Here is a 288,358-nt window from a genome sequence, read left to right as displayed (position 1 = left end):
GGGCTTTCAGGAGCATTCTTATGTTTAGATCTTTAAGAATCTTCATTATTTTAATCAACTTTAACTAAGACCCCCAAAAATATTACTTTGGATACCATGCTGATTCTGAAGGGGCAGCATGAAGTCCCCACAATCACTAATGCCATTATTATATGCAAGGCTGCCAAACCAACTTTAGCCCGCCTGTGACATTAAACTAAACTAAACTAAACAATCAATATCAGGAAAGATTAATTTATGATCGAAGAATTACTCTGATCATTGGCGATATGATGATTGTAATTTGATAATTAAAGTATATTTATTGTAACTTAAAGTTAAGCATGTTTTAAAAACATTTAAGATTTAAAGGAGGCTTATCATCTTTAAAAATATCCTGCCAAAGAGCCATTTGAGTCAACAAGTCACCCATTCATTACCAGATTTCATCCTAATTTAAAGGGAGTCAAGGCTGGCATATTTAAAATTCCACTCACTCCTCTTTTTAAGTGACTCTGCTTGATATAAATGGTAATCAAGCTCCTCGGGAACCAGGACAATAATTCCCTTCTTCAACCTTCACTTTGTTTGATTATCTTCCTGAAGTATTTAACACTGATTCTTACATAATTACATAATCTGAACGATACTTAAGCATAAATCAAGAACACCCCTCTGAAGGCAGATACTTCATTTCGATTATGATATTAAATCCACAAGGCAGTTATCATCTTCATGTTAATTATGCTTTAGCACAGCTGCGAAATACGGCTTTAATTAATTTATTATTAAATATCTTGTTCAATTTTATAATGGAAAAATAGCCATTAAATTCTATTCCAATTACTGTACTGTAATTTATTATTCATCTCAGTACACATGTCAAGGTTATGACCTGCGGAATTCCAGAGCCTATTGCCAATGAACTCCTTGTAAAAGCTGTCCTGGTTAATAACTATAACTTCATGTAAAAACACTCAAAATGTAACCAGGGCCTATATCAATTTTCTCTAAAGATAATTTGATGAATTTCCAACATAAAAGTCTTGTGGAATACTGTATGGTATAATTCAATCCGCCACAGCAACATGAAACTATTAAAATGTGCTCATTAAAAATCACATTTTACTGGCAATGTTCAGTAGGTGGCATACAGTTAATCAATGTTCTCTCTTCACATCTTATGACAATGAATTAACAAAAATGTCCATTTAGTTAAAAGTCAAAGCTTGTTTTTTAAAAACATCAATGAGAAATGGACTCATTGATCCAACTTAGTCCCCACAATCACAAATGCCTGTGACATTAAACATGTTCTCCAGCCACAGTTGTGCCTCTTGCCAAATTGCCACCCATGAAGTCTAAAAAATGCCCATTTGTGTCCTGAGTACCAGAAGCAGAATATATCCAACTAACACTCTGTCTGCTTACTCTCAGTTATCTCAAAGCCATTATCAATATTATTATAAAGAGGCATACATTTGCTCATAAAATGTTTATTTTGCATTCCACTAGATTATCCACATTTCAGACCTTATTACAGCCTCTGCCTGAGATTTTAACATAAAATTAAGGGAGGAGACATAGGGCTGCTGGAATCTAGATAAAAATGAACTGTTGGATGAACCTAGTGGGTTAAGCAGCATCTGTGAAGGCCAAGTAATAATCAACATTTCAGGTCTTGTGGGATATTGTATGATATAATTCAATCCGCCACAGCAATATAAAACTTTTTAAATGTGCTCATTAGAGTACATGTACAGTAGGTTGCATGCAGTTAATCAATTTTCTCTCTTCACATCTTATGACAATGAATTAACAAAAATGTTCATTTAGTTAAAAGTCCCTGAATTAGGACTTATGTAAGTTAGTGAGTGTACCTTTGATAATGATAAATAACTGACTCCTGAATAACTGAATTCTGGGCTTAATTCACATCAATTTAATATTCTGTTCTTCAGGGACACTTCTTCACTTCAGTAACAAATTATTGTTTTCTTCAGGTTATCCCATTCCTATCCTGTTCCTGTTGTGTGCAGTTCTCTTCTCCCCATCACAGAATACATGTGGAGGCTTTTGAGAGGGTGTAGAAGAGATCCACTCAGATTCAAGGACTTATGGTGAAAGGAAAGCTTTGGCAAACTTGGATTGTTTTTTCTGAAGCATTGAAGGCTGAAGATAGAACTGATAGAAATTAAAAAAACATAAGAGATGCATAGATACGGCAAGTAGTCAGTCTTTTCTCAGACTGGAAATGTCAAGGACTAGAGAGTATAGGTTTAAGATGAGAGTGGGAAAGTTTAAAGAAAATTAGCAGTAAAGTCTTTTCAGAGAGGGGTAAGTGCCTGAAATGCACTGCCAGAGGAGGAGGTAGAACTAGATACAATAGCAAAGGTATCATGCATTTAGATAAACACGTGAACAGGAAGGTAATAGATTAGCATCATGGTCGGCAGAGACATGGTGAAGCAAAGTGTCTGTTCTGGTGTTGAATTATTCGTGTTCTATTTTTTAATTATTTCCTTGATTACGTGAGCAATCTCTGGAATGGTCGTCACTGAAGTGCCACAGTATATTTTGTAACTTTTCCCATTTTTGATCGGTTTGTTGAATTTGTATCTATTTATGTAAATTTATAGACAATAGACAATAGGTGCAGGAGTAGGCCAATTCGGTCCTTTGAGCCAGCACTGCCATTCAGTGATCATGGCTGATCATTCACCATCAGTACCCCGTTCCTGCCTACTCCCCATATCCCTTGAATCCGCTATCTTTAAGAGCTCTATCTAACTCTCTCTTGAAATCATCCAGAGAATTGGCCTCCAATGCCTTCTGAGGCAGAGAATGCCACAGATTCACAACCCTCTGTGTTAAAAAGTTGGCTTACCCCTTATTCTTAAACTGTGGCCCCTGGTTCTGGACTCCCCCAACATCGGGAACATGTTTCCTGCCTCTAGCGTGTCCAAACCCATAATAATCTTATATGTTTCAATAAGATTCCCTCTCATCCTTCAAAATTCCAGAGTATACAAACCCAGCCGCTCCATTTTATCAACATATGACAGTCATGCCATCCCGGGAATTAACCTTGTGAACCTGCGCTGCACTCCCTCAATAGCAAGAATGTCCTTCCTCAAATTTGGAGACCAAAACTGCACACAATACTCCAGGTGTGGTCTCGCCCTGTACAACTGCGGAGGACCTCTTTGCTCTTATACTCAACACCCCTTGTTATGAAAGCCAACATGCCATTCGCTTTCTTCACTGCCTGCTGTACTTGCATGCTTACTTTCAGTGACTGGCGAACAAGGACCCCCAGATCTCTTTGTACTTCCCCTTTTCCCAACATGACATAATTCAGATAATAATCTGCCTTCCTGTTTTTGCCACCAAAGTGGCAAAATTTAATCTCCTTTTGTTTTAATTTATTTTTTAGATAGCATGCAATACACCTTGCACACCAGACATGCCAACCGTAAATCCATCCTTTCCTAAGCTCTGGGAATGATCTAGATATATACTGTATTTGACAAATGTTAGGTTGCTCACAAAAAGCAAAAAACTGACAGAAATCTGATTTTAGTTTTAGCTTTTCATTTAGTTTAGCGATACAGCATGGAAACAGGCCTTTCGGCCCACCGAGTCCGTGCCGACCAGCGATAACTTATTCACTGGTTCTATCCTGCACACTAGGGACAATTTTCAAAAGCCAATTAGCCTGCAAACCTGCACGGTTTTGGAATGTGGGAGGAACTGGAACACCCAGAGAAAACCCACACAGTCACAGAGAAAACGTATAAACTACATGCAGACAGCACCCATAGTCAGGATCAAACCTGATCTCTGGTGCTGTAAGGCAACAACTCTACCGCTGCCCCGCCATGTCGAATCTGAAAATGTTGGAGATATGCAACACGTGTGGCATCATTATTGATTGACGAACACAGTTAACATTTCAGTTTGATGAACCAGTAAAAGTTAGAGCTTAATTGTGGAGATAGGAGAGGGTTGGAGAAGAGTGATAGTATGGAAATCTAGAGAAAATGAATGAGACAAGTGGAGGTGGTGCTGGCTGACAGAGGTGGGAATGGGTGATTAATTCCTCCACTGCCTTAATTTGTTCACTGTCCTCTCTTACCTTGGCTGGTCTGCTATTCAAGTAATAATGCAGGTTTGCGTGGACTGTCTCATGTTGAGCTGGAAAATAGTGAACTGGGTTCTTATTGGAATCAATGAAAACTAATCTCTTTTGTTTATGTCTTCTTCAGATTTACAAAATGCAAATAGCTGAAACATGCACTCGCTGCTCTCTTCTGTCACAAAAATTTTCCTTTTCAGACAGGCAAGAACTCTTACCTTTCCATCCCCTAGCTGGTGAATACAAGAGATTGTAGGAAGTTACATATTTAAGATGAAAAGGGTATTACACGTTTACATTTCTTTACATTGCAAGCTTGTAGTCTGAACTGCATTTCCTGAATATTGGTTAACATGGGGAGAGATAAGCTGAGAGACTTGCTCCCATTTAAATCTGTTTATTTACTCTTACGGCCATTCTGGAACATATCTGTATCCTCGGATCTGAGATGCGGTAAGTGGCAAAGTTCATAGAAGTCCAAAGGTTTCACAAGAGAGCATTTCCACCAATGCAGAACGGCTCTCTGAATTTAGGCTACACCAAATATAAATCTTTGAAAAATAAGGTAAGGAAATCATCCTCTGCATTGACACAAAGCAAAGAATCCTAGAATTGCACAATAATAACAGCACAGAAGGGTTTTTAGTTTGTGGAGATAAGGCGCGGAAACAGGCCATTCGGCCCGAGTCCACACCGACCAATGTTCCCCGCACATTAACAAACACTAAGGACAATTTATACCAATCCAATTAACCCACAAACCTGTACGTCTTTGTAATGTGGGAGAAACCAAAGATCTCGGAGAAAACCCACGCAGGTCATGGGGAGAACGTACAAACTCCCTACAGACAGCACCCTTAGTCGGGATCGAACCCGGGTCTCTGGCGCTGCAAGCACTGTAAGGCAGCAATTCTACCCCTGTGCCACCGTGCCCCCCACTAAGGATGTTCAACCCATTGAATCTCTGCTAGCTGACCAGCCCAGCAATTCAAGGAGAATACGCCTTTTCTGCATTTTAACAATGCACTGGGAATATAAACTACAGAGAAGGTAGTCTGGTTAATTTTGTTTCTTCAAAATCAAATACTGTTATACTCTATTGTCTGCTGTAATTGTAAAAACAAAAATTTATTATAAAAGCAGAATTGCCAATCATTAAATTTGTATTTATTTTTTAATCTAATGCTGATGCAATGCCTTTTCATAACATTTATACTTTTATCATCTAATCCTAAAGCTTCTGAGATGATGAGAGCCCATTTCTAATATTATGAAAGTGTGAAGAAAATTCTGCACAAATTGAAATCCTATTCCAAACAGGAAACAAAGAGTAGGAGTAAACGGGTCCTTTTCACAATGGCAGGCAGTGACTAGTGGGGTATCGCAAGGCTCAGTGCTGGGACCCCAGCTATTTACAATATATATTAATGATCTGGATGAGGGAATTGAAGGCAATATCTCCAAGTTTGCGGATGACACTAAGCTGGGGGGCAGTGTTCGCTGTGAGGAGGATGCTAGGAGACTGCAAGGTGACTTGGATAGGCTGGGTGAGTGGGCAAATGCATGGCAGATGCAGTATAATGTGGCTTTCGACAAGGTCCCACATAAGAGATTAGTATACAAACTTAAAGCCAATTGGGGGTTCAGTATTGATGTGGATAGAGAACTGGCTGGCAGACAGGAAGCAAAGAGTAGGAGTAAACGGGTCCTTTTCACAATGGCAGGCAGTGACTAGTGGGGTACCGCAAGGCTCAGTTCTGGAACCCCAGCTATTTACGATATATATTAATGATTTGGACGAGGGAATTGAATGCAACATCTCAAAGTTTGCGGATGACACGAAGCTGGGGGGCAGTGTTAGCTGTGAGGAGGATGCTAGGAGGCTGCAAGGTGACTTGGATAGGCTGGGTGAGTGGGCAAATGCATGGCAGATGCAGTATAATGTGGATAAATGTGAGGTTATCCACTATGGTGGCAAAAACAGGAAAGTAGATTATTATCTGAATGGTGGCCGATTAGGAAAGGGGGAGATGCAACGAGGCCTGGGTGTCATGGTACACCAGTCATTAAAAGTAGGCATGCAGGTGCAGCAGGCAGTGAAGAAGGCGAATGGTATGTTAGCATTCATAGCAAAAGGATTTGAGTATAGGAGCAGGGAGGTTCTACTGCAGTTGTACAGGGTCTTGGTGAGACCACACCTGGAGTATTGCGTACAGTTTTGGTCTCCAAATCTGAGGAAGGACATTATTGCCATAGAGGGAGTGCAGAGAAGGTTCACCAGACTGATTCCTGGGATGTCAGGACTGTCTTATGAAGAAAGACTGGATAGACTTGGTTTATACTCTCTAGAATTTAGGAGATTGAGAGGGGATCTTATAGAAACTTACAAAATTCTTAAGGGGTTGGACAGGCTAGATGCAGGAAGATTGCTCCCGATGTTGGGGAAGTCCAGGACAAGGGGTCACAGTTTAAGGATAAGGGGGAAATCCTTTAAAACCGAGATGAGAAGAACTTTTTTCACACAGAGAGTGGTGAATCTCTTGAACTCTCTGCCACAGAGGGTAGTCGAGGCCAGTTCATTGGCTATATTTAAGAGGGAGTTAGATGTGGCCCTTGTGGCTAAGGGGATCAGAGGGTATGGAGAGAAGGCAGGTACGGGATACTGAGTTGGATGATCAGCCATGATCATATTGAATGGCGGTGCAGGCTCGAAGGGCCGAATGGCCTACTCCTGCACCTAATTTCTATGTTTCTATGTTTCTATTGCAATTGCTATGTTTCATTCACAATCACACCACTAGCTTCTCAAACAAAGTAAAGAAAGAAAATAAAAATAAATATATATATAAATGCTGAAAATCATAAATAAATCCAGAAAATGCTGGGAAACACTCAGCAAGTCAGACTGCTTTATTAGAAATAACCAGTTAGCGTTTTAGGTTCAGGACCCTTCTTCAGAACTAGCAAAGGATTGGGTAGAACCAGTGAATATCGATAGCAATATGTACTAATATGGCAGTTCAAATCAGATTAAGCTTATTTGGCTGTATAATATTTTGTAACAATAATGCCGAAAGATAAGCCTAGAGGCGAAACGGGGAAAAAAACAGAAAAACAGACAAAAAACGACAATGAACAGAAATGGTCAGTTCAGATATAATCAGAGAAACATAAAGTGTGTTACCTTATTCTGGGGAGTTGCAGGGCTATGGTTTGGGAAGAAGGAAGCTATTCCAGAGCACCTTGTACAGAATATCTCATTATCGGAGCAATTTTGACTGAGATGGAGGGACTGGGAGGTTAGAATGGAGTCATTACAAGAGGGAGGGTGGAAAGAAGTATTATCAACATAACAATGGAAATGTGTAGGTTTCAATTAATATTTGTGGCCAGATTAAAGAAAGAGACAGATTCTTCAACCTCATAATATCATTAAGATCTTCTCTGAGGCCATTGTTATCTCATTATTTCAAGCTTTTGCACATTTCAAATTGCATCTAAGACCACGAGAAATTACAGAGAATTATGGACGCAGGTCAGAGCATCACACAATCCAACCTCCCTTCCACTGACTCCATTTGCACCTCAAGCTACCTCGGCAAGGCCAGCAGCATAATCAAGAATGAGTCCCACCCTGACCACTCCCTCTTTTCCACTCTCCCATCAGACAAGTGATATAGAAGTGTGAAAACTCGCACCTCCAGATTAGAGGGCTGTCCTGAGCTAATCTCTACCTCATTGGAGACCTTCGGTCTATCTTTGATCGGACTTTACTAGATTTTATCTTGCACTAAATGTTATTACGTTTATCCTTTTATCCTTTATCTGTATACTGGATGGTTTGATTGTAATCATGTCTTGTCTTTCCACTGACTGGTTAGAACGCAACAAAGGCATTTCACTGTGCCTCGATACACGTGACAATAAACTAAATTTATTTATGTCAAATGTATGTGCCTTTCCACAGCTCTGTTCAGTACATTACCCAAATTAGATTAGAACCATTCCAAAATATTATTGATGCAGTTGTCTTTGATAAATAGAACATTAAACTCCCAAGGTCTCAAACAGTAGTAATGGGAATACCTGTTAATACACATTATATATTTCGCTTTACTCAATCTTAGTAAATAAATCATGAAACAGTCCCTATTTCAAGAGTAGTCACTGACCCGGTTTCTTCTCATAAGCAAAGTAGCTCAAGCCCTTGGGGAAAGTATATTTTTCAGATAAAGATTTCAGGGAAGTTATCTTTAAAGGAGTCCTTAAATAGAATCTAATAATTATCATGAATGTTTCCTGCTGTGCAAGATACTGATAGAATTATTTTAAAATAGTTAATTCAAAATGAAATTCAAATAGAAAATATCTTGTTATTATGTCATCATGTATTGTTTGCATTTTACGCCATCACCAATGCAAAAAATAAACTAATAAATATTGAGGGAAAACAGTATTGAGAAAGTGTCTGCCCCATTCACTCCCTGGTAAATATATTTTGCAATTTTACCATCTAGATCAAGAAGTTTTTGAATCCCTATCCTTTTCCAATAGCTGTTACCCTGCACCTCTTGCCTAATATGTGATATGTGCCAGGAACAAAACTGTGAAATTCTTATTGCTACAACTTTTAGAGGGTCACTAACAATAACAATAACAAAGCACACAAATGTACATTAATTAATCAGTAATCAGTAAATTAATAATCAGTAATATGAGGAAACCAGATCATAATAATGCTAAAAATATGAAGTATATGGTGCAACCAAAACAAACTCACTTATAGATTGCTGCAGAGGTAAGGTTTTGTTTAGGATTGTGCAGTGTAATTCAAGAGCCTGTTATTGAACCTGAAAATCATAGTTCTTAGGCTCCTGTACATGTTTCCTGATGGTGGCAGTGAATTGAGAGCATGACCAGTGTGGAATTCGTCTTTGATGCTCTTAGCTGCCTTTCGAGGCAGCACCTTCAATGGAGGGAATGTCAGTACTCATGATAGACTGGGCAATGTTTACCACTTTCTACAGCCTCCTTCATTCATTTGCTTAAAAAAAAAAAAAATTATAAGCAAAGCGCTCAAACTACTTTGCTCATAAGAAGAAATCGGCTCAGCAACTACTCCTGAGAAATGGGAATGTTGCATGTAGAAATGAGGAAATGCAGATGCTAGTTTACCAAGGAAAGACACAAAATGCTGGAGTAATTCAGCGGGTCAGGCAGCATCTCTGAAGACCATGGATAAGTGATGTTTCAGGTTGGGACCTTGATTGCAGGGTAGGGGAAAAGAAAGCTAAACGAATGTTCATGATTTAGTTACGAAGATTGAGTGAAGCTAAAGATATAATATGTATTAACAGGAATTCAAATTGCCGGACCAAGCTGTGATGCATCCAGTCAATGTGCCCCCTACTGTGCACCTGTAGAAATTCGACAGAATATTTGGCAATACAGCCAATCTCCTCAATCTTCCAGGAAAGTAGAGGTGTTGCTCAGTTTTCTTTGTGATCGCATCAATGTAAGGTCTTCAGAGATAGGCACACCTGGGAATTTGAAGCTGTCAACTCTTAGAATGGCACCGTGATGCAGCAGTAGAGTTGCTGTCTTACGGCGCCAGAGTCCCGGGTCCTGGGTTCGATCCTGACTATGGGTGCTTGTCTGTACGTATTTTCTACATTCTACCCGTGACTTGCGTGGATTTTTTCCGAGATTTTGGTTTCCTCCCCACACTCTAAAGATGTACAGTTTTGTAGGTTAATTGGCTTGGTATAAATGTAAATTGTCCCGAGTGTGGGATAGTGTTAACTTGCAGAGTTTGCTGGTCAATGCAGACTCGGTGGGCTGAAGGACCTGTTTCCGCACTGTAACTAAACTAAACTAAACCTACCAAAAATGGGGAGTAAAACTATTCCACAGAGTATTCCAGTCAAACAATTGATCTATTGCATTTAAAACCAGTTCAATGTCGTCATTGTCAGCTAAATGTTCTCAGCAAGTGGTTATCAGAAAATGAGAGAATGCTAGAGTGACAGAGCACGGAACCAGACCCTTGAGCTCAATTCATCTCTGCTGATCAAGTTTCATAACCGAGCAAGTCCCACTTGCTAGCCCTGGCCCATACTCCTCCAAACCTTTCTTACCCATATACCTGTCCAACTGTAAATTGTCAGAATTGTTCCTACCTCTTACCACTTCCTCTGGCAGCTCGTTCCATATATGTACCACCATCTGTGTGAAAAAGTCGCCCCTCAGTTCCCTTTTAAATCTTTCCCCTTTCGTCTTAAATCTATGCCCTCTAGTTTTAGATTTCCATACCATGGGGGAAGACTGTTGCTAGTAAACTCATCTATGCCAGTCATCATTTTATAAAGCACAATAGGGTCGCTTATGAGACCCCTACTTCCAGGGTAAAAAGACCTAGCCTATCCCGCTTCTCCTTATAACTCAAACTTTCCAGACCCAGTAACATCCTCACAAATCTATTTTGTATCCATTTTAGTTTAATGACAGTGTTTAAGAAGGAACTGCAGATGCTGGAAAATCGAAGGTACACAAAAAAGCTGGAGAAACTCAGCGGGTGCAGCAGCATCTATGGAGCGAAGGAAATAGGCAACGTTTCGGGCCAAAACGTTGCCTATTTCCTTCGCTCCATAGATGCTGCTGCACCCGCTGAGTTTCTCCAGCTTTTTTGTGTACCTTTAGTTTAATGACATCCTTCCTACTGCTGGGTGACTAGATCTGTATACACTAGTCCAATTGTGGCCTTACCAATGCCTTGTACACCCATAATATGATGTCCCAACTCTTATATTCAATATCATGGCAAGCCCGCCAAAAATCATCTTCACCAAAGCTCCCCAGGGCCCACCATTTACTGTGCTCTGGTTTGACTTAACAAAATGCAAGAAAGTAGCAGGCGAGCAGGGCCAGATGTGCGCTGGGTGTGGAGCCAGCAATGTGGGCAGGGGCGTAGTTGAGAGTTGGCAACAAGTTAGGTGTTCTGATGTTGGATGGAATGTATGTATTCCATTTCTGTGTTTTTCAACATTTTTATTTAATGCAGATGTGGAGGAGGAGTGAATAAATAGGTGTTCAGTCCGGATGCGCCTTCCCAGTTTTCAAAAGCCACAACTGCAACCTAAAAGAAGGTAAAATAATGGTCCCCCTAATTATGTGACCTTGAAATTCTGAGCAATCATCTGAAGAAGGGTCTCGTCCCGAAACGTCATCCATTCCTTCTCTCCAGAGATGCTGCCTATCCCGCTGAGGTACTACAGCTTTTTTATAATCACATGTCAGAGATTGAAGAAGTGGATTGCCGGCAGTCATATGACCTGTAGCCCATTTTCCCCTTTTAAGTCAGTGGATAACAAAGCAGATTGCAACTAATCATATTTCTTGTCTATTTTGCTACTTCCTGTATCTGTGGTTAGACACAACATGCTGGAGTAACTCAGCGGGACAGGCAGCATCCCTGGATAGAAGGAATGGGTGACGTTTCGGGTTGATACCCATCAGACCCTTCTTTTTGTAACTGTGGTAATCTTTGCTCAAGTTACAATTGAAAGAAAGATGAAATGATTATTTACAATACTAAATTCAATTAGCTTAAAAAAAATTCACAAAGCACCTGAATAGTTCAAAGTGATAAAACCAATGTAATATCAAGATAGATCAGCAATACTATGCATATGTTTATATCTTTAAATTGTAATTTAAATAGCAAAAATTGAAAACTATTTGTAAAGTGAACAGGAAATTCTACAAATGACAATACAGAAAACTAAAACTAAAATTATAACTATTATTTTTGATGTAAATTGTAAACGTTTTACAACAAAGAGACTTGCTTCCTAAAATCTTGTATTTCCCTAGAATATACTGTATTGAACTGTTACGTTGGGGGAAACAATTATTAATGCACTCCCAAGAAAGCAGAGTCTGTTCCAATACAAAACAGATCACTTTTGGAACCTGTAAGTTATTGCAAATCGGGCTATTGAAAAGAACATAAATGTTTCCAAATATACCACTTTGTTGATATAGAAGGAAGACAACAAATGCTGGAGTAACTCAGTGGGTGAGGCAGCATCTCTGGAGAGAAGGAATGGGTGACGTTTCGGTTTGAGACCCTTCTTCAGACTGATGTCAGGGGAGTGGGCTGGACATAGTTAGAATGCAGTTGGAGACAATAAGACTGGTGGAAGAACTGGTAAGGGGGAGGGGATGGAGAGAGAGGGAAAGCAAAGGCTATTTGAAGTTAGAGAAGTCAATGTTTATATTGCTGGGGTGTAAGCGACCCAAGCAAAATATGAGATGCTGCTCCTCCAATTTGCACTGTGCCTCACATTGACAATGGAGAAGATCCAGGGCAGAAAGGTCAGGTTGGGAATGGGAGGGGAAGTTAAAGTGTTGAGCAACTGGGAGATCAGGTAGGTTAAGACAGACTGAGCGGAGATGTTCAGCGAAATGATCGCCGAGACTGCGCTTGGCCTCGCCGATGTACAATAGTTGACACCAGGAACAGCGGTTACAGTAGATGAGGTTGGAGGAGGTGCAAGTGAACCTCTGCCTCACCTGGAAAGACTGCCGGGGCCCTTGGAGGGGGGAGGTAAAGGGACAGGTATTGCTTCTCCTGTGGTTGCAGGGGAAAGTACCTGTGGAGGGACTGGTTTGGGTGGGAAAGGACCAGTTGACCAGGGAGTTGCGGAGGGAACAGTCTCTGCGGAAAGCTGAAAGGGGTGGAGATGGGAAGATGTGGCCAGTAGTGGGATCCTGTTGAAGGTGGCAAACATGTTGGAGGATTATATGCTGTAAGTGACGGCTGACGGGGTGGAAGGTGAGGACAAGGGGAACTCTGTCCTTGTTACGAATAGGGAGAGGGGGTGCAAGAGTGGAGCTGCAGGATATCGAGGAGACCCTCATCTATAGTGGAATAGGGGAACCTCTTTTTCCTAAAGAATGAGGACCTCCGATGACCTGGTATTGGAAAACCTCATCCTGGATGCAGATGTGGTGTAGACGGTGGAATTGGGAGCTGGGGATAGTCTTTACAGGAAGCAGGGTGGGAGGAAGTGTAGTCTAGATAGCTATAGGAGTATATTACTCTGTTGATATAGTCAGGGTAGAATCATAGAAAGATTACAACACAGCAGGAGGCTATTTGGCATATCATACCGAAGTAATTCACTTCCCACAGCCTTATCTTCGTGATCATGAAAACTTTAATACAATCTATATTAATTCAAATCCCTCTTGAAGGACATAATGGCATTTGCCCACCACAATTGCAGACATCATGACCTTTTTATTTCTGGATATCTGGAGCAAAACATTTGCACAAGTAGGGAATGAAGACCAAGTATGAAAAACAATATGAACTTTTATTTTGCAGCTCAACAGCACACATGTCTTAATCCTTCATTTCAGAGATGGAGCTGAATTTAAAGTTAGATGCCAAAACTAAAGAGTTTACTTACTGAAATTTGCAGTCTTTAAACAGCATGCAGAACACTAGATAGACACAAAAAGCTAGAGTAACTCAGTGAGACAGGCAGCATTTCTGGAGAGAAGGAATGGGTGACTTTTCAGGTTGAGACCCTTCTTCAGACTGCTCTTGAATCCAGAACTCTAGGATTTTAAAATTTAGGTCGGCAACTGTGTGGGATTTCACTCTCATATTTTTGAATTTAATAATTAAACTAATAAACTCGATATTTCCACTAGAATTGTCTATCATAATACGCTTTTTGCTTTTTTTGAATCTTCTTGCCCATCCTCTTATATTCCAGTTTTCTCTTTTTAATTATGAATATCACTGCAAAGCTATAAATTCTAATGACTTAACAATCTTATTGCTCTTCAGCAATCAGAAAGGCAATTATTCCCCTTCTTCAGATTGTGTATGACCTCCAGAAATAAAAAGCTCATGATCACTGCAGTGTAAGATTAATGCACCAAATAGATAGCTAGATTTTAGCAAAGATTCTTCACAAGATCCAACAACGTGCAGCTCCATTAACGTGTCTCCAAAGAGGTTACTCTACCCATCATGCCTCTTTCAGTGCCATCCAAACTCTGGTGCATGGTTGGCATTTGACTGCATGTGTAGGAAACATAGAAACATAGAAATTAGGTGCAGGAGTAGGCCATTCGGCCCTTCGAGCCTGCACCGCCATTCAATATGATCATGGCTGCAGGAACTGCAGATGCTGGTTTAAACCGAACATAGACACAAAATGCTGGAATAACTCAGCGGGACAGGCAGCATCTCTGGAGAGAAAGAATGGGTAACGTTTCAGGTCGCGACCCTTCTTCACCTCACCCATTCTTGCCAGGAGGTTAAACCATGTACTAACTCTCAACCATTCAACCTTGAATTATTGCAATCTTTTCATGCCTATTGACCAACCATTTGCAGATTCATCTTCTAATCTGCAGTCACCCCAATCTAAAGAATCTGAATCTGAGTTGGTGACTGCAATCAACTCCATGTAACCTTCTAACATCTTTGCTGCCAGGGCCTTCCCAGTTATTATACCTTGCCTTGTTGAAGCAAGAAAGGAAATGGTGAAGTCTTCTTCTTTCGTGTGGTGTGCACAGCCTAAAGTTGTTGGACAACTTGTTCTATTTGATCTTCCGTTTGTGCACGTCAAGTTGATTGCATTAGTCGAAACAGGGCGGACCACGTGAAGGTTGCAATCTTTCACCCCAATGGTGAAGTAAATGTGCAGATAAGATAAAAGCATACTTTTAAACCAAATGATTGTGCAATTGGGGGAAGAGGGATATGAAAAGGAAACTTAGAGGGAGGAAGTTTGAAATATAAACTGAAAATGCTGGCAATGCTCAGCATGTCAGAAAATAGCTGAGGAAAGATAATCAAACTTAATGTTTCATGTTAAAGACCATATGTCAGAAATCGGATTGGGATGCTGAATTTCTAGGTCTCTGTATGTACAGCAGGGCAGGAAGCTTTTGAGACATACCCTCAATAAGGGATACGTATCAGTAACAGAAGAAGTCAATGCCAGGAATATGGCTACAAGAACATGCATGCATGACAGAAAGAAATTCAGCAGTCTGATATGTTTTCAAAAATTGAATGAGCTCATCTTCATAAGGCAGGGCCTACCAATAGCACTGCCCCTGCTTGACTTACTGCATTTCAATTACATTCCCAAGGGAAGGGTTGCATGACCAATACATCTCTGTTTTATTTTTTTCTTGCACCTTTACAAGAAGAGTAGACAATAGACAATAGGTGCAGGAGTAGGCCATTTGGCCCTTCGAGCCAGCACCGCCATTCAATGTGATCATGGCTGATCATCCCCAATCAGTATCCCGTTCCTGCCTTCTCCCCATATCCCCTGATTCCACTATTTTAAGAGCCCTATCTAGCTCTCTCTTGAAAGCATCCAGAGAACCTGCCTCCACCGCCCTCTGAGGCAGAGAATTCCACAGACTCACCACTCTCTGTGAGAATAAGTGTTTCCTCGTCTCCGTTCTAAATGGCTTATGCCTTATTCTTAAACTGTGGCCCCTGGTTCTGGACTCCCCCAACATCGGGAACATGTTTCCTGCCTCTTGCGTGTCCAAACCCTTAACAATCTTATATGTTTCAATGAGATCCCCTCTCATCCTTCTAAACTCCAGAGTGTACAAGCCCAGCTGCTCCATTCTCTCAGCATATGACAGTCCCACCATCCCGGGAATTAACCTTGTAAACCTACGCTGCACTCCCTCAATAGCAAGAATGGCCTTCCTCAAATTAGGGGACCAAAACTGCACACAATACTCCAGGTGTGGTGTCACTAGGGCTCTGTACAACTGCAGAAGGACCTCTTTGCTCCTATATCCAATTCCTTTGCTCCTATATTCGACATCTATAGTGAAAGAGGGGAACCCTCTTTTCCTAAAGAATGAGGACCTCCGATGACCTGGTATTGGAAAACCTCATCCTGGGTGCAGATATGTCGTAGACGGTGGAATTGTGAGCTGGGGATAGAGTCTTTACAGGAAGCAGGGTGGGAGGAAGTTTAGTCTAGATAGCTATGGGAGTCTATTACTCTGTTGATATAGTCAGGGTAGAATCATAGAAAGATTACAGCACAGCAGGAGGCTATTTGGCATATCATACCGAAGTAATCTGATAGTGAATAGGCGCTACCATCCAATCTTTCATTTTCAGCCACCAGTTTAGCTTCTGCCACAATTTTTGAAGCTAGAATTGAGGCTGGTTTTCACATGACATTAGAAGCATAGAAACATAGAAAAATAGGTGCAGGAGTAGGCCATTCGGCCCTTCGAGACAGCACCACCATTCAATATGATCATGGCTGATTATCTAAAATCAGTACTCCGTACCTGCTTTTCCCCCATATCCCTTGGTTCCTTTAGCCCCAAAACCTAAATCTAACTCGAACTCTCTCTTGAAATTAGGCACATGTGTATATAAGCCAGGGTGCAGAATGGGTTTTCTCAGCGGGTCTCTGACCTGAAATGTTAACTCAGCTTCTCTTTTGACTTACTGAATGTTTTTATTTTCCAACATTTCTCGTTTTAATTTTGGGTTTCGAGCATCTGTCATTTTTCTTTTTGATTTGCAGAGAATGGTTAATGTTCTCAAATCCATTTGGAGTACAGCTCCTAAAAAAAACATCGCAGCATCACAAGGTCTCATTTTCCAAATTCAGTCCTTGTAGTAACATTATCTTCATGAGAATTGACTAATTTCCAGAGCATGAGTGCTATATTAAATGATATCAAGAGATTTTAATCGACAAATGCCAATGCAGATATTTGGCCTTCAAAACCTCCCTGACTGTCAGCTGGAAAATAAACTTGAACTATTACTTTAAAAAATCTATTTTTATATTAAGTTGGATTTAAATAACCTTCAAAATAATTTGATATGAACGATGCAGCCTCGTAAAAATTGGCTTTTTACAATGTTTATTCAGGTTACTTTCATGAGATGAACCAAGTGTAAATCGCCCCCGAATATCCTTGGTTTCTCTGAACTATGTTCAATTGAGCAGAAAACCCCCCAAAGCTGCTCAATTGCAGAGGTGAAAAGAGATGTGGGGGGGGGGTCAAATTAACTAACACGGTCATTAAGCAGACTGGATAGGATCAGCTGATGTTGGCGCACTCCCTCCAGTTTTCCTTTCCTTTTAAGGAGCAGGTGCAGCTGAACTATCATTGTTTGAAGATAGACACAAAATGCAGGCAGCATCTCTGGAGAGAAGGAAAGGGTGATGTTTAGGGTCGAGACCCTTCTTCAGACTGAGAGACAGAGGAGAGGGAAACTGGAGATAGGAAGGGTGCAAAGAGATTGTTAGGTGCGAAACCGACAGATCAAAGCAGATGATGATCAAGGAAATGTGGAATGATTCATTGTTGACTGAGGGGAAAACACCATGAGGCATTCAAACAGTAAAATGAATCAGTGAAAGACAGTGAAGATCGTGGGAGAACTAAGGTCGGGGAGACAGAGAGAGGGAAAGCAAGGATTATTTGAAGTTAGAGAAATCAATATTCATACTGCTGGGTTGTAAGCAAAATATGAGGTGTTGTTCCCCCATTTTGCCTTTGGTCTCACTCTGACAGTGGAGGAGGCCTTGGACAGAAAGGTCAGTATGGGAATGGGAAGGGGAGTTAAAGTGTTTAGCTACCGGTTCGATACTGGGTCACAGTATCAGTCTCAAACTTGTCCAGCTCTTTGGTAGACACAAAATGCAGGAGTAACTCAGCGGGACAGGCAGCATCTCTGGAGAGAAAGAATGGATGACATTTTGGGTCGAGATGTTTCTTCAGACTGATGTCAGGAGAGTGGGTGGTACAGAGATAAAATGTAGTCGTAGACAGTAAGACTGGCAGAAGAACTGGGAAGGGGATGGAGAGAGAGCTACTTGAAGGGCTACTTGAAGTTTGAGTTCATACCGCTGGGGTGTAAGCTACCCAAACAAAATATGAGGTGCTGTTCCTCCAATTTGTGCTGGGCCTCACTCTGACAATGGAGGAGGCCTAGGACAGAAAGGTTAGTGTGGGAATGGGAAGGGGAGTTAAAGTGTTGAGCAACCAGGAGATCAGGTAGGCATAGGCGGACCTAGCGGATCGCTGAGCCTGTGCTTGGTCTCGCCGATATATAGCAGTCCACACCTGAAACAGCGGATACAGTAGTAGAGGTTGGTGAAGGTGCCAGTGAACCTTTGCCTCATGACTGTCGGGGTCCTTGGACAGAGTCGAGAGGGGAGGTAATGGGACAGGTGTTGCATTTCCTGCGGTTGCAGGGGAACGTACCTGGGGAGGGAGTGGTGTGGGTGGGGAGGGACGAGTTGACCAGGAAGTTGCGGAGGGAACGATCTCTGCGGAAAGCAGAAAGGGATGGAGATGTGGCTAGTAGTGCAATATTGTCCAGCTCTTTACCTGACAGTAAGGACTGCGAAATGTGCCACTATACAACCCCACATAAATTCTTGGACTTCTGCACACTCTTTTACTGATGCATCCCATAATGACTTAAGGGCCTGTCCCACTTGGGGGTCATTTGTGCGTCATTTACGTGATAGGCCGGTAGCGAAAATCGTCTAGCAGTACGACAGTCGCGCACCTCGTGCTCTTGAGGGCCCTGCTTCTTTTTGGAGCCATTTGCGATGTCGTTCGCACTTAGTCCAATCTCCGTGGCAAGGATTTTCCCAGTGAGAATATTTCAAAACTATGCGCGCTTTATACCCGGGTGGTCACGTGGTGCATCGCTCAAATGATGCACAAATGGCGGCCGACGACATATGGGCGGCCCATGGTTATGGACTTTGACGCATGGTGACACATAATAAATTAGCATAGGCAATGTTCGTGCGTCACCGTGCGTAACCATGTGTCACCACGAGCTATACGTATGCCGTCAGTACGTCAGCGTGCGCAAGAGATACGTCACGCAGGAGGCGCATGAGGATTTTGAGCATTCCAAAATCCTGGGGCGTCATGCGTTACCACGTATCACTGCATACGCCACCACTCGCCCGTCACAACGCCCCAACCAATTTTTAGGATGTCGCGTAAATGACGCGCAAATGATGCCCGTGGGACAGGCCCTTTAAGCTTCTTGGCATGTGCTGAAAGTCACAAAACCAGTTCTCTCAAATGCTCAAGGCTAATACCACCCCAATCCCGGTACACAAAGAAAAAAAATGTTTTTAATGCATAATGTTTAATGCATAGGAAATGCTTGACACTCAAATTGCATTTTATTACTGAAGAATGAGAGAATAAAAATATTCCAGAAATAAAAAGGCGCAAACTCATTTTAGAAACCCAAAACTGCTGAACATGGAAATCTGAAATCGAAACAGATAAACTGGAAACTCCCAGCCGCTGATACAAAATCTGCGGGAAGAGAAACAGACTTAATGGTTCAAGTCGAGGACTCTTCGTCAGAAACAGGGAAGGGAGTAAAAAACAAGTTGGTTTCAAGTTGAAAGGTAGAGAAGAGGTGGATTGGACAAAGTGATATGCCAAATAGGGTGAAGCCAGGGTTTCCATGGGGCTAAGGTCACTTTGTTGTAGACATCAGGAGCTACATATGTTGCAATCTTGCATGGAACAGAAAGTTCTCCAGGGATGCTGCCTGACCCATTGAGTTATTCCAGCATTTTGTGTCTTTCCTTGGTGAACTAGCATCAATGCTGTTAAGGGTCATGCGATTCATTATATATTTTCCCCTTACATTTGACCTCTCAAAGTGCAACACCTGTCACTTGCTCGGATTAAACGCCATCAGCAATTTATCTGTCCACTTTTGCAGCTGATCTCTATCCCACTGTATAACTTGACAGCCTTCCTCACAGTCTGCGATCCCAGCAATCTTGGTGTCATCTGCAACCTTACTGACCAACCCATTTACGTTTACATCCAAGTCATTTATATATATCACAAACTGCAGAGGTCCCAGCACAGATCCCTACTGAACTCCACTGGTCACTGACCTCCAGCCTGAATATTGTCCTTCCACCACAACCCTCTGTCTTTTTCCATAAGCCAGTTCAGAGCCACTTTGTGTCATGCAGCAGTGTAACTGGCCATTCAACCCTCTATGTCCAAGCCGACCATCAAGCAACCAATTACATCAATCCCATTTTATTCTTCTCATGTGGAAAATTATAGTTGTGGTCAACAGGATCACCCTGTGAACCAAACAAGGGATTTATTTTAGTTGACTGGGTCTACAATCTGAACAACATCCTATTTCAGAGAGAAAATAAAATAAAAATATTAAACTATTTTATTTTTTTTAAATAATGAAAATCACAGAAAAAAGAACATTATGGTTACCCCTTACATGTAGCCCTGTGCAAACTTGTTAAATTGCCAGAAGCTGCAGACTCCGCGGAATATTATATTTAGTTTGCAAATTCTATGCATTCCAAGTAATAAAGCCAGAATATCAGCCAGAATAATGATATTGTTGATTCTTGTGCCAAGATTTCAACGTAAGTGGAACACTATGTAGCTAGTTCTGGGTTAACGCCTCAAACTGGTCCGTGACTGTGCGGATTGATTTTAAAACCTTCATCAAAGTTAATTGCCTCTGCCTCTCTATCAACTGTGGCCAGCTTTCAAGCACCCACCTGGACTCCCTATCATCATGCAATTCACCACGGCCAAGATCATTCTTTTTTTTATCTGCTTCACATCCAATGACAGCAGCAGCAAAGAATAATAGATTCATTTTTACTCCAGTTTAGTTTAGTTTAGTTTAGAGATACAGCATGGAAACAGGCCCTTCGGGCACCGAGTCCTCGCCGACCAGCGATCCCTGCACATTAACGCAATCCCAGGGACAATGTACACCAAGCCAATTAACCTACAAACCTGTACGTCTTTGTAGTGTGGGTGAAAGCCCACGTGATCACGGGGAGAGGGTACAAACTCCGTACAGACAGCACTGATAGTCGGGATCGAACCCGGGTCTCCAGCGCCGCAAGAGCTGTTAGCCAACAAATCTACCGCTGCATCACCGTGCCTTCAGGTCAAGTGTTTAGCTCATATTAGCACTGCATATCTCCATATTTATTTTCTTATGCATTGCCCTTTGCACATATCTATGGATAAAAATACTGGTAAAGATTCTGACATCCAAAGACTTCCCACCAGGTATGCAGGATAGTTTTCACGGAGCCTGGATTTCTGTAGACAGAAGCTGTCACCACCGACTCTAAATGGGCTGCAATGAGATTCAGTCAATAGACAATATAGACAATAGACAATAGGTGCAGGAGTAGGCCATTCGGCCCTTCGAGCCAGCACCACCATTCAATGTGATCATGGCTGATCATCCACATTCAGTACCCCGTTCCTGGCTTCTCACCATATCCCCTGACTCCACTTTCTTTAAGAGCTCTATCTAACTCTCTCTTGAAATCATCCAGAGAATTGGCCTCCACTGCCTTCTGAGGCAGAGAACCCCACAGATTCACAAATCTCTGGGTGAAAACATTTTTCCTCATTTCCGTTCTAAATGGCCTACCCTTTACCCTTAAACTGTGGCCCTTATTTCTGGACTCCCCCAACATCGGGAACATGTTTCCTGCCTCTAGTGTGCCCAATCCCTTAATAATCTATCAATAAGATCCCCTCTCATACTTCTAAATTCCATAGTGTACAAGCCCAGCCACTCCATTCTATCAACATATGATAGTCCTGCCATCCCGGGAATTAACCTCGTGAACCTACGCTACACTCCCTCAATAGCAAGAATGTCCTTCCTCAAATTTGGAGACCAAAACTACACACAATACTCCAGGTGTGGTCTCACTAGAGCTCTGTACAACTGCAGAAGCAGCTCTCTGCTCATATACTCAAATCCTCGTGTTATGAAGGCCAACATGTCATTAGCTTTCCTCACTGCCTGCTGTACCTGCATGCTTACTTTCACTGACTGATGAACAAGGACCCCCAGATCAGTCGTGCAGTGGCCTCAAAATTTCATAGGATCTGCAAATACTTCTCAGGTTGAAGGTAGATGGAAGTTTGAAGAAGATTGGGGTGGGTGAGGGGGTTGCAAGGGGGTGCAGTGGAGTTAATAGCTCGGCTATTGCTGTGAACGGACACAAAGTGTTGGAGTAACTTAACAAGTCAGGCAACCTCTCTGGTAAACATGGATAGGTGACTTCTCAGGTCAGAACCCATCCATGGTGTGGTTTGTTGCTGGGGTTGCATTGTAGGCTGAAGCCTAGTCTGGCAGGACCACTTTAACCAGTGCTGAAGCCGGCCTGCTACTGCACAAGTATATTGCACCATTGGTGATTCATGCATGTCATCCAAAACTCCACCACTGATCACCACTCAACACAAGCCAAGGTCCTCTCTGCAGCAGCCCATCAGTCAAGTGGAGGACCATTAGGAAAAGCACCAAAGTCATTACATTTGCCAATGTCTTCTCATGTTTGATTTTATTAATTACAATTGCATAATATAAATAAAAATAATAAAAATCCACAGCATACAAAAGGGTGTCCAAGTTCCAAGCAACTTATTTTCAGTGGTGGGAGAATCAGCCACCAAAGATCAGGGATGTAATTTAATTACTAAATTATTGAAAACAAAGAGCCATTAGTTGTATTTACGATAAGTTCTGAGAGGCAGTGCATTAGTTTGATAAGGTAACAAAAGTAGATTCAATGGCAACTTTCAAAATAGAGTTTGATAGGTAACTAGGTATCATTGTTTGAAAATAAGTTTCACAATTTAAGAAGAAGAGGCATTTTTCTCTCTCAGAGGGTCATGAGTCTTTGGAACCTTCGAACTCAAAGGGTGGTGGAACTACCAGGTAGATAAAAAGATTGTTGATATATTATAGAGGTCAATAGATTCTTGATAAGCAAATGTGATAAATGGATACCAACAGTAAATGGAAAGGCAGTTAAGCCAATATCAGACAAGCTGGAGCAGCTTGATGGGCAGATTAACCTGCTCTTGCTTCTGATCTGTACCATCATATGTTTAGACTTTAGCCTTTTGGGATACAACATGGAAGCAGGCCCTTCGGCCCACCGAGTCCAAGCTCACCAGTGATCACCCCATAGGCTAACACTATCCTACACGCAAGAGAAAATTTACCATTTTTATCAAAGCCAATTAACCTTTAAAACTGTACGTCTTTGGAGTGTGGATGGAAACAGGAGCACCCGGAGAATGAGAGACCTGGTGTAGATATTGGCAATGGAGGAGGTAGAGGAAAGAAGGAAACTAGGTGACAGGGTGGGGGAGGTGGAAAGATTTGCATATGCGAGAGGGATGCGTCGGAAAGTTTGGTAGATGAGAAGGGGAGGGGGGGGGGGGGGGGAGTGTACTTGAAATTGGTGAATTCAATGTTTGTGCCATTGGGTTGTAGTCTACCCAGGCTGAATACAAAGTGGTATTCTGGCAGTAAAGGAGGCTGAGGCCAGAAAGGTCAATACAGAAATAGGAAATGGAATTACTGTAGCTAGCAACCAGGAGCTCCAACTAACCTAGACGGACAGAGAACAAACGTTCAGTAAAACAGCCACCGAATCTTCGCAATGTCTCAACAATGTAGAGTGAGCATTCTGTTGAGTGATTTGATTAAAATAATCCTTTGATTCAACTTTCTGGCTGCAACAGAATTGTATTGTTAAATATATTTCCAGAATATAATTATGAACAATGAACGCCAATGCCAGCAATGAGATAATTACCTTAACCCACTGCTGAGTGTTGTAAACAGCAAAAACATCCTATTCAGCTTTACTCTCTTTTCAAAACAATCCTTTATCCTATTTCAAGCCCCATTCCCTGTAAATAAATTATATAGATGGCTGCTGTCCAATTTGTGGAAATTAAATAATTTGATTTGGATAAATACTACGTGCAAGCGTAATAACACAACATTAAGGCCATTTACTATTCTTTAATATTATTACATGTTAAAACAATCGCTATAACAAAATCAATTGTGTACTACCTCCTCTGTATTTGCTAGGTTATAGTTGGAGGCAGAGTCTTCAATCATGATCAATGGGATGGCTTCTGTTACTTGGAGTGAGATATTTAAATTACCAGCATGTCCTTTACCAGTCAACTCATAGACAATTGCATACAAACCAGGGAACTGCCATTCTGTACGAGCAAATTCAAGACATGAAAAAGATGTAAAGAATAAAAAAGACATAAAATGAAGGAGTAATATCAAATGACGCAATGTCATCCATCCGTGTTCTCTAGGAATGCTGCCTGACCCATTGAGGTACTCCAGCCCTTTGTATATTTTCTTTGTAAACCGGCATCTGCAGTTCCTTCTACATGTAACAAATATACGTGCACATGTCAGTTCATGGCCTGATTTACTTGAGTTGTTCATTTCATCTTTTAACAATTCATTTTTCTTGAATCAAAGGAATTATGTGAAAACAGGTCCTAATATATCTCAAAGTGGAATGATCAAATATAAAAAAAGAATGGAGTGAGCAGGATGAGACTCATCCTTGATTATGCTGGTGGCCTTGCCGAGGCAGAGTGGAGTATAGATGGAGTCAACGGCTTTGTGAAACACTTTTGTTGTGTTCTAACCAGTCAAACTGAATACATGATTACAATCAAGCCATTCACAGTGTACAGATACATGATAAAGGGAATAACGTGAATAACATTTCGTGCAAGATAAAGCCAGTAAAGTCTGATCAAAGATAGTCCAGGGGTCTCCAATGAAACTGGAGAGCAGTTCAGGACTGCTCTCCAGTTGTGGTAGGATGGTTCACTTGGATAACAGCTGGGAAGAAACTGTCCCTGAATCTGGTGGTGTGCATTTTCGCACTTCTACACCTTTTGCCCGATTGGAGAGGGGAGAAGAGGGAGTGGCAAGGGTGCGACTTATCCTTGATTATGCTGCTGGTCTTGTCAAGCCAGCGTGAGGTATAAATTGAGTTAATGGATGAGAGGTTGGGTGTGTGATGGTCTGGGCTGCATCCACAATTCTTTGTAATTTCTTGCAGTCTTGGATGGAGCTGCTCCCAAACAATGTGCATCCCGATAAATAGTTGTCATTTATTACCCTATGTGTGAATATTGTTAAGATCTTGCTGCAAACAAAAATGGGCTGCTTCGTGAGCTAAGGATTTGCAAATAGAATTAAAGTCATAGTCATACAGCATGGAAACAGGACCTTCGGCCCATGCCGACCAACATGTCCCATCCAAATCCACCTGCCTGCATTTTGCCCATATCCCTCTTAACTTATCCTATCCATGCACCTGGCTAAATGCTTCTGAAACATTGTGATACTACCTGCCTTAATTACCTCCTCTAGCAGCTTATTCCATACACCCACCATCCTTTGTGAAGAAAGGTTAACCCTCAAGTTCCTATTAAATCAGCCAGCAGCTCAACAACTTTCTTGACTTGACTTAAATCTTTCCCTCATGACTTTAAACCTTTGTCTCTGGTTCTTGATTCTTCTACTCTGGGCAAAAGAATCTGTGTGTTTACTTGATCTATTCCTCTCGTGATTTTATACACCTCTATAAGATCACCCCTATCCTCCGTGCTCCAAGGAATAAGCCTGCTCAACCACTTCCTCTAGCCCTGGCAACATCCTTGGAAATGTTCTCTGCGCCCTTTCCAGCCTGACAACATCTTTCCTATAACATGGTGCCCAGAACTGAACACAATACTCTAAATGTGATCTCACCAACGTTTTATATAACTGTAACACGACCTCCCTTCTATACTCAGTACTCACACTGATGAAGGCCAATGCGCCAAAAGCTTTTATAACCACCCTGTCTATCTGTGATGCCACGGAACTATGTAGGTACCCTCTGCTCTACAACACTCCCCAAAGCCCAACTATTCACTGTGTAGGTCCTTACCAAAATGCAGCACTTCATATTTCTCTGTATTAAATTCCATCAACCATTACTCAGCCCATTTGCCCAGTCGATCAAGGTCCAGCTGCAATTTTTGACAACCATCTTCACTATCTACAATACCACTCACTTTTATGTGAAAACTTGCTAATCAAGCCACACACGTTCTCATCCAGATGACAAATAGCAATAGGCCCAGCACCAAACCCTGAGGCACACTACTGGTCACAGGCCTCCAGTCTGAAAAGCAACCTTCCACCATCACACGTTGCTTCCTTTCATGAAGTCAATTTTATATCCATTCAACTGTCTCTCCTTGGATCCCATGCAATCTAAACTTCCAGAACAACCTACCATGTGTAACCTTGTCAAATGCCTTGCAAGACAAATTTAAAACTATATAATCATTAGCAAATATCCTTACTTCTGAGCTTACCATAGAAGGATGATCATTGATGAAGCAGCTGACAATGGCTAGGCTGAGGCCACTTCATGAGGAACTCCTGCAATCATATCATAGGGCTAGGATGATTGACCTCAACATCTAGAACCATATTCCTCTGTGCAAGGCATGACGCTCAGAACTAGTACTTTCCCTTCAATACCCATTGACTCAGTTTCATCAAGACCCCTCAAAGCCAAACACAGTTTGACATATTTTAAAACTTGATTTGTGAAATTTGCTTCACAAATCATTGAAGTAGCTCATTAGCTGCTTCACCTGTCTCATAAGGTCATAAAGTCATAAGTGAGGGGCAGAATTAAGCCATTCAGCCCATCAAATCTCCTCCGCTATTCAATCATTGCTGATCCCTCCTAACCCCATTCTCCTGCCTTCTCCCCATAATCCCTGACACCTCTTATTGCCATTGGAGAGCTGTGACCAGCTTGTCATTCCAACTTACAAATTAGTTGTATATGGAATCAACAGTAGTGGAATGCTACATTGTAAACTTCTTGATATTGTAGATATTGCTATTAAAAAAAATACTGAATGTGTTTATTTTTAAGTAAGGTAGAAACTATGATGGAGATACAATCAACAGCAGATACTTGAATTTCCAGCAAAAGGTAAACTGCTGGAAGACCGTGTAGGTTGAGCAACAACTGTGGAGGCAAAGGAATGCGTTTGTTTTGGGTTGGAACCCCACATCAGAATATGATATAAAAACATGGGCTTTTTTTTAATGGGGTAAAGGTGATTTATTGATATTAACATTTACTTATGTTCTCAGACAAGTTGCTCAATATACTTCATTCCAATGATAATATGTTTCAGAGGCAATAGCCAAATTTTCTTCTGATTTGCTTCCTGGAGATACAATTCTCACAATGCCAGAGATACAGCCTCAAATGGCAATATAGAAAAATTACCTAGTGTGGCATAAACATAGTTTGCTCCAAGCTATGTTAATAAAGTCATTGAGTCATAGAGTTTTGCAGAAAAGAAACATACCCTTCAGCTCACCATGACCATGCTGACCTTTTTGCCCATGACATCCGTCTAATTTGCCAAACAATGCCTGTATCCTTCTATGCCTTGTTTATTTAAATGCCTGTCCAAATGTCTTTAAATATAGTGATTGTATTTGACTCCACCACCTCCTATATTCATCAGTTTCAGATCAACTACGCCCTGTATGAAAAACAATTCCCCTCAAATCCATGATAAAATCCTTCCTCTCACCGTAAAATTCATGCCTCTTGATTTTGATACATGGGAAAAAGATTCTGAGTATCTATGCTTGTTATAATATGTTATACCTCTTATCAGGTCACTCGTCAACTTCCTTTATTGCAGGTATAACTAATCCATGTAACATCCAGTAAATGTCTTCAGCACACTCTTCAGCAAAGATACTCCAGCACAACCACATCCTTCCTACAGAAGGGTGACCAAAGCTGCAGACAATACTTCAAGTACAATCTAATATTTTGTAAAATAGCGATTAGTTTTGGTATTGGTTTATTATTGTCAAATATACCAAGAGACTGTGAAAAACGTTGTTTTGCATACTAAACACAAGTACATCAGGATCAGGTAGAGCAAAAAAAAATGAATCAGAGAGCAAAGTACAGTGTTGTAGTGTTACAGGTAAAATAAAAATGCAAGGGCCGCAGAAAGGTAAATTGGAAAATCAGGAAGTCATTGCTAGCATACGAGAGATTTGTTTATGTCTGATAACAGCAGAGAAAACACTGTTCTTGCATCTGCTGGGATTTGCTTTCAAGCTTTCATATCTTCTGCCCTCTGGGAGAGGAGAGAAGAAACAATGACCAAGGTGGGGGTGAATGATCTTTAATTAAGTTGGCTGCTCCCCGAGGCAGCATGAAGTGTAAATGAAGTCGCTGAGGGAGAGGACTGTGTGATGGACTGGGTTGCATTCATGACTCTCTGCAATTTCTTGTGATCTTGGTCAGAATAGTTGGCATACCATGGTGTGAATCATCCCTATGGAATGCAACATAACGTTCCAACTTTTATATTATCCCACTTGACCAATGAAGGCAAGCTGACCAGATGCCTCAGCACCATGCTACAGTATGTACCAATGTTACCATTTTCAGGGAACAAAGACTTACAGTAAACCCTATGATCCCATTGTTCATTAACTTTCCTTACTGCCCCATCACTTATTGTGTATGTAATACCTCTACTTTACTTAACAACATGAATTTCTCTGCACTTGCCAGGATTAAATTCCTTCTGTTAATGTCAGCCAATTTCCCAGTTGATCGATATTCTGCTGCACCTCAGAGAAACACCCTCACTATCATCAATACCACCAACTTTTGGGTCATCTGCAAAGTTATTAATCACGCCTCCAACGTTAAAAATCAAGTTATGAATGTATATCACAAAGCAAGGATCCCAGCACTGATTTCTGCAGTACGCTACTGGTCACAAACATCCATTTAGAAAAACACCTTCCAGTACCATCCTCTGCATCTTATCACTAAGCCAATTTTGGATCCAGTAAGCCAGCTCACCTTGGAGCCCAGGTGCCAGAGCCTTAACCCTGTAGACCAGCCTACCATATAAGGCCTTGTCAAGTGTCTTACCAATGTCTATGTAGACAATGGAGACAAAAGGAACTGCAAATGTTGGTTTACAAAATGTCTATGTAGAAAATGGCTACTGATCTGCTTTTTAGTAATCTCATCGAAAAAATTCAAATCAAGGTAGAAATGCAGGATTTTCCTCACAGAAATCCATTCTGACTATTCCTTATCAGCTCTTGCTGATATATGTACTTAAATCCAATCACCTGGGATTTTCACTAACAATATTCTATACTGCCATGTTTCTTTTATTTTCCTGATCAAATCTTTAATATCCTTTGTCGTCACTTTCCAAATTGTCTTTCTCCCTTATAGGAACATGCTGGTCCTGAACTCTTAGCAACTTTTCTTTAAATGAATTCTACCCCACACCATGACACAACCCAGTTTGTAATGAATGCAAATTCTGTCTAATGCTGTCGATAGAAAAAATCTGCAGAAGTGCGTGTTAATATTCGTTTTCCTGCGCTTCAAGTGACTTTAACTGTAATAATCAAATTGTTCTTTTTCAAACGTCTTTCAATCCCAATAACATTGGTAATCACCCCCACTCCCAATCCATCCCGCCGTATTTGATTCCAGCATAGCGAACAAACCTAGCTGTCTAAACAGTTGCGGCGGGGCGCGGGGGATAATCAACACGTTACTGGAAACTCATGCCTGTTTTTAATAAAGATGCAATGGATCAGGAATCATAAATATACAGGCGTAATACCGCCAGGTATATGCAGGAGTGCTTGTGATATGATGCCAGCAAAGGTGCATCTAAAGTTTTTTTTATCTGCTTAAGCAATTTCAGTTATTTTCGTTAAATCAATTAAGTACATTTGCCTTCCGTAACACAAAGATCGTATCACGTCGACACAGCTGGTGCGAGATGCGGTGGATCTCTCACAGTGGGTGTCGAACGCGAAATAGAAATGCGAGTGGCACCATCTGAACAAATGCAAAACCACCTGTATGAAAGGTAAACCACACCAACTCAGTGCAAGACTGCGAACAGGGCTGGAAGAGATGCGAGGGTGACAGGGAGAAGACTGATTAGCATTCTCTTAGCATATTGTTCACTAGTCTCCACTGACTCATCTGAATTATGTCGTTTCACATCTAATTCTCGTATTTTGCTACAGTTTGCAAACATGTTGATCAGCGAGCAACACACCCATGTACCCGCGCGAGTGTCGGTATCTGCGTCCTGCTTACTTCTGAAAACCCCATTTCTAGTACAATTTGTATTCTCACTTGGTAACAGTGTTTTGAACATTTTGCCTTGTGCCGCTCCCAACTCGTGGCCGAAGGCGACCTTCTAATCTGCGGATCACAATAGCATTGCAAGATTAGTTGGATTTCAGAGCAGCGACTGACCTTTCGGCAGCGATTTATTCCCGTCTGTCAAAGGTTACGAAACTGGTGTGAAAAAAAACCTGAGCGAACTGCGATCGACTCTACCCCGCCATATTCATTGGAAGCAGGAAGAGAGATGGTTAATCGTTAGAAAATCCAGTCTGCCACCGAGATGTGATCAGAGCTCGCACTAGTGGCAACACACGGCTCGGGCTTTCTAAAAATAGCAATCCAATAATCTGAGGAAACACAAAGCATGTTCAAACCACATTCAGGCAGCGGAATAAATACATCGCAACTGAGAAATAGTGTCTGTCGCGCACTTGATAAACAAGATTTGTTACAAAATGAAATAGAGGAAATGTATCCATACTCGCGTTGGATTTGCACATGTGTTGTTTATATGTATACACAACATATATGTGTGTGTGTGTGTACATATATATATATTTTATATATATATATATATATATATATATATAATACATAATACATTAATATGCACAGATTGTTTAACATACTTGTGCACTTTACTTGTCTGAAGAAGGGTCTTGACCCGAAACGTCACCCGTTCCTTCTCTCCAGAGATGCTGCCTGTCCCGCTGAGTTACTCCAGCTTTTTGTGTCTATCTTCTGTGCACTTCTCTTATTGTCGTGAGTGGCTAAATTAGCAATAGCATCCATCTAGTCATCTTTAAGTCCAACAGCTTTGCGGATGACACGAAGCTGGGAGGCAGTGTTAGCTGTGAGGAGGATGCTAGGAGGCTGCAAGGTGACTTGGATAGACTGGGTGAGTGGGCAAATGCATGGCAGTTGCAGAATAATGTGGATAAATGTGAGGTTATCCACTTTGGTGGCAAAAACAGGAAAGTAGACTATTATCTGAATGGTGGCCGATTAGGAAAAGAGGAGATGCAACGAGACCTGGGTGCCATGGTACACCAGTCATTGAAAGTAGGTATGCAGGTGCAGCAGGCAGTGAAGAAAGCGAATGGTATGTTAGCATTCGTAGCAAAAGGATTTGAGTATAAGAGCAGGGAGGTTCTACTGCAGTTGTACAGGGTCTTGGTGAGACCACACCTGGAGTATTGCGTACAGTTTTGGTCTCCTAATCTGAGGAAAGACATTCTTGCCATAGAGGGAGTACAGCGAAGGTTCACCAGACTGATTTCTGGGATGTCAGGACTTTCATATGAGGAAAGACTGGATAGGCTCGGCTTGTACTCGCTAGAATTTAGAAGATTGAGAGGGGATCTTATAGAAACTTACAAAATTCTTAAGAGGTTGGACAGGCTAGATGCAGGAAGATTGTTCCCGATGTTGGGGAAGTCCAGAACAAGGGGTCACAGTTTAAGGATAAGGGGGAAATCTTTTAGGACCGAGATGAGAAAAACATTTTTCACACAGAAAGTGGTGATTCTCTGGAATTCTCTGCCACAGAAGGTAGTTGAGGCCAGTTCATTGACTATATTTAAGAGAGAGTTAGATGTGGCCCTTGTGGCTAAAGGGATCAGGGGGTATGGAGAGAAGGCAGGTACAGGATACTGAGTTGGATGATCAGCCATGATCATATTGAATGGCGGTGCTGGCTCGAAGGGCCGAATGGCCTTCTCCTGCACCTATTTTCTATGTTCTATGTTTCTATGTTATTATAGGCCCTTTGGTCTGCGCACTGGGAATGAGATCAAAAGGAGGTGTGCTGCTAAAAGTCACATAAATCAGATTAATTCCCTTGTTTCCACCTTGTGATGTACAAATAAAATTTAATGGGTTTGGAAAACCACAATGAAAAAAATACCAGTAGCTTATATTTGGATAGAGACTTTAACGTGGGAAAGCATCACAAATATTAAACCACACATAAAAAGAGAAGGTACAGAAAAATGCTGGAGAAACTCAGCCGGTGCAGCAGCATCTATGGAGTGAAGGAAATAGGCGACGTTTCGGGCCGAAACCCTTCTTCAGACTGATGGGGGGTGGGGGGGAGAAGGAAGGAAAAAGGGAGGAGGTGGAGCCCGAGGGCGGGGGGCTGGGAGGAGACAGCTCGAGGGTTAAGGAAGGGGAGGAGACAGCAAGGGCTAGCAAAACTGGGAGAATTCAACGTTCATGCCATCCGGACGCAAGCAACCCAGGCGGAATATGAGGTGCTGTTCCTCCAATTTCCGGTGTTGCTCACTCTGGCAATGGAGGAGACCCATTGAGGTCTCAGAGAGGTAGGATTGGGAATGGGAGGGGGAGTTGAAGTGCTGAGCCACCGGGAGTTCAGGTAGGTTATTGCGGACTGAGCGGAGGTGTTCGGCGAAACGATCACCCAACCTCCGCTTAGTCTCCCCGATGTAAATCAGCTGACATCTAGAGCAGCGGATGCAGTAGATGAGGTTGGAGGAGATACAGGTGAACCTTTGTCGCACCTGGAACGACTGCTTGGGTCCTTGAATGGAGTCGAGGGGGGAGGTGAAGGGACAGGTGTTGCATTTCTTGTGGTTGCAACGGAAAGTGCCCGGGGAGGGGGTGTTACGGGAGGGAAGGGAAGAATTGACAAGGGAGTTGCGGAGGGAGCGGTCTTTGCGGAAGGCAGACATAGGGGGAGATGGGAAGATGTGGCGAGTGGTGGGGTCACGTTGGAGGTGGCGGAAATGGCGGAGGATTATTTGTTGTATTTGCCGGCTGGTGGGGTGAAAGGTGAGGACTAGGGGGACTCTGCCCTTGTTGCGAGTGTGGGGATGGGGAGAGAGAGCAGTGTTGCGGGGTATGGATGAGACCCTGGTGCGAGCCTCATCTATGGTGGCGGAGGGGAATCCCCGTTCCCTGAAGAACGAGGACATTTCCGATGCCTTGGTGTGGAACGTCTCATCCTGGGAGCAGTTGCGACGTAGGCGGAGAAATTGGGAGTAGGGGATGGAGTCTTTACACGGGGCAGGGTGGGAAGACATGTAGTCCAGATAGCCATGTGAGTCAGTTGGTTTGTAGTGTATGTCGGTCAGAAGTCTGTCCCCTGCGATGGAGATGGTGAGGTCAAGGAATGGTAGGGAAGTGTCGGAAATGGTCCAGGTGTATTGGAGTGCCGGATGGAAGTTGGTGGTGAAGTGGATGAAGTCAGTCAGTTGTGTGTGGGTACAGGAGGTGGCCCCAAAGCAGTCGTCAATGTAACGGAGGTAGAGGTCGGGGATGGGGCCCTGGTACGTATTGAACAAGGATTGTTCGACGTACCCGACAAAGAGGCAGGCGTAGCTGGGGCCCATGCGTGTGCCCATAGCTACGCCTTGTGTTTGGAGGAAATGGGAGGAGTCAAATTTAAAGTTGTTGAGGGTGAGGACCAACTCCGCTAGGCGGAGGTGGGTGTCAGTGGCTGGGTATAGGTTGCTCCTCTGGTCGAGGAAGAACCGGAGGGCTTTGAGGCCATCCTGGTGGGGGATGGAGGTGTAGAGTGACTGGACATCCATGGTGAAGATGAGGGGGTGAGGGCCTAGAGAGTGGGATGCGCGGAGGCAGCGGAGAGTGTCTGAGGTGTCTAGAACATAGGTGGGAAGGGATTTGACCAAGGGGGATAGTATGGAGTCAAGGTATGTGGAGATGAGTTCGGTGGGGCACGAACAAGCAGAGACAATGGGTCTGCCGGGAGAGCCGGGTTTGTGGATTTTGGGGAGAAGGTAAAAACGGGCCGTGCGGGGCTGGGGAACGATGAGGTTGGAAGCTTGGTCGGGCAGGGCGTGGGAATTGATGAAGTCGGTGATGGTGCTAGATATGGTGGCCTGGTGCTCGTCAGTGGGGTCATGGTCCAAGGGTAAGTAGGAGGAGGTGTCCGATAGTTGGCGCGTGGCCTCAGCTTTGTAGAGATCGACGCGCCAGACTACCACGGCACCTCCCTTGTCGGCTGGTTTGATAACCCAATCTGGGTTTTTTGCGGAGTGATTCAATGGCAGTGCGTTCAGGGGGGGAGAGATTGGAGTGAGACAGGGGAGTGGAGAAGTTGAGGCGGTTGACGTCGCGGCGGCAGTTCTGGATAAAGAGTTCCAGAGCCGGGACTTTACGAGAGGGGTTCCACGAGGAGGGGGTGCGTTGGAGATGGGGAAAAGGGTCATCATTGGGGGGCGAGGACTCCTTCCCATGGAAGTGCGCTGTGAGGCGGAGGCGACGGTAGAAACGCTCCAAGATGGTGGGCGCGGAACTCATTGAGATGGGGACGGAGGGGGACAAAGATAAGACCTGAACACACATAAAAAGAGATATTGATGTCTGAAATATGGTAAGAGACCATGTTTAAAACCAATGTTTTGAACAAAGAAAGAGAGGTTGAGATATTTAGGGGAGAATTCCAGAACGTTAGGTCTTCGCAGCTGAAAGTGGGGCCACCAATGGTTCCATTTGAGGTGATCAAGAGGCCAGAACTGGAGCAATGCCGAGGGATGGAGGGCATTAGAGGGTATGGAGGGCATTATAGATAAATGCCATGGAGGGAATGGAAAGCAAACTCCAAAATGTTAGAATCAATGTTTTGCTCAACAAGGAGACAATGCTGATCAAGTTCAAGGAGGAAAGACAAGACCACAAAAACCACAGAGTTGTAGATGTAGCCCAATCCTTCAAACAGTCCAGACTTCCCATCATTGTATCCATCTACACCACATGCTACCTGGGAAAAGCAGCCAACATAATCATGGACTTGTCCCATCACGGTTATTCCTTCTCCCCGCTCCCATCCAGCACACGAAACAGAAGCTCAAAAGTGTGTATCACCAGACTCAGGAACAGTTTCTTCCCCTCCTGAACGGTCCTGAATGGTCCTTCCGTATGCTAGGGTACTGTTCAATTATTGTGCTGATGTCCTACAATTTGTTACAATATTGAGAACAATATTCTCCACTCTGTATTTCCCCCTTGCTCTATCTATTGTACTTGAGTTTGGCGTGATTGTATTTATGTATGGTGTATCTGATCTGCTTGGATGGCATTCAAAACAAATCTTTTCACAGAACCTTGGTACATGTGACAATAAGAAATCTTTAAAAAATAGCAATAGATGGTGCATTTTGGAAATGGATATCAGAAATTTTAATGAAAAAAGCTAATGAGAGACCTTTTTAAGTATGCAAATGTGTGAGGGGCAGAGGCAAGGACAGTTATGCCTCTGTCCCACTTAGGAAACCTGAACGGAAACCTCTGGAGACTTTGCGCCCCACCCAAGTTTTCCGTGTGGTTCCCGGAGGTTCCCAGAGGTTTTTGTCAGTCTCCCTACCTGCTTCCACTACCTGCAACCTTCGGCAACCACCTGCAACCTCCGGGAACCGCACGGAAACCTTGGGTGGGGCGCAAAATCTCCTGAGGTTTCTGTTCAGGTTTCCTAAGTGGGACAGGGCATAAGAAACATTTTCCTCAAAGGAAATGTCTATTACCATGGAACATTGATTTGAAATAAGTGGTATAGAGAATTAGAAAGGATAGGAGGATGATTTTATTCTCGAGGATTGTTGAAATCTGGGTGAATGGATGGTGGAAGAAGAGACTTGCAATATTTAAGAAATACTTAAATAAGCCCTTGAAATCCAATGACAAAGAAGACCGGGAGCTGTGCTGGCATGGATGGGGCTGTTTTGGATTTGCATTATTTTATGATCAGAGATAGAATAATAGTTTACAGGTGTTATTTATTTATGAGCAGCAAAAATAAATGATGGCAAAGGGACAGTACCCAAGGAGCTAGAAGTGCGTTTGTGTGCGCGTGTCAGCCTGCCTGATTTGTGTGTGTGTATGTATGATCTTGTGTATTAGTGAGGGAAGAGCAAGAGATAGATGATTTTAATACAGATAAATGCAGCAAAAGTAGTTGCACCATTATTTCATTAATTCACAATTTTATCTCAATTGCTCTTGATAAGGTATTTGTGAATCACCTTTCTACACAGCCTAATCCACATGCTAGAAGTACTTTCTCTATGTTATTTGATAGGATTTCCAGGATTTCCGATCCAGCCATATCATAATATTCTTCCAGTTCAGGGTGGTTTATGGCATGGTGAAAAACTTGGAGTTACTGGTGCTCCCAAGGGCACACCATCTTATGGGCCTGTCCCACTTAGGCGATTTTTCAGGCGACTGCCAGCAACTGTCATGTCGTAGAAAAACAGGTGACCGGAACGGCGACTAGAACGGCGACTGTCAGAGTGGAACACACACACACATCACTTCCTTCACCAGCCAGTTATGCAGGCGGGTGACCGGGTAAGCGGGGGGAGCGCTGTCTGAGTGAAATTCACACGGTGCAAAGGCAATGTGATACAGACACACACCACGATGAACAGGATGGTTGGTGCTGTAATTAAGAACAGTGTACGGGAAGGGTCACTTAAGTCCTTTAAAAGTGGGGGAGAGGGCTGGGGAGACGGGGTGGGGAGAAGGAGTGGGGACAACTTTTAAGCCAGAGATACACGGCTGTGAAGCTCGACGGACATTAACATAACCGGTCGGTTATCCTTGGGTCTCAAAACTACTGTTTACGTTTTTTTCCCACAATGAGCCAATGAAATTCATCGGTCAGCACCGGCAACAACCTATGACAACCATCGACCTCCTGGCGACCCACTACCACTGCACCTACGTCACGAGAATTCTCGCTATTCTCCATGGCGTAAAAATTCTGTCGCCGCTAATTTTTGAACATGTTGAAAAATTAGCGGCGACCAGAATGCGGGAACTATTCACCAACCATGCAGGTGACACCCCGGCAACCTCCGGTGAACATCTGGCAACCTTGTGGTAACCTCATAGTCTCATGTAATTGCCTAAAAAGTTGCGTAAGTGGGACAGGCCCATAAGTCTGTTTCAGTCGCAGAGGTCATGGATTTGAAAGGTGCTGGGAAAAAAGCACCATGTCATGTGATGCGTTCTGTTGGTAGTTCAAATCTGAGAGCATGTAGTAGAGCAAGGTTCACTACTACCCAATAGATTCATGAGTTTGGGTTCAGGTCATATTTAGCAGTTGGTGCTAAAATATTAGTGAACATTTTATTTCTATTATCTCAAATTAGCTCCAGTTAAGAGAATAATAGAACATTTATTTTTAATTCTAAATGCTGCAAACGGGCTTGGCATCCAAAAAAATAGCCAAGACTATATCATCAGCTTTGCCAGATGAGAAGTTTCTTCGGGAAAATGTTTCAGATAATTCCTTTACAACAGAGACCAGAAGAGTTTAGACACCAACCTTTTGAAAATCTTTTCTAAAAAAATTAAACTGCACCCAAATGGGAAAAATTCAAGGGTCTAAAGCTAAAAACAGAAAATGGTATTCAATTTGGGAGGAAAAAATTGAAATCCCTGAGTTAGCTGTTTCAATGTATCCCAGAGTAGATTTAGTATTGATATTTGTACATTAACGAGCATTTCAGAATGAGGTTACAAAGATAAATCTCTCACACAGCTGGATTTATTGGTTGTTGGAATCAGAGAAACAATTGGACAATGCCAGCAGAAAAATAAACAGCATATGTTTCCAAGGCAAATAAATATATTCCAAAAATCCCTAATGTGCACAATTAACTCTTTATCTTACTCTTACACGACTAGGTGTTTAATGCATAACTTTGCCAATAATGTTTAATTCAGAATTTCATTGAAGAGCAGTTACAGTCACAATTCTGTTCTTGGTGATTTATTTAATGACTGACTAAAGAATGATTGTATTCTTGCATACTTTCTGGGGTTATAAAGGTAAGCTGCATTGTACCAGATTTAAAAAGTTCGAAATTCTCTGGCTTCAGAGGAATGAGCTCACATTTTGTTCATTCTGTGATGAAGAATGAGCTATTTTGACTGAAACAATTTAAAAAAATGACAAATTCAACGTTAGAGACTTACAAAATGCAGACTAATGCATGTGCTCACGGCATTTAATGCTCGAGTTACTTATACCTTTGTGCCAGTATCTAAGCGGCACTAAGCTTACCTTCCAGCATTTTGACTCTGCAGTTTATTATATGGATTTCAAATATAACTACATAAATCATAACTACATAATACACAAGGTCCATAAATATAATTTATGGAGCTTGTGCTTTGATGAGGACCATTCCAGTGCAATAACCCCCCCAAGTGGAAACATAAGGAATTGCAGATGATCGAATTGTAAGGAAACAATAAAGTGCTGGAGGAACAACTGGTCAGGCAGCATCTGTGGAGAGAAATGGAGAGACAATGTTTCACGTCAGCACCCTTCTTTAGATTGAGGAGTAGACGAGAAATAGGTAGCAAGAGGTGAGAGGAAAAGGTGGGGCAAGAGTTAGCAAGTGAGGGGTGGATGAAATAAGGAGAAGTGGATTGGCAGGTAAATCAAGTGGGGAAGAAGAAGAGTGCAGATAGTAACCAAGGCTGGATGAGATAAGTGGAGAAGCCAAAAGGGTGCAAATGGTGTAATCTGATCAACAAACTGGAAATGAAATATCAAACCACTACCAAAGGGAGGGATGGTGAGAAGAAAGGAAAAGCGGTGGTAGGAGTGGTGGGAGAAAAATGGAGGATCCGGGTGAGTGAGGGAAGGGTAATGAGTAGATGGAAGAGGTAGAGAAGGGAAAAATAACTAGATGATGGGGACAGAGGTTGAGGAAAGGGGGTGGTGGTAACCTGAAAAAATGAAAAGTGGGACTATTATCTAAAATCTAGAATTCAATATTCCTGCCATTGAATTGTAAGCTCCCCAAATGGAATATGAAGTCTTGTTGATGCCTGGTCTCACTGATGGGGAGGGGACCACTTCATGAGCACCAAATGCAATTTAGGAGTTTGAGAGAGGTGCACGTATCAATCAATCAGTTTTATTAATCACATACACATATAAATGCAGTGAAATTAATTTGCCAGCAGCGGCACAATTAAAAAAGAACACACAATACACAATAAAATTTAACACAAACATCCACCACAGCATTCTTCACTGTGATAGAAGGCACAAAGTACAGTCAGTCCTTCTCCATTGTTCACCCGTGGTCGGGGCCATAAACCTCCGCAGTCGCCCTTCAGGGACAGCCCGATTTACAGGCACTCTCATCGGGAAAGTCGAACACACTCCGCAGCTTGGAGTTCCCGAATCGGCGCTTTCCTATCGGAGACCGCAGCTTCAGGGTGTTGTAGGCCGCGGGCCGGCGGTCGGAGCTCATCTCTGGCTCATCTCGAGGGAACCCAGGCTCCAGATGTTAAGTCCATGCCACGTCCGCGGCTAGATGCTCCGCAGACCACTTCAGGATGTTATAGGCCGCAGGCCGGCAATCGGAGTTCTACTCTGGGGATCGCCCTTTCCCCCCCTCACCACCCCTCACAGAAGACACACCAAGAGACACTAAACAAACATTTGGACACAATTAAAAAAACAAAAAAGTAGAAATAAGGAACACGCTGCTGGCGTAAATCTCTGTGTCACCTGGAAGAACGGTTGCAGTCCCTGAATTGAGGTGAGGGAGGAGGTATAAGGACAGGCGTTGTACCTCCTGTGACGGCAGGGAACAGTGCCTGAGAGGAGGCAGGGGAAGTGTAGTAGTAGGAGTGAACAAAGAGTCAAGGAGAGTGTTGTTTGTGCAGAAAGCTGGAAACATCTATTACTTTCCAGCCTTTGATTCACCCGCTGAGTAAACACAAACCATTGATCACCCGTACAGGCTAGTTCTATGTCATCCCGCTTTCGCACCCACTCCCTACACACGAGAGGCAATTTATACAGATCAATTAACCTACAAATCCGCATATTTTTGGGATGTGGAAGGAAACCCACATGCTCACAGGGAGATTGTGCAAACTCCACACAAACAGCACTCAATGTCAGGATTGAACCTGGGTCTCTGGCACTGTAATGCAGCAGCTCTACCATTCCACCCATTGTCTTTTTATCACAAACTAGGCTTAGTGGGACCCGTTGGGTTCCTGTCACACGGGAGGCCTGGTCCCCCAATGCAACCCGTTCCCCAATGCAATATTCCACCACTCACCTGTTCCCCCAATGCAACCCGTCCCCCCAACGCAATATTGCACCACTCATGCATAGCCCTCTCCCTCCTTTCCTCTACCCTCAGTCATTCCCTCCCTCCCTCCATAACGCCTCTCCCCTCCCTACCCCCATATCCCTCTATCCCCTCCTCACCTCCCCTATCCCCCCGACTATCACCCCTGACCTCACCCACTCCCCCCTCCTCTCCCTCTATTCCCCCTCCATCCCCACCCTCCTCATCTCCCCCACTTTCCCCCTCTCCCTCCCTACCCCCTCCTCTCCCTCAATCCTCCCACTCCCCCTCCTCACCTCCCCAGGATATTTCCCCTCTCCTCCTCCCCTCTCCCCCAATCCCTCACTCACCTCTTCCTCCCTCTCCTTTCCCTACCCTCAGTTACTCACTCCCTCCCTCCCTCCATCCACAAAAAGCAGCATCTGCAGTTTCTTCCACCACAGAACATTCATTGTGAGCTGTGGTTTAGATCACGTTGACTTGACGATTGGACCAGTTTGCATTGTGTGGGTGTGTGTGTGTGAGTTATTCAAACACCGCTCAGACTCCTCGGCCACCCTCCAACCCGACTCGCCCTGCCTCCCTCTGCCCTCTCCGGCTCTGCCGCCGCTCGGCCCGTCCCCGCCCTGCCCGCCCGCCTGATCACTGATCGTCACGGTGGGTACCACGAGTTTCGATGAGCTGGTGGAGAAGATCTCCTCCGATAAGGCCGTGAGGGTGAGTTACCGCAACGGCGGCGGCGGAGGAGATGGACCTGGGGGGACAGATAGACAGGACCGCCATTGCCACAGAGGGCAGGCGGGGGAGAGGGGTGAGTGATGAGGGAGAGAGAGACGGGACCAGTGCCTCCACTGAACACCCCCCTCCTCTCCGCGGCCGCCGCCAGTGGTGGGGGAGATGATAGGCAAGTTACTGTGAGGAGGGGAGAGAGAAGTTTGTGAGTGAGGTGGGTAGGAAGGGGCGTCACCATCCCGGCCGTGGCATTGATTGACAGGAGAAGAGACCAATCTGCGTGGCGCTGACTGAAGGAATCTGCGCACGCAGATGATTCCACCACTCACCTGTTCCCCCAATGCAACCCGTCCCCCCAACGCAATATTGCACCACTCATGCCTAGTCCCCTCCCTCTTCTTTCCTCTACCTTCAGTTGATAACTTTTAGTTGATAACTTTTACAATATACCACCGATTGGAACAAAACCTGCACAGGAGAACGTTGAGTAACCTGGCAAAAAATCATAATGTTATCGCGTACCATTTTTATGCAAATAGAAAAAACCCGCGAACCGGAAGAGCACAAGATCAGAGTTTTAGAGATAGATAGATAGATGGATAGATGGATAGATAGTTAGTTAGTAGATAGATTTCCTCTCTGCTCCAACAGTCTGAAGAAGGTCTCGACCCGAAAAGTCGCCTGTCCATGTTCTCTAGAGATGCTGCCTGACCCGCTGTGTCAAAACTCTCAAGTTGAGCTTTCAGTCAGAACAAGTGCAAGGTGCTATTTTTTGGATCACATGTTACATTTTTAGACATACACATGTATTTACATATATTATACCTTAGCCCACTGATAAAACATTAAGTATGGATGTTCCATTAAGAATGAAATGCTCTGACATATGTTCAATACGTTTATGTTCCCTTTACTGAATACAATAGGTCATTTGTGCAATTCTTGAAGAGTTGATGAAGAAACTTGTAGGTTATAAAGAGATATGGTCAGTACCAAGGAAGTTTATCGTCATACCAATATTCCAAACGTCAAGAGTACCTCCAGGATTATAGGTAAGTATATTAGCTCTGTGCAGAAACACTTGGATTGTTGTCAAGTTAGTGACCACAGTAGCCATTCTTACTCCAGTTTCTTATAATGTCATTACATCCTTCCAAAGAGTACAATGCCATTACATCCTTCCAAAGAGACACACTTATTGACAAAAATATACACACAAAACTGCAGTCATTGCTTTTGTAGTAAATGTTCAAAATTAAATTGTGACCACATTACCTACTGTATCTATTTTTATCTTGCCACGCAAGTAGAAACTAAAAGAAAATTCCTGCTATGATCACAAATTATACCTATGATTCATATTTTGATATCTTGCCCTGAATAATTAATACTTCAATGCTGGCAAAGCAGTTATCCACTCAAACTTAATCTGATGCCATCGAGTAAACTCATATCATAAGCAAACAACTTTGATCCACAGTTCAACATGCATTGGAAGAACCTTGCTATAATTTTATATTTATTATAATGATACAATTTTAGTTATTAACTGAGTCAGTTATTTAAAGTAATTGGTTGGAGTAGACGGAGCAAAACACAATGTGCTGGAGAAACTCAGTGGGTCAGACAACATCTGCGGATGGAATGGCATATAACATTTCAAGGATTGATTGATTGATTGATTGATCGATTGATGGATTGATGGATTGATCGATTGATCGATTGGTCGATTGGTCGGTTGGTCGGTTGGTCGGTTGGTCGGTTGGTCGGTTGGTCTGACTGCCTGAAAGGGTCTGAAGGCAGAAATGCAACTAAAATGTTCTTGGATGAGCATCTGAAGTGCCTTAACCTACAAAACTGGGCAACAACAGCTGAAAAGTATAAGTAGACTCGATAACTCTTTTTATCCAACTGTCACAATGGAACTGTAAAGTTTCAAAATTCTATGAATGAACAATCTGGGCGGCACATCGCCAGAGACCCAGGTTCAATCCTGACTATGGGTGCTGTCTGTATGACGTTTGTACATTTTCCCTATGACCGCTTGAGTTTTCACCGGGTACTCCGGTTTCCTCCCACATTCGAAAGACATACAGGTGTGAGGTTAATTGGCTGTGGAAAAATTGTAAAATTATCCCTCGTGTGTAGGTTAGAGTTAGTGTATGGGGATTAGTAGTCGGCGCAGACTCGGTGGGCCGAAGGGCCTGTTTCCGCGCTGTATCTGTAAACTAAACTAAACCTGTACCTTGAAAGTCCTCATCAGAATCTGAGAATAAATTAATTACGTAACGTAGTAATTTAACTATATGTCTTTTTACCAAATATATCTATGATATTAAGCATTCTCATAATTAAATGTTTCTCTTGAATGAGATGAAATGTACATTGTTTAGAATATAATTAGATAGTTTTCCAATTTACAGAATGAAGTAGATGTTGAACTCAATTTAGCTATCACAATGTTTTAAATCTTGTATTTCTATTAATACTAAAATAGATATATTTTAGTTCTACCTGTCACCTGGTTCCAACTATCGCCCACCAGTCTCTTGCTTACCTCTCTCTCCCAGTTCTATATCTGGCCATTTCCTCTCTGCACTCTCAGTCTGATTTATGGTCTTGAATTGAAACATTGACCATTCCTTTGCTTCCACGGGTGCCTCTTGACCCTCTGAGTTCTTCATGCAGTTTATATTTTGCTCCACATTCCAGCATCTGAAGTCTGTTGTGTCTCCTAGGTATATTTAACGCATGACTCCTTGAATTTAAAGTTATTTCTATTGGTGTAATCAGAGCCCACATGCTAGAATTCTGGGTTATTTTTATGGGTGCTGAAATAACAATTCACATTTATTACACAGCCAGTCAATGTCATCTATCTATATCCTTATAAATGTAAAACTCTGATTGTGTGTGTGTGTGTGTGTGTGTGTGTGTGTGTGTGTGTGTGTGTGTGTGTGTGTGTGTGTGTGTGTGTGTGTGTGTGTGTGTGTGTGTGTGTGTGTGTGTGTGTGTGTGTGTTTATTTGTTTGTGTGTTTTCACATCTTCTTGAAAAAACAACGCACGAACGGGATTTTTTTTTACATATTCTGGTAAAGATTTACCCCCTAGAGTTCGAAATCAGCTTACCTGAAAATGTTGTGCTTTATTTCTTGAGTTATTAATGAAAATGTTCACCAATCCGATCAAACTTTGAAATCAAAATGCCTGCTTATCACTGATGATGTGACAATGGATCTGCCTGCCTGCCGTCTGCTCGCGCTGTGTCTGCTCGTGCTGTGTCTGCTCGTGCTGTGTCTGCTCGCGCTGTGTCTGCTCGCGCTGTGTCTGCTCGCGCTGTGTCTGCTCGTGCTGTGCCTGCTCGTGCTGTGTCTGCTCGCGCTGTGTCTGCTCGCGCTGCAACTGACGTCACCTCTCACCCCTCCTTCCTCCCCTCCTTTGGTCGACACTCGCTTGCATTTCGGCTTGGGTCACTCCCCCTCCCCTCTCACCCGCTCCCCTCTCTCCCGCCCTCTCTCCCCCCTCTCTTCCACCCTCTCTCTACCCCCCCTCTCTCTCTCCCCCTCTCTCTTACACGCCCCCTCTCTCTCTCTCCTCCGCTCTCGCCCCCCACCCCCCTCTCTCCCCCACCCTCCCTCACCCCCTCTCGGTGCCTCTGTGTCCCTATCTGTGCCTTTGTATCCATCTGTGTGCCTCTGTATCCCTCTGTGTGCCTCTCTGTGTCCCTCTCCGTGTCCCTATCCGTGCCTCTGTCCCTATCTGTGCCTCTGTGTCCTTCTCTGTGCCTCTGTGTCCCTTTCTGTCTAACCCCCTCCCTCTCTAGCCGCGCCAGCAAGTTGAGGGCTATACGTGAGTGGATAGGGCGGGGGATGGGGTAAAAGGAATGAATTAATAATATTAATATCATATCAATGGGGGTGGTTAGTGTGTGTGTGGGGGGGTGGTTAGTGTGTGTGTGTGTGTAGGGGGTTAGTGTGTGTGTGGGGGGGGGTTAGTGTGTGTGTGAGGGGTTGGTTAGTGTATGTGTGGGGGGTGGTTAGTGTGTGTGTGAGGGGTTGGTTAGTGTATGTGTGACGCTGCAGGCCGCAGATCGATCTCTTCTCCTGCCTTTCAGCGCCGTGCGGAATAGTCTCTTCCCCTGTCACTCCGCCCCTTCCTGCGCTATCGAGTCTTTACTGGAGCTGAGGAAAGCCGGCGGAGGTTTCCAACTGGACTTTCGGAGGGACCCGAAGCAGCCCCGCCCCAAGCAGCAGCCCAGCAGCGCGGCAATGTCGCCAAATAGAAAGCGGAGAGTCTGATCCCGGGGGAGGAGAGTATCCAGCACCCGCTGTGTCCCAAACGCACTGCTATCGCAACGCCCCACAGCTCCACCCCTTTCCCGTCTGGTGCCCCTTGTTGGCTCCTACCCCCCTCTCCCCCATGGCTCTTCCCCCATCTTTTCTCCGAGCTCTTCCCCCTCCCCCCCCCTCACCCCCTCCCGCCCACACGCCATAGCTGCTGGTGCTTCCGGGCTGAAACGAGGCCTGTTTCTGAGGGCGCCAATGGCTGATGCTCCTCCGGGGCACGCAAGAAGGGAGAGGAGCGGCATCCTCGAGATCCTGGGGAGGGATAGTGGGGGAGGAGAGGGGATAGAGGGAGAGGAGGGAGTAGGGAAGGGAGAGATGGAGGGTAGGGGAAAGGAGAGGGAGAGAGAGGTGAGGGATGGTTTTGGGGAGGAGAAGAGGGAAAAGAAGAGGGCAGAGGTGAGGAGGGAGAATTGGGTAGGGGGGCACTAGACGATAGGGGGAGTCCGCGGGGGCACTGTGGGGCGGTAGGTCGTGTGGGCGTGGCGGGCGGCCGTGGTGGCGGTGCGGAGGATGTTGGGACAGGGGGTGTGAGAGGTGGGGATAGAGGGATAGGAGGGGGTAGGGAGCAGAGAGGGGTTAGGGAGGAAGGGAGTGACTGTGGGTAGGGGAAAGGAGAGGAAGAGAGAGGTGAGGGAGGGATTTGTGGTGGGAAAAGGAGAGGGGAAAGAAGAAGGAGGGTGGAGGAGGGGAGAGAGTGCTAGGGATGAGGGGAAATGAGCTGCGCCTGTGCAGTTGGGGGCTATGGGTGAGTGGTGGAATATTGCGTTGGGGGACCAAGCCTCCTGTGTGGTCTGGTCACAATTATAATCTGGCCTTGTAAACATACATTGTATTTATTGGTCATTGGATGCATTGATTGTTAATGGATTTTTAGCATTAGGACAATGTGTGATCTACTTGGAAGAAAAATATGAATTTTGTACATGATGCAGTCTGACAAAGTCAGCAGATAAAAATAGAATCACACACTTGTACATCATTTCAGAAGTGTAATGTGAAATAAATTAATCTATAGCAGTATACATTCAGTGGTACAAGTTTACATGCCCATTCACATGCACATTTACATGCTATATTTAATTAACATTTACCCATGCTATATCTATATATTACTAAAAGTCTGTTCTTGACCGGTTTTGGCCATCTGTGCTGCGATTTCCGAGAGAACGCCGCCATCTACGGCCGTCATTTTAGGCCACCTTGCTCAGAGCCCCCTCCGCCTCCGGAAGTGGCGGCGCCGGGAACGGCTGCGGCTCGCCTGCAGTCCGTTTGTCTTTTACTTTTTTGTGTTGTATTTTTTCGTTTTGTCTAGTTACGTTTTTGGTTTTTAGGTCGTGTTTATGGGGGGGGGGTGAAACGGGGCTTGCTGTCTCTCCCTTCGGGGGAATACGACCTTTTTGTATCCCCCTTCTCTGCCTCCGTCTACACTGAGGCCTAATGGCGGACCTCGGGACTCTGGAGGCAGCTGACAGGACTCGCCCTGAGCTCGCTCCCGTGAGGGTGGCCCAGCCCGGGGCTGGAACTGCGCTCTCGTGAGAGCGGCCTGGCGAGGGGCTGGGAGACTTTCCCGTGAGGGGCTGTGGCCCGTTGGAGTGGCCCAGCCCGAGGGTGGAACGGCACTCCCGTCGGAGTGGCCCAGCCCAAGGGAGGAACGGCACTCCCGTCGGAGTGGCCCAGCCCGAGGGTGGAACGTCACTCCCGTCGGAGTGGCCCAGCCCGAGGGTGGAACGGCACTCCCGTCGGAGTGGCCCAGCCCGAGGGAGAACGGCACTCCCGTCGGAGTGGCCCAGCCCAAGGGAGAACGGCACTCCCGTCGGAGTGGCCCAGCCCAAGGGAGAACGGTACTCACGTGAGGGCGATCCGGCTCGGGGCTGGAACGGTGCTCCGGTGGCTGGGACGGCGTTCTGAGGCGGTGACCTGAGTCCGGGGTTCAGCCGCGGGCCAGCGGCTGCGTGTGCTGGACTGGAGGGTGCAGCTTCGACCACCCCTGGGCCGCGGTGTTTGAACCGGCCCGTTTGCGGGGTTCGGTGAACCGCGGGATTGTTGTGCCATCGCCCGGTGGGGAATCGCCTCAGCGCAGAGGGAGAAGAGGAGGGAAGAGACAGTAACCCTAAGATTTTTGCCTCCACCACAGTGAGGAGGTGCTTGGAGGATACACTGTGGTGATGTTAATTTGTGTTTATTGTTGTTTATTATTGTATGATTGTATGTATGACTGCAGGCACGAAATTTCGTTCAGACCATAAGGTCTGAATGACAATAAAGGTATTCAATTCAATTCAATCAATCAATGTGTGCCAAGGATTTTTCCCGTTGATGAAAATTGACAGAGATATTAATGTTTTTACAAAATTCCCCATTCTCTCTGCTGCCCCTGCTGGAGGGAGGGGGAGGGACTATAAAACCAGGAAGTGGTGTGCCTCAATCAGTCTCTGTAAGTGGTGTGCCTGCAAATGGTTGTTTGGGTTTGGGTTTAAGTAAAAAGGCACTCTCTCTCTCTCTCTTCCCCTCTCTCCCCCCCCCCCCCTCTCTCCTCTTCGCCCTCTCTCCTCTCCCCCCTCCCTCCTCTCCCCCTCTCTCCTCTCCCCCCTCTCTCCTCTCCCCCCTCTCTCCTCTCCCCCCTCTCTCCTCTCCCCCCTCTCTCCTCTCCCCCTCTCTCCTCTCCCCGCCTTCCGATCTACCCACTTCCTCTCCCCCTCTCTCCTCTCCCCCCTCTCCTCCCCTCTCCTCTCCCCCCCTTCTCCTCCCCCTTCTCCTCCCCCCTCTCCTCTTCCCCCCTCCTCTTCCCCCCCTCCTCTTCCCCCCCTCCTCTTCCCCCCCTCCTCTTCCCCCCCTCCTCTTCCCCCCCTCCTCTTCCCCCCCTCCTTTCCCCCCTCCTCTCCCCCCCCTCCTCTCCCCCCCTCCCCTCTCCCCCCCTCCCCTCTCCCCCCCTCCCCTCTCCCCCCCCTCCCCTCTCCCCCCCTCCCCTCTCCCCCCCTCCCCTCTCTCCCCCCTCCCTCTCTCCCCCCTCCTCTCCCCCTCTCCCCCCCCTCCCCTCTCCCTCTCCTCCTCTCCTCTCCCCCCTTCTCTCCCCCCCCTCTCATCTCCCCCTCTCCTCTCCCTCCCCTCTCCTCCCCCCCCTCCCCCCTCTCCTCTCCCCCTCTTCCTCTCCCCTCTCCTCTCTTCCCCCCCTCTCCTCTCCCCCTCTGCATCCTCTCCCCCCTCCCTCCTCTCCCCCCTCTCTCCTCTCACCCCTCTCTCCCTCTCCCCCTTCTCTCCTCTCCCCCCCTCTCCCCCCCTCCCCCCTCTCCTCTCCCCTCCTCCCCCCTCTCCTCTCCCCCCTCATCCTCTCCCCCCTCTCCTCTCACCCCCTCTCCTCTCCTCCCCCCCTCTCCTCTCCCCCACCTCTCCTCTCCCCCCCTCTCCTCTCCTCCCTCCTCTCCTCTCCTCCCCTCCTCTCCCCTCTCCTCTCCCCCTCTCGCCTCCCCCCCTCTCCTCTCCCCTCCCCCTCTCCTCCCCCCCTCTCCTCTCCCCTCTACCCTCTCCTCCTCTCCCCCCCTCTCCTCCCCCCCCCCCTCTCCTCCCCCCCTCTCCTCCCCCCCCCCCCCCTCCTGTCATAATTTAATTCTCAAAAAATGAAATGAAATAAATTACACGGTGGAGGTGACTGTATCTGTGCTAAGGCAGATATTGCAGATATTGTGGGAACATTTGACACAAGGGTAGATTCTGCTGGTCGTGGTAATCTAGCTTCATCAACTTGACTTTGCCCTACCCCTTGAAGTCATTGAGCAACTTAAATTTCCTTTTCAGTGCGGCGTCTGGATCAAATTTATTTATCCATGCCTCACACATTTAGAACATAATCTAAATCAAAGTCGGACGGCATGGAAACAAACCCTTTGGCCTACTGCCAACTGTTCAGCACCTATGTACATTAATCTTTTTTATTTGCCCACATTCCTATCAACATATTTTACCATTCACTTATACACTGGGTACTGGGTGGCAAATTCCAGAGGCAATTAACCCACTGTTGCATATGGGAAGAAATCAGAGCCTCTGGAGGAAAGCTAGATGGATACAATGAAAATCTTTTGTTTGCATGCTTTCCAATTAAACCAAATAATGTATTAAGGTAATGAAGTTACCTTTAGTCTGAAGAAGGGTCTCGACCTGAAATAGAAAAATATCAGAGAACAGAATATAGTTTTGTCGCAATGCAGCATTACAACTACAGAGAAATGTCCAATGGGTCAGCATGGGCAAGTTGAGCCGAAGGGTCCGTTTCAGTGCTGTATGACTCTCAGCTGGTCAAGTAGTATCTCTGGAGCAATATACAAAATGCTAGAGTACCTCAGTGAATGAGGCAGATACTCTGGAGAACATGAATAGGTGATATTTTGGGTTGGGACCCTTCTTTAGACCCGACCTGACAGAAACATCACCTATCCATGTCCTCCAGAGGTGCTGTGAGGCCTGTATACATTTTGGCACGTGGATTATTTAGGTTATGTACAAAAATATGTTTCCTCAAGCTTTCTTCACACAAATAAGACATTCTTGCTCAGCAATTCAGTTCAGAAAGTAGCATTCGTGACATAGAGCATAGAACTATGCAGTACAGGAACTGCACCCTAACCCCACCATGTATGCAATGACCATGATGACAATTTAAACCATATAGTCTGCCTGCACATGGTCTATATCTCTTTATTGCCTATCTATTGATGTGCCAGGCTAAATGCCTCTCAAATGTTTTTTTATCATATCTTTTCCCACATTCCAGGTAGTTATCACTGTTTGTGTAAAAGATTTGCTATTGAATCGTGTTAAACATTCCACTTCTCACCTTAAAGCAATGATCTCTGGCACTTGACATTTCCACCCTGGGAAAAGGACTCTAATTACCTCATCTATGCTGTTTGATATACTTTTATCTGTTCATAGACGACAGCTCAGCATTTAACATCATCATTCACTGCAAGCTGGTTACTAAGCTCACGCAATACAATACAATACGATTTATTGTCATTTGAGCCTCAGTGAGGCTCAAACGAAATTCTGTTTCCACAGCCATACAAACAAAGACAATTCCTAGACATACACACAATTTAGTTCAGACAAACATCCATCACAGTGGACCCACTGTGATGGAAGGCAAAGTCTTTTCTCTCCCCTGTTCTCCATGTCTCTCCCGATGTCCAAGCCCCAGGCGGGCGATGATAAGTCCCACGGCCATTTTAGGCCGTGCCGGGCGATTTACGTCCCCGCTCCCGGTCTAGAAGTCACAAAGTTGGAGCCCCCGGCGGGCGCTGGAATGTCCCACGGCCATGAAGCCGCGCCGGGCGATGTATGACCCCGCTCCGGGTCGTTCCAACCCCGCGACACGGGCTGGAGAAGTCGCGTTGCGGGAGCTCCGGGAAGCGGTCTCTCTCTCCCCCCCCCCTGGACCCGTGAGCTCCCGATGTCCCGACAGTCCACCGGACCTGCGGCTGCGTTGCTGGAGCCTCCGAGCCCCAGGAGTCGAGTCGCAGCAGCGAGTCACCACCGCTCCCCACGCTCCGAGGCCGGATGGTGAGTAGTCCGCAGCTACGCAGTCTCCCGAGCCCCCGGGCCGTTCAGGTTGGAGGCCGCTCCACGGTGCTAGGCCCCAACGACAACGGAGACCCGACAGGGAAAAGGTCGGGTCTCCCGGACAGGGAAGAGATTTTAAACGGTTTCCCCCTGCCCCCCCCCCCCCCCCCCCCCGCCCCCCACATATACACATTTAAAACTAGTATTAAAAAACACCAAACACTACATTTAACTAGACAAAAAATAAAAAAAAGATAGACAGGCTGTAGGGGCCGCTGCAACGGGTGAGTCGCGCCGCCAACTGGGTCTCTACGCTTCCCTCTGTGACTGGATCCTCGATGTCCTCATCAACTGACCACAATCTATACGAATTGGCAGCAACACTTCCTCCTCGATAACCATCAGCAGGGGAGCACTTCAAGGCTGCCTGCTCTACTTATTCTATTATCACGACTCACGAAATGTGTAGCCAAACACATTTCAAGCTTCATCTTCAAGTTTGCTGACGACACCACCACTGTTGAACTAATTACAGGTGCCGATGAGTCAGAGTATTGGAGGCAGATCAATCAGCTGACCAAATGGTGCCAAAACAACAACCTTGCTCTCAGCATCAGTAAGACCAAAGAACAGGTTGCAAGAGGAAGAACAAAGATCCACAAATCTGCCTTCATCAACGCTATGGTGGTGGAGTGAGTCAAAAGCTTCAAATTCCTGGGCGTGCATATATCTGAAGATCTGTCGTGGACCTAGCACACTGATGCAATCATAAAGAAAGTCTATCAATCACTCTACTTCCTTAGAAGGTTGAGGAGATTTGGTATGTCAACAAATACTCCCTTGAACATCTGCAGATGTACAGTAGGGAGAATATGACTGGTTGCATCATGGCCTGGTTCAGCAAATCAAATGCCCAGGAATGACGACGATTGCAAAATGTGGTGGACACTGCCCATTCCATCATGGGTACTGACCTCCCCTCCATCGAGGGGATCTACAAGAGTCACTGCCTCAAAAAGGCAGACAGCATCATCAGAGACCCACACCACCCTGGCCACACTCTCATTTCACTCATGCCCTTGGGAAGAAGGTATAGCAGCCTGAAAACAGTAAGATCCAGTTTCAGAAGCAGCTTTTTCCCCTAAAACCATCAGCCTACAAAACACTGCAACCTCCAAATTGGCTCCAAACTATATAGACTCGTATGTTACATATCTGTTGTGACCCCCAGCCTCTGAGGTCCTGAAAAAAAAGCAATCCAACATGGTCCAAGAGGTAAGAGACAAAGGACTGCAGATGCTGCAATCTTGAGCAAAATACAAACTTTGATGAAATGAGCATGTCAGTCAGGAGCTATGGAGGGACATGAACAGTCTTCTGGTTAGGACCATTCATCAGACTGATGAAGCAGAGAAGTGATAATTGATAGAGAGAGGTGATTGGGAAAGGGTGGTGCAAGAGCTGGCAAGAGATTGATGGATTCAGGTTAGGAGGGATTTATTGGCACTTCAGACAGGTGGGGAAGAGGGATGGACATAGTCACCGATACGAGAGATGGTACATCGCCGTCTGAAGGGGGGGGGGGGGGGTGCAATGGGTGCGGTCATACCCCCCTTTTTTTCCAGAGTTAAAAAAAATCCCAAGAAAAAAAAATTGGAGCGCAATCAGTGTTTCCACTTTGAAGGAAATTTCCCGCAATTCTGGTTCTGATCCGTGGGATGATTTTGGGGAAAACATTTTTGCGACTATCCACGCCTGCGCAGTTGGGGGAGGCCGGTGACGCAGTAGTGACGCAAAATGACTCCGTCATCTGCGCGTGCGTACTGGGCCCGGGCGGGATCAGATCACCACCATTTTCACTACACACAATCATACATCGCCTCGACGCCTTGTGCCTAGTCCAGATGAGTAGGGCTGGGGAATATTGCACTGGGGGACGGGGTGTCTGTTTGTTTTTTTATCGAGGGTGTCAAACTAATCCAATCCAATCTGGCCCGAGGGATGATTTGGAAAAAAAAAGGAGTGCCTGCTTCTCCGGGCCCGGGGCTGTGGTGTCTGCCTGCCCGGTTCATTGTCTACATCCGCGGCATCGGAGCCTCACCACCGGTCAGTCTGGCGTCCAGGGAGCGGGTCTGCTGCCGGCGGTCTGGGGAGACCATCCTCCTGTCGCCGGACAGGAGCGGGAACCACTGAATCTGAACCCAGTCCTGGAAGCGGCCATGACCCCGACACCAGGTGCCGCTTCGGCCGGGCCCCCACCTCCCCCCCTCCTGCGGGCCCCCGCCTCCCCTCCCCCACCCGCTGGACTCTCGCCTCCCCTCCTGCCGGGCCCACTCCTCCCCCCTTGCCGAGCCCATTTCCCCTCGCTGCCGCGGACTCTCGCCTCCCCCCGCCCCCACTGCTGACCCTCGCCTCCCCCCCCCACCGCTGACCCTCGCCTCCCCCCCCTCGCCACCGCGGACTCTCGCCTCCCCCCCCCCCACCGCTGACCCTCGCCTCCCCCCCCCCCACTGCTGACCCTCGCCTCCCCCCCACCGCGGACTCTTGCCTCCCCCCGCCACCGCTGACCCTCGCTTCCCCCCGCCACCGCGGACTCTCGCCTCTTGTACGTAAACAAGCGGTAGCTTTTAGAGCTTTTATATTTTCTCCCCCATATGAATAATATCAAACAATTAGAACTGCTTTCTTTTCCTTGATAACAATACTGAAAAATATGAATTGCATAGTTTGCGACTTTCTTTTTGCATCAGATTTTTAATATAATTTGAATATTATAAAAATCTGTATGATTTCAGGGTCATCATGGATCTGTCTGCAGTAATGCAGCAGTCCATTGATGATGTTGCTGTTGAGGAAGCTAGGCAATAGATGGAGTTAGAAGATCTCCTTGGTGCAGTGAAAACCAAAGGTTATCACCTCCGATGCCCAGTGCCATAGGATGGTAACTGCTTTTTTCATGCGGTTGTATCATACCTCCACCACGAGACAGGGGAGAGACAACTGCGAAGGGTTCTTCAGTATATTGAGTCTAAGGTAAGGTAAAACCATGAATATTGACCGTTTTCTCATCCATTGATGTATAGTTTGCACACGCCCACATCTAGTCTTTTTACCCCTGGTTCGCCAAATAAAAAAGGCCATGTTTACGTACAAGATGTCTGTGCGTACAAGGCGTGGATTGTAATGGGAAATTGAAAAAATGTACTATAGTCATTTGTGTCATATTTATTGCAACAGCAGTGCACAATGCATTAAAAACAATCAAAACAAGTTGATGCAAAATTGGAAATGAATTGCCGCAAAAATATAAACATAAGTATAATTCAAATTGACCGTCACACGTCGTAGATTTACAATAAATGGGAACTTTAAAAATCAATAAAAAACTGTTATTCTTCACTTGCCATACTCATTAAAAGACCATAACACATTTTCATAGAACATATTTACTTGATGTATTTATACATGTATATATCTCAAAAACGGTATTCTTATATTTAAGGAGTGAGGACCTTCTATCAGCTCCTCAATGTCCCAGTGCAGGTTCAAAATCACCTGGGTCCAGGATATTTTATTTTTTTTTCGTCAAATTCATGTTAGGTACAAGCAATTCAAACATGGCAATGAATCCTAGCAGGAATATGGTAAGATTTGCAGGATCAAATCTTTAATTAATGCCTTTTTATATATATCTTACAGAAATCATCACAGCTGTTGAAATCCATGATCACTGCTGATGTAGTAGAGAATTTGTGGAAACCAGCGCTAGATGTGCATGATTACGGTGTGCCACTCGCGACAGCAGAACATAGAGCAGAAGATCACCGTGATATCCCACGACAGACAGACCTGGGAGGTGAAAGTTCTCAATTGTTGCCCTCCAACAGAGCAGACTTCCAGTGTAATATATGTTGGTCATATAATGGAAAAACACTTTGGCCCACTTGATAAAGGTAAGCACAAATATAAACTCCTATCAATCATAGTGTTTGTATTAGACCAAATTAAACTATTAGTTCATAAGACTTAAAAATATGGGTTGGTAGGAGAGGAAAAATATTATCACCAATTTTATTCAGAGATAATTTTGATTTTTTATAGTTAAAAACTAAAATGTTTTGACCCAGGACTTTCTGACTGGATTTTCTGACCTTTTTGTGTAATTGAATTGCGCACGTTTTGGTACCAACATCAGCATTGTACATGCGGCATCCCCCCTTAAACCTAAATCACAGAGGTGTGAAATAAGTCGATAATAATTTTAATTCCCATGTTCAAATTACGACATATTTACGGATCTACCCCTTCCATCTTATAACAAAAGTACATAACCAATTTTAATAAACTTAGTATAAAATATTGGAAATTTATAAAATATACATTTTAATGGGATCATTATATACAGATGTAACATCTCCATTTCGAGATCTTGGGGAGGAGGGGGGGGGGGCAAATATGCTTCAAGCCGATAGCCTAATCGTTAAAGGATTAATGGACACTGGGGAGAGAGGTAACTAGGTTTACCTGAAATTGGAACATTTAATGGGTTATAGGCTGCCTAGGTGGAATATGGTGTGCTATTCTTTGAGTTTGCATGTGGCCTTACCCTGGCAATGGAAGAGACCAGGAACAGACAGGTCAGAACGGGGATGGGAAGTAAAATGACGATCAACCACGAGCTCCAGCTGGCCTGGGCAGACAGAACACAATGGTCAGTGAAGCGGTTACCTAGTCTACACTTGGTCCAATCTTTCCTTATTGCTAATACTCTATAATCCATGTAACATCCTGGTGAACCTCTTCTGCACCTTTACAAAGCCTCCTTATCTTTCCTGCAATGATAACTGTTTATTTTCCTTAATCTGTGTGACAATGTGCTTTGCAAATCTTTCTTCTTTGATTATGCCTACTGTAACTTATTAATATTACATTAAGTGGCTCCCAGCCACTGAAGGTATATCAATGAACGAGCTTGAAGAATGAAGCTTATTCTTTGCCAAACGTTTATTTTGCTTCCATGCCACATTCCTGTGCTAACCCACATTAACTGAGTTCCTAATTCCATAGGAAGATTTCACTTATTTCCCTTCCTGCTGATTTACTTGCTTAAATACCATGAAGTATTAAACAAGAAATTGGATAGAACACATTTTCACATGTGTTTCATGTGTCGGGTGCTTGTTAATACAGAAATTGCAGAGATTTCTTTGGGACTGGCACATTTTGGTGGTATTCCTACCATTGTTCTGGCTTGTAAGCCAGAAATTATAATTTGAGCTTGGTTTTTATGTTTTATGGGACATGGATATGATGCCATTGTCTGACATTAATTTCTCATTTGCAAGTTTGTGGTGAGCAACCTGGAACCTCAGCAATCCGTGTGGTGAAGGGACTCCCACAGTTTTGTTTCAGCAGGACATTCCAGACCATTTTGGATTAAACCTGCTGACTCAGGATGTTAGAAAGTGGCTTAAATGATAATTGTTCTGATGCCTTCCTCATTGTAATTGTGCTCATCCAACAATCTTCTTATTTAATTGGTACTTTCCATGGCTCATTAATATTACATGTTATCTGCTATTCCAGGCTCTACTGAAGGAATATATTGAAGTGGTATAAATAAAGCTGCTTAACAATGTTCACCTTTGTCAAATGTCTTCAGCTCTTTTGACTTTGGGCAGACCATTATACCATTGTACATAATTATGGTAGATTGCTTATGCTTATTAATTACCAGAAGAAGAATTAATAAGTGTTTTAAAGAAAGCACAAAAAGCTTGCTTGGTTAACTCTTGGTTGCTGAACTAATAATAATTTCAAGGCTTGACTGTTATAAACATAATTCTCTGCTGTCACACATAAATTACTTTTCTTCTTTACAATGCTGGGCAGTGAGCCAAATGTGGAAGGAATCCCTCTCAAGCCTGATCCTTTCTTTAACCTGATGCATGCAGACACACTTTCCAGTACGACCTCCTCAAACCCAGACCACTAAAGCCAATTAGTATTCAAGAAGGAACTGCAGATGCTGGAAGATCGAAGGTACACAAAATTGCTGGAGAAACTCAGCGGGTGCAGCAGCATCTTTTTCCTTCGCTCCATAGATGCTGCTGCACCCGCTGAGTTTCTCCAGCAATTTTGTGTACCTTTAAAGCCAATTAGTAGTTTATTTTCTGATTAACTCTGTGAATTGTCAATCAAATCATCTCAGTGCTATATCAAAATATACCTTTTCCTATAAAGCTATCTGGGTGAGCCTGGCACTAAATAAAGGGGATTTTATTAACAACAAGAAATTTAATTTACAAAGTAATGCAATATGGTCTTGAACTCCAGTGCACTCGGAGCACACATTCCTCCCACCATTCATTTGTAGGAAAAGCAACACCACGTAAAATAAAAGCTATCAAACAATTAGAATAGTCGACATTGAAACCAATAATATATGATAAGGGAAATTACAAAGTGTAAAAGTTGTTCACTCTGTTCCTTTAGTTTTATTTCAGCTTAACCCCATCCTAACCACGGTGAACCATAATTAAAAATATCTATTGAAAAATACTTCCTATCTTTGCCAAAATGTTAGTGAAGCAATTATTTTTCTACAGTTTTTTCCAACCAGCAAGGATAGTTTATGCTGGTCAGTATACTTCAAATACCTGATACGTTAGCTAAATGTAAAAGAGGAGGAATATGTGAGACAATGGAAGCCAGAGTGTAAATTTTTAAAGTGCAATAGACCTGCATGATTTTCCACTTGCTATAGATATACCAAGTGATCTTGATATCATCTTACACCATAAATTATTTAACGCTGCCAATGCTGTATTTCTGATTAATGGAATGATTAAACTATAGCATCCCATGCAGAAATAAAACATATGTTTCCCATCTCATCGCTGTTAATTAGGGTATTGCCTTACACTACATTGTACTTTGGGTTTCAACACAAAATTTTAAGTTTTCCTCTTTTCAAATTCCCTATAAAGAATATAATTTATTTCATTTTGCTCATCTACTTGTCACCAACAAAGTTACCAAATTCTTACAAGGAAACTATGCACAAATGAAATAAGCAATACATTTTGAATGTTTAAAGTTTTGTTTTGTGTCAGAAACAGATATATTTTTGCATTTCCATGTGTGTTTCTACAGCAATAATGTGTGCAATAGAAACACAGGCAGAATGAGAGTTATGATCAAACTCAACTCAAATGAATAATTTTATTTTATGATGTTCATACTTTATTATAGTTGGTACCTTTTGCTTGTATCACCATTTCAAATTTAAGAGACTGAGAAAAATCCCAATCCCAATCTAAATCATTAAATCTTTTTAGGTATGAATGGGAAGGAACTGCAGATGCAGCTTTACACCGTAGATAAACACAAAATGCTGGAGTAACTCAGCGGGACAGGCAGCATTTCTAAATAGAAGGAATGGGTGACATTTTGGGTTGGGACCCTCCTTCAGACTGAGAATCAGGGAAGAGGCACAGAGCTAAGGAAGGCTCTGTGTGAGAACGAGACATCAAAAGAGATGTGGTTCAAGGTAAATGCACATTAGATCATTGTTAGCTGGAAGAAGGTGACAACAAAGCAAACAGATATAAAGTATAATCAGGGGACAGTCAGACTGGTCAGAGAACTGGGAAGGGGGAGGGATGGAGAGAGAGGGAAAGCAAGGGTTACTTGAAGTTAGATAAGTCAATATTCATACCGCTGACGTGTAAGCTGCCTAAGCAAAATATGAGGTGGTGTTCCTCCAATTTGCACTGGGCCTCATTCTGACAATGGAGGAGGACAGAAAGGTCAGTGTTGGAATGGGAGGGGAGATTTAAAGTGTTTAGCTACTGGGAGATCAGGTAAGTTTAGGGAGACTGAGCGGAGGTGTTCAGCAAAACGATTGCCGAACCTTGCATGGAGCACATACCTCCTCCCTCGACTCCATCCAAGGACCCCAACAGTCTTTTCAGGTGAGGCAGAGGGTCACATGCACTTCCTCCAACCTCAGCTACTGTTTCCTTCCTAAAAGAACGTCCTTTAATTCTGAGGCTATGACCTCTAGTTCTAGACTCTCCCACTAGTGAAAACATCCTCTCCACATCCACTCTGTCCAAGCCTAAGTTGTCCGTGAATACTCCTGCCAGCTGGTATGCACGATGATCACTGAATCAGTACTACACACTTTAAGGATTGTCTAAAGGAACATTCAGTTCTAGGTGAAATACATCAGGAGGGTTAGGGGCCGGGGGGGGGGGGGGGGGGGGGGAGGTTGAAGGTTTTCTCTCTATTTGCTGTGGGATGGGTGGATCAAATAGAAAGTTAACTGGGTATGTATACCCATGAAATAATTAAAGAGCATAGTAATAGAGATTAATATTGAGTATCTTGCATTTAGCACATGCAGAACTTCTGATATGTTATATGATGTCAGGGTTCATTTTCAAATAGCATATTCTACGAAGAGCACCATGACCCTTCAATTAAAATGAGCAAGCACAACCATCAGTCATTGCATCAGCCCTGCTGTTGAAACCTCTCCTTTATATACTTGGTGTACACCTTTAGAAATGCTATATTGGATATTTGTGGTTAACCCAAAGCCACAAAATGCGGCAGAGAATTTGTTTTTTTCTTTATTCTAATATCTATTCTGTTACATTCTAAATTTTTGGATGATCAAGGGAAGGCGGCACATTTCCTTAATGGCCCCACTGTGAACGTAGCAGTATCCCAGGCAGATTAATGTTAAATTCAGATATTCCACCTTTTCAGTTTCAGTGGGGCGAAGGGATATAGTCTCTAGAGAAGAAAGTGTTACCTTGCTATTCAGTTGGGAAACATAATACCAGCATTTCTATATTGGAAATTTTTTGAAAAGGGCCAATCCAAATATGGAAGGGACTGAACCAAAAATCCTAATCCTAAACAAACTTGTGTGAAGCAGTATCAGCAGTCAATGTTCAAAACATTGTTGCTTGATCTGAGACCCAACAAGCTTTGCAAACTGAAATTCATGCATTGTGTTGAAATAAAGATTCAATTTTAGAATGAGACTGCGTGGTGTATGTTTGTGGGATAGTTGACATCAGGAAAAATCATGACCAAAGTGGAAGTTATTCTGCTGATATATTCATTTCATTTGCGCATAGTTTATTTTTATGAAATTGGTAGTTCCCCACCCAGTTTTACTGCTTACATTTTGCCTTGCATAAGTTATCATAGAGCAAGCATTGAATCCACATCTTCATGCACATAAGATTAACTGATTTGTCTAAATTTTCCAAGAATGCATTGGATTCAAAATACAATAAGGTTGGACTCCTTTCACAACTCCTTCTGAAAAAAAAAATGTTTTATCTAAGGTAAGCAGTATTTCTTCTTCTACAGATGAAAGTCATAATTGAAAATTTCAAAAAGTTTTTAAACATATTTGTTTTATTTTCTCAACAACCATGGTATTACCTTATGTTGTCCTTTGTTTTTACAGGTAGGGCATTGGCAGCTCTCTCCAAAGCATTCATCAAGATTTTTTGGAAACAAACTCTGGAGGATTTTGACACCACATAACACTAACCTCAGATATTGTCTGTCTTTGATTGCACTACGGTCTCCAAGATTTTTGCACTAGTATTGTGTTTTAAATGTATTGACTTTTAAACATTTATGATATATTATCTGTGTATATTGTGTTTACTGGGTTGTTATGCTGCTTTAAGAATGTCATTGTTCCTTTGGAGGTAATGTGACAATTAAACACTCTAGTTTTTCCCTCTTGTCATTAGTTTGATAAATCGCATAAACAAAACCTCCAGAAAAGAACAATTTCCTTCAAATACACCAGATGTCAACTTGTTCGTCATTCAGGATGTAAGTAATTATCTTGAACTCTATTGTTCCAGTTCCTATCCTAAAACTGTCATGGCAATTTCATTTCACAGCATGGTCAAGTGAACAATATTGAATCTGCACATCTTGTATTTTCTGCAAAAAAACAACAATTCACATAATCTAAACTTTACTCTGACATATCAAATTACAAAGCATCCTGGAAAGAATAACTTTCACTATTTCATTATTTCCAAATACGATCTAAAATTACAAATTAAAAGCAAAAGGGAAAAACAAACTTTAATATTAAACAAGACCCAAGTAACTTATCTTATTATTGATATTAATCCTTCTCTGCTCTGTGTCTGATGATAATGGTAAATGCAGGGCAAACTTGAGCAATTTGATTGTGCATTTTCAGTACCATCACGAGAAGCAAGAAATTGAGTAAGATGCAATAGATCTGGTCCAGTACAACTAGTAATATGACAAATTATGTTTACTTCCAGTGATAAGAGAGTGCGACCAAATGGGAGATGTGAGAGTGTTAATGTACCTTTGGTAAGGTGTGCCTGTGAGACTGAAAAAGCAGGAAGATGTATCGATATTCACTGATGTATGAAATCGATTACTCTTCCTCAGAACTGAAGAATTGAGAAGTGCTTTAAATTGTAAGAAGGAAGAGTGGAGAAAAAGGGAGCCTACTATAGTGGCCATGGAATAACTTTACTGGCAGTTGGAGACAAAAGAGAAAATAAACAAATGAACAAATAGAAACCCAAATATTCACCAAAAAAATGAATTACCTGAAATTGTTCAATTTTGTGTGATTTCCAAAGGCAGAAGAATGCTTCTGTTCCATGCGCTTCAATTAGATATCACTGGCACATTGTAGGAGACTAAAGTATGTAGTCCTTGTTTCCTTCCTGTTCAAGCTCTCTCACTCAAGTCACTCACAATAAAATAATGACTGCATTGGTGACAGTCCCACCAGCATTCCTTTCATACATTAATTCTTACAGCTCACTTTTCTCCAGGCAAACCACTGGTGGCTTTCTCCAAAGCTTTCATCAATATTCTTTTGTACACAAACTCTGTTGATGTTTATTTCAGAAATACATCTGATTTTTCAACATACTCCTTTAATTGAGAACTCCAGGCACACAAAACAAGGACAGCTGTTTATCCTCAGTAGTTTACACATCTTCCTCTCCCGTCCCCTTTCAGCATTCTCAATGAACCATTTCCTCTCTGACTCGCTGGTGCATTTTTGCATCTACACAACCACATCCCTTCTCACGGAACTTTCCCATGCAACAGTGAGAGGTGTGGGACCTGCCCTTTCACTTCTTCCCTTCTCTCCATCAAGGGACCCAAACAGTCCTTCCAGTGAAGCAACTTTCATGTTTTCCATTTCAGAATTTACTGCCCTAATTTGGAGAACCCAAACACAGGTTGGGTGACCACTTTGGCCAAACACTTCTATCCAGTCCACAAGGGTGATCCTGAACTTCTGGTCACCTGTCACTTTAATGGTCTGTCCCATTCCCACTCTAATCTTATTGTCTTTGCTTTCTCACACTGTTCCAATGATATACAGCGTAAGGTTAAAAAACGTGACTCATTTCTCATCTAGAAACACTGCACCTCTTGTGAATCAATACTGAATTTTAAAGGTTGTGATGGTTTGGTGTGGAGATGATGCCTTTGAATATTAGTGTGAGGCAGACTGGAGCAGTACCTGCTGCTCAGCACTGAGATGTTTAGTTTAGCTTATTAATGTCATGTGTACCGGGTTAGTGAAAAGCTTTTGTTTGTGCGGTATCCAGTCAGAGAAAAGACGTTACATGAATGTGGGGTACAGGACTGCATCTTGGCCAGTGTGGGTGGGCCATTACTGGGACTGGCAACACCTGCTTCAAGTGTTGACAGACTGGCTGTAACGTACAGTTTCCTGTTGAATACGATGGAAGCTGTTGCCTTCCCTCGCACCATGCTCCCCCTTTTTGATTGACTGTGCAGCCCTTCTCAATGCAGATTTTCTCAATGGTGGTTTGCATTATGCCAAGAGGCCACACTTCCTGTCCTAGCCCTCCCAAAGCCAATCCTCACTTCCTGCACTAGCCCTCCCAAAGCCAATCCTCACAGGAAGCCTCTCCACATCAAATCTTTGGTACGTCATTGCCTCCGCAGAACTAACACAGATCCCTGCAGTGTAGTGTAAGTGTACTACAATATGGAGAGTTGGCATTTGCAATAAATTCCTCGCATAACAAGACTGAGAGTAATGCATCTCTCTTAATAATAATAATGCCATAATAATCTGTCTTAGTTCTGATTCCAATTAACGCAATAATTCCTGGAAATGCATCCTTGAATGACGTACTGTTAAATTAGCTCTCAATTAATTATGTACAAAGACATACAGGTCAATCTGAACATTAAACCTTTTCAATATCTCACCAGTTAACAACTACTCAGTTGTTCCATAGTTTTCCACTCAGGTGGATGGCGTCTGATTACATTCATTTTGCCAGATCCTCATCCATTCTCTTGAGTGGTTGATATTCCTGTGAAGTCTCTCTGTATTTTCCTCATGGAATACATGCCCCTAGCTTTGTATCTTTTTAAAAATTCTTTCAAGGGATGTGGGATTTGCATATGTAAGCCACAGCTATACTTTATGATAAATTTTCTCCAAGTATGAAACTAGAATAGAATGCCTTTTAATGTCATTCAACCAGACAAAGTTTGAACGAAATTTCATTCCTGCAGTCATGACATTACAAAAAAACCCAAGACGCACACTTAACACAATTTACACAAACATCCATCATAGTGAATCTCCAACACCTCCTGTGATGCAAGGCAAAAGTCTTATCTCTTCCCTTTGTTCTTCTCCCGCGGTCCAGCAGTCCAACTGCAGTGTCGAGGCGACTGGGGCTCACGATGTTAAAGCCCCCAGCGGGTGATGGTAAGTCCCGCGGCCGTTTAAACCGCGCCGGGCGATGTTAGGCCCCGCTCCGAGTCATTTAAACCCCGCGATTCCGGCGAGAGAAGTTGCCGTTGCGGGAGCTCCGAAAAGTGGTCTCCCACGAGGGACCTGCGAGCTCCCGATGTTCCTGTCCACCGGGCCAGCGGCCGGAGCCTCTGAAGCTGCGAAGTCAGGTTGCAGCCGCGCGCCACCACAGCTCTCCCCGCTCCGAAGTCAGCCAGCTCCACGATGGCGAGTCCGCAGGCTCCATGACTGGAGTCCTCAGGTTGGTTCCGGTTGGAGGGCGCCGCCGGCTCCATGATGTTAGCCCCAACGACATTGGAGACCCGACAGGGAAAAAGTCGGGTCCCATACAGGAAAGAGATTAAACGGTTTCCCACCCCCCACATATACACAGCTAAAAAATAATAACAATTAGAACCAAAAACATACATCTAACGAGACAAAAATTTTAAAAAAGACAGACGGACTGCAGTCGAGCCGCTGCCATTAGGCGCCGCCACTTCGCATCACTAGTTAATTGTTCATATGATAAAGGGCCTGTCCCACTGTACGAGGTAATTCAAGAGTTCTCCCGAGTTTCCCCTGATTCGAACTCGGAGAATTACGGTAATAGCCGCTCGTAGGTACTCGGGGCTCTCGTGGACATTTTTCAACATGTTGAAAAATCTTCACGAGCTTACCGCGTTTCCCGAGTACCTGCAGTTAGCGGTACGAGCCGCTAAGAGACGTCCTGAGTTCCAACGTACCCGCTACGCACATTGTACGTACTTACCACGAGTTTGATTTTTTTTTTTAACTCGGGAGAGCTCTTGAATTACCTCATACAGTGGAACAGGCCCTTAACTCCTGATGAAGTTTGTTCTTTCACGAGATATCATTTGGATCCAAAGCTGCCATTTTTATGCGCAAATCTTGCATTCAAATATTTTTACCACAGTTAAATCTTTAATTATTCAACCACAATTGCCATCTTGAATTGCTGAAGTCCTCGAAGCATAGATAAGCCAACAGTGCTGTTTGGGAGGGTTCCAGGATTTGGACCCAGTGGACCCCAAATCATGTTAGTCTATGACACGGAGGACAGGTGGTGGTGTTTAATGCTTTTATTCTTCTTCCTCCAACTGGTAGCGGTCGTGGGTTAGAAAGGAGCTTTCTAATGGAGTCTTGGTGAGTTGCTGCAGTGCACCCGACACATAGTACAAACTGCTGCTACTGTGCGTTGGTGGTGGATTGAGTGAATGGTTGTAGATGGGGTGCTTCTCAAGCGGGCTGCTATTCCCTGTATGGTGTCAAGCTTCCCGAGTGTTGTTTAAGCTGCATTAATCGGAGTCAGTGAAGATTGTTCCATCACACTCCTCACATATGCCTTGTAAATGGTGGACTAGCTCAAGCAAACAGCAAACTTGAAAATATTACACGTGATCCCCTCCACCAAATTGGTGTTAATGGTCTCTGTACTGATCCCTGCCTCAACCTACTATTGCTCACCTCCCAAACTGATCCATTATTCCTACACCCAGTCTTCTGTTCATTTATCAATCTTCAACTCTTTTCTTTAGACTTTAGATACAGCATGGTAACAGGCTCTTCAGCCCACCGAGACTGTGCCTACCAGCGATCAGCCCATACAATAGCACTATCCTATACACTGGGGGACAATTTACAATTTACAGAAGCCAATAAACCTACAAACTTGTATGTCTTTGGAATGTGGAATGTGGAATAAATGTGGAATGTGGAATAAAACCAATAAATAACCGAAGAAAACCCATGCGGTCACAGGAGGAATGTACAAACAGACAGCACCCGTTGTCAGGATCAAACCGTCTCTGGCACTGTAAAGGCAGCAAATCTACAGCTGTGCCACTGTGCTGCCCCACCATAGCAGTATATAACATGCCCTCCCCCACCAAAGAGTATACCTTAATTTAATTTTATAGCTCCTTGTATAACACCTCATTGAATATGTTCTCAAAGTCCAAAATATACATCAACTATTCATTTTTAGCTATTCCACTAATTACCAGCACTTAAAATTCCAAATGACTGGCTAAAAATACATTGAAGAGAGTGCTTCAGTGGATTGCACGAAAAATCATGTGATAAAACATGACCTGTGCAGTTCCCAAAGGGAGCTGAATGAAAAGATTCCAGCTGCTCTGTTATCAGCACATTAATCATTGTGGAAGGGAGTCAGACCTCAACAGCATGGGCACATGTCCCCATGCCACTGTGAGATGTGGGATGATTAAAGTACAGCAGTTGCAGCATGCAACTATACTGCAAGTATTTTTTTTTAATACAATCCGGATTCAATAATCCTGAGCCTCAAAAACTGGGAAAGGATGATACTCTGCACATGACATTGATGTCACGAAACACACTCCTTGACTGATGTCTTATTGCTATTCTCAGCACAATGTGATCCTCGTTCTTTTGTGGTGTTCAGTGTTTTAGGCTGCACCCGAAAGCTCTAATTTATGCAACAAGGTCACAAAGTATGCAACACCTGATCTATGACTTCATTGTGTCTACAATGCCTGCAGGAAAATGTCATCTGAAATACCAAGACTTATATATGGATACGCCTGCTCACCTGGAAATAATCACTAAAAAGTAGGGGCCTGTGGAGTGTTGTAGAGAAGAGGGGTCTTGGAGCACAAATGGGGTGGAAGATTGCAACCTTCACGTGGTCCACCCTGTTTCGACGAATGCAATTAACCTGGTGTGCACAATCAAATAAGATCAAATAGAACAAGGTGTCCAACAATTTTAGGCTGTGCACACCATACGCAAGAAGAAGAAGAAGAAGAAGAAGAAGGAGCACAAATATGTAGTTCAATTAAAGTGGTGTTCAATTAGGCTGTTGAAAAAGGCTTTTGGTAGATTGGCCATCATCAGTCAGAGAACTGAGTATGGACGTTAGGACATTATGTTACAGTGTACAAGAAGTTGGTGGAGCAGCACTGAAAATATTGTATTCAATTTTGGTCACCCTGCTATGGGTGGGCGGTGCAACTCATGTCGCAGAGGCCTCTGCAGTCCGTCTGTCTTTTTAATTTTTTTTTGGTCTCGTTTGAGTGTAGTTTATAGTGCTTTTTTAACTGGGTATGTGTGGGGGGGGGGGGGAATTTTTAAAATCTTTTCCCTGTACGGAGGACCTGACCTTTTCTCTGTCAGATCTCCGTTGTCGTTGGGGCCTAGCACCGTGGAGCGGCCTCAAACCGGAACGACCTGGGGCTCCAGTCGCGGAGCCTGCGGGCTACTTACCAGCTGGCTGAGTTCGGAGCGGGAGGAGCTGTGGTGGTGTGCGGCTGCGGCCCAACCCCGGAGATTCGGAGGCTCCAGCCACCGGCCCGGTGGACGGTAACATCGTGTTTACTAGCCTGATGGCTGTGAGGAAGAAGCTGTTCCTGAACCTGGATGTTACAGTCTTCAGGCTCCTGCACCTTCTTCTTGATGGCAGTGGTGAGATAAATGTGTAGCCAGGCTGGTGTGGGTCTTTGATGATTTTGGCTGCCTTTTTGAGGCAGTGACTACGATAGATCCCTTCGAACGTGGGGAGGTCAAAGCCGATGATGGACTGGGCAGTGGTCACAACTTTTTGTAGTCTTTTTCGCTCCTGGACGTTCAAGTTGCTGAACCAGGCCACGATGCAACCAGGCAGAATGCTCTCTACCGTGCACCTGGAGAAGTTTAGGAGAATCCTCTTCGACATGCCGAATCTCCGTAATCATCTCAGGAAGTAGAGTTGCTGGTGTGCCTTCTTTATAATTGCATCTGTGTGCTAGGTCCAGGAAAGATCTTCATATATATGCATGCCCAGGAATTTGAAGTTATTGACCCTCTCCACCATTGACCCATTTATATAAACAGGTTTGTGGGTCCTCATCCTTCCCCTACTAAAGTCCACAATCAGTTCCTTGGTCTTCCTGATGTTGAGAGCCAGGTTGTTGTGCTGGCATCATTTGGTCAGTCAGTCGATCTCACTCCTATACTTTGACTCGTGTATAATCAGGTGTCATCGGCGAACTTGATGATGGAGTTCGCACTATGACCGGCTACACAGTCATGGGTACACAGTGAGTAAAGCAGGGGGCTGAGCACGCAGCCTTGAGGTGCTCCCGTACTAATTGTTACTGAGGATGAAGTGGTTCATCCAATTCAAACAGACTGTGGTCTGTGGACAAGGAAGTCGAGGATCCAATTGCAGAGCGATGCACAGAGGCCCAGTTCCGTGAGCTTGGTAATCAGCATGGAAGGGATGATGGTGTTAAACGCGAGCTGTAGTCTATAAACAACAGCCTGACGTAGGTGTTTTTATTGTCCAAGTGGTCCAGTGCGGAGTGGAGAGCCAGTGAAATTGCATCTACCGTTGACCTGTTGTGGCGGTATGCAAACTGTAGTTGGTCGAGGTTCTTGTTGAAGTAGGAGTTGATGTGCACCATAACCAACCTCTCAAGGCACTTCATCACCACAGATGTTAATGCCACTGGTTGATAGTCATTGAGGCACGTCACCTTACTCTTCTTGGGCACCGGTATTATTGATGTCCTATTAAAGCAGGTGGGAACCTCAGACCTCAGAAGTGAGAGGTTGAAAATGTCCGTAAAAACTCCAGCCAGTTGGTCCGCACAGGTTTTTAGAACACGGCCGGGTATACCATCAGGTCCAGGCGCTTTCCGAGGGTTCACCCCCCTGAAGGATCTCCTGACGTCGGCCTCTGTGACTACTACTGTAACACCGTCAGGGCGAATAGGGGCTCGGGAAGGCACATCAGTGTTCTCCCTATCGAACCGTGCATAGAATGAATTGAGCTCATCAGGGAGTGATGCTTCGCTGTCATTTGAGCCGCCTCCTGATGACAACTAGAGGACATAGGGTTAATGTGATAGGGGAAATATTTAATAGGACAAATTTCTGAGGGGCAGAGGGTGGTGGGTATATGGAACAAGCTGCCAGAGGAAGTTGTTGAGGCAGGTACAAAAGCAACAATTAAAAAACATTTGTACAGGTGCATGGATAGTAAAAGTTAGAGTGATGTGGGCGTAATGTTGGTAAATGGGATAAACTTAGATAGGCCATCTTGGTCAGCCTGAGTAACTGGCTGATGGGCCTGTTTCCATGATCTATGATGCTATGACTATGTCTATAATAGTAAGATTAAACGAGAACCTACCAGTTTGAAGTTTGATCTTTATTTTATGTGGAGTAGCGTTGAGGGATTACGTGAAGACCCCGCCAGCACGCATGCGCATCAAACTTCAAAGCAGCGGTGTGAAATCACAGATAACAGTTAGTTGAACTAAACATAGTAAGATAAGAGAACTAGAATACCAGTTGACCTTTATGATAGAGGGTTGGGCGTGGAGGGCACGTAATCCCTGAACGTTACTCCTCATAAAATAAAGATCAAACTTCAAACTGGTAAGTTCTCGTTTAATCTTACTATTTTACTTCGGAGTCACGTGAGTGATTACGTGAAGATTTCAAAACTCTGTGATTTCATGCCCTGGAAACGAGTCCATGCATCACACACTGCATCAGTGACCAATGATGAGTGAACATTAATAATGCATTCAGACATGACATAGATATAGACATGTTGATGCTATTAATGAACAAATAATGATAATAGTAGCCTCCCTCAACCGGGAGGAACTATGAACAGAACCTAACATGGAGTTGGCAAATACCCCCGATCTAGCAATCGGTTAGTACTAAATGTTTGGAAAGATCGCTAGTTTGACCATCCTGCAGCCGCTAGGATGTGGTCCCGCTAACTTCCATAACCCTGCTGCAGAGGTTGTTGCTGCCTTGATGGAGTGAGACTTGAAATGTCAGTGTTTACTCCTGTATAAGCCAGACCCGTATAACCACCTGGAGATGGTCTGTAGTGATACCTTCTTATGAGGCTATAAGTAGCTAACAACATTGCTAGTTCAGAGTCTCTAAGGCTCTTAGTGACCTTAACATTGGGGCGTAGATGTGTGACCACACACAATCGAAGGTCCATGGGATATGTGAACAAATCTATTTTGAGACCTGGTGCCCCTGGTCTATTCTGCTTGACTGTCATAAACATAAGTGTTATTCAGCCTGCAGATATAATCATCCTGTCCAGTCACCGTTTATGCAATGACTGGACTTGTTGCGCTGCACTCATTGCTATGAGCATAACCACTTGTTTGAGTGGTTATGTGAGTTTGACCAAGGACAGGGATGTAGCTGGAGCCCACCGGCGAAGCGACATAGCACAATGTTAACACCCCATATCTCTGCGTCCCTAGGCCTGGGAGGTTTCGAGTTGAAGATATCCTTCATAATCTAGATCTCAGAGGGTGAGACCCGACAGAGTGGATTCTTCTCCCCACAGCCAATATGATGAGAAGGCACTTTAGGCATAGGAGATGGCACTTTTAACTTAATGATTGTCAAGCCCACATATGAGCCTGAACTTCAAGACGTCAGTAATCCGTGCCGAATTATATGTAATATAAGCATAAAACAAATACCTCCCATCTCCTTATGAGGAAATACTGTTATTTTGGTGCTATCCCTGCGATCTGCAGTGAGCATGTTCATGGTTGGTTTAACAACCCGAGCCGCAGGAATGGTCTTCTCAGAGTCTGTAAGTCAATGAATTGATTATATCATGCTGAGGATGGTTTCCCGCATCACGGCTAAACCAGCAAATTTGGTGTCTAGAAATAACCATATAAGGTTCTATCATTCCCCACATCAGCGGGAACCATGGGTGTCTAAGCCAGGCAGGCACTATGAAAATGCCTGAGGCGGGAACTTGCTGATTTTTTTGCAAGACCCGTCTGATGAGGCAAAAAATGCAGGAAGACATAAAAGAACATTCCTCCCTAGTGTAGTGAGAATGTACCCATCGCTACTGATATGCCACATATTTTTTGCAACTGGTGATTGAGCCTGGATGCAAGCATCTCGGTCTTTTAGTGTTCACAATGTAATTAAATACTTTGTGATCCAACACCCATACTGTGTACCCAAATGAGGTTAGGTAAACTATCACTGGATACTTTGACTTGATTGCAACCATGTGATTAACATTTACCACCACCGAAGTGTATCAACTTAGACTAGAGCATGCAGATAATGCATATTCGTACAAACCTTTAATCCACAGAATGCACCTAGTGTCTATAGGTAGTTGATACCATATAACTGAAGAATTGGTAACTCTCCCATCCACCTCCGTAACTAAAGATGGTATAAGCAATTTCCCATCCTTGAGCAATAGCATCAGTTTGTAATTAACTGAATATATACTGATGAAAAGTTAGTGGAAAAATGCTGAATACTGTTCGTCCACCATGGTGATTATGATAGTTTGAGCTGGGAATAGCATAGGTCTGGTAACAATGACCTCATGGTACTTGAGGGCTTACTTATTTGCATGCTGTATAGTACTGATTGTGCAAAGGCCCAAATAGCACAGCTGAAAACCAATATATTGTCAATTACACTTGATGAACAGAAGGCTGCTTGATAATAACAAGGTTGTTACAGGCTTCAATTAATTCCAATCTCTTGCCTCAGGGTCCCAGACAAATTAATAGAGTTAAAGGTAAATCCCAATAATCAATAATTTCAGTTGGTATCAAGTTAAATTTAACTGGACGGATGTGAACCCCAATTTCTCAAATAGGTTTTGTGGCTGATACAGCTAATTTAGCAAAATACAGTGTTTAAAATATCATCCAGATAGGCCATAACAATGTTTTTTAGCTCTGAGCAGCCGAAGCACTAGTTTTAGTAGTTTAGTAAATAACCTGGGAGCTGAAGTTAGCCCATTTTGCAATGTTTTTAACTGTATCATTGCCCCATCCAGATAAATTTCAGATATCTCCGGTGCCCTGTGAATGAAAACTGACCCCATGGAAGTTAAGTAGTCATGAAGTTTCCTTTTCAGAAATGTCTATACTGCACATGCGAGTTGAGCTTGTTGACAATGAACAGGCCACATCTGCCATAACAGCGAGCCTGCCTTGAGAGGCAACTCCAGCCATATTTCTGAGACTGTCTCGCTTGTATACTGTGCAATATACACTAATCTCATCCATACAAAAACAAAGTGTAAATATTACCTACTTGTAAATGGTCCACAACCCCATATTTCGGAAAGAACCAGACCCACCTTCCTTCATGGTTATCAGTGGTTTTATGGTAAGCCCAAAGGCCCCGATGCGGGTTCTATTTCCGTCCTTGATTGGAGAGTAGGGCTGCTGGTGGACGTGGACCCCATATTTTCCTGAGGACCGGTTTTGGGCTTTGGCCTAAAAGACCTGCGCCAGCGTTCAAGCTGCCACCAGCTTCAGTGAACCGCTTCCTGCCAATGGATGCTTGGGGTGTGTTGTCACCTTGACTAGTCAGACAGCTTTGTTTCCTCATCTCGGTGTTTGGACAGTTTTCCCGTGAAGAGAAGATTTTCATCTCCTGGGTTTTCATGCCGCCTCCAATCTCACCCCAGATGACGCTGTTCACTGCCGGCACTTTCAGGAACAATTTTCAGGTGAATGGAATCTCCCAGCTGGCACCTGTTCCCCGGACATACTTCCGAGTTCAGAGTCAGTTACCAACTGACCCCTCGCACTCACCTTCACAGAGAGGGAGATTTGTAGGCAGCCCTGAAAAAGGTTCTGCCGCAGGCCCTCGAGGAGACCTGCGCTGATATGGTTCCTCCATGGGCCATATCAGGATGGATAAAAACGTCCGAGGACGTACCCATGTCGGAGGGGAACCCTCCTGGCCTGACTTCAGTCTAGGCCTTTCAGACTCATGTTTTAGCTCTTACCCTCCTCGGGCAGCCGGAGTCTGAAGTCGCCGCCGGCTACCCGCACTTCTGCGGTTCGTAGCCGTGTCTTCCACACGGTCCCCGTAGCTGAGGTTTCCCCCAAGCCGGGTTTATCCGCGGTCTTCCACACGGTCCCCGAAGCTGAGTTTTCTCCCGAGCCGAGATATATAAACATTTAGCCCGGTGAAAAGATAATATAACTCTGGCTTACATATGCAGACCTATGGAAACAGAGCTACTTGTATGCTACCCTGCAAGTTAAACATATGTTGGCTTTCTTTCATCTTTATTAGGTCTAAATCTGTAACTCACTACCAAACTGTACAGAGGTAGTATCTTCACTGGAAGGACTGCAGTTTTTTCAGGAAATTAGTTGTTAGGGTAATTCAGCTTTAGCCACTGACATGTGCATGCCATCAAATGAATGGGTAATATGATCAAATGTCTTTTACCAATCTATCTGGTTTAAATAGTCTCTGAAGTACCACACAACTTTCAAAAAATCTTGAAGTCTGGGTATTTCTTAACCGTCCCCTTCAACATTTCTGAATGACATTTCTTTCACACTGTAAACTGTGCCCTTTTCTGCATTGTTTAGCAGAGGAAGGAATCAAGCTCATGGGGTCAAAGGGGTCTAGGATCATGGGGCACAATAATGATACAGTAGTTAAATTACTGGATTTATATTGCCAATCCCAATTACTGTGTTCAAATCTCACCATGGAAATTAAATTCTAATATTTAAAAACGGCATTTAATAAAAAGCAAATTATCATAACGATGACCGCAAGAGTATTTAGAGGCCTGTCCCACTACGCAACTTTTTCTGTGAATGCCGACACCCGTCATAGGTCACCGAAAATTTTCAACATGTTGAAAATTCAGCGGCAACCAGAAAAACGCTATGACTCTTTGGGTGACTAGGAGACTACTCACGACCATACAGGCGACACCCTGGCGACATGTCGTGGGGTGAAGCCTGTATTGTCATGAGTAGTCACCCAAAGAGTCGTACCTTGTTCTGGTCGCCACTGGATTTTCAACATGTTGAAAATTTCCAGCGACCTGTAACGACCTATGACGGGTGCCGGCAGTCGCCATAAAAGTCAGGTAAGAGGGACAGGCCCTTTAATTTTGCAGTGGCGTAACTGAGTTGCTGCCTCTTACATTCTCCCTGTGATCATATGTGATCATATGTGATTACATTCTCCCTGTGATCATATGTGTTTCTCCTGATGCTCCAGTTTACTCCCACATTCCAAAGACATGTGGGTTTGTAGGTTAATTGGCCTCTGTAAAATTGCCCTTCGTGTGTTGGGAGTGGATGCAAAAGTGGGATAACATAGAACTAGCATATGAATGGGTTGTTGTGGACTCAGTGGGCTGAGGGGCCTGTTTCCATGCTGTATTTTTCTTTATTTCAACCAATCAATCAATCCATCAATCAATCAATCAAGGGTTGATTTATTCTAACCAAACGTTTGCAAAAGGATAAGACAGTAGCAAAAAACTTTCTCCCTTGGGATTGCTAATTCCACTGTATAGTTATATTAATAATTTGTGCTTCTGTAATTCAATATATTGAAGTCAATTGTGTGAATTTTTGGATTTAGAGAACAGTGCGAAATCTTACCTTTCCCTTCTAAATTATTCCCAAGGTCAGCTGTTCCCCCTTTTACGTAACCTATAAAATAATATTAATTTCAAAGTTAAATTCAATTATATTACTACACTTTTCCAAAGAACCTTTCATTATTGCATTTGACTACAAATTGTTAGGTAGACAATCTATTTACTATGGTCAAAGGTGTAGATAAACTGATTGCAACATTTCCCAGAAAATCACTGTTTATTTATCATCTAAATTTGATTAATTGGATTAAGTGCTCTATGAAAATATGAGCTAACTTAAATCTGCTGCCTGTAAAACAAAATGCATTAAAGTGCAACTGGGAATTTTGTGGTTTATCAAATACATTCCTCCAATAAAGTTACTCTCACAGACTTGCCACTTCCCAGGCACACGAGGCTTGAGTTTCTGAAGCATTCTATAACAAATAAAAACAAGGTACAGGAAATAAGTCCCAATTTAAACCATATTAATCAGTTCAACCATGTGTATGGCAAACTGTTTTAAGTAAATGCTATATTTTTACAGGAGAAGAAAATGCTGACAGAATTGTTAACAGAGAGTCTCATGGGTAGTTTGAAAAAGTGATTAAATGTAATACTCTTATCCCTTGTTTGTGGTTTATATAAATTAAAAATTGTCATTGTCATACAGATGGGACAGAAGAAACTTGTTGCTCTGGATTGCTGGAACATTGCTGCAAGACAAAACTGAGATAGTATTATAAATCTTATCAGGGAAGAATGAATATTTTTAAGATAGATATTTAGATCTGCTAATGGAGAACAGATGGTGTGATTAATGTTGTGATAGTCTTAAGAGCATGGAGAGCGTATTTCATGATTTATTCCAGTGGATTAACTTTTTTTGCAGCAATACTTTTTTGTATTCTGTCTGCACAAATTTATTATTATCACAGCAGGTTCTGTACTGTTTTGCATATAAAAAACATCTAAAGCAACGTCATAATCTCACATAGAGATAAACTACTAATCCAGTACACCATTGGACTGTAAAATCCGTCCTACACCTATTTTAATAATCTCTTTTAATCATATTAGTATTGCAATAACAGTTTACAAATCGGTCTGGTTTTGTCTATTATTTTCAAATTATTGAGCAATGATGCGTGGAATAGTGTTCATATCCCAGTATTTGTTGGATCCTATTAAATCACTGTTCAGGGTAAGTAATTTATATGGTCATGTCATTGCAAATGTATATTGGGCAAGTTTAATTTGCTGTTATGAACATTTTTCTTCAAAGAAAAATCATACCAATAGAATCAATACAATACAATCAGTTTTATTCGTATGTAAAATGATGTAAAACAAACACGTCTTCCTCGTTATATAAGCAATGTAGCATGTGAGAGCTTACTAATTGCCAGTAATAGTGTTGATATATTATCAAAGACAAAATGATTGAATAATGGACAAAGGGCCAACATGATTTTGTGAAGGATAAGTGACTTATCTTACTTCGTTTTTTGAAGAGGTTACCAACTCAGTGAAAAAGAAAATAATTTTTGATTTTTTCTGTGTGAACTTCCACAAGTTATTTGGGGAAGCTCTGCTTAAGAAGCAGCAAGCCACATTGACATGTATGAACCACAGATACCTTATGATATGGGATATTCATTGCATTTAAGTCATATGATGGAGAGTGAGACAAATGTATTGTAGTGGTGAGGATAATTACAAGCAGTGTTTTTGACAATTAAAGATTCTTGACTCTTGGTGAACAGTGGAAAAATCGCAATCAACAAAGATTTGTAATGGGTTGTTCACCTTTACATGATTTATATTCATGACGGATCAGGGAATGCAGAATTCTATATTCAAATTTGCAAATTACACTAAATTAGCAATCTCATGAAGTGGTGTACAAGAAAACACAAGGTTAAGAAGGAATATAGATACATTAAGAGATACTGTAACATAAAGGTTATGTTACTGGACTAATATCAAATGATATGGATTTTTGGTGTGAATGGAAATTTGAATTATCATCAGGTTATCTGGCTATTAAAAGTCTTGAATAAATCTGAAATAAGAAACAGATATCAGTAATAGAAACCATGATAGGACTGTATTGTTCTAAAAGAAAGCATCTAGTTTGGCAAAGCACCTCTGGGGAAGGACCTGGCATCCTCCCTCAGTTTGCCCGATATGCAACCCCATATCCGCCGACGTAGATGATTAAAATGGCCTGTGAAACGAATAAAGTGAGATGTGGTGATAGTTAATAAATTACTGGCCCTGCAAGAAATCTGAAGCAGATGAAGTTCAACATCATTCACTGTAAATATGAAAAACACAACTTGATTTTTATTTAAAATCAGTGGCTGTGGTCAGGTCGGGGGGAGTTGCCCCCGTCACGGGTACCATGCAATCCCGTGCTACCTGCTCCACGGTCGGAGAGTCAGCGACTAAACCATCTACCCCACCTGGTTTGCCAGGTAAGGAGGGTGCTGGAGACCCCCAGCAGGACCAAAAACAAGATCTGTCAAAGGGCGGATGAGCTTCTTGCGAGCCAACGGCCATCCACACTTCAGTAGAAGTTGCGATCACTGTCGTACATAGCATTGTAAGGAAAGATGATAAAGAACGTGCACCAAAATCCTGTACTTCCAGCGGCAGAAGTCCGCAGGAACTGGAGGACAGAGATGTGTGGTGCGTCCGTCACCGTTCCCGTTGGAAACCAGCGTCGCTAATGTTTTCAACGATGATGAATGAATGAATGGCTGTGAAGAACTAAAGGGATTAAGATCTCCATTCATAAGTTTTTTTCAAGAGCTCATTCATTGGTAAAAATTAAATTAAAATGACATGAAATGTTTCAATTTATCTCAAAGGTTTTGGGATATAGAAGTTAAGAAATTATGTTTCCAATGTATGCATCCATGCATGAATATATCAGGAAAGATGGCTTTTACAGGACACTGTAGATTCAATAGAATGATACATAACCTCAAGCATTAATTTATGAGGCTGCTCGTCTGACTCGCATTCTCTTTAGCATAAGAGTCAGAGAGTAATAGAGCTACTCCTATTTGCCTGTGTCTGGCCCATATCCCTCTAAATCTTTCCTATCCAAATGCATGTCTAAATGTTTTTTTTAATGTTTTAATTGTTCCACCTCTACAATTTCTCCAGACATCTTATTCCATTCCCTGGCACCTTATTCCATTTCCCCACCACGCTCTGTGTGAAAAAGTGCACGCCGTGGTCAGCAAACACCAGACGTCTTACCCCGAGGCATTTACCACCATTGCTAGGGACTTCAATAAGGCAAACCTAAAGAAATCACTCCCTAACTTCCACCAACATGTATCCTGCTGCACCAGAGGACCAAACACCCTCGATCACTGCTACACCACCATCAAGAATGCCTATCGCTCTATCCCCCACCCTCAATTCGGTAAATCCGACCAAACTTCCTCCTGCCTACGGGCAGCAATTAAAGAGCGCACCCCCAGAGATGAGGACAGTACAGAGCTGATCTGGGAGGGGCAGAGGAGCAACTACAGGACTGTTTGGCATCTGTAGACTGGGCAATGTTCAAGGACTCGGCAACGGACTTGAACGAATACACCACAGTCGTTACAAATTTCATTAAGAAATGTGTGGACTGCATCCCTACAAAAACCTTCCGAGTGTTTCCCAATCAGAAACCTTGGATGAACTTTGAAATCCACACTCTTCTGAAGACCAGACACCGGGCATTCATGTCTGATGATACAGTGGTCCACAAGAAGTCCAGATACGACCTTGGTAAGGCCATCAAAAAGGCCAAAAGGGACTTCTGCTCCAAACTGGAGGATGAGACAGATGTTCGCCAGCTGTGGCGGGGCCTGAATGCAATCACCTCCTACAAGGCGAAATCAGGAGGCAGCTCGAATGTCGGCGAAACATCACTCCCTGATGAGCTCAATGCGTTTTACGCACGCTTTGATAGGGAGAACACCGATGTGCCTTCCCGAGCCCTTATTCGCTGTGATGGTATTTCAGTCACAGAGGCCGACGCCAGGATATCCTTCAGAGGGGTGAACCCTCGAAAAGCACCTGGACCTGATGGTATACCTGGTCGTGTTCTAAAAACCTGTGCGGACCAACTGGCTGGAGTTTTTAAGGACATTTTCAACCTCTCAATTCTGAGGTCTGAGGTTCCCACCTGCTTCAAAAGGTCATACCAGTGCCCAAGAAGAGTAAGGTGACATGTCTCAATGACTATCGACCTGTGGCACTAATGCCTGTAGTGATGAAGTGCTTTGAGAGGTTGATCATGGCGCAAATCAACTCCCACCTCAACAAAAACCTGGACCCACTGCAGTTCGCTTACCGCCACAACAGATCAATGGTGGATGCTGGCCCTTCACTCCGCTCTGGACCACTTGGACAACAAAAACTCATATGTCAGGCTGTTATTCATTGATTACAGCTCGGCATTTAATAAAATCATCCCCTCCAAGCTGTTTACCAAACTCGCAGAACTGGGTCTCTGCGCATCCCTCTGCAATTGGATCCTCGACTTCCTCATTCTCAGACCGCAGTCTGTTCGTATTGGTGGAAATGTGTCAGACTCAATAACAATCAGCACGGGAGCACCTCAAGTCTGCGTGCTTAGCCCCTTGCTGTACTCACTTTATACTCATGACTGCGTAGCCGGTCATAGTGCGAACCCCATCATCAAGTTCGCTGATGACACCACTGTTGTGGGACGTATCACTGATGGAGATGTCAGAGTATAGAAGAGTGATCGAGCAACTGACCATATGGTGCCAGCACAATAACCTGGCCCTCAACACCAGCAAAACCAAGGAACTGATTGTGGACTTAGGAAGGAGTAGGATGGGGACCCACAGTCCCGTTTATACCAACGGGTCGATGGTTGAAAGGGTCAAGAGCTTCAAATTCCTGGGCGTGCACATCTCTGAAGATCTTTCCTGGTCCGAGAACACTGATGCAATTATTAAGAAAGCACATCAGCGCCTCTACTTCCTGAGAAGATCACGGAGAGTCGGTTGTCAAGGAGGACTCTCTCTAACTTCTACAGGTGCAGAGTAGAGAGCATGCTGACCGGTTGCATCATGGCTTGGTTCGGCAACTTGAGTGCCCTGGAGAGGAAAAGACTACAAAAACTAGTAAACACTGCCCAGTCCATCATCGGCTCTGACCTCCCTTCCATCGAGGGGATCTATCGCTGTTGCTGCCTCAAAAAGGCTGGCAGTATCATCAAGGACCCACACCATCCTGGCCACACACTCATCTCCCTGCTACCTTCAGGTAGAACGTACAGGAGCCTGAAGACTGCAACAACCAGGTTCAGGAATAGCTACTTCCCCACAGCCATCAGGCTATTAAACTTGGCTCGGACAAAACTCTGAACATTAATAGCCCATTATCTGTTATTTGCACTTCATCAGTTTATTTATTCATGTGTGTATATATTTATATAATGGTATATGGACACACTGATCTGTTTTGTAGTCAATGCTAACTATGTTCTGTTGTGCTGAAGCAAAGCAAGAATTTCATTGTCCTAACAGGGACACATGACAATAAACTCACTTGAACTTGAACTTGATAGTTGCCTTTCAGATCCCTTTAACATTTTCCTCTCTCACCTTATATATATGCTCTCTTATTTTAGACTCCCTTACTCTGGGAAAAAGACTGTGACCATCCACCTTATTTATGCCTCTCATGATTTTATATACACCTATGAGGTCACCCCTTAACCTCCTATTCTCCAGGGAAATGAAAATCCTAGCCTCTCCAGTTTTGCTAACACAGTGTGAATTTGTTTTTATTTGCTCCCTTCCCAATTTAATGACATCCTTTCTATAGCTGGGTGACCAAAATCGCAGACAATACTCCAAATTTGGTCACGCCAATCATTTGTGCCATGGTAACATGATGTGCCAATTCCTGTACTCGATGCCCTGACTGATGAAGGCAAGAATGCCAAACAGCTTCTTCACTACCTTGTCTATCTGTGCCACCACTTTCGAGGAATTATGTACCATAGTTACATCTGTACTATGACAACCACACAGTATTTGCATCCAGTCTTCATAGTGAAAGTACACTTCATCGAGTTTTATGCCACAACCACCATGCAAAATGAGGCAGACTACAGATTGTAACACCTCATGAATCTAATTACCTCAAAGAGCTGTGGATCGTCAGCAGCAGCACAATTATACACAACCACAATCTGCAACCTCACGACCTGGCATATGCCCAGTTCTACAATTACCATCAAATCAGGTGATCAACCTTGGTTCAATTAAGAATGCAAGAGGGAATCCCAGCAACAGAGTCCAGGCCTATCCAGATAGAGGGATCAACAACATAAGTAGCATGTAACTGGCAGAGCTAAGCAATCCCACAGTCAATGGTTCAGAACCAAGCTTAGCAGTCCTCCTACATCCAGGCGTGATCGGTGGTGGACAATTGAATAACTCACTGGGGAAGTAGATAACGATCCCCTTTCTTAACAATTGGGGGACCTTGCACATCAATGCAATAAGAAAGCTGAAGCATTTGCAAGATGGCCTCCATCAGTGGTCCCAGCATGATGGTGCCAGTCTTTGATGTACACGTGATATAAAGAAACAACTTGAATATACATTGGATACAACGAACGCTAAGGACCCTGACAACATTCTGGTAAAAGTTATGCTCCAGAATTTGACACACCCTTGGCCAAGCTGTTTCAGTTCAGCCATAACACTGGCATTTACCTGACAATGTTGAAAGGTACATTCTGCCCACAAGAAGCAAGCCAAATCCAACAGAGCCACTTATCGCCCCATTACTCCATGCTCGATCATCAGCAAAGTGGTGGAACGCATAATCAATAATGTTATTAAGTGGCAGTTGCTTAGCAATAATCTGCTCAAGAAGGTCATTTTGGGTTCCACCAAAGTCACTCAGCTCATGACTATATTTCAGCCTTGATCCAAACATGGATGAAAGAGGTGTACTCCCGAGGTGAAGTGGGAATGACTGCCCTTGACATCAAGGGAGCATTTGATCAAGTATACAATCAACAAGCCCTGACTGAAGGGGAAACAGAGGGAAACCACTAATTGGAATGATGTACAGTCCAAATAAGATTGTTGTGATGATTGGAGATCAATCATCACAGGCCATCTCTGCTGCAACTCTGTTGCAGAAGTTAGATCGGCCTTCCTGAGGGTGAACCCTTGAAAAGCAACTGGTCCGGCCGGAGTCCCTGGCCACATCCTTATAAACTGTTTGGACCAACTAGCGGAGGCATTCATGGACATTTTTAATCTCTCCCCACTCTGTTCTGAGGTACCCACTTGCTTCAAAAAGACCACTATCATCCCAGTGCCAAAGAAATGCAAGATCTCATGTGTTAATTACTACCGTCCAGTGGCCTTGACATCCACCATCATGACCAGTCTACCAAGCAGCCTAGACCCACTGCAGTTCGCTTACCGCCACAACGGGTCCATGGCTGATGACATCTCCTTGACCCTACACTCCATCCCTGGAACACTTGGATAAGAGAGACACTTACATCAAGACTTCTATTCATGGACTACAGCTCTGTTTTGAATACCATTATCCCATCCAAGTTCATCACCAAACTCGTGGAACTTGGAGTCAGCACTCATCTTTGCAACTAGATCCTCGACTTCCTGTGAGGATAGAGGCCAAATCATCCTCTACTATAATCCTCAACACTGGTGTTCTGCAAGGATGCGTTCTCAGCCCCCTTCTCTACTCCTTATACACCCATGACTGAGCAGCCAAGTTCAAATCCAATACAATCTACAAATTTGCAGACGACAGCACCGTTGTGGGCCAGATATCAAATAATGAGGAGACGGAGTACAGGAAGGAGATTGAGAACCTCATGATTTGTTATCAAAACAACAGCCTTTCTCTCAATGTCAGCAAGACAAAGGAGATAGTGATTGACTTCATGAAGCGAATCGGGACCCATTCCCCGGTTTGCATTGACAGCACCAAAGTAGATATGGTTGAAAGCTTTAAGTTCCTTGGAGTAAATATTAACAGCAACTGGTCCTGGTCCACTGATATCGAAGCAATATCTAGACCACTGATATCGAAGTGTTAATGTATATACACACACACTGAACTTGTTTACAGAGTACTATGTTTACATATTCTGTTGTGCTGCAGCAAGCAATAATTTAATTGTTCATCTGGGACATAAGACAATAAAAACTCTTGCCTTTTGACTAGAGGAGTACAAAATCATGAGGGGAATAAATCGGTTGAATGAACAGTATTTTTCCCAGGGTTCCATGCCGTTGCTGGGAATCGTTCATAACCTGAACAGTTCACATGTCTGAAATGTGGCCATGAACCCAGTTCCCGCAAGCTGAAGATGCCTGCAGCAACTTGCAAATCCATACATGCTCATCGCAAATGATGTACATCAAGCCAGGCTTTCGTAAGCTGGGGGGATATGTGGTATTATAATAGTAACCATGTCAAAAGAGCATCATTCATTGTATAACTGTTGAAAGCCCTTAGATGCATGATAGTCTTTCTTTATATAATCTTTGGGGCATTGAATCGTAATCAAAAGAAAAATCATGGCAAAGAAAGAACCCATTTGACCCTTGCTAAATCATATCAATACCAGCCCATATGGAAGGGCGGCATGGTGGCACAGTGGTAAAGTTGCTATCTTACAGCGCATGCAGCGCAGGAGACCCCAGTTCGATCCCGACTATGGGTGCCATCTCTATGGAGTTTGCACGTTCTCCCCGCGACCATGTGGATTTTCTCTGAGATTTTCGGTTTCCTCCCACACTCCAAAGACGTAGAGGTATGTAGGTTAATTAGCTTGGTGTATATGAAAAATTGTCCCTAGTATGTGTAGGATAGTGTTAGTCTGCGGGGATCGTTGATCAGTGCGGACTCAGTGGGCCGAAGGGCCTGTTTCTGCGCTGTATTTCTAAACTAACCTGAACTAAACCAGTCAAAAAAGAGCTGTGGACCTCTTCCACCTCCCAGCACCTGGTTCATTGTTCTGCGGTTTCTAGCTCTTCGTGTACGTGTTCCTGTCACGACCTGTGTTTTAGGCCTGAAGCTTCTATCCCTGGTCACTCTTGAGGTGAAAAGCTTTTTTCTCTAATGCCCTCTCTAGTTCCTCTGGTTTGGATCTTTGTTCAACATCTCAAGAGAAGAATAACCTCTGTCAGAGTAGCATTCCCTGAGTATTATTCCTCTGACAGTCCACTCCATTTTCATTACTGAGCATCCACACTGGAGCACACCTCCAGTAGTGATGATGCATTGGTACTGCCTCTCCAACAGTGGTGCTCCTTAGTACAGATCCCACAAAAGTAAAACACTCCCTCATCACTGGTGTTCCATGAGCATAATTCTTGATGTTGAATCTTTGACAACACAGTGCTTCTTCAGTATTTACCCTTTAACAGTGCACCATTCCCTACAACATAGATATTAACATGAACATTTTACAACACTCCTTCAATATTGGCATACCAAGTGGGCTGCTGGTCTCTGCATCACTGCTGGTGCTAGTTATTTTTTATCTACTTCAGAGTTTATTGACAAATCTTTTCAGAACTTCTATTGGTCTCTGCTTGAACTTGTATGTTGTGCTTCTTCATCAACCTACATTGATTCGAGCTTCCACTCTAAAATTATTTTCTTCTTTGGTTTAATTTCCTTCTTTTGCTTAATTTCTTTCTTTGGCTTTGGCACTTCCCTATCTCTGTAACCTTCACCGACCCTATAATCGAGCAAGATCACTGTGCTCATTGTATAACTTGTTGCTACCAGTAGTGATTGAAGTGAGCAGCATGATGCTTTTAAGCAAGGCTAGATAAACACATGTCTAAGAAAGGAACAGAAGGCTCCGCTGATAGTGGAGATTAAAAAAAAGAGGTGGAGGATGGGTCACTCTCAGAAAACATGACAGTGTGAAGCTATTGGGCAAAATTGTGCGATTATTTATTTATACATTGTTAGACTAGTAATCAAGAGACCACTGTTAAACTCCTATGGCAGTAGTGTCGGTCAATTTTGTTAGTAATCTGGAACTTGGTAGAAAATAAATTATATTCAGTTTTTATGTTAAAGAGCAAAAAATATATAAAATTGTTTTTCTGGTTTGGCCTTTATCAAGCTCCAGACTCACCCTTTATGGATGTCTCTTAAATGCCCTAGCAAGCTACTCCGTTGTACAATTGTCATTATGTTCAAACAGAGAAGGAATTAAAATAGCTACATCATCTGGCAGCAAAATAGGCAGACTTCAAAATTGCTCTCGGACAGGATGACCTTGCAATGTCCTCTTTACAAACATCTGAATGTAAACTGGAAAAGCTGCATACAGATTAGTCAAATAACTGCCTGATGTAATCATGCTCACAGAATCTTATTTTACAGACAATGTGCCCGACTGCTTTATCACAATCTCTGCATATGCCCTGCGCCATTGGTAAAACAGACTCACTGTAGGTGACACCATAGGTGCAAAGGAATAGCCCTTAAAATTCTCAAGTTTGACTCCAACCACGCAAAGTCTGTCAGGTCAAACAAGGGAGGTTTCCTTCCATAGGGCAAGGAAACCATTTCCTGATAACCACCTGCCATCTCTCTGTAACTGATGGAGCAGTACTTTTCCATAATACTTGAATGGTACTTCTAAGTAGCACTGATATTATAGCAAGGACACAAAATGTACTCTGGATAGGGGGTTTCAAAATCCTTCATCAGAAGAGGCTTCGTAGCACCAGCGTTGTCTGAACTGGCCTGAGCCCGAAAGGGCACAGGTGCTCACTGGTCTGTGAAAGATTGTGGGTGAACTAACAGAAGGGATAAACCTAACTGGTTTTGTTCTCACCACCAGGGCAGGTACACTGGAGCATGATCGTATTGTTAGATCGTATTGCTCGCCCCGCCTTACCTCTCTGAGCTGCTCCACCTATATGCTCCTGCCCGGTGCCTCAGGTCAGCTGATCAGCTGCTCCTTGAGGTACCAAGGTCTATGCGGAAGCTCAGAGGGGATAGAGCCTTTTCTGTTGCTGCTCCGGCACTCTGGAACACCTTGCCGCTGCACATCAGACAGGCCCCCTCACTGTCCATCTTCAAATCCTCCCTAAAAACACATTTTTATTCTTTGGCTTTCGACACTGGCTGAGGCATTGCTCCTGTTTTTAGTGCTTTTAATGTCTATTAATTTTTAGTGTGTTTTTTATAGTCCTTCGTTTTACGGTTTTTAATGGTTTTTAATTGTTTGTAATAGCTTTTTGTTCATGAGTTCTCATGTACAGCACTTTGTGGCAACTGCAGTTGTTTAAAGTGCTTTATAAATAAAGTTATTATTATTATATTATTATTATTAGACATGAACAGTTTGCTGAATTTGGTGACATCTCCATTGGTTTGTACGGCACTGCAAATGGGCAAGGCGCCGACCTGTAGGGGGTATGGCTGCCTAGCCTGCAGCTGTCTGTTTTTCATTTCTTTTTTCTTATTTTTAGTTAGTTTAGTGTTTTGTTTTTAAGGAGTTCTAGCTTTTTTATGTGTGGGGGAGAGGGGGGGGAGGGGGAAACTAATTTTCAGGGTCCCAACCTGGTCGGAGATGCAGATTTTCTCCGGGCTGCACTTTCGACCCGTCTTCGCGGCCTACCAGCGGGCCTGGAGCGGCATTTCCTGAGGGGACCGCCCGGAGCCTCGGCATCGGCATCGGCGGCGGCTGCGGAGCTGCGGGTCCGAGGAGCGACGGGGCCGTCCGGAGCCTTGGCATCGGCGGCGGCGGAGGCATCGGCGGCGGCATCGGCATCGGTGGCTGTGGAGCTGCGGGTCTGAGGACGGTGCAGCGCTGGAGCGCCATTGCGGGGCGGGCGGTGTCTTGCCTGGGTCGCCGCGCTGGAACTCTGGTTAGCTGGGACCGGCGTTAAAAACATCGCGGAGCTGCGGGCGGCGGCGCTGAACTTTACATCGGGAGCCTGGGATCTCGCGACGAGATCGCCAGTTGAGCTCCATTCGGCGCGGCCTTGTCGGCTCCGGAAGCTACGGTCTCGAGTAGGGAGGCGGCCGTTCCAGGGTTCCCAGGCCGCTGGGAGAACTCTCCCGACGCCGGAACATCATCACCCGGCGAGGACGGCCTGGAACATCGGGCCTCCGTAGAGGCAACTGTGGAGGCCTCAATAGGCCCGACTATGGGTGGACATTGGGGATGGGACTGGACTTTGTGCCTTCCCCCATAATGGGAACCATTGTGGGGGGATGTTTTTTATGTTAAAGCTATTTATTATTGTTATGTTTGTATTCTTTTTTAATGTGCTGCATTGGCAAAAAGAATTTCACTACATCTAGGTGTATGTGCCAATAAATCAACCTTTGAACCTTTGAATCTCAGGGAACAACTAAAAACAGAAATGCTGTAAGAACATAGCCAGTCAAACAGCAATAAAAGGGAAACTGGTCACCAGTCAATAACCAGTTTTGAGGAAGTTTTACAGACTTGTTTCCCTTTCCACAAATAATGAGTTCATCAGCATTTCTGTTTTTATGTGTCATCCTAATCTTAGAGCAGATTTGGCAGTTCAAACTGCCAGATTTGGCAGTATGAGGTGCCATAAACCATCAGCTGTGGGAGAAATGTGTCGACACTATCTATGACTTCAGCACTATCTAGTCAGGGGATCAATCCAAGTTAAATGAGGTGCAGACAGGCATGTTGGGACAATATCTTGTATTCATGACATTATGAGACAACTGTGAAGCTGCTTAAGACTACAGAGGTGCTAACAAAAACAGCATGTGGTAGATGTCACAATCAGCAGATCAGATCTAATCATCATCATCCTCCCAGATCTAATGGTGAATGGTATAATAACAAGGAACTGCATATATTGGTTTATACCAAAGAGACACAAAATGCTGGAATAACTCAGCAGGTCAGGCAGCATCTCTGGAGAACATGGATTGGTGATGTTTCAGGTCTGGACCCTTCTTCAGACATTGCAGGGGAGTGGGAAAGAAAGCTGGAAAAAAGGAGTGGCAGGACACAGCATGGGCAGGACAAAGGTAAAGGTTTGTTTTTGATAGGCAGATTAGTGAACTAAGGTTAGGGATTAAAAAAAAACAGATGTAAGCCTAAAAAGGATAAAGAGTTACGATTTGTGAACCTCAAGGGTAGAAAACTTGTGAATTGTTTTTTATTGTTTTTTAATTACAATTTGCAATCAATCTGAAGAAGGGTCCCGACCAAAGATACTAGAGGAGCTCCTCTATAATCTTTGGTCCCGACCCAAAACGTCACCTATCCATATTCTCCAGAGATGCTACCTAGCACACTGAGTTACTCCAGCGCTTTGTGTCTTTTTTTAAATGGTGAATGGTAGCAGGTTTCAGCATGACATAAGCATAAAATACTGGCTGTTCACAGGCAATGAAGACTTTCCCATTTTCACAGATTTCCATAAATTGATTTTGTCTGAAGGCCAGGAAACACACAAAAATCACTTGGTTTGGGAATCATGTCTCCACAATATTATAATGAATGGCATCAAAAGCACATAAGACATTAAAAAAAAACTAAAAGCGGAGTGTAAGCTTGTTCTGCCATTCACAGGGATGAATAATTTGTGTCGTCTGGGAAAATCCCACAAGAATCACTTTCATGAGAGACGTACTCATTAACATCGGATATACGGTACCTCCAAACATCGTTCTGGATTTCTCTCACCAGCTGGATTATTTGGACATACTTGTTTGCGTTGGCTGCGTTCATGGTCTTGAGACGGAGGAGGACCCGTGGGAAGCGCTTTGGAGCACCCGCCCGACGAGGATTGCACACACCGCTCCTGAGTATATTACTTGCAAATTTACGTTGTCTCAACAACAAAATGGACGAACTACAACTCCTGCACCAGACAAACAAGGACATCTATCAAGCTGCTGCCCTGTGCTTCACCGAGACCTGGTTGTGTGAGCCGACCCTGGACAATGGGCTGCAACTGACTCGCTTTGAACTACATAGAGCGGACCATGAAGCAGAGGCTGTGGGAAAATCAAGAGGCGGTGGCACTATGCTTCTATAGACAATAGGTGCAGGAGTAGGCCATTCGGCCCTTCGAGCCAGCACCGCCATTCAATGCGATCATAGCTAATCATCCCCAAATAGTACCCCATTCCTGCCTTCTCCCCATATCCCCTGACGCCGCTATTTTTAAGAGCCCTATCTAGTTCTCTCGTGAAAGCATCCAGAGAACCTGCCTCCACCACCTTCTGAGGCAAAGAATGCCAGAAACTCACCACTCTCTGTGAGAAAAAGTGTTTCCTCGTCTCCGTTCTAAATGGCTTACTCCTTATTCTTAAACTGTGGCCTCTGGTTCTGGACTCCCCCAACATTGGGAACATGTTTCCTGCCTCTAGCGTGTCCAAACCCTTAACAATCTTATATGTTTCAATGAGATACCCTCTCATCCTTCTAATCTCCAGAGTGTACAAGCCCAGCAGTTCCATTCTCTCAGAATATGACAGTCCCGCCATCCCGGGCATTAACCATGTAAAACTACGCTGCACTCCCTCAATAGCAAGAATGTCCTTCCTCAAATTAGGGGACCAAAACGGCACACAATACTCCAGGTGTGGTCTCACTAGGCCTCTGTACAACTGCAGAAGGACCTCTTTGCTCCTATATTGGATTCCTCTTGTTATAAAGGCCAACATGCCATTCGCTTTCTTCACTGCCTGCTGTACCTGCATGCTTACTTTCATAGACTGATGTACAAGAACCCCCAGATCCTGTTGTACTTCCCCTTTTCCCACTTGATGCCATTTAGATAGTAATCTGCCTTCCTGTTTTTGCTACCAAAGTGGATAACCTCACATTTATCCGCATTAAACTTCATCTGCCATGCATCTGCTCACTCCCCCAACCTGTCCATTCTCATAGCATCCTCTTCACAGTTCACACTACCAACCAGCTTTGTGTCATCTGCAAATTTGCTAATGTTACTTTGAATCCCTTCATCCAAATCATTGATGTATATTGTAAATAGCTGTGGTCCCAGCATCGAGCCTTGCGGTACCCCACTAGCCACTGCCTGCCATTCTGAAAGGGACCCGTGAATCCCTACTCTTTGCTTCCTGTCTGCCAACCACTTCTCTATCCATGTCAGCACTCTAACCCCAATACCATGTGCCCTAATTTTGCCCACTAATCTCCTATGTGGGACCTTATCAAATGCTTTCTGAAAGTCCAGATTATCTGGCTCTCCCTTGTCCATTTTCCTAGTTACATCTTCAAACAATTCCAGAAGATTAGTCAAGCATGATTTCCCCTTTGTAAATCCATGCTGACTCGGGCCGATATAGTAACCAGGACTGGTGCAGCGACATCATGGTACTGTCACACTTCTGTTCTCCTAATCTGGAATCTTTCTTTATAAACTGCAAACCCTTTCATTCTCCCAGGGAATTTAACTATTTATTCTCGCTGGAGTTTACATCCCCCCCCCAAGTCTGTGTACATGAGGCACAAACGCAACTTGCTGACCAGTTAATGAGGGTAGAGAGTGACTTCCCGGACTCCATGGTAATTTTTTTTGGGATTTCAACAAGGCTAATCGCAGCCGAGACCTTCCAAATACAGACTTCATGTTACCTGCCCTACCAGTGGAGAGAGAACACTCGATCACTGTTACACCTCAATCAAGAACAGGTATCTCTCTGTTCCCCGGGTGGCTCTGGGTCTGATCATTGTATAGTTCACCTTATTCCGACCTACAGGCAGAAACTAAAATCTGCTAAGCCTGTGGTCAGAACAATGAAAAGGTGGACAAGCGAGGGCATTGAAAACCTACAGTCCTGCTTTGACTGTTTAGAATGTGTTCAGGGAAGCAACCACAAGCCTTGATACAGACACTGTGATATCATATGTCAGCTTTTGTGAGGACAGTTGCATTCCCACTAGGACCCAGATCTGGTTCAACAATGAGAAGCCCTGGTTTACTGCGGAACTCAGACAGCTCTGCCAGTCTAAAGATGAAGCCTACAGGAGAGGGAGTGCAGACCTCTACAGGCAGGCCATGTACAAGCTGAGAACAGGAAACAGAGCTGCCAAGGAAAGGTACTCTGAGAGGTTGAGGAGCAAGATCTCAGCTAATGTGTCTTCAGTTTGGAAGGGCTTGCAAGAAATCACCAGCTACAACACCATCATCTGCAATTCCATGTGTCTACATTTGCAAGTTTATGCTTTGTTTCTACATTTGGAAACAAAAGCTAGCTCTCTAATGGCAATATATTATTCTCCAAACATGGTTGCGTGTAATATAAATATAGCAACAGATTAAAATATCAGAAGCACTTAACATCATGGTTTAAATTCATTTCTGATAATCGATGTGTTAAAATTAATCTCTCAGTAATCGCTGTGCTCAAAACAATTGTGCCACTTGGGAGGAAAATCACACTAATTGACAGCAGAATGCAGTAAATAGTATCAGCATTACCATTATGTTCATGACATTAAAAACATTTCTAGCTACGGACCTGTGGGTTCCTTTAGTTGAACTTAACGATAAGATAACACTGTTTTAAATAATATCTACTAAGTGTCAATAGCAATTGGCATTTCAATTTGCCTGAGATGCCAATGTTTTCCCCAGAGTTCTCTTTCATTTGTTCCCAAATCCAAAATATTAATTACTTCCTCAATTCATTGCATTCACGTATATAAAGCATAAGCAAGTTCTAGCTGCCCAAATCTTCTGAGATGTTGCAAAGCAAAAGATTGCAGAAATTGAAAACTAAAATGTATAACTGAAAATTCTAGAAATACACAGCAGGCACAGCAGAAACCATGGACAGAAATAGTTAAAATTTCATGCTGCAATCTTTTGTCAGAATGACTGGTGGGGATTTCCAACATTGTCTGGTTTTTTTCCTTTAAATTTTTTTTATTTCTTCACACTTCATTCAATGGGATTGGCCTTTTCATTTCTTACCCACTCTTCCCAATTCTCCTCCAGAGCAACCTCTTTCCATTTTCCTCCCATAGAAGATTTGAGCACCCAGAATATGCAACTTGGTCTGTTAGAGTGGTGGAAATTAAGCCATAAATGCAGAGTGATAGTAGTCTTCATCATATGTTGATGGATGTGATCCAGCATTGGAGACGGGAATAGGTAGTCAGTGGACAAGATTGGCAGTTGTTTGGTGTCCAGGAGAGTTATAGCATATCGGTAGTTAGGATGACAAATCACTAGGTGAGTAGAAGGGGCAATGTAGAGGAATGCTTGGAAGTTGAAAGCCATTACAGATCAACAGTGGCACAGTAGGGAACTTTGGAGAGCTAGAGAAATATACCACTCAAATATACACATATAAATCAGGGATCCATTGCTGTTTAAGACCTGCTCAGAGAGATATCTTTCAGACACGCAGATGTCTGTCTGCTTATTTGGTGCAGAGAAAGCCAGCAGCCCACATGGGCAACCCACACACTTCTGAATGTTCAGAATGGGCATATTGGCTTGTGTTGTGTTGCATGTTGTTGGATGCCAATGCATGTGCCCACTGTTCTCTCTGCAGAACAAGCCAGATACAATGTCTCCAGTATGAAAATCAATGACTTATGAATCACATATTTGGTCTTCAATTTCCAATTGTGTTTTGTTTTTCACATAAATTGGATTATGTAGAATAGAAAATCCTAATGCTATATGATTCAATTTTGAAGAAAGTCTACTTAGTTTTGGAAGTCTTTCTTCTTATAGCAGGTTTTTGATACGTGTTATTACTTTGTACTTCACAAACCACCACTGCCAAAGTCAAAATTAATTTCTCCTTGAAAACTGTAGCTATGTTAGATATGGAAACCAAATATGCAAACACATATTAGTGCAACATTATTGGGTCCAGTGCCTTTTTGTTTGTAATGTGGATTAATCATTAATCTGTGACCTGAATTTATTTCCATGCCACACCTATACTAGTTCCAACAAGCTGTTTGTTCTGCTTTCAGGAAACAATCAATTGTCTCCATTCCTGATCTCATTATACCCTACAAAATAGAAAGTGATGGAGAAACTCAGCGGGTCAGGTAACCTCTGGGGAGGAATGGACAGGTGATGTTTTGTTTCGGGCCAGATTGATTGCATGGGAAAGAGAGATGGGGCAGGACAAACCATGCTAAATGATTCCATCTTCAAATAATAATAATACATCTTCCACCCCCACATATATCCTCTCGTTCTATCCCATGCTTAATTGAAATGGCTTGGCAAATCAGCCAAAACTAGCATATTGGAGGAGGGAAATAAATGCTGACTTCAAGTGATGCTGAAACAAAATATTCATCCATCTATTTAATGACCAATTTGTGCCAGTTGGAGCATAAACAATATGACCCCAATACACGAAACAGCATAGTTGTGCGTACATCTGGTCCCCTTAGTCTTCAGGTTTTTTTGGGGGTATGAAGGCTTTGTCAAACTTCAGCTATTTGACCCACATCTCAGCCTGGTTGAATTTGAAACAAAACCTCTCTGGGAGGTACACAAAATTGCTGGAGAAACTCAGCGGGTGCAGCAGCATCTATGGAGCGAAGGAAATAACCTCTGGGAGGTGTTTTAGAATGTCTCCTTGTTTCTCCTCTCTCGCGGACAAGGTATAATTGACGACGACGCGCGCGGCAGGTGGGCGTGGCTCAGATCAGGCAACCAGCGACGTCGTGATGATGACGGCGTCGTTACGTAACGTGCCCCCTCCCCTCCCCTCCCCTCGCCCCGCCCCGCCCGGGGGAAAACGTCAGCTGCGTTAAGATGGCGGCGGTGCGGTTGTTCCGGAAAGAGTAACGGTCGACAGACCGACAGACAGACGGCAGAGTCAGGCCGGCCCGGCTGCCCGGCCCCTGGGTGACGGAGGGAGACAGGCAGGAGCCGGCAACAGGAGCTGGCCCGCCACCCACCCACCCACCCAGCACAGTGACACTCGCCGTGGAGCCAGCCAGCGGGACGCGAGGATGTGTTGCTGCGTCTGCACGGGTGGCTGAGAGCTCGCTGCGGGTGTGGGAAGGATGAACCAAGAGGTAAGTGTGAGAGGGAAGGAGAGGTGGTGCGCAGGGTGTGTGTGTAAAGGTGGTGCTAGGAGGGAGGGAGGGGTTGACAGCGAGCCCTTGTGGGTGGGTGAACACAGCCCGGAGAGCTGCTACAGGTGAGCCAGCAGATGTTGTGTCAGCTTGAGCTGTTGCCTCCTGGGCTGTGTTGGGCGGGGGAGACGAGGGCCGCCGGCGCATCGCATCGCACCGCATCGCACCACTGCCTGGGTGGGTGGACAGGTAGTCGGGTGGAGAATTCGCCAGCTGCTCCCGCATTGTCTGCAGCCACGGGCCACGCCCAGCATTCCCCCGTCCCCCAATATACCTGCAGTGTGGGCGCACAGACAACCAAAGATCCTATAACGAGCCAACTGCCACCCCTGCCCATAATCTCGGCCACTGGGCGCACCTGAACTCTGCGGACATCTCTCTCTGTCCACTCTGATCGCTGTGGCGACCCCAGGCTGTCAACATTATTCGCGACTGAGTGGATCTACCGCTTTGCAATTCTGTGATTTTGAGATCTTCATAATTGATTTGACATATCGATCTTACGTTGTGCCACCTTTCATTAACCCTCAAAAGATCATAGGGAGAACGCCTCATGACGGTTTCCTCTTTCAACCTTTCCCACAATTCCTTGACTGGACCAAAACTCTCAAATCGCTCAGTCTGATGAAAGGTCCGACCAGAAACGTCGCCTATCCATGGTGATTTACTCCAACACATTGTGTATTTTTCTCTCAAATCTATTTTGAATGCAAGCAGTGACTGAGCCTCTGTGCCCTTCAGCATTCAACACGTTGAAGACGTTCCTCCTTAATGTTGGTCCCAAATGGCACACTCTTATTTGTGACTGATCCCTAGTTCCAGTTTCTGTAACTGGATTCACCCTGTTGAGTCCCCTCAGAATTTAATATTTTTCAATGTAATCACTCATTTCACACACTTTAAAGGTGCAGAGTTTAATTTACTGTATGATTCAATTCAATTCAATTCAACTTTAATGTCATTGCACAAATACTGAGTATGGGTACAACGAAATGCAGTTTTGCGTCAGTCCGTAGTAGTAGTGCATATAGAAATTAAAAAAAAAAAAAAAAAAAAAAGCAGATACAGAATAATCAAAAATACAGAATAATTAAACAATGGGGACGGAGGGACTGGAGAAATCTATCGGCGGGACTCCGAGTTCAGCAATGTGATGGTATAATTGTAGAAGCTGTTCCTCATCCTGCTGGTACGAGACCTGAGGCTCCTGTACCGTCTCCCTGATGGGAGGAGGGCAAACAGTCCATGGTTGGGGTGGGAGGGGTCTTTAATGATCTTCCCAGCCCGTCTCAGACACCGTTTTCGGTGGAGGGCATCCATGGCAGGGAGCGGGGCACCGATGATGTGCTGCGCGGTTTTCACCACCCGTTGTAGTGCCTTCCTGTCCGCAACAGTGCAGCTGCTGTACCATACCGTGAAGCAGGTGGTCAGGATGCTCTCGATGGTACAGCGGTAGAAGTTGGTCAGTATCTGGGGGGACAGGTGGGCTTTCTTGAGCCTCCTCAGGAAGTAAAGGCGCTGCTGTGCCTTTTTGATCAGCTTGGAGGTGTTGAGGGACCAGGACAAATCCTCCGAGATATGTACCCCGAGGAATTTGTAGCTGGAGACGCGCTCCACCTCAGCCCCATTTATATGGATGGGGGTATGACTGCCTCCTCTGACCTTCCTGAAGTCGACAATAATTTCCTTCGTCTTCTTGGAGTTGAGGATGAGGTTATTGTTGGCACACCAGGTTGTCAGGTGCTGGACCTCCTCTCTGTAGGCTGATTCATCGTTGTCACTGATCAGTCCTACCAACGTGGTGTCGTCAGCAAACTTAATGATGGCGTTGGATCCGTACTTAGGGATGCAGTCGTGGGTGAAGAGGGAGTAGAGGAGAGGGTTGAGCACACAGCCCTGTGGCACGCTGGTGTTCAGTGTTATAGTGGAGGAGGTGAGGTTGTTGACCCTAACAGACTGTGGTCTGTTGGTGAGGAAATCCAGTGTCCAGTTGCAGAGGGAGGTGGAGATGCCAAGTCCGCTGAGTTTGGTGATCAAGCTGGCGGGGATGACAATGTTAAAGGCAGAGCTGAAATCAATGAACATCAACCTGATGTAGGAGTTGTTGTTGTCCAGGTGGGTCAGGGCAGAGTGTAGAGCCGCCGATATGGCGTCCTCTGTAGACCTGTTGGCCCGGTAGGCAAACTGATGGGGGTCCAGTGTGGGGGGGAGGCTGGCTTTGAGGTGAGCCAAGATCAGCCGCTCAAAGCACTTAGCAATGACAGGGGTGAGTGCCACTGGGCGGAAATCGTTGAGACTCCCTGTGGCTGACTGTTTGGGCACTGGCACGATGGTTGACGTCTTGATGCAAGTGGGGACAACACCCTGGGCCAGTGAGAGATTGAAAATGTCGGTGAAGACTGGGGATAGTTGTCCAGCACATGCCCTAAGCACCCGGCCAGGGATGCCATCGGGGCCGGCAGCTTTGTGCTCATTCACCTTTCTCAGTGCATCTTGTACAGCAGAGGTGGAGAGACTGAGGGGTTGTTCATTTGGGGGTGGAGCAACTTTGATGGCTGGGGTTTTGTTGTCCCGGTCAAAGCGAGCATAGAAATGGTTTAGCTCGTCAGGAAGGGTGGCGTTGTCTGGGGGAGGGGTGTTAACTAGCTGGTAATCGCCAAGGGATTTGATTCCTTGCCACATGCGCCTGGGGTCAGAGTTGTTTTGGAAGTGCTCCTCAATCCGCCGTTTGTGATTGAGTTTGGCATTCCTAATTCCCATTTTCAGATTGGCCCTGGATGAGCTGTATCCCTCAGCGTCGCCAGATCTGAAAGCGGCATTGCGAGCCTTCAGTAGGAGTCTGACCTCCCTGCTCATGCACGGCTTCTGGTTAGGGAAGGTCTTTATCTCTTTGTGGGTAGTGACATTATCGGTGCAGAATTTTATATAGTCCATAACTGTTGAGGTGTATGAGTTGATGTCCACTTGTGAATTGAAGGTGGACTGGGTAGCAAACAGACTCCAGTCTGTCTGCTGAAACTGCTCCTGTAAAACAGAGACAGCCCCCTCAGGCCAAACCTTCACTGTCCTCATGGTAGGTTTCACCCGTCTGATCAGAGGTGTATATTTGGGGAGCAGGAACAGAGAGAGGTGGTCAGACTGACCAAGGTGGGGGAGGGGAAGGGCTTTGTAGGCTTCAGTAATATTAGTATAAACTAAGTCCAGAATATTGTTTCCTCTGGTTGGGCAGGAAACATGCTGATGGAACCTGGGGAGTACAGTTTTAAGGTCGGAGTGGTTTAAATCACCCGCAACAATAAATGCCCCCTCTGGGTGAGCAGATAGATGTTTGCTGATAGCAGCTTGCAGCTCTTCCATTGCTAGCCTGGCATTAGCGTCCGGGGGTACATAGACTGCAGTGATAACAGTCGATGTGAATTCTCTGGGCAAATAGAAGGGCCTGCACTTTAACATCAGGTATTCCAGGTCAGCAGAGCAGTGACTACCAATCCTAACAACGTCCGTACACCATGTGTTATTCATATAGATGCACAGTCCGCCGTCCTTGGTCTTACCGGAGTCCTCCGCTGTTCTGTCGGCCCTGAAGACAGTGCGCCCCTCCAGCTCGATGGCGTTGTCCGGGATGTTGCCGTTGAGCCATGTTTCAGTAAAGACCATGGCGTTGCAGTCAGCGATCCTTCTGTGTGTGGTGATCCGCAGCCGTAGTTCGTCGATTTTACTCACCAGGGACCGGACATTCGCGAGCAAAATGCTGGGCAGAGCTGGCTGGTGCGGGTTTGATTTCAGCCTAGCTCGATAGCCTCCCCGCTTCCCACGTCTTTGTTTGCGGTCCCTGCGCCGCCTCCGGGCACTTCCTGTCTGGGGAGCTGGCCCGCGCGACCACGGTGTCCTGGCGTTCTCCGGCAGCAGTTGAAAGTCGCTTCTGGGGCTCGTTATGCAGAGACGGCCGAGCTCTAGTAGCTCCTGACGGCCGTACAGAGTCTTCGCTCGAGTGCTCCGGGCGAAAACTAAGGTAATGATTAACAGGAAAAAAACTAAATTGCAAAAACTACGGAGACGCAGAGCCTCGCGTTGTGCACGCGAAGCCATCTTGATCTATGATGGACCGAACATGGCAGGAACTAGTCTAGTAATATTTTGCCGCATTCCCTCTATAGCAAATAAATCTTTTAGATAAGGAAATAAATAGTTTGCTGTACTCCAGATGAGGTCCTCCAATTATACTAAGTCATCTTTACTATCGTACTGAATCTTCCAGTATATAATCACAGTGAATATGTAAAGTTGTATTTTGTTCTCTTGGCTAACTCATTGCTAGAAGTTATGTAAGAGTTTAGGATAAATCTCTCTGGCACTCCGTTAGTTCCAGCATTTTAAACTGAGGGCCTATTTATTACTTCTGTTTATTTATTCAATCTAGTATGTTAACTCCTTCCCCTGCTCCCAAATGCATGTGCTCAACCACATCCTGTGTGGGCTGTTATCAAGATTCTTTAAAATCCATATAGCCACATCTACAAGTTTCCCCCACTTCTATTCTACCAAATAATTTCAAATAAATCCGGTAGATTGGTCAACATGAACCCCTTTCAAAAATTCTAGTTGATTCTGATCAATTATTGTTTTCTAAATTTATTGATGACAGCTTTTATTTCTAAATCACAGGATTTTTCCAGCTACCAGAATCCATTGTCAGAACAATGTTGTTTTTCAGTGTAATACAGCCTTTCATACTTTGCTTTCTTTGTTTGATTACTGTATCACCCATTAATGTATCTGTAATTTAGATATTTGTACCATGACCTTCATTATCAGGCTAATAAACAATTTGTACCAGTGTTTTCTGCCCCCTACTGTTGCTTTTCTCCATCCAAGCAGATTCTAATTCTGTACATCATTTGCTGACCCAAGGTCAATTCTAATAACTGTTTGGATGATGTCTCTTCCTAACAGTGTCTCACCACCTTGGCAACTCAGTGGCACAGCTAGTAGAGCCTCTGTCTCATAGCACCAGAGACCCAAGTTTGATCTTGACCTTGAGTGCTGCCTGTGTGCAGTTAGCACATTTGCTCATTCTCCCTTTGATCACGTACATTTATTTTGGGTGCTCCAGTTTCCTCCCACAACACCAAAGATTTCATGGGGGTTTGTAGGTTAATTGGCCTCTATAAATTTACCCCAGTATGTGAAAGCGGAAATAGACGCATAGAGTGACAATAGCATGATCGGTAGTTAGCATGGATGTGCTGATGGGCCTGTTTCCATGTTCTATCACTAAACATCTCTTTTCATTTACAATATCCTTCCTAAATATCAAGTATCCTGGAACATTTAATTTCCAGCATTGGTCATCTTCTAACCACTCTGTCAAACCATTCATACCTTTAACTTGTCCAGCTTGGATAAAGGTGACTATACTAAGGTTTCCACAAGGCATTAGGTAATTTATTGGTATGAATAGCAGATTGGCTGGCAAACAAAAAAGAGTAGGCATAAATAAGCCTTTTCCTTAGCAAGATGTAACAATTAGTGCGCCACATTCTGGATTTCTATATCAGTATGTCGAGAAAGCGGGTGAAGTAACCAAAGTCATAGTTGTGAAATTTGCTGATGACACAATTATAGGCAGAAAGTAAGTTGTGAGGAGATGTAAGGAAACTAAAAAGGTCCATGGGTTATGTGAATTAATCTGGCAAATGGAGTATGTAAGGAAATGTGAAATTGTCCATTAAGGCAGAAAAAAGAAGCATGTTTTGTCAATTATGAGAAATTGAAGAGCTCTGAGTGTTACCTACTTCGAAACCATGTTTATAATGCAGTACACAGTAATCCTAATGCTGGAAACAGTCAACCAGTTAGGTTCCACCTTCGATGGAGAAACACAGTTTATGTTTTGGGTAACTGGCCCTTCATCAATTTACCGTTTCTCTCCCCACAGACATTGCTTGAGTTGCTGGTGAATTTATAACACTTTTAATTCAGATCCCCAGCATCTGCTTTTTATTTTTGCGTTTTTAAATATCGTGTTCGTTCCTTATTTTAACAAAGGTATTGAAGCTGTTTGAAGAAATCCATAGTAGTTCAAATGGTTAAGCTTGGAAAGCTGAAATAAAACCAGAAAATACTTTGGGTATTCAGTAGCTCGGGCATCAACTTTGGGGAGAAAAAGTTAACATTTCAAATTGAGCCTTTATTGGAATAAACCCTTTAACTAGTGAATTTCTATTTTAGAATATTTTTATGTTCTGTTGGGAAATGAATCACTAAATGTCATTGTTTAACAGGCATCATTTTGATTATATCATTTTTATGTTGGTCTAGATCAGTAATCATTTTTGTATTTGTGTATGGACAACATTTTCTTGGTATTTAATGAATCATTATGATCTTAAAATGTTCAGGACTATATTAGATGCTTTCATGATCAGAGTTTGTTGGGATGAAATAGTTTGATTATATCATTTTTATGTTGGTCTAGATCAGTAATCATTTTTGTATTTGTGTATGGACAACATTTTCTTGGTATTTAATGAATCATTATGATCTTAAAATGTTCAGGACTATATTAGATGCTTTCATGATCAGAGTTTGTTGGGATGAAATAGTAACCTTCAATTACAAATAACTGAATGTACAATTGCTATAATAAGTTTACATAAGAAACAAGCAGTAGGCCAATTACTCTTTGCGCATGTATTGCCATTCAATGGAGGTTTTGAATCAATCTTTTAGTCTCGGTATCAATCGCACATTGCTGCTCTCTCTCTCTGGAACACTTGACTTTCTTGAATTGAATGTCTGTCTATTCTCCACTTTAATTTGGCGGCTCTTCCTCCTCTGCTCTCAGCTAAAGATTTCCAAAGAATCTCAATTTTCATTGAAGAAACACCTCTTTAGTCTGGAACTATAGCATCTAGTTTGAGATAGAATCACTGAAAATAACCTCTTAACAAGTGCCCAGTCCATTGCCCTCGAAATCCCAAAATTATATATGCTCAGTTCCTATTTTTCTTTTTACTCCAGTGACAAGGTGCACTCTTCATTCAATAACTCCTTCATCCCAAGAATCATTCAATTTTCCTTTCAAAGTATTTGATACAAGCATGTCCTCCTGTTGTGTCAATAGCTCCTTTGTAAAGTTTATATTGTGTTTTTGTTTTGATAATTGCCTTTGTCTGTTTCTTGTTTGACACCTTCAATAAATAATTCTGGCAAGTTCTGATATCATGGCAGATATTGCAGATTGAGCGAATTTGTCTTAAAATTTGGCAGGGCGAACTTTTAACGTTGGGAGGTCATGAGTAGAATTAGGCCATTCAGCCCATCAAGTCTACTACACCATTCAATCATGGCTGATCCATCTCTCCTACATTCTCCCCATAACCTCTGACACCCGTACTAATCAATAATCTATCTATCTCTGTCTTAAAAATATCCACTGACTTGGCCTCCTCAGCCTTTTGTGGCAAAGAATTCCACAGATTCACCACCCTCTGACCAAATAAATGTCTCCTCATCTCCCTCCTAAAAGAACATCCTTTAATGCTGAGGCTATGACCTCTAGTCTTAGACCCACTAGTGGAAATATCCTCTCCACATCCACTCTATCTAAGCCTTTCACTATTCTGTATGTTTCAATGAGGTCCCCCCTCATTGTTCTAAACTCCAGCAAATACCAGGCCAGTGCCAACAAATGCTCACCATTGGTTAACCTAGTCATTCCTGGGATCATTCTTGTAAACCTCCTCTGGACCCTCTCCAGAGCCAACACATCCTTCCTCAGATAGGATGCCCAAAGGGAGAAAAGTATATTTGAAACAAAAATTGAATAGGAGATGTGGTTTAAATAGATAAATGCTATAACACTTCAATATCAATAGATAGGTAAATATAGTGGGAGATCTGAATTGGGAAAGTGGTAGGACTGGAGAAACATGCAATGATGCCATGAAGAATTTTGCTATTCTGAAGATCAGTGAATATTACTTGCTCAGTATTAGATAGTCATAATTTTCAATCTCAGGTTAAAAGTGTAACCAGTGAAGAAAGTGTAGCCAGTATCACATGAGGCTGCTAAACAAGATAGGAGCCCATGGTATTAGAAGCAAATACAAGCATGGATAGAAGATTGGCTGACTGTCAGAAGGCAAAGAGTGGGAGTAAAGGAGGCCTTTTCTGGATGGCTGCCGGTGACGAATGGTGTTACACAGGGATTGGTGTTGGGTCTGCTAGAAATGGATGCGGTTGCAAGGGAAAGTACCAGGGGAGTGGGTGGTTTGGGTGGGAAAGGACAAATTGACCAGGGAGTTACGGAGGGAATGGTCTCTGCGGAAAGCAGAAAGGGGGAGGAGATGGGAAGATGTGGCCAGTGGTGGGATCCCGTTGGAGGTGGCGAAAATGTTGGAGGATTATTTGTTGTATGTGATGGCTGGTAGGGTGGAAGGTGAGGACAAGGGGGACTATACTTGTTACGAGTGGGGGGGATGGGGAGAGCGGAGTTCCAGGATATAGAGGAGACCCTGGTGAGAGCCTTGCCTATAGTAGAAGAGGGGAACCCACGTTCCCTAAAGAATGAGGACATCTCTGATGCCCTGGTTTGGAACACCTCATCCTGGGTGCAGATGCGGCGTAGACGGAGGAATTAGGATAGGGGATGTCCTTACAGGGAGCATGGTGGGAAGATGTGTAGTCCAGATAGCCATGGGAGTCAGTGGGGTGGTAGTAGATATCGGTCAGTAGTCTGTTACCTGCGATGGAGATGGTGGGATCTAGAAACGGTAGGGAGATGTGGGAAATGGTCCAGGTGAATTTGAGTGCCGGATGGAAGTTGGTGAAATGGATCAAGTCAGTGAGCTCTGCATGGGTGCAGGAGGTAGCACCAATGCAGCCGGTGAGTTCTGCATGGGTGCAGGAGGCTGCACCGATGAAGTCAGTGAGTTTTGCATGGGTGCAGGACGTAGCACCCATGCAGTCAGTGAGTTCTGCATAAGATTGGGTTAATGTATGAGCTTTTGATGGCCCTGGTACTCTAGTCGCTAGATTTAGAAGGATGAGGGTAGATCTCATTGAAACCTACTGGAAAATGAAAGGCCTAGATAGTTGACGTGCAAAGAATATCTCCAGAAATGTGAGAGTCCAGAACCAGAGGGCAGAGCCTTGGAATATTAGGGCATACATTTAGAATGGAGATGAGAAATTTATTTAACCAGAGGGTGGTGAATCTGTGGAATGAATTGCCATAGACGGCTGTGGAGGTTAAGACATTGGCTATTTTAAAACTGGGATGAATCAATTCTTGATTAGTAATGGTGTCAATGGTTACAGGGAGAAGGCAGGAAAATGGGGTTGAAAAGGTAAATCAATCAGCTGTGATCGAATAGCGGTGCAGACTGCCTGGGCTGAATGGCCTATTTCTGCTCCCATGTTTTATGATCTTGGAATATTATTGTTTGGACGCTGGTAGGATGGTGATGTTGGAAATTACTCATGTGCAATGTTGATATTAGTTTATTGTCAAGTTTAAATGGATGTAGTGGAAAAAACGTTTTGTATCTTGGCAAATCATAGATGAGTACAACAGTTAGTGCAAAGGGGAATGGAATCGGAGTTAAAAGCATAATTTTTCAGCTACAGGGAAAGGAGGATTATGGAGTCATAAACCCATCTATATTGTAGCGGATGCCCTAGATTTTTATGTCACATGCAAAGCAGTCGTCTGTACCACTGACCTTGAACAATGTCTTCAAAAAGTCTCATAAAATCTTATAAAGTGAGCTTCCCCTTTTCTCCAAGGGATCTCCATCCACAGCTGTGATGTCATCGTTGGCTCCGCAACCAGTCATTTTAATAGCAATATATTGCTATTATGTTGGTCAGGTCGGGGGAGTTCCCCCCGCCACGGGTACGATGTAATCCCGTGCTATCTACTCCATGGTCGGATAGTCGGCAACAAAACCATCTCTCCCGCCTGGTTTCTCAGGTGAGGAGGGGGGTGTGGACCCCCAGCAGGACAAAAACAAGACCTGTCAAAGGGCGGATGAGCTTCAAGCTAGCCAACGGCCATCCACACTTCAGTAGATAGCATTGTAAGGTATGATGATAAAGCGCACACACACCCAAATCTTATACTTCCAGCAGCGGAAGTCCGCAGGAACTGGAGGACAGAGATGTGTGGTGCGTCCGTCATTGTTCCCGTTGGAAACCAGCACCACCTCGTCGCTAATGTTTTCAACGGTGATGATGAACGAATATTGCCACAAGTATGTAGATGGGTGGTAGAATCTGTGCAATGAGAGGTGGGGGAAATAAAGAAAGTGATTGATGTAGGATTTGTGTAAATGGGTGGTTGATGGTCAGTACACGTTTGGTGAGCCATAAAGGGCATATTTCATGCAGTTCACTGATTCTGTTGCACAGTGCTGAGAGTCCTCCTAGGCGAGGGGATACGGTTCATTTGTTATTTTATAAATGAGTGTTTTAATGTAGGTGCTTATTTAATGTTTGCATTGTAACCCTTAATTTTAATGTTAATAATAGCAACTTGTAAAGCTTGGATAGGAGATGGGTCTCTGCTTGGTTTTCTGTGGTGGAGGAAGTCTATAGTGCACTCCTTTATGTCTCTCAATTGCTTCCTGCACATCTTCTAATGTTTGTCCTCCAAGGCAAGTAAGAATGGCAGGCTTTGCACTGAATTCAGCAATGTTTATTCCCATCATTTTTTATCAAAACATTTAGATGCTGAGTAAAAAAATAGGACATAAATTTATGACCAAGTAATTAAAAATCATTATGCTATGAGAATGCAGGGTGACTTGGACAGGTTGGGTGAGTGGGCAGATGCATTTCAGATGAAGTTTAATGTGGATAAATGTGAGGTTATCAACTTTGGTAGCAAAAACAGGAAGGCAGATTACTATCTAAATGGTGTCAAGTTTGGAAAAGGGGAAACGCAATGGGATCTGGGGGTCCTTGTTCATCAGTCTATGAAAGTACAGCAGGCAGTGAAGAAAGCAAATGACATGTTGGCATTTATAACAAGAGGAGTTGACTGTAGGAACAAAGAGGTCCTTCTGCAGTTGTATAGGGCCCGAGTGAGACCACACCTGGAGTATTGTGTGCAGTTTTGGTCCCCTAATTTGAGGAAGGACACTCTTGCTATGGAGGGAGTGCAACGCTGGTTTACAAGGTTAATTCCCGGGATGGCGGGACTGTCATATGCTGAGAGAATGGAGCGGCTGGGCTTGTATATTCTGGAGTTTAGAAGGATGAGAGGGCATCTTATTGAAAAATATAAGATTACTAGACGAAGTGGGACCCGTTGGGTCCCAGCATCACACGGGAGGAGGCTGGTCCCCCAATGCAAAATTCCACCTCTCCACCAATTCCAATATTAGAAACATAGAAATTAGGTGCAGGAGTAGGCCATTCGGCCCTTCGAGACCATTCAATATGATCATGGCTGATCATCCAACTCAGTATCCCGTACCTGCCTTCTCTCCATACCCTCTGATCCCCTTAGCCACAAGGGCCACATCTAACTCCCTCTTAAATATAGCCAATGAACTGGCCTCGACTACCCTCTGTGGCAGGGAGTTCCAGAGATTCACCACTCTCTGTGTGAAAAAAGTTCTTCTCATCTCGGTTTTAAAGGATTTCCCCCTTATCCTTAAGCTGTGACCCCTTGTCCTGGACTTCCCCAACATCGGGAGCAATCTTCCTGCATCTAGCCTGTCCAACCCCTTAAGAATTTTGTAAGTTTCTATAAGATCCCCTCTCAATCTCCTAAATTCTAGAGAGTATAAACCAAGTCTATCCAGTCTTTCTTCATAAGACAGTCCTGACATCCCAGGAATCAGTCTGGTGAACCTTCTCTGCACTCCCTCTATGGCAATAATGTCCTTCCTCAGATTTGGAGACCAAAACTGTACGCAATACTCCAGGTGTGGTCTCACCAAGACCCTGTACAACTGCAGTAGAACCTCCCTTCTCCTATACTCAAATCCTTTTGCTATGAAAGCTAACATACCATTCGCTTTCTTCACTGCCTGCTGCACCTGCATGCCCACTTTCAATGACTGGTGTACCATGACACCCAGGTCTCGCTGCATCTCCCCTTTTCCTAGTCGGCCACCATTTAGATAATAGTCTGCTTTCCTGTTTTTGCCACCAAAATGGATAACCTCACATTTATCCACATTATACTGCATCTGCCAAACATTTGCCCACTCACCCAGCCTATCCAAGTCACCTTGCAGTCTCCTAGCATCCTCCTCACAGCTAACACTGCCCCCCAGCTTAGTGTCATCCGCAAACTTGGAGATATTGCCTTCAATTCCCTCATCCAGATCATTAATATATATTATAAATAGCTGGGGTCCCAGCACTGAGCTTTGCGGTACCCCACTCGTCACTGCCTGCCATTGTGAAAAGGACCCGTTTACTCCTACTCTTTGCTTCCTGTTTGCCAGCCAGTTCTCTATCCACATCAATACTGAACCCCCAATGCCGTGTGCTTTAAGTTTGTAAACTAATCTCTTATGTGGGACCTTGTCGAAAGCCTTCTGGAAGTCCAGATACACCACATCCACTGGTTCTCCCCTATCCACGCTACTAGTTACATCCTCGAAAAATTCTATAAGATTCGTCAGACATGATTTACCTTTTGTAAATCCATGCTGACTTTGTCCAATGATTTCACCACTTTCCAAATGTGCTGCTATCCCATCTTTAATAACTGACTAGCAGTTTCCCCACTACCGATGTTAGACTAACTGGTCTGTAATTCCCCGTTTTCTCTCTCCCTCCCTTCTTAAAAAGTGGGGTTACGTTTGCTACCCGCCAATCCTCAGGAACTACTCCAGAATCTAAAGAGTTTTGAAAGATTATTACTAATGCATCCACTATTTCTGGAGCTACTTCCTTAAGTACTCTGGGATGCAGTCTATCTGGCCCTGGGGATTTATCGGCCTTTAATCCATTTAATTTACCCAACACCACTTCCCGGCTAACCTGGATTTCACTCAATTCCTCCAACTCCTTTGACCCGCGGTCCCCTGCTATTTCCGGCAGATTATTTATGTCTTCCTTAGTGAAGACGGAACCAAAGTAGTTATTCAATTGGTCCGCCATATCCTTGTTCCCCATGATCAACTCACCTGTTTCTGACTGCAAGGGACCTACATTTGTTTTAACTAATCTCTTTCTTTTCACGTATCTATAAAAACTTTTGCAGTCAGTTTTTATGTTCCCTGCCAGTTTTCTTTCATAATCTATTTTTCCTTTCCTAATTAAGCCCTTTGTCCTCCTCTGCTGGTCTCTGAATTTCTCCCAGTCCTCCGGTATGCTGCTTTTTCTGGCTACGCATCATCCTTCGCTTTGATACTATCCCTGATTTCCCTTGTTATCCACGGATGCACTACCTTCCCTGATTTATTCTTTTGCCAAACTGGGATGAACAATTTTTGTAGTTCATCCATGCAGTCTTTAAATGTCTTCCATTGCATATCCACCGTCAACCCTTTTAGAATTAATTGCCAGTCAATCTTGGCCAATTCACGTCTCATACCCTCAAAGTTCAGAACCATTGTTTCTGAATTAACAATGTCACTCTCCATCCTAATGAAGAACTCAATCATATTATGGTCACTCTTGCCCAAGGGGGCACGTACAACAAGACTGCTAACTAACCCTTCCTCATTACTCAATACCCAGTCTAAAATAGCCTGCTCTCTCGTTGGTTCCTCTACATGTTGATTTAGATAACTATCCCGCATACATTCCAAGAAATCCTCTTCCTCAGCACCCCTGCCAATTTGATTCACCCAATCTATATGTAGATTGAAGTCACCCATTATAACGGTTTTGCCTTTGTCGCACGCATTTCTAATTTCCTGTTTGATACCATCTCCAACTTCACTGCTACTGTTAGGTGGCCTGTACACAACACCCACCAGCGTTGTCTGCCCCTTAGTGTTTCGCAGCTCTACCCATACCGATTCCACATCCTGCAAACTAATGTCCTTCCTTTCCATTGCGTTAATCTCCTGTCTAATCTGCAACGCTACCCCACCTCCTTTTCCTTTCTCTCTATCCCTCCTGAATATTGAATATCCCTGGATGTTCAGCTCCCAGCCTTGGTCACCCTGGAGCCATGTCTCCGTGATCCCAACTATATCATAGTCATTAATAGCTATCTGCACATTCAACTCATCCACCTTATTACGAATGCTCCTTGCATTGAGACACAAAGCCTTCAGGCTTGTTTTTACAACACTCTTACCCCTTATACAATTTTGTTGAAAAGTGGCCCTTTTTGATTTTTGCCCTGGATTTTCCGGCCTGCCACTTTTACTTTTCATCTTGCTACCTATTGCTTCTACCCTCATTTTACACCCCTCTGTCTCTACGCTCACACATTTAAGAAACCCTTTCCCTTTAACTCCATCCTCCACTAGCCCATTCGACACCCCACCCCCCTTATTCAGTTTAAAACCACCCGTGTAGCAGTGGCAAACCTGCCTGCCAGAATGCTGGTCCCACACCTGTTAAGATGCAATCCGTCCCTTTTGTACAGTTCCCCCTTACCCCAAAACAGATCCCAGTGATCTAAGAATCTAAATCCCTGCCCCGTGCACCAGTTCCTCAGCCACACGTTCAGGTCCCGTATCTCCCTGTTCCTGCTCTCGCCAGCACGAGGAACTGGAAGCAAACCGGAGATAACAACCCTGGAGGTCCTGCTTTTCAGCATTTTTACGAGCTCTCTAAAGTCACGCTGCAGAATATTCATCCCCTTCTTTCCGACATCATTTGTGCCGACATGCACTACCACTTCCGGATGTTCACCTTCGCCCTTGAGGATTTTCTGCACTCTGTCCGTGACATCCTGGATCCTGGCACCAGGAAGGCAGCACACCATCCTCGCATCCCGTCTGTTGCCGCAGAAACCCCTGTCCGTACCTCTCACAATGGAGTCTCCCACTACAATGGCGTTGCCTGCCTTAGGCCTTTTTGGTTTTGGCTCAACAGCCCTATTCGCATCACAAGCCAGACCGCCGCCCAGTGTAAACACCTCTTCTGTCCCGACAGCTTCTAAGTGGGTGAACCTGTTCACAAGAGGTACAACACCCGGGGACGTTGGCATTCCATGCTTCCCTCCCATTCTCACTGTCTCCCACCTTCTCTCTTCCAGTACCTTAGGTGTAACAATCGTACTGTAGGACTTGTCGAGGAACGACTCCGTTTCTCGGACGAACCGGAGGTCATCCACTTGCTTCTCCAGTTCCCCAACACGGCCCTTTAGGAGCTCTACCTGGATGCACTTCTCGCATTTGTAGCAGCCAGAGGCACCGGTGGTGTCCTTGACCTCCCACATACTGCAAGCATCGCACTGAATCAGCTTGCCTGACATCTCCTTCTTTCGTCTCTACCTCTCAAGCGTATCGCGTGGTCTCCTCTCCGAAGACTCTCGAGCCAAAGACTCACACTTCCCTCACAAGGCCGCTCACTCACTGCCGCTCGCTAAGAGCAGTCTTGCTTAAATTGACTGATAAATTGCCTGATTTACCAATTTACAAACCAAATTCCTCAGTTTTCAACTGTTTTCCCAGCACTGACTCACTTCTCTCCTCCCACTTGGGCTAGAGCCAATCAGTCGTATCTCTTGCGAAACTCCTGCTGCTGTTGTTGCTCCCAAAACTACAGCAGTTCTGAGTGTCCAGTGGGGGGAGGGCTTTCTGGAGTGCTAGTATGGGTGTTGTGGGCTGAAGGGACAGGTTTCCAGAGGGCTTGTGTGGACACTGAGCCGAATGGATTCTTGGGCTGGCGGCTCAGTCACTCAAGCCTGTTGTGCTGGCAGCTCACTCACTCGCGGCAAAAAGGCAACTTTAATTAGGCGACACAGCTTTAGCATTTCCAAACCACCATGTCCCTGATATTGGGGAGTCCAGAACCAGGGGCCACAGTTTAAGAATAACGGGTAAGCCATTTAGAACGGAGATGAGGAAACACTTTTTCACACAGAGTTGTAAGTGTGGAATTCCCTGCCTCGGAGGGCGGTGGAGGCCAGTTCTCTGGATACTTTCAAGAGAAAGCTAGATTGGGCTCTTAAAGATAGCGGAGTCAGGGGATATGGGGAAAAGGCAGGAACGGGGTACCGATTGGGGATGGTCAGCCATGATCACATTGAATGGCGGTGCTGGCTCGAACGGCCGAATGGCCTACTCCTGCACCTATTGTTTATTGTCTATTACTTTGTCTTGGCAAGGTGCGATTTATAAAATCTACTACAATTTGAACTAATCTATGAACACGCAAGTGACTGCTTGGATTTTCTTTGTAGACTAATTTATTTTTGCACCACAATTTGTAACATTTCTTTTCAAACACAATTTGTAACATGTGCTGTTTTTTTAGAGATACTTCATATTAGGCTCTGTATAAAGTGTAATCACAGATTGTTTTGTCAAAATACTTTGCTCCACTTGTTTTACTTTGTGTTGCTTTCAGTTTTGTTTTAAAGTAGAAATACTCATCTCTTGCAGAAGAGCATATTCTCCAGTGTTTTGGACCCCTTGTAATTGAATCAAGACGTTGCCATGTGTAGCTAGTGTGATAGCTACAGAATGTGAAAAGAAATTAAGCATGAAAACTTCCACTCCACAGTGAGAAGTTGGTGATCTGTTATGTCAGGGCCCTCAAAGACAATCCCCGTGTTCAAGTGCTATGGAGCAGTCTGATGTTCCCTCATTGACCTCATAAGCCACCTCAACCCACAGAATCAAAGTGGAAGTAAATCATCCTCAATCAAAAGGATCTGCCTTTGAAGTTTACAAAAACTTCAGAGACGGTGGATGTTTGGCATTTTACAAATTTTTAATGGTTTCTTGAGCTGTGTACAATTTGTTTCAAACATCATGGCAAATTGTTTGCTGCTACATACCGCACATTTTATTTAAAAAAAATATATTCAAAACTTCTATTGAAATAAATTTAGCTTTGTGCCATTTCTGTCTTGTTTCCTGGAAATCTATGGATGCAATTCACTGGAGTTTAGAAGGATGAGAAGGGATCTTATAGAAACACATAACATTCTTAAGGGATTGGACAGGCTAGACGCAGGAAAATATGTTCAGCATGTTGGGAGAGTGTAGAACCAGGGGCCACTGTTTAAGAATAAGGGGTAGGCCATTTAGGACTGAGATGAGGAATTTATTTTCACTCAGTTTTGAATCTTGAATTCTCTGTCATAGAAGGCAGTGGAGGCCAATTCACTGGCCGTTTTCAAGAGAGAGTTAGATTTACAGTGCCCTCCATAATGTTTGGGATAAAGACCCATCATTTATTTATTTGCCCTTGCACTCCACAATTTGAGATTTGTAATAGAAAAAAATCACATGTGATTAAAGTGCACATTGCCATTTTATGTTTGGGACACAGCAATGACATGTAAATGAAAGTAATTATGTTTAGTATTTTGTTGCATATCCATTGCATGCAATGACTGCTTGAAGTCTGTGATTTATGGACATTCCCCAGTTGCTGGGTGTCTTCTCTGGCGATGCTCTGCCAGGCCTGTATTGCAGCCATCTTTAGGTATTGCTTGTTTTAGGGGGCTAGTCCCCTTCAGTTTTCTCTTCAGCATATAAAAGGCATGCTCAATCGGGTTCAGATTTAGGTGATTGACTTGGCCACTCAAGAATTGACCATTTTTTAGCTTTGAAAAACTCCTTTGTTGCTTTAGCAGTATGCTTGGGATCATTGTCTTGCTGTAGAATGAACTGCTGGCCAATGAGTTTTGAGGCATTTGTTTGAACTTAAGCAGATAGGATGTGTCTATACACTTCAGAATTCATTATGCTCCTACCATCTACTATGCAGTTGTATCATCAATGAAGATAAGTGAGGCAGTACCTTCAGCAGCCATACATGCCCAGGCCATGACACCCCCAACACTGTGTTTCACAGATGAGGTGTTACGATTTGGATCTTGGACAGTTCCTTCTCTTCCCCCATACTTTGCTGTTGCCATCATTCTGATATAAGTTAATCTTTGTCTCATCTGTCCACAAGACCTTTTTCTAGAACTGTGGTTGTTCTTTTAAGTACTTCTTGGCAAACTGTAACATGGTCATCCTATTTTTGCTGCTAACCAGTGGTTTGCATCTTGCAGTGCATTTGCTCTGTATTTCTGTTCATGAAGTCTTCTGCAGACAGTGGTCATTGACACCTGACTCCCGAAGAGTGTTTCTGATCTGTCGGGCAGGTGTTTGGGGATTTTTCTTTATTATCGAGATAATTCTTCTGTCATCTCTGGAGGTCTCCTTGGCCTGCCAGTCCCTTTGCGATTAATAAGCTCACCAGTGCTCTCTTTCTTATTAATGATGTTCCAAACAGTTGATTTTGGTAAGCATAATATGTGGCTGATGTCTTGAACAGTTTTATTCGTGTTTCTCAGTCTCATAATGGCTTATTTGACTTTCATTGGCACAACTTTGGTCCTCGTGTTGATAAACAGCAATAAAAGTTTCCAAAGGTGATGGAAAGATTGGAGGAAAGACTAGGTGCTGAGAGCTCTCTTTTACCTGCATTAAGGAGGCAATTAACCACACCTGACCAATTACAAACACCTGTGAAGCCATGTGTCCCAAACATTATGGTGCCCCGAAATGGGGGGGACTATGTATAAACACTGCTGTAACTTCTACATGGTGAAACCAAAATGTATAAAAATGGCCTTTATTAAAATCTGTCAATGTGCACTTTAACCAGATGTGATCTTTTTTCAATTACAAATCTCAAATTGTGGAGTACAGAGGCAAATAAATAAATGATGGGTCTTTGTCCCAAACATTATGGAGGGCACTGTAGCTCTTGGGACTAACGGAATCGAGGGATATAGGGAAAAAGCACGAACGGGGCACTGATTTTAGATGATCAGCCATGATCATATAGAATGGCCATGCTGACTCAAAGGGCCGAATGGCCTCGTACTGCACCTATTTTCTATGTTTACACGGGAACAGCAGCATCACGTTTTTTTGCATTACCAACTATGACTACAATTCAAAAACATTTCAATGTACTTCAAGATAACGTGATGAAAAGTTGCAGAGCTTTATTTAGAAAGTTAATTCTTGACAGCTGAACACAAGAGTTGAGTGTTTCAAACTTTTTTGTGTATTAACTAACATCTGTAGTCCTTTGTTTCTACATTTGGCTGTTTCAAAGAGTATTATCAACATCTAGCACATGAGATGTTGGTGCAGAGCTATCACCTGTCCCCTTTTTGCTCTCCTTTTTTAGCTTGCTCATTTGTTCCCAAAACTCCTCCAGGGATACACTTGATCCTAGCTGCTTATACCTGCCCCATGCCTCCTCCTTACTTTTGTCCAGAGCTTGAATTGCCCTCCTTAAGCTCACCTGCCTTGCCCTTGACTCTTAACAGGAACATGCATGTCCTGGACTGTTGTTAGCACACTTTTAAAAACACCCCACTTTACAGACGTCCCTTTTCCTTCAAACAACCTGTTCCAATCAACTTGAGTTATATACAAAATGCTGGAGTAACTCAGCGGGTCAGGCAGCATCTCTGGAGAGAAGGAATGCGTGACGTTTCAGGTTGAGACCCTTCTTCAGACTAATTTAAACCAACATCTGCAGTTCTTTCCTACACAATTTGAGTGAGTTCCTGTTTTATAATCTCGAAGATGACCCTGTCCCAATTTAGAATTTTAACTCTTGGGCCCACCCTGTCCCTATCCATAACTACCTTAAACCTAATAGAACAGTCTCAAAAGTCTCACTCACAAACTCTTCATCCACTTGCCCATCCCAAATTCCCATGAGGGGCCCTCTACATTTTGCCAGAGGAAACTCTCCTGAACGCATCTGACAAATTCTGCCCTGTGTAATCCTTTTGCACTGTGATATTCCTTGGGAAAATTGAAATGCCCAACTACGTCAACCTTATTAGACCTATAGCTGCTTGCAATCTCTGTAATCTGCCTGCAATCCACAGTATCTTGTGGTTTAATCAGTCCCTCAATAAATTCCTTCATGATCTCAACTTGCTCTAATTTAGTAAATAGCCTGAGATGAATTGCCTTTTGCTGGTGGCAAATTCCACAGCTTTTACACATTGGTGTGCAGAAAATAGAGATGAGCTAGAGGTTAGAAACTCCTGAGACGTTACAGGAGTTCCTTTTAATTTAAGGCAGTAGTTGATGTTAGATTTAGATTACTCAAAGCCAGTGAAATGCATACACGGAGGAAGGAGATATGGGCAGCATTATTGGTTTGTATTTTTGTTAATTCAATTTTTGTAAATGTAGGTCTTGGCTGAAATCCCAACATGGGTAATCGATGCTGCATGAGAATCAGGAAAATATATATGACATAAATGCATGGTATCAGCAGCTGACTAATTCTGTAGAGTGGTTACAATTCGAGCATTTGAATCATTTTTTAGCTAGGTGATGTATACTGATATTTGGCCAAGATTGCATTACTTGAAGCTCTGAACAGGTTCCAACATGTATAATCGGTATGGAAAAACATTTGAGATGAAACGTGGCATGTGTAGTGAGAATTGACAAATTCTGATTGTTGTTGTATTTTAAACTGATTTGAGACCAAATATCTATCGGTATAAATTTTCATCCACTGTTTAAAAAATAATTTTCAGCTCTTTAGTTTGTAATTTGGGGTTTAATGCAGTTATGGTTGCTGTTTAGTATTTAATTGATATTTAAAATGTCCATTTAAACAGTCGTGCTAAATCCAGAATATGTAAATTGGTGAAAAAGGTAGGAAAAAATCCGGTTCAACTATGAAGTTCTTCAATACTACATCATTTGTCCGGCAATGTAAAATGAAGGCAGAGTTTAATGTTGGTTCAAAATATCAGAATGCCTATGTATCTGTGGCACACCCAAAATATTTTTATGTTTAAACTAAGTTGAGTGGGAGGATGTGCTTGTAAATATAAGGCGTTTCAGATTAGTTATTATCCTGTTAACCGGTGAGACCAAGCGTAGGCTTGGCGATCGCTTCGCCCAACACCTCCGCTCCGTTCGCAATAACCAACCTGCTCCCGGTGACTCATCACTTCAACTTCCCCTCCCATTCCGAATCCGACCTTTCTGTCCTGGGCCTCCTCCATGGCGAGAGTGAGGCCCACTGTAAATTGGAGGAGCAGCACCTCATATTTCGCTTGGGTAGTTTACACCCCAGCGGTATGAACATTGACCTCCAAATTTCAGGTAGTCCCTTAAGGACATGTCCCATTTACGCGACCTTGGCTCGCAAATTATGCAACCTCGTGGTCGCTTGAGGCGTACGGGCACCGTATGGCTGCGTGGGGCCGGTCCCACTTAGAAGCACGGAGGGGTATGGAGTTGTGCGGGGCTGGGCCCGACATCGCGTGGGGCTCCGAAATTCCTGCAGTGACCGAAATCTTTGTGCGCCAAAGGCCTGTCGGCCCGAGTACGCATGCAGACGCATTGCAGTCATACGCAGCATCTTGACGGCGTACGCCTAGTGCGTGGCGTTGCGTGATGACGTCACCGCCCGACAACGTGCGACGCCCAAATTCAGTCGGCCCGCCTCCTGCCCAGCTGATTTATAAGCATGAGGGCTGCTGCTAATGGAAGTCTCTGTTGCTGTTGCAGCAATGCAGTCTGCATCTCTTCCATGATGATCATGGAATAGCAACCAGCAACCCCCCTTTTTATGCATAAATGACGTCACCCGCGAACTTAGCGCGACCTCCGCTTCCGGTTGGTCGCACCAAACGCACGCAATCGCATGCAAGTGGGACAGGCCCTTTAGTCCCTGCTTTATCCTTCCCTCCCCCCCCCCCCCCCCCCAGCTCTCCCACAGCCCACTGTCTCCACCTCTTCCTTTCTCCCCCCACATCAGTCTGAAGAAGGGTCTCGATCCGAAACTTCACCCATTTCCTTCGCTCCATAGATGCTGCCTCACCCGCTGAGTTTCTCTAGCATTTTTGTCTATCATCCACTTAACCAAGGTCCGGTGAAAGTGCTTGTTCACATGAAACTCAGAATAAACTGTATCCATTAATGGTCAATGCAGCAATAAATAAAATGAGTACATAACAGCAGAATGGTGTAATGTAAAGTAGTGTGTGATTAAAATATAATATAGTAACAGAACAACCAAATAAGGTAGAGTTAAGAGTAAGTGCCAACACCTCTGGCACTCACCGAGACCTGGCTGTGAGAGTTAACCCCGGACAATGCGCTGCAACTGGCTGGCTTTCAACTACATAGAGCGGACCGCGAAGCAAAGGCAGCGGGAAAATCAAGAGGTGGTGGAATATGCTTCTATACTAACCAGGATTGGTGGAGCGACATAACGGTACGGTCTAACTTCTGTTCTCCCAATCTCAAGAGTCAAGAGTTTTATTGTCATGTGTCCCAGATAGGACAATGAAATTCTTGTTTGCTGCAGCACAACAGAATATTGTAAGCAAAATACAGAACAAGAGATAAAAGTTCAGTGTGTCTATATAACATAGACAATATATATATATCTTTATTACTAAATCTCTGTTCTTGACCGCTTTTGGCCTTCTGTGCTGCGATTTCCGAGAGAACGCCGCCACCTACGGCCGTCATTTTTGGCCACCTTGCTCAGAGCCCCCCTCCGCCGTATGTGTGCCGAGAATTTTTCCCGTCGAAGAAAAATGACGTATTAATGTTTTTACAAAATTCCCCATTCTCTCTGCTGCCCCTGCTGGAGGGAGGGGGAGGGACTATAAAACCAGGAAATGGTGTGCCCCAATCAGTCTCTCATCAAGATGGAGATCTGTCAATTAGTCTCTGTCACTCTGAGCTCTGAATGACACTGAACAAATTTCTTCACACCTGTGAGTAAGTACCCTTAATGTAGTTTGAAAATGAAAATATGGTTATGGTTAGTTTGAAATAAAAAAGCACTGCCTGCAAATAGTTGTTTGGGGGGTTTGGGTTGAAGTAAAAAGGCACTCTCTACCCTCCTCTCCTCCTCCCCCCCCCCCTCCTCTCCTCTCCTCTCCTCTCCCCCCCCTCTCCCACCCTTCCCCCCCCCTCTCCCACCCTTTCCCCCCTCTCCCACCCTTTCCCCCCTCTCCCACCCTTTCCCCCTCCCCCACCCTTTCCCCCCTCTCCCACCCTTTCCCCCCTCTCCCACCCTTTCCCCCCTCTCCCACCCTTTCCCCCCTCTCCCACCCTTTCCCCCCTCTCCTCTCCCCCTCTCCTCTCCCCCCTCCTCTCCCCCTCTCCTCTCCCCCCTCTCCTCTCCCCCCTCTCCTCTCCCCCCTCTCCTCTCCCCCCTCTCCTCTCCCCCCTCTCCTCTCCCCCCTCTCCTCTCCCCCCTCTCCTCTCCCCCCTCTCCTCTCCCCCCTCTCCTCTCCCCCCTCTCCTCTCCCCCCTCTCCTCTCCCCCCCTCGGTGGTAGATAGTGTGGTTATGGGGTAAAAGGAGCAAATTAATAATAACATAATATCAAGGGGGTTAATTAGCGTGAGTGCGGGGGGGGAGGGATAGTTAGTGTGTGTGACGCTGCATGCCGCCTCCCCCCCCACAACCGCACGTTGGGGGAACAGACCCAACAGGTCTGCACTTGGTCTAGTATATATATATATATATATATATATATGTGTCCAGGATGGTGTGGATCTTTGATGATGTTGGCAGCCTTTATGAGGCAGCGACTGCGATAGATCCCTTCGATGGTGGGGAGGTCAGAGCTGATGATGGACTTGGCAGTGGTCACAACTTTCTGCATTTTTTTCCGCTCCTGGACGTTCAAGTTGCCGAACCAAGCCACGATGCAGCCAGTCAATATGCTCTCTACTGTGCAACTGTAGAAGTTTGAGAGAGTCCTCCTTGACAGATTACAGAGTCTTCCTATGTAATGCTCTCAGGAAGTAGAGGCGCTGATGTACCTTCTTTATAATTGCATCAGTGTGCTGGAACCAGGAAAGATCTACAGAAATATGCATGCCCAGGAATTTGAAGTTCTTGACCCTTTCAACCATCGTCCCTTTGATATAAACGGGATTGTGGGTCCCTATCCTACCCCTTACAAAGTCCACGATCAGTTCCTTGGTTTTGCTGGTGTTGAGGGCCAGGTTGTTGTGCTGGCACCATTTGGTCAATTGGTCGATCTCACTTCTATACTCGTCACCATCAGTGATTCGTCCCACAAAATGGTGTCGTCGGCGAACTTGATGATGGAGTTCCCACTATGTCCGGCTACGCAGTCATGAGTATAGAGTGAGTACAGCAAAGGGCTGAGCACGCAGCCTTGAGGTGCTCCCGAGCTGATTGTTATTGAGGATGACACATTTCCACCAATGCGGACAGACTGTGGTCTGTAGATGAGGAAGTCGTGGATCCAATTGCAGTGGGCTGAGCAGAGACCCAGATCTGAGAGCTTGGTAACCAGCTTGGAGGGGATGATGGTATTAAACGCTGAGCTGTAGTCAATGAATAACAGTCTGACATATGAGTTTTTGTTGTCCAAGTGGTCCAGAGCAGAGTGGAGAGCCAGTGAGATCGCATCCACCTGTTGTGGCAGTAAGCGAACTGCAGTGGGTCGAGACTCCTGTTGAAGTAGAGGTTGATATGCGCCATAATCAACCTCTCAAAGCACTTCATCACCACAGAAGTTAGTAGCTCTGGTCAATAGTCATTGAGGCATGTCACCTTGCTCTTCTTGGGCACCGGTATTATTAATGCCCTTTTAAAGCAGGTGGGAACCTCAGACTTCAGAAGTGAGAGGTTGAAAATGTCCGTAAAAACTCTAGCCAGTTGGTCTGCACAGGTTTTTAGAACACGTCCGGGTATACCATCAGGTCCAAACGTTTTCCCAGGGTTCACCCCCCTGAAGGATCTTCTGATGTCGGCCTCTGTGACTGTGACTGAAATAGCATCACGGCGAATGGGGGCTCGGGAAGGCACATCAGTGTTCTCCTATCAAAGCGTGCATAGAACACATTGAGCTCTTCAGGGAGTCATGCTTCTTTATAAACTGCAAACGCTTCTATTCTCTGAGGGAATTTACCTCTTTTATTCTCGCTGGAGTTTATATCCCCCCCCTCCAACCTTGTGTACGTGAGGCGCAAATGTAACTCGCTGACCAGATAGTAGACAATAGATGCAGGAGTAGGCCATTCGGCCATTCGAGCCAGCACTGCCATTCAATATGATCATGGCTGATCATCCCCACTCAGTACCCCGTTCCTGCCTTCTCCCCATACCCCCTGAGTCCGCCATCTTTAAGAGCCCTATCTAGCTCTCTCTTGAAAGTATCCAGAGAACCGGCCTCCACCGCCCTCTGAGGCAGAGACTTCCATAGACTCACAACTCTCTGTGAGGAAAAAGTTTTTTCTCGTCTCCGTTCTAAATGGCTTGCCCCTTATTCTTAAACTGTGGCCCCTGGTTCTGGACTCCCCCAACATCGGAAACATGTTTCCTGCCTCTAGCGTGTCCAAACCCTTAACAATCTTATGTTTCAATAGGATTCCCTCTCATCCTTCTAAACTCTAGAGTGTACAAGCCCAGCCGCTCCATTCTCTCAGCATATGACAGTCCCGCCATCCCGGGAATTAACCTTGTAAACCTACGCTGGGCTCCCTCAATAGCAAGAATGTCCTTCCTCAAATTAGGGGACCAAAACTGCACACAATACTCCAGGTGTGGTCTCACTAGGGCTCTGTACAACTGCGGAAGGACCTTTTTGCTCCTATACTCGACTCCTCTTGTTATAAAGGCCAACAAGCCATTCGCTTTCTTCACTGCCTGCTGTACCTGCATGCTTACTTTCATAGACTGATGAACAAGGACCCCCCAGATCCCGTTGTACTTCCCCATTTCCCAACTTGACGCCATTTAGATAGTAATTTGCCTTCCTGTTTTTGATACCAAAGTGGATAACATCACATTTATCCACATTAAACTTCATCTGCCATGCATCTGCCCACTCCCCCAACCTGTCCAAGTTACCCTGCATTCTCATAGCATCCTCCTCACAGTTCACACTGCCACCCAGCTTTGTGTCATCTGCAAATTTGCTAATGTTACTTTGAATCCCTTCATCCATATCATTGATGTATATTGTAAATAGCTACGGTCCCAGCACCGAGCCTTGCGGTACCCCACTAGTCACTGCCTGCCGTTCTGAAAGGGACCCGTTAATCCCTACTCTTTGTTTCTTGTCTGCAAACCAATTTTCTATCCAATTTTCTATCCATGTCAGCAGTCTATCATCAATACCATGTGCCCTAATTTTGCCCACTAATCTCTTATGTGGGACCTTATCAAATGCTTTCTGTATGTCCAGGTACACTGCATCCACTGACTCTCCCTTTATCATTTTCCTAGTTACATCCTCAAAAAATTCCAGAAGATTAGTCAATCATGATTCGTAAATCTCGGACCGATCCTGTTACTGTTATCCAAATGTGCGGCTATTTCATCTTTTATAATTGACTCCAGCATTTTCCCCACCACCGATGTCAGGCTAACTGGTCTATAATTCCCTTTCTCTCCCGCCTTTATTAAAAAGTGGGATAACATTAGCTATCCTCCAAACCACAAGAACTGATCCTGAGTCTATAGAACATTGGAAAATTATCACCAATGCTTGCACGATTTCTAGAGCCACTTCCTTAAGTACCCTGGGATGCAGACCATCAGGCCCTGGGGATTTATCAGACTTCAGTCCCATCAGTCTACCCAACACCATTTCCTCCCTATTGTGGATTTCCTTCAGTTCCTCCGTCACCCCAGATCCTCTGGCCACTACTATATCAGGAAGATTGTTTGTGTCCTCCTTATAGTGAAGACTGATCCAAAGTACCTGTTCAACTCATCTGCCATTTCCTTGTTCCCCATAATAATTTCACCTTTTTCGGTCTTCAAGGGTCCAACTTTGGTCTTAACTTATTTTTTCCCTTTCAAATGCCTAAAGAAGCTTTTACTATCCTCCTTTATATTCTTGGCTAGCTTACTTTCGTACCTCATCTTTTCTCCCCGTATTGTCTTTTTAGTTATCTTCTGTTGCTCCTTAAACATTACCCAATCCTCTTCCTCCCTGGTCAACTTTGCTACGTTGTACTTCTATTTCATTTTTATACTGTCTCTGACGTCCCTTCTCAGCCACGGTCGCCCCTTATTCCCCTTGGAATCATTCTTCCTCCTAGGAATGAAATGATCCTGCACCTTCTGCATTATTCCTAGAAATACCTGCCATTGTTGTTCCACTGTCATCCCTGCTAGGGTATCTTTCCAGTCAACTTTGGCCAGCTCCTCCCTCATGGCCACATAGTCCCCTTTATTCAACTGTAACACTGACACCTCTGATCTACCCTTCTCCCTCTCCAATTGTGGATTAAACCTGACCATATTATGGTCACTACCTCCTAATGGCTCCTTAACCTCGTTCCTTAATCAAATCCGGTTCATTACATAACACTAAATCCAGAATTGCCTTCTCCCTGGTAGGCTCCAATACAAGCTGCTCTCAGAATCCATCACAAAGGCACTCTACAAAGTCCCTTTCTTGGGGTCCAGTACCAATCTGATTTTCCCAGTCTACATACATGTTGAAATCTCCCATAACAACCACAGCATTACCTTTGTTACATGCCAATTTTAATTCCTGATTCAACTTGCAACCTATGCCCAGGCTACTGTTTGGGGGCCTGTAGATAAATCCCATTATGGTCTTTTTACTCTTACAATTCCTTAGTTCTATCCATACTGACTCCACATCTCCTGTTTCAATGTCACCCCTTGCAAGGGACTGAATTTCATTCCCCACCAACAAAGCTACCCCACCCCCTCTACCCACCTTTTTCGATAGGAGGTATACCCTTGAATATTCAGTTCCCAGCCCCGGCCCTCTTGCCTCTGTAATTCCCACAACATCATACTTGCCAATTTCTAACTGAGCCTCAAGCTCGTCCACTTTATTTCTTATACTTCGCACATTCATATACAACACTTTGACCTCCCCTCTTGCACCGCACGCAATTGCCCCTGACATTATTATTTTATCCCTTCTCGAACTTTGCTTCCCATTAATTCGAGAATCTTTTGTAATTTTTCCTGTACTCACTTCCCCTTCAACTCCATCTTTATACTCCCAATTTGTCAATAATGAGGGTAGAAAGTGACATGGTCATTGATTTGGGGGACTTTAACAAGGCTAACCTCAGCCGAGACCTTCCAAAGTACAGACTTCATGTTACCTGCCCCACCAGAGGGGAGAGAACACTTGATCTTTGTTACACTTCAATCAAGAACACATATCGCTCTGTTCCCAGGATGGCTCTGGGTCTCTCTGATCATTGTTTAGTTCACCTTATTCCGATCTACAGGCAGAAACTAAAATCTGTTGAGCCTGTGGTCAGAACAATAAAAAGGTGGACACGCGAGGGCATTGAAAACCTACAGTCCTGCTTTGACTGCACAGATTGGAATGTGTTCAGGGAAGCAACCACAAGCCTGGATGAGTATCCAGACACTGTGACATCATATGTCAGCTTTTGTGAGGACAGTTGCATTCCCACTAGGGCCTGGATCTTGTTACTGTTTGTCGTGTTACTTGCGAGCGGAGCACCAAGGCAAATTCTTTGTATGTGTACAAACTTGGCAAACAAACTTATTCATTCATTCAAGGAAATATGGGTGATTGCTACATGAGTGGGGTGGGAGATTGCAACCTTCACGCGGTCCACCCTGTTTTGACGAATGCAATCAACCTGGCGTGCACAAACTAGATCAAACGGAACACGTTGCTTACAACTTTAGGCTGTGCACGCCATTTGGAAGAAGAGGAAGAAGCTACAGGAGTCTAATAGTAGTGGGGAAGAAGTTGTGGAAGTCTTAAATCTACATGTTTGTGTTTTGACGTTCCTGTATCTTTCCCAGAAGATAGAAGAAAGAAAGAAAATAGCCAGGAATGCAGGTATCCTTGAGGATATTTCTCACCTTACTGATGCAATGCACTGTGATGGACGCAATTGAAGGAAGTGACTAGGCTGCATTTACCACCCTGTGGTTTCAGCCGATTGAGCAGTGCCAGGAGAATCCCTATGAACAGGCTGAATCTTGAGATGCTTAAGAAACTGATCTCTTGGTCACCATATTCACGTGTAGGGACCAGGTTAGGTGGATGATAGAAATGTAGAAACATAGAAAATAGGTGCAGGAGTAGGCCATTCGGCCCTTCGATCCTGCACCGCCATTCAATATGATCATGGCTGATGGTAAGGATGGCTAGGAATTTGAAGCTGTCTACATCTGTTGATGAGTTAATCGCCATGCCTTCTTAGGTCAACAATCAACACCTTAATGCAAGATTCTCAATCTGTTTCCTGCACTTGGTGTCATTGGCAAACAAAGATAAAGTTGATGTTGTTATTGACCATACAGTTATGGGTGAACAAATGTTGGAGTAGGCGATTGAGCACATAACCGTGAGGGGTGCCAGAATTGACCATCAGGAAGTCCAAAGCCAGTTGCAAAAGGACGTTTCAAGGCCAAGGGCCATTCATTCCAAGGCTTGTTCAGTCGTAAGATTAGACAATAAAAATCTATCTGGCTATATCTGGCGAAACATGCTTTTGAGCTTTTATATCTCTGCTGTACAGGAAGGGAAAGAAGAGGGATTGGCCAGGGTGAAAGTTATCCTTGACTATATTGGCTGGTTTCCCAAGGCAGTGTGAGGTATAGATGGAGTTGATGATGATGGTTGATCTCCATGATGGACTGGGGGGCTATGTCCACAGGTCAGATATTTTTGGTGATCATGAGCAGAGCTATTTCCAAACCAAGATGTAATGCATCCGGAAAGGATGCTTTCTACGGTGCATCTGTAGACGTTGGTAAGAGTCATTAGAGACGCGTTGAATTTCCATCTTCTGAGGAAAAAGAGGCATTGATGTGCCTTCTAAGCCAAAGCTTCTTTGTTGATAGTCCAGGACAAACTCAGTTATGGGATGTATCCAATTTTTGCTTTAATGCTTGCATTCATTTTAAACTGGTCTTATTTTTGTTAGAAAAAGTACCTTAGATTAATTTTAGTTAGTTAATGACAAAGATTGGAGCCACTCCCAACAAACAAAATATCCCAAAATTATTGCTTCAAGATAAATGCTAAAGTAATGTAATTATTGATATTGGAAATCTGCCATAAAACACAATTTTCGGAATTATTTGAATCAGGCAGAATCTATCTTAAGAAAATTTGAGATGATACTTCAGGTCTGACTTTTCATCCGATCTAGGAAAAGATTAGATCAAGGTTTAAGGGTGAGTTGGAAAGAGCAAAAGGAAGATCAGTAATTGCGTGGTAACCTGGAAAGTGATACGAGTAGTGTTGATGCTGACTGAAATAGGGTGGTACATTGACTTAAGTTGATACAAGACGAAATGGGATGAAATTTGATATTAGTGGAGAGGAGAGCAAAGAAATTTAGATTAGATAAGTACATGGATAAGAATGTTTTGGAGGGAGAATGGGCCGAGTTGGGCTGAAGGGTTTGATTCCGTGTGATGACTAACTTTTTTTCACCCCTATTTTTCACCCCTGCTTATCAGCCTCTCCATGCTTATCCCCTTTCTTGGATTTGCTTGTAACATGAAGGCGCATTATAGCAGGATTGTATGATTTTCGGATAGTATGGGATGAAAACAAGTTGCCTTGAGTCTTCTGTGTCATGATAATGTCATTTGTTCATCAAGACAAATTGTGGAAATTTCAGAACTATCCAAATGGTATCTACTAATTCATCATGGGAGACTAAATTAAACAAGGTTGCTCAAAGTTTAACAAGCATATATAGCTTAAAATTTTTTTTAAAAGCATATATTGTGTTTGTTTAAACTGTCCATTTTAATGTTTTGCATTTCACTCCTTGATGTTTTAAACTATTGTTCATAAATTGTCATTTTCAATAGATCAATAAACATAGAAACACAGAAAAATAGGTGCAGGAGTAGGCTATTCGGCCCTTTTGAGCCAGCACTGCTATTCAATATGATCATAGCTGATCATCTAAAATCCTGCTTTTTCCAGTAATGGTCAAAATATGCATGGTTGCAACCCTGTCGTGTACCTTTGTGTCAATAGTGTTAATCCCACTGACACTTGAATTTGTGCTGCCATATTTACTGAATAAAACTAGCTCAAACTTAAAAAAAAAAGAAGCCAATTTCCTAAAGCCCAACAAATCCTATCACAGCCTATCACAGATTACCCCCCCATCACCAAAATCAAACATCTATGGCATCTATCAAACTTCCCTTCCCCTTTAAATTATGCTATTGGATTGTATCCTCCACTGTTCCGCAAAGTGAATTCCAGACTAATTGGTGCTATCTATTTTGCCAACCACAAATCCGTGTCAACTAATTAATTTCATCTGTCACCAAATCGTTTTTGCCTTATTTTACAAAAAAGAAATGTTTTTAAACTATCAAATTTCTTTTTCCGCTTTAAAGAATAATCGGTGTTTCGGTTTTTCCATGTAACTGAAGTCTGTTATCCCTGTTATCGATCTCGTAAATCTCCAAGTGTGGTGGATAGCTTACAATGCTCCAAAAGAAGTGTGACCAGTGTTGTTTTTCGAAAGGCTTTTTCCACGATTGGATCCTTGGCATTATTAGAAAACGTTATTTTAAACTTGCCAATCTTCAATGAGTTTTTTTTTGCGCTTTTAAAATTTGTATTTTAGTCCATTTTGCTTCCATCTTCTATCATCAGGTATCATTTAACATTACATTAAACTTCACCAGTAGGTTTGTTATTTTATTTGTATTTAGGAGTTGAGCATCTGTGTCAAGCTGATTTAATGTCCATTCCTTGTTTCATCAGAGAAGTAGTTGCAAGTTTTTTTAAATCAAAACTGTTGTAATCCTTACAATTGATTGATGTTATCTTTATTTATTATCAGTTGAAACTTTGAACAAATGCATATCATGGGCAACATATTACTGTTTCTATGTTCGTTAGCCAATTTTGTAGGTAAGGTTGTCAGCTGATTTAATTTTGCAAAAGTAACTTCATAGTGGAATTATTGAAAAATTTGAAAAATTACGTACACTGCACAAAACCGTATCATCATGAAGTATTTGCATAGCTTCTTCAAATAACTTGATTGTTAGCCAAGTTGACAAAATGTCTGACTTTCATTCATTGATATGCTCTTGCAAATGCCAACTCATTCTTGAGACTCCGGTTAAATTATGATCTCTGGGATTGCTCCTCAAGGTGGTAGACACATGGTGAGCCAAATTATCTTTCTATGTCATAACAAAAAATATATTTCAAATTTCCCGTAGTTGTCTGCCTGTCGTATCTTTCATCACTCTCTTTAAGACTTTTGGTGTTCTCGCGTATCAGCTGCCACTCGATTCTCGCATCTTTATTGTTTATCTCTTGGAGTGTGGTCAAATTTGTTTTGTTTTATAACTTGGAACGGTAATTTCTAACAGTACGTTGAATAATGAAAATATTTTCATGAGCATATTAGCTTGGCAACGTATGTGCAGTGCCTGGCATAAGTTTGATTCACGTGATTTTTGATTCACTCAGTGCTTTTCAAGCGCTTAACCCTCAAGTAAAACTGAGATGCCTGTATTGTATGAGGCAAATTCCCACAGTATTGGCCCAAAAAGATTTTTTAAATGTTGAGTTGTATATACAGTTCCTCCATTTTAGATATTATTTTAGATGCAACATTTTAAAACAAATTTAAATTGAGCTACAGGACGTTTTCCTAATCACACAACAGATTATAGTATAATTATATTGATTGAGAAATAAAAGGAGTAAAAGAAAATCAATTGTACTTGCAAGTGTGCAAGAAGAGCCCAACGGTAGACAAATCTAACCATGCAACAATTGGTAACACATAATGGAATACTCTGAAGTTGGAACTTGTCATTAACTACACTTTTTTTACTTTCATTAATAAAACTTAAGTTAAAGTCTCTGTAGCAGGGCTCAAAATTAACGGTTACCCAGTTGCCAATGCCCACCTAAAGTCCCGCCGGGCAACCTAAAAACCGTGTCATTTTGCCCGGCTTGACAATGCAGATACTGGTTTATACCGAAGATAGACACAAAAAACTGGTGTAACTCAGCGGGTAAGGCAGCATCTCTGGAGAAAAAGAATAAGTGACGTTTCAGGGCGACAGCAGCAGTGGTGGCGGCTCCACCTCCTCCTCCCGCACTCCGCCCTCATTGCGACCGCTGCGTGCCACTCCGCCAACGGCAATAACCACTTTCAAAACAAACCCTCCCGCACGCCGAGGCCGGGAGCAGGGAGGAAGGGGGAGAGATGGAGGAAGGGGGAGAGATGGAGGAAGGGGGCGGCCCTCTTCCGCCATCTGAAGCACCTGCACCACTCGGCCCCGCACCTTCCTGTTGGCTGGCGAAGGAGGGGAGGCGGCGGCGAGGAGATCCCAACTGCCTCCCCTTTGGCGGTGGAAAGGGACGGCCAAGGCAGCGGGGTGATGATGCCGGTGTTGTCCGAGCAGCGCTGGCTCTCTCTCTCTCTCTCTCTCTCTCTCTCTCTCTCTCTCTCTCTCTCTCTCTCTCGCTAGCGCGTACGCCCACCCCCCCTCCACCCACCTTATCCTGGGACCACTCTCCATCAGACACTGATCCCCATTCCTGCCTCTATTCAGTCATCTACCCCCCCCCCCATCTATTAATCCTGCATTGATCGCCCTATCTACTTTGCATTAATTCTCCTGACACCCGCCCCCCCTCCATCTATCCTGTACTGATTCCTCCAATTCATCCTATACTGATCCCCCTCCATTCATCCTGTACTGAGCCCCCCCTATTCATCCATCCTGCACTGTTTCCCCCCCCCCCATCTATCCTGTAGTGATCCCCCCCCACATTCATCCTGCAGTGATCCCCCATTCATCCTGCACAGAGCCCCCCGATCCACACTGTGCTGACCCCTCCCATTCATCCTGTACTGATCTCCCCATTTATCCTGCACTGTACCTCCCCCCATCCATCCTGTAGTGATCTCCCCATTCATGCTTTATTGAACCCCCTATTCATCCTGCATTGATCCCCCCCTTCCCCCATTCATCCTGCACTGATCCCCCCCCCATCCATCCTGTACTGATCCCCCCCCCCCATCGATCCTGTACTGATCCCCCCCCCATCCATCCTGTACTGATGCCCTCCCCCCCCCCCCCCATCCATCCATCCTGTATTGATCCCCCCCCCCATCCATCCTGTACTGATCCCCCCCATCCATGCCGTACTGATCCCCCCCCATACAGTAGCTGGCAACAGGGAAAAAAAGTTAAGTGAGAGCCCTGCTGCAGTAATATGACTTCTTTGCTGAAAATGGAAGTTTATGAACAGGTTTAAAAACAATAATAATAATAAACTGCATGTTCGAAGGTATCTGGTAGAGCAGCAGGAAGAAGGAATACTTGTATGTCTGCATTTTTCAGGATGCTCCAAAGGTCATAGTTTACGGTTGTGAAGTACTTTGCAAGTCGATTCACTAATGTGACATTGGAGTAAATTTCCATGTAGCACAGTCCCACAACCGCAATTTGATTATAAAGTATAATATGTGTGTAATTCAGGCCTTTGTTTTTCAGGATACTCCATAGGTCACAGTTTACAAATACTTTGCAAGTATATTCACTAATGTGACATTACAGTAAATTAGTATGCAGCGCAGTCCCATAACCACAATTTGATAATAAAATGAGCTGTTTCAGTGATGCAGAGACCGAGCAACTGTCCATATGGTGCCAGCACAATAACCTGGCCAACGCCAGCAAAACCAAGGAACTGATTGTGGACTTTGGAAGGAATAGGATGGGGACCCACAGTCCCGTTTATATCAACGGGTCGATGGTTGAAAGGGTCAAGAGCTTCAAATTCCTGGGCGTGCACATCTCTGAAGATCTTTCCTGGTCCGAGAACACTGATGCAATTATCAAGAAAGCATATCAGCGCCTCTACTTCCTGAGAAGGTTACGGAGAGTCGGTTTGTCAAGGAGGACTCTCTCTAACTTCTACAGGTAGAGAGCATACTGACCGGTTGCATCGTGGCTTGGTTTGGCAACTTGAGTGCCCTGTAGAGGAAAAGACTACAAAGAGTAGTAAACACTGTCCAGTCCATCATCGGCTCTGACCTTTCTTCCATTGAGGGGATTTATTGCAGTCGCTGCCTCAAAAAGGCTGGCAGTATCATCAAAGACTCACACACTCATCTCCCTGCTATCTTCAGGTAGAAGGTACAGGAGCCTGAAGACTGCAAAGCCAAGGTTCAGGAATAGCTACTTCCCCACAGCCATCAGGCTATTAAACCTGGCTCGGACAAAACTCTGAACATTAATAACCCATTATCTGTTATTTGCACTTTATCAGTTTATTTATTCATTTGTGTATATATTTATATAAAGGTATATGGACATACTGATCTGTTTTGTAGTCAATGCCTACTATCAGGGACACATGACAATAAACTCACTGGAACTTGAACTTGCTTCTTTTGAGGAAGTGAGGTTGCGCAAGTCTAGGGATAACTGCTCTGCTCTTTGTTGTGGAACTTAAGAGAGCCTTGGTTTAACAGCCATTGCCAAGGGATGCGATGCCATTTTACCCCAAAGCCACTACAGTTCAAAGTACTTGATTGGCTTTAATCAATTTTGGGATAACCTGAAAAAGGTGTGAAACGCAAAACCTTTTAGGGCTATTCCCATATTTGCTTTTGACTGTGCCATTCAGTTTCCCTGATGACAGGCAACTGCACTAATGCTAGGCTATAGAACTCTTATTAATAGTATATAATTTCTTAATTATATTAAACTTGAAATTTGCACTATGTAACTAAATTGGATGTGGATTTGGTCTGAAAAAATAATTTGTCCACCTAAATAAGTGAATAACAATTTTAATTTTCTAAGCTTTTATGTTTTAAGTTAATTGAGTTTACAAATTAAAAACTAAGTCTGGCGGTGTTATTTCAGGCTGTTCTCTGTCATTCAATGTTCTTGGATGGGGTTAGGGTTATGCTGTTCATATTTGTATTCTGAAGATTAATGGAACTTTCTTGGCATGGAAAATGTCTCTATTCTAGTCGAAACAATTTATTTGGACAAATGTTGGTCAGACAACAGAATCAAGACTATATAAATTACCAACTATTTAATTTTCCTATGATTAACATTTTTCATACTCTTTGTTGTTCGTCTTGTCATATTTTTGAAGACTGGTCTACCTTTGATCTAAGCTAACTGTTTAATATTCATGAAACTGTGAAGTGGAATGGAACTTTGTTTTCATTGCACAAGTGATCATTACAATGTAGTTTGATGCAGCCGTATCAAACAGTAGAGAAGTAATTGGTTGATTTCTTGCAAACAATTTTTTTGTTGTTGTTGATTTTGTCGTCATGATTATTCTTTATACAGTTGAATATTGTTTTACTGTGTCCAGGATACTGCCCAGTTCTAAGCTTTGCACTTCAGGATGATACAGGTTTCAAAGAGTGCAGACTGGATGCACCCAGAATAATCCTGGGGATGAGCAATTTTGTTGTATGGAAGATGCTGGTATGGTTTTCCTTCAATCAGAGGAGGATGTTCAATAAGAGCTATTTAAAAATTATGAATAGTCTAGACAATAAAGAATGAAAAAGTATCATTCAAATTTCAAATTGCCCTTTTGAGCAATTTCCCTGTTTATTAGTTTACATAAATAATTATTGTTTAGCAAAGTGGAGCCATCATCTTAATTGCATACTGGTTGGTTTGTACACGACTGGTTTGATACGATTTAATTTGATTGCACAAATAGAAGTACAGGTTGAACACTGAATCTCCGGCAACTGACGGTCCACCCACCTTAATCCACACAAGATTTACAAGACCTCAGTTTAAATTTTCTGAGTGGCCACAGATGGCATTGTAAGTGGCGTGCAGTCTTTCTAGTTTGTCCCTCCATCGTGAAAGAGTTACAAATGGTCTCAATCCTCTTTCATAACAGTTTGGCAAAGACAGGACAGTAAACCCTTGTTTTAACGACCCACATAACAGGTATGATATCATGAACTGATCTACCGACCCGTCCCCGGCTCACACCATGTTCCTGCCCGTTTAGAGCCCGGTTACTTCAGTGACTCCGGGGGAGAAGGAGCAGCAGGGGGGGGGGGGGGAGGGGGGGGTCAGGATTGAACCTGGATTCTGGCATTGTAAGGTTGAAACTCTACTGCTATAATCAACCATTTTAATCCTATAAATTCCATTTCCAACGTTCAGATTTTATTTCAACCTCTACCCTTTGTGATATTTCAGATTTAATTACTCTCCCATTTATATCCGATATGCTAATTACCCTCTTTCACAGATGAGGGAATTAAATGGGAAAGGCGAAGAAAATGATGTGGTGACATTTGAACCTTCTGAACCTTCTGAATTTGTAGTCGGCAGGGCAATACTCTGCATATCGCCAACTTGGATGTGTTGTGCATACTAATGTGCTGTTAGTGCCCCCTTAAAACTGTAGTGAAGGAGATTTTACTATATTGTTGTCTAGTAGTTTATTCCATTCCCTTAAGGTTCTTACAAAGAATGAGTTCTTATAAATATCTGTCCTGGCGAATAGGGTTTCTATTTGCATATCATTTCTCTTTCTTGTTCTCCTTTCTGTTGAATATGTTATGTATCTATCTGCAGTTATGCCCACGATCCCCTTTTGAATTTTGTACAACATGGCTTGTCTGTTTCTTGCCCTTGTTTCCAACGTTTCCCACTCCAGGTCAGACAGCATCTGGGTGACATTGCTACCTCTATTGTAGTTCCCGATGCAAAAGCGTGCTGCTTTCCTCTGTACCCCTTCTAGTTTGTTGATATGACCAGTTTTGTATACGTCCCAGGTGCATGAAGCGTATTCCAGTAAGGATCTAACCAATGTTATATATGCTGTGGTTTTCACTTCCTTTGGGCAGAACCAGAGGTTTCGTCTAAGGAATCCTAGTGTCTGGTTCACTTTAGTGACCATGTTGTCCACGTGTCCCCCCCCCCCCACGAAAGCTTGCTATTAAGATGAACTCCAAGGTATGGTTGTGTACTTGTATGATGAAGTATTTGTCCACAGAAGACATAGTCTCGAGTAGGTGGTTTCTTCTTGTTTGAAATTACCATAATTGAGCATTTGGTTGGGTTGAAGCTCATCTTCCATGGGTTTTGCCATAATTCCAAGGACTTAAAGTCTTCTTGTAAGGAGTTCATATCCTCTACATCAGTGACAGGTGTACAAATAAGACAATCATCTGCGAAGAGTCTTGCGTTACAATTTATGTGTTCAGGTAGATCATTAATGTACGTCAGGAACAACAGTGGTCCGAGGACTGTGCCTTGCGTTACTCCTGACAGTATCATAGAATCATAGAATCATAGAAAGTAGGTGCGAGAGTAGACCATCAGGTCCGTCGAGCCCGCACCGCCATTCACTCATGGCTGAACACTAAACAGACACACTTACCCACAAACAGTAGACACAAGACACAGAACACAAGACACTACCCTCCCCTCTATACCGCTATCACCCCTCTCCACCCCAAGAACCGCGTGATCTCCTGGGGGAGGCAAAAAAACGGATAAAAACCCAGGTCCAATTCGGGAAAAAAATCCGGGAAATTCCTCTCCGACCCCAATCCAGGCGATCGACACTTGTCCAGGAGATCACTCAGGTCTACTATACTAACCATACCTAGGTCCATATCCCTGCCCTCTCCCCGTAGCCCCTTATCCCCTTGGCAGCTAAAAAACCATCTATTTTTGACTTAAATAAATTTAACGTTTCTGCTTCCACTGCTCCCTGGGGCAGTGAATTCCACAAACTAACCACCCTCTGGGTGAAGAAGTTCTTCCTCATCTCAGTTTTAAAAGAGCCCCCCCTCACTCTGTAACTATGTCCCCTAGTTCTAGCCTCCCCGATCATTGGGAACATCCTCGGTGCATCCACCCGATCAAGGCCCCCACGATCTTATACGTTTCAATGAGATCGCCTCTCATTCTTCTAAACTCCAAAGAGTAGAGTCCCAGCTTACCTAACCTTTCCTCAGCGCATTTAGATAAAGCACTTTCAGATGATTTTTACTACCCTTCCTTTCCGTTTTTGCCCCTTTTACATCTAGAGCTTTATCTTCACACATTCTGGATCCTCCTGTCACATTTTGATTTTCCGCTTCCCTAGCCTCCCTTAGCTCACTGTACCCTTACTAAATCACTGTACCTTTAACCAAAAAGCAGAAATGCTAACCTGAGGCTGCACCCAATCAGCTGCTTCCACTTGTTCTTCTAAAGAAATTTCCTTCACAGGCTACCCTCTGTGTCCGGTTTGTGAGAAGGTCCCTAATCCAGTTATGTAGACTATTTCTGATGCCATAGTAATCCAGTTTTCCTTGGAGCATTACATAAGGAACTTTATCGAACGCTTTCGAAAAGTCCAGGATTGCCGTATGTATAATTTCCCCTTATCTGATGCCCTTGTGATGTCATCAATAGTGACAATAAATTGTGTTTCTGTTGAACGTTTTGCTCTGAAGCCATGTTGTGAGTCTACCAGTATCCCATTCTTTTCTAAATGGTCCATGATGTGAGAGTGTATGATGTGTTCCAAGATCTTACATGTAACACTGGTCAGTGAAACTGGTCTGTAAGTCTCAGGCGCAGCCTTATTGCCCTTCTTAAACATTGCACAGATATTTGCTTCCTTCCATTGTCATGTTAGTGACCCACAATCAATTGAGGACTGGAATAAATCTGTGAGTACGGGTGCTATTTTCGATGCGAACATCTTTAGAAACCATGGTGGCAACTGATCTGGGCCCGCTGCTTTGTTTGGCATTAGGTTCCGTAGTTGTGTTAGTACTCCTGCCTCGTGGATCACTAAAGGGATATCCTGTAAGTTACTGGTTCCCATCGATGGAATGTATGACTTGTTTTCCCTCGTAAATACACTGGTGAATTGAGCATTAAGTTGTTCGGCCTTCCCTTTCCCGTCACTTATAACTGTGTTGTTCACCATGAGGTCTGCAACTCCCTTCTCTCCATTACCCAAATGTTTCATATAAGACCAAAATTGCTTGACATCTTGTCAAAGATGTCAAAAATTGTACATATGTTGTAAATCTGAAGGTTGGTCGTGTTGAAGATGAGCCGGTCTATTTTAGGCATTATCAGATCAGCTGATAAGGTAGTCATGGATCCAACTATAGAGGGAGGTACAGGCACCATGTTTTGGTGCTTAATGATGAGTTTGAAGAGAATAATTGTGTTGAATGCTGTGCTGTAACTGTTAAACAGCAGCCACACATGGTGTCTGTTCCTGTTCCCCAGATATTCTAAAGCAGATTGGAGAGCCAGTGAGACAGGCAGATAGATAGGATCCAGGTCATTTCTGAGGCAATTGATTCATGCCATTACCAACACCTCAAAGCAATTAATTCCAATGGAATTGTGCTCCTGAACCGTGGTTTAAGGCAGGTTCTTGGGCATTCATGCGACAGAGGCACTTTTGATGCAGAAGAGAACCTCAGACCGCAGAAACGAGAGGTTGAAAATGTTCTTGAATTTTCCAGCCTGTTGATTCACACAGATCGTTAGCGGATGAGGATTCTTGTGCTTGAGGCATTTCAGTCCACCCTATCTCCGAAAGAATGTGTCTGCAGATTGAAATGGAGTTAGGTTATCCAGATAAAAACTCTAATAAATCTTTTCATTAATGTGTTCTTTGAAGAACGTTGTTATCGGTATCGACAATGAGTGAAACTACTTCTAGAATTAAAGCATCTTCATTCATGATCTCAGTAGCTTAAGTCTGATTTATATTCTAAGTATTGGTAATGATGGAGTGAACATGTGAGTACTGAATGCTCAATATCTTCCAATATCCCACCAGTTGAGGATTCTCAGTCCAGAGACCTAATTAGGAACAGGAAACATAGAAACATAGAAAATAGGTGCAGGAGGAGGCCATTTGGCCCTTCGAGCCAGCACCGCCATTCATTGTAATCATGGCTGATCGTCCCCTATCAATAACCCGTGCCTGCCTTCTCCCCATATCCCTTGACTCTACTAGCCCCTAGAGCTCTATCTAACTCTCTCTTAAATCCATCCAGTAATTTGGCCTCCACTGCCCTCTGTGGCAGGGAATTCCATAAATTCACAACTCTCTGGGTGAAAACGTTTTTTCTCACCTCAGTCTTAAATGACCTCCCCTTTATTCTAAGACTGTGGCACCCTGGTTCTGGACTCGCCCAACATTGGGAAAAATTTTCCTGCATCTAGCTTGTCCAGTCCCTTTATAATTTTATAAGTTTCTATAAGATAGCCCCTCATCCTTCTAAACTCCAGTGAATACAAGCCTGGTCTTTTCAATCTTTCCTCATATGACAGTCCCGCCATCCCAGGGATCAATCTCGTGAACCTACGCTGCACTGCCTCAATCACAAGGATGTCCTTCCTCAAATTAGGAGACCAAAACTGTACACAATACTCCAGATGTGGTCTCACCAGAGCCCTATACAACTGCAGAAGAACCTCTTTACTCCTATACTGAAATTCTCTTGTTATTAAGGCCAACATTCCATTAGCTTTCTTCACTGCCTGCATTACCTGCACGCCAATTTTCAGTGACAATTGACAATTGACAATACAAGGACACCCAGGTCTAGCTGTACCTCCCCCATACCTAACCTAACCCTAATGAGATAATAATCTACCCCCTTGTTTTTGCCGCCAAAGTGGATAACCTCACATTTATGTATATTATACTGCATCTGCCACGCATCTGCCCACTCACTCAACCTGTCAAGGTCACCCTGCAACCTCCTAATATCCTCTTCGCAGTTCACACTGTTCATACTCACAGGAAGAATTGTCTTTTCTAATTCTTAACTTTTCAAACCTTTTTAACTCTTATTTGTCTTTCAGAATTGTGCTTTAAAATACCTTAATGCATTTAATAACCATCATTGCTGGTTGTGTTTTATTCAGCAGTTAGTGTCTTCTTTCGTTTTGATTGCTGCTGCAACTATCTTGCTGTATTTATTTGCCCTTTTATAATTCAATTTCCAGTAAATAACTTTGTCATTGGGTTGAATAATATGTTGTAATATGTCTGAATTTAATGTGTTGGGTGATAAATTAGGGTAAAGCAAAGTAACTTAACAGCAGGAATAATTGTTAATCCTGTTCATCTATTAATAATATTGAAATGCATTTTTGTCTTGGTGAGATGTAACAGTATCAAACCTAATTTTTCATAAACTTAAACAACATTGAAAGTGGCTGAAAAATAGCTAGGATGTTTTGAATGAATGTGAAAGGACAGATCTTGTTTAATTAAGAGTTGATTAGAATAAGTACATTTCAAATGAACTAGTGAGAAAAGCTATTGATTAGAAAAATATTATTTTCTTGAGTACAAACTTGCATTGAAGCTTCTTGTGCATTTTGTGCTGAGAGTATCCAAGATTTAGTCAATGATTTCTATTTGCAGAAATTAGTTTTAAAAAATATGTATTTTCTCATGGCCCACAATAGGTTCCTTATGTGGTTTTAGTTATTAGGAAAGCTCTGTCCCAGATGATTAATTAGTGCTTGGTGAAATTTTGATTTCATTTGGTGAATTAGATTGTCATTTCCCACTAATACCTTATTTAAGCAGCAAATTAGTTTGGTTTTTAATCATCAAACATATTTGACAGATGATTTTGTGTTCACATCCTCACCACATTCTTGCTTACATTTCTTTTTTTGTTTTTTTTTTTTGTTTCAGGCTGATGCTTCCATATGGGGATGGGGATGCCTTGCTGTCGTTCTTTTTCTAGTCACTTTTGGACCTTTTGCTATATTTTACTTTGTGTTTTATATCCTGTGCTTTGTGGGTGGGTGAGTATGATCTTCATATCTTTTTGAGCGTGTTATTCTTATACCATGTAATAGATTAATCATCAATGTAATATTCTGCATATCTAGCATAATATGTGCTCTTCATTGATCCCTTTAAAAAAGAACATGCTATTAAACATTCTAATATCCAGTTTGCTATTTTGCTTAGGTGCATGCCCACATTCATAACATTTGTACTATGCTCAATATGTTAAATTGCTTTTCAAATAATATGAATTGTGCTGATCATATGTTAGAAATGGAATGAATACCAATCAATGTGCAATTAAAAATGTGTTACTGCTCTTTCATACACTAGTTTATGCAAAGTAACTGAGATTTAATGTACGTACTGTTGGTCACTTGGTTATTATCTTAGTCTTATCAAATTTTCAACTTGCTGCTATTAACTTTTTAATAACTTGGTTTTGGTTTGTTTAAAATAAAATCCTTTCCCCAAGATTTTTAATTATTGTTATTTACGGTCCCCTCTGTCCGTTCATTTTGGCCTAAATTCATACATTGTTGAATGTTCCCTTTCCAGCAATTTTGGAACACTGAGAGCAGTGTGGCGCATAAATTCTGGCAGATAGTTTTTGGTTGAATGGCCATTTATCTTGCATGGCTAGCGAGTTAATACTAACCAAGTTAGCACATTCAATTCTACTGTCCTCTCCTCTGCCAAATAGTTTCTTTACTCCAAAATATAAATCATCAAAAATCAACAATTACTTTGGAGTTAGCTGTTTACTTGCACCTTAAAAAAACAACAGATAATGTAAAGGTCGCAGGTCTATGATTTCAGCTCCAAACTATGTGATTTAATTAACTTTGGAGTGACCTAGCAACTTACACTTGGGGATTCTAGTGTTGTGTAACAGCAGCTTTTGTCAGTATTGCCTACTGCCTTAAAAGAGATAAAGAATATCTTCACAGCCTTCCAACATTATCTCCCTTCCCAAGCAATTACTTCCTGTACCAACTTACGTCATCAGTCTGTTTCTGGGACTTTTCAAATATCAATCTTCAATCACCAAAACTATATTTTAATGCAATGATTGTGCCATACATGACCTACTGTATAACAACTTGGTCACTGGCATGTAAGTCCACACTAAAGCCTGTTGAAATTGCTTATAAACAAGCCCTAAAATCTCTTGACAAAAAGCCCAGAATGTACCATCACTGTAGCATCCTGAAGAAATTTGATCTGCTGAGCTGGGAAAACGTAATAAAATATTCGGACTCGATTTTGGTTTACAAAATCTTCCGTGGACTAGCTCCACCTCCGTTAAAGGACTTCATAAAGAAAAACACAAATAGGTCGACAAGAGCAGCCTCCAGGGGTGATTGTATAGTCCCGTTTAGGAAAAGTGTCTTTGGGCAGTCAGTATTTTCATATCGAGCGTCGCAGACCTGGAACACGATACCATGCGTCATACGGGATCTGCCAACCCGTACCTCATTTAGCAAACATCTAAAAACATGGTTACTGCAAAATCAAAATTGCAATCATAATCTACCTTAAAATTATCCTATGGTACCCTTTTATTGCTACTTTTTTACTTTATTGTTTGTTTTGTTTTGTTTTTGTCTTTTGTTTTTGTCTTTTTTATTATTGAATGATTGTGTTGTGATGTGTTTACCTTGTTTACCAGAGGGACTAAAGATGGAAATTAGCTACTGGCTACAATCTTGCGTATTACATGTAAATGTTTATTAATATGCACTGTCCCCTAAATAAATAAATTACAATTACAATTACAATTACCAATCTTCTTTTCACTTGCAGTTATGATAGTGATAACTTTTTTTCTATCATCTATACCATTACTAAAACTCTCATCTTGACAACTTCCTGTCTACGTTGTAAATAAATGTATGCAAAAACGGTACCCTATATCGCTATGATTTTTTTCGCCATCTTACTGTTCTCTACTCTAAGACACCAAGTTTTGTTCTGATCGGTGAAATAATAGAAAAGTTATGAAGGTTTAAAAAATTGTGAGATCAGCAGATTGGTCTTCTCGCCTGTCTGTCACCATTAAGGTAACGCCTCTTCCGGGGGCCAGGAGAATAGAGCCCCGGAGGCCGGTCGTTATTCAGTCAGCCCGCCCGGAAGACCGTTAGTGAGAGTTGAGTCCAGAACTGAGTCTACGCCATGGGTGACTGAACTATGCGTCTACGCTGTGAGTGACTGAACTGTGAGTCTACGCCGTGCTGAGTGAACTGTGAGCCCACCAGCCGTGACTGAGTCCAGAGGTCACGCTCATTCCGGATGTCCCGCTAAGTCCAGAGTCGTGCTCATTCCGGAAGTCCTGCTCAGTCTAGAGGTTGTGCTGTGTGTGAGAAGGAGGGAGTGAGTGTGTGAGAGTGCGCGTGTGACGGAGGGTGTGCGTGCGCGTGTGTGACGGAGGGTGTGCGTGCGCGTGTGTGACGGAGGGTGCGCGTGCGCGTGTGACGGAGGGTGTGCGTGCGTGTGTGTGACGGAAGGCGTGCGTGCGCGTGTGTGACGGAGGGCGTGCGAGCGCGTGTGTGACGGAGGGCGTGCGCGCGTGGGTGTGACGGAGGGTGTGTGCGCGTGGGTGTGACGGAGGGTGTGTGCGCGTGGGTGTGACGGAGGGTGTGGGCGCGTGGGTGTGACGGAGGGTGTGGGTGCGCGTGTGTGTGCGCGTGTGTGTGTGCGCGTGGGTGTGACGGAGGGTGTGTGCGCGTGTGTGTGACGGATGGTGTGTGTGCGCACGCGTGTGTGTGACGGAGGGTGTGCGAGCGCGTGTGTGACGGAGGGTGTGTGTGTGCGCGCGCGCGTGTGTGTGTGACGGAGGGTGTGTGTGACGGAGGGTGTGACGGAGGGTGTGACGGTGGGTGGGTGTGACGGTGGGTGTGTGTGTGTGCGCGCGTGTGTGTGACGGAGTGTGTGTGTGAGACGGAGTGTGTGTGTGAGACGGAGTGTGTGCGCGCGCGGGTGTGACGGAGGGTGTGTGCACGCGCGTGGGTGTGACGGAGGGTGTGTGCACGCGCGTGGTTGTGACGGAGGGCGTGTGCACGCGCGTGGGTGTGACGGAGGGTGTGTGTGCGTGGGAGAGATGGAGGGCACGCAGCCCTAGCAGAGTCAGCTAACGAGAAGAACCTGCAGATCCCCAGCAGACTGCCAGGCGTTGCGCCAATGACTACTGGACACAGCTTAGTGAGGACATCCAGACAGCCGCCATAATAGGGAACATCAGGGGAATGTACGATGGCATTAAGAAGGCAATAGGACCAGTCCAGAGCAAGACAGCTCCCCTCAAATTCTCCACTGGGGAAGTAATCACAGACGAATGGCAGCAGATGGAGAGATGCGTGGGACACTACTCTGACCTCCACTCGAGAGAGAACACTGTCCCCCTCAGCCCTTGATGCCATCGAGTGCCTGCCGACCATGGATGAGTTAGACGCAGAGCTGACGGTAGAAGAGCTCAGCGAAGCCATTGACAGCCTGGCCTCGGGCAAAGCACCAGGCAGCGATGGGATTCCCCCTTACCTGATCAAGCATTGCAAGATTACCTTACTGCTTCCTTTGTATGAAGTCCTCTGTCAGTGCTGGCAAGAAGGAGCTGTACAGAAGGACACGAGGGATGCCACGATCATTACCCTTTACAAGAACAAGGGCGAGAGAAGGGACTGCAACAACTACAGAGGCATCTCCCTCCTCAACATCGTCGACAAGGTCTTTGCTTGGGTCATCTACCCAGAGTCGCAGTGCGGTTTTCGAGCTGGAAAGTCAACAGTAGACATGGTCTTCTCCCTTCGCCAGCTCCAGGTGAACAGCGGATGCCCCTGTTGCTTTCATTGACCTCACCAAGGCGTTCGACCTCGTCAGCAGAGATGGCCTATTTAAGGCTCTGCCAAAGATCGGCTGCCCACCAAAACTGCAGACCATGATAGGATCCTTCCACATCAACATGAATGGGACAGGGCTGTTCAATGGCAGCTTCTCGGAGCCCTTCGACATCTGCAGTGGCGTCAAACAAGGCTGCGTCCTCGCTCCCACACTCTTTGGGATTTTCTTCGCTCTGCTCCTGAAACATGCCTTCGGCACTGCAACAGAGGGGATCTACCTGCGTACTAGATCAGATGGCAGGCTCTTCAACCTCACCCGCCTCAGAGCAAAGACAAAAATACGTGAAGCTCTCATCAGAGACATGTTGTTTACCGACGACGCTGCAGTTGTGTCCCACACCCAACAGGAACTACAGTCACTGATGGACTGCTTCTATCGGGCATGCAAGGACTTCGGACTGACCATCAGTCTGAAGAAGACGAACGTCTTGGGGCAGGATACAGAGGCGCCGCCTGTCATCACCATCGACGACTACGAACTTGATGCCGCCCATCAGTTCACGTACCTCGACTCCACCATCACCGATAACCTCTCCTTGGACACAGAGATTGATAAGAGGATCGGGAAGGCAGCTACAACTCTCGCTCGCCTCAACTCGAGTGTGGACCAACCCAAAGCTGACAGTGAAGACAAAGATAGCAGTCTACAACGCCTGTGTCAACAGCACGCTGCTGTACGGCAGTGAGACATGGACTACATATGCCAGGCAGGAGAGAAGACTCAACACCTTCCACCTGAGAAGCATCCGCCATATCCTGGCAAGACAGAGTGTCCAACGCCAAGATCCTGTCTCGCGCTGGCCTTCCCAGTGTACACTCTACTCAGGCAGCGCAGACTGCGGTAGCTTGGCCATGTCCACTGCATGGAGGATGGCCATATTCCAAAAGACATCCTCTATGGAGAGCTGACATCTGGGAGAACCATCGGCCACCCCCAGCTACGTTATAAGGTTGTCTGCAAGAGAGATATGAAGGCGCTCAACATCGATGTGGAGTCCTGGGAGAGCCTTGCAGCTGACCGCACGAGGTGGAGAGATACCCTAAACCAACATCTCATAACGGGGGAAGAGAAACTGTTGAACGTAGCGGCAGACAAGCGGGCACGCAGAAAGGAGCGCAGCAACTTCAACAAACCGGAGACCACACACAAATGTGACCTTTGGTCTCTTCAGACACAAGCGACGCTGCTCTAGCTGAGGTTTGGAGCAAGCAGCTAACAACTAGGATGCATCACCCATGGTCAGTCATGACTGGGGGGGGGGGGGGGCTACGATTTCATATCAATGATTCTTTATCAGAATCGTTATCGACTACAGCGACATTTGTAAGAACATTTCTGAACATATCATACATGTTATATGCTTAATATTCTTTTTTTGCATTAGATTTGACTAAGCGTTCATCCAAGATGACATATAAATTTGCAACCAGTAGTAATTCAACAAAGCATGGTTGCTACAGTTTACCACTGTCTTGTTACACTTGGAAGGCTTAAGGGACAAAGTTCAGTGCGAACAACTACTTCATTTGTATCCAGCTCTGATATAATTGATGCTCAATGCCATTGTTAACAATAAAAGTTACAATAAAACTAATTTAACCAATTATAAATTAGAATAGGCTTATAATCTTGGGCATGTCCTTGGCAGAATCCAAAGTACAGAACTCAGTAAGCAAGTTAACTTGTTTGTTACCAATTTGCATTGAAAACAAATTATTCAGTGTAGCTTAATTGTTCTGTATTGATGCTTGCCTTATTGTCTGACAGTAACATTAGTCTGATGAAAAATCATTGATAGGAGCCATTGGTTCTGTTCCTTGTCCTGCTGAATATTTACAGCCTTTTTTGATTTTGATTACCTATAATTTTTGCTTTCAAAGTTAATAAGTGAATTATTTGAAATTGTCCTTGACCTCAATTTCTAAGACGTCTTTTGTTGAACTTGGGGTTAATGGTGGCTGGAGATGTACTCCATAGGAATTGTATTTTATTATCCACTCATTTGTGAATGCAATTAGTAGGCCAATATGATTGTTATTGGGAGTTTCTGTGTTTCCAGATCATTGGTATACTTGCCATAATTGATTCCAATTTATTTCCCTCATTTTAATCCTCATGGAATATGTTATGTTCAGTTTAGTTTAGAGATACAGCCCGGAAAACAGGCAAACTGGGTCCGTGCCGACCAGCGATCCCTGCATATTAACACTATCCTACACCCACTAGGGACATTTATAAAGCCAATTAACCTACATACCTGTACGTCTTTGGAGTGTGTGAAGCAACCAAAGATCTCAGAGAAAACCCACGGGGAAAACTTACAAACTCCGTACAGACAGCACTTGTAATCGGGATCGAACCCGGGACTCCGGTGTTGCATTAGCTGTAAGGCAGCAACTCGACCGCTGTGCTGTTGATGAGATTATATGAAAAGTGGGAAGAAGCTCTTCTGAAACAAAAGCTGGAACATTCATTAATCAACATCATTTAGTTTAGGACTACCACACTGGGTCAGTACTTAAAATGACCAAAATGTGGCTGGAAGATTCAGTGATATCAAGTCAAAGAATCAATACAACGTCAAAATTGGTATTCAGCCCATCGTGTTTACTTGCTCTACGTAATCAATCCAGTCATTCCTATTTCCAGTTCTTTCAGCATAACTCCTTTCCTGTTGAATCTCCTTCCACCAGCTTCTCAGGCAGTGAATTCCAGACCACAGATGTGATTGTATACAGTGCATTCAGAAGGTATTCAGACCCCTTCACTTTTTCCACATTTTGTTATGTTACAGCCTTATTCCAAAATGGATTAAATTATTTTTCTTTTTTTTTTTAATCATCAGAGTGACCATCTGTGATCACCTCCCTGACCAAGGCCCTTCTCCCCCGATTGCTCAGTTTGGCTGGGCAGATAGCTCTATGAAGAGTCCTGGTGGTTCCAAAGTTCCAAAGTTCTTTCATTTAAGAATGACGGAGGCCACTGTGCTCTTCGGGACCTGCAATGCTGCAGAAATAGTTTTATACCCTTCCCCAGATCTATGTCTCGACACAATCCTGTCTCGGAGGTCTATTCCTTCGTCTTCATGGCTTGGTTTTTGCTCTGACATGCACTGTCAACTGTGGGACCTTATGTAGACAGGGGTGTGCCTTTCCAAATCATGCCTAATCAATTTAATTTACCACTGATGGACTCCAATCAGTTGTAGAAACATCTCAAGGATAATCAATGGAAACAGGATGAACCTGAGCTCAATTTTGAGTGTCATAGCAAAGGGTCTGAATACTTATGTAAATATGATATTTCAGTTATTTCTTTTTAATTACTTTGCAAAATTTTCTCAACACCTGTTTTCACTTCTTCATTCTGGGGTATTGTGTGCAGATTGATGATTAAAAAAAAAGAATTTAATCCATTTAATCCACATATAAGGCTGTAATGTAACAAAATGTGGAAAATGAAGGGGTCTGAATACTTTCTGAGTGCACTGTATTTCCTCAGTTTGCCTCTGGTTCTCTTGCAATTATGTTGCATTTCAGTCCTCTGGTTAGTGCCCGTTTCTTAGTGTGAAATAAGTTTTATTTTACTTCCTTTTGTCTGAACACCTTAAACGACTTTGTAAACTGCTAACAATGTGTTAGTGTTTTTTGCTCTATGAAGAATAATCCCATCATCTTCAATCTATTTGCATAACTATCACTATTCCATTCCAAATAGAAAAATAAAGATTCCATGGGGAGTGAGGGCTGATTGGCTGACAAAGGAAGTCAGGGAGAGTATAAAAATAAAAGAGAAGTATAACATAGCAAAGATGAGCGGGAAGCCAGAGGATTGGGTAACCTTTAAAGAGCAACTGAAGATAACTAAAAAGGCAATACAGGGAGAAAAGATGAGGTACAAAGGTAAGTTAGCCAAGAATATAATGGAGGATAGTAAAAGCTTCTTTAGGTATGTGAAGAGGAGAAAAATAGTTAAGACCAAAGTTGGACCCTTGAAGACTGAAACAGGTGAATTTATTATGGGGTGCAAGGAAATGGCAGATGAGTTGAACAGGCACTTTGGATCTGTCTTCACTAAGGAAGACACAAACAATTTCCCTGATGTACTAGTGGCCAGAGGATCTCGGGTGACGGAGGAACTGAAGGAAATAATAATAATAATAATAATAATAATAATAATAATAATAATAATAATAATAAATACTTTACTTTACTTCGGAGTCACGTGAGTGACTACGTGAAGAAGGCCCGTTCAGCCGCACGTGCGTCATTACGTCAGACGCATTGGTGCAGGCGACCGGTTGGGGCAGGAGCTCCCCAGCCCCTGTAAGTTTAAACTTCAGGTAAGCTTGTTTTTCTTACCTGTTTTATTCCCTGCAGGAACCTCTTGTTCCAGAGGCTTCCTGCCGGAGGATTTGCGAGACCCGACGAGGGAACCAGCTATGGGCTGTGGGGAAACCCCGGTTCTTGCCGCCAAGAGTGGGTAGCTGGAGAATGTCGAGTGTCGTGGAAGTCGGTCGCTGACGGGTGGTCAGTGGCTTCCAGGCGCTCCGGGTGCCGGGAGGGTTTCCCTCCGATAGGCACAGAGACGCTGGGGTTCCTGGGGAAGGGACATCCAGTAGGGCGGGTGCCGGGAGGGCTTTCCCTCCGATAATAAAGATTAATGCTGGGGTTCCTGGGGAAGGGGACCTCCAGGTGGCCGGGTGCCAGGAGGGCTTTCCCTCCGAGATAAATATAAATGCTGGGGTTCCCGGGGAGGGGACCTCCAGTAGATGGGTGTCGGGAGGATTTTCCCCGATATAAATTTAGATGCCGGGTGTCGGGAGGGTTTTCCCTCTGATATAAATATAGATGCCAGGTGTCGGGATGATTTTCCCCAATATACATATAGAGGCTGGGGTTCCCGGGTAAGGGAATCCAGTAGTTATGCGGCTTTCAGACCGCATGGGGTCCACAGGAAAGGGGTTAAACCGACCGGAACGGTCAGCCCTGGTGCCGGTAGGGGTTTTCCCTCCGGTTATATATATATATCCACATTTTCCATTTTACCGGAAGGGAACTCTCCCGGCACCAAGACTGATCACTTGGGTCAGTTTACCCCATATCTTGGGGACCACTTCGGTCTGGGCACCGCATTGCTGGTGGATTTCCCCTCCCCCGGGAATCCCAGCACATATATATATATGCCATACATTAAGCAGCCCTATTACAAGGCACTGCTGGCGCGGCCTAGAGCAATATATATACGTGCTGGGAATCCCGGGGGAGGGGAAATCCACCAGCAATGCGGTGCCCAGACCGAAGTGGTCCCCAAGATATGGGGTAAACTGACCCAAGTGATCAGTCTTGGTGCCGGGAGAGTTCCCTTCCGGTAAAATGGAAAATGTGGAGATTGACCAGGATGGAGCCCTATTGAGAGGAGGCTCAAGCTACATACATCCTAACATCAGGAGTTGTGTCAGTGGGGTACTATGGGGAAAGTCCGCACCAGCAGCAGGGCTGCTTAAAGGGGATGCTGAGTCTATGGCAGTGTTGGGCAGATGAGAGAGTCCGTGTCAGCAGCGCCTTGTAACAGGGCTGCATAATGGGGATGCCGAGTCTATGGCAGTGCCGGACTATTGCTCTAGGCCGCGCCAGCAGTGCCTTGTAATAGGGCTGCTTAATGTATGGCAGCAGCACCTGTAGAAGGGCTGCATGATGTCTCCCTCATGGAGGAGGTGAGCTTACCGGGGCATTTTCTGACCCTGAAGGGTGGGCCTGTTGGAGAGGCCATGCCAGCAGCGCCTTGTAGTAGGGCTGCTTAATGTCTCCCTTATGGAAGAGGAGAACATGCCGGGTCAGTGTAATCTGATGCCGAGACTGAGGGTATAGCGTGGAGCATACCTCAAGGGATTAAGGGCACATGTCAGAGGTACGATTCCTGGCAGCAAGGTTGCCATCCCAACATAATGCAGTGAACACCGCTATCAGGGGACGTTAGAGCCACCCACCGAATCTTCTATTCAGGTAAGACCTATTCCACAGGCAAAACCTAAAGGACGAAACATAAACTGTTGGACCAATTAGGCCAATGACGAGTAAGGATTCATGGTTAGGGGAAAACACACCCCACGGCTTCATCGGCAGGAAGCGGTTCACTGAAGCTGGTAGCAGCATTAAAGCTGACCAGAGTTACTCTACAACTAAGTGACCACGAACAAGTTGGTAAGATTTACAATTGGGTGTGCAATACACAAATGATTGAGACATTGTCATCTACTCAGAGGCATTTTAACCAGGTAAACTGAACAATACTAGTATTCCAAGAAGGTTGGAATTTGGCCAGAAGAGTGTTGAGCCAGGTCCAGTATTTTAGCCAGGTTGCCTTCGAGGCAGGCTCGGAGATATGGGGAATTGTCTTTCAAGGCAAGGTCAGAATTATGGCAATGGTTGTCTTGGGACATGTGAGAATTATCGGAACCGGGCTGAATTGCCGTTCAGGGCAGACTTGAAATGATGGCAGGTGTGGCCTGTTCATTATGAAAGAAGGGTGATCAAACTGATTTCATAGGGTTTTCCATGTACAATGATCATCAGAGATATTTGAAGGCATTGCTATGATGAGGCAATTTTAACAATATGATAACAATAAATCATTTAAAGGACTACTCGGAGTTCAAAAACACTTGTGATGTATTGTCTGGATTATATTTTGACGCTGTGTTTGGCTAAAATCCAAGTCAGTCTCAAGCTACTTGAGAAATTGTTCTCTCCTATCCAGTAAATTAGGTTGTTATCAAATGGATGGTTGGCCCGTGACTCCGTCCTGGGCAACAGATTGGAGTCAATAGAAACCTGGAACAGCCCTGTTGTTATAAAGTAGTTTCTATTAATTAGACTAACTGGCAATGTAATAGATGTGATGCAGCTGTGCAAGTGGGAGATCTGACAGCATGCTTAATGGCAAACTATAAGGGTCATGAAGGTCATTGATAGTACAACTTTGCTATTACCAGCTGAAGCTAATAAAGTCACTATGATTGACAAACAGTATTCAGCATTGCTCCAGTAGTTGATCAATAAATATGTCATTATATTGCAGAAAGATGCTATGGCTTAAGGTGGGAACATGCGAATGTCATCTCTAGTTGGAAGAGCAGGAGATTTGCAATGAGTTATTAACTTTTCAGTATTGGTATCAACTATCTATGGACCCCAAGTGGATTTTATGGGTGAAGAGTGATTGAGTGAATATGCATAGGTGCATGCTCAACTTCATGTTGATACACTAAGATGTGGCATATGATAAGCACGAGGGTGCAATCAGGGAAAAGATCCTGTAAAAGGCACATATACTAATTTGCTGGACGGAGCTTCACCACTGGCAATCTCGGCGAGAGACCCCAGGCTCCTGATGTTAAAGAACAGCGCCGCAGCTGGCCGCTCCACAGATCCGCAGCTCCGCGTTTTTTTGGGGGTTTTTCTCGGCGTTCCCAGCTCACCGGAGCTCCAGCGCGGTGACCCAGGCAACGCACCGCCCGCTCCGCTCCGCAGTAGCGCTCCAGCGATCCGCCGCCGCCGAAGCCGAGGCTCCGGCCTGGTCCCCTCAGGAAACGCCGCTGCAGGCTCTGCTGGTAGACCGCGAGGATGGGTCGAAGGTGCTGCCCGGAGGAAAACAGCCTCTCTGACCAGGTAGGGACTTGAAAAACAGTTTCCACCTTCACAAAGCTGGGTGGCAGTGTGAACTGTGAGGAGGATGCTGAGAATGCAGGGTGACTTGGACAGATTGGGTGAGTGGGCAGGTGCATGGTAGATGCAGTTTAATGTGGATAAATGTGAGGTTATCCACTTTGGTAGCAAAAACAGTGGCAGATTATTATCTAAATGGTGTCAAGTTAAGAAAAGAGGAAGTACAATGGGATCTGGGGGTCCTTGGTTATCAGTCAATGAAAGTAAGCACGCAGGTACAGCAGGCAGTGAAGAAAGCGAATGGAATGTTGGCCTTCAAAACAAGAGGAATCGAGTATCGGAGCAAAGATGTCATTCTGCAGTTGTACAGGGCCCCAGTGAGACCACACTTGGAGTATTGTGTGCAGTTTTGGTCTCCAAATTTGAGGAACGACATTCTTGCTATTGAGGGAATGCATCGTAGGTTCACAAGCTTAATTCCCCAGATGGCTGGACTGTCATACGCTGAGAGAATGGAGCGGCTGGGCTAGTATACTCTGGAATTTAGAATTTTGTCAAAATATGTAATTTCTGACTTTAAATTATACAATCACTTTTTTAAAATTAATCTAGATTTTTGCCAATACATCAATTACATTTTCAGGTTATTTCAAATCTGCCAATCGTGGAGATAACAAAAGGATTTTTCTTAAATTACTTCCATACGATGCAAATGAGAGATAGTCATATGCATCGCAAAATGTCTCAAATAATTCAGCATGAATCGGAAATGTTTACATTTTTCTGTTGAGCTAATGAAGTCTTTTAATCAAAAGTAAGTTGTATTAGAGGGAATAACTGAGATAATCTGGCATTGTTTATGCATATGTTGGGAACAGAAAGGAATTTTATTTTGTCAGTGCATGTTAAAGCATTTCAAAGTTCATGTACTTAGTTTCAACAGACGCAAAGAATCCAAAAGTATCTGAAGCAAACAGGTTTAAACAACCCAAAGGCAAAACAGTCAATCTGATTGTTCATGTTTGGACACAAAGACTGCAAAAATATTTAAATTTATGCTGTTGTGGATGCTCAGGATGTGATTAATAAACAAGCTCTCAGGTTCGGCATAAGCAGTTTAAATTTGTGGAGAAAGGTTGCTAGGTTTTTAGCAAGGGAAAGTTGTGGCATCCTCGTATAAAATAGTGCACTTTTTTGAAGCAAAAGACAAGGCAAGGCACTTTTTTGAAGCAAAAGACAAGACAAGGAATAACGAATGTTATTCGTAAATCTGAAATTAATTGCAGCAAGTTATATCCTGTTGCAGAGGATCTGTTAGTTTTCAATGGCAGATCCTGAATATCACCTGATAGCATGTTTATCCTGTGTGTGTGCACCATGAAATAGTTTTAAGTTGGAACTTGTTTCTTGTTGTTCATTGGCCTCAGCCTGCTGCATTTCTCAAAGCTCTGAAATTACCCATACCTGATAATCCTTGCTTTTATGCGTTCATGACACATTGATATGAACATTTCATGGTGGTGCAATGCTGATTACATCCTGTTATTTACAATTTATGGTTAGGTCTATTTGTCACCCATATGGTTTCCATGACTTCCCACCATCTCTGATCCTCGGTGATAAAATAGGAATGGACTTGCCAAAAGGCCTCTGTAGTAGAGACAGTTATCTTTTGCTGTCAGATATCAGCTATTGGTAAGCCTGGCTAAAGTGCATGAGTGTAAGAGAATATGGCAGTTTAGATTTTAAATGTAGCATAGGTTTTGCACTGTAAAGTATGGTGATGATTTTGTTCACTTTGTTTGACACTTTGTCCTTTAATGATTAGTCAAAACCGTGGAGATATCCAACTACTCTTCCTCTTTCCTCATGACCTGTTCAAAAATATTTTCAAGCATTTATTTCACTTTTTAGTAGATTACCTTTGAATTTGCTCCCATTGTTTTTTCAGGCAAGTGATTCCATACTTTGATAATGCATCAATTTGGATCGATGTTTTTTCTAGAAATAACCACGATTTTTTGGTGGGTTATAAGAGCAAGGATTCATTCATATCTGAACATAACCCTCACAGTGCCCAGTATATCTGCTGCCACTGTGTATATCTCTTGCTAAATTTAGGGCTGCTCATTTTCATGGCTTGTCTTGTTTGAATCAAGATAATATCCGTTTGTCCGATATCAGTCTGAAGAACGGTTTCGGCCCGAAACGTTGCCTATTTCCTTCACTCCATAGATGCTGCTGCACCCGCTGAGTTTCTCCAGCTTTTTTGTGTACCTTCGATTTTCCAGCATCTGCAGTTCCTTCTTGAACACATAATATCCGTTTATTCTTTTGTCAGTAATTCCTGGATTGCTGAAAATCATTGACAGTTAGAATTATTCCATCAAGAATTGCTTGCTTTCTTTGAACGCCATTTCTGACAATCCTTGTTGGGAAACAGAACAACCCAGCCCAAACCACACGTTATCAGGCAGATGCAGCAAGTAGTTAAGCCAAATGACATACTGACTTTTTATTGTAAAAGGGTTGGAACTTAGAATCAGCTATTTTGTTACAATTGTATAAGATTTTGATGAGGCCACATATGTTGTGCACACAATTTTGGTCCTTTTACCGAAGAACAAATATAGTATATCCTGAGGAGGCATTGCAGAGTATATGTTGAGTTTTCTTAGCCAGTACAAGAGTCTCAAAAGAGGGGGCATAGTTTCAAGATAAGAGGCAAATAAATTATAACTGGGATAAATAAAAATCTTCTCACTGAGAATAATGAATTTTTGGAAATCTCTACCTGAAAGAATTGTGGAGGCTGATGGCAGGCAAAAATGGCCATTTTGATATCTAAAGTTGGAATATTCAGTATTTAATCCTGCAAGTTATGCCGATATGGGAGATGGTGTGTTGTTTTTCAAGCTTACAATAGGCATCATTATAACAGTGCAGGGGACATGGATAGAAAGGTTGGTGTGGGATGGTGAATTATAGCAGCAGGCAACTGGAGCTTGGGGTAATTCCTACAGAGTTGCAGGTGCTCTGCAAAGCAATTGCCCATCCAGCATTTGGGCACTCTATTTAAAGGAGACCACATTGTGAACACCAATCACTGTGCAACAGATTGGAAGAAGTGCAAGTGAATCACTGCCTTACCTGGAAAAAAACTGGTATTTAGATGGTGGGACTGGAAGAGATGAAAAGACTGTTGTGGGATCTCCTGCATTTGCAGAGTAAAATACCTTTATATAGTGATTGGTATTGGGATAGACAATCAGACCAGGGAGTCTCAAATGGACTGATCTCTGCTCAAAGTTGGAAAGGAAGGAGAAAGGGAATAGTGTCTGGTAATGGAATCGTGTTGGAGCTGGTAGAAATGGTAAAGGATGATCCATTAGACGCAGAGATTGGTAAGTGCTTTTGCCCTGTCCAGGAGAAGTGGTTAGACCATTGGTACAGGAAATAGATGAGATTAGGTCGAGGGCTCTGTACTCTCTGATGGAGGGAAAGTCATAATTCAGGGAGAAGGTAGACATTTCAACTGTGTGGAATGTCTTATTATAGAAAATACAATGGGAGAAACAAAAAACTGAAAATGGAATGGAGTTCTTACTGGAGTCAAGGAGGGACGATGTATAGTCAAGATAGTCATGGGAGTCTGGGCTTGAACTGGATGTGCTAGATGGTGATAGAAACATAGAAAATAGGTGCAGGAGTGGCCATTCGGCCCTTCGAGCCTGCACCGCCATTCAATATGATCATGGCTGATCATCCAACTCGGTATCCTGTACCTGCCTCTCTCCATACCCCCTGATCCCTTTAGCCACAAGGGCCACATCTAACTCCCTCTTAAATATAGCCAATGAACTGGCCTCAACTACCTTCTGTGGCAGAGAATTCCAAAGATTCACCACTCTCTGTGTGAAAAATGTTTTCCTCATCTCAGTCCTAAAAGATTTCCCCCTTATCCTTAAACTGTGACCCCTTGTTCTGGAAAATTGATAATTGATCATAGTTATGGCTGATTCATTCAATGCAGTTTTTGTGCAACCTGTTGCTCCTAGCTGTGTTTTGAGATGCTTGTGGATTGTTTCATAAATTAAACTCTCGGAATGCAGCTGCAGGGACAGCCTAACACAGCTATCTGCATGATAGATTTTAACAGGTATCACAGTTTCAGATACACACTTCCAAATGGGGACCACAAATGATTAAACTCCCAACTCTGGGATAGTGTGCGTTACACCTCCAATATAGTAAAGCTGTCAAATAGAATTCCAATTGGATGGTGAGAACTATTGACATGTTCCTTCATGAATGGTGGTTTGTTGATAATAAACAAGAAAATAAGCATGAATAATGGTCACATTATGCATATTCAATAGTCAATTTGGCCCCATCGCACACAATTCCCAATATCCAGATAATATCTCTATGCCGTCAATTTCTAATCTTGATCTGTGCTCAATTTCTAATTTTTTCCTTATGGTGGCGGACAAGAAAACAGTTAATGGGAAGAGGATATTTCAAGAACATTCCCATCCTCAAAGATGATGAGGCCCAACATGAGAGCCAAAGATGGGACTGAACCATAAGCAGCTGCATTCCACCAAAAGTGCCAATGGATGATCTATTGCAACTTCCTTCAGAGATCTGCATAATCGTGGAAGCCTGTACAAGATTTTCCATGTGATATCAAATATTAATATAGCATGGAAGGAGACTGTTTGGCTCACCAAGTATATGAGACTTGTATGCGAGCAATCCAGTTACTTTAACCCCTTGTCCTTTCCTATAACCTTGCAAATTATTTCCTTTCAGATACTTATCCTCCAGTTTGAAAACAAATATTGAATCCGCACATACTACTTGTCGATTTGTAGTCCTTATAATAACAGTGGCCTCACACCATGTCAGGTTATATAGAGTTTATTGGGTACAACTTCTCACTTAAGAGTTCACTTTAAGACTAACGGAATGCAGCAGACCGCGATGCTAACAAGCTTGTGGGCGTAACTACAAATGCATGACTCATAGCATGAGCCACTAATCTACATCCCCCCTCTTAAAAGAATCAATAACGATGTATACCCATAACTATAACATAACTAAGCAAAGCGGATATCACAACCGATGACAGACTGGTGGAAAATCAAATATAGTGCGGATACTTCACGACCGGCCTGCAAACACGACCGACACGTGTTCAATTGGAGACCAGAAGAGAGAACGAGACCATGCAGGGCTCTTGCTTAACTTTTTTTCCCTGTTGCCAGCCGGGCAACCTAGGCAGCTTTTTAGGTTGCCAAATGACAGTTTAGGTGGTCATTTAAGAGGGCTTGTATGACAGTTACCAGTCAGAATTATGGTCAATGAAGCACTCACATATTATTTCTGCTTCAAATAAAGTCACAAACTAAACATATTCACCAATCAAGACATGATATATACCACAATGACATGCAGCAAAATTACAATACAGTATCTCATCTCTTTTTCCACCTTGCAATGAATGCAATTTCTATTATTTCTTTCCACTTCCAAACAAAATTCTGGTTGGATTATTCAGCGCATGATTAACCTCGGTGAGACCAAGCGCAGGCTTGGCGATCGCTTCGCACAACACCTACGCTCAGTTCACAATAACCAACCTGATCTCCCGGTGGCTCAGCACTTCAACTCCCCCTTCCATTGCGAATCCTACCTTTCTGTCCTGGGCCTCCTCCATGGCTAGAGTGAGGCCCACCACAAATTGGAGAAACAGCACCTCATATTTCGCTTGAGTAGTTTACACCCCAGCGGTATGAACATTGGCTTCTCCAATTTCAGGTAGTCCTTGCTTTCTCCCTCCTTCCCCTCCCATTCACAGCTCTCCCACAGCCTACTGTCTCCGCTTCTTCCTTTCCTTTCCTGACGCCCCCCCCCCCCCCCCCCCCGACATCAGTCTGAAGAAGGGACTCAACCCGAAACGTTGCCTATTGCTTCGCTCCATAGATGCTGCCTCACCTGCTGATTTTCTCCAGCTTTGTCTACCAACGGGATCACACCACTGGCCACATCTTCCCATCTCCTCCCTTGTTGGCTTTCCGCACAGACCGCTCCCTCCGTAACTCCCTGGTCAATTCGTCCCTTCCCACCCAACCACCCCCTCCTGGCACTTTCCCTTGCAACCGCAGGAAATGCTACACTTGTCGCTTTACCTTCCCCCTTGACTCCATTCAATGACCCAAGCCGTCTTTCCAGGTGCGGCAGAGTTTCACCTGCACCTCCTCAAACCTCATCTATTGCATCCACTGCTCTAGGTGTCAGCTGCTCTACATCGGTGAGACCAAGCGTAGGCTTGGCGATCGCTTTGCCCAACACCTCTGCTCGGTTCGCAATAAACAACCTTATCTCCCGGCGGCTCAGCACTTCAACTGCCCCCTCCCCATTCCGAATCTGACCTTTCTGTCCTGGGCCTCCTACATGGCCAGAGTGAGGCCACCGTAAATTGGTGGAGCAGCACCTCATATTTTTCTTGGGCAGTTTACATACCAACAGTATGAAAATTGACTTGTCCAATTTCAGGTAGTCCCTATTTTCTCCTCCGCCTTCCAGCTCTCCCTCATCCCACTGTCTTCGCCTCTTCCTTTCTTCTTCCCACCCCTCCGCACCATCACATCAGTCTGAAGAAGGGTCTTGACCGGAAACGTCGCCTATTTCCTTCGCTCCATAGATGCTGCCTCACCCACTGAGTTTCTCCAGCATTTTTGTCTACCCATTCACACAAGTTCTGTTATCCCACTTTTCTCACCCATTTCCTACACATTAGGGGCAATTTTACAGAGACAAGTTAACCTACAAAGCCAATGCGTCTTTGGGATGTGGGAGGAAACCTACATGCTTGCAAGGTGAATGTGCAAATTCAACACAGACAGTGCCCGAGGACAGGATCGAACACAGATCTGCCACAATTTTATTTTCCAACACACAAAAAATTATACGTTGATCACATTGGTTACTAAAAAAAAAAAGAACTATCCATTTTCAGTCTTAAATCTCTAAGTGACGCTATGTCCTCCTTTACAGCTACTGTATGTTTTAATTCAGTACAAGACTATGGGGCGGTACATTGGCCATATAGTTGCTGCCTAAAATTGCCAGAGACCCGGTATCGATCCTGAATATGGGTGCTGTCTGTATGGAGTTTGCTCCTTTTCCCTTTGATCGCATGGGTTTTCTCCGGGTGCTCTTGTTTCCTTCCACATTCCAAAGGTGTGCAGGAACCTTTTTCAGACCCAACCCAAAATGTTATATTTTCTTTTTGTCCAGAGATTGTCTGACCTGTTGAGTTACTCCTGCTTTTTGTGTCTATCTTCAGTTTAAACCATCATCTGCAGTTCCTTCCTACACACACGATACTATACGATAGAACTTTATTAATCCAAGGCTTGTGTGTGTGTGCATGTGTGTGGTTATATATTCATATATAAATATGCACTGTTTTGTTTTCTCATTTATAATATTGTTTACAAAGTACTATGTTTACATATTCTGTTGTGCTGCTGCAAGTAAGGATTTCATTGTTGTAATTGGGACGTGAGAGAATAAAACACTCTTGACTCACGTCGCTAATATGTGGGATAGAACTAGTGTACGGGTGATCGGTGGTCGGCGTGGACTCGGTGAGCCGAAGGTCATGTTTCCACGCTGTATCTTGTCGAGGAACTTGAGAAGCATGTGGATGACCTCCGGTTCGTCCGAGAAACGGAGTCGTTCCTCGACAAGTCCTACAGTACGATTGTTACACCTAAGGTACTGGAAGAGAGAAGGTGGGAGACAGTGAGAACGGGAGGGAAGCATGGAATGCCAACGTCCCCGGGTGTTGTACCTCTTGTGAACAGGTTCACCCACTTAGAAGCTGTCGGGACAGAAGAGGTGTTTACACTGGGCGGCGGACTGGCTTGTGATGCGAATAGGGCTGTTGAGCCAAAACCAAAAAGGCCTAAGGCAGGCAACGCCATTGTAGTGGGAGACTCCATTGTGAGAGGTACGGACAGGGGTTTCTGCGGCAACAGACGGGATGTGCGGATGGTGTGCTGCCTTCCTGGTGCCAGGATCCAGGATGTCACGGACAGAGTGCAGAAAATCCTCAAGGGCGAAGGTGAACATCCGGAAGTGGTAGTGCATGTCGGCACAAACGATGTCGGAAAAAAGGGGATGAATATTCTGCAGCGTGACTTTAGAGCTCGGAAAAATGCTGAAAAGCAGGACCTCCAGGGTTGTTATCTCCGGTTTGCTTCCAGTTCCTCGTGCTGGCGAGAGCAGGAACAGGGAGATACGGGACCTGAACGTGTGGCTGAGGAACTGGTGGACGGGGCAGGGATTTAGATTCTTGGATCACTGGGATCTGTTTTGGGGTAAGGGGGAACTGTACAAAAGGGACGGATTGCATCTTAACAGGTGTGGGACCAGCATTCTGGCAGGCAGGTTTGCCACTGCTACACGGGTGGTTTTAAACTGAATAAGGGGGGTGGGGTGTCGAATGGGATAGTGGAGGATGGAGTTAAAGGGAAAGGGTTTCTTAAATGTGTGAGCGTAGAGACAGAGGGGTGTAAAATGAGGGTAGAAGCAATAGGTAGCAAGGTGAAAAGTAAAAGTGGCAGGCAGACAAAACCAGGGCAAAAATCAAAAAGGGCCACTTTTCAACATAATTGTATAAGGGGTAAGAGTGTTGTAAAAACAAGCCTGAAGGCTTTGTGTCTCAATGCAAGGAGCATTCGTAATAAGGTGGATGAGTTGAATGTGCAGATAGCTATTAATGACTATGATATAGTTGGGATCACGGAGACATGGCTCCAGGGTGACCAAGGCTGGGAGCTGAACATCCAGGGATATTCAATATTCAGGAGGGATAGAGAGAAAGGAAAAGGAGCTGGGGTTGCGTTGCTGATTAGAGAGGAGATTAACGCAATGGAAAGGAAGGACATTAGTTTGGAGGATGTGGAATTGGTATGGGTAGAGCTGCGAAAAACTAAGGGGCAGAAAACGCTGGTTGGTGTTGTGTACAGGCCACCTAACAGTAGTAGTGAAGTTGGAGATGGTATCAAACAGGAAATTAGAAATGCGTGCGACAAAGGCAAAACCGTTATAATGGGTGACTTCAATCTACATATAGATTGGGTGAATCAAATTGGCAGGGGTGCTGAGGAAGAGGATTTCTTGGAATGTATGCGGGATAGTTATCTAAATCAACATGTAGAGGAACCAACGAGAGAGCAGGCTATTTTAGACTGGGTATTGAGTAATGAGGAAGGGTTAGTTAGCAGTCTTGTTGTACGTGCCCCCTTGGGCAAGAGTGACCATAATATGGTTGAGTTCTTCATTAGGATGGAGAGTGACATTGTTAATTCAGAAACAATGGTTCTGAACTTAAAGAAAGGTAAATTTGAGGGTATGAGACGTGAATTGGCCAAGATTGACTGGCAATTAATTCTAAAAGGGTTGACGGTGGATATGCAATGGAAGACATTTAAAGACTGCATGGATGAACTACAAAAATTGTTCATCCCAGTTTGGCAAAAGAATAAATCAGGGAAGGTAGTGCATCCGTGGATAACAAGGGAAATCAGGGATAGTATCAAAGCGAAGGATGAAGCGTACAAATTAGCCAGAAAAAAGCAGCAGGACTGGGAGGACTGGGAGAAATTCAGAGACCAGCAGAGGAGGACAAAGGGCTTAATTAGGAAAGGAAAAATAGATTATGAAAGAAAACTGGCAGGTAACATAAAAACTGACTGCAAAAGTTTTTATAGATATGTGAAAAGAAAGAGATTAGATAAAACAAATGTAGGTCCCTTGCCGTCAGAAACAGGTGAGTTGATCATGGGGAACAAGGATATGGCGGACCAATTGAATAACTACTTTGGTTCCGTCATCACTAAGGAATACATAAATAATCTGCCGGAAATAGCAGGTGACCGCGGGTCAAAGGAGTTGGAGGAATTGAGTGAAATCCAGGTTAGCCGGGAAGTGGTGTTGGGTAAATTGAATGGATTAAAGGCCGATAAATCCCCAGGGCCAGATAGGCTGCATCCCAGAGTACTTAAGGAAGTAGCTCCAGAAATAGTGGATGCATTAGTAATAATCTTTCAAAACTCTTTAGATTCTGGAGTAGTTCCTGAGGATTGGCGGGTAGCAAACGTAACCCCACTTTTTAAGAAGGGAGGGAGAGAGAAAACGGGGAATTACAGGCCAGTTAGTCTAACATCGGTAGTGGGGAAACTGCTAGAGTCAGTTATTAAAGATGGGATAGCAGCACATTTGGAAAGTGGTGAAATCATTGGACAAAGTCAGTATGGATTTACAAAAGGTAAATCATGTCTGACGAATCTTATAGAATTTTTCGAGGATGTAGCTAGTAGCGTGGATAGGGGAGAACCAGTGGATGTGGTGTATCTGGACTTCCAGAAGGCTTTCGACAAGGTCCCACATAAGAGATTAGTATACAAACTTAAAGCACATGGCATTGGGGGTTCAGTATTGATGTGGATAGAGAACTGGCTGGCAAACATGAAGCAAAGAGTAGGAGTAAACAGGTCCTTTTCACAATGGCGGGCAGTGACTAGTGGGGTACCGCAAGGCTCAGTGCTGGGACCCCAGCTATTTACAATATATATTAATGATCTGGATGAGGGAATTGAAGGCAATATCTCCAAGTTTGCGGATGACACTAAGCTGGGGGGCAGTGTTAGCTGTGAGGAGGATGCTAGGAAACTGCAAGGTGACTTGGATAGGCTGGGTGAGTGGGTAAATGTTTGGCAGATGCAGTATAATGTGGATAAATGTGAGGTTATCCATTTTGGTGGCAAAAACAGGAAAGCAGACTATTATCTAAATGGTGGCCGACTAGGAAAAGGGGAGATGCAGCGAGACCTGGGTGTCATGGTACACCAGTCATTGAAAGTAGGCATGCAGGTGCAGCAGGCAGTGAAGAAAGCGAATGGTATGTTAGCTTTCATAGCAAAAGGATTTGAGTATAGGAGCAGGGAGGTTCTACTACAGTTGTACAGGGTCTTGGTGAGACCACACCTGGAGTATTGCGTACAGTTTTGGTCTCCAAATCTGAGGAAGGACATTATTGCCATAGAGGGAGTGCAGGGAAGGTTCACCAGACTGATTTCTGGGATGTCAGGACTGTCTTATGAAGAAAGACTGGATAGACTTGGTTTATACTCTCTAGAATTTAGGAGATTGAGAGGGGATCTTATAGAAACTTACAAAATTCTTAAGGGGTTAGACAGGCTAGATGCAGGAAGATTGCTCCCGATGTTGGGGAAGTCCAGGACAAGGGGTCACAGCTTAAAGATAAGGGGGAAATCCTTTAAAACCGAGATGAGAAGAACTTTTTTCACACAGAGAGTGGTGAATCTCTGGAACTCTCTGCCACAGAGGGTAGTCGAGGCCAGTTCATTGGCTATATTTAAGAGGGAGTTAGATGTGGCCCTTGTGGCTAAGGGGATCAGAGGGTATGGAGAGAAGGCAGGTACGGGATACTGAGTTGGATGATCAGCCATGATCATATTGAATGGCGGTGCAGGCTCGAAGGGCCGAATGGCCTACTCCTGCACCTAATTTCTATGTTTCTATGTTTCTATGTATCTTTAAATTAAACTAAAAATACTAAAACCAGATGAAATCTAAAGAAAGGTCTCTATCCTAAACATCACCCAATTTCTTCCAACAATTAAAGCATAGAACAGTCTTCACCCTACTATAGGTACCCAACCAGATGCAATTAAAATGAATATGCTCTTTTTTTGCTCAAAAATCCTTTTTTGCTTCAGTCCAAGTCAAGTCAAGATAGTTTTATTGTCATGTGTCCCAATGCAAAGGGAGAGCAAAAGTGGCCGACTCCGACTAGTTGCAGTGGCAGTGCGCATGTGCAGGGCGGCACATGCGCACAACCATGGCCGATGATGTGCTGGCCAAAGATCCTCGCTATAGTATCTTTGGTGCTTGCCATGGTTGTGCGCATGTGGAGGGGGAAGAAGTGCAGGCCATGGCAGTGCACATGTGTAAGGCGGCCTGCCGTGCTGGCGGATGAGGAGCGAGCGGAGAGCGAAGAGCGAGACCCGGTGGCGGGCGGAGACGGAGAGTGACACAGAGAGAGGGAGAGATAGGTTGCCCACACTGCCACCGACAAGACCCTACGGTCGCTAACTTCTGTCTAAGCGCAGCTGGCCAGATAAACACTACAACGTTTCATTGCCAGTCCGACCTTTCTTCCCTGCTCGAGACGAGCTAGTGCTACAAGACGGCATGGCATTTTGACGCTGTCCATGCACGACACCCAGGTGCTGAAGCCACTGTTACACGGGCGAAAAGCATGTTTTACGGGCCTGGTATGGTCGAATACATCAACGAAAATGTGGCAGCTTGTGCGATATTGTGCAATAGCCTGGCGCCTCATCAACAAAAGCAACCACTTCTGCCACATCCTGTATCTGTGCTCTTATGGTCTACAGTGGCAACTGATTTATTTGAATGGCACGGCAAGCAGTACCTGGTGCTCATGGATTCGTATTCAGGATGGTTCGACATTGATTTTCTCAACAGCCCCACTTCCAGCGGTGTGATTTTGAAATTATCTCGTCATTTTTCCGTCCACGGATCTCCAGGCAAGATGCTGACTGACAATGGCAGTCAGTTCATCAATTAACAATTCAGAGAGTTTGCCAAACGCTGGAATTTTCACCACATCACCAGCAGCCCTGAATATCCACAGTTTAACGGGCTGGCTGAACGGGCTGTCAGAAGTGCAAAACAACTAATGGAACACTCTCACAATGCTAAATCTGACGTATTCCTGGATTTGCTCATCTTATGCAACATTTCCTGTGACCCTGCCTTGGGTTCACCGGCTCAACGATTATTGTCAAGGCCTGTAACATGCTGCCCGTAGCAGAGCAAACATTAGTCCCACATGTCTTTCCGCCTAAGGAGGTTCAAGCCAGGTTGCAACAGAAGCGTGACGTTCAAAAGAAATGGTTTGACAAGACGAGTAGGCCACTGCCACCATTGACCAAAGGACAGGTGGTCCGCTTAGACTGACAAAGGCCATAATCGTATTGGGGTGGTTTCTGGTCCTGCTTCGGAGCCACGCTCGTACATTGTTAGAGCCGATGGTGGCACCTACCGACGCAACAGACAACATATTTCAAGAGTAACATTAGCAAAGTAACATTAGCAAATTTGCAGATGACACACAGCTGGGTGGCAGTGTGAACTGTGAGGAGGATGCTATGAGAATGCAGGGTGACTTGGACAGGTTGGGGGAGTGGGCAGGTGCATGGCAGATGAAGTTTAATGCGGATAAATGTGAGGTTATGCATTTTGGTTGCAAAAACAATAAGGCAGATTACTATCTAAATGGCGTCAAGTTGGGAAAAGGGGAAGTACAACGGGATCTGGGGTATGAAAGTAAGCATGCAAGTACAGCAGGCAGTAAAGAAAGCGAATGGCATGTTGGCCTTTATAACAAGAGGAATCTAATATCGGAGCAAAGAGGTCCTTCTGCAGTTGTACAGAGCCCTAGTGAGACCACACCTGGAGTATTGTGTGCAGTTTTGGTCCCCTAATTTGAGGAAGGACATTCTTGCTATTGAGGGAGTGCAGCGTAGGTTTACAAGGTTAATTCCCGGGATGGTGGGACTGTCATATGCTGCGAGAATGGAGCAGCTGGGCTTGTATACTCTGGAGTTTAGAAGGATGAGAGGTGATCTCATTGAAACATATAAGATTGTTAAGGGTTTGGACACGCTAGAGGCAGGAAACATGTTCCCGATGTTGGGGGAGTCCAGAACCAGGGGCCACAGTTTAAGAATAAGGAGTAAGCCATTTAGAACGGAGACGAGGAAACACTTTTTTCTCACAGAGAGGTGAGTCTGTGGAATTCTCTGCCTCAGAGTGGAGGCGGATTCTCTGGATGCTTTCAAGAGAGAGCTGGATAGGGCTCATAAAATAGCTGAGTCAGGGGATATGGGGAGAAGGCAGGAACGGGATTACTGATTGGGGATGATCAGCCATGATCACATTGAATGGCGGTGCTGGCTCGGAGGGCCGAATGTCCTACTCGTGCATCTATTGTCTATTGTCTATTATCTTCTGCCTGTGAATGAGCCAATCTCTCCTCCTTATTATCTGGAACGTACAAGTTAATTTAAATCTGCATCTAGTGACCCCCGCATACTCTTGTCAGCACAACAATGTCTACGACAGTTCCTCTGTCTGTTCCATCTTCGCCTGCGCCACAGTCTCCTGCTTCGACTCCAGAGGCGTTGGTCCACTCCCCCACGGCAGTGAAATCGCCTGCTCTTTCCCCGGAGAAAAAGAATGGAGGCCTCTATCGAACACATGCTGCTCGTGTTTGCAGGCCGGTCGAGAAGTATCCGGACTATGTTTGACTTTCCACCAGTCTGTCTGGTCTCTTTTCTGGTCTCCAAATAGAGCGTGGTTTCGTATCCCATTTCTGACACCATGTCGATTTGTACTCCTTATAATAACAGTGGGCTCACACCATGTCAGGTTATGTAGAGTTTATTAGGTACAAGCAATACAACTTCTCACTTAAGAGTTCAATTTAAGACTAACGGAATGCAGTAGACCGAGACGCTAACAAGTTTGTGGGCGTAACTACAAATACATGACTCATAGCATGAGCCACTAATCTACACTACTTTCCCTGGTAATGCATTACAAAGCCAAGTTACGTATTGTGTCTTAAAAAAACCGTTTGTTCTGCTTTTTTTAGTTCTATTTGTGTAATTAGATTCGCTGAAGTCTGGAATAATTTTCATTAATCTCATGTACTTATCAAAACCATTTCCCAAAGTGTATTACCTGGAATTGGATATCTCATTTCAGTTGTGGTTAACCAGTGTTTGAAAGGTTCACAACTTCCTTGCTATTCTACTTTCCTGCATTAAAAGCTCAGGAACCTATAATGCTTTTTTAACTACTGTCTCAATCTGTCTTTCCCTCCTCCCCAAACATTTATCCCTATTCCTGTACCTCTTTTAGGATGTGTCCTCTAGTTTGTTTACTTTTCCCATTCTTCCAACCATAGTGTGATAAATTGATACCTCACCAATAAGTTTCATTTATCACCCACCTATCCACCAGTCTGAAGATAGACACAAATTGCTGGAGTAACTCAGCAGAAACAGCCAGCATCTCTGGAGAGAAGGAATGGGTGACATTTTGGGTCGAGACCCTTCTTCAGACTAGTCAGGGGAAAGGAAAATATGAGATATAGACGGTGATATAGAGTGAAAGAGAATAAATGAATGAAAGATATGCAAAAAAAGTAACGATGATAAAGGAAACAGTCCATTGTTAGCTGTTTGCTAGATGAGAACGGGAACCAGGTGTGACTTGGGTGGGGGAGAGATGGAGTGCAGGGGTTACTTGAAGTTATAGAAATCAATATTCATACCACTGCGATGTAAGCTGTCCAAGCGATATATGAGATGCTGTTCCTCCAATTTGTGATTAGCCTCACTCTGACAATGAAGGAGGCTGAAGACAGAAAGGTCAGTGTGGAAATGGGAAAAGGAATTAAGGTGTTTGGCAACTGGCAGATTTGGTAGGTCCGGGCGGACTGAGCGAAGGTGTTCAGCTAAACGATCACTGGGTCTACATTTGGTTTCGCCGATATTAAGGCTCCACATCTTGAACAACAGATAGAGTTGAAGAGGTTGGAGAAGGTGAAAGTTAACCACTGCCTAACCTGAAAGGATTGTCGTGGTTCCTGGACCGAGTCTGCGCCATATCCACCTCCTCTCCCCTCCTGTGCGTGTGTGGGGTTGTCAACGCAACCGCGCGTTGAGGGGATGCGACCTAACCCCTTGGTCTAGTACTTATTAAAACTGTGTGTGTGTGTGTGTGTGTGTGTGTCTCATCTCCTCAAAAAACAGGCGCCGAAACGGGGAAATTTTTACATATTTCAGTAGAGATTTTCCTTATGATTTTAGAAATCCACCCCTCTGTAAATTTGTTCTCATGATTTGGATACCTGGCAATAAACGGATCTGTTTGAATGGCAGAAAATGATGGGTGGGGTGCTCTATGGTTCAGTGTTTGGACTGTAGCTATTCATATTACATATCAATGATCTAGATGACGGAATAAAATATCTCAAAATTTGTGGATGACACAGCTGGATGGTGATGTGAGAGGAAATAGAGGCCCCACTGTGATTTGGACAAGCTCAGGAGTTGGCAAATGCATGCCACAAACTAATGTGGATAGATGTGAGATTATAAACTTTGGTGACATGCATGGAAAGGCAAATTGCTATCTGAACAGTGAGACGTGTCCAAAATACAAATCTTTTAGCGGGATATATGAGCAAAATGTAGACAGATGGGACTAGCTCAGCTATAAAACCTGGTTGGCATAGTTAAGTTGGGCCAAAGGCCCTGTTTCCGTGCTGTTTGAATCTGAGCCTATGATAGATGGAAAAAGAGAAGGAAGTGAGGTACTTGGGGAAAAAAACCCAGTAAATGAAAGTAAGCATGTGGATGATGCAAGCGATTATGAAAGTAAAATACATGAGTAGACAGGATGCTTTATTACAGCTGTAAACACTTGGGTGAGATCACACCTTGAATATTGTATACAGTTTTGGTCTCTTTGTCTGATGAAGGATGATCTTGCTATCGTGGTAGTGCAGAGAGGAATCACCAAACTAATTCCTAGAATGATAAGATTGATGTATAACAGTTTGTTTATGTTCACTAGTGTTTAGATGTTTAGAAGAATGAGTGAGGACCTCATTGACATACAAAATCCAGACTTCAAAAGATGTTCCCGGTTATTTGGAAGAACTTCGTTGCTGGTGACAATATAAAGAACCAGCGGTCACAGACTAAGGAGATGGGATGTCACATAGGATTGAGTAAAGGGGGCATTTTTTATCCATAGAGGTGCAGCTTTGGATTTGAGTCTGAAGAAGCCTGACCTGAAATGTTGGTCTATTCTCTTCACGGATGCTGCCTAAGACAAAATTCCGCCAACACTTTGTGTTTTGTTTTTGAACCTTGAGTATTGTGCAAATCAGAAGGCTCACCTATACACCTGTTTTCTACTTTTCTGTTATGTCTACATTTCCAAAAACTTTGCTCCATGTCCAGTCATTAATAAATATTAACAACAGCACTAGTCCCGACGTAAACCTCGCAATAATAACTTTCAGTGTAGGTTCTTAGCAAATGTTCTATTCTTGTTACTACAACTACTTTGATTCCTTGCATTTCTATTTTCATTCCAATCGGCCCAATCGGCATTACCATTTCCCTGCTTCCATTCCTTTTCTGTCTTTCCCAAATATCTTTTAACCTGAAGTACCTGGAATCCATTAAGGGGCTGTCCCACTGCGGCGACCTAATCCGCGAGTTCAGAAGAGTGTCTTCGACCTTCAAGCTCGAGGGCACTCGCCTGGAAAACCTCGAGCTGGATCGGCCGTCAGCGATGAAACAGCAAGCTCGATCGAACACACAGACACAGACACAGACAACGGGCGGGGGCCAGGGAAAGCGGGGGGAGTGCTGTCTGAAATTCACACCCGTGATGAAAAGGAAGGTAAAAGATGGCTGCACAATGTATGGTAAGTCCTTTAGAGAGTGTGGAGGGGGGAGAAGGAGAGGAGACACTTTTAAGAAGTCAGACAATGTTTAATAAAGTTTAGCGGGCATTTAACCTACCAGTCGGTTTTCCTTGGTCCTGAAAACTCCAATGAGCCAGTTAAAATACCCGGTAAGCGAAGGAGATTGCCTATGGCTGCTCTCGACTGCCTCTAACTACATAGCGACCTCACTCCACTGCACGACGAGTTAAAAAGAACCATGCTGACCAATTTTTACTCGCGGAAAGTCTTTCAATATGCTGAAAAATTTTCCGCGGCTGCGAGTGTGTGGGAACTTCCCTCAAGCATGAAGGAGAGTTCCAGTGACCTCATTGGACCTCCTAGGACCATGTGTCGACCATGCTGCGAGTTTGAGTTGAGGGCAAACTCTTCTAAACTCGCAGATTACGTCGCCGCAATGGGACAGCTCCTTGAGTCAGTCAATATCATCCCATGTGGACAAATACAGCTGTATCTAATTATTCCCGTTTTAATGCATTTCTTGCATTCTAATACCTGTATGAATAAATGATTGAGAACTTTTTTAATCAAAGGTTAAAGGACAAGGCAACATTATGGCTTGTCCAGGAATAGCTTGTCTTCTGCATCATTCTGGCAGTGTGTAAAAATGGCCAATAATATCATGCCTGCATACAGCCAAATGGAATCCAGATAATTACCGTCCAAACAGACTATCTTTGGTCATCTGCCAAGTGATGGAAGATACTGTCTATTGCATTATTAAATGGTATATTGCATTAACCTGCTGAACAATACTCTGGTTAGGCTTTACCAGAGTTACTGAGTTCCACATCTCATTGTCGTCTTGGTCCAAACATGAACTAAAGTCCTGCATTCCAAAGATGAAGTGAGGGTCACTGCTCTTGGCATCAAGGCACTATTAACTGAGTGTGGCATCAAGGGCCCATGGTAAACCAGAGAGGGGAAAACAACAATCAACTTGAAGGAGAACACACTCCAATGGCTCAACTCGTACTTGGCTCAAAGAAAGTTGTGCTTGATGAGGTCATTCATGTTTTCTCCAAAGCATTGCTAACTTACTTTCATGGATGGTTGTTGATGCTTGCACAATATTAAGCTTTATTTGCAACTCATCAGAAATGAAACTGTCTAGCTCTATATGCGGCAAGACCTAGATATTTGGTTATGGACGGAGAACTAATAGATAACATTTGACCCAGGGCAATGACCTGATGCACTCGACATCGGCAGAGTTTCTTTAAAGGTCTGTCTCAACAGTGCTGTTCAAAGAGTAATGTACCCAATGAAAGATACGTGTACAACTGCTTTAAGATGCTGCCCATATATTTTCCCAGTTTTTACATGTTGCTGTTTAGACCTTTATCTCTCTAGTGCTGATACAGTTCCAGTCGAGCTGCATTATAATCACAGGTTTACCAAATTCCCATGTATTATTTCCCTTTTGGCACCGCATTTTTGACATGGATAATAAAAGCTTACGGTGAAGGTAGTGCGTATCCAGAAGACATTGTGCAGTGTTTCCATTTATGTTTAACTTTTCGTACTTCATAGACTATTGCCTTGTCCACAAAATAAAAGTCAGTTTGTTTGAACAATCTCTAGCGCCACTGCCACCTTGTGAAGATATCTGGCTTTTTGTTAAACTTGTGTTTTGTTGTGTTTATTTTAAGGAATGATATTTGCTAGGGGTATTAGAATTCTGAGACAACATTACTGCAACATAGTTAATGGAAAAGAGTCAAAAGGAGTTGCCTAGTAAATTGCATAACAATAAATTAAACTACATATACTGTAATTGTGTAATCTGTTGTCAAGCTCGGGATATCCAATTCCCATTTCATGAGTCTCTGTGATCTTTATCCCACTACTGACCAAATTATATCAGAATGAATTCGGCTGAATTTGGACCATGAGCCTCTTAATTTTAATCACAAGGGCCTGTCCCACTTAGGTGCTTTTTTTCGGCGACTGTCAGTCGTAGCAGGTCGCCGATAAAGCGACGACTGGACCCCCCCATGACAATGTCTACGACAACCTACCACCTAGTCAACGTCAAGCGACTTAGGACGTCCACCTACGGCCACACCTACGACAACCTACAACCACGCAGGCAACAGCCAAAGTCAACCAACGTCCACCCGCGACAGGCAACGACCCTGTCGGCGACAACTGAAGACAATTCAGTCGCCGGTACTTGTCGCCGGTTGACATAGGTAATCGCCAATGGAATTCACCGAAGTCAGCACCCGACTACAACCAATGTCACCTGGCGACAAACTGCGTCATCCTGGCAACAAACGACGACAGCACCTACGACAGGAGAAGACAAGCTACGTCAAGCCCACAGTCGCGGAAACGTTTTGAACATCTCAAAATCCAGCGGCGACCAGAAAAACTTTAGGACTTTAGGCGACTTGAGGAGACTACTCACGACCATACAGACGTCACCCTGCAACCATGTGAAAGCAGCCCAGTTACCTGTAGTTACCGAAAAAATTGCCTACGTGGGACAGGCCCTTCAGTGTCATGTTTCCCATGCTCCCTTTAAACAGAATGGGCCCCATGTCACACAGTCCCTTTAAACACAGAGGTCTTATTCCTCCCACTCCTTTAAAAAGACTGGGTCCCAATTCCCTTTAAACACACTGGGTTAATTACAAAATTATCATGCGGCTGAGTAACATTAAAACAAAAAGGGAATTAAATGTGTCAATGTATTTAGAGAAGTAATATTAAGACTGTCTGGAAAATCTGCCAGTCAGGCACCTCCTAAATCCTGAGGTTGCATTTTAGAAAACATGCATGTGCACCTATAAAATTAGATTGTGGTGCATGTGCACCCAGCTATACATTTATGAATTAAACAGTTAGTTTCTGTCTAAGAGCTGACTCCATAGGAAAAAGTCCGTAATTTATGAGTAATGCAGTGGGAAGATATTTAAATTTCCCTTTATCTTTGGTCAAATCTAGGTCTTTTGTTCCTACTTATCATGATTAAACTAAGAATGTGGAGGCAAATTCATCTCTTTTGAATGAGCAGGGTCAAGGGGTGGCAAGAACAGGTTTAGTTTAGAGTTACAGTGCAGAAACGGGCCCTTCGGTCCACCGAGTCAGCACCGATCAATGATCCCTGTACATTAACACTACCCTGAACACACTTGGGACAATTTTACATTTACAAAAAGCCAATTAACTTACAAACCTGTATATCTTTGGAGTGTGGGAGGAAATCAAAGATCTCGGAGAAAACCCATGCAGGTCATGGGGGGGAACGTACAAACGTCGGTTATCCTTGGTTCTGAAAACTTTTTTCCCCAATGAGCCGCGACTAGTTCTCAGAATGCGGGAACTCCTCGCGACCATGAAGGAGACTCACCAGAGACCATCTGCGACCATGTGGCGAGCGCAGAGTCTCCTACACTCGCCTAATAAGTCGCCTAAGTGGGACAGGCCCATCAGTCAGGATCAAACCCGGGTGTTGCTGTAAAGCAGTAGCTCTACCTCTACGCCACCGCACCGCCCAGTAGTTGTTTGCGACTGCAAATCTAAAGACCAAGAAATAATTCATTAAAGCAATTAATTTAGGATCCCATAATTGGAACCCGTTTTATTTTTGGAAATGATATATTGAGGTGACTATCTTTCCACCTACTCTGTGCATCAGACAAAAATGCTTGTTGCATTCATTCCAAAGATGTGCTGGTATATCAGCTGCAAGCAGTGAAGTAAAGGATGAAATTCTCTTTTTTCATCACTATTTAAGCAGAACCAGAAGATAGACACAAAAAGCTGGAGTAACTCAGTGGGACAGGCAGCATATCTGGAGGCAAGGAATGGGTGATGTTTCGGGTTGAGACCCTTCCTCAGACTAGTCAGAGGAAAGGGAAACGAGACATAGAGACAATGATGTGGAGAGATATAGAACAATTAATGAAAGATATGCAAAAAGAGTAGCAATGATAAAGGAAGCAGGCCATTGTTTGTTGGGTGAAAACGAGAAGCTGGTACGATTTGGGTGGGGGAGGGATCTAGGGAGAGTGAATGCTGGGGTTACTTGAAGTTAGATAAGTTAGACCAGAACCAGAACCAGAGCACTACAGTAATGATTGCTATCAATAGCATAAAGCTTATATTAAATATAAGCAAAGGTAGACAAAAATGCTGGAGAAACTCAGCGGATGAGGCAGCATCTATGGAGCGATGGAAATAGGCAACGTTTCGGGCGAAATGGTGCCTATTTCCTTCACTCCATAGATGCTGCCTCACCCGCTGAGTTTCTCCAGCATTGTTGTCTACCATCGATTTTCCAGCATCTGCAGTTCCTCCTTAAACATTAAATATAAGCAATTAATTTAGATTTAAGGTAAACAAAGTGCTATCTGTTGTGGTGTACCACTTTGTATGCTAATGTAAATGTCTACAATTATTTTGTCTAAATGGATGCATAATTAAATCTTGTAGTGATTTGGTTTGTTTTCAAATGAATTTAATACTTGCATGCTGGAATGTTAAAAACTTGATTGCTGGAATGTTGAAAATCTGTTTTTGCTATTTTGCAGGGGTTTTGCAGTCATATTACTTTTTGGAAAGACAAATTCTGAGAGACATCTTGAAAGGTGTGAGCACACGTTTCTTCCTGCAGCACCAACTGGAGTCCCCAAAGTAAGCTGACTTGCTGATTTGAACCAATTTGATTTGTCTAATGTTGGTAATTTAATCCAATGATCTAATAAGCAGCTGTGGCCTCAGTTTATTGTGCTGAATAAGGTTGATAATATTCCAGTATAAATGTGGACGGAAGGGCAAGAATGTATTTTATTGTTTGGTCTGTTGTTAATAACTGCTGTTTAAAAGGCAGTTGAAAGTAATATAATGCTGACAAATTCCAGCAAAAATGTGCTCTCCACTGGATTCTATTAGAGTTCAGTGAGAAACAAAAATTATGCCATGTTGGCAAATTTCAGGCTGATATTGGCTTTGCAATAGTCCATGACTTGTGCAGAGACAGGCGAAAGGCAGAAGTTCCCTTCAGATCATCTTGCCATATTGAGCACAATGTAACCCCTTAATCAAGTATCTGTCAATCTCCACCTTAAAATATACATTGATTTTGCCTCCATAGCCATCTGTGGCAATTAATTCCATAGGTTCACCAGCCTCTGACCAAATAAATTCCTGAAAAATATGAAAAAAATAAACTGAGTGTTGATGGATGATGCTCGAGAGCCTTTAAAGCTTTGAGCACTTTTAAAAATTCTAATTGGAGTTGACAGGACTGGTAATGCTCATCGGATTTGTTATCATATGAACAGCAAACAATGCTGAAGATGTACTTTTTAAACTGGATATTGCCCTGACCTTGTGGGGAAAACAGAGTAAAAGTAGTTAGCAAATTTGAATTCCTGCACAACATTAAGTTTCCAAGTTGGCTCAGCTTTTTATTTTCTAAGTACATACATCTAGTCCAAATTTGTAACAAGCTATGGAGATAGATTGGAAACGTGATTTTTAATTTTAATATATTTTAAGAAGTAATTGCACTGTGGTTGTAAGCTTTCTTATATATTTTGCATGTTCTACAAATGCTGCAGAAAATAAAATTGTGTGGAAGCTTGTTCTATTTGCTACTGAATTCTTTAATGTTCTCTCTGTCCAGGCTTTAGAAGAAATGAAACGTGAAACTAGGCAAATTAAGATTGATCGGCGGTTGACTGGTTCAAGTATAATTGATGAGCCTTTGCAACAGGTGAACGACAATGACGTACTTACATTGTTTTACAGCAGTATTGCTCTCTTGTGTGACATAATTTTGATCTTGTGGAGTAATGTATTACAGAATGTGGCACAATCTTCCAAATGATCCTAATTTGAGGAAGGACATCCTTGTGATTGAGGCAGTGCAGCGTAGGTTTACGAGATTGATCCCTGGGATGGCGGGACTGTCATATGAGGAAAGATTTAAAATACTAGGCTTGTATTCACTGGAGTTTAGAAGGATGAGGGGGATCTTACAGAAACATATAAAATTATAAAAGGACTGATGCAGGAAAAATGTTCCCAATGTTGGGCGAGTCCAGAACCAGGGGCCACAGTCTTAGAATAAAGGGGAAGCCATTTAAGACTGAGCTGAGAAAAAACTTTTTCACCCAGAGAGTTGTGAATTTGTGCAATTCCCTGCCACAGAGGGCAGTGGAGGCCAAGTCACTGGGTGGATTTAAGAGAGAGTTAGAGCTCTATGGGCTAGTGGAATCAAGGGATATGGGTTATTGATTGGGGACGATCAGCCATGATCACAATAAATGGTGCTGGCTCGAAGGGATGAATGGCCTCCTCCTGCACCTATTTCCATGTTTCTATGATCCATATTGCACAATTTTCTAAGTGATTTGGGGTGGAATCTTTTTAAAACATACTGACTGTTTTAATTCAGTGCCTAATAACCTTCGCACTTTTCAAAAATTTGAATTGACCATAATCACTGAATGTTCCCAGTTGTAATATTTTGGTTGAAAGAGCTCCTTGACTATACAAATTAAAGGTTGGGAAGGCTTCAGTGAGTATTTGGAAGAATTGCTAACTACTGAAGACCCACCATATTGCCTAGTTTTGCAGACTGGGTTTTGCGTGGCTGGAACTTCCAGAGACACCGAGTTTGAAAGAAATGATGAGGTATAGAGTGGATGGCCTGGTAGTCATTTAACAAAAATCACGAATTCTAAAATGATGCCCACAAATTGGAAGATCAGCAATTGAAAAAGGAGGCAGAAAGAAAATGCAATGCAAAAGACCAGTCAGTCTGCTATCATTCGGGAAAGCATGAAAATATATTATTAAGATAGTGAATACAGGGCATTTTTTTAGTTGTTGATTTTGATATCCTTTACAATCTTCAATCCTTGTGTCATCTTGTCATTTGTATTTCTACCAAAATATGTTTGTTTTTAATATTTTGTCGACTTTGTCCTATTTTTTTAAGTTGTCCTATAAGCTTGTTCATCTTATGAAAAGTGAAGCTCTCATCTGTTAAGAATGCAAACCAGTTCTGTATCGCTTTGATTATCCACTGTTTTTCATATCTCATCATCCAATTGATATATGCAATCTGCTGGAACATCCTCTTTCTCAGTATATTGATGTCATCCCAGTCTAACTGATCTTAAATGTTTTTTTCGTGTTTTAAATTCTGTATTTTGACTTCAATATTATAATCACCACTGGGCATGTTCACCCATTGCTATTTTGTAAACAAAATGTAACTGTTTACTCATTACTAGATGTAATAAGGCTTGTCCTCAATTTGAGCAATTTTATAAGCGGAAATCTGCTCAACACAATAAAAATGAATTACCTTTCTGACACCAGCCTAGTTAGTTTGCTCTGTATGAAAGTTAAAATCCCCCGCTAAAAACTTTGATAATTGTCTATTTATCGCATTTATAGTGGCACTGATAGAATTAGGTCTAAATGTAATTCCTATTTACAGGTTACAGGGTTACAGGGTTTCCTTTATTGTCATTCAGACCGAAGTCTGAACGAAATGTTAGTGCCTGCAGTCATACATACATACAATACAATAAAAAAACAACAATAAACACATATTAACATCCACCACAGTGAGTCCACATAGCACCTTCTCACTGTGATGGAGGCAAAAGTCTTAGGGCTGCAGTCTCTCCCCTCCTCTTCTCTCTCTGCGCTGAGGCGATATTTTTGTTTCATTCTCCACTACTGGCTCATTATATCTTCTGCTGTCATGGAAATGATGCCATGCTGAGTCATTAAGACTATCACATTCTATTTTTCTTTTGCTCTTGGTAGAGTCAGGTGCCTTTAGTTCCCAATGCAATTTGTTCTGTGGGCTCATCTCGATAAAGGTTACTTTGTCATGGCCTGATTTGAAATTATTACAATAATTCACTAATGTTTAAAAAAAAAATACTATTTGAAGAAAGTGCACTTAATTATGGCATATTATAAAACCCCCTCCAACCTGTGACCTTTAGGTTTGTTTTTAAGCTTTATTTGTAAACATATTTCTTCTTTAATTATTTGGTATTTATTTATCAATTCTGTGTAAAGCACAGTTCTGGCACAGCTTTTTCATCCATTCACATTTCCTTCACCTACCCCTCACACTACCATTGCCTTCCAATTAACTGGTTCTTCTGCCCACCACATCCACGCTGACCTTTCTGCCCATGTATGCTCATCCCATTTGCTCATACTGGGATTGTATCCTTCTCTGCTTGCTGTTTGTAGTGGCTCTTAAGCCCTTGTAATTATGTCTGATTCAACTACCATCTCTGGCAGTGAGTTTTATATATCAGCCACTCTGTATTTAAAAAAAAAAAAAGATCCCCTTTAAGATTTTCTTACTCTCTCCTTCAACCTATGGGAAGAAATTGGGGGCGGGTGGTGGCTGCCATGTGTGATGGACTGGGATAAATCTGCAACACTTTGCCAACTCTTGGGCAAGAGTTGCAAACCAAACTTGTGATGTTTCCCACTCAAGTGCTTTCTTCGGTGCATCTTTAGAAATTGGTGAGAGTCATTGGACATGTGCCAATTTGTTTTTAATCTTCTGAGAAAGTAGAGGTTTTAATGTGTTTTCTTGGCCATAGTACCAATGTGGTTCAACCAGGACAAATTGTTAGCCTGGGAACTTGAAGCTGTCATCCATTTCAGCTGTGTTGTTTCACTTTCAGCAAACTATGAACTTGGACTCCCGGCTCTCTCCATTCATCTACATTCCTCAGTGTACTCCCATTTAGTCTGTCTTTCCCAAAATTCATCAGCGCATATTGTGTACTTGTGATTATCATTATCTCCTTGGGTTCTGATTTGAGGGTATCTGAAACATCTCTCCTTACATTTCATCAGCGGTATGTGTTCCCTCGAAAGTTGAAATCGTATCCATTTGTTAGTCATTGTTAGCATTTTTTACTCACTCCATAGTAAAATGTGTGTGCATTAGCTAATTCTCCTAATGATCCCTTTGTTGATCGAAATGTAGATTCCATTGACTGATTCCTTTAACCTTTTCTCCAATCCAAAATTTAAAAAAAAAATGGTTTTGTACATCTATTTCTTTTGGACCTTGAACCATGTGACTGTCTTGATACTTGCATTCTGCAATTTAAAATAATTGTTTTTGAGTCAGCATTTTGCACCATTGAGATAGGCCCTTCAGCCCAACTTGCCTTGAGCTAATTCAGAGATTGGCCTGCATGTGGCCTATTCAATATTTTCTACTTGTATTGAAATATATTTTCAACATTATTGTATCCATCTCTGCCACTTACTCCAAGTACCTACCACCCTCTATGTGGAAAAGGTGTGCATCAGATCCCCTATCTAAAACCTATGCCATCCTAACTCCCCAACCCTCAGAGAAGTATTGTGACCACCTTGTCTGTGCCCCTCATGATTTCATAAACTTCTACAAGGTCACCACACTATCTCCTTCACTCCAGGGAAAACGTTTCCATCCTATTCAGCCTCTCTTTAAAGCACAAGCATCCCAGTCTGAACAAAATCCCTGTGAATCTCTTCTGCACCCTCTTTAATTAAAGGGCCTGTCCCACTATGGCGACCTAATTTGCGAGTTTAGAAGAGTTTGCGCTCGCCACAAACTCGCAGCATGGTCGACAAGTGGTCCTAGGAGGTCACTGTAACTCTCCTTCATGCTCAAGAGAAATTCCCGCATAATCGCGGCCTCAGTTTGGTCGAGGAAAATTTTTCAGCATGCTGAAAATTTTTCCACGAGTAACAATTGGTCGGCATGGTTTTTTTGAACTCGTAGTGCAATGGTAGTCGAGGTAGCCGTAGGTAATCTCCTTTGAACACTGGGCATTTAAATTGGCTCATTGGGGAATATAAACGTAAGCACGAGTTTTCAGAACAAAAAAAAACGACCGGTAATGTTAAATGCCCGCTAAACTTTACTAAAAGTTGTCTGGCTTCTTAAAAGCTTCTTCCCCCGCCTTTCTCTCCCCCCTTCTCTCTCCCCCCTTCTCTCCCCCCCTTTCTCTCCCCCCCCTTCTCTCCCCCCCCTTCTCTACTCCCCCTTCTCTACCCCCCCTTCTCCCCCCTCTTATTCCCCCCCTTCTCCCCCCCTTTCTCTTCTCCCCCTCCCTGCTCTTTTAAAGGACTTACTTACACTGTGCCAGCCATGTTTTATCTTCCTGTTCATCGCGGGTGTGAATTTCAGACAGTGCTCCCCCGTTTTCCCTGGCTCCTGCCTTTGCGGTGTGTGTGTGTGCGCGTGCTGACAGTCGATCCAGCTCGCGGTTTCATCGTTGATGGTCAATCCAGCTCGCGGTTTTTCAGGCGAGTGCCCTCGAGCTTGAAGGTCGAAGACAGTTGCTGAAAAGTCGCGGTAGTGGGCCAGTCACTTTAGGTTATCCTTCCAAGAGTATGGGTGCCACAGTAGCATTCAATATTCTAGATGTGCTCTCATCCATACCTTGTCAAGCTGCAACATGCGATTTTAACTCTTGTAAATGCTGCATCAGATGAATGCCAGCATGCCAAATGTTTTCTCACTAACTTGTCTATCTGCATCGCTGCTTTCATGTAACTCTGTACTTGTACCCCAAACTCATTTTGTTCTACAATACTGCAGGACCCATTCATTCACTGTGGGGGACCTTGTCTTTGCTTTGGTTTAGTTTCGTAAAATGCATCACTTCACACTTGTCATAGTTGAATTCCACCTGCCATTCCTTTGCTTTCTTTTCCATTTGGAGCCGTTTTACTCTTTCCTGTTCTAATAAAGGGGTGCTGACTTGAAAAGTGAACGTTGCTTCTTGGTCTATGGGTATTTTGAGGTTCCCCATTTTACTTTGGATTTAGGATATTTGTGGGTTTTTTGTTACTAGCAGATCTCAGATTGTCATTATCTTTATTCATGGACAGCAATTATATTGTAGCCGTTGGACAGTATTGATTTCCATGCATCCTTATTTTTAATATCCTTTACAGGGCTCTCACTTTTTTTTGTCTCATGCCAGCCGGGCAACCTAGGCAGCTTTTTAGGTTGCCAAATGAGAGTTTAGGTGGTCATTTAAGACGGCTTGCATGACGCGTGCGATAATGTGCTCGGACGAAGTGCGTAGTTACCAGTCGGAATTATGCTTAATGAAGCTTTCACATATTATTTCTGCTTCAAATAAAGTCACGAAATAAACATATTCACCAATCAACATGATATATACCACAATGACATGCAGTGACATTATAATAGTCTTAACTCTTTTTACACATTGCAATAAATGCAATTTCTATTATTCCTTTCCACTTTCAAACAAAATTCTGGTTGGATTATTCAGCGTATGATCAACCTCAGTGAGACCAAGCTGGTTACCAAGCTATCAGATCTGTGTCTCTGTGCCTCCCTCTGCAATTGGATCCTCGACTTCCTCATTCAAAGACCACAGACAGTTCGTATTGGTGGAAATGTGTCGGCCTCGATAACAATCAGCATGGGAGCAGCTCAAGGCTGCGTGCTCAGCCCCCTGCTGTACTCACTCTATACTCATGACTGCGTAGCCAGTCATAGTGCGAACTCCATCATCAAGTTTGCTGACGACACCACTGTTGTGGGACGTATCACTGATGGGGACGAGTCAGAGTATAGAAGTGAGATCGACCGACTAACAAAATGGTGCCAGCACAATAACCTGGCTCTCAACACCAGCAAAATGAAGGAACTGATTGTGGGCTTTGGAAGGGGTAGGATGGGGACCCACATTCCCATTTTTATATCAATGGGTCGATGGTGATAGGTGACAAGAGCTTAAAATTCCTGGGCGTGCATATTTCTGAAGATCTGGTCCGAGAACACTGATGCAATTATTAACAAAGCACATCAGCGACTCTACTTCCTTAGAAGATTACGCAGAGTCGGTATGTCAAGGAGGACTCTCTCTAACTTCTACAGGTGTACAGTAGAGAGCATGCTGACCGGTTGCTTCGTGGCTTGGTTCGGCAACTTGAGCGCCCAGGAGCCAGAAAAGACTACAAAAAGTAGTAAACACTGCCCAGTGCATCATCAGGTCTGACCTCCTTACCATTGACGGGATCTATCGCAGTCGCTGCCTCAAAAAGGATGGCAACATCATCAAGGACCCACACCATCCTGGCCACACACTCCTCTCCCCGCTACCTTCAGGTAGAAGGTACAGGAGCCTGAAGACTGCAACGTCCTGGTTCAGAAATAGCTACTTCCCCACAGCCATCAGGCTATTAAACTCAACTGTCAGGAGAGGGGGTGGTTTGGGTGGGAAGGGACGAATTGACGAGGGAGTTACGGAGGGAACGGTCTCTGGGGAAAGCCAAAAGGGGAGAAGATGGGAAGATGTGGCCAGTGGGGGATCCCGTTGTAGGTGGCGAAAATGTTGGACGATTATCTGTTGTATGTGACGGCTGGTAGGGTGGAAGATTAGGACAAGGGGGACTCTGCCCTTGTTACGAGTGGGGGGAGAGCAGAGTTACAGGGTATAGAAGAGACCCTGGTGAGAGCCTCATCTAGTGGAAGAGTGGTATCCCCGTTCCCTAAAGAATGAGGACATCTCCAATGCCCTGGTTTGGAAGCCAGTGCTGGGAAATTGAAGACAATAGACAGTAGGCAATAGGTGCAGGAGCAGGCCATTCAGCCCTTTGAGGCAGCACCGCCATTCAATGTGATCATGGCTGATCATCCACAATCAGTACCCTGTTCCTGCCTTCTCCCCATATCCTCTGACTCCGCTATTTTTAAGAGCCCTATCTAGCTCTCTCTTAAAAGCATCCAGAGATCCTGCCTCCTCCACCCTCTGAGGCAGAGAATTCCGCACACTCGCCACTCTCTGTGAGAAAAAGTGTTTCCTCGTCTCCGTTCTAAATGACTTACTCCTTATTCTTAAACTGTGGCCCCTGGTTCTGGACTCCCCCAACATCAGGAACATGTTTCCTGCCTCTAGCGTGTCCAAACCCTTAACAATCTTATATGTTTCAATGAGATATCCTCTCATCCTTCAGAGTGTACAAGCCCAGCTGCACCATTCTCTCTGCATATGACAGTCCCGCCATCCTGGGAATTAACCTTGTAAACCTATGCTGCACTCCCTCAATAGCAAGAATGTCCTTCCTCAAATTACGGGACCAAAACTGCACACAATACTCCGGGTGTAGTCTCACTAGGGCTCTGTACAACTGCAGAAGGACCTCTTTACTCCTATATTCGATTCCTCTTGTTATAAAGGCCAACATGCCATTCACTTTCTTCACTGCCTGCTGTACCTGCATGCTTACTTTCATAGACTGATGTACAAGTACCCCACATCCCCTTTTCCCAACTTGAAGCCATTTAGATAGTAATCTGCCTTCCTGTTTTTGCTACCAAAGTGGATAACCTGACATTTATCCGCATTAAACTTCATCAGCCATGCATCTGCCCACTCCCCCAACCTGTCCAAGTCACCCTGCATTCTCATAGCATCCTCATCACAGTTCACACTGCCACCCAGCTTTGTGTCATCTGCAAATTTGCTAATGTTACTTTGAATCCCTTCATCCAAATCATTGATGTATATTGTAAATAGCTGTGGTCCCAGCACCGAGCCTTGCAGTACCCCACTAGTCACTGCCTGCCATTCTGAAAGGGAACCCGTTAACCCCTACTCTTTGTTTCCTGTCTGCCAACCACTTCTCTATCCATGTCAGCACTCCACCCCCAATACCATGTGCCCTAATTTTGCCCACTAATCTATGTGGGCAAAATTAAATGCTTTCTGAAAGTCCAGGCACACTACATCCACTGGCTCTCCCTTGTCCATTTTCCTAGTTACATCTTCAATAAATTCCAGAAGATTAGTCAAGCATGATTTCCCCTTCGTAAATCCACGCTGACTCGGACCGATTCTGTTACTGCTATCCAAATGTTCGGCCATCTCATCTTTTATAATTGACTCCAGCAACTTCTCCACCACCGATGTCAGGCTAACTGGTCTATAATTCCCTGTTTCCCTCTCCCGTCTTTCTTAAAAAGTGGGATAACATTAGCTACCCTCTAATCCACAGGAACTGATCGTGAGTCTATCGAACATTGGAAAATTATCACCAATGCATCCACGATTTCTAGAGCCACTTCCATAAGTACCCTTAGGCTGTGGGCCAAGTATCAAAAATGTGTCTAGAAATCGATTTTCGTGACCCACGCCACGGAACTACATGATATTTTCCACAGATTTAGATGAAATATAATTGAGAAGGATGTCATAACCCGTCAGTGCCAAAAGTTGCACATTAATTAATTAAACTAATTTGAAAATGAGATTCGAAAGTAACCGCCATCTAGTGGCCAATGCCCATATCACATAATGGGCAGCCTATTTCCGTGTTGCAGTCCATTTAAACTATATATTATTATACCTATATATATATATATATATGACGTAAATATGACTGTAATCATATATAATTAAGTATAATTATATTATATAAAAATAATGATGAATATAATTGTGAGTGTTGTTTTAATGACACTGTCGTAGAGGTACTGCTCCTGAACCAGCCTAATTAATGGGTGAGGGCAGTTCTTGTGGGTTCCTCCCTTTACTGACCCCACTGACTGCCAGTGTGCAGAGTGGGGGTCACCGCCATAGTGCGACTGGGGCAGTTCCAGGTTGGGGGACAGTCCTGCAAGGCATCTTTCAGTCGCTTTAATAGGAAATGTAATGAGACTGCAGCAGAGGTCCCAGGTTTTAAGGGCTCATGAACCTGCCTAATTAAAGGGTCAGGACAGATCCTCCGGGTTCCCCCGTTTACTGAACCCCATAGTGAGGAGAATGGGGGTAACGGCCATAGTGGGACTGGGGCAGTGCCAGGCTAGGTGACAGACCTGTAAGAGACCTGTCTTATTTCTGATGTAAATGTCACATCCTGATCAAGAATCGAATGCTCTGATGTTTACTCGATGAGTATTCATATTAAGCTACAATGAGCCTATATTTATGTTACAGACCCCCCGATGGTGCCTTTGCAAATGAGGGCTATTACCTTTAACCTGAAATAGCCCTAAAAGTGTTGCATTGTTTATCTGTTGTTTGTGTGTGTGTCTGTGTATACCTGTCAATTGTGTATTTGTGGATGTGTGGATGTAAGTGTGTGTGTATGTATGTGTGGATGGATGTATGTGCGAATGGATGGATGTATGGATGTGTGTGTGGATGTGTGTGTGTGGTTGTATGTGTGTGGATGTATGTGTGTGGATGTATGTGTGCATGGATGTGTACATGTAAGTCTACGCGCAGATGGATGTGTACATCTAAGTCTGCGTGCGGATGGATGTGTGGATGGGTGTGTGCGGATGTATGTGTGCATGTATGTGTGTGTGTGTGTGTGTGTATGCATGGAAGTGTGCATAAAGATGGATGTGTGTGTGGATGGGTGGTTCGACTGTCGCATTGTCATTTACCAGCACGCCATTATCATAAGTAATTCACTCATTGTTTAAATAATTTGACCAAATAAACAGTGAAATGATAGACATTAAAATAAAACTTTATATAATCATTTATTTCCCCAATTTATTTGTTTACATTACGTCTGATCTTCATCTGAATATTCTTCATCAGATTCCAAGTCTTTTGATAAGTTTTGATGTACATTGATAAGTTAGTTCAATTTCAATTGGAGGGTCAGGCAGAGACTACAAAAAAACCCATCTCATAGTCATTAAGTCTGCATGGACTTCAATTCATAACATTTCAACCTCTTCTTAATGTTAATGAGAATAACTACTACCATAGATAAATTAGTTCAAGTTCAAGTTCACATACGCCAATTCATTTCATAAACATCAGCCATTTCTGACCATTTCTCACTCCGAAGGAAGCCTATAAAGTGCATTGAATATTCCTCAGTTTTTCTCCCGTGGTCGGGGCCTGGAAACGGCCGCTACGGACGGCGCTATGTACAGCCATCCCACCCCCCCCCCCCCCCGCCCGTGGAGATGATCCAAACACAGTCCTCGGCTCCGTGTTCGCGAATCGGCCGCTTCTTAATTGAGACCGCAGCTTCACTATGTTAAGTACATAGGCCCCGCACTTTTTCCCGGTAAGTTATAGTACAAAGTGAATTTACAGAAAACTCTGCTTTAAGTGTCGAATAGGTCAGGAGAACACATTATTGGCAACAATGCTGAATACAGATTCAACTGTCAGCTCCTTATGCCAGTTTATCCACTAAACAAAAATCAGATTCATTTCTGGTGTCTGGAGGGAGAGACAGATTGCATTTTGCAATGATCTTTGGCAAAGATTCTCCTAGAGCATCACCCCTACACCGAGAATAGATGTTAAAGAAAACTTATTAGACTTCAACAAGCTGGCATTAGAGAAAATGTTTAATTTACTTTGTTATGGATACACATAGTTTAGGCCCTAAACTTCATGAATGAATGTGAATGAATGAATGAATGAATGTATGAGTGAATGAATGAGTGAATGAATGAGTGAATGAATGAGTGAATGAATGAATGAATGAATGAATGAATGAATGAATGAATGAATGAATGAGTAAATGTACAGCCTCCAAATCTCATTTTTTCACATTATAAAAGGGTGCAATTAAATTCATTAAAGTCCATACAGATTGGGTGCAATTAAATTAATTAAAGTCCATACAGATTAATTTTCATAAATTCAGACTTTAGATCAACAGTTCCAGTTGATTCACAAAGTTTGACTGCAGCACCTCAGCAGGGACTTTGCTTTCAAGGCTTTGTTCCACTTCTATCCACTTGCTGCACATTCTTCAGACGTCTTCATGCTTTTCTCACTAAATTCAATTACCCTGCTACAAGTTTCCACGACATGTATTCCACAGAACTAAAAAGAACCTTCATCAGAAACTCCAGTAAAACAGGCATCAGTGGAAGTACTCTCAGTCATGTTGTGTGCTCCCTGCCTAGCTAGCCTGAAACAAAGCGCGTGATTGGCCAACTGGCGACCGACTCAATGTCAAATGTGCTTTGATTGGACTAAAAATACCCGAACATTTTACCGTTTTTTCTCTAATTTAATAAAAAATATGCAAGTTTTGTTCTTGACGAGATTCAGGGGTGATTTATATAATATTTTTACACAATATGTGAACATTTCATGCAGTTCCGTGAGTTGGGTCACAAAACTGCACAAAAAAGCTCCTCGGCCCACAGCCTACCTGGGATGCAGACCATCAGGCCCTGGGGATTTATCAGCCTTCAGTCCCAGCAGTCTATCCAACACCATTTCCTGCCTAATGTAGATTTCCTTCAGTTCCTCCGTCACCCCAGATCATCTGGCCACTACTATATCAGGAAGATTGTTTGGGTCCTCCTTAGTGAAGACAGATCCAAAGTACCTGTTCAACTCATCTGCCATTTCCTTGTTCCCGATAATAAATTCACCTTTTTCGGTCTTCAAGGGTCCAACTTTGGTTTTAACTAATTTGTTCCTCTTCACATACCCTGTAAATTGGTTATTGCATGTGAACCAATCAGAGTAGTGTAGCATCATTAACCCCACCTTACTGTACACTTTATATTAACACCCACTTCCTACCTTAAGTAGTCTTGGAAGCGGTAGTGATGAACTAACAACCTGATGTACCGTTCTGCTATATGTTGTAATTAAAGATGACTTAAACTCCAGACCTGTGTTCCTTTAATCATTTACATGGTGTCAGACAGCGTGAAGTGACCCACTGCGGCCGTATATCGGGTTTTATTTGTGTTTCATCAGTTTTATTTGTATTACCATGGCTCACTCGTGCCGCAAACCAGCTCAGCTCATCTTCGATTCAGACAGTGTCATTGTTAAAGGTCACAAAGTCGTGATCCCATCATCCTTACAAGACGAATACTATAAAGAGGCACACAACGGTCACCCAGGCACCGAGGCCACGTTGGCTCACGCACAGAGAATGTTCTATTGGCCTGGGATGACCAAGTACATACGGGACAGAACAGCATCCTGCCCCATCTGCAACAGTTTGGCACCACACCAACAGAGACAGCCTCTGCTGCAACAACCCCCACCAGCACTGCCTTGGACATCGCTGGCAGCAGACATTTTCGAATGGCACGGTAAACATTACCTAGTCCTAGTCGACTCCTACTCTAACTGGTTTGAACTCGACTTACTGCCCACCATCACATCCGACATGGCTACAGAGGATGCCATCTCTACCACGCTGCACACAGTACTCACGCATCTGGAAAACAAAAACACATACGCCAGAATCCTGTACATTGACACCATCATCCCACAGAGACTTGTGGAGAAACTAACCCTGCTGGGCCTCAACACCACCCTGTGTCACTGGATCTTGGACTTTCTGACAGAGAGACCGCAGTCAGTCCGTGTTGGCAAGAACACTTCAGGCTCGATCACGCTGAGCACCGGCTCCCCTCAAGGCTGTGTGCTCAGCCCGCTGTTGTTCACATTGCTCACACATGACTGTGCTGCCAGATTCAGGGACAATAAGATCATAAAATTCGCGGATGACACAACAGTGGTGGGACTCATCAGCGGAGATGACGAATCAATGTACAGGGAGGAAGTAAAACAACTAATGGACTGGTGCGGCAAAAATAATCTAGAATTAAATGTCGACAAAACGAAGGAAAACTGCCTCCCTCCCCCACTTCCCACCAACATCCTCAGGACTTTCTACAGGGGTACGGTGGAGTCTACTCACGTACTGCATAAATACGTGGTACTCCACCTGCAACTGCTCGGACAGGAAGGCTCTGCAGAGGGTAGTGAGGGGAGCAGAGAGGATCATTGGCGTCTCCCTACCCTCGGTACAAGAACTGTTCCAGAGCCGCTGTCTAAAAAAAGCTCAGAGAATTGCTAAGGACAAACTGCACCCCCTCCACATACACCTGGATCTCCTGCCATCAGGCAAGAGATATCGAAGCATCAAAGCCCGGACTACAAGACTGCTAAACAGCTTCCTACCACAGGCTGTGAGGCTGCTAAACAGTCACTCTGTACACACAGTCACTTGATTCTGCGGCTGGCACGGACACTTTAATAACTGGCACTGGCCACTTTAATAACTGGCACTGGCCACTCAAATCAGCTGCCCCGGACATTTTTATGATTGGTTTATTGTATTTTAACGTGGTGTTTTACCTGCTTTTAACTATTTATACTGTTCCATCAGGGACTGGATTGTTTTTAGTGTTATTATGTGTGAAATGTTTTAAATTTCATGTGCGATGCTCCGCTATTCCCTGGGAAACGTCTTTTCATTTTGTACTGTACAACTGTTGCTTGCAAGATGACAATAAAGGTTGATTGATTGATTGATTGGTTATACAAAAGCTACAAAGACACTTTTCTGTATTCAGTGCACCAGTTCGTCTGCAAACTGACAACGGAAGACAGTTCACCAGCCACGCATTTAAACACTTTGCCCAACGATGGAACTTCCACCATGTAGCAGCCCTGAATACCCCCAAAGCAACGGGCTCGTTGAACGTGCCGTCAGGAGCGCAAAACAACTAATGGAACGCTCCCACCTAGCCAAGTCAGATGTTTATCTAGACCTTTTAAACCTTAGAAACATTTCCAGAGACGGGGTCCTGGGTTCACCAGCTCGACGCCTGATGTCTCGGACAACACGACCTCCGATACCAATTGCCCAATGACAGCTGAAGCCACAGGTGTTTAATCCAGCCGCGGTCCAGAAGTGCATTCATGAGAAACACAACATTCAGAAGCGCTCTTATGACAAGTCCAGCAAACCACTGAAGTCGCTACTGAGGGTCAAGTTGGGTTTCGTTGTCGGCCCGTCTAAGGAACCCAGCTCCTACCTCATCAACGCCGATGGTGTCCTATACAGACGGAGCCGCCAACTTGTAAACGGTTTGCTGCTTGTAAACGAACCTCGACCACCTCCAGCCGATCCATTTGCTCCACCCCTGCCGTTTAAACCCTCTGCTGCTCCTGCTACCACTAGTCCCAGCGTGCGCTCTCCGCCTCGGTCGGCAATCCCTTCTAACAACATTACCACTCCCGCATGCTCACCCCACCGGTCTCCTCAAGTGTCCCCAGCTGCTTTCTCCTTTTCGGGTTCACTGCCTCCCTCCCCCACTAACTTTTCTGGTACTGAGGGAGAGGGGTTTGTCCGTACGCGTTCGGGTCGTATTAGTAGACCGCCTGACAGATACAGCGAGTACGTTTAACATTTGCCTAACTATCTTTACTCTTTACGGGGAAGGATGTAGATTGGTTATTGCATGTGAACCAATCAGAGTAGTGTAGCATCATTAATCCCACCTTACTGTACACTATATATTAACACACACTTCCTGCATTAAGTAGTCTTGGAAGCGGTAGTGATGAACTAACAACCTGATGTACCGTTCTGCTATATGTTATAATTAAAGATGACAAACTCCAGACCTGTGTTCCTTTAATCATTTAAGCGTTTACTATCCTGCTCTATATTCTTGGCTAGCTTACCTTCGTACCTCATCTTTTCTCCCCGTAGGTAGCTCTTTTTTCCCCAAGAACCCTTTTTTGCTTAAGTCCATCCTCCACCACCTCCTGTTTAAATTCCATTTGTAATATTTTTGGAGGACCAGGAAACCAAGAAGCAAGAGTTATTCCAGGGAGTTACTCCAGCTCCAGGGAGTGATTCTGCGTTGGGTTTCAGTGGTCGGGGCGAGGCAGCAACCGGACAGCAATGGCGGCCAGATCTCCTGCAATGCAAAGGGAGGGAGAAAGTGCCCGGCGCCGACCAGTGGCCGTGGCAGTGCGCATGTGCAGGGTGGCCGATGATGTGCTGTCTGTGGTTGTGCGCATGTGCAGGGGGAGGATGTGCAGGCCATGGCAGTGCGCATGTGCAGGGGGAGGATGTGCAGGCCATGGCAGTGTGCAGGGCAGCCGAGGATGTGCTGGCAGTGCGCATGTGCAAGGCGGCCGGAGAGCGGAGACTCGGCGGCCCGGACACGGATGGCGGGCGGAGACGGAGAGTGATAGAGAGAGGGATAAAGCGGGGGACCAAGCCGGGCAAAATGACACGACTTTTAGGTTGCCCGGGCGGGACTTAAGGTGGCCATTGGCAACCGGACAACCGTTAATTTCGAACCCTGCTTTAGGTTATGCTTTGTACTTTGCTGTGAAGTATGCCTGAGGTCTGGTGCATACTCTGAGGAACTTCCCTCCTTTCAGTCTTTCCAGTTCAATGATACTGAGGTGGTATGTTTAAAATGTTGCACTGTTGTCGCAGTTTTTACTTTCCTTTTCTAATAACTTCAGTGTACTACACGTTAACACCTGAAACCTCTTCAATACCTGACCCCAAGTTTATATTATTCATTTAATCTTTTTTGCCTGTTGAAAATGACACTATTGTTCAATTGCAAATATTGAAAGCAAAAAGAGCACTTTCTCCAACTGCATCAAATAAATACCCACCACACCAAATTATTAACTTGATCTCATTTACATTGCACTGTAAGAATGTGCATTGAACAAGTACTTATTTCATTTTTCATGAAGATTTTGGTTAATACTTTAGTTCGGCATCACATTCCTGCATTAAACTCATTTAGCTCTAGTCTCATATGTTGATCAATAAACTCCATATACTCATCCCTTCATTTGTCAATATCTCCAACTCTCACTCCATATTAATGATAGTGACTCTCCACTGCACTGTTGTGGGGAGAATTCTGAAGGTTTGTTCTCCTCTGGGTAAAGTCCCCTCATTTATGTTCTGAATGTCCATTCCCCTGTTTTGAGGCCTTGACCCTTCGTTTTAGACACTGTTGCGAGGGGAAACATCAACTCCTCATCTACGCTGATAAGATCCATGGAGTTTAGTATGTTTAAGTGAGGTTGCTGCTCATTTTTGGAAATTTTGGAGATTATAGCACCAGTCTGCTTAATCGCATCTTGTACGGAGTGATGGAAATCCATAAGTGATGCACATTAATGGTAATGTGTTTTTTGGTCACATGTACCTAGATACAGTGAAATTCATTTTGTTGCATACAATTCTGTAAAATCTCATTATACATGAGCAAATTCATACAAATACCCAGTGTGAGAATAGTAGACTAAATGGAGACAATACATGAGCCACCAACATTGCCGCCGCACCTGGCCCATCGAACATTGGCGCCGCACTGGGCCCGCCGAATATCGCAGCCGCACCCGGCCCATCGAACACCGCCATCGCACTGGGCCCATCCAACATTGCCGCCGCACCCGGCCCATCCAACATTGCCGCCGCACCGGACCTACCGAACATGGCCGCCGCACCGCGTCCTACTCACCTCGTCGCCTCACCGGGCTGGCCAAACCTCGCCGCCTCACCGACCATCCGCCCGCCGGGACCTCCCACGCATCGCCCGCCGACCCGGACTCCACTACCCACGGACTCCGACCATCGATTCCACCGGCCCTCGCCACTCCACTGCCCTCCAGCAGTCTGCAGCCATTGCCTTACCTGCAGCCTGGACTCAGCATCGGGCCTGAAGTTTCCACGCTGCAGATTCCCACTCCCATGGGTTTGACTGCGCTGGGTCCTAGTGCCAATCCCCCTAACCCTGGTAACCTCAGTGGCTGTTCCATTGTGTCTTCCCCATCCCCCTCAAACCATGTGACCCCAGCTCTTCCCCACCCACACTACAGTCTTCATGACCCCCTCCACCCTGACCACCTACCACCCCCCCACCAGACATCGCCTCGGCCTCAGTCCACTCACCTGCCTTCCTCCGGCCCCAACCCCCATCCCTGCCATGTGTTCACCATCCCCCCTGAGCTCCCCCTCTGCGACACTGAGCGGTCTGTCCTCAGCAGAAGCCTTCCTTTGTCCCCCTCCATCCCCACCTCAATGAGTTCCGCGCCCACCATGACTTGGAGCTCTTCTACCGTCGCCTCCACCTCACAGCGTTCTTCCATGGGAAGGAATCCTTGCCGCCTATTGATGATCCCTTTTCCTGTCTCCAACGAACCCTCTTCTCGTGGACCCCCCCCCCTCATGGCCTTCCGGCTTTAGACCTTTTTATTCAAAACTGCCGGCAGGACATCAACCGCCTCAACTTCTCCACTCCCCTGTCTCATTCCAATCTCTCCCCCCCCTGAACGTACAGCTATCGACTCACTCTGCAACAACCCAGATTGGGTTATCAAACCAGCCGACAAGGGAGGTGCCGTGGTAGGCTGGCTCGTCGATCTCTACAATGCTGAGGCCACGCGCCAACTCTCGGACACCTCCTCCTACTTACCCCTGGACCATGACCCCACAGACGAGCACCAGGCCACTATCTCTAGCACCATCACTGACTTCATCCACTCCGGCTCCCTGCCCCCCCGAGCCTCCAACCTCATCGTTCCCCAGCCCCGCACGGCCCGATTTAATCTTCTCCCCAAAATCCACAAATCTGACTGTCCTGGCAGACCCATTGTTGCTGCCTGTTCGTGCCCTACCGAACTTATTTCCACATACCTTGACTCCATCCTATCCCCCCTGGTTAAATCCCTCCCTACCTATGTTCAAGACACCTCAGACACTCTCCGTCGTCTCTGGGCATTCCATTCTCTAGGCCCCCATCCCCTCATCTTCGCCATGGACGTCCAGTCACTCTACACCTTCATCTCCCACCAGGAGGGTCTCAAAGCCCTCCGGTTCCTCCTCGACCGGAGAACCAACCGATACCCGTCCACTGATACTCTCCTCTGCCTAGCGGAGTTGGTCCTTACCGTCAAAAACTTCTCGTTTGACACCTCCAATTTCCTCCAAATACAAGGCGTAGCTATGGGCACGCGCATGGGCCCCAGCTATGCCTGCCTCTTTGTAGGATACGTCGAACAATCCTTTTTTCAAGGCGTACCAGGGCCCCATCCCCGACCGCTACATCGACGATTGCTTTGGTGCTACCTCTTGCACCCACACACAACTGACTGACTTCATCCACTTCATCACTAACTTCCATCCGGCACTCAAATACACCTGGACCATTTCCGACACTTCCCTACCATTTCTTGACCTCACTATCTCCATCGCAGGTGATAGACTTCTGACTGACATCCACTATAAACCCACTGACTCCCATGGCTATCTAGTCTACACTTCTTCCCACCTTGCCTCCTGTAAGGACACCATCCCCTATTCCCAATTCCTCCGTCTACGCCGCATCTGCTCCCGGGATGAGGTGTTCCACATCAGGGCATCGGAAATGTCCTCATTCTACTATAGATGAGGCTCTCATCAGGGTCTCTTCAATACCCTGTAACACTGCTCTCTCTCCCCATCCCCCCAACTCTTAACAAGGGCAGAGTCCACCTAGTCCTCACCTTTCACCCCACCAGCCGTCACATACAACAAATAGTCCACCATCAGTTTCGCCACCTCCAACGTGACCCCACCACTCGCCACATCTTCCAATCTCCCCCATTGTCTGCTTTCCACAAAGACCGCTCCCTCCGTAACTCCCTGGTCAATTCTTCCCTTCCATCCCGCACCACCCCCTCCCCGGGCACTTTCCCTTGCAACCGCAAGAGATGCTACACTTGTCGCTTTACCTCTCCCCTCGACTCCATTCAAAGACCCAAGCAGTCGTTCCAGGTGCAACAGAGGTTCACCTGCATCTCCTCCAACCTCATCTATTGCATCCGCTGCTCTAGATGTAAGCTGATCTACATCGGTGAGACCAAGCGTAGGCTTGGCGATCGTTTCGCCAAACACCTCCGCTCGGTCTGCATTACCCAACCTGATCTCCCGGTGGCTCAGCACTTCAACTCCCCCTCCCATTCTGAATCTGACATTTCTGTCCTGGGCCTCCTCCATGGCCAGAGTGAGCACCATGGGAAATTGGAGGAGCAGCGCCTCATATTTCGCTTGGGCAGTTTGTACCCTAGCGGCATAAACATTGACTTCTCCGGTAGCCCTTGCTGTCTCCTCCCCTTCTCAGCTCTCCCTCAGCCCTCGGGCTCCTCCTCTTCCTTTCTCCTTTCTTCTCCCTGCCCCCCCCCCACCCTACATCAGTATGAAGAAGGGTTTCGGCCCGAAACGTTGCCTATTTCCTTCGTTGCATAGATGCTGCTGCACCCGCTGAGTTAAAAACATAGAAACATAGAAAATAGGTGCAGGAGTAGGCTATTCGGCCCTTCGAGCCTGCAGCGCCATTCAATATGATCATGGCTGATCATCCAACTCAGTATCCCGTACCTGCCTTCTCTCCATACCCCCTGATCCCTCTAGCCACAAGGGCCACATCTAACTCCCTCTTAAATATAGCCAATGAACTGGCCTCAACTACCTTCTGTGGCAGAGAGTTCCAGAGAGATTCACCACTCTCTGCGTGAAAATGTTTTTTCTCATCTCGGTTCTAAAGGATTTCCCCTCTATCCTTAAGCTGTGACCCTTTGTCCTGGACTTCCCCAACATCGGGAACAATCTTCCTGCATCTAGCCTGTCCAATCCCTTAAGAATTTTGTAAGTTTCTATAAGTTCCCCCCTCAATCTCCTAAATTCTAGCGAGTACAATCCGAGTCTATCCAGTCTTTCTTCATAAGAAAGTCCTGACATCCCAGGAATCAGTCTGGTGAACCTTCTCTGCACTCCCTCTATGGCAATAATGTCCTTCCTCAGATTTGGAGACCAAAACTGTACGCAATACTCCAGGTGTGGTCTCACCAAGACCCTGTACAACTGCAGCAGAACCTCCCTGCTCCTATATTCAAATCCTTTTGCTATGAATGCCAACATACCATTTGTTTTCTTTACTGCCTGCTGCACCTGCATGCCTACTTTCAATGACTGGTGTACCATGACAGACGGGTCTCGTTGCATCTCCCTTTTCCTAATCGGCCACCATTTAGATAATAGTCAGCTTTCCTGTTTTTGCCACCAAAGTGGATAACCTCACATTTATCCACATTATACTGCATCTTAGCATCCTCCTCACAGCTAACACTGCCCCCCAGCTTCGTGTCATCCGCAAACTTGGAGATGTTGCATTCAATTCCCTCGTCCAAATCATTGATAAATATTGTAAATAGCTGGGGTCCCAGCACTGAGCCTTGCGGTACCCCACTAGTCACAGCCTGCCATTCTGAAAAGGACCCGTTGACTCCTACTCTTTGCTTCCTGTTTGCCAGCCAGTTCTCTATCCACATCAATACTGAACCCCCAATACCGTGTGCTTTAAGTTTGTATACTAATCTCTTATGTGGGACCTTGTCGAAAGCCTTCTGAAAGTCCAGATATAAGACATCCACTGTTTCTCCCCTATCCACTCTACTAGTTACATCCTCGAAAAATTCTATAAGATTCGTCAGACATGATTTACCTTTCGTAAATCCATGCTGACTTTGTCCAATGATTTCACCACTTTCCAAATGTGCTGCTATCCCATCTTTAATAACTGACTCTAGCAGTTTCCCCACTACCGATGTTAGACTAACTGGTCTGTAATTCCCCGTTTTCTCTCTCCCTCCCTTTTTAAAAAGTGGAGTTAAATTAGCTACCCTCCAATCCTCAGGAACTACTCCAGAATCTAAAGAGTTTTGAAAAATTATCACTAATGCATCCACTATTTCTGGAGCTACTTCCTTAAGTACTCTGGGATGCAGCCTATCTGGCCCTGGGGATTTATCAGCCTTTAATCCATTAAAGTTTCTCCAGGACTTTTATCTACCCTCTATACACGAGTCACCATGTTTCCTGTGGTCACTTGTACCCTTCAAGTTTCAATGTTCTTAAAAATGTTGAGTATTAATTTGGCCTTAAAGACCCATTGGCACTTTGGTTATAATTTTGAAACATAGTATGTTCTAATATCAAATCTTGTCAGATTTCTTTCTAAACAACAAAATATGGTAGGGTCATTGGCAATAAGCTTCTTCTCTGTTTCTTTTATAGGTCATCCAGTTTGCACTAAGGGACTACATTCAATACTGGTATTATACTCTAAGCAATGATGAAACTTTTTTACTTGAAATCCGACAAACTATACAAAATGCACTTGTTCAATTTGCTACAAGGTAAGTTGGATTCACTTGACAATGCAATAGTGGTTTGAATTAATCACTGGTAATGTAAAACTATGTTCAGATCATAAACACAGCAACTACTTTGGGTAAAGCCAGATGATATCTAAAGTGTGATAATGACCAGTGAAATTTGTTTAACAATGTTGGCCAAGAGATGAATATTATGCTTCAAAGCAGAATTCATATTTTTTTTGTTTTGAATTTTACCTTTTTCTTTATAAACATTTTTTTTTTACACATAAACGATAACGTGGAAAGTATCATTAAGGGCCTGTCCTATTCACGCAATTTTTTTCAGCGACTTGACGGCACCCGTCATAGTTGCAGCAGGTCGCCGAAAAATTTCAAAATGTTGAAAATCCAGCGGTGACCAGAAAAAGGTACAACTCTTTGGGCCACTACTCACGATCATACAGACCTCACATGTTAAACGGGTCTTTTATTTTGAAGTTTTCATCACAAATTGTGTTTATCTGTGTATTTTGAGAAGTGGCTCATGACTATCATATTTCATCACTGAATACAAGGTAAGCTCTCGTGAATTGGAAACAAGTAGCTGTATCATCTTGACAAAAGCACCAAATAAATATCCAGAATACTTGAACTCCATAAAACTTATGTATTTAAAAAAAATATATCAATATGTTTACCAATGAAAATAACAACCCATTTTTGGTATAGAAATGACATAATTTTGAAGAAGTATTTGAAAAAAGAAATTCCAAGGTGAATTATACCTAGTTATTGAGGGTTTTTCATTCCTTAAGTAACTGGCAGTGCATAAGAAATTGATTGCAGCAGTGGATAACTCACAACATATTTTAATAGCTGAAATCAAAAACTGCAGATGCAGACAATCTGAAATTAAAAGTAACTCTTAAAATATTGGAAAGATTTAGCAGGTAGTAAAAAGTTGAAAAATAAATAGCTGTTTTTGTTTGAAGAACCATTGTCTCTGGATATAGAGGGGCAAAGCTATGACTTGCTATGGACTGATTTTTGGGTTCAGGAGAAGATCAGAGGGGTAGTGTATACAAGACTGGAACTGTATGTGGGTAGTGGAAGAGAGGTGAGATCATTTCCCAGGGAAATGAATGGGGAGAAAAATCAAGAGGGGTATTGGATTTCAAATGCTGTTGGAGTTTGTGATCTTTGTCTGAAGTTAAGGGGGAAAAAAACCAAAGGAGCATCAAAGTGAAGAATAAAACAGAACAGTATATTAGGACAACTTTGAGTTACTGAGTCAATGTTGCAGAGAGAGGTCAAGAGCATGTTTGTTCTGAGACATGACATTAAGCATGGATAAAAAAAGCCCTGTCCCACAGTACGAGTTCATTCCTAGAGCTCTCCCGAGTTTAAAAAATATCAAGCTCGTGGTAAGCACGGAGAATGAACGTAGCGGGTATGTCGGAGCTCGGGGACGTCTCTTAGCGCTGACGGCAGGTACTCGGGTAGACTTGCTCACAGCAGGTAAGCACGGAAAGACTCGTGAAGATTTTTCAACATGATGAAAAATGTCCACGAGAGCCCCGAGTACCGACGTGTGGCCATTACCGTAAATCTCCGAGTTCGAATCAGGGCAAACTCGAGAGAACTCTTGGAATTAACTCGTACCGTGGGACAGGGCTTTAAGGATATAACAAGAATACTGCCTCAAGAAACGCTAGCTACTTGGAAATTACCTTTGTACAAGATTATTCGAAATTGTGATGGTGGAATTTTAATACTGATCGCTGCAGGGTTAGATGGAGCCAGAAATATTTGCTAAGATTTGTAACCGTGGAAATAAATTTTCATTAACACCTTATCAAAGACATGAAATGACTGAAAATACTGAGGTCAAGACAAAAGAAACAGACAGAAATCTCACCAGAGAGTACTTCAAGGTTGGCATTGGTGGGGGAGAATTGGCAGTGAATTGAACAGTGAATGACAATTTGTTAAACTGGAAATGGTGAAATTAAAAAAAAAACCACAATGCTGGAAATACTTGGCAGGTTGAATTGCATCTATGGAAACGGTGTTAATAGTTCAGATCAAAGATTCTGAATTTCTTCAATCTGAAACATTAACTTTTTCACTTTTCACCTCCGCTGGTTGACTAGTGGAGTGGTTTCAATGTGTTGTTTTATTTTAAGGACACTTCGGTGATCAATCTCAGCATTTCTTGTATTTCTGACCTATAAACATTAGCAAGGCATGGAGCAAGTTGACTTAAGCAACAAGCATCTGAGTGTTTCTGTTGATACTGTCCAACATTCTTTTTGTATTTATTTATTATCGTTGCACGCACCAAGCAAGATACAGCAAAAAAAAAAACAGTTTTGTGTGCTGTCCAGACAAATTATTTTCTCCTTTCCACCACCTGATGCATTCATGGTATACAGTTCAGAATATAGTGTTGCAGCAACAAAGAAAGTTCTGATTAAAATAAACATATAATGACCGTGGTGAATTAGATTGGAATATTGGTAATTCTTCCTTGGCAGACCTTCGGAGATCTATAGGAAAGGTCTGTTCAAAAGTCTGCGAAGAGCAGGGAAGAAGCCAATCCTGAATCTCTTCTGTCTGATGGGAGAGGGGAGATGAGAGAATGACGGAGGCATGAGTAGTTCATGATTGTGTTGGCTGCTTTTCCGAGGCAGCGAAGTATAGATGGAATCAATAGGGGAATACTGGTCTGTGTGATGGACTGGGGTGTGTTTGCAATTTTCTGCAATTTCTTGCAATCTCAGGCAGAACAGATGCCATACCAAGCTGTGATGTATCCAGATAAAATGCTTCCTGTGATGCATCTGTTGGAAATGGTGAGAGTCTCCAGTGATGTCATCTATAAACTTGAGTTAGAATGGAATTTCGATGCACAGTTGTGAATGTATAGGGAGTAGTATAAGGGGCTGAGAACACAGCCTTGCAGTGCACTAGTGTTGAGAATTATGATGGGTGATGTTTGATGTATCCTAACTGATGGTGGTCTGTGGGTCTAGCAGACAAGGATCCAGTTGTATGAATTACGCCAGCATTTTGTGTCTACCTGCGTGTTAGCAAGATTGGTATCAGGAAGATTGCTAAGGACACCTTGTATTGTAACATGCACATTGTACAAGACATTAGGTTTGAAAAATGTCAATAATCTTATGACTTTGATTGTTTCCTCTATTATGAATAATCAGGTCAAAGGAGGTAGACTGGCAACCCTACTTTACCACACGATTAGTAGATGACTTTGCTACACATCTTCGTGTATTCAGAAAAGCTCAGCAAAGGATAGAAGATTTGAGACCAAAAAAAGGTAAGATATAAATATCAAATTTTAATTGTTCTGATTTTGTTATTTAGTGTTGTGTCCAATTTTCGTGTGCATAGATGACCTGGAGGCTGCATTCAGCTGGGTCTATAGGGATGTCTGGCTAAAGCCACATTGGCAGTTTAGGTCATTTAGGATGTGCTGTGCCCCACATAATGTAAAACATTACGAGAGATCAAAGTCATTTTGCACAATGCAAATTTTAAATTGGCATGTTGGTAGTTAAAGGTGTGAGTGTTAAACTAAGGCAGAGCTGAAACTAATTGTATCTTCATCAAGTTAATACCAGGTTGATAAGGCTGAGTATATGTATTGTAATTTTACACGTATTAATTAATGGCGTATTAATTTATGAGATTGTTTCATTTGGTCTCGGGATTTTGAAGATTTTGGACGGGAAAATCTTCAGACTGTTCTAATGCAGATATTAAATAAGCTTTTGTTATAATCCCATATCCCTCCAGAGCACATGCATAATCAATCCAGTGGAAATGAACTTACTTTCTTTAAAAATGTTTTTAGGGCACTTGATGACTATCATCAAACTGAACAGATACCTGCAACAGAACAAAGACTTGATCAGGATTTTTTTTTCTTAATATTTTAAGTACCGTATTTCCCGGCAATGAAAATACTATTTTTTACCCCAAAATAAGGCACAAAAATGTACTTGTGTCATGGAGGCCAAAGGTTAGGTTGTTAGCCAAGAAAGATAGACTTGGCTATCCCTCAGTACAGCAAGATCAAGAACAATGTTGCTGTACTGTGAGATAGCCAAGTCTATCCCTCATTGATGGCAGCTGCTGTAAAAGCGGCTGTAAAAGGACAACGCCACTGGGGGTGGGAGTTTCTTTCACAGCGTGTTGGGAATCTGGCCCGGGTCAGCACGGGCAGCAGTGTTGAGAAAAAGGTACACAAAATTGCTAGAGAAACTCAGCGGGTGCAGCAGCATCTATGGAGCGAAGGAAATAGGCGACGTTTCTCGTTCTTCAGGGAACGGGGATTCCCCTCCGCCACCATAGATGAAGCTCACACTAGGGTCTCATCCATACCCCGTAACACTGCTCTCTCTCCCCATCCCCGCACTCGCAACAAGGGCAGAGTCCCTCTGGTCCTCACCTTTCACCCCACCAGCCGGCAAATACAACACATAATCCTCCGCCATTTCCGCCACCTCCAACGTGACCCCACCACTCGCCACATCTTCCCATCTCCCCCCATGTCTGCCTTCCGCAAAGACCGCTCCCTCCGCAACTCCCTCGTCAATTCTTCCCTTCCCTCCCGCACCACCCCCTCCCCGGGCACTTTCCTTGCAACCGCAAGAAATGCAACACCTGTCCCTTCACCTCCCCCCTCGACTCCATTCAAGGACCCAAGCAGTCGTTCCAGGTGCGACAAAGGTTCACCTGTATCTCCTCCAACCTCATCTACTGCATCCGCTGCTCTAGATGTCAGCTGATTTACATCGGCGAGACTAAGCGGAGGTTGGGCGATCGTTTCGCCGAACACCTCTGCTCAGTCCGCAATAACCAACCTGACCTCCCGGTGGCTCAGCACTTCAACTCCCCCTCCCATTCCCAATCCGACCTCTCTGTCCTGGGTCTCCTCCATTGCCAGAGTGAGCAACAGCGGAAATTGGAGGAACAGCACCTCATATTCCGTCTGGGGACCTTGCGTCCGGATGGCATTAACATTGAATTCTCCCAATTTTGCCAGTCCTTGCTGTCTCCTCCCCTTCCTCAACCCTCTAGCTGTCTCCTCCCACCCTCCCATCCGCCCGCCCTCGGGCTCCTCCTCCCCTTTTCCTTCCTTCTCCCCCCCCCCCACCCCCCATCAGTCTGAAGAAGGGTTTCGGCCCGAAACGTCGCATATTTCCTTCGCTCCATAGATGCTGCTGCACCCGCTGAGTTTCTCCAGCAATTTTGTGTACCTTCGATCTTCCAGCATCTGCAGTTCCTTTTTGAACAGTGTTGAGAAGAAGGGGGTCGGGGATCATGCCAGCAGCTCACTCGCTCACCGCTGCCACGACGCTCTGGGGGCTGAGCCATCGCATTGTGGCCGAGGAGGGAAGTAGCTTGGAGTGCCTGCGAGCAGCCGCCGCTCCTTAAATTCCGACTGCAGGGAGCAGGACATGGCCTCACTTGCTGCACTGGGTAACACTGCATGGCATTCACTGCCCGGTCGGTCCGTGTCTTTCAATGTAGACCGGACAGTGAGGGGACCAGCTCAAGAGCAAAGATCATAGAGCGGAGCGGGTCAGCGGGCGATGGATAGCAGGACAGCGGGCGGTGGAGTTTTCTCCCATGTCAGCGTGAGTAACCTCAATTGGTTCCTTGATCATGCTGTATAAGGGATAGGTCATTTTGGACTGAGATGAATAAGCATAAGATGGTTAACATACAATTTATTAGAGCAAAAATCTGTGGAGGATAACTTGATGAATATTTTGAAATGAGGAGGTAGCAGGCTTCTACCCACGGAGAGCAACAGGAGTATGGGGGAAAAATGGGATGATATTGAGACACATGATCTACAATGGTTGTAACAAATGGCTAAGCAACTCAGAGAGCTGATGGTCTCTTTCTATTTTGCGTTTCCATGCAATTTCTTGCTCTTCATCTGTATTAGAATAAATGGTTGAAGGCATTGACTCTATAGTGACCTTTTATTGTGGCTGTTGAGTTCAAAAGTCATAAATGTTTGTTGCATGACTTAATTGTCAGCAATAAATACCAGGTTCATCAACGCTCTGAAATAAAGTTGTAGGGTGAGTTTCTCAGAAAAGCAGGCTCAGAATGAGAGGAAAACATTCTTTTCAAAATCTGCCAAGAACTATTAGCTTCTGCTACTGTGCAACCAACTCCCTTTTTGTTTTACTGCCAAATTTCAATGAGTACATTCAACTTGTAGTTTGTCTTTTGTTTGCTCTGTGGTTTTGTTGAATGATTGCTTCAGTGAAAAATGAGCATATCCCTTTGGAACCTGTCATCTCTGGCCTTTCAAATTAATCAAAATCTGGTTGTCAATTACAAACATCTCTTCAATTTGAAAGGATCCTGCCCCTGTTAATCTGTGGTTGTTTTTGTTGGCATGCAAGTATACAGCCGTGTGCTTCCCAGAGGGGAGGAGAAAAGGTAAGAGCTTGGGTAGCATTGAGGGGAAACCAGGTGAGGAATGAGTTCAAGCTAAACACAAACATAAACATTTGGTTCTTATTTCAACTAGGTTTCTGGAAGTAAGTTATTGTATGCTATTTTTTTTTGTGGCTTGGCAATATACAATGTAATCTGAAACATTTTAAGAACCAGGCGTTACTTTGGGACCAAACTATATCTTATTTGAAGCAAACACAATCCCCATCAATTTTGGATGGTTGAAATTCACATAAAGAGAATATCTTAATTTTCATATCATTGAAGGACATAAGATGATACTTAAACAGTGCAAGTGTAGACTCATGAGACTGCAAATGCTTTAAAACACAAATTGCTGGACTTTAGTGATGCAGATACAGCATGAAGGAAACTGGGCCTTTGGCCTACGGATTCCACGCTGACCAATGATCACCCCGTAGTCCAACACTATTCTACATACTAGGGACTATTTTACAATTTTGCTGAAGCTAATTAACCTACAAACCTGTACGTCTTTGGATTGTGGGAGGAAACTGGAGCACCTGGAGAAAACCCACACAGTCACAGGGAGAACGTCCAAACTCTGTACAGACAGCACCCAGAGTCAGGATTGAACATGGGTCTCTGGCAGCAACACTACTGCTGTGCCACTGTGTGGCCTGGAGAAACTCGAACTGGATCAGGCAGCATCTGTGGTGGGAAATGGACAGAGAACGTTTCAGGTCGGGACTCTTCAGACTTTAGTGCAAGTGCCGTTTACTTTTGTTCTTTGGTACATCTGTTATTTTGTTTTGATTTTTCTCAAAAGGCATGCATTCAGCTGTGAGCATTCAATTGTGTGAAGACGTAGGGCAGCATTATAACCTGCATCAATGGAAGTTAAAATAAAGCTATTACGAAACTGCAGTTAACTAAATATTTTTCATTTCATTTTCTGTATCACATCCTTTTTTGTCACAAAGAACTTATAGAGAAAACCAGAAATGAAGAGGAGTCTTCATCTGCAGTTCCTTCCTACACATTCCAGATCTTGATTGTTCCTTACCAGACTGAAGTCTTGTTTACATTACATTAACAATAAGCATACCAATTTTGACACTGGTAAGAATCCATTTCTTCCACATAAGAGAAGAAAATAAAATTTGGTATACTCAGCAAAGTACAGAGTGATTTCAGATTTTGTACAAAGTGTGCAATTCTTCATTGATTTGGATGACACAGATTGACGTAGAACTTGTGTTGACAAGATCAAAATGTTGCAGAGGCATTGATGGATTAAGTAGCCGATATTGCAACATTAACGACACACTGGTGCTGGTTTCCAACGGGAACAGTGACGGACGCACCACACTATTTCCTCCAGTTCCTGCGGACTTCCTCCACTGGAAGTACAGGATTTTGGTGTGTGTGCTTTATCATCATTCCTTGCAATGCTATGTACGACAGTGATCGCAACTTCTACTGAAGTGTGGATGGCCGTTGGCTTGCTAGAAGCTTATCCGGCCTCTGAACTGTCTTGTTTTTGGTCCTGCTGGGGGTCCACAGCCCCCTCTTCACCTGGCAAACTAGGTGGGAGAGACGGTTTAGTTACCGACTATCCAACCATGGAGCAGGTAGCACGGGATTACATGGTACCCGTGGCAGGGGGAACTCCCCCCCGACCTAACCTGAAAAAAGTTAAGAATGCAAATAATCTGAAGAAATATGTATTTTATACAACTCCACCCCCAATAAAAAAAAGTAACGCTGCTACTACATTAGTCTTTATATGTAATCAGATAAAAGATTCAAGATCATTTTGTTATTACTCAACAAGGCTTTCTGAACCTGATCTTTGAGAGGAATTGAGATTTCTGACTTCATTGTGGTCTGCATTTTACATAACTAATCGTGTCTATTTTCTTTTTAACCAATCAACAGCAGTAATGTAAAGGATTTCAATATGCAATTAACATTAATTATTCTCTTGATTCAGATATGTCAGAAGAATTTGTTGAAACCTTTTTTGAGGTTGAAGTGGAAATGGAAAGGGAAGTGTGTCGTGATCTTGTTTGCACTTCAAGCAAAGATGAAGAAGGTTTGTTTTGTTTTTAGGCTTTCTGCTAAATAGGATCAATACATATAAATGTGAAGAAACTACTTTTCACAGAAACAAATATATTTTTTTTCCCCCATTCACCACTCAAGAATCTCGGTTTATAATTAAATGATTGGAGTTTATAATAATTCTAATCATTTTTTGAATGATAAATTTTATGGTTATACTTAAATGACAGTTTTGAGCTTGTGTCTGTCGACATCAGAATTCATTTGTACTCATATAAATTGTTGCTATAAAATCCCCATGTGCTTGCTTTTAATGTTTTTTTGTTTGGAGATCTTGAGGTTGTTAGCTGCATTATTCTGATTTTTTTAATTTCTCCAAATGCCTTCAAAGAAGATTCATAATGCAGTCATTACATTCACAGCAGCACAGCATCTGACCTATATGGTCTGCTTTCATTTCTATTTTTGACAGTTTGCCAAATCGATGTTTAAAAAGGATCACATGTTATCTGTGTAATTTGACCAAAGAAATAACCCCAGACAGGAAAAGAAAAAAATACCTGTAATAAATTGAGCAGATAAAAATATGGCAAATTAGCAAAAATAAAGCAAACTCTTAGCCGTAACAAATTGCAACTTGCCAAGACAAAAATGGTATTGCAAAACAGACATTAAATAGAAAAAATGCTCAAAACTTGAATCAAAATTTGGAACAAGCAAATAATAATGAAAATGATCCAACATAATTGTAAATATACTAAGTAAAAACCATGTGCTTCAAAACTACAAATATGTTTCATACTTATTTTGTTGCTAAACATTGTCACACTAGAGATAGTTCTGCTAAAGTTGTGTTTCTAAGAAATTTGATGTTATTTAAACATGTTACAAAAGCAATTGTCAATGGGAGAAGGTTTAGAGTCTAGAGAGTTTCAGACTTGCAAAAATAGTTATTTCCCCACTGAATTTTCATAAATACCGTTTTTAATAATGACAAGTTTATTCTTGTGACTGCAAGCTAAAAATACTGAAGGCTGTATTGTTAGTACCAATAGAGTCATAGAATGATGCAGTGTGGAAACAGGCCCTTCAGCCCAACTCGCCCTCACCGGTCAACATTGCCCCAGCTACATGAATGAATGAATGAATGAATGAATCTCTTTATGAATGAATGAATCTCTTTATTGTCATTGCACATGGTACAACAAAATTTAAAAGTCAATCCCACGGTGCGATTCACAAGAGCAATTTTAAATATATAAGAAAAGGTAAAAATATATACATATTAAAAAAAATTACAGATAAATAACAATAGCAGCTGAGGTAGAACCATTCAGTTGAATGTGAGTGTTATTTCTTATTTTGCATTGTTAAGTTCACGTATGGCTATGGGGTAGAAGCTGTCTCTGAGTCTGTTTGTGCGAGTTTTGAAAGACCTGTACCGTCTGCCAGAGGGCAGCGGGTGGAACAGGTTGTGTCCAGGGTGGGAAGGGTCCTTCAGGATGTTGGCTGCCCTGCCAAAGCAGCGAGAGCTGAAGATGTCCTTCAGGGAGGGCAGTGGGCAGCCAGTGATTTTTTGTGCGGTGTTGATGACCCTTTGAAGGGCTCTCCTGCCCGCTGCAGAGCAGCTGGCATACCATGTGGTTATACAGTACGCCAGCACACTCTCGATGGAGCAGCGGTAGAAGGACACCAGCAGCTTCTCCTCCAGGTTGTTTTTCCTGAGGATCCTCAGAAAGTAGAGTCGCTGCTGGGCCTTCTTGACTGCTGTGGTGGTGTTTGTAGTCCAGGAGAGATCCTCCGTAATTTGTGTGCCCAGGAATCTGAAGTCTGAGACCCTTTCCACACAGTCCCCATTGATGAATAGGGGTTTGGGGGCTGCACTGTTCTTACGGAAGTCTATGATAATTTCCTTTGTTTTTGTGGTGTTTAGGATGAGGTTGTTGTCTGAACACCACGCTGCCAGTCTTTGGACTTCCTCCCTGTAGGCTGTCTCATCTCCTCCTGAGATACGTCCAACCACAGTCGTGTCGTCCGCAAACTTGACAATGGTGTTGGTGGAGTGCGCGGGGGCACAATCGTGGGTGTAGAGGGCGTAGAGGAGGGGGCTCAACACACAGCCCTGTGGGGAGCCGGTGCTGAGTGTGATGGGGTGGAGAGGTGATGGCCCAGCCTGACGGTCTGGGGGCGGTTAGACAGAAAGTCCTTGATCCAGAGGCAGATGGGTTGGGAGAGTCCTAAATCCATGAGTTTGGTGACCAGTCTGCTGGGGATGATGGTATTGAAGGCGGAGCTAAAGTCAATGAAAAGCTTCCTCACATAGCTCCCCTGGTGTTCGAGGTGGGTCAGTGCAGTGTGAAGAGCAGTGGCGATGGCATCCTCAGTGGACCTATTTGCTCTGTAGGCAAACTGGTGTGGATCGAAGGTGGGCGGGAGGCTGGCTTTGATGTGTTGCTGGACCAGCCTCTCGAAACACTTCATGATGACTGGTGTGAGAGCGACCGGTCGGTAGTCGTTAAGGCCGCTGATAACAGGCTTTTTTGGTAGTGGGATGATTGTGGCAGACTTCAGGCACGGTGGGATGATGGATTTGGACAGGGACAGGTTGAAGATTTTCGTGAAGACCTCGGAGAGCTGGTCTGCACATTCCTTCAGAACCCTTCCTGTCACGCCATCCGGGCCGGCAGCCTTCCTCGGGTTCACCGCCCAGAGCACCCGCCTCACTTCATGCTCCTGCACAGTGAGGGTGTAGTTGTTGTTGTTAGGGGCTGGTGGGAGAATGGTGACAAGCTCTTCTGGTTCTGCCTCGAAGCGAGCAAAGAAGCAGTTCAGCTCCTCTGCCAGTGAGGCGTCGCCGTCGGCCGTCGTGCTGTTGCTGGGCTTGTAGTTGGTGATGTGCTGGATGCCCTGCCACACCCGCCGTGGATCGTTGTTGTTAAAGTGGTCCTCTATCTTCCTCTTGTGGGCCGCTTTGGCATCCCTGATGCCTTTCTTCAGGTTGGCTCTAGCAGCGCTGTACAGGGCTCTGTCGCCAGACCTGAAGGCGGTGTTGCGGTCCTTGAGGAGAGTTTGGACCTCTTTTGTCATCCATGAGTCCCACCTGCCTGCACTTGGTTCATATCCCTCCAAAACTATCCTATCCATGTACCTGTCTAACTGTTTCTAAAATGATGGGATAGTTCCAGCCTCAACTACCTCCTCTGGCAGCTTGTTCCATACATCCACCACCCTTTGTGTGAAAAAGTTTCCCCTCGTTAGTGATTTTTGTCAATTTCAATGGCTGCCTGCAGGGAATATGACATTGTGTTCTTACGAGATAATGGTGATGATTATGGGTTTTGAGGGGGGAGCGGGGGTGCGCACTGTCCTAAGAACACGGGGTCAGGCACACAAAAAAAGACAGTACTGGAGTAATTTACAAAAAAAAGCTATCCATATTCTCCAGAGATGCTGCCTGACCTGCTGAGTTTCTCCAGCAGTGTCTTATTTATTGTAAACCAGCATCAACAGTTCGTTGTTTCTCTCTTCTTCCCTGCGCCCCACCTAGACTCACCCATTTCTCCCCTTCCTTATCCTCTTCCATCCATATTCCTTCCTTGTGTTTCACAATGCTCAGCTCTTCTATCCTTCTCATATCTTTTGTCATTTCCTCTCTATACTTTGACCAACCATCTGCCTACCACGTTCTCCAGAGAGGCTGTCTGACCCACTGAGTTAATCCAGCACTGCCTTTTTTGTGTATGCAGAAGATCAGGTGCTCATTCATTCTTGCATTTAGAAAACTATTCAGGTCATATTTTCCCAATTCAAACAGACTGATTAGTTCTTAATTTTGAAATTAGCTTGAGCTCTTTGAAATAATAAACTAAAATGTAGATATTCATATTTTACGCCTACAGTCTTAAACTGTTTCAGTTTTTGTTTCTCATTGCCTCCTATTCTCATGCTCCCTCTATTCTAGCAGTTCCCGACTTTACACATACATATACATACAATACAATACAATTTATTGTCATTTGAGCCCCAGTGAGCCATGTTTCATTTTGTTCTGTCTCTATCTGGACTATACATAATGGACGATTAAAGCAGTCTTGCTTACTTGAACTTTATTGTCTTTGTGCAGTCTTTAACCAGAAATCGAGTTAATCGTGATATTATGAAATTTAACTTAATACATTTGTTGTAGAGACCAGGGAGAAAACAGATCAAGGCAGCTGTTGATTGCCATTAAAACCCACCCTATCCAGAAATTTTCATCAGGGATGGGAATTCACCATATTGTGTGTGAATTCTGTTCCTATGCATTGTGGTTGGTCCTTATAGCCATTGAAAGAAAAGAAAATGATCTTGGATGCTGTTGCTGTATGAATGCATGACAAACTCTTTGCGTACCTCCTTATAACCTGTTTTATAATCATCATGTTTGCAATTTTCCTTTACACATACCTTTTTCAACGGTATATTAGAATTAAGATAAAATAAAGTTGTCCATTCTTTTGTGAACCTTGGATGAATGAAATGCATATTTTAAATATTATGAAATATATATTAATGACTGGACAGTTTCTGTTCTTACACAAATATAATTGGATGAAACATGCAATATGTTATCAAACGTAATTCGGAGAACCTGCTAGTGATTTAACTGAGTAATTAAAAACAAAGTATATTCTTGCAAAAGCTATGTGACTGACATTTACAACTGTTGATTTCAGATTGTTTACTTTTGCAGCATTCTTGAGAGATCTTTGTGAGGTTCTGTTGTATTTGATTCTTCCTCCTGGAGACTTCGATAACAAGAACATGAGATACTTCCTGAGGGTGAGATTAGCCAATTTAGTTTTTAATCTGATAATATGATTGCAATATTTTATTAGCTATAACTATTTCTCAATTGCCTTTACTGTCATTTTCATTGGGCTGAAGGTAGATTGGCTTGAAAGCAGATCTTATCAGCTGTTGTGGGCAGTGAGATATCCAAATTATTGTTTTTGACTACATGAAGATCCAAAATCTTATTGTTCTATTTTGATCATCTATCTATTTATATACTTTTAAAACTCTGTGTGTGTGTGTGTGGTTTTGCATGTGAAACGTATCTCCTCGAAAACCAGACGCAAAAACGCAGAGATGTTTACAATTTCGGTAGGGATTTAACTTATGAGTTCAGAAATCCACTCCTCTCTAGATTTCGTCAATTATTTCCCCTGATTTTGAATAAAATTGTTCACAAAACATAAAAAAATAAATAAAATCAAACTGCTGCATGAGTCAGTGCCACCTCACAGATGTCCAATCACAATGGATCTCATTTACATATATGACATCACAATGGGACAGGTGTGGGAGATTGGAACCTTCACGTGGTCCCACTAAAATCAAACTTCTGCATGAGTGCCATCTCACAGATGTCTAATCACAATGGAACAGTGGTGGGAGATCTCTCCCTCTCCCTCCCTCCCTTTCACAATGCCTTTGCACCTGGCCCAACTGGCCCTGCCCCCCCCCCCCCCAGCATGCGTGGTGGCCCCGCCCGGCCCTGCCCGCTGACCTCACAATGCCTTTGCACCTGGCCCAACTGTCCCCGCCCGCCCCTTGCGGAAGCCACAATCGGCCGGCCCTCCACTGCTTTTGACTGTCCTCAGATCGCTCCGGGCCTCGCTCTGGTCCACACCGATCGCAGCCTAGCTTGGGCCCGGCGCCTGGTAGGGAGGCTTCTGCTCTACGACCTGGGCAGGTGCTGCCTCTACCCCCTTCCCCTCCCTCTACCCCTCCCCAGGGCAGCGAAAGAGAGAAAGGGGGGGGGGAGGGGGGAGAGAGAGTTGATGGAGGGGGGAGGGGGGAGGAGAGGGGAGAGGAGAGGGGGGAGGAGGGGGAAAGGGGAGGGGGGGAGGGCACCCTCTGCCCCCCCCTCTCTGCCCCCCCATCCTCTCTGCTCCCCCCCCCTCTCTCTGCCTTCTCTATGTGTGAGTGGTGTAGTATTGCGTTTGGGAACCAGCCCTCCCCTGTGATGCCCCCCACCCCTCAATCTCTACCCCCCCCACTCTAGCTGCGCCTGCGCAGTTGGGGGTTATGCGTGAGTGGATAGGGTGAGGGATGGGGTAAAAGGAGCGAATGAATGATATTAATATAATATCAAGGGAGAGGTTGGTGTGTGTGGGGGGGTGGGGGTGGGGGTGGTTAGTGTGTGTGACACCAAAGGCCCTTCCCTCCCCCACGCAACCGCGCGTTGAGGGGACAGGACCCAATGGGTCCCCCTTGGTCTAGTTCTTCATAAATCTGGAAGTTTTAAAATAATTGGAGAAATTAGCTTTTCCAATAGAATAAATCCTAAATTAAACATAGGGACTTGTTTGTCCTAACAGTGGCAATTTATAAAAATGAATTGAGTATTGTCGGTAGGCATCAGGGGGTGAATAAAATGGGAGATCAATTTATTGATCTTAAAGCCCTGCTAATCCTCAATTTTTATTATGAATACCACCTTTTCAGTGTGCTATGATTCGATCTTTACAATATCTAGTTTGTGGTTGATTACTTTTTTAAAGGTAGTCCAGGAAGCCACTCATGTGAAACAATTAAGAAAATGTATGATGGAGTTGTGAAATGAAATGTTTTCTAATTGTTAACATATACAAGCTTAATTCATAGAAACATGGAAAAATAGGTGCAGGAGTAGGCCATTCGGTCCTCCGAGCCAGCACCACCATTCAATATGATCATGGTTGATCATCTACAATCAGTACCCCATTCCTGCTTTTCCCCCATATCCCTTGATTCCTTTAGCCCTAAGAGCTAAATCACTCTCTTGCAGTGAATTGGCCTCCATTGCCTTTTGTGGCAGAGAATTCCACAGATTCACAACTCTCTGGGTGAAGAAGTTTTTCCTCATCTCAGTTCTAAATGGCCTACCCCTTATTCTTAAACTGTGGCCCCTGGTTCTGGACTCCCAAAACATCATTCACAAAAGGATGTAAGAGTACTAACGTAAACATAAAAAGCACCTCTTTTGGTTGAAATTGAACCTTATGAATGAATTAAGTAAAATTGCCACAAATTTGTTTCCTTGGAAGGTAAATGGTACATTGGCTTTATTATGAGGTCTTGCCTATAAGAGTAAAAATGTTGCTGCATTTGATTTTGGTTCTTGAGAGGATATTATATGGAATATTGTATAAGGTTTTGATCTCCTTATTTATACATAAAATATTCTTGGCCAAGAGGGAGTGCAGCAATGATTCACTCAGCTGGTTCCCGAGATGGTATATTTGCTGTATGAGAAGAGATGTATGAGAAGAGAAGAGTGGACTTGATCTGTATTGTCTGGAGCCAGAAGAATGCGAGTTGATCTCATTGAAATATAGAATATTCTTGCGGAGCTTCACAGGCTAGATGCAAGGAGAATGCTTCCCCTTGGTGAGGACGCTAGAACTAGTGGTTACAGTCCAAGAGGCCAATTAGGACTGATGAGAGGAAATGTCTTCATGTCGATGGTAGTGAATCTTTGCAGTTCTCTACCTCAAGGTTGCAAAGGTTCGGTCGAGTTCACTCAAAATAGAACTCAATAGATTTCTGGATATTAAAGAAATCGAGGGTTATGGTGATCATACGGAGGAAAGGAGCTGAGGTTAAGTATCAGCCCTAATCTTGATGGGTGGCAGAACTGGCTCGATAATGTAATCACTTGTCATAATGTAAGGATTAAAAGGTTCTGATTTACACTTGAGCATTATATCATCGTGAAGCAATCACCCTAAATAATACCGCTTTCCAGACATTGAGTAAGAGTCATAGAATTTATGACACTAAAGGAAGACAGTCAGTTCATGTACATGCGAGTGAACTTTTCAAACTAATGGCCCTGTCCTACGATGCGAGTTCATTCAAGAGCTCTTCCGAGTTAAAAAAAAAATCAAACTTGTGGTAAGCACGGAGAATGAACGTAGCGGGTACGTTGGCGCTCGGGGACGTCTCTTAGCAGCTCGTAACGCTAACGGCAGGTACTCGGGAAGACTCCCTAACGGCAGGTAAGCTTGGGAACACTCGTGAAGATTTTTCAACATGTTGAAAAATGTCCACGAGAGCCCTGAGTACCGACGAGCAGCCAATTCCGTAAATCTCCGAGTTCGAATCAGGGCAAACTCGGGAGAACTCTTTGAATGAACTCGTACAGTGGGACAGGGCTTTAATCCTGCTTCCGCATTCTGCAGCTTTCCAAGTTATCAAACATCAGTTGCTCATCCTTTCAGTAAGTGAGTTTCAAACCTTCCTCCACACAGGGTGAGAAACCTGCACTGAATTCCCTTCAGTGCTTATGCCCAGTACCTTAAATGTATTTCTTCAGTATCCTTTGAATCCACCCTGTCTGGGGAAATGCATGATTGTATGTATCTTGAACAAATCACCACTCAGTTTCTTATAAAGAAAACAAAGCAAACTCATCCTAGATATTCTTTTGTCAAATTGAGCTCCTTAAGTTTTAATACTATTTCTTAAACATTCCTTTTCACACTGTAAATTTTGTGCTGTACGATTACTTCAAATGTGCACAGTATTCCAGTAGTCCACAGTATGAACGATTATGACTTTTAGTAGACATTTGGACAGATGCATGGATGGGAAAGATTTAGAGGCTGTGGACCAAATGCAAGCAAATGGGACGAGCCCAATATCAAAACTTGTTGTTGCCTTGTTTGTACTTTGGGGCTTCTAAATGTTGTTCATACATATATAGATACATGGACAATAGGTGCAGGAGTAAGCCATTCTACCCTTCGAGCCAGCACTGCTATTCAGAATGATCTTGGCTGATCATCTACAATCAGTACCCCGTTCCTGCCTTCTCTCCATACACCTTGATTCCGTTAGCCCTAAGAACTCTATCTAACACTCTTTTGAATACATCCAATGAATTGGCCTCCTCTGCCTTCTGAGGAAATTCACAACTCTCTGAAAAAGTTTTTCCTTATCTCAATTCTAAATGGCTTACCCATTATTCTTCGACTGTGGCCCCTGGTTCTGGACTCCCCCAACATCGGGAACATGTTTCCTGCATCTAGGGTGACCAATCCCTTAATAATTGTATATGTTTCTATGAGATCCTTCTAAATTCCAGTGAATACAAGCCCAGTTACTCCATTCTTTCATCATATGACAGTCCCGCCTTTCCGGGAATTAACCTCGTGAACCTATGCTGCACTCCCTCAATAGCAAGAATGTCCTTCCTCAAATTAGGAGACCAAAACGGCACACAATACTCTGGGTGTGGTCTCACCAGTGTCCTGTACAACTGCAGAAGGACCTTTTTGCTCCTATACTCAACTCCTCTCATTATTAAGGCCAACATGCCATTAGCTTTCTTCACTACCTATTGTATCTGTATGCTTACTTTCAGTGACTGATGCACTTGGACACCCAGGTCTTGTACTTTCTCTTTTCCTAACCTGACTCCATTCAGATAATAATCTGCCTTCCCGTTCTTGCCTCCAAAGTGGATAACCTCACTTTTATCCACATTGTATTGCATCTGCCCACTCACCCATCTGTCCAAGTCACTCTGCATCCTCATAGCACCCTCTTCACAGTTCACGCTGCCACCCAGCTTTGTGTCATCTGCAAATTTGCTAATGTTACTTTTAATTCCTTCATCTAAATCTTTATTGAAAATAGCTGCGGCCCAGTACCGAACCTTGCGGCACCCCTCTAGTCAGTGCCTGCCATTCTGAAGGGGATCTGTTAATCCCTACTCTTTGTTTCCTGTCTGCCAACCAATTTTCTATCCATGTCAATACCCTACCCCCAATAGCATGTGGTCTAATTTTGCCCACTAATCTTCTGTGTGGGACCTTATCAAAGGCTCTCTGAAAGTCCAGGTACACTACATCCACTGGCTCTCCCTTGTCCATTTTACTTGTTACATTCTCAAAAAATATAGAGATTTGTCAAGCATGCTTTCCTCTTCATAAATCAATGCTGAGTTGGACTGATCCTGTTACTGCTATCCAAATGCGCCGCTATTCCATCTTTGATAATCGACTCCAGCATCTTCACCGTCACCGATGTCAGGCTAGCTGGTCTATAATTCCCTGATTTCTCTCCCCATCCTTGAAAAGTGGGATAACATTAGCTATCCTCCAATCCACAGGAACTGATTCAGAACCTGTAGAACATTGGAAAATGATCACCAATGCTTCCACAGTTTCTAGAGCCCTCTCCTTGAGTACCCTGCGATGCAGACCATCAGGCCCTGGGGATTTATCAGTCTTCAGTCCCATCAGTATACCCAACATCATTTCTGACTAATGTGAATTTCCTTCAGTTCCTCCGTCGCCCTGGGTCCTCTGTCCCCTTGTATATCTGAGAAATTGTTTGTGTCTTCCTTAGTGAAGAGAGAACCAAAGTACCTGTTCAACTCATCAGCTATTTCCATGTTCCCCATAATAAATTCACCTGTTTCTGTCTTCAAGGGACCCACATTTGTCTTAACATTTTTTTCTCTTCACATACCTATAGAAGCTTTTACTATCCTCCTTTATATTCTTGGCTAGCTTACCTTCATATTTTATCTTTTCTCCCCATATTGGCGCCGTCCTGTATGGGTATGGCTGCCCAGCCTGCAGCTGTCCGTTTTTTCATCTCTTTTTTTTATTTTTAGTGAGTTAAAGTGTTTTGTTTCTGGAGCTCTAGTCTTTTTTATGTGGGGGGTGGGGGGAAGGGGGTAACTGCTTTTCAAGGTCCCTACCTGGTCGGAGAGGCGGCTTTTCTTCGGGCAGCAACTTCGACCCATCCTCGCGGCCTACCAGCGGGCCTGGAGCGGCGTTTCCTGTCGTGAACAACCAGAACCACGGCTTCGGCGGCGGCACAGCGCTGGAGCACTATCGCGGAGCGGGTGATGCCTTGCCTGAGTCGCCGCGCTGGAACTCCGGTGAGCTGAGACCGCCGATAAAAAACATCGCGGAGCTGCGGGTCTGTGGAGCGCTGAACTTTAAAATCGGGAGCCTGGGATCTCTCGCCGAGATCGCCAGTGGTGGAGCTCCATCCAGCGTGGCCTGTTGGCTTTGGAAGCCGCGGTCTCGAGTAAGGAAGCGGCCGTTCCAGGTATCCCAAGCCGCTGAGAGGATTCTCCCGACGCCGGAGCACCATCATCCGGCGAGAAGAGCCTGGAACATCGGGCCTCCGTAAAGGCGACTGCGCTGGCCAAAATAGGCCCGACTATGGGTGGACATGGGGATGGGGACTGGACATTGTGCCTACCCTCATAATGGGAACTATTGTGGGGGGATGTTTTTTAAGTTTACATTTCTTTATTACGTTATGTCTGTATTCTTTTTTTATGTGCTGCATTGGCAATAAGCATTTCACTACACCAATTGGTGTATGTGACGAATAAAGAACCTTTGAACCTTTAGTTACCTTCTGTTGATCTTTAAAAGTTACCCAATCCTCTGACTTCCCGCTCATCTTTGCTATGTTATACGCCTTCTCTTTTATTTTTATACTTTCCTTGACTTCCCTTGTCACCCATGGTCACCTCTTAGAATCTTGACTCCCCTTAGAACCTTTCTTCCTCTTGGAATGAAATGACCCTGTATCTTCTGGATTATTCCCCAAAACACCTGCCATTGTTGTTCTACCTTCATCCCTGCTAGGGCCCCTTTCCAGTCAACTTTGGCCAGCTTCACCCTCATGCCAACATAATCCCCTTTGTTCAACTGCAATACCGACACTTCCGATTTTACCTTCTCCCTCTCAAATTTCAGATTAAAACTTATCAAGTTATGGTCACTACCTATTAATGGTCCTTTTACCTTGAGTTCCCTTATCAATTCCAGTTTATTACACAACACTAATCCTGAATTGCCTTCTCCCTGCTAGGCTCCAGTACAAGCTGCTCGAAGAATCCATCTCGGAGGCACTCTACAAACTCCCTTTCTTTGGGTCCTGTACCAACCTGATTCTCCCAGTCTCCCTGCATGTTGAAATCTCGCATAGCCACCATAGCATTACCTTTGTTACATGCTAATTTTAACTCCTGATGCAACCTGCACCCTATCTCCAGACTACTGTTTGGTGGCCTAGAGATAACTCCCATTAGGGTCTTTTTACCCTTACAATTTCTCAGTTCTATCCACCATGACTCTACATCTTCTGATTCTATGTCACTGCCAGGGACTGAATTTCATTCCTTACCAACGGAGCCACCCTACCCCCACTGCCCACCTGCCTGTCATTTCGATAGGACGTCTACCCCTGAATATTCTGTTCCCAGCTCCGATCCTCTTGCAGCCATGTAGCAATGTTACAAAATTTTGAGATTTTAAAGATCAAGTCTATAATTTATCCCATCAGATAAAGCATAAAAATAAGTTTAATTTGACACCTAATTCACTTTCATATCTCAAGTATTTAAAAAGTTATGGCCATTTTCATACTGGGAAATGAGCATCTTGTTCCCTATTGATTTTCTATGGACATAACAAAAAAGCTGTGATCGTGAACAGTCAAAAGCCCATAACTTTCTTAAAAATTAAGAGAACTGAATGAAATTTTCAGTTATCATAGATTGAAGCATTCTGAAACAAATATAAAATAATCTTACTTGGATGACCTGAAATTAAAGCATATCATTAGTTAGTTACCTAATTGTAGCTAATTTCAGACTTCAATTACTAGATCTAAACATCTATCCATTTCTTAATAAATGATTAACATTTTTAAATAGCCTAAATGTCCAAATAATATTCACAAATAATTCACAATAAAACATGATTTTTAAATCTCATTTACATTAATTTATAGGCCAAATGGAAGGAATTTAGTGTTTAACTGCTGTAAATAAATGCCCATTTAAATCAGCTTTCCAGTGGGTCCCTGTGGAACGCGCTGGTTTAGAACGTTCACATTGCGGTAGATTTGTGCCCCAAATGCCGAGAAAAATACTGCGCGATATAATGGGCCCAAATTGAGCTACTCGCAATATTAAACTTAGTATAAAGGGATCTTTAGAAGCCCTTTTTAATGTAAAAATATACAACCTAACTTCTGCTATTTGCTTTATGAGACCCTGCGGTTGCTGACGGTCGCGGGTTTAGAGACTGATTTTTAAACTACTATAACTATTATTCAAGGCCTTTAAACCTAATAATAGCTTTTGCGACGGGGTCTTCCAGCGATTTTTCGTTAATAATTAACTAGGCTGAACATTTTCGATTGGAACAGCTTAGAGAAAATCGCGTTTTAAACCCGCCCCCTCTAAACGGCGCCAAAATCGCGCACACCCTCAGCAGCAGATCTTCAACGACGCTTCAGGTAGGCTTTGCAACATACCTAAGCCATGTCTCTAATTCCCACAACATCATACTTACCAACTTCTAACTGAGCCTTAAGCTCATCCACTTTATTTCTTATATTTCGCGTATTCATATGTGACACATTTCATTCGGTATTCACCTCCCCTGATTCACCTGACCTTACTCTCTTATCCCTTCTTGACCTTTCCGTTCCATTAATTCGGGAGTCCTACGAAACATTTCCTGTGCTCTCTTCCCCTTTAACTCCATCCTTATACTCCCAATTTGTCAACTCCTCCCCCCTCGCTATTTAGTTTAAACCCACCCGTGTAGCACTAGCAAGCCATAGTGGAGGAGCTGATTCATTAGCTTAATGAGGATGGTATTTGGTCATCTGGAGTTGTTTTCTCGTTTTATGTCCAATGCCTTGAGGCTTCACATGCTTTAATCCCCACACCACTCTCTATGGCCTGTACCACTGAACTTCCACCTCCAATTACTCTCTTTTGTCGCTGTTCAGGACATAACCAAAGATTGTAACGGGAAGGTCCAACACATTGACTTCATGGGTGAGGATAAGTCAAGTTGATGCTTGATTAGACTGTAAGATTGCTCTTATTTTAGGCACTGGGCCCAAAGTGTTGCTGAGGGGTTTGTAATGTGAACTGGGTTGGAGCAACTTTGCTACGTATGAATTCATTACCTGGGTTGATGTTTGTTTTTTAATCCAATTTTATTATTATTGTTTCATTGTTGTGCCTTACAATATTGATTGAATAAACTAGATCGTATGAATTAAATGTTAACCCCGTTGTTGTGGATGTTTACATGAAGTACATAAGTGAACCGGATGAATTGTTCACATTTTTAAGGTCACCTTTATTTAAGATTTTATTACACATTTCAGAAGATTATATAATTAAACTGTATTAAAATTCCACAACTTCATTAGTAGGATATGAGGGCATGCTTTTGGAATTGATAGTCCATTCCTTTGATCCAGTAATTTAACCACTTGCATACCCATTCTCAGTGATGTTTTTAAGAAGCTTATTTATACTTTCAAAATGCCAATCTAGCCAAAATATATATATATTTTTTTTTTCAGGAAATTTTGGCAAAAGGAATCCTTCTTCCATTAATTGACCAACTCAGTGATCCTGACTACGTTAATCAGTATATTATATGGATGGTAGGTAACATGCATTATTTAGGAAATTGTAACAACCCTGATGTGATTTTGACAAAAGTCTATTCTTCTCTGCAATGCAAAATTTGGTACATTTATGATGCATTCATTTATTTAAGCAGAACAAAATATAGAAACTTCATTGGAGAGTTACTCCAATATTTCAAGTTGAGACCCTTCATCTGGTCCAGATGAAATGTCTCGACCTGAAAAGTGTATTTTGTTCCACAGATGCTGACTGACCCACTGAGATCATCTAGCAGCTCTCCTTTTTTTCTTTTAAAATTCCAACATCTGCAATCTCTTGTCGCTCCATAGAAAAATGACTGTATATCTGCATTCTCAATGGAGAATTATTTTTAAAAAGGGGTCAAACCAAGGTCCTTGCCGATGCTGAAAGGAAGAATTGATGATATCTAATAATGTTACTCAGTGAATTTTTGTTTTAAAATATATATATTCAAGGTAATAGTGAATGTCAGACAGTGCAAAGTTGTACCAGTGATGACTGGGAATATTTTTTGTTTTTATTATAATTTGGGGAGTGTTATATCACTAATTCTTAGTAAATAGGTGAAAGTTATGAACAATAGAAATTAGATTGATTTGTATATGTTTGTGAAATGATTGGGAATCTTATTTATTTCAGATCCGTGATGCCAATTGTAATTATGAAGCTTTTTTGAATATTATCAAACTAAGTGACAAAGTTGTAGAACTGGAAGCAGTGAGGGATAGAGCTGCAGAAGAGCTGCAGTATCTTCGATCCTTAGATACTGCTGGTGATGGTATATATTTTAATTTATCTGGTACCCCTTGACTTTTAAAATATGTTTTTCTGGTAAATTCCACATTGTGGAGTAAGTAATAGCACTCTTAACGGCTGGTCGAACAAGTTGCTGATTGGAAGTAGTGTTATTCAGTGAAGGATTGTCAGTAAACTTGGAAGCCAGATAGTAATGAAAAACGTTCGACAGGTTTTTATGATGCTATTGTAAAAAAGATGATCGGCATTAGCCATGTCCTCTGCACAGATATGAAAATGTCCTCACTGTAATTAATTGCTTGCCCAAGGAAATTAATGTTTTCAGCAGCTGGCATTTACAAGCTCATTTGTCCAAGTAATTAAAATAAATTGGCAGTACTGTTCTAAAAAAAGATACAATATATGATGGGCTCCAGGATAGATTGTAAATATTTTTGAGATTTATTGGTTTCAATGAAATCCAGTTAAAATTTTCAGTTGTAAAATATTCTGAGGATTTCCACCTGTTATTCCAAAGTAGCCTATTTAATGTCACTCTGCAGAGGAAATTATGTTTCAAATCATTCTTAACCATATTTCAGTGTGATAATGAAGTATTTTGTGGAAAGAATCCTGTTACTACTTGCAGGAACGTGGAATTACACAATATAAATAATTATGCTGGAATTGTACATTTTATTTGTGTGGTGAAGGAAATGTGGGAGACTAGTATTCATGCTCCCATTGGCAATATGCACATTTTAGCTACAGTGAAAGCATTTTGGAGGCCAGCTGGGATCTTTCATGATTCAGAATTACTTTAATGGCCTTTATAACTGCAGGAATTGTTTCACCTCAAATAATAGAAGTGTATAAATGGGGATGAAAAGTTCATAGCAGAAGATAACTTTAAATATGGACTGCCCAAACATGCTGTGCTGGCAATCACATTATCAGTTGGCTGAGACATAAATAAAAACATAAATGTCAGTTACAAGACAAATACTGACTTTTTAAGGTTCTAGCTTAACATAGGCTTCTTAAGTATCAGGCTATTTGCGACTTGCAGAGTGTCCAAAGGAGGCTTACGAGAATTATCCCGCGGATCATAGGGTTAACGTATAAGGAGCATTTGATGGGTCTGGGCCTGTACTCGCTTGAGTTTAGAAGGATGAAGAGGGAATCTTATTGAAACCTAACAAATTATGAAAGGGCTTGATGGAGAAGGTGTTTTCGCTAGTGGAAGAGTCTAAGACCAAAGGGCACAGCCTCAGAAAAAAGGATATACCTTTATAATGGAGATGTGGAGGAACTTCTTTAGCCAGAGGGAGGTGAATCTATGGAATTCATTACCACATACAGCTGTGGAGGCCATCATTGGATATTTTTAATGCGGAGATTGATAGGATCATGATTAGTAAGGCATGAAAGGTTATGGGGAGAAGGCAGGATAATGGGGTTGAGAGGGGAAAAAATAGATCAGCTGCCACATATATTTGGAAAGGGGTCTTGAAAGAGGTGATTAGTTCAGGAGTCTGAAAGCAATGGGAAAGAAGCTGTTCTAAGTCTAGATAGCTAGGCTTAAAAGCTCATGTACCTTTTCCCATGAAGATATCAGAAAAGGGAATGTCCAGGGTGGCAGATACTTTTGATACCTGCCTTCCTGATGCAGCGTCTCGTGGTGCACTGGATGGAAGGAAGTGATGGACTGGACTGTTTCACCTACCTATTTCCTTGTAACCTATAATCCCTCACATGCTCTTCATTCCCCCTTAATTCTCCTGTAATCAACATTGTAGATAATTGATATTTAATTTTAGCACATCTTGGGATGTCATAGGGAAGTGGAGCACGGGAATCACTTGTGCTCACCAAGAAATCACGCTAACTCAATACAGAAGTATCAGTTGGCAGAATCACATACAAAATCACTGGAGCTGTGAGGTAGCAGTAGCTGCTGCAACAATGTGCATGACTCAACATGCTGTAGTTATCTCCATGATATAGATCATAAAGCATAGAAACAAAAATGGACAATTTGGCCCATCGGCTGCACTCTACTATTCGATCATAGCTGATCTATTTTTCCCTCTCTTAGCTCTACTTCATTCAGTTATTTTATTACACTTCAGTATTTTTGCACTACTTATGTCTACACAATGTTTGAACCATATTGCTGTTTTGCATTTGTCCTTATTTATTGTTGTGTCTAACACTATTGTGAATTCTATATAATCTGAGCTTCAAGCAAATAAGAAATTTCATCGCACCCTGGTGTATATGACAAATAAACTAAACTGAATCTGAATGTGATTGATGGGAAACTGAGAGCAAGCGTAGATTATTTGGCAAAATTACATATACACTATAACAATGAATCCTACATTCATCATGATTTTCCCGTTGAACAAGAGCAACATAACAGTGTTAAAGTTCAGAGGCATTAGAAATTATGTGGAAAATTCACAGTGGTTTCCATGAACAAACAAGAATGTTGTTGCCCAACATTTTTAATCCCAAAATGGCACGACTGTTGTATGCCAAGCATTGTCCAAGCGTGACATTGTTGAACAGAGTTATGCATAATGCTGGTTATTTGAACCATGTGAACATAGCAGTACATGATGGAAGATCTTAATTTCACACGACATCACTGCAGTTGTTACCATGAAACAGCATTGAGATATTTGGATGGATTATGTTCTAGTACAGTGAAAATTAAATTTAGTGAGCAATTTGAGAAAGGGATAATCAACAGGATAATCTCAGATATGTGCTGTTTTTAAAGATAAAACTATTCATTTTTTGTCATAGCGGTTGCATAAGTAGGGTGATTTCCATTCAGCAATTTGAGTTATGTCTATAGTTCAGGTAGTTCATAACTGACCTGTATCTTCTATTCTACTTGCTACAAAAATAATTGAGGTAGAGCAAGGTGCAAAGCTATCAAGGGATTAGCTTCAGTTTGACTTTGAAGTTTTTTTTGTCATTTATAGTTTTTATTTAAATCCAGTTGGCAATTGCCTAGCTCGGTGCCTCTGTATTTGTTTCTGACATAGGTTTGTAATTGAAAGAAACGCTATGCTGCAGAAATTAGACCGTTACTGTTGCTTCCGAACACATTTACCATCTTTCTTCTATGGTAGATTAACTGTAATTAGAACAAGCTGACTACTCAATCACATCAACATTAGAGAACACTTTTACAGCATGTTCACAGACCTCCATAAGAGATTGCAAATAACATGAGCTTTGTGAAGCCAAGCTCAAGGTTCTTTCCTTTTTAATCATCACACATTTAAGCCTCTGAAATTGAAGCTGGCAGCCTCTGAATCAGCAACCTGAGCTTTCTCAATTACATTTTAATTGGATTTGAAACCTGTACTATTCCAGTGACCTGCTACAGATTCCCTTGGCTTGTAAGATGTTCCACAGTAAACTGCATTGTCGAGGGCCATTTCTGTTGAGCTGGACTCGTGTGCTTCCTGGTTAGATTTAAGTTCCTAATTGCAAGTCTGCTGTAAACAAACCCCTCTTTCCATAATCTCAGCAACAAGACTGAGTTATTTCTGCAACCCCCAAAAAATCCAGAATAAAATTAGCTCAAGTAGGATCTAACTAAGTAGGGCACAAGGGATTAGCTATAAAGGATTTAACCTGATATTCTCATGCAATCGGAAGTTTGCATGGTATGTGCAGCGTTTTCTTTGTTCAGATAGTCCACTGTCTGCTCACAGGTCCTAGAGAAATAATGGGCATTAGGGTGCAATGAGAATAAAGTAGCAGGTGCTAAACTGGCGAGTAATTAATAATGTAAATATCTCACTACTTTTCAGTAATGTAACAAAAGCAGATATGAGAAAGACTTTGATTTGCGTGAATTCATTCTTTGTTTTTTGTTGTTTCAATGGTTTGGGCCCTACCTTAGAGGAAGGACTATTTTCAATCTCAAACTTGTTCCTAAATTTAGTGCAGCAACTTTTTTTTCCATCCCATTGTTATCAATTTGTTCTCTGGTCCTCTTGTAAAGATAGCATCAATCCTACCAACCATCTTATTCTAATCACAGCATGCATTTAATATTTGTGAAAAATACTAAAAGATAATTACCTTTCAAGTACAGATACTTCAATCTCATCAAACAACAATGATAAACATTTATATGTTACAAAACAATTATCAAAAAAAGTCCTGTCTCTCTGAGGTAATCCTGCTGCATTTTAAATGAATGGTTAAACCATTAGCTTTGTCTTTGCTGAAGAATCTTTCTAAACATTTTTTTATGCAGACTGCTACTTGGACAAAAGACTGTATTGAAAACATGTTTAAAACATATTAAAAACAAGTTTGTTCACTATCATGATATCTGTGACAAAAATTAACTAGTACCAATACCAATGTGTAAATCCTGAAAATCAGAAGTTTATTTAAAACATTTTTAAAATATAACTAAAATAAAATTTCAAGCAACCATTTAATCTCTGTGTCTATTTGGGAACACATTTAGATACTGAATGCTGTACCTTATAGTACATTAATGTACTGTCAATTTGTTATTTTAATCTGAGGTCACGCGTATTTGGTAATATATCTTTTTAATTTTAAAATTTATATTATTAAATTGTGAGAATTGTAGAAAACAGTTATTCAGGTTTTGCTTAATTGTTGCAACCTTACTTTTAGATATAAACACCATAAAGAATCAGATAAACAGTTTGCTTTTTGTGAAGAAAATCTGTGAATCGAGGGTACAGAGATTAAACTCTGGAAAGGTAATGGTTATCTCATTATAAATGTATTTACTCAATGCTTTTGAATTGTTGAAAAAACTGAAGATATTTTTTTCATTTAAAAAACTTTGGGGACATGTAGAATCATCTATCTTTTTTCCTTAACTATATCTGAAGGAAGTTGTAAATTGCCTGTCCCTCCAAAAGTTCAAAGATGTGTACTTTACTCAATTTGGTCGAGAATGGAATTGTTGTACAATTCCCACATCTCTAGTTAATCAAGAGAAATTTAGGTTGTAAATGCAGTTCATCTCTTCAGTGCTGCTGATTGTGCTTCAGAGTGCCCCAGGGCTCCATAAGCAGCATTAGATGTGTTTGAAAAAAATAAAAACAAATCTGAAAATGTTATAACTTTGACATGAAGACAGAAATTTACTCATCTCAGTCAGTGACAATGACAAACAACAGCATTTTGGATGCAAAATCTTTTCTTCAAACAGAAAAACATTGAAACCAGCAGATTGATACCTTTGTCAGAATTTAATCTCCATCTAATTTAAAATATGACCAATGAGATGTGTTGGGTGGTCTTTATTTTTTCTCTTTGGCATATGTCAGTGTTCATTAATGGAATCCATTATAACCCAGATCGGAAAGTTGAATTTAGTGGGTTTTGGTGCATCAGAGTAAAATAAATATCAGTGCTGAGGCCAATAAGACTGTCCCGAACAATTGCATCAGTATTGCTTGTCTGCACTTCTCAGTATTCCAGCTCAGCATTAGCGGGTGGGTTTTTAATTTTCATATAGATCATAAAAAATGCTTGGGAATTTCTTGGGTATTCAGACTGCTTACTATGTCAATATGTGCCTGAACCAGTAAGCAAAGTTTTGGGGATAGGTTCAGATCCCATTTGTAGCAAAATGGTAACTTTAGACAGCTTTAATGTCCGATTGCATTTATAATAATTTATAATATTATGTATAACTTCCGCAAAGACTGTTCCCTCCGAAACTCGCCGGTCAACTCGTCCCTTCCCACCCAAACCCGTCCCCCAGGTACTTTCCCTTGCAACCGCAGGAGATGCAACACCTGTCCCTTTACCTCCCCTCTCGACTTCATCCAAGGACCCAAACAGTCTTTCCAGATGAGGCAGAGGTTCACTTGCACCTCCATATCAGCTGTTCTGGGTGTCAACTTCTCTACATGGGCGAGACCAAGAGCAGGCTCGGCGATCGTTTCGCTGAACAACTCCGCACAGTTCGTCTTAACCTACCTGATCTCCCGGTGGCTCAAGTCCCCCTCCCATTTCCAATCTGATCTTTCTGTCCCGGGCCTCCTCCATTGTCAGAGTGAGGCCAGACTATATTGGAGGATCAGCACCTCATATTTCGCTTGGGTAGTTTAGACTCAAGCGGTATGAACATTGACTTCTCTAACTTCCGATAGCCCTTGCATTCTCTCTCCATCCCCTTCCCCTTTCCAGTTCTCCCACTAGTCTTACTCTCCCCGCCTACATTATATCTTTGTACCGCCCCCTCCCCTGACATCAGACTAAAGAAGGGTCTCGACCCGAAACGTCGCCCATTCCTTCTCTCCAGTGATGCTGCCTCACCCGCTAAGTTACTCCAGCATATTGTGTCTACCTTGCATTTATAAGACGATTGGGCTCAGTGTTATATTTGAACATGAAAGAATTGCCAATAGATAGATATGAATATACTGCTTTAGCGTGAAGTTGACTATAACGCAGTGAACTGAGAAATGCTGTAAACTAGCGTTTCTCAACCGGGGTTCCCCGGAACGCTAGGGTTCCGCGAGAGGTCGCTTGGGGTTCAGAGAGAAATAGTGATAAACTAGACCAGGGGTGTCAAACTACAGGCTATGTTTGGATGAATTCCCCAATGCCAGAGCGAGCTGCAGCTGTGCCCGGTGCCGGGGCGTCCGGGCTCCCCCTGAGGCGCTGCTCGTGCACGTGACCCGCTTCCCTAGTTAGCTGCGAGCTCCTTATATGACATGAGAGGCCGCGGCTGCGTGCTCTCTCTGGGCCGTCAGCTGTGGCCAATGAGGAGGGAGGGGGCGAGCGCTGAGCGGGGTTAGGTTGCACAGTGCGGAGCGGCTGGGTGCTGGGTTCGAATGCTGTGAGGAAAAAAAACAGCATGAAAGCGTAGCTGATGGGTCCCCGTTGTGACACCAGAGATCGCCGATATGACGCGAGTCAAAATGGCGATCTCAAAACACCCAGTATCGACCCGAAACATCACCTATTTCTTCGCTCCATAGACGCTGCCTCACCTGCTGAGTTTCTCCAGAATTTTTTCTACCTTCAATTTTTTCCAGCATCTGCAGTTCTTTCTTAAACAAATGTTCCTTGATTATAATCCTTTATAGTTATCTTGATTCCAAATGTTCTCCTTTAATTGGCTTGGAAAATGAACACACAACTCTGGCATTTTAAGAAATACAGTGCCCTCCATAATGTTTGGGACAGGCCCAACATTTATTTATTTGCCTCCACAATTTGATATTTGTAATAGAAAAAATCACATGTGGTTGAAGTGCACATTGTCAGGTTTTATTAAAGGATATTTTTATACATTTTGGTTTCACCATATAGAATTTACAGCAGTGTATATACATAGTCCCCCCCATTTCAGGGCACCATAATATTTGGGACACATGCTTTCAAAGACGTTTGTAATTGCTCAGGTGTGTTTAATTGCCACCTTAATGTAGGTATAAGAGAGCGCTCAGCATCTAGTCTACATTCAGTCTATCCATCACCTTTGGAAAGTCCATGTGCGGCGTGGAGTCAGGTGTAGATCTGTCCATGACCACTGTCCGCAGAAGACTTCATGAACAGAAATACAGAGGCTACACTGCAAGATGTAAACCACTGGTTAGCCACAAAAATAGGATGGCCAGGTTACAGTTTGCCAAGAAGTACTTAAAAGAGCAACCACAGTTCTGGAAAAAGGTCTTGTGGACAGATGAGATGAAGTTTAACATACCAGAGTGACGGCAAGAGCAAAGTATAGAGGGGGAGAAGGAACTGTCCAAGATCCAAAGCATACTACCTCATCTGTGAAACACGGTGGTGGGGATGTTGTGGCCTGGGCATGTATGGCTGCTGAAGGTACTGGCTCACTTCATTGATGATACAACTGCTGATGGTAGTAGCATGATGAATTCTGAAGTGTATAGACACATCCCATCTGCTCAAGTTCAAACAAATGCCTCAAAACTCATTGGCTGGCGGTTCATTCTGCAGCAAGACAATGATCCCAAACATACTGCTAAGGTAACAAAGGAGTTTTTCAAAGCTAAAAAATTGTAAATTCTTGAATGGTCGTCAATCACCCGATCTGAACCCAATTCAGCATGCCTTTTACAGTGCATTCAGAAAATATTCAGACCCTTTCACTTTTTCCACATTTTATTACGTTACAGCATTATTCTAAAATGGATTAAATTCTTTTTTTTTATCATCAATCTACACACAATACCCCATAATAAAAAAGCAAAAACGGGTGCTTAGAAATTTTTGCAAAGTAATTAAAAATAAATAACTGAAATATCTCATTTACATAGGTACTCAGACCCTTTACTCAGTACTTTGTTGGAGCACATTTGGAGCGATTACTGCTTCAAGTCTACATGGGTATCACGCTACAAGCTTGGCACACCTGTATTCGGGTAATGTCCCCCATTCTTCTCTGCAGATCCTCACAAGATCTGTCAGGTTAGATGGGGAGCGTCGATGCACAGCTATTTTCAGGTCCCTCCATAGATGTTCGATCGGGTTCAATTCCGGGCTCTGGCTGGGCCACTCAAGGACATTCACAGACTTGTCACAAAGCCACTCCTGCGTGTCTTGGCTGTGAGCTTAGAGTCAGCGTCCTGTTGGAAGGTGAACGTCCGCCCCAATCTGAAGTCCAGAATGCCCTGGAACAGGTTTTCATCAAGTATCTCTCTGTACTTTGTTCTGTTCATCTTTCCCTCAATCCTGGCTAGTCTCCCAGTTCCTGCCGCTGAAAAACATCAGCACAGCTTGATGCTGCCACCACCGTGCTTTACCGTAGGTATGGTATTGGCCAGGTGATGAGCGGTGCCTGGTTTCCTCAAGACAAGATTCTTGGCATTCAGGCGAAAGAGTTTAATCTTGGTTTCATCAGACCAGAGAATCTTGTTTCTCATGCCTTTTGGCAAACTCCAAGCGGGCTGTCATGTGCCTTTTACTGAGGAGTGTCTTCCGTCTGGCCACTCTACCATAAAGGCCTGATTGGTGGAGTGCTGCAGATATAGTTGTCTTTTTGGAAGGTTCTCTCATCTCCACTGTGGAACTCTGAAGCTCTGTCAGAGTGACCATCGAGTTCTTGGTCACTTCCCTGACCAAGGCCCTTTTCCCCCGATTTCTCAGTTTGGCTGGGCATCCAGCTCTTCATAGTCCTTGTGGTTCCAAAGTTCTTCCATTTAAGAATGATCGAGGCCACTGTGCTCTTCGGAACCTGCAGTGCTGCAGAAATTTTTTTTATGTGTCTCAACACAATCCTGTCTCAGAGGTTAATGGACAATTCCTTCGTCTTCATGGCTTGGTTTTTGCTCTGCCATGCACTGTCAACTGTGGGATCTTATATAGACAGGCGTGTGTCATTCCAACTCATGTCCAATCAATTTGACTTACCACTGGTGGACACCAATCAAGTTGTAGAAACATCTCAAGGATAACCAATGGAAACAGGATGAAGTTAAGCTTAATTTTGAGTGTCATAGCAAAGGGTCTGAATATTTATGTAAATGTGATATTTCAGTTATTTCTTTTTAATTAATTTGCAAAATTTTCTAAACACCTGTTTTATCTTCTTCATTCTGGGGTATTGTTGTGTGTAGATTGACAATAACAAAAATGAATTTAATCCATTTTAAAATAAGGCTGTAACGTAACAAAATGTGGAAAAAGTAAAGGGGTCTGAATACTTTCTGAATGCACGGTATATGCAGAAGAAAAATCTGAAGGGGCCGAGCCCCCAAAACAAGCATAAGCTCAAGATGGCTTTAATACAGGCCTGGCAGAGCATCACCAAAGAAGGCACCCAGCAACTGGTGATGTCCATGAATCACAGACTTCAAGCAGTCATTGCATGCAAAGGATATGCAACAAAATACTAAACATGACTACTTTTATTTGCATGACATTGATGTTTCCCCAAACATTATGGTGCCCTGAAATGGGGGGACTGTATAAACACTACTGTAATTTCTACATGGTGAACCCAAAATGTATAAAAATGGCCTTTATTAAAATCTAACAATGTGCACTTTAACTACATGTGATTTTTTTTCTATTACAAATCTCAAATTGTGGAGTACAGCGGCAAATAAATAAATGATGGGTCTTTGTCCCAAACATTATGGAGGGCACTGCATAAGAGGAAAGCCAGTGATGTAATGCTCAGTTTGCTGAACAGCTGTTCTTAAGAATAATTAAGAAATATTCAGCAGACGAGTTATCACAATGGATGCCAACTGAGCTGTTGAGTATTTCCTGCATTTTCTATTTTTTTCATACTTCCAGCAGCCGTAGTATTCTGCTGTTCAATTTCGAAGCAATTGTACAAGAATAACTGTTGCAAGTTGATTAACGTTTAACAGTTTGAAACTGATTTTTTGCTGATTGGAAAGCCAGCATGGATTTGTAAAGAATAGGTCATACCTGCTGAAAATTATTGGATTTTTAAGGAGACGACAAAGACAGTGGGCAATTAAATACATGAAATTTCGCTCAACCATAATCCACCTTGCTGTGACAGCACTTTATTGGTCTTTTTTTTAAATCTGTCCAGTGAAAACCAGAGAGGTTTTCACCAATGTTTTTTTGTTTCTGCATATGTGCTATTAAGTTAAAGGCATATAGTCTAATGAAGATTTGTGATAGAGCAGGTTGGGAAATCTTTAGAAATTAGCAAAATTTAAAATTATAAAGGCAGAAAGTTACAATGTGAGAATAAGAAATAGTATGAAAATAGACCAAGAATATCTGCAGAGAAAGGGAAAATTATTTAAAGTATTGTTAGAGGATGAGACCTGAGAGCTAGCTACGAGAAGCAGTGCAGGGACAGTTTTAAAATAATTGTTTTGCATTTGTTTTCATGGTAGAAAACACCAAAACATTTCTATAATAATATTAATAGATAAGCAATGAGCTGTAAGGAAGACAGAAAAAGCTATTTATATCATGAGAAAAAAGTACTGTACCAGACTAGAAACCAACAAATACACTGGAACTGATCGCCTCAGAGAAAAGGGCTACAGTGATAATGGATATATTAACTGACTAAAAAAATTACTCTTCTTGAGAAAAGTTTGTTTCGAGCTGGTGATACTATACTTGGAGTACTGTGTACAATATTGGTCTTCATTTGAAGAAGGTTATACTTGGATCAGGAACTATGAGAGATTTTAATCTATTCTATTCCTTGCTGAAATTGGTTGAGCAAATTGGGCCTATGTGAGTTGCAGTTTTGAAATATCACAGGTAATCTGATTGGAATAAAATATTCTGAAAGATGTTGACAACTTGTTGCTCAGTGGATGTCCCCCAAAAGAAGGAGCATGGTATCAGAGCAAGTGACTGCCATTTAAGATGGAGATGTGGAAGAATTACTTCTAAGGAACATAACATTTTCGGAATTCCATATTCCAGATAGCGGTGAAGACAATTATTAAACATATTATTCAGGGCAGTGACTGACAGACATTCGAACTGCGAGGAAAATAATATGTATAAGGAGAAATCAGAAAATTGGTCATGATCCAAATTTAGTTGTTTGTAATCCTGGTCTACTTCTGTTTATTACATATAATGGTGGTTTAATACTGTGAATTTCAATCCTGCTCATGTCCCAGAATTTTCAAGCGCTCAATCCAAAGTAAAGTACCCCTGCCTAAACCCATCGACTCAATTATCGATTCATAAACAAGATTTTTCATAATGTGTTTTATTGTAGCTCTGTATGCAGGGAAGGTTCTTGCTGTTGCCTTCCTTTATATACTGACTCCACTACTCAAATTTGGAGAACGAACCATACAAATTAAATTGTAGAATTGAACATACAAATTCAATTCTTCATAGAATTACAATTTGAAATGTGTATAATTCTGGAGGCTCTAATTAATATCTTTGTTGTAATCTGCATAATGATCATTTTAAAAGACAAATTTAATTGTAAATTTTGGTTTAATCAAGGACACATCTAGAATAATTATCCACCCATTTGCCAATCATTCCTCCTATCCTGTATCAACCTCACTCGCCAGGCATTTGCAGCTTTCACTTCCTCAACTCCATCAGACTGAACCCAACCCAAAACATCATCTATCTATTCCCTCCACAGATGCAGCTTGACCCACTGAGTTCCTCCAGCACTTTATTACTTGTAATTAGATTAGATTAGATATAATAAAGATGAGTTCAATTAAATGTTATTACATTTAATGTTTATTACATGATGTTAATAATCACGTCATTATTTTCTCATGAGCAATCAATAAAGTCTTAGCGTTGCCTTTCACCAAGCACAAGAACCATAAAAACTAATGGTTTAGTTGTCACTGATTTGTATTTCCGGTCAAGAGCATCAATCAGCCGTTTATACTGGTGGCATGGCAAAACATTGCTACCACTTAACTTTCCTTCATACACCCCTCTGCACCAAGGTGTTAAATACCTGAGCCAGAATAAAGCAAATTATCTCTTTCTCCTTTTCACAAACTCTTTAGGTGCATAAGAACAATGTGCTGGAGAGCATGCAAAGATGATTCACCAAGATGTTGCCAGGATTGTTGAACTTTTGTTATGTGAAGCGATTGAATAGGCTGGGCTCGTTCTGCTTGAAGCGAAGGAAGTTGATGGGTGTTTTATTTAAAATATATGGTAATGAAAGGCATGGATAGGGTGAATACTGAAAATCTTTTCCCATGGTAGGGGTATCAAAAATAAGAGGTTTCAGGTTTGAGATGAAAAAAATACATTTTAACAGATTGGACAAACTTGGATGGTTTTCTCTGGAACGTTAGAAGCTGAGGAACAGCATAATAGAAACATATCAAGTAGTATAGTTTTTTCCAGGATTGAAATACCAAATATTAGAGGGTATAGTTTTCAATGAGAGGGGGTAAATTGTTAAAGAGACTTACAAGTTTTTAGTTTTTCCCCTCACTCATGGTTGTTGCCAGGGGAGATAGTAGAAGCAGATTTAAGAGGCATTTAGATAGGCATATGAACAGGCAGGGAATGGAGGTATGTTGACAAAGTGCAAGCAGAGGGGATTTGTTTAATTTGGTATCATGGATATCATGGACATTGTGGGCCGAAGAACATGTTCCTGTGGTGTGCTCTTCCATGGTGCAGTCTTATTACAGGCAAATGGGATCAGTGTTGGAGGACAAAAAGGTCAGCATTGGATATGGCAGACAAAAGTGTCCATTTCTGTGCTGTACAACTTAGACTCTATGACTGCACTTTAAAAATATATTATTGGTTTTACAGCACCATGGAACGTCTTGGGGATGTGAAAGTCGCTATTAAAAATGCAGGTTTTCTCTTTACTCTATTATTTTATTCCAGATCACAGTTTTCTGAGGTGGCTTATTAAAATTTATCTTGTGCACAATATAGTGTTGGATATGATACTTCGTTTACTTTACCAACTTACTTTATGCAACTATAGATGTATGGCTGAATCAGGACATTTGAAACTTCATTTGTGAGGCATTTTTCCAATGGCTAATTACACTTCTTTGATCTGCAGGAAGTAGATACACTCAAGCTTGCTGCAAATTTTGGAAAACTTTGCACAATTCCCCTTGACAGTATACTTATGAATAATGTGGCATTACAATTTTTCATGGGTAAGTATTTTTAAATACTTGCATTCAGCAATCGCATATGGATAGGAACATCAACGATGGGCTAACATGTATTGATTCTGTACTATTAATAATTTGTTCCATTGAAAAAAAAAAAAAGATTTGCATGCATCACCTGTGCATACCTCGGTCTGTCTTGAATTTGGATTATTGATCATTTGGTTCAGTTAACTTAGTTTCCGTCGATTTCCTTAATTATTCTGAGTGGCAATGGAAGATGGGGAGCATATTAGAAGTTGTGTTAATTTGCTTAATAATGCAATAAGGAGCCATATTCCACAAAACCTTTCCTGTCCATGTACCTGTACACGTATCTTTTAAACGTTGTTGTCCGTGCCTCGACTACTTACTCTGGCAACTCATCCCATATACCTATTACCCTCTCTGTGGAAAATGTTGCCCCTCGGGCTCCCATAAAATCTTCCCCTCTCACCTTAAACCTATGCAATCTTTTTTTTGATTACTTGGGAAGATTCTGTATATTCTCCTTATATATTACCCTCATAATTTTGTAAGATCACCCCTTAGTGCCTTGTGCTCCAAGAAATAAAATTCTAGCCTGCCCAAACTTAGCTTAGGCCCTCGATTCTTGGCAAAATCGTTGTAAATGTCCAATAGGACACAAATTGCTGGAGTAACTTAGCAGGTCCGACAGTATCTCTGGAGAGCATTGATAGATGATGTTGCTGGAAAAGAGGTGGGACAGGACAAGGAGAGTGGCAGGTAATAGATTGACCCAGGCAAAGGGGGGGGGGGGGGGGGTTTAGGGTTGATGGGCAGATGGTCGGGAAAAAAAGGCCAGAGATAAGAACAATAGGTGTGAGTCAGGTTTGAAGAGTTGCATATTGTGAAGCTAAGGAGGAAAGTAGCGAGGAGGAGAGAAAGGGGTAAAAGTCAAAGTGGGGCCCAAGGGTGGGAAAGTGGGGAAGAAGAGAGGGGAGGATGTGTAGGGGAGAAAAGGGGGAGTATTTAGCTAGAGGTCACCTAAAGTAGATTTTAACACATATAATTTAGGGTTGTAAGCTACCCAAGCTGAGTATGAGGTGTCATGCCTCCAGTCTGTCTCACTTGGAAGGACTGTTGGGGTTTCAGTGTGGGAATGGGAAATGTCCCCAGCAGTCCTTCCAGTTAAGAAAGAAGTTCACATGCACCACCTCTAACCTCATCTACCACCTCTGTTGTTCCCAATGAATCAAAATCTTTCTTCAGCACCCTATCTACCTGTAACACCACTTTTTGTACCCTGTACCAATTTTCTACTCTGCTCTGCTACACTCCCCTGGGACCTACTGTTCAGTGTGAAGGTCCTGCCTGGTTTGACTTCCCAAAATGTAGCACCTCACTCTGAACTAATTTAAATTCCATGTGCCATTCCTTGGCACACTTACCCAGCTGATCAAGATCCAACTGGAATTCTTGATAATAATCTTCACTATCTATGATACCACCTATTTTAGTATCATCTGCAAACTTCATGCCTTGTACATTCACATCCAAATCGCAAAAATGGATGACTTAACAGCACAGGGTCCAACACAATCCCTGGAGAACACCACGAGTCTCAGACCTCCAGTCCGTAAAACAACTTCCCACTAAGTTCTGCTTCCCACCATTAAACCAATTATGTTTATCTGGGTTTATTGTTGTCAGGTGTACCGAGATAAAGTGAATGAAAAGCTTTGTTTTGCATGCTCTGCAATCAGTTAGTACTGCACACAAATACAATAAAGTCACGCCCAAGCATAATACAAGAGCAAAAGGGAAGAAACAGCGTGCAGAATATAGTTATCAGCATTGTAGCGCATTAGTTCCATAGACAAAGTCTACACATATCTGTTCCTCTACTTCCCATTGACTTATTTGGAGACCTATAGTACAATGCCAACAAGGTGATCATACCTTTATTTCACATATGTACCCATAAAGCCTCATCGAAGGACCCCTCAATAATTACATCTTGGATTTACTATAATCTTACCATAATGAAACTCTCCCTCCTTTGATTCTATCCTTTCTTCAGCACCTATACCTACTCGTCCTGTCCTTTCCTTAGCCAATTTTCTTTAATGGATATAATATCTCAATCCCATGTCCTATTCACCCCCTAAATCCATCTGCCTTGCATGTTAGCCTTGCATGTTAACCTTGCATTGAAACAAACACTTTATAATCCCACACTCTGTCTTTGTTCTCTGCTACTTTCTTGTCTGTCTTATCTTTGGAACTTGTTCTTGAGTTTTTGTTTCAAATTTCAGCATCTCATATGTCTTGTTTCAATTTCCAATCTTTGGACCCTCCCATCAATCTAATTTAAACCCACCCTAGTAGCCCCAGCAAATCTCCTCATGAGGATATTGGTCTCCCTGCAGCATAATTGCAATCAGTCCCTTTTGTACAGGTCACTTCTGGCCCAAAATAAATCCAAGTAATTCAAAAATCAGAATCACAGTTCTCTACACATATTCAGCCTATCATTCATCTGTCCAATCCTTCTATTCTCACCCTCGCTAGTAGATGGTACTGAGAATAATCCAGGCACTGCTATCCTCAGACCCTGTTTTTTTAACTTTTTGCCTAATTGCTAGCATTGACTCCACAGGACCATATCTCTTTTGCACAACACTTCTGGCCACTCACCCTCCATTTTGAGAATGCTCTGCAGACGCTCAGAGACATGCTCAATCCTGACATCTGGGAGGCAACATAACATTCTAGAGTCCTGTTTGTGGCCACACATTCCCTGCCTGTCCCTCTTGTTAGAGACTCTTGTCACTGTAGCCCTATCTGACTTCACCCTTCCTGCTGTGCCTCAGAGTTAGTCCTTGAGGCTGCTGCTATAAACCTTGCGGCTGTTGCTATAAACCTTGCGGCTGCTGCTTTCTGAGCTATCCAACATGGCATACATGGAATGAAGTGACAAGACAGTAGATTTCTGAACTCTGCCTTCTCATTTCACCTTTCCTGCTTGTTTCTAGCTACTTTTTGCCTGCAGCTTAGGTGTAACCACCTCATTAAATTTCCGATCTATGTCAAGAGTGTATATGTTCTGGTATGAACCAGAACAATTAAGATTCTTGCTACACCTACACAGGCACATGGAATGCAACATTACTAAAAATAAATATACATTGAATTATCAGTTATGTTACATGTAGGCATACATGCGTACATATGTACTCCCCGACTTGGGTAATAAGCAACCTGTGTAAACTCACGCTTGCATAAACAATTCATAATAGGTGGTCCCGTTTTCTGAATGACCTGTTACAACAAGAGGATAGCAAGGGCTTCCCGTTTATTAATTGTTATAAAACATTGCCTGGACTCGCTGCTCTTCCAGTTTTTGCCACTGTCAGCACGACACTCTGAAGGCAAGCAAGCATGAGGGAGAGGGTGGAGAGCAACTCCCGGCAGTCACCAACATCTTCCACTAACCCCCATCCGATAGCACTCCCTTCAGGCCAATAGCACCGACAGGATGCTCTGTCTGCTCCCACCCCTCTCATCAGTGGCCACTACTTCCTGTCGGCGTTCACTTTGTCCGCACCCTCCTCCACTAGCGCCACCACCTTTTCCCGTTGCTTTGTCCATTCTACACTCCCGGTTCACTGCCTCCTCCTCCCCCGGAGTCGCTGATATCTTCGGAGGAGAATAAGGAGGCGTGGGTGAAGGGGGAGCGGGCAAAGCGGCGGCTTACAGAAGTGGCAGCGGGTGAGAGAGGGGGGAGCCTCACAGCGAGCAAGCGCATCCTGTTACTGCCGTTGTCCTGCAGAAAACGTTGTCAGCCAGGAGCTATAACGTGAGCTGCAAGAGCAGCCATGTCAACTGGATGGTGCGGCAGCTGGTGAAGAAGGGCTTGCCGGTGCAGACTCTATTTTTAAGGTGAAATGACACAAATTGCTGGTGCAACTCAGCAGGTCAGGCAACATCCCTGGAGAACATGAATAGGTGACATTTCATGTCAAGACCCTTCAGACTAATTTAGTCGTTTTGTATATTAATCAGCATCTGCAGTTCTTTGTTTCCACCGAGTTTTGAGGTGATTCCATCTTGCGTAAAATCTGACTTACATCAGGCTTTACGAAATGTAGCCTTGTGTAAGATGGGGAATGTCTGTATATATTCAATAAATATAAATATACAACATTATCAGCCTCACAAATGATTCTGAGTGTGTAGAGCTTCAACTCCAGTTCCTTCATGTGGTTTGTCGGGAGCTACAACTGGACACACTTCCCACTGTTGTAGTTACCAAGGACACTAGAAGATTCCCTGATTTTCAATATTGTACAGCAGTAGAATGCCATTGCCTGGCAATGCTACAGCAACATTAAAAATATCTTATCTTCTCTTGCCTTCACCCTCTGCTCACTCCTCACCAAAGCCTCTAAAGCTCAAGCCTCAGCATCTACCCTCAATTACAGCACTGCACCTCAAACGCAACCACTCACAAATATGACGCTGATAATGCCTGCCTCTGTTTTCAGGGCTGCCAACATTGGGTGAGAGTTGGGAGTGAGAAATTGCGAGAGACCAAGCGTAGTGACCGAGGTGGGGAGGGTGTTGGTGGGTGGTGTCCCCCTCCCATGGTACGGAGCTTTTGCATTTTTCAGCTTGAAATTGTGCAATCTGGTGCATACTGTAGCGAGTCATTTTAACAACCACTTGAATGCAACATTTATGCTTTAAATTGGATTAGCTATGAATAAGGTTAGGCTAAATTACATTCCTAATTACATTCCACAGTAGAGCCGGGCTCTGATCAACAGGTGCAGCATATGAATGATCTTAGTATATTCATGAATGGAAATCAGATTATAATCAAGCACTTGGCCCATGTTGACCAACCTGGGTCTCACTGCACACCTGGTACTACCCCTGACCCTGACTTCAGTTGCATACCTTCTCTCATTCCTGACCAGTCCAGCCTTACACCTGCCCCCCTATTCTACCCTGATCATAGCTGCTTAGCTGCTTAGGATCCCAGTGTTGAACACTCCCATTGTCTCAGCTTTGACTGCACACCTAGTACTGTTCCAGAATTTGGCTCTGGATGCATACTTGGCGTTGCTCCTAGCCCTACTGCTCTGACAATATATCTGGCCCACACATAAAGCCCCACCTCTGACCCCCTGGAATTAACCTATTACATCCAAGTCCACATGTGCTTATCTAATGCGGTAATCTTTAATGGGGCACTTCACGGACCAAATTTTGTATAATAAAATTTACTACATCAATTGGCTTCCTTGTGATCTATCATGCTAGTTACTTTGTCAAAGAAGTCATCAATTGGTTGAACACAATTTCTCATCCATAAAATTATACTCACTCAGCTGTACAAGTATTCTGGTACCATTTCCTTCATTTTCCTAACAAACTGCCCTGAAGGCATTTTCACCCCCAATATTTTCAGTATTTTGCTGTCTTCTTCTCAGCTGGGACTTTTCCGAAATGCAAAGTCCAATAACTATATATTTAAGCAATAATATTCTATTTAATATGATCTTGAGAGTAATAATATTTTCTGTGGTATTCATAACACAATGATAAAAGGATCATTGTTTTGATTGCACCTACCAACATGCATACATTATTATATTACTGTTAATATGTACCGAGGGCAAATTTTTGTTCCAATGCTCCCCATTCCCAATTACTTTTACATTGAAGTAATTGAAATCCAAGTGAAGTTTAAATGGCATCAGAAAAATAAAACCTCCGGAATGGATGATATTCATTACGTGGTTGGTTGGAGTCAGTATCAGCACAATTACCATATCAAACTTTGAATCTTCAGATGTCCTGGTTCAAGCTAAAAGTAAAGACAAATAATAACCTCCTCACACATTCCCCTGCAAGTATCTCTGTCACTCCTTTAAAATATGCCCCTTCTTTGAACAAGCTCTTAAACATCGCATCTGAATCCATCTGATTACACTCCTTGAGGATGTTCATCTATGTGTTCAATTAATAAAACAATGAGATTGGGGACATTTCTATTCAACCTGTCAAAGGAATTGGGTGGGGGGGTGGAGGGGGAATTAGAAATAGTTAGTGAGGTAAACAAACAATAGTTGAGTGGCAAATGACAATAGTGCCACCTTCCCAATATTTAACTGAAGGAAATAATGGGTTATCGGAGCTGTATGTTGTGATAGACAGCCTGACACCTTGCATGTCATTTATTATTACTCTTATCCCACCCCCCCTGGATATTCCGAATTAATAAATTAAGGTTTTGTCAACTAATTACATTTCAGGCTAACTACAAATCAATAACATTAGCTGACTCCAAAACACGAAGCATTGAAATTGATTGATTGATTGATTGATATAATTTAATTGCCACACAACCAAGGTCGGTGGTATTTGGGTTGCCAGCAGCGGTACAATAATAAAGAACACAACCACAATAAAAAATTTACACAAACATCCACCACAGCATTCATCACTGTGGTGGAAGGCACAGAGCTTGGCCAGTCCGGACATTACGGACAATTGGCCTCAGCTCCCAGCTAACATCTGGTAGTGCACTCCGTCTGAACACCTTTCTCCTGCCGCTCGCCGACCTCACTCATGTCAGCCCCTTCCCGCAAATCCTTAAATTCCGACTGCCGTCGGGAGCAGGACATGGCCCCACTTGCTGTGCTGGGTGACGCTGTATAGCATTCACTGCCCGGTTCATGTCTTTCAATGTAAATTTGCATGGGACATGTTTTGGAGGTGTGTGACGGTTGTCGGTCAAGCGAGAATAACAGAGAATAAGAATGCTGCTGTCTTGTCAACAGACGCGCACACAAGCAGTTGGTATTAGTTTTGAAATTCTCGTTGATCACAGAATTTCTCACGACAGAGCATGAGAAATTTGTGATCAGCGTGAGAGCGTGAGAATTGGGCAAAATGCGTGAGTCTCGCACTCAATGCGTGAGAGTTGGCAGCCCTGGTTTTTTACCCAACTTTTCCCCAGACACTAAAGGTTGTTTTTCAAATCTTCTGTGCTGCTCCTCCTCATTTCTGCAGTCTATGTTGAAGCTAACCTGTTCTTACACTACCACCTGCTTATCAAATCTCCCATACTTCTCTTTTCGGCTCCCAATAAAATATTTGAGAAATGATTTAATGGTGCCAAACAACAAATGAAAATTTAAGCTGCTACAGGCCATTAAAAGTATATTTTTGATGGCAGATTATACGCAGCAGACTGGAGGTCAGGCACATCTTTTCTTCTGGCTCACTGTGGAAGGATACAGAGTCACAGCACAACAGCAGCTAGATGTTTTACGAAGTATGTGTAAGGATGGTGAAAGGCAGAGCAATCAAACCAAAGAATTGCTGCGTGCTGCAGCTGTTGGCGTGTATGATCAGTATTTGTCAGAAAAGGTAAGTGCACACTGTTGTTAGATTGAAGTAATTTAGTATCATTGTATATGGCCTTTGCAAAATTTGCATTTTATTATTTTAATTTTGACAGACTTGATTTTTTAAATATTTAATCATTAATATTGAGTTTTAAGCAGAATTGTCAATATTGTATAAAATAGTGTAACAGTAATCAACCATTTTAAGATATTTTAAAAAGTAAGTATGCATAAATCAATAATCTAAGTCTTGTCCCCTTGAAATTGTGTTCATGTGGCAGCAATGTCACCGAGAGAAAAAGCATGGAAATTGCCCATTGACTCGGTTGACTATCATCGGTTTATCATCTTTTCCATTCTCCTCACATTCCCATTGCTCATCTCTTCCAACATACCTTCTGCCATCCCCCAACATTGCACCATTTATTTACACACAAAGGCAACTTAGTGGCCAATGGGTAAACCTGCACATGTTCACGATGTGGAAGCCAACCAGAGCACTCTCACAGTCACAGTCACAAGCAAACTTCACACTGTGAAATGCAATCTTGATCTTGGACTGTCTTAAAATCAGCAATTTATACTCTAGAATGAGCCCATGCTGTTTATAGATATTGTTTAAAATGTTTAATATGTCAATAAATTCCAATCATTAACAGCAGTACATTTTTTCACAGTTATGCCAAGGGGTTTAAATAGACAATTGCTCATTGTTGCTCGTCTATTGATGGATCATGTACATTTGCTGGCAGCACATAGTCTTCTGGATCTGTAAAGGTTGTGGGTGCAACCCTTCATAGTCCCTCTAATTACGTATTGAACAATAGGAGCTAAAATTTAACACTTAATAAACTTGTTAAGCAGGACAAAAAAATGTAAAACTGCAGTTGCTGGATATCTAAAAAAACACAGCATTGGAAACACTCAGTTCATTCAGTATCTGTGGAAAGAGTGTTGCATTCTGATATGATCTTTTCAATGAAATACTAACTTGCTTACTTTAAAAGATCCCATGGAACAATCAAGAAGAGAATCCATTTTTACTCAAAGTGTGGCCAATATGTATTAATCATGCACCAACAAAGGAGAGCCAAAAACTAATTATTTACTTCATTATTTTTAGAACAAAACTGTTTGCTTCATTGTAAAATCTGATAATCACACCCTGCATGTTAAATACGTCTTTTGGTACTCACCTGATGCCTGTTACAATATTGGACACTAATTTGTGCTGCTAAATTGTAATTTCACCTTTTCTGCAAATGTGTGAGTAACTTTCCCCCCACCCACCCTATCCCCATGTTAATTGTGTCTGATAATATTACATTTCAGGTCTACTATCCCAACTTTGATTAAATATGTAGTTCAGAATTGCTAAATTTTCTCTTCAACCCAACAGATGAGTTCACTCAAGTCGAGCACTTTTCATAATTTACTGAACTTTGTCAGTCAGCTTAATATTGGTGCTATACATCCAAATGTTGATTTGAATAAAAGCAAAAATATATTCAGATTTCAAGATAGCAAACCATAACATGATAAATTGAAAGATCGAATCTTCTCCACTTTGTGACATTTGTCAGCGAGGAGGGTGAATATGTTTGTAACAGTGTTGTTCAAAAAGAGTAATCTATTGTTCTGAATTGTGGACAAAAATGGCTTGATTAATGTACATGTCAGTAACATCAAATTACATCAACAAAATAATCTGAACAATGATTAATACACATTCAGTGGTGTTTTGAGTTTTCAACAATATCTATTTTCTCCTTTGTCAGGCATCACCGAGAGTCCATGTGGATGAGAACCTGGTTGCTAAATTGGCAGAAAAGTTGAATTGTGAGGATCCTACACCAGAAATATTTGATGATGTACAAAGAAAAGTACGTTCACTAACAATACCATTTTCAACAAAAAGGGCCAAGAGTTTGAAAAATGTGCAAGAAACATAAAAGTAGACAATAGGTGCAGGCCATTCGGCCCTTCAAGCCAGCACTGCCATTCATGGCTGATCATCCACAGTCAGTACCCCGTTCTTGCCTTCTCCCCATATTCCTTGACTCCGCTATCTCTAAGGGCTCTATCTAACTCTCTCTTGAAAGCATCCAGAGAACCGGCCTCCACTGCCCTCTGAGGCAGAGAATTCCACAGACTCACAACTCTCTGTGTGAAAAAGTATTTCCTCATCTCCGTTCTAAATGGCTTACTCCTTATTCTTAAACTGTGGCCCCTGGTTCTGGAACAAATGCCTCTGATGTGCAAGAAAATAACCCCAGGGAAAACAAATGTAGAAAATTATAGTCAGACACAAAGATTTATGGGGACAAAGAAGCCACAAAGGAATTAAATAAATACTTTAATTGTATCGTTTGGAAAAAGATGCAAATAACATCCCCAAAATGCTAAGGAAAGAAAAGCCTTGTGAAAAGGAGGATTTTAAGTAAATGTGTATTTGTATTTGCTCTAAACAAACAATTAATGGCACTCAAAACTGAATCAAAGAGATCGCCATGGAAATAGTGGATACATTGATTGTCACTTCCCATAGTTCTGTGGAATGGTCCTGCAAATTGGAGGATAGCAAATATAATTCATTATTTAAAAGAGGAAGCGAGAAAATGGAGAACTGCAAACTGGTTTTCCTTGCATCGGTGATGGGAAAATACTGTGGCCTTTAATAAAAGAGGTGACCGCAGGACACGATAGAAATTATCAACCCAATCAGCCAAAGCCAACATGGATTTCTGGAAGGGAAATTAGGTTTGTTAATCCGACTGGAGTTTTGTTTCTAGTATGTGACTGGTAGAATAGCTGAGGGAGAATATTTTGTTTGGTATATAAGCATGTTCAAATGAGAAACGAACAGAGAGTAGGAATATATAGTACGTTTTCATGCTGGCTGGTAAGACCAATGGGATGGCAATGGGAATCAGTGCATGAACATCAGCTAATCACAACATACATCAATGAATAGTGTAACCAGATAAAATCTGCAGTGTGTGATTGTGAGATAAGGAAGATTTGAAGACGATTCAAGATGATTTTTGGAAGTTGAGTGAGTGCATAAATAAATGGTAGGTAGTATTACATGGGTGGATGTGAAATTACGGGGAAACAGAAAGACTATTATTTTGGTTTTCAATATAACAGCGAGGTTGTAACGCTACAATTATACAGTCCCATTGTGTGACCTTACATGCTATTTTGGTGGTCTTACATAAAGGACTGAATTGCCATTGTAGTGAATCAAAGACTGATTCTTAAGATGAAAGGAATAAAGTTTGAGAAATGATTGAGTTGACGAGCTATGTATTCACAAATGTTATGAAAGGTTATCTCATCGAAATGTACATAATTTGGACAGGGCTACCAAGTGGATGGGAGTGGGGAGGGAAGTGGTGGAAGAGGGGCGGCATACGTCCAAAACAGCAGATCACAGACTTGGGATATGGATTGAGGCACATCGGATTTTGTGTTGAAATGTTTGGACTCTGGGTGTGAGGAACCAGTGGGATTATGCCATTGAATCTGTGGAGGGCAATTTGCCAAATTACTAAGAGCTTTCTGCAGAGACCGTTTCTGCAGAGGCCTGGTTAATTCATCCCTTCCCTCCCAAACCACCCCTTCCCCAGGTACTTTCCCCTGCAATTGCAGGAGACGCAACACCTGTCCCTATACCTCCTCCCTCGACTCCGTCCAAGGACCCCAACAGTCCTTTCAGGTGAGGCAGAGGTTGCACATCGTCCAACCTCATCTACTGTATCCGCTGTTCCCGGTGTGGACCTCTATACATCGGCGAGACCAAGCGCCGGCTTGACGATCATTTCACTGAACATCTCCACTCAGTCCGCCTAAACGTACATGATCTCCCGATTGCTAAACACTTTAACTCCCCCTCCCTACTGACCTTTCTGTCCTGGGACGACTCCACTGTCAGAGTGAGGCCCAACGCAAATATGAGGAACAGCACCTCATATTTCGCTTGAACAGTTTAAAATCCAGTTAAATGAATATTGACTTCTCTAACTTCAAATCATCCTTGCTTTCTCTCTTTCTCCATCCATCCCAGTTCTCTGACCAGTCTGACTGTCCCTTTTATTACATTTTATCTTTATATGCTTTGTTGTAACCTCCCCTAGCTAACAATGATCTGTTCTACATTTTCCTTGAGCTTCATCCCCTTTGATGTCTCGTTTTCACACTTTCCATTTCATTTCTGTGTGTTTCCTGATTCAGTCTGAAGAACGGTCTTGACCCAAAAGATCACCCATTCCTTTTATCCAGAGACACTGCATGTCCCGCTGAGTTATTCCATAATTTTGTGTCTGTCTTTGGTGTAAACCAGCATCTGAAGTTCCTTCTTATACACTAAGATATTTAGATAGATATCTAATACAAAATCAAGGGATATGGGGAGAGAGTGGGAATATAATATTGGCGACGTACTTGATAGTGGTGAAGCTTATTCCTTCACCTATCTTGTATCTGAGTCAAGACAGTGTGTGTTAGAATTATGTTCCCGCCATATGCTGGATCCTAGAGGTTTTCCTATTAGTGATATTAATGGGTAAGAAGGAGACTGCATATGCTGGTTTAAACCGAAGATAGACACAAAAAGCTGGAGTAACTCAGCAAGACAGGCAGCATCTCTGGAGAGAAGGATTGGGTCATTAATGTGTTTGAAATTCTGTGTAGTGAGGGGCCTTGGGTGCAAAATGAATTGGCATATTCCACAATAGTGTAGTCTTGAGAAAATGTTGATTCTGAACCATAATGCCTGAGACAACTGATGTATTTTGTTCACATTTTTTTAAAGGTCTATGACATGATGCTGAAGGATGAGCAATTCTACCCCTCTTTCAGGCAAAATGCTCTTTATGTGCGGATGTTGGCTGAGTTGGACATGTTGAAAGATCCTAGTATTAGAGGATCAGATGATGGAGATTTGGGTATGAATAATGTATTTGTACGCTCAAAGGTTTAACAACTATAACCTTACTGCATTGCTGAAATCATTTAACATAATTACTTAATTATGATAAGAATTATGTTGACCTTGAAATTCTGAATTGACTTCATTTTATGATGCAGGTCCCTTATTCTGTCTTGTTCATTACATTAACCACCTACCTCCTACATTAATACAGTTACAGTCATTTTCCCTCCACGCCTTTCTCTTGCATTTATGGAAAACCTGTTACGTTTCTAATATTGTACAATCTGATGGAAGTTCATACTTTAAGTGTGCTTCTCTGCTTTACATAGAATTACCTAACCTATTCACTTTTATTGCTTAACTGAATCGCTGTGCAACGTTTTTCTTTGTTTCCTTATCATTCAAGTAAATCACATCTGCAGCATTTCTGGGATCTCAACCATAATATGGCCACAGATGGGGCAGCTGTGGCTGATGGGGCAAGTGAATGAATAGTTTGTTGCATTTCTTCGAAGGTGCTTTGAGCACAATTGTGAACCTTCCCTCAGCCTGGTAATCGTATGATGGACGCCAAGTGAATTTCTGTCATCAATCTGTGCCAGATATCCTCTGCCAGATTTAACCTGCCCAATGTAGTCGATTGAATGTAACTAGGGCATCAATACTGGGAACTGTAGACATTTCCAAATGCTAATTAACTTTATCCAGCATCTGAAAGTTTCTCCACCCATGTACAATAGATTGATTTGGTCTGCTGCTGCCTTATGTATCAATCTATTTAAAGTTACAGAATACCTGGTGTTTGAGCATTTCCCCCTCAAATAATTATCAATGGGGAGAGTTGTTGCACCATGACATGAGTGTACACTTCCAGAGTTTGCAGATTTGAGCACTCAAGGATGGTGCAAATACACTTTGAAGTTGTTGAAGACAATCATCTATGGAAACATTGATAGCTTAAAAATTCCAGACATTTATTCTCAATGGATTCTAAGATACCATTGTTGAAATGTGTTCCAAAATATATGTAGTTAAAATTGTGTCTTGTCTTTCCATTGCTTTGTCCTATATTTGGATAAGGCCTGCATGATGTCAATTTATACTATTCACAGAATAGTATTGTAAGAATAGATGTACTTTAGGTTGATAAAATACCATCAAACTCTAATCACTACTGAAGGGTAATTTTTCTGGATTCATTTTAATAACTAACCCACAGGGATCAGTATTTGTACTGGCCATAACATTCAGCTCAAGTTTCAAGTTCAATAGATTTCAGATGAGATCCAAGGAATTTTACATTGAATCAAAGGAAATTTTGAGTGTTAAATTGGATTTGGGCTAAGGTTTTTCTTGAGTTTTCTATCATTTCCATGTGTTTTGCAAAGTGTTCTATCTACATCTAGTGGCAAAATAAAATATTGCATTGAATTTTCCATTCTTCAATGCTTGAGTTAATTTTATTAAATAATTTTCAAATATTCAAGTGATCAAATTTATTGCATTCCGCCACATGTCATGATGTTTTAGTGCATGCGTTTATAGATATCACTTTTCTGGGTCATGGTGCTCCGTGATCTGTTGTTTATTCCTGAATTACAGTAACATTTTTTTAATTGTTACATTTATGGTAGCTTATGGCCACAATGTTGGTAACTTGTAGCCTTCTCAGAATGTAATTACTTTGTTGTGGTCATTTTAAATGTGAAAAAAAAGAGGTAGCAACCAAATCATTTGCAAAGCTACGATATTTTCTGAAATTAATGGGGAAAATTTGCAGAGAACCTGATCTTTTCTGCCAAATTTATGACTTTCCCTCATCTAATCCAGTGCCCTACATAATGTTTGGGACAAAGACCCATCATTTATTTATTTGCCTCTGTACTCCACAATTTGAGATTTGTAATAGGAAAAAAATCACATGTGGTTTAAGTGCACATTGTCAGATTTTAATAAAGGCCATTTTTATACATTATGGTTTCACCATGTAGAAATGACAGCAGTGTTTATACATAGTCCCCCCATTTCAGGATATCACAATGTTTGGGAACAATGGCTTCACAGGCATTTGTAATTGCTCAGGTGTGTTTAATTGCTTCCCTAATGCAGGTATAAGAGAGCGCTCAGCACCTAGTCTTTCCTCCAGTCTTTCCATCAACTTTGGAAACTTTTATTGCTGTTTATCAACATGAGGACCAAAGTTGTGCCAATGAAAGTCAAAGACGCCATTATGAGACTGAGAAACAAGAATAAAACTGTTAGAGACATCAGTCAAACCTTAGGCTTACCAATGTTTGGAACATCATTAAGAAGAAAGAGAGCCCTGGTGAGCTTACTAATCGCAAAGGGACTGGCAGGCCAAGGAAGACCTCCGCAGCTGATGACAGAAGAATTCTATCCACAATAAAGAAAAAAAAAACAAACACCTGTCCGACAGATCAGAAACACTCTTCAGGAGTCGGGTGTGGATTTGTCAATGACCACTGTCCACAGATGACTTCATGAACAGAAATACAGAGGCTACACTGCAAGATGCAAACCACTGGTTAGCCGAAAAAATAGGATGGCCAGGTTACAGTTTGCCAAGAAGAACTTAAAAGAGCAACCACAGTTCTGGAAAAAGTATCGTGGACAGATGAGACGAGGATTAAGTTATATTAGAGTGATTGGAAGAGCAAAGTATTGAGGAGAGAAGGAACTGCCCAAGATCCAAAGCATACCACCTCGTATGTGAAACACGGTGGAGGGGGTGTTATAGCCTGGCATGTATGGCTGCTGAAAGTACTGGCTCACATCTTCATTGATGATACAACTGCTGATGGTAGCAGCATAATGAATTCTGAAGTGTATAGACACATCCTATCTGCTCAAGTTCAAACAAATATCTCAAAACTCATTGGCCGGTGTTTCATTTTACGGCAAGACAATGATCCCAAACATACTGCTAAAGCAACAAAGGAGTTTTTCAAAACTAAAAAATGGTCAACTCTTGAGTGGCCAAGTCAATCACCTGATTTGAATCTAAATGAGCATGCCTTTTATAAGCTGAAGAGAAAACTGAAGGGGACTAGACCCCAAAACAAGCATAAGCTAAAGATTGCTGCAATACAGGCCTGGCAGAGCATCACCAGGGAAGACACCCAGCAACTGATGATGTCCTTGAATCGAATATTTAAGCAGTCATTGCATGCAAAGGATATGCAACAAAATACTAAACATGACTACTTTCATTTATATGACATTGCTGTGTCCCAAACATTATGGTGCCCTGAAATGGGGGGGACTATGTATAAACACAGCTGTAATTTCTACATGGTGAAATCAAAATGTATAAAAATTGCCGTTATTAAAATCTGACAATCTAACACTTTAACCACATGTAATTTTTTTTTCTGTTACAGATCTCAAATTGTGGAGTACAGAGGCAAATAAATAAATGATGGGTCTTTGTCCCAAACATTATGGAGGGCACTGTAACAGCATGCCTTTTCTCAATGCTGAACGCCATTTAATTAAGTAGCCCTGTATTTCTATGTTGTGTTATTGCACATGCATTATTACAAATCTTGAATACTGATCTTAATAGTACCATTGCCAGATTTTATTTTTGCTCAATGTATGTCTGCAAGAACAGACTATTGTACCGATACAGAATTTCGACATCGAGCTCAGTCATTTGTTGATACTCGTGTAATTTTGAAATAGGTATTTCAAACGTTTTTAATAGCTGTTATGTCAAAAGCACAAAAAATAATTGTGGACAACAATTTCTTGACTGCATTCATCCCTTATTCACATACTTGATTAAAAAAAAACATGTAAGGAAATTGCTCTCAGTATACTGACTTGCATTGTGTTTTAAATACCAGCCTTAAAGTTAAATTGTATAATTTTAAAATCACAAATCATCTACTTTCTGATGCACAACTGCTCAGTTCTTGGCTGTCTCCAGGTACAAATCCTTGTTTTACTAGATATTCTTTGGGTATTGTTGGGTTGATTTTGGGGAATTTGTCATGAATTGGTTATTTTCCTTAATGTTTGATCATACTATGTGATTTTTATTTTAAGTACATGACCCTCTTCTGTATTTCATTATTGTTCACCAAGTTTTTGTTTCTACATTGAGATTTTTTTTTCTCTCCAGAGTCTTTCAATGGTTCCCCAAATGGTAGTTTAAATTCGGTAAGTGTTAAAAACTTTTCCCTAACCTTGGACGTTTTCTGACAATTTCTTGACTGCATGTACATGGAGCAAAATAACCTAATGTCAAACACAAAACTATTCAATGACATTTGCCTTTTCATGCTTTGGGGCAAAAGCTGCTGGATGCTTTAATTGAAATTGTTTATGCAGGTATTTTAATATGAATCCATTAATTTGTTCTGGCCCAGCCCTTTTAAATAAAAAATATAATAATTCCATGATGTTGATTTTCTTAGTGTCATTGTGAAAGTTTTTTTCATTTGTATGATATAATGTATATAGGTATACAAATATGAGGATGAACTATGATAAGTAGTTTGAATTATAATCTTCCATGTTGAAAAATTAGTATGTTTTGTTCCATAGTCACTGGATGATCTTTCAAACAACAGTTCTGAAGAGTCATTGCAACTGCAAGTAACTATTAGTGATACTGGTAAGTAAAAGGAAGCACATAGCCAGCTGACAAAGCTGATTTGTACAAATCTTTTGATTTGTATACATACTGCTTAGCTGCTTGAGTTACTTCAGAAATATAACAAAATGCACTGAGGTATCAGTTACCTTCATTTTGTTTTGTGAGCTCATAGAACAGTTGCATCAATTGAAAATTGCAGTTACTACGATAACTTAGCACTTATTTAGATGCAAAATGGAAGAGTAATAATATGCATTTATACAAATTGTGCTCTTCGTGGATTACAGTTTGCGAATTGCTTATTTCTGGAAACTAATCAGTGATCAGATGCGAAAGATCGTGGAAAAGTGTCTCAGTTCGTTTTAAGTCCAGGTTCCCTATTTAGCAACAGGAAATATGCAATTATAATTGATGATCTTTCCTGTAATATGCATGGATTGTTAATATTGAGCCTAAAAAAAACAAGCTTGATTTGTTTAGGAATTTGATTGGCCTATTTGGAATGTGCTCTTCAAATTTATCAGTTTAGCTCAATGTGGCAGTAATTGAATTTGACAATACCCTCTGTTTCTGATTATCATTCTTCCTTTGTTGGTTTGCATTTCAGTTCAGTTTTCAATATCTGTCATTTTTACATCTGCATGTCTTCCATGTTGTTTAGATTTTCGTACGGTAAAGGTACTTTTATAGTTTTCAGTTAATTTAAATTTGATAACAGAATATCTCAGCTCTTTGTGGGTAACCTTTCTTTGAGCGTTGTGTGATAGTGAGGGCATGAAGGGAAGGATAGGCCTGGTGAATATGTGGGTGAGCAACTAGGTACAGGGGGCAAGGATCAGGTGTTTGAATCATTGGGGTCTTTTCTGGAGCAGAAGTGGTGGGAACCAATATCCTGAGAGCAAGATGTGCTTGTGCTACCAGGGAGGGTTTAAATTAGATGGGCAAAAGGGAAGTTCCCAGCACAGAAAGAAGACAGATGAAAACTGTTGAGCAAATATAGTGCTTGAAGAGAGCAAGATTAGCAGCCAAGACTGGTTGTTGTATACCAAAGAGAGGGGGGAAGACGAGATATGTCAAAAGGCTTAATACAATGGGCTTGGACCTATAAAAAGCTAGATTAAAGGTAACAGTTATTTTGGACTTTTACAACTGATAGTGAAAACTCTGATGCATAAGATTTAATATGACCCTGAGGGGCAACATTTTCCACTCAAAGGGTGGTGGGTATATGGAATGTGCTGTTCGAGCAGGTAGTTGAGGCAGGTACAATGTTGTTATTGTACATCCTCTGACAGCTCTCCATAGGAAAGATTTGGAGGGATACGGACCAGATGGGGCATCTTGGTCAGAATGGGCAAGTTGTGCCGTGGGGCCTGTTTCCATTTTGTATGACACCATGACTCTATGAAAGAAAAGTTGAATAACAATTCAAAATACTTGATGTTTAAATATTATTTGGGCAATACAATCTCTCTATCTACATTCACGTGTCATTCTACAGTTGTCTTCAAACTGTCTCTCATTCTTTCATCTTTTTATGTTCCTGTCCCATTTTCATGAATCTTTGTGTTCCCATTTTTCTCTTCTTTGTTTCTTTTTCATTGTAACTAGTCCATGCTGATTCTGAACCATATCCTATGGCAGGAGTATGTAATGACCATGGCAAGACCTATGCTCTGTACGCAATCACTGTTCAGAGGAGAAACCCAGATGGAAGTGAGGAATCTTGGAAGACCTATCGCCGCTACAGTGATTTCCATGACTTTCACATGCGGATAACTGAGCAGGTAAAAGTCCTTCCAAATTATTGTTTGTGCTTTTTTCCTTTCAATTTATTTTTAGGAAATGGTTGATTCCACAATCCCATCTGCATTGCTGCAATGAGATCACCAATTATGCCATATGAAAGTTTAAAATAAACTGATTTTGTTCCCCTTGATAAACAGTATTGGATTATTACTGAAAAATTGATGGATTTTAAACGCTATAATTTTGTGATATTATTCATTTGTTTCTGAGCCATTCTACCACTATTTCTCCTCTATTCGTATTGCTCTCTGCACTATCCACACCCAACATTTATTTGCTTGTAATGTGGTCATTTTCAGACTACAATTTTTCATGTGGCATTAATTACTTTGAACTGAGCCACATGAATTATACAATTAATGAAAAATTATTCATTTTTTGCTAAAATCATCAAATAGTATCTTATCAACTTAGACTTTGAGATGCATTTTGATAGAAATAACATTTCGCTTGTTTAAGATAAGATCGATATTGTTTTATTCAACACCTGCTATGATTGTTTAATTTTAATCTAAATATGTATTGCCGTTTGGATGCAAAAACTTCCATACAACTTCTGAAATGATATTTTAATCTGGTAGCAAATCAGCTGTATTTGTATTCATTTTTTTTGCTGTCTTGACAATTTTTCTGTTTTTCTACTTTTGTCATGGAATTTGTCTGTTAGAAATTAAGTCCTGGATGACCAGCACTTCAATTCAACTATCATATTTGGCATTATCCCTTCCGAACTCCTCGTGATTAGATTGGTGAACAAAGTCCGCATCCTGTTAAAGTTTCAGCTGCACTGTTCCACATCAGTTTAATCACCAAGATTGGATTTCTTCATAAAGAATGTATAAAGAACTGAGTCATACTATCCTTAAGACTCGTGTACCTTGCTTCCCATTTTTCAGCCACTCCAGGGGGAAAAAAATAGGTATTGCTTTTTTATGCCTTTACTCAATGCAATGTTTGCAATATTCCCAGTTTTCCCTTAATTCTATTTATCAACAGTGCCGCTCCCTAATTCCTGCCAGTTTGAGACCACTTACTCTATGCAAACATGCAATTTAGGAACAGGAGTAAGCCATTTACCCCGATTCCCCGTTCAATAACATTGTGGCTAATCTCATTGCAATTTCTACATTCTCATCTACTCATCTACTGCTTTATCCAGCTTTGCCTTGAAAATATTCAAGGTTCTGCTTCTATTGCCATTCGAAGAAGAGTTTTGTAAATAGTGACCCTTTGAGAGAAAAGGTATGTTATTTCTGAAGTGTGCAGCTTCATACTTCAAGCAGTGGACCTCGGTTCAGGATTCAATTAACAGAGAAAACATCCTTCCAACCTGTCAAGCTCAGATCTTGATTTTTTTCAAGTACCTCTCATTTTCCTAAACTCCAGTGGATAGAAGCATAATCTGCTCTTGCCTCGTAGCTCTGGCCTTACACATTCTTGGTGTAGATCAGTCTTGGTGTCTACTCTGAACAGCTTCCACTATGTCTACATCCTTCAATTTTGATGTCAAATTGGTTATAAATTGAGTAGGCTTCATTTAAATGGATCAAATGTTTGACCGCTAAAGCAATTGTTTTAAAAATTCCATGGTGTGTTTCAGCTTCAAATACTGAGGAATACCTATGGGCTGCTGTTATTGTTGCAGCTAGCTGAAATACAGTAGGTTCCAAATGCTGAGCTTATCTTCAGATGAATGGAAAATGTTTCTTCACAACAGCCCCATTAATAGTTTAAATATCTATTTAGTTGCCTGTTTATTTTTATCTATCACAGTTAAAAAATATCTCCACATTCTTATAAGAGTTTCAATCTTCTCCGCATTCCCTTATAGGATAGCACTTATTTTCCCATTGTAACATGCTTCCACAAACAGTAATGTCATTTTGACTTGGTTATTTTTTTATTCAATGTTGCTTATGGGATAAATATTGCCTTCTAACTGTTTGGCCAAGACACTGGAGATAACTCCTTTGCTATTGGATGGAAGTTTTAGGCTTAATAATGAGGTTGTACCTTATCCATTAGCACTTGTAATTTAATTCCTTTTCTTTCGCCACTTAAGCCCTCCCCCCCCACCCACCACAAAATTTGCTGATATGTTAGTTTTGCTTTTCTAATCCAACAGAAGGCATACACTCAAGCCATTAGTTTATCTTTGTTGTCAGAAAAGCGACCTGCTATTGTTTCCAGTATTTTATTTGTATAGTTTACCATTTTCAAGCATATGTTCAATTGTTAGTAAATATTGTTGTATGAAGTATAGGAGTTAATTTGAGAACATCAAATACTCTATTTGAGAGCATATGTAACATTCATATTTACTTAAGGTAGGGGAGATGAATACACATAACTAAAATACAAGCATGATACATTTAATTTGTTTTTGTTTTGCTAGGACCAGTTACAAAAGTGCATTTTGATTAAAACTTGTTTTGTGTGGATGGAGATTGAATTTAGTCAGTGTTGTCTAATTGAATTTCTGCACTGGATAGCTTAGCAGCGAAACATCTAATAGATCATGAAAAAACTCGCAAATTGTTAGCTCTTGTAAATTAATAATTAAAAGGATTAATATTGACTTCCAAAGATCTACAATTAAGTTTAAAAATATGATATGCTTTCCAATTATCATGCTATTGCATGCATGGGTCTCTGACCTCTTCATGGTGAATACCACTATAATTTTTAATTAAGGCACATTTTTATCTTGACAATTAATATTTCAATCAGGCAAACATAATTTGAGCATTTGTATAAATTAAGCATGCAGATCCAAACAAGTGTGCGGTCTTGCACTTTGGAATGTCAAATGTACGGGGGAAAAAATTACATTTGTACATCCCTCTGTACATCAATGGTCCTAAGGGTCCTGCTTTTTACTGTACTATACAGTAAAAAGCAGGACCCTTAGGACCATTGATGTTCAGAGGGATCTTGGGGTCTAAGTCCATGGGTCCCTAAAAGTGGCAACACCAGTAGATAGTGGTAAAGAAAGCGTATGATCGGGCATACCGGTTCCGGTGGCACTGCAAGTCGGCTGCCTCGCCTGCAAAGGGTTTATTGTTTTGACTTTTTAGTGTGGAGGAGTGTTTTAGTGTGGGGGGGGGGGTGGCGGGGGATAGGGGGAAACTGTTTTTCAGTCACTTACCTCGGTGGAATGCGACTTTTTCTCCTCGTGGCATTTTCGCCCTCCCTCACGGCCTAACAGCTTGGATTGGATCTGCATCTCCCTGAGTCAGGCCCAGAGCTTCAGCATCGGGCACAGTGCGGACTTTCCATCGCGGAGCCGGGTGAGCCCTTGCCGGGGATCGCCAGAAGAAGTGCTCAGATCGCTCTGTCTATAACATCCTGAAGCCGCGGTCAGCGGAGCTTTTAGCTGCAGGCACGGTGTGGACTTTCCATCGCAGAGTCTGGGATCCATCGCCGGAGAAAAGCTCCGATCGCCAGCCTGCGGCCTATAACATCGTGAAGCCGCAGTCTCCGTTAGGAAGTGGCCGATTCGAGACCTCCAAGCCGCGGAGTGTCCGTCCGTCCCGATGTCGGAGTTTCGAGCATTCCGACGAGAGGGCCTGTACATCAGGCCGTCTGTAGCGGCGACTGCTGAGGATTCATGGCCCCGACCACGGATGAACAAAGGAGGAGGACTGACTGAACGTTATTGCCTTCCACCATAGTGAAGAATGTTGATTCCACTGTGGTGTATGTTCATGTTGTATTCTATTGTGTATTGTGCTCTTTTTGATTGTGTGGCTGCATGGTAAATCAAATTCAAATTGGTATGTCCAAAAGTATGTTTTAATGTTTCTCTGTATGTCTTGTGTGGGGGGTGGTGGTGGAAGGGGGGGGGGGGGATCGGGGACCAGTGGCGCAGCGGGGACTGTAACACTGTGGAACCCCCCTTGCCAGGAGTTGCCGGAGAAGCGCTCCGACCTCTGGCCTGATGCCTACAACATCTTGGAGCCTCGGTTTGTGGAGCTTATGGCGGCAGGCGTGGAGTGGATCTTTCATCGTGGAGCGGGCGATCCTTCGCCGGGGGTTGCCAGAGAAGAGCTCCGACCGCCGGCCTGCGGCCTACAATATCTGGAAGCCGCGATCTCCGGTAAGGAGGTGGCCAATTTGGGAGCTCCGGGCCACGGGGTGTGCTCGACCTGTCCCGACTTCGGCGTTCCAACCAACCCGAACAGAGGGCTTGAACATCAGGTCATCAGTAGTGGCGACCACGGAGGGTCAGGGCCCCGACCACAGTTAGACAAGGGAGGAGGAGGACAGTCTGACTGTATTGTCTTCCACCACAGTGAAGAATGGTGTAGTGGATGTCTGTTGAATTATGTTGTGTTTTGTGTCCATTTTTTTATTGTAAATTATTGGTAAATTACATTTCACTGCACTTTATGGTGCATGTGACAAATAAATTTGAACTTGGTATAAGAGTCAGGAAGTCATGATGCAGCTTTATCGAACTATGATTAGGCCACTTTTTTTAAACAAAAGTACGTTAATTTACAAACTGGCATCTAAGGCACTCGAAGATAGATATAAATGCTGGAGAAACTCAGCGGGTGAGGCAGCATCTATAAAGCGAAGGAAATAGGCAATGTTTCGGTTCGAAACCCTTCTTCAGACTTCTAAGACACTCAACCCCATTACAGAATGGATGTGGAGGCTTTGGAGAGAGAACAAAAGAGATTCACCAAAGTGTTACCTAGATTAAAGTATGTTAGCCATTAGACCAAATTGTATTGTTTTCTCTGGAGCATCGGAAGCAAAGGGGCAACCTGATAGAAATATGTAAAATTAGATGGCATAGAAATGGTGAGAGAGAGACAAATTTGTGCGGCAAGATTTTATACATAGAATTTGATGGGTACCTGGAATCCATTGCCAGGAGAGGTGGTGGATGCAGAGATACAATAGCAACATTTAAGAGACATTTAGACATTCACATGCAAATAAGTTTAAATTGGCATCACTGTTGTCACAGATGACATTAGCATGTTTTTATTGCTCTATGACTGTTCTTTGAGCTAATCACAATAAGTAACTTGACATCAATTTGTGATTTGCTCATATCACCGAGTAAGATAGTATCATTGTATATAGTTGAAACAAAGAACTACAGATGACGGTTAATAAACAAAAGGACACAAAGTGTTGGAGCAACTCAGTGGGTCAGGCAGCATCACTGGAGAATATGGATAGGTGAGGTTGCGACTGTTCAGACTGATTCAGTCTGCTGAGTTACTCCAGCACTGTGTTGTTTCACCTTAAAACAAGCTGCCAATGCCGCTGGTCTGCACCAGCAATCCTTTCTTCACCGGTTCATGAGGCTGTTATTGCGCCTCACATTGTAGGCCCTGGGGACAACGCTTTTTTGCTCCCATCTCATCTGCCGCCACTTCCAAGGTGGAGCATGTCAGCCACTCCAGAGGAGGAGGCAGTGACTGTGGAGGTGTGGGGGTGGGGGGGGGGGGGGGGGGGGGTGGTGAGATGGGATGGAGCCCCACGGTGACCAAGCGCGTGTTATTGACAGTGGTCTGAACAAAGCACTGTCCCCAGAGGCTGCAATGTGAGCCGCAGCAACAACCGCTTCAAGTGGACTGTGCAGTGAGTGAAGAAGGGCTCATGAGTGCATCTTGCAAGTCGGGTGAGGGCCCTTTGAAGCCTGCGCTCTAAGCTACCGGAAATACGGTGCGAGTCTGGGATCCGTCCACTATAACCGAAATCCATTATAAAGGGGCGAACAAAAATGAGGGTTTGCTGTGCACTCCTCGCGTTCAATTTGAATTTGCAACATTCTGAAATTACCCATGCATAACTTCTGCACCTGTGTGATATGCATGAAGGACTTCAAGAGTGTAATGTATGTGACCAATCCTGAGTCCAAGGAATTAGAGAATTTTCACTATCAGACCTGTGGTCATCAAGCATGAGAACTCAGACTTGTGCTTGGGAAACAGAGCAAATGTTAAAGTATCACATAAAATGCATGAGATTTGGCAGGACTGAAATCTGAACAGCTGCCACTGAAAAGGAGCAGTTGACAAAAGCTGTACCCTCTGCCCTGTACTAATCTGTCTGCATTCTTACAATTTAACACCTGGAAACGAGAATAACTGGATTAATACACCATTTAAGCAGCTGTGGTTTGAATGTACTGTATAATGTGTGTTCTTAGAGTAAATGTTAAATGCAAAATGTAGTTGCATTCATATTTATAATTAATGAATAACATGGAAAGTAAATGTTTTTCTTTATTCAGTTTGAACATCTTTCAAGTTTCCTTAAACTTCCAGGGAAAAAAACTTTTAATAATATGGATAGAGAGTTCTTGGGGAAGAGAAAAAAAGACCTTAATATATATTTGCAGGTAAACCTTTTCAATTATTGAAAAATGGCATAATTCAACAATGCTGTTTTTAGATCCATTGTATTTTTAAATATTTTAACTGTGTCTGAGATATTAACAAAACATAAATCTAAATATATATAATCATTTGCACAAATTGTGTAACTATTTGAAAAACTGAAACAAATTAACCAGAACTTGATTGTAAAAGGGTACAGAAGCATTTTTGCAAACCATTAATTAACTAAAGCAAAACTATGAAAGCTTTACAGAGACTCGAAAATCTCAACACCAAATAATTAATGTTTTGAGTGTCCATTTTCAAGCAAAATCTGTGGTAAAGTAATCGAAAATAAATCTGATATTGACTGATTTAAGTGCAGTTTATTTTCTGCTTTTACTTAGTTCTTAATCAACCCTGACGTGATAAAAGCTTGCCCCGCTTTGATTCCGTATGTGAATGACTTTTTGGAGAATAAAGCCTATAGCAAAGGAAAAGGTGATTTTGCTCGTAAGGTAAGCCTGCCATCTATTGGTCAGATTGTGTAATACTGCATAACAAAAAATTGTGTGCATTTATTTTGTTTTAAGACAAAGCTTTTACATATCTTTAAATTCTTGTTCATAATGTTTGTCAAATGGGTTTCAGTGCCCTGGTCAACAGCTTCAGCTTTCTTGGCATCTATATCACCAGCAACCTAACCTGGTATTTTCACACTGATGCGATGATCAAGAAAACACATCAGTTTATTTCACGTGCTCAGGGCATGTGCTGGACAACTATCCCTGGTCTTCACTGACATTTTCAATCTGTCACTGGCCCAGGGTGTCGTCCCTACTTGCCTCAAGACCTCAACCAGTGCCAGTGCCCAAACAGTCAGCTTCAGGGAGTCTCAATTACTTTCGCCCAGTGGCACTCACCCCCGTCATTGCGAAGTGCTTTGAGCGGCTGATCTTGGCTCACCTCAAAGCCAGCCTCCCCCCCACACTGGACCCCCATCAGTTTGCCTACCGGACCAACAGATCTACAGAGGATGCCATATCGGCGGCCCTACACTCTGCCCTGACCCACCTGGACAACAACAACTCCTACATCAGGTTGTTGTTCATTGACTTCAGCTCCGCATTTAATACTGTCATCCCTGCCAGCTTGATCACCAAACTCAGCGGACTTGGCATCACCACCTCCCTCTGCAACTGGACACTGGATTTCCTCACCAACAGACCCCAGTCTGTTAGGGTCAACAACCTCACCTCCTCCACTATAACACTGAACACCAGCGTGCCACAGGGCTGTGTGCTCAGCCCTCTCCTCTACTCCCTCTTCACCCATGACTACGTCCCTAAGTATGGCTCCAACGCCATCATAAAATTTGCCGATGACACCACGGTGGTAGGACTGATCAGTGACAACAATGAATCAGCCTATAGGGGGGAGGTCCAGAACCTGGCAGCCTGGTGTGCCAACAATAACCTCGTCCTCAACTCCAAGAAGACGAAATAAATCATTGTTGACTTCAGGAAGACCAGAGGGGCAGACATACCCCCATCCACATAAACGGGATTGAGGTGGAGCGCGTCTCCAACTACAAATTCCTCGGGGTACACATCTCAGAGGATCTGTCCTGGTCCCTCAATACCACCAAATTGATCAAAAAGGCGCAGCAGCGCCTTTACTTTCTGAGGAGGCTTAAGAAAGCTCACCTGTCCCCCCAGATCCTGTCCAACTTCTACCGCTGTACCATCGAAAGCATCCTGACCACCTGCTTCACGGTATGGTACAGCAGCTGCACTGCAGCTGACAGGAAGGCACTGCAACGGGTGGTGAAAACCGCTCAGCACATCATCGGTGCCCCGCTCCCTGCCATGGATGCCCTCCACCGAAATCGGTGTCTGAGACGGGCCGGGAAAATCATCAAGGACCCCTCCCACCCTAACCATGGACTGTTTGCCCTCCTCCCATCAGGGAGGCGGTACAGGAGCCTCAGGTCTCGCACAAGCAGGCTGAGGAACAGCTTTTTCAATAACACCATTACACTGCTGAACTCTGAGTCCCGTCGCTAGCTATCTTTAGACTCCCATTTGTATACAGTTATTTGCCTATGTACCAGTTTAATTCATCCACAACCCACACATTGTTAACCAGTTAACCAGTATTTTGTATTTTTTATTTTTACTTCTACTATCTTGCACAATGGCCAGACGTTGTACCTATACTCGTATTTGTGCAATGACAATAAAGTTGAATTGAATTGAATTGAATTGTTTACTTTTCTGGGTTTCCAAAAAGATTCAGCATGCCCATGAGGATTCTCTTGCACCTCCACAGATGCGACATATAAAGTATTTCAACGGGAAGCATCTCAGCCTGGTATTGCATTTGTTCTCCTCATCACCATCTGAAGCTGCAGAGAGTAGTGAACACTGCCCAGTCCATCACAGGCTCATCACTTCCTTCCATCCAATTCATCTTCACAGTGCATCGCATCAGGAAGGGTGGAAGTGTCATCTAGAATGACTGCCACTGTGGCCATTCTCCTCTTCTACCTTGTGAGAGCAGATAGAGGGGCTTGAAAGCCCAGATTTAAGAGTTTCTATCCCGAACCAGTCACCCAGGAATACTGCCATGTCGTTATACTTTTAACTCTACCTCATTCAGTTATTATATTAGCTCTTTAGATTGTTATTTGAATGACTTCGGATCACACTGCAATCGTTGTACCATTCTGTTATGTTGCATTCGTTGTTGAATTTATTGTTGTACTTTGTTTATTTTTTATTCTGAGCATTATGCAAAATAAAATGTAATTGCACCTTGGTATACATGACAATAACCAAATCTCAATCATATTCCTGGAAATTAATTCAGAAAATGCTGAGACTGAGTCATGCCAGGTTTTGGGAATTTTCATGCATCCTTTTACAGGGTAAAATCATCCATGCCAGGAGAAATTACATCAACTGGATCTACAAGTGGTTACTTCCTCTTTGTCAGTAGTTCCAATTCACATGGGTCTAGTCAAAAACTGCATGAGATATAGAGGGTATTCTCCATCTCCCCCCCTCTCCATCTCCCCCCACACCCCCCTATAATTGTTATGGAGAGTTCTGGATTAGACAGCACCTGTGGAGGGAAATCAACAGAGAATGTTTTGACCGGACCTTTCTTCAGACAGAGGTCTTCTCCAGACTGGAGAAGAGTCTCAACCTGAAACGTGTCTATCTATTTACTTTCACAGATGCTGCCTGACCCACTGACTTCCTCCAGCAGTTTGTTTTCCGGCTCAAGATTTTAACACCTGCAGTCTTGTGTGTCTCTGAGGTTTAACAGGAAATGGGCTAAATATCGGCAAATACAAACAGCTGAGGAAGGCACATGATTAATTTAGTTTATTGTCACGTGTACCGAGGTACAGTGAAAAGCTTTTGATGAGTGCTAACCAATGAGCTTAAATACAAAACATGATTACAATCGAGCCATTTACAGTGTATAGATACATTATAAGGGAATAACGCTCAGTGCAAGGTGAAGCCAGCAAGGTCCGATCAAGGATTGTCCAAGGGTCACCAATGAGGTAGATAGTAGTTCAGCACTGCTCTCTGGTTGTGGTAGGATCATGCAGTTGCCTGATAACAGTTGGAATGAGGGGCCTGTTTCTGTGCTGCATAACATGACTCTGGGAATCAGACATTCCAACTGCATGGAGTAAGTGAATATCAAGTGTACACCTGTCAATCCCATGCAAGTTTGGTCCTTTATTACACAGCCTAAAATGTTCTAAAAGTAAACAGCAGAGAGCACAGGTAGGTGTGATCCTTGCTTGATCAGATGATCAGGGATTGCATCATGCCCATCCTTTCTGCAGCTACAATCCGAGAGGCAGAATACAACTTGGAAAAAAAACTGTTCAATAAGGGCAGAGAGTATAACAATAAAGGCCATCAATCTACAATATTGTTATGGTAGCACATCACTGACTATGTGGTTCAGTCCTCAAAGTTGAAGCTGATGGGTTACATCTGCAGCTGGAGTTTAAGAAAACCAGCATAAAGAATTAATTTATTTGACCTAGTTCTCACCATTTCTTCCATCTGTCAATGATAATAATGGTAGAAATACATACTATGTTAAGGACATGCAGTGGTACGTCATTTGTATGTCCCTGCTAAATAGAATACTTTAGAATAGAGTACTGCACCATCACAGAAACGACTCTTCAACCTATTTGGATTAGACTATAGTCAAGTGATAATAGATTCCATTCAAGAATACTACCTCAATAAATGTACGTTGAAGTAACAATGACGGGTCTTTCAAAACTAATTTTCCCACTAACCAAGCTGTTCCACAATGGCCACAACACTGATATTCTCTCAACTATATGGAAAATAACATAAATATATACAGTCCTCAAAGAAGAATACATTCTGACAAGTTAATTCCTACAGTGGTCATCAAAGCTCATCATAATGACCCTTCTATCATGGAGTCAGAAGTAAGTTCATTAGGAAATAATTAGGTGATATTCATATCTGTTTGCAACACCATGGGTAATTTAGCCATCAATGGCTGTGTATGACAAGACCCAGACAACATCCCACCATTAACAATTGCATGGACACCATTGGCAAGATGTTGTGCATTGCTTATCGATTGCCTAAATCACTTGTAGGTGGATGTGCATCGTAACCTAACTCTTCTTCTTCTTGCGTATGGAGTGCACAGCCTAAAGTTGTAGGACAACTTGTTCTATTTGATCTTATTTGATTGTGCACGCCAGGTTGATTGCATTCGTCGAAATAGGGCGGACCACGTGAAGGTTGCAATCTTCCATCCCGAAACCTAACAACACCCAAGTAGTTGAACATTACCCTGAACAAAGCAACGTATTCAATTAGCATTCCATTTACTGCTTTCTCTTCCACCATTGCAACTACACACTATAGAATATACTGCAGTAAATTGATTTTCTCAGAAACTCCACTCAAATCCTGTTCCTTAGCCATCTTAGGGCATAAAATAAGCAGTCATGTGGGAATGCCATTGCCAGTGAGTTGTTTATTATAATTCACAATATCCTGATTTGCAAATATATATCTGATATATATATTTAAGTAAGTACTTGGAAGATGAATAAGAATGAGCAATAATTGGCCATCCAAATAATACTACTTTAATGTAAATCAATTTTAAAAATATGCCCCCTGTACGTTCCAGTTCACTGTCTTTTATGGCAACTTGATTGTCATATTGCAAATCCAGGTTATAACAAGTGAGCAACTTGAAACATCTGTCTCTCTTTCCACGGCAACTGCTTGAATTGCTGAGTGTTTCGAGCATTCTTGATTTTGCTTTCAGATTTCTAGCATCTGCTGTAACATTGTTATAACATTGTTATAGTTAGACCAGATCATGCATAAAAGATAGGTTGTCCTTTCATGGATAATTTTTACTGACTATATTGAAAGTGTGTTGTAAGCTTGGGGATGGAATGATTTGCCAGAATTGATCACCTCAGTAATGGGGACTTGATTACAAGTTTAAATATTTCTCTGATAAATGCTTCACAGCTTGTAAAATACATAATTTGATTTGTTTGTATGAATTGTGCCAATTTTTACTGTAATAAATTCAGTGCATTTTGTTTGTGTTTTGCAGATGGACACACTTGTAAATCCTCTTCGTAACTCAATGAGAAATGTTTCAAATGTTGTGAAATCAATTCCAGACAGTCTAGCGGAAGGAATGACTAAAGTATCTGACAATGTGGGCAAAATGTCTGATAAGCTAGGACATGAAATTAAGACGACATTTTTAAAGGTATTATGATAAAAGTTTGCATTAATAACACGGCTTTAATATGGTCTGGGCTGAACGCCGATTTTCTGGCACCCTCGGTTCCAGAGCCTTTATGGATTATCTGTTTTTATGGACCAACAGAGGTCACGTGATAATGCAATGACGATAATGATAGACCCCTGACCCGCTAATGACACCCCTCCAGTGCCAGAAACTTAAATAAGACAAATATAAATATAAACTGAATGTGAATAAAATGACCTGCCACCATCTCCCTGGCCGTTCACAGCACCCGCCTTCTGACTGGCTAGGTGCACTAGAGAGCCCTTCACCCACCACATGTTCGGGTCGCACAGCTGTTGTTATGGGTCGTATTGTAGTCCCTTTGGGTCGCCACTCCCTTCTCCATTCCCTGCCCCCTTCTTTCCACACCACCCCACACTCCTCATACTCAGGGAATTGCAACTGAACTCCCGTAATTTTGTCCAGATTATAGGGGTGAGCGGACGGACCATCAGCTGCCGGAAAATCGATGTTCAACCTGTAAAACATTTAAAAGTAAAATGCAATACCATTTGACATCAAACTACATAAACAGCTATTTGGGCAGAACATAATCAGGGAGTGTGGTATTCAAGGAAAGAGGGGCTGAGGTATAGGGTATAAATTAAAGAGTTCGAGACCAAGGCACAGCTATCACTGGTGAAATGATTTGAATCAGGTATGTACTTGGACAGAATGGGAGTGCATATGTTGAAGCTTGGTAGAGATCAATGCTGTTTCTTTCTTAAAATTGGCATAATAGTGGAAACTATTGATTTGTGATATATTGACCTTCTTCCAAATGCCTTATTTTAAATATATATTGCTCTAATTTGAGTATCACAAATATGATTAACCTATCTAATTTTGCTGCAGGTTCCTCCATTGAAGCCAGAAGAAGTTAGTGAACATATTCGTGTTTCTGCCCAACTGGATGATAATGTGCGTTATTTTTGTTTAACATTATAGGAAATCTTAATGTTTGATTAACATATTTTAAGACATAGTTGCTATTGGTTTTTTTTTAATTTTCATAGGAATTACTTTGGCCTGTAGATTATTTTTAGTTTGCCTATCTCTACTTTAGAATGGTGATGAAGCACTGGTTTAAGTGTATGTAGGATCCGTTGCATTCACCATTTTCAAGTACAAAGATAATACTTAACATTCACACTCTAAGGATTAGCGGACAGGGGTGCAGCAAATAGAGCAATGTCTCACAGATCCATCAATCCCTGCTGCTGACTACCAAAATTACATATTCACCCTGTGAATGCACTTAGACAATAGACAACAGGCACCGCCATTGATCATGGCTGATCATCCACAATCAGTACCCTCTTCCTGCCTTCTCCCCATATCCCCTGACTCCGCTATCTTTAAGAGCCCTATCTAGCTCTCTTTTGAAAATATCCAGAGAACTGGCCTCTACTGCCCTCTAAGGCAGATAATTCCACAGACTCAACTCTGTGTGAAAAAATGTTTCCTCATCTCCGTTCTAAATGGCTTACCCCTAATTCTTAAACTGTGGCCCATCGTTCTGGACTCCCCTAACATCGGGAACATGTTTCCTGCCTCTAGCGTGTCCAAACCCTTAATAATCTTATATGTTTCAATAAGATCCCCTCTTATCCTTCTAAATTCCAGGGTACACAAGCTTAGCCGCTCCATTCTCTCAGCATAGGACAGTCCTGCCATCCGGGGAATTAAGCTTGTGAACCTACGCTGCATTCCCTCAATAGCGAGAATGTCCTTCCTCAAATTTGGAGACCAAAACTGCACACAATATTCCAGGTGTGGTCTCACTGGGGCCCTGCACAACTGCAGAAGGAACTCTTTGCTCCTATACTCGACTCCTCTTGTTTTGAAGGCCAACATTCCATTCACTTTCTTCACTGCCTGCTGTACCTGCGTGCTTACTTTCATTGACTGATGACCAAAGACCCCCAGATCCCGTTGTACTTCCTCTTTTCCTAATTTGACACCATTTCGATAATAATCTGCCTTCCTGTTTTTGCTACCAAAGTGGATGACCTCACATTTATCCACATTAAACTGCATCTGCCGCGCACCTGCCCACTCACCCAATCTGTCCAAGTCAATCTGCCCTGCATTCTCAGCATCCTCCTCACAGTTCACACTGCCACCCAGCTTTGTGTCATCTGCAAACCCTAACCCTAATGTTACTTGTAATCTCTTCATCTAAATCATTAATATATATTGTAAATAGCTGCAGTCCCAGCACCGAGCCTTGCGGTACCCCACTAGTCACTGCCTGCCATTCTGAAAGGGACCCATTAATCACTACTCTTTGCTTCCTGTCTGCCAACCAATTTTCTATCCATGTCAGCACTCTACCCCCAATACCATGTGCCCTAATTTTGTCTCATAAACTCCTATGTGGGACCTTATCGAATGCTTTCTGAAAATCCAGGTACACTACATCCACGGGCTTTCCCTTGTCCATATTCCTAGTTACATCCTCAAAAAATTCCAAAAGATTTGTCAAGCATGATTTCCCCTTCGTAAATCCATGCTGACTCGGACCGATCCTGTTACTGCTATCCAAATGTGACGCTATTTCATCTTTTATAATTGACTCCAGCATCTTCCCCACCACAGATGTCAGGCTAACTGGTCTATAATTCCCTGTTTTCTCTCCCCCGCCTTTCTTAAAAAGGTGAGATAACATTAGCTACCCTCCAATCCACAGGATCTGATCCTGAATCTATAGAACATTGGAAAATGATCACCAATGCATCCACGATTTCTAGAGCCACTTCCTTAAGTACCCTGGGATGCAGACCATCAGGCCCTTGGGACTTTTCAGCCTTCAGACCCATCAGTCTACCCAACACCATTTCCTGCCTAATGTGGATTTCCTTCAGTTCCTCCGTCATCCCAGATCCTCTGGCCACTAGTACATCAGGAAGATTGTCTGTGTCCTCCTTAGTGAAGACAGATCCAAAGTACCTGTTCAACATCTGACATTTCCTTGTTCCCCGTAATAAATTCATCCTTTTCAGTCTTCAAAGGTCAAACTTTGGTCTTAACTATTTCTTTCCTCTTCACATACCTAAAGAAGCTTTTGCTATCCTACTTTATATTCGTGGCTAGCTTACCTTCATACCTTATCTTTTCTCCCCATATTGCCGTTTTAGTTTTCTTCTGTTGCTCTTTAAACGCTACCCAATCTTCTGGCTTCCTGCTCATCTTTGCTATGTTGTACTTCTCTTTTATTTTAATGCTGTCCCTGATTTCCCTTGTCAGCCACGGTCGCCCCTTACTCCCCTTGGAAACATTTCTTCCTCTTTGGAATGAACTGATCCTGCACCTTCTGTATTATTCCCAGAAATACCTGCCATTATTGTTCCACTGTCATCACTGCAAGGGTATCTTTCCAGTCAACTTTGGCTAGCTCCTCCCTCATGGCTCCACAGTCCCCTTTGTTCAACTGTAATACTGACACCTCCGATTTACCCTTCTCCCTCTCAAATTGTAATGTTTGGGACACAGCAATGTCATGTAAATGAAAGTAGTCATGTTTAGTATTTTGTTGCATATCCTTTGCATGCAATGACTGCTTGAAGTCTGCGATTTATGGACATCACCAGTTGTTGGGTGTCTTCTCTGGTGATGCTCTGCCAGGCCTGTATTGCAGCCATCTTTAGCTTATGCTTGTGTTGGGGGCTGGTCCACTTCAGTTTTCTCTTTAGCATATAAAAGGCATGCTCATTTGGGTTCAGATCGGGTGATTGGCCACTCAAGAATTGAGCATTTTTTAGCTTTGAAAAACTCCTTTGTTGATTTTGGGATCATTGTCTTGCTGTAGAATGAACTGCCGGCCAATGAGTTTTGCTGCATTTGTTTGAACTTGAGCAGAAAGGATGTTTCTATACACTTCAGAATTAATTATGCTACTACCATCAGCAGTTGTATCATCAATGAAGATAAGTAAGCCAGTACCTTCAGCAGCCATACATGCCCAGGCCATAACACCCCCACCACTGTGTTTCACAGATGAGGTGGTGTGCTTTGGATCCTTCTCTCCTCCATACTTTGTTCTTGCCATCACTCTGATATAAGTTAATCTTTGTCTCATCTGTCCACAAAACCTTTTTCCAGACCTGTGGTTGCTCTTTTAAGTACTTTTTGGCAATCTGAAACCCAGCCATCCTATTTTTGCGGCTAACCAGTGGTTTGCATCTTGCAGTGTAGCCTCTGTATTTCTGTTCATGAAGTCTCCTGTGGACAGTGGTCATTGACAAATCCACACCGACTCCTGAAGAGTGTTTCTGATCTGTCGGACAGGTTTTTTGGGTTTTTTCTTTATTATAGAGAGAATTAGAAACATAGAAAATAGGTGCAGGAGGAGGCCATTCGGCCCTTCGGCCCTTCGAGCCAGCACCGCCATTCATTGTGATCATGGCTGATCGTCCCCAATCAATAACCCGTGCCTGCCTTCTCCCCATATCCCTTGATTCCACTAGCCCCTAGAGCTCTATCTTCTGTCATCAGCTGTGGAGGTCTTCCTTGGCCTGCCAGTGCCTTTGCGATTAGTAAGCTCACCAGTGCTCTCTTTCCTCTTAATGATGTTCCAAACAGTTGATTTGACTGTTTTATTCTTGTTTCTCAGTCTCATAATGGCTTCTTTGACTTTCATTGGCACAACTTTGGTCCTCATGTTTATAAACAGCAATAAAAGTTTCCAAAGGTGATGGAAAGACTAGGTGCTGAGAGCTCTCTTATACCTGCATTAAAGAGGCAATTAAACACACCTGAGCAATTACAAACACCTGTGAAGCCATGTGTCCCAAACATTATGGTGCCCAGAAATGAGGAATTATGTATAAACACTGCTGTAATTTCTACATTGTGAAACCAAAATGGATAAAAACTGGCCTTTATCAGACAATGTGCACACTAACTACATGTGGTTTTTTTTCTATTACAAATCTCAAATTGTGGAGTATAGAGGCAAATAAATAAATAAATAATGGGTCTTTGTCCCAAACATTATGGAGGGCACTGTTTGTAGGGATGTTTTATATGTAAATCATAATTCTATGCTTACCTTTCTTGAAACCCTTTACAGGTAGATGACAATATTCCACTTAGAGTTATGCTGCTGCTAATGGATGAAGTATTTGACTTGAAAGAAAGAAATCACTGGTTAAGAAGAAATATAAAAAACCTGCTACAGCAACTTATACGAGCAACCTATGGAGACACAATCAACAGGTTTGTTGACACCAAATTGTCGACTTTTAATATACACCAATATGCTGAATATTCTGTATTCTCAAATTTGCAAATGCTTTAAAGAGTGTTACAATATGTTATGATACTGCGGAAAGCGATGGCTCCATGTAGGGAGGGCCAGATTGCCATTGTGAATCCCCTCATGTAATCTCAGAGGTACCAAACTTTCCCGCTGCTGGCATTCGAACTGCTTGCGCGGGAGTGTGCTAAGGAATCTGTGCACTGAAAGTATGCTGGGTTTGACTATATTATGCAAACTCCCTTCATTTCTGAGAAATGGAACAGCTTTGTTGAGACTAGTGTGCTTCATATACTTTATATATTTTTAATTAATTGAAGCTCGCTTAATTTTTAAAGAACTTGAATTTTTTTAAATTTGATGACATATTTTTAATTCTGAGTCACATTTGCAATATTTACATTTTAATAAAGACATTTGACAATGATAAGCCTGGGGGGTGTGAAGTAACCAGTTGCCATATCAATTCAAGGGACTTTGCAAACCATTTGCCTAATTCACAGTGCAATCCCAATATTAAATTATTAAAATACATGGTCAGTTCTTTCTGGAATTCCGATATAATTGAATAATTAAAGACAGCTTTGATATCAATCCATGTTACACTTTGAACATGATTTTAAAGCCTGATTATGACAGGCATATTTATTATCTTATTAAGCTGGAAAAGGTGCAGAAAAGACCCTCAAGGCTATTACTGGAATAGGTGGACTTGAGTTGCAAAGGGACGTTGGATAGGCAGGGTTTTTTATTTCCCTCGCGATCTCAATGCTGTTACTGGGACTGATGGACATGTTGTAAAGAGGGATTAGATAGGCTAGGGCTTTTTTCCCTCGAGATCGCAAAGCTGTTACCGGGGACTGGGATTAAGAGAATCTAAAAAACAAGTTTATAGTCGGTGGTAGGTATATGTAAAGAGCTGCCAGAAGAAGCTATACAGGAGGGTGCAAATACAATGTTTAAAAAACATTTGGACAGGGACATGTTTTGGAAAGGTTTAGATCAATATGGGAAGGGCTTGGATAGGCATTTTGGTCAGCATGGCCAAGTTGGTCCAAATGGTCTGATTCTGTGCTCATCTATTAAAGGTGAATCTGAATCTGAATCTGAAAGGAAAACATGTTTTCAGTTATTACTAAATGGGCTGGCTTTAGATACAAATATCAAAGTATTTTGCTATTGTCAAATTAGACAATTACCAAATTCCTTGGAAAGACACAATAGCCAGAAGCATTTTTGCCCTGGAGCATCTGGCAGTTATTTCAGGTATTAATGAATTCCTACATGAGTACAGTTTCTCTTGAAAATGGCTTATTGCTCACTGAGGTTCTGTGGTCAGATTTGAACAGTTCTGTGGTCAGATTTCTTGCATAACTGAAATGTTATTGGGGTGCTGGGAGTTGATGTGTCTGAAATGTCTCTCTTGGAATAATTCTACGTTTTATTTTCAATTTGGATACTTCTCCATTTCCAGAAAAATAGTGGACCATGTTGATTGGATGACATCACCAGAGCAAGTTGCAGAAACTGTAAAACGATTCAGGTATTCAGCAATAAGTAATTATATATGTTTATTTTGTTTATTGTTTGATAACATCTCTGAAATAAATAATTTATTTTGCCAACAGAGATTCATTTTGGCCGAATGGTATCTTGGCAGAGGCTGCACCGCGCAGGGAAAAAGCCATAAGAATGAGGTCAAGAGTAGCAGCTAAGACAAAAATGCTAATGATTATGCCAGGTGAAATACTTTTTCCCCTAATGCTCCACACCTCTTGAATTTATTTTATTGCATGAGTTTATATGGAATGGAAATTCAGTTGGCTTTTGTTGCTCATTGGCAGCATTGCATCACATACAAATTAGGGTCCCACTTAGGCAATTTTTGGGCGACTGTCGCAAAATTTTCAACGTTTAATTTTTTTTGGGGACAATTTTGCCGTCGTAGGTTGACATAGGTGCTGTCGTAGGTTGTTGCTAGATGTCGTAGGTGAATTCCATTAAAACTGGTCGCTGGCAGTCGCCTAAAGAGTTACCTGTGGGACAGGCCCATAGGTGGATTATTCATAAAAATAACACGCTTTTTCCTCACTGAGGGGGATTTGAGCTCTTAGATTTAAAGGGATGATGTCCTAATTCATAGTGCCATCCTGTCAAACTCTATTTCTTGTGATAAACAAGTTTGAGAAGCTATCATGATTATTATGGAGAATGGGAAATGCATCCTAATTTTTATAATGTACATTATTGATTAATCTGGCGGTGAGAAAACAAAATCATGTTGTTGAGTCATAGAGTGATATCTCATTGAAACAGGCCCTTCGGCCCAATTTGCCCACACCGGCCAACATAGTCCCACCTGCCTGCGTATGGTCCATATCCATCCAAACCTGTCCTATTCATGTACCTGTCTATCTGTTTGTTAAATGTTGGGATAGTCCCTGCCTCAACTACCTCCTCTGGCAGCTTATTCCATACACCCACCACCCTTTGTTTTTAAGAAGTTGCTGCTCAGATCTTTTTACCTTAAACCTATGTCCTCTGGGCAAGATACTCTGTGTAGCTACCCGTTCTATTCTTCTCATGATTTTAGACGCCTCTATAAGATCACGCCTTATCCTCCTGCGCTCCAAGTAATTGAGTTCCAGCCTACAACCTCCCTATTGCTCAAACCTTCTAGTCCTGGCAACATCCTTGTTTTCCATGTGTAGGAAAGAACTACTGATGCTGGTTTAAATCGAAGGTAGACACAAAATGCTGGAGTAACTCAGCGGGACAGGCAGCATCTCTGGAGAAAAGGAATTGGTGATGTTTCAGGTCGAGACCCTTATTCAGACCTTGTTATCCATCACTAATGAACCTTTCCTGCTGCCCAGAGTGATACATTTGCATTTTTAGATTAATTCTAACTTCATAGGAAGCATGGAATCTTATGTACTAAATTGGATTCTAATATTCTATTCTGTTATGATATTTCCTTGATTCTTCCTTCATTATTTTTCCCCCAGATGAGCTAAAACACATCATTGGAGCTGAAACCACACGCAAGGGCATTTTACGAGTCTTTGAGATGTTTCAACATAACCAGCTAAACAGAAGATTGGTTTATGTATTTCTAGAAGGCTTCCTTGAAACCCTTTTTCCACAGTATAAGTTTTGTGAGCTCTTCATCAAATTGCATTCACGATCACAGCGGATGCAAAGATATAAGCAGAAGTCTCAGTCAACTCAAATTGCTTCCTTTCAGAAGAGGTGACGCTGCCAAGCATGAAAACTGCTCTGTGGACAGAATCTTAGGCACCTTCTCTAGTTCAGTCTCTGTTATGGCAATTTCCTGGGACTCCCAAAGCTAAGTTCCAGTTACAATGCCATCTTTGTGCCAGCCTCCAGAGCCATGACTCAGTGGCTTACTTCGGAAGACATCGTTGTCTGCCGTGTTTGATTTCTAATGCACTTTTTTGCTCATAATACCCTGTGTATCATAAGTGGTTTATATTTATTACATGTTCATAGCTCATCGAGAAAATCTGTATTCATTTGTAATAGAAGAGCTGTGGATGCATGGTCCAACTGCTGCATCTTGTAGCTGTCTTGTATCTAGTTGGCATCAAAACCAATTATACATCTTTTAAATTGTCTTGTGGACAGTTAGTGGGAGTAGCAGCAATATTGCCTAAAGATAGAGCAAAGCACAATTATGATGATTTTGCATTGGAATAAAACTGGCGTGTGTCCAGTTTGGAGATGATGAATTCTGCACAACTCGAAACACAACTGCATGATTGAGAGAAAGTGATGGTTAATGGAAATTGGTTTAAAAAAAATAACATTAAAAGAGTATAAGTGTGAAAGAACCTAAAGACCTGAGATAAACATTCCCACTGACAGGAATTGTACTTTGGGGTTTTGAGCTAAATGAAAACTTGCTCACTGGACTGAGAGAACCATAATTTTGGATTATCTTCCATCCCATTGCCTGCACTCCCCAAACAGCTGAATAGAGCAGTTTATGTTGTGTACATGTCTGTGCTTGATCCATTATTCCAGAAATTACTGAGCCGTGTATTTTCATACAACTGTAACGCCTCCAGACATGATTGTAGATTTTAATGTACAGAGATTTTAATGAACTTCAAAGTCGAAATGTTCAAGGTAACAAGTGAGTGCTCTGATTAGGATTGATCAGAATAATGTTGCCACTAACAAATGTAATTGAGATTAGCCTTAAATTTCCTGTTTAAAAAATAGTTTTCTCATTTTAATCTGACCAGAATTTTTCTGAATGCTGGTTTTCACTTGTGCCACAGAAATAAAGTGCCCATTTCTGCAATTGTCAGGAAGTTATGATCTGTAAGATGCATTATGCATACTACCAAAAGTTAATTCTGACAGATATCTGCATTAAAAACTAATTTAAATCAACCCACCCACATACTTTATACTGAGATTTTAATTTTGTGCAATATTTTCTTTAGCATATAAATCGTACAAATGAACATTTTTAATGTTTTCAATCGTATGTTTAGCAGTCTTCTTAACCCAACAACTTGCATTGTGTTGTTGATGCGTAACTTTATTTAAGGACTTGTTTTAAAAGTCTTGGTTGTCACTCCTTGTGAGACTCACTTGTCACGGATGAAATGTCCTCATCCGAGCACGCTTGTAAACTACAGGGGGAACCTAAGAGCACATGGTAAATAGCTGTTAATGAATTTTGTGCATTTCATTGTACAGTGTCAACAGTGTGCCTAATTGTACTGTCAACCTTTTCTTATTTCTGTATTGAAAGAACAAATGTCAATCAGAACGTCTTGGTGGTTTTTAATAGACTGAAGAGGAACTCTGAATTTTTGAGTTCTTTATGCTATTAAAATGTTCAGTAGGACAGATGAAAGGTATCACACTAAATAAAAGTATTAACTGAAATACGTTTTTTTGCTTGTGTTTTCATCTAATTCACTAATGCCTAAGGCTTCAGACTAATTGGTGCATAGTTATCATGTTTTATATTTATTTTTCTTTGTAACCTCCAGGGATGGCATTTAACAGATCATTGGAAAAGAGGATCATGCAAGCATCACTGGTTTTGAGAAATTTATATTTTTTGTATATTTGCAGTTGGGTAAATGGAGTTTATTTTTGTTTAAAGAATAAGGAAGACTCTAAGGTAATCTTTTGAAGGGTCTATAACGCATGATTTTATACATTCAACAAACAATTCTGTAATTTGACAGAAGTTTTAATGTGGAAATTTTGTTTGAGTTATCTACATTAGAGCTTTAGGCACTCTTATTTTTCCACTGTCCTGATTATTTGTTAGCAGATTGATAAATGTTATATTCACTACTGCAATAGCTTGAAATAGACTTTGTCTACATGATAGGATATCTAAATTATTGAAAAATGATTGCATATTTGCTTTTTGTTGTTCATTAAATACTCTCAAATCCAGTAATGACATTTTTGCAAGAATCTCTTTACAATGCTAACTGACACAAATATGGGAGCTGTATAATTATTAAAATCGCAATCTTCCTCCATATTGAATGTACTGTTGTTTCACAAATAAAGAATTTGAATAAGCAGAGCAAAAGCTATGTACTTTTTGTAGGTGGAAAATCTTCCCTTTTCCTGAGCACCTATAACTTTATATATCTCTATCAGGTCACTCCTCAGTTCTTTGCCCTAAGAAAAGCCATCCAGCCTGTCCAGTCTCATCCCATAACCAAACTCCTCCAATCCAAGCAACATTCTGATGAATCTGCACTCTCTCCAGCTCACAGCATCCGTCCTTCAGTGTAGCAACCAGGACTGCACGCAATAGTCAAAGTGTGATCTAACCAGTGTTTTGTGAAGTTAGACTCAAAATACTGGAGTAACTCAGCGGGTCAAACAGCATCTCTGGAGAAAAAGAATAGGTGATGTTTTGGGTCGGAACCTTTCTTCAGACTCTTGTGAAGTTGCAATGGTACCTCACAACTTTTATATTCAATGACCTGACCTATAAAAGCAAACATGGCAAATGCATCCTTCGCTTCCCTAGCTATTTGTGTTATCGACAGATAAACAAGGTAAGTATTTTAAAACCAATTAAAGCTTGAAGTAGGGAGAAATACGAACTAAAACCTGAGTGTACAAATTGTAATAATGCTTAAAAATCGGATATGTGTTTGTGAAAAGTTGAACTGAACACAGAATGCAATTAAGTTGATTATTTATAGATCTGTACATAATTGTCAACCTATTGTGTAAATCAGTTTTACCATGAGGAAAACCCTGAGGATGTTTACTGTCTTTAATAATCTTACTCTTGTAGATAAAGCATCTAAAGTTTTCTCATTTACATGTGAGATTTGATCATTAAAGTGTTGTTAAGGGATTAATTACAACTTGTACTCTTCCTATCTATAAACTATTACGATTTTGGTAAACGAGTTATTGATGTTTAATGAATAGTACATTTTTTGTCTCCAAATGAGTTTAACTGTGACAGCTTTAAATGATGGCATGCAATTGGCAGTGAAATTTCATTGCACGGGTCTGATTGTAACTGAGGCATTTAACCCTCAAACATTACTTGTACAGTTCCCACAGAAACTCTTTCGGACTGAGACATTGCTGCCCTGACTACATAAGAAACAGACATTTGTGTGAAACCAATCACTTGTATTAATCTGCCTTTTAATTAGATTAGAAGTCATATGGTGACATTTGCCACAAAATGTTTGCAGCAGTTTCTACCTTGATAAGACATTGAAGAGAGGCCAAAGAGCCTGTTCCTGTGCAGTGTTGTTCTAAGTTGGATGCTGGGAAAGGGGAAATAATAATTCCGGGCAAAAGTATTAAGAGCTAGCAGAATACAGGGATATCAAGAAAATACCTTAATTTGGTCTATTTGAAGTCAATGTAATTGTTCACTAGGGTGCTTTAAAAGAACCAAGGTTGTCCAAGATGATATTCCTGGTTTGAATATTTCTCTTTATGACAATTTTCAGGACCCAACATGCACAGATACTATTGCTTATTGCTTGGTCAGATCTCTTGTCTTCGACAGTTATTCGGTATGAAGTTTAAATGGTCTAATGCCAAGTATTTTTTCCCCTCTACTTCTGAGAATTCCTTTCAGAAATAGCTGAAATGTACATTGTGTGAAGCTACTGGCAATGGCAGGTTTACAATATCTGTTCCATCTATCAAATGAGGATACTTCTGAGGTCCATGTGATCATAGACTGCTTTCGCTGTTTTAACCTATGGTAGTATTTTTAGATCACCAAGCTCATAAATCATTCTACTACTTAAATTTGAAACTCTAGAGACTTAGTTTTGGTGGCAGATCTGGTCAAATGTGCTTTCATCTTTTTGAATTTTTAAACCCTCTACCACTTGGAAAGACAAGCAGCAATGACATTAGAATATTACCACTTCCATATTCATGCAATCCTCTCTTGAAAATACCTCACCATTTATTTAATTTCTGGAGCTACATATTCAACAAGTCTGGGAGTGCATTCATGGCAGCAACACAGTGGCTAAATAAGATAGCTTGTTACTCACTTCACGAGTAATTATGCTTCAGGATTATACTACTATAATAATACTACAGAAAGCACACCAACACCTCTACTTCCTTATAAGGCCTAGGAAGTTCAGCATGTCCCCTACATCCTCTCACCAAATTATGCAGATGCACCATAGAAAGAATTGTATTAGGATGCATCACAGTTTGGTTTGGGAACAACAACTCCATCCAAGACCGCAAGAAATTGCAGCTTATTGTGGGCGCAGCCCAGACCATCACAGAAACCAACCCCCCTTTTATTGACTCCATTTATACCTCATGCTGCCTCGGCAAGGCCAGCAGCATGAACAATCGCACCCTAGCCAATTTCCCCTCTCATCATCATCGTCTTTGAAAACATTAGCGACGCAGTGGTGCTGGTTTCCGATGGGTACGGTGACAGACGTACCATTTCCCATCAGGCAGAAGTTATAGAAATGTGAAAACGCACACCTCCAGGTTCAGAGACAGTCTCTTCCCAGCAGTTATCAGGCAACTGAATCATCCTACCACAACCAGAGATCAGTGATGAACTACCTACCTCAATGGTGACCTTCAAACTTTTCTTGATCGGATTTTGCCGGCCCTACCTTGCACTAAACGTTATTCCCTTATCATGAAACTATACACTGTAAATAGCTCGATTGTAATCATGTATTGTCTTTCTGTTGACTGGATAGCACGCAACACAAGCTTGTCACTGTACCTCGGTACACGTGGCAATAAACTAAACTGAATATAACTACTTCAGCATTGAATATTAGCTTTGCTTAAATTCCATGAATTAATAAAACTATAATTGCATGTACAAACTCTCAATGTAAAAAAAAAACAATCAATATTGGCTATAACAGAGTCATTTGGATGGTAATGATTTAAAAGTTGATCTTCAAAGTTACTTCTGTTTTTTGTCCTTTGCATGAAATTAAATGTTTTCCACAAGTTTTAACATATTATCTTTAGACAACTCAGAATAAGTATCAGATGTAAGGAATTTTGACTGGTACAGCAATTTGTTTCCAATTGTGAAAGTGATTGACAATTTGTCAAAGGCAATTGGTTATGGTTGTATATACTATAGCTAGTAAACTAAGAATTGGAAAAAAAACATCTGGTGATACTAGTCCCTAAAATGTTAAGATATAATTTTGTGGCCAAACTTGAAGGGATGGGGATAGCCACTAACATCTAAAATATTTCTCAAATAAATTTCCTGACTGTAACTTTCAGTGAGGCATGGTTTTTAGAGTGCGGACAAAAGCCAGGCTGGTCAGCAAATCACATTGCAGACTACTTAAACTTTGTACGGTAAGAAATAAAAATGGAATACAATTCACCTTTTAGTCATTGTACAGAAAGCAAAGTGTAGATTATGTAAAACCTGAAGTACCATTTAATAAAAATGATTGTGATTTGAATGTTTCTGAGGAATGTAGGTGGCATCTTTAAAGATAATTTGCTAAGATTAGGAAATGATTCAATAATTTAAACTTCCAGTAAAAAGTTTGTTATTCCTGATCAAAAAGGGCGGCACGGTGATGCAGCGGTAGAGTTGCTGCCTTACAGCCCTTGCAGCACCGGAGACCCGGGTTCGATCCTGACTATGGGTGCTGTTTGTATGGAGTTTGTACGTTCTCCCCATGACCTGTGTGGGTTTTCTCCGATATCTTCGGTTTCCTCCCACACTCCAAAGACGTGCAGGTATGTAGGTAAATTGGCTTAGTATAAATGTAAAAATGAGCCCTAGTGTGTGTAGGATAGTGTTAATGTGCAGGAACAGAATTTGGGCTGAAGGGCCTGTTTCCGCACTATCTCTAAATTTAAAAAAAATTCTAAATCTAAAAATCTAAATAGGTTTTATATTTAATTTATTTTTAAGTGTAGTTGAAATATATATAAAACCATTTATTCTACATTCATTATTCTTCAAAGATTGTAAAAGCATATACTCTCATAAAGGGTAGTGCAATATTTCCATTTCAGGATTTACATATCTATTTGCATATGTGTAAATGCCTAAAGCTGGTGTTATTTTAAAGCAGCAATAGAAACTGGTGATTTTACTTCGGAGTCACGTGAGTGATTCCGTGGAGAAGCCCCGCATGCGCGTCCTGCTGGATATGTCGGGGCGAAGTGCGGATGGGCCGCGGGAAACCGGTTATGGGCCGTGGGGAATTGACACTCCGGTCAGCACCACGGAAGAGCGGGTAACCGGCGGGCCGTCGGGTTTGCTACTGCAGTGACCGCTGTGGTTCCCATGGAGGGGGTGAATCCAGCAGGGGTGTCGCCACCAGAGTCGCTGCCAGTATGGTCAGCAGCTTCCAGACCGCTATGGCTTCCTTGGAGGTGATAAGTCCAGGAGCGGTGTCGCCACCAGAGTCGCTGACGGTGCGGTCAGCGGGTCCCAGACCGATGGTGTGCCTATGAAAGGAGGTGAATCCAACAGTGAGTCGGTCAGGCCTGAGGACTCGGGGAGTCGGGCCACGATGGTTCCCCTCCTACAATGGGTAGTCTTCGGATGTTTGGCCCACATGGAGCGTCTGATGGACAGGATGCTCCACAATGGTACGCTCCAAAGGAGGGAGCTATCAGCCCGGGTCTCCTTGGGAGTCCGTGGCGACAGCACCTGTTTCAGGGCTGTCCAGAGAAGATGCTCCAGCAAGAGGAGCTTTATATCCGCGGGTCTCCTCGGGGGCCCGTGGCAGCAGCACCTGTTGAAGGGCTGTCTGGAAAGAGCTCCTGATGGAGAGGATTCTCCAGCACGATATGCTCCAGCAAGAGGAGCTTTATATCCGCGGGTCTCCTCGGGGGCCCGTGGCAGCAGCACCTATAGAAGGGCTGCATGATGTCTCCCTCTTGGAGAAGGTGAGCACATGGAGTCAGTTTTAAATCGGAGGTATAGCTGATGAGCATACCATGAGGCAGGGGCCTGCGGCAGCACCTGTTCAGGGCTGTCTACGACTCTCCCTCTCTGTGGAGGGGAGTGCGAGTGGTCAGTGGATAACTGACTTCAAATTCCGTGGAACGTACTGGAGCACATGAGTATGGATTCAAGAGAGTCCTCGCAAACGAAGGTGGCAGGATACACGGAAGGGGCCAGAGTTCCCCTCATGCTATAAATGCCGGAAATGAACAGTGCTATCAGGGGTGACATTAAAGACCAGCCGCCGAAGCTTCTCTTCAGGTAAGACCTATTCAACAGGTAAAACCTGGATGAGGAAGCAAAAGCTGTCGGATCAATCGAGGTACCAACGACGAGCAAAGTTTCATCGTTGCGGCGACAACACTCCCCACGCCTCCATTGGCGTTACTGAAGATGGTGGCAGCATGAGAGTTGGGCAAAGGTCTTTAAACCGAGGCCCAAGTCGGTCTCGGGAAAAATATCGGACCATCTACAAGTTGGTAACATTTACACTTGTTTGTTTGTACAAATGATAATGATAACATGTGTTTAGTTTATGTGTTGTATGAAAGTAGAATTTGTTGATAAGGATGGAAGGGGCCCTAGTGGCCTTACAACACACAAATGGTTGTGGAATCTAACCATGTAAAAAACTGCACAATACTAGGGTTCCAAGCATGGAATTGGGGCCAGAATTGTGTTTCGTGGCCAGGATTGGTTTTCAAGACAGGCTCGGAATTCGGGCCAGAGTTGTGGCTAGAGCAGGTATGGAATTGGCGGGCGTGGCCTGTTCATTGTGAAAGATGCAGAAAGTTGTTTAACTCGCATGTGCAGTATAAATTTTTCCGAATAGGAAACTTCGCATCTGATTTCCTTAGGATGCTCCCATTTACAGAGATCACCGGAGACATTTGAAATTTATCTGGATAAAGGCAATGATGAAAACATTGCAAAATGGGTTAACTTCAGTTCCAGGTTATTTACCAGATTATTAAAACCTATGCTTGGACTGCTCAGCTCAAAAACATTTGTTATGTTTTGTCTGGAGGATATTCTAACGCTGTATGTTGCTAAAATCAACTGTTTCAGCCTCAAACTATGTTTAAGAAAATTAAGGTGATACCAACTAGACTTGTTCATCATTGGGATTTACCTTTAACTATTAATTAGCCTGTGACTCCGCCCTGTGGTAAGAGATTTGAATTAATAGGAGCCTGTAACAATCTTGTTGTGATTAAACAGCCTTCTATTCATCAAGTGTAATTGGCAATATAGTAGTTGTGATTCAGTTGTGCAAGTGGGGGAGCTTACATCGTGCAAAGTAGTAATCTCTCAAGTGTCATGTAGGGCTTTGTGACAGACATTATGCTATTATCAGCTGAAGCTACCAAAGTCATAAAAATTTCAGTTATGAGCTCTAAGGTGGAAAATTATGAATGCCATCTCTAGTTCGGAGACTTGCATGAGTTAACAATTATTCAGTTATTGGTATCAACTACCTATAGACACTAGGTGCCTTCTATAGGTTAAAGTGTTATTGAGCGAATATGCACAATCTGCATGCTCAACATTGAGTTAATACACTATGGTGGTGGCATATGTTAGTCACGTGGGTGCAATCAAGTCAGAATATCCTGTAATAATTTACCTAATCTCATTTTGCATTAGAGTATCATCACGTACAATCAATGACAACACAAAATGGGTATTGGATCATTAAGTATTTAATGAAATTATGGCTCAATGGAACACCGAATATCGATAAGTTTGTTTCCAGGCTCATTTACCGGTTGCAAAAATATGTGGCATAACAGTGGCGAAAGATACATTCTCGCTTCAAGGAGAAGGAAGTTATTTTTGTCTCCCTCCATTTTGCCTCATCAGTCGGGTCTTGCAATAAAGTCAGCAAGATCCCGCTTTAGGTTTTCGTTCTCTCCGACTGGCCTATGCAGCCATGCTTCCCGCTTTTATCGGGAATAATAATACAACCTTTTACGGTTATTCTAAACGTAAAACTTTGCTGGTTCAGCCTGTGGCTCGGGAAACCAGCCTCTGCATGATAAAATCAATTTATTGACATAGATTCTGAGTAGACTGCTCTTGCGGCTCGGATTGTCAGCCCGATCCATATTTGTGCTCACTGCATAGTGCAGGGATAGCACCAAAAAAGATAAGCATTACATTTCCTCTTCAGGAGATGGGAAGCATTTTGATTGAATGCTAATGTTACATCTAATACGGTACAGATAACTGACATCTTGGAGTTCGTTTCAAATGGGTCTTTGACAATAAATTAAGTTATGACCATTAACTGTGCCCAACGTGTCTTCCCATCATCTTTGCTGCAGCAAACGGGACTCACTCTGTCGGGTTTCACCCTCTGATCCAGAGTTTATAAAATATATCTTTCACACAAGTTCTCCCAGGACAAGCACAGGGCACTATGGGATATTGACATTGTATTAACGCTATTTCATCAGGGGGCTCCAGCTACATCCTTAGCTTTGGCTCGGCTCTCATAAGGTAGTTATCCTCATGGCGCTGGTCTCAGCGCACCGGGTTCAGTCACTACATATTGCGACTGGACAGGATGGTTACAGCTGCAAATAATATTATATTTTAATGTTTAGTTAAGCAGAGCAGACGTGAGGTCTCAAACTAGTTTCATGGCATATCCCATGGACCTTCGGTTATGTATGGTCACACATATACAACAATATGTCAAGGTCACAAAGAGCCTTAGAGGCTCTGAACTAGCAATGTTTGTTGATTGTACTTCCGGTGGCGCTGGTGCCAGCAGCCTCCACCTACAGCCCGGTATCTTTTTGTTTTTTTGTTTATTTAGTTATGTTAAAGTGTGTTTTTTTGTGGTTTTTTTGTGTTTTTATGTGGGGGAAGAGGGTATGGTGCAGGGGATACCGTTCTTCAGCCGCTTCCTGGTGAGGACGCGACTATTATTCGAGTCGCGTCCTCACCCCCCCCCCCAGCGGCCTACCTACTGGATTGGCGCGGCCTTTCCTGCCGGGATCGACCAGAGCTCCAGCAGCGGCGGGACAGCGCTGAAACATCGCGGGGCTGGCGATGCCTTCCCGGGGATCGCCGTCTGGAGCCCGGAGTGCTGGACCTGCGGCACCGACATCATGGAGCTGCGGTTCGCGGAGCTCCCAACGCGGGCGGCGCTGATCGACAACGCGGGGTCCTGCGACTCTGCCAAGCTCGGCCTGCGGACTCGGGAGCTGCGAACTCGGGAGCTGCGGAATCGGGAGCTGCGGACTCGGGAGCTGCGGACTAGGGAGCTGCGGGAGGCGGCTGATCAGGAGGTCTGGGCCGCTGAGGAGGATGTTCACTGTCGGGGTTCGGCGTCGGCGTTCCACCAGCCCGGCGTGAGGGCCTGAACATCGGGCCACCCGGGGCAGCGACTGCGGGTGCTAGGAAGGCCTCGACCACGGATGAACATCTGGGAAGAACGGAGGGGAGGCTGGCTGGACTATGGTGCCTTCCTCACCTTGGTGCCACTGTGTTATGTTGTGTCGTGGACTTTCAGTGTTTGTGCTTTTTTTTAAATTCTCGTTTATTTTTAATATGTTTTATTATTTATTATTATTTATTTATTTTTATGATACTGCCTGTAAGGGAAATTCATTTTGTTGTCTCTAACTGAGACAATGACAACAAATTTGAATACAATTACAAAAACTTTATAAAAAGGTATTGGTTCAGACCATCTCCAGGTGGTTAAAACGGGATTTGGCTCATGCAGGAGTAGATACTGATATTTTTCAAATCTCACTCTACCAGGGCTGCTACAACATTAGCAGCAAAGGTTATGTACGTTCCACTGGACCACATCCTAGCGACTGCAGGATGGTCGAACGGACGAACTTTCTGAACATTTCATAATAACCTATTGCCAGGCCAGGGGTATTTGCCAACTCTATTTTAGGTTCAGTGGTTAGTTTACTCCCGGATGAGAGGAGTTACTATTATTTATTTATTATGAATGTTTCCCTCATCTGTCAATGAAGCAGTTGTGGTTGTGTAGACTGGTTTCTCACGGCATGAAATCACAGAGCTTTGAAATCTTAACGTAATAACTCGCGTGACTCCGAAGTAAAAGAGTAAGATTAAACGAGAACTTACCAGTTTGAAGTTTGATCTTTATTTTATGACGAGTTACGATGAGCGATTACATGCCCACCGCTCCCTACCCTCTCTCATAAAGATCACTCGGTAGTTCTAGTCTTCTCTAAGTCTTACTATGTTACTTTGACTACTGTTATCTGTGATTTCACACCACTGCTTTGAAGATTGACACGCATGCGGACTGGTGGGGCTTCTTCACGTAATCGCTCATCGTAACTCCTCATAAAATAAAGATCAAACTTCAAATTGGTAAGTTCTCATTTAATCTTACTATTTTTTCACATATATAATAGTGAATGCTCAATCTTTTAAGTTGCTAATATATGGTTTCAATAATTAAATGCTTCAGATTGGGTGTGAAGAGTGAAACCTCAAGATGTAATGAAGTCAGCCAACCTGCAATTGTAAAATCACTAATACGTTTTTCCAGTGACGTGCGGTAAGATGATAGGGTAGACTTCCCACAATCCATACTAACGTTTATGGACTACCATACTATTATGGTGTAGGAAGGGACTGCAGATGCTGGTTTACATTGAAGATAGACACAATAGCTAGTGGAGTCAAGGGATATGGGGAGAAGGCAGGCACGGGTTATGCACCTATTTTCTATGTTTCTATGGAAGTACCTTCCCCACTGCCCTCCACTCCACCTCTCCAGGAGGGAGATTGATAATTCGATTGAATGGTGCCAGAAGTACAAATCTTGCATTCAGCCTGAACAAGACCAAGGAGCTGATTATAGATTTTAGGAGGGGAAAGACAAAGGATCCATGCGAATCTGTCTTCATCCACAGGACGGTGGTGGAGATTGAACAGATTTAAGTTTCTGGACGTGCATATTTATGAAGATCTTTCTTGGGCCAAGCACATTGATGCAATCAGTACAAATGCTCAGCAATGCCACTATTGTGTTTGAAGTTGAGGAAATATGGTATGTCGATGAATACTCTCTTATACTTTTTACATGTGTATGATAGAGCATGCTGACTGCCTGCACCATAGCCTGGTTTCACTTTGGAGGAGATCAGCAGTACACTTTTAAACATGAACTGTTCTCTCAGTATTCAAATGCTCTCGTATTATGATTGTCTTGGTTGGGAGAGTCATGTGAAATGTCTGCTTTGCAATGTCATATTGTCAACATCTCAAATATTCAGCTTGCTAGCTGAAAATTCAACAAGTAAATATTTGTCATGTTCTGCTTTGTAATTCAGACGACAACATCATTTGGCATATAATGTTGTTCTAGGTGGAGCAGTACAGTATGGAGGCCAGTGGCAATGGCGTCATCTGTTGATCTGTTTGTTCTGTACGCATATTGGTGTGGACCCAGGGTTGATGGGAGAGCGGCCTTGATGTGCTTAAGGACCAATCTCTCCAGGCACTTCATGATTATTGGTTAACCGGCCTGTAGTCGTTGAGGCAGGTTATGGTTGTCTGCTTCGGAACTGGAACTATTTCCGATGTTTTTAGTTCCTGTAGTTTTAAACACTGCTACCCTGGTTTAAAGGTTGAGACACTCTACTCTATCTAAGTCCCATATAATTTTCTAAACTGTTAAGTTTACCTGCAGATAACCAACAAGCTAATCCGGTCCCATCACATAAATGCGGAGATCAAGAAAGCACATCAACATATTTACCTTGGCATCTTAGAAGATTTGGCGTATCGAAGAACATTCTTTCGAACTTCTGTAGATGTGACATAGGAAATATTTTGACATGATGCATCTCAGCCTGGTATGTCAGCTGCTCTGCTCATGATCACCTGATCCTGCAGAGAGTGGTGAATGCAGCCCAGTCCATCACACGCTTGTCACTTCCTTCCACCTACATGGTGTGTTCATCAGGAAGCTGGCAGTATTGTCAAGGATATTGCCAACCTAGCCATTCCTTTTTCTCTTTTCTACCTTCTGGCAGAAAGGACTGGAGCTTGACAAGAGCACTTTCTTCCCCACTGCTATTAGACTCCTGAACAAATCACCTCTTTTGCACTGCATTCCTGGAAATGCTGCCACATACCCTTGCTCTTAACTTTACCTCTTTCCATCATTCTATTATTACACTTTAATTTCTTTTTTTGCAATAGTTTGCATCTCAATTTTTGCACCATTCTGTTGTATTATATATGTAAGTGTGTTTATTGTTGTATCTTTCATCATCATATACTATTTTATTCTAGGAGCTTCATGCGAACAAGGAATATAACTTGTGTAACTGGCAAACTAGCCTGATTCTGAATCTGTACTGTGAGCCGTTCTGGAGTAGGGTGGATAAAGTAGAAAATTGCAAGGAAGCAAATTATGGGGAAGTCCTTGGTCTGAGCTATAACACCTGCCAAGCAGAAAAGGGCAGTAACTCTGTGACAATCCAATTATATAAAGCAAATTAAAATGTATTTCAATCCTGCAATCATAATTTTAGCATTGATTTCAACTTTTTAAAAGCTTATTTGGAGAGTGCTTCTCTGCAGACCACTAACTTAACGACTGATTCTTGAATATAAGATATATAACATGACATGACAAATGTGATCTAAGCTCATTCAGCAAATTCTGGTGACTTTACTTTCCCAAAGCAGCACAGTGGCAAATCTGACAGAGTGGCTCGTGACACCTGTTATCTCCATCATGGATTGTTTTTCTTCCCACAGCATTTTACACCTCTTAATTTAATTTGTGACTGGCCCCTGCACTCCCCCCAGCTGTCCAGAGAGAATGAACATTCCAGCTGGTGTTATCAGGAGCTTAAGGGGGCTTAGAGCCAGAGCCAAGAGAATTACCAATTCTACACAGAACACTAAATGTTCAGCACTTTTAATGCTTTATCTCTGTGCATTATTGAAACTCAATCTTAAAGATCTAAAGTTAAATAAACACATTTAAAATGCAATGAACCAATTCCCATCCCGAAATTCTGTATCAGTCTTTAAAACCACCACAGTAGAAATTGCAGACCACGATGATTAAAAATGCTTTCTTTTTTCAGGGAATAGCAAGTAGAAAACGTATCATGTCATTTTCCTATATTTCTCTAATTCTATCCTTAGAAAAAGCTAACCAGTTCAGAAAATACAAAGATAAATTCAAATGAAATATCTAAATCATTAAGCCCATTCCCTATCAGAAAAATTATGTTTAGATTGTCCCTTGTATCACCTAATTCTTGAATAATGCTTTACGTGAGATACCAGAGGGGAACAACAGTACATGGAATGACACAAATTGTAAGTCAGTCTTATTCTAAAATCAGCAAGCTGCAGAAAATGGTGGGTATTCTATCCCTAAAACAAATGTAAGTATGATTGATCAAATCTTCTCTGTTGACAATCAGAACAAATTACCGTATTTCCCGGCAATGTAGGCGCTATTTTTTACCCAAAAATAAGGCACAAAAATTTACCAGCGTCTTGGAGGCCGAAGGTTAGGTTGTTAGCCAAAAAAGGAAGACTTGGCTATCCCTCAGTACAGCAACATCAAGAATAAAGTTGCTGTACTGAGGGATAGCCAAGTCTATCCCTCATTGCTGGCAGCTGATGGGAAGCGGCTGTAAAAGGATAGTGGCGCTGGGGGGGGGGAGGGGGGGGAGTAACTTTCACAGCGTGTGGGGAGTCTGGCCCAGGTCAGCAGGGCAGGAGCGTTGAGGAGGAGTGGGTTGGGGATCATGCCAGCAACTCATTCACTCACCTTTGCCGTGGCGCTCCGGGCGTGGAGCCACCGCATTGTGGCCGGGGAGGGATATAGCTCAGATGGCTGCCAGCGGCTGCCGTTCCTTAAATTCCAACTGCCGCCAAGAGTAGGACATGGCCTTACTTGCTGCACTGGGTGACACTGCATGGGATTCACTGCATGGTCCATGCCTCCAGTGAGGGGACCAGCTCAAGAGCAAAGACCATAGAGCGGAGCGGGTCAGCGGGCGATGGATAAAAATATTGGTTGCCAGGAGACAAAGGGGGCCCACTTCATCAGGGGCCCACTTGCCATCGGGCAAGCTGACATCCTGGCCAGTCCGCCACTGGAAAACAGGACAGCGGGTGGTGGAGCTTACTCCTGTGTAAGCGCGAGTAACCTCAATTGGTCCCTTGATCGCGCTGACACAGGAGTAAACTCCACCGCCCGCTGTCCTGTTATCCATCGCCCGCTGACCCGCTCCTCTCTATGATCTTTACTCTTGAGCTGGTCCCCTCACTGGAGGCATGGACCGTGCAGTGAATGCAGTGTCACCCAGTGCAGCAAGTGAGGCCATGTCCCTACTCTTGAAACCTATACATTGAAACCTACTTCCCTCCACGGCCACAATGCGGTGGCTCCGCGCCCAGAGCGCCGCGGCAGCGATGTGTGAATGAGTTGCTGGCATGATCCATGACCCCCTCCTTCTCAATGCTCCTGCCCGTGCTGACCCGGGCCAGGCTCCCCACACGCTGTGAAAGACACCCCCCCCCCCCCCCCCATTTGGCCCCTTGAACTAGTATTGTCATTCAATAAGATCACAACTGATTCAACTTGTTCCGGTCTGCTCCCGTTTTTCCAACCATCTTTCCACCTGCCGTCAGCCTCCACCCCACACCCATTCAGTCATTCAGAATGGAGGAGATCTGTAAACCTTGGGCAAATTGAATTGTTACTTACTTTATTTTCATTTTTTTGAGCATTAGAAATTCTATGTCCCACCAGCCTTTTTACAAAATTTAGCAACTCAAAATGGGGGTGCGTCTTGAACACCGGTGCGTCTTCATTGCCGATATTTCACGACCTTTCTGTACCATATGCATAGATTAAGAATTTTTTTGTGGATATTGCCAGATCAATGGGATTTGCATAATTCTGTCTTGCCATTCATTAATAGCATTGTGCCTTCAAAATGAACACGAACAATTATTTTTAAAACCTAAAGTTTATATGTATATTAGAACAGTTTGGCAACAGGCAATAATTACTGTTATTCTGACTGTCCAACTCCAGCCTCTTTGCTCAGATTAAAGTTTCCTCTATACTGCCCAACAACATAAAATTAGCCCTTTTGTATTTTTATTCATCACATTAATTATTGTTACAATCTCTATAATTGGGAATTGCCAAAAACTCTGCATTGTACGATCCTGGTCGCTATGGCTGGGATTGATACTCTCCCACCAGTGGGTTATTGTGCCTAGAGTTTACAAAGATGATTATAAATAATGAGATGTTACTTCACAAGATCTACAACCATAGATTATAGTACTACCTTGGGATCACTTGGAGTATCTGATATTTTCAGGATTAAAGAAACAAAATTATGTTGGGTAATTGCTCATCAGGTGCCATAAAAGAGCTCACTTTCCTTGATATTACAGTTCTATTTTCATTTAACATTAATAAATTGAAGCTAGCAAATTCAAATTAATTTAATGTTAAGGCAATCTGTCACTATGGCAATGCTGAAATTGTCAATAAATAGCAAGGTGGGTAATTATCTCTAGTTGCTGAATATTAAAAGACTCACTTACTGTTGGAGTAGAAAAATAAAACCAGATCTGGTTGGCTCCTCCCAATGGAATTTCATAAGTTGCTACTTCCTTTCCAAACTTCTTCCACTGCTCCCCTACCCACAACAATCCCGTGCCTTTGCTGCACAATTCTTCCGTGACGATGAATTTGAGCGATACCTCTGGCTTGGGTAAAGTAAGTGACAGCAGGCTGACCTGTTCTTACATGATCATGTTTCTCCTGTGCCTGCAATTGTTGCCCCAGAAATATTGAGGCTACTGAAAGGGTCAGAGGGCTAATGTCACGCTATGTTAAGGCTGCCTTCATTTGTAAAGGCACAGATTACTCAAAGGCAGTTAGCATGAATTCACCAAGGGTAGGTTGGTCTGGCTGATGATTGAAATTTTTGAGAAGGTAACAAGGAGGGTCAATGAGGGCAGCATACTTGATATAATCCACATGGGCTTTAAAAAGGCGTCTGACAAGACTTCACAAGGCAGACTCATCAGAAGGGTAAATGCCCATGGGAACAAAAATTGGCAGGAATCAAAGGCTGATGATCAATGGGTGTTTTTGTGACCAGAAGACGGTTTGTAGTGACATTCCTCAGGACTCGGTACTAGAACCTGTTTCTCATGATACATTTCAATGATTCACATTAGGTGACTTAATCATAAACATAGTACAGACTCAGTACAAACTAGTTTGTGCAAAGAAAGAAAGTTACAGCTTCCAAAGGGTTACTGGTAAAGGAAAGGCAAAACTAGCAATGAAGGCGCCATTCATTCCAACTCTGCGTTCTGTAAAAAGAGACACAAAATGCTGGAGTAATTCAGCAGGTTTGTCATATCTCGAGAACATGGAGAGGTGATATTTTAGGTTGAGATCCTTCTTCAGACTGAAGAAGGTTTCTACTTTCTTTGAGACACCCAATCTTCAATCCATTCTAACACGCTTCCTCCGATACCGTAGGCTTTTCATATATTTCCAACTTCTTATGTGGCATCTTGTTAAATGTCTTCTGATACTCTAAATTCATTACATTTGCAGATTCCTCTAAATCAACTCTCTCTATTACATCCTCAAAGCATTTGAGCAAATTTGTCAGGATGTACCTTTCATGACTTGGATGAAAATGTACTTTCAAAATTTGATGAGGGTGTTTGCCCCCTTCATTCTTAGCCAGTGAGTGTGCTGTGGGTTCATTGCCAACACTCTCCGAAGCTCTCAGGGTTTGCTGCGGGAGGCGGCCCGCCGGCATGGAGGCTGAGCGATGGCCATCGGAGGCAAGAGACGGCCTCCTTGCATTGTCATATTGATGCCCTAATTGTAATTAAGGAACAATATCCTATCTTCTGTCAGAGCATCGTGAAGCCTTCAGTTCTCAATAAAATAAATCTCTTAATTTTGGTAACTCAAGTTGTCTTTATCAGAATTGGCTATTTTGGCTGTGTCATCTATCTGTGATTTTGACTCATTTTTTTCTCTTCAATAGCAGAGCCCGGCCTGCTAAACACTCTGCGGCCCTGCACTTTGCAGCTTTTTACATTCCTTTGTATTCTTTAACTCCTCTCATCTGATGCTTTTGTTCCATATTTTCCATTTGCTCCATTTTTTTTCTATCTCTCACTGCCCCGTCAACTAATTGACTTCAACTTATCCCTACAGCAACTTCAGCCTCATCTTCTCTGAAATATTCAATTTCTCCTATCCATCTGTCCCGCATTTACTCTGCAATTGCTGGTGAATGGTGCTAGATGGTTCTTGACTGATATCGTTGTGGCACACTTGATACACGTTATTTAGCCAAAGGTTACCTGAGTTTTGCTCCATGGGAGCACCAAGTGGACAATTCATTATCTGAGGGGTTATCAGCTGAGTTAAATATTCAGCAAACATCCACAGAACATCTCTACCTCTAAACTTAAGGTACAAGGAAAATCATTGCAGAAACAGTTGAAGATGTTTGGGTATAGGACACTATCCTGAGGAGTATCTGCTGTAATATCCTGGGGATGGGATTACAGATGTCCAAATTTTACAA

The 288,358-nt window shown here is 42.9% G+C and overlaps 2 protein-coding genes, 1 long non-coding RNA gene and 1 pseudogene across 8 annotated transcripts in view; 2 read left to right on the top strand and 2 right to left on the bottom strand.

Annotated features, from left to right (window-relative positions):
- hdac9 (histone deacetylase 9) overlaps positions 1-30,613 on the bottom strand; it is a 503,463-nt gene extending 472,850 nt beyond the window's left edge. The window contains exon 1 of one of the 4 annotated variants that reach the window (XM_033045928.1): positions 30,430-30,613. The gene's annotated coding sequence lies outside the window, so the exon portion shown is untranslated. The remainder of the gene's footprint in view (positions 1-30,429) is intronic. The other 3 variants (XM_033045918.1, XM_033045937.1, XM_033045945.1) reach the window with 3 other exon arrangements.
- Positions 30,614-93,093: 62,480 nt separating this feature from the next.
- Positions 93,094-271,829, top strand: snx13 (sorting nexin 13). 3 transcript variants are annotated; one of them, XM_033045890.1, is made up of 26 exons: positions 93,094-93,404; positions 136,310-136,422; positions 170,194-170,296; positions 171,291-171,380; positions 192,545-192,666; positions 195,849-195,967; positions 201,092-201,193; positions 205,895-205,983; positions 215,560-215,643; positions 216,290-216,428; positions 221,069-221,157; positions 229,926-230,025; positions 237,233-237,426; positions 239,183-239,287; positions 242,221-242,353; positions 246,488-246,525; positions 246,913-246,982; positions 248,609-248,751; positions 255,033-255,140; positions 255,525-255,635; positions 260,779-260,940; positions 261,838-261,903; positions 266,057-266,202; positions 267,717-267,785; positions 267,871-267,983; positions 269,251-271,829. In XM_033045890.1, the coding sequence occupies exons 1-26, from the start codon at positions 93,393-93,395 to the stop codon at positions 269,496-269,498; spliced, it is 2,868 nt and encodes a 955-aa protein (XP_032901781.1). In that variant the 5' UTR covers positions 93,094-93,392; the 3' UTR covers positions 269,499-271,829. The 3 variants fall into 3 exon arrangements, with proteins under 3 accessions (XP_032901781.1, XP_032901772.1, XP_032901789.1); XM_033045881.1 differs by having other exon boundaries at positions 93,115-93,404; positions 248,576-248,751; XM_033045898.1 differs by lacking the exon at positions 136,310-136,422 and having other exon boundaries at positions 93,115-93,404; positions 248,576-248,751.
- LOC116988897 lies at positions 258,360-273,429 on the bottom strand. The gene is made up of 3 exons (XR_004416084.1): positions 273,419-273,429; positions 265,413-265,418; positions 258,360-258,434 (listed from the first exon to the last, which is right to left on the bottom strand). It is a non-coding gene; the product is annotated as an uncharacterized LOC116988897 (long non-coding RNA).
- Positions 273,430-277,262: 3,833 nt separating this feature from the next.
- Positions 277,263-277,405, top strand: LOC116970560 (annotated as a pseudogene).
- The last annotated feature ends 10,953 nt before the right edge of the window (positions 277,406-288,358 follow it).

Source organism: Amblyraja radiata, chromosome 2 (assembly GCF_010909765.2).
Source record: "Amblyraja radiata isolate CabotCenter1 chromosome 2, sAmbRad1.1.pri, whole genome shotgun sequence".
NCBI classification, from domain to species: Eukaryota; Metazoa; Chordata; class Chondrichthyes; order Rajiformes; family Rajidae; genus Amblyraja; species Amblyraja radiata.
Note: the sequence above shows the minus strand (reverse complement) of the source record. Positions and strands in the feature narration are given on the sequence as shown.

Excerpts from the sequence above, each read along its gene's own strand:
- snx13 (XM_033045881.1), top strand. Across the intron at positions 255,636-260,778 it reads AAGGTGATTTTGCTCGTAAG|ATGGACACACTTGTAAATCC; the intron begins GTAAGCCTGCCA and ends TGTGTTTTGCAG. Across the intron at positions 260,941-261,837 it reads TTAAGACGACATTTTTAAAG|GTTCCTCCATTGAAGCCAGA; the intron begins GTATTATGATAA and ends ATTTTGCTGCAG.